This window comes from Leucopleurus acutus, assembly GCF_964270905.1.
Source record: "Leucopleurus acutus genome assembly, chromosome: X".
NCBI lineage: Eukaryota > Metazoa > Chordata > Mammalia > Artiodactyla > Delphinidae > Leucopleurus > Leucopleurus acutus.
In genome coordinates this window covers 40,631,697-40,917,021 of record NC_139148.1, presented here as the reverse complement: position 1 = coordinate 40,917,021, position 285,325 = coordinate 40,631,697, and the positions used below count along the sequence as shown (strand labels likewise).

General features: G+C 41.1%; 2 protein-coding genes across 2 annotated transcripts; one reads left to right on the top strand and one right to left on the bottom strand.

Annotated features, from left to right (window-relative positions):
• Positions 1-112,544: 112,544 nt before the first annotated feature.
• Positions 112,545-253,190, top strand: SLC9A7 (solute carrier family 9 member A7; the record flags this gene model as incomplete). Its single annotated transcript, XM_082865268.1, has 17 exons — positions 112,545-112,872; positions 181,002-181,201; positions 183,166-183,243; positions 189,065-189,141; positions 192,057-192,169; positions 208,243-208,348; positions 208,681-208,833; positions 209,760-209,884; positions 211,144-211,232; positions 211,325-211,438; positions 213,645-213,756; positions 216,659-216,812; positions 224,869-224,928; positions 231,841-231,904; positions 240,890-240,972; positions 248,756-248,861; positions 252,585-253,190. The coding sequence occupies 17 exons, from the start codon at positions 112,545-112,547 to the stop codon at positions 252,804-252,806; spliced, it is 2,184 nt and encodes a 727-aa protein (XP_082721394.1). The 3' UTR covers positions 252,807-253,190.
• A 6,457-nt stretch (positions 253,191-259,647) lies between these two features.
• Positions 259,648-282,556, bottom strand: CHST7 (carbohydrate sulfotransferase 7; the record flags this gene model as incomplete). The annotated part of the gene is made up of 2 exons (XM_082864081.1): positions 259,648-259,709; positions 281,062-282,556. The coding sequence occupies one exon, from the start codon at positions 282,554-282,556 to the stop codon at positions 281,093-281,095; it is 1,464 nt and encodes a 487-aa protein (XP_082720207.1). The 3' UTR covers positions 259,648-259,709; positions 281,062-281,092.
• Between the last annotated feature and the right edge of the window lie 2,769 nt (positions 282,557-285,325).

Below are 285,325 nucleotides of genomic sequence, written 5' to 3'. Positions count from 1 at the left end.
TCTGTCATGGAGTGAAGTAAGTCAGAAAAAGAAAGACAAACACCGTATGCTAACACATATATATGGAATTTAAGAAAAAAAAAATGTCATGAAGAACCTAGGGGTAAGACAGGAATAAAGACACAGACCTACTAGAGAATGGACTTGAGGATATGGGGAGGGGGAAGGGTAAGCTGTGACAAAGCGAGAGAGACGCATGGACATATATACACTACCAAACGTAAGGTAGATAGCTAGTGGGAAGCAGCCTCATATCACAGGGAGATCAGCTCAGTGCTTTGTGACCGCCTGGAGAGGGGTGGATAGGGAGGGTGGGAGGGCGGGAGACGCAAGAGGGAAGAGATATGGGAACATATGTATATGTATAACTGATTCACTTTCTTATAAAGCAGAAACTAACACACCATTGTAAAGCAATTATACTCCAATAAAGATGTAAAAAAAAAAGTCTGTGTGAGGATGTTTTGGATGAGATCCTTAGATGTTTTATATTCATAGAAGGTTAAAATTTCGATCCGTTGCTGCATAGTACAGTGGAGGAAACAGAGGTCCACAGCGGTGAAGGGACTAACCTGTGGTCACAATGAGAGTGGTTAGACAGGTTCTATAAAAATCCAGAGCCTGTGCTGTCCAGTGCTCCCTCCTCCTAAATTTGTTCCTTTCTGATTCATCTGAAAGAAAGAAGTAAAGAAGTACCTACTTAGGCCTTCTGATGCCTATGGAGCTCTGTCCCACAGTGATGTTGTTCCTCTTAATGAACAAACAACAAAACTAATTTTAGAGAAACAATCCCTAAAACTCTCATAGTTTTGAAGTATTCATTAATGAGAGACTTAAACCTAAAACAAAATCTATATCCAACAGTGATCTTTTCAGGGACCCTTAAACAAAAGTAATGATAAAATCCCCTTTCTGTTAAATCCCATCTCACCATCACCCCTGACCAAAAGCATACGCATAGCTGAGAACAGTCATCCCACCCTGATTCCTCATGGCCTTTCTGTCCAAGTTCATACTACAATTTCTTTATATCTTAGTTCAGATTCTCAAGGGAGATAACCAGATAAACTGCTGGCCAATCAATAGAATGATTACCCACCGGTCAACTGTGCACCCCTGGTCTAATTGCTGCAGCCACAAGGATGAGTTCTATATTGCAAACACAAGTGGGAAGCAGGTCCTGGAAAGGGCACATGTGCTGGCAGCCCTAACTGCAGAGTCCAGACAGAAATTGGTCGCTCCTTCTGCTTATATTCCTCCTCCTACTTATACGCTTGTGACTTCTTTTCTATAGAAAGCTGCCCTTCATGATCAGCCAAACAGATAGATATTAATCTGTATTAAAAAGTTGGGTTGTGGGTTTGCACCTGGCCACAGGCTCCAGACATGGTCTGGGTCCCCTGTTTTTCTTGACCACGGAAGTGACATTGTTACCTCTCAGAAGACAGTCCTGACAACATATATCTTCACAGCATGAATAAGCCAAGTACCCCAGCAACAGCAGCTGGAAAAGTCCCTTTTCTTGAGTTGACCTGACACAGGCTTGCTCACTCTGCACTCACCTAGGGAAACACTTTGCAAGTGAAGGAGAAGGGAGGAGAGGAGGGTTTCCATGATCCATTGCAGCATAACAAACTTAATGGCTTAAAACAACGATTATTTATTTTCCTCATGAATCTGCCATTTAAGCAGGGCTCAGTGGGCACAGCTCAACTCTGGTTTCATGCGGCATCCAAAGCCTCAGCCAGGATGACTCAAATGGCTGAATCATTCTACATGAAATCTCAGAGCTTCTCCATGTGATCTCCCTAGCAAGGTAGCCTTAAGTTAGTCATATTTCATACACCATACTGAAGGCTCCAAGAATAAATGTTCCATGAGACCAAGGCAGAAGCTGCAAGGCCTCTTATGATGTAACTTCAGAAATCACACATCACTTCCACTGGATTCTGTTGATCACAGAGGGCTGGCCCTGACTCCCTCAGGAAGGGAACTAAACAAATGCATGAATACTGGAAGGCATAGATCTTTGAGGTGTCATCTCAAAGGCTGGCTACCATAGCGGGAGTCGGTTCTGTCAATAGTATTACATATGTACCGAAGAAGAGAATTGGGAGGTTGAAAAAAATTGTACAAGCAGATAAATTTTTTCTTTTAATAGATTTTTGAACCAACATCTCTTCTCATACTTTAACTTTTAGGTAGTTCTTACTGATTCTCTTTCACCCTCTTATCAACCAGTTCTAATGATTTTTAAAAGCATAAAAATTGTGTGTAATCAGGTTATAAAGACTGTATATTTTTCCGACTGCTCTTAGCATAGGGTATCTTGTTCACTGTTGTTGGTAAAATTCTTAATGTAAGCCAAGCAAAAAATATTTGGAATTTAGTACAGAAAAGGAACAACAGAGGAAACAGACATTTAACTCAAATAGGGATGGGGAGGGTGGAAAAGTCATGAACGGAGTCTCAGAAGTGAATGATTTTAGCAGCATAAAATAAAAATTATTCCAGTAACTTTTACAGCAAAGCAGTTCCAATGGAAACTACTTTAAAAAATAGTTTCCGGACTAAAAAAATCTTTTTCTAGTGGAATTTCAATTTTCCAAACACTCATTTCAATACTTTTGAGGGAAGGGACAAACTGTGATAAAACTAAAACCTCAGAGTTAATCAGAGTGTGCTAGTTCATAAAATTTGTTTTTACCTTTGGGGTTTTATAAATAAAAGAGCTACTTCCCATTTCACCCAAGCTAGGTTAGAGATTTTATTTCCTAGTTTCCTCTATGCATGTAGATTAAAAAAAATAAGCTCTCAATCTGACATCGAGAAGATTCCAACTCACAAAATTGCTACTCATCAACAGTTGTATAGTATACAATTCCAAAATAGTCAATAAGAAAGATTTGGGCAAGAAAACTGATGCCACAAGACAGAAGTTTTAATAAAAGGATATTTAATAACATTTCCTACATCTTACATGAGTAAGTGGTTAATATCATATAGATGGCCAACACCTAAGCAGACCTGAAAGTCCCTGAGACCTCTATGAGTAGGATTTCTTTCCTACTCACCCTTCCCCTCTCCCCCAGTTCCTGACAAAAGTAAGAAAAGTCAGGGCTCATGCTAGATAAAATCTTCCGTGAGAGCTTCTTTGCTGGGTTTTGTACAATTCCCACCACCTCACCTCCTCACCACAAACACCCAGCTGCACGAATTAGGGAGGAAAACATCTCTTTAGCACTTCTTTCATTCATTCACTAATTCTTGTGGTGCTAAGAATAGCATCTAATCAGCAACAGTTCACTCTAAGAGAGAAATCCAGGATTTGTAGGGTTTGCAATTTATACAATTTAGGTTGGGTCCTTTCTAAGAAAAATAATACAAATTATGAATACAAAATTGCTAGGGCCCCTCCTGGGGTACGTACAGGACCCATGCAAATGGAGGGCCCAAAAGTTTCCATTCCATTTGCTGTACTATAAGCCATTTGTCCAAAAGTATTAGGGATATTACTTCTTGGGGAGTCAGGATCTAAATTCACACATACTACATATTTTTCATATACTAATTGACTTCAGAATGTATACATGATGGCACATGATACAGACAAAGGACTAGGAAGACCATATTTTCCTGGCAATGTTGCATAATGAATAACCTCAACGGGAACGGAGAAACCCATAGGTGCAGGCTGATGAAAACCAATGAAAAATGAGCTACTGGAGACAGATATGCAAAGAACAAAATTTCTAATGCAGATTTACTGACTGGTTAACAATCCACAGAGACAACTAGGTAACCAGACATTCAGACGACCAGAAGTGCAAATTTGGTCAAACTCTTTTTTAAAACTTTCCTAAGAGAAAGATAAGTTAGAACCTTGAAATATATACGTTGGCCTGTATTTTAATTTTAAATTAGTATGATTGCGAATTTTTCTTTTTCTCAAACTGTTTAGAAAACTGATACTTACACTTCCTGTTGAGACAGTGTAACTTCTTATCAAACCTGTCATATCATGCTTCCCTGCTGGAAGAAATAAACTCAGTTCCTACATCTCTTGTCCAACTTTTAATTTTAACAATGACAACATTCTATTTTGTAGTTACTTACCCTACTGCCTCCTAGTTGATAACCTTTGCTTGAAAAGGGTACTACCAAGGTATAATTTTCAAAATATTAAAAACATCATTCCTAGACAAACTGACAATGAGCCAGTATCAAATTATTGATTTAACTCATTAGTGAGGAAGCCAAAATGTCAACAAGTTGATTCAAAGAGGATATGAGAAGTGGGGCTTTATATAGTTAGTGAAGAAAAAGGAATGTTGAAATAAGATTGCTACCGTGGATACAAAACTGGTTAATGTCCTAAGGGGCAATAAAACCATAAGCTTTGAGACCTTTTCTAATGAGCAGAAAAGAAAATCATCACACTGGACCAGTTTTCTACACTGGACCAGTTTTCTACAAGTTAATCTCTAACTTCACAGACTTATAAAATATCTGAGTACTAATCAATAATAAATTGTATGTCAAGCAAGTAACATTCCCTTAGAGAGTCAGCTGAACCTTAGTCAGGCTTGTTAGACAGTGGTATAGAACAGCATTAAAAGGCCATGCAGGGGCTTCCCTAGTGGTGCAGTGGTTAAGAATCTGCCTGCCAATACATACAGAATCCCAAAGATGCTATCAGAAAACTACTAGAGCTAATCAATGATTTTGGTAACGTAGTGGGATACAAAATTAATGCACAGAAATCTTTGGCATTCCTATACACTAATGATGAAAAATCTGAAAGTGAAATTAAGAAAACACTCCTATTTATCATTTCAACAAAAAGAATAAAATATCTAGGAATAAACCTACCTAAGGAGACAAAAGACCTGTATGCAGAAAATTATAAGACACTGATGAAAGAAATTAAAGATGATACAAATAGATGGAGAGATATACCATGTTCTTGGACTGGAAGAATCAACATTGTGAAAATGACTCTACTACCCAAAGCAATCTACAGATTCAATGCAATCCCTATCAAACTACCACTGGCATTTTTCACAGAACTAGAACAAAAAATTTCACAATTTGTATGGAAAAACAAAGACCCCGAATAGCCAAAGCAATCTTGAGAACAAAAAATGGAGCTGGAGGAATCAGGCTCCCTGACTTCAGACTATACTACAAAGCTACAGTAATCAAGACAGTATGGTACTGGCACAAAAACAGAAAGATAGATCAATGGAACAGGATAGAAAGCCCAGAGATAAACCCACGCACATATGGTCACCTTATCTTTGATAAAGGAGGCAAGAATATACAGTGGAGAAAAGACAGCCTCTTCAATAAGTGGTGCTGGGAAAACTGGACAGGTACATGTAAAAGTATGAGATTAGAACACTCCTTAACACCACACACAAAAATAAGCTCAAAATGGACTAAAGACCTAAATGTAAGGCCAGAAACTATCAAACTCTTAAGGAAAACATAGGCAGAACACTCTATGACATAAATCACAGCAAGATCCGTTTTGACCCCCCTCCTAGAGAAATGGAAATAAAAACAAAAATAAGCAAATGGGACCTAATGAAACTTCAAAGGTTTTGCACAGCAAAGGAAACCATAAACAAGACCAAAAGACAACCCTCAGAATGGGAGAAAATATTTGCAAATGAAACAACTGACAAAGGATTGATCTCCAAAATTTACAAGCAGCTCATGCAGCTCAATAACAAAAAAACAAAAAACCCAATCCAAAATTGGGCAGAAAACCTAACTAGACATTTCTCCAAAGAAGATATACAGATTGCCAACAAACACACGAAAGAATGCCCAACATCATTCATCATTAGAGAAATGCAAATCAAAACTACAATGAGATATCATCTCACACCAGTCAGAATGGCCATCATCAAAAAATCTAGAAACAATAAATGCTGGAGAGGGTGTGGAGAAAAGGGAACACTGTTGCACTGCTGGTGGGAATGTGAATTGGTTCAGCCACTGTGGAGAACAGTATGGAGGCTCCTTAAAAAACTACAAATAGAACTACCATATGACCCAGCAATCCCACTACTGGGCATATACCCTGAGAAAACCGTAATTCAAAAAGAGTCATGTACCAAAATGTTCATTGCAGCTCTATTTGCAATAGCCAGGAGATGGAAGCCACCTAAATGTCCATCATCGGATGAATGGATAAAGAAGATGTGGGACATATATACAATGGAATATTACACAGCCATAAAACGAAACGAAACTGAGTTATTTGTAATGAGGTGGATGGACCTAGAGTCTGTCATACAGAGTGAAGTAAGTCAGAAAGAGAAAGACAAATACCGTATGCTAACACATATATATGGAATCTAAGAAAGAGAAAAAAAACGTCATGAAGAACCTAGGGGTAAGACGGGAATAAAGACAGAGACATACTAGAGAATGGACTTGAGGATATGGGGAGGGGGAAGGGTAAGTTGTGTCAAAGTGAGAGAGTGGCATGGACATATATACACTACTAAACGTAAAACAGATAGCTAGTGGGAAGCAGCCGCATAGCACAGGGAGATCAGCTCGGTGCTTTGTGACTGCCTGGAGGGGTGGGATAGGGAGGGTGGGAGGGAGGGAGATGCAAGAGGGAAGAGATATGGGAACATATGTATAACTGATTCACTTCGTTAAAAAGCAGAAACTAACACACCATTGTAAAGCAATTATACTCCAATAAAGATGTTAAAAAAGCAAATGGATCTGCCTCCCAATGCAGGGGACAGGGGTTCGAGCCCTGGTCCGGGAAGATCCCACATGCCACGGAGCAACTGTGCACCACAACTAGTGAGCCTGCGCTCTAGAGTCTGTGTGCCACAGCTATTGAGCCCACGTGTCACAACTACTGAAGCCCGTGGGCCTAGAGCCGGTGCTCCGCAACAACAGAAGCCACCGCAGTGAGAAACCTGTGCACCGCAACGAAGAGTAGTCCCCGTTCGCTGCAACTAGAGAAAGCCTGCACGCAGCAACAAAGACCCAACGCAGCCAAAAATAAAACAAATTTATATTTTCAAAAAGGTTATGCAATTATGTTGCTTGTTTCCACGTTCTGTTTAATGTTTCTTACACTACTCCTAGGCAATACGATTGCCACTATTTTCCAGTAATCTACAGCTAAATCATAAGATTTGCACTTTGGCATTAACATTCCCCTCAAGAATTTTGGTCTGGAGTTTGAAGACTTGTTGGTTCCCTTCTTTGGGTTTCAGAGTTGTAAAAAATGTTACTTCATGATTCGTTCTTCTAATCTTAGTCTAAGAGTGTACTGCCAAATTAGCCAAACTGAGCAATGGCTCTGAGCGTCAGAACAAGCAAGAAAATCTTAGGCTATGTTATGTGTTGAACTGTATTCCCTCAAAACTCGTATGTTAAAGTGCTAACCCTCAATACCTCAGAATGTGATCTTATTTGAAGATAGGGTCTTTATAGAGGTAATCCAGTTAAAGTGAGTTCATTAGGGTGGGCCCTAATCCAATATGACTTGTGTCCTAATAAGAAGGGGAAATTTGGACATAGACATGCACAGAGGGATGACCACGTGAAGAAACACAGGGAGAAGACAGCCACCTACAAGCCAAGAAGAGAGGCCTCAGAGATCCTTCCCTTACAAGGAACCAACCCTACAGACACCTTGATCTGAGTCTTCCAGCCTCTAGAACTGTGAGACAATAAATTTCTGTTGTTTAAGCCCCCTGTCTGTGGTATTTTGTTACAGCAGCCCTAGCAAAGTAATACAGGCTGTATGTGTGGGTTTCCTTTCTGCAATCACGTGGAATGATGATTTGGTTTTGTTTAGGCTTGTGATCAGAATGCAATATCTTCCTGTGTGAGAAGTTTGGAACACAGTTATCAACAGAGGAGTCACAGGATCTTTTAGACTGGCCTGCTGGGTTTAAAGAGTGTCCCAAAGGACAAGAAACATATTTTAACACTGGCTTTTAGTTCAGAAGAAACAGGGCTGCAAACAAAACAAAACAGACAAACAAACCAAAAAAAACCCAAAAAGCAAACACACAAACAAAAACACCGAATAAGGATTTTATTTCAACTTCTGAAGTCCTGTTTCACTCCATTTGTAATGTAAATGTTTCATTTAGCACATTAGCCATGCTACTTTATATGTGCCATCCCTCTTCAAGATAAGTCCTAAATCCTCAATGCACACTAAGACCCAGGAATGTTACTGAGACTATCAGAGGCCTTTGTGAGACAAACGAATATGATGCAGTAATCTTGGTGTGGCTCCATGCACCTGATTTCTGGGTCAATTATGGCTCAAAGACACAGAAGCAGACATAGAAAACAATCTTATGGTTACCAAAGGAGATAGTGAGGGTGGGGCGAGAGATAAATTAGGAGTTTGGGAGTAACAGACACACACTACTATATATAAAACAGATAAACAACAAGGACCTACTGTATAGCAGACGGAACTATGTTCAATATCTTGTAATAACGTATAAGGGAAAAGAATCTGAAATGGAATATCACTCAGACATAAAAAAGAATGAAATAATGCTATTTGCAGTAACACGGATGGACCTAGAGATTATCATACTAAGTGAAGTAAGCCAGGCAAAGACAAATATCATATATGACTTATATGTTGAATCTAAAAAAATGATACAAAATGAACTTATTTACAAAACAGAAACAGACTCACAGATATAGAATACAAACTTATGGCTACCAAAGTGGAGGGAAGGATAAATTAGGAGATTGGGATTAACATATCCACACTATTATATATAAAATAGATAACCAACAAGGACCTACTGTATAGCACAGGGAACTCTACTCAATATCTTATAACCTATAATGGAAGAGAATGTAAAAGAAGATTATATATGTTTATATATATGTATAATGAATCACTTTGCTGTACATCTGAAACTAACACAACATTTTAAATCAACTATACTACAATAAAAAAAATTTTTTTAAGACACAGAAGGATCTGAGGAGGGTATAGCTTTAAGCAGTTTCAGCAGCTGCTGATCCACAACAGTTAGGATCTCCCTGGCAATAAAATAATCACGATAGGTGCAAGTTTTTCATTGATCTTCTTGTATGTATTGAAGACAGTGGCCTGTTTAAAACTAATGAACTTTTCTCAAAACTCTGTTAAGTTGAAAAAAGGTCTAGACAGAATTCCAAGACTCCTCACCTGCACACTGTAAAGGAGTGGCTCCGCCATGGTGCCCTGGTAACTTGTGTGTGTCCACATAGGCTAGGGAGTCAAAGCTTGTACCACAGCTGGATCTAAGTCTTGACAGAATGCCTCTGATCCTTCTGGAACATGGAAGAGCATGGGAGGCTTGTGAAGTGCTGCTTTGAAGCCATTTTCCCACTCACCTCCCTGTCTTCCCTGGGAGATATCAGCCTAGGAAGCTGTCATACAATAGTTTCCTTCTTTTTTTATGGAAATATATTTGACATATAATATTCTGTAAATTTATCAAATCAATATGCTAATTTGATACACATGCCTTATAATATGCTTCCCATTGTAGTGATAATTAGCATTTCTATCACATTACTTATTTCTTTTTAGTGGTTGGAATAATTAAGTTCTAGTCTCTTAGCAAGTATGATGATTATGATACAATATTGTTGTGTATATTCACTATACTGTGCATTAGATCTCTAGGACTTAGTTACTACTCATTGCAAGTTTGTACCCTTAAACAACATGTCTCCTATCTCCCACCCTCACCCCCTGGTAACTACCATTTTACTCTCTGTTTTTATGAGTTCAGCTTTTTTAGTTTCCACATATAGGTGATACCATACAATATTTGTCTTTCTCATCTCACTTAGCATCATGGCCTCAAGGTCCAACCAAGTTGTGGAAACAACCTAAGTGCCCATCAATGATTGGATAAAGAAGATGTGGTGTGTATATATATAGACTATCACTCAGCCATGAGAAAGAAGGACATCCTTCCATTTGGGATAACATAGTTTCTTACCCTCTCCTGGGTTCTGATGGGTAAGAGGCTTTCTGCCTTGCTCCCTTAGGGCACAGATGCAAGCGATGAAAACAATCGATGGCAGTCTAGAACGGGCTGCTCAGCAATAGGGTGTCCGATTATCTGTGTTGCAATGATTTGGCCCTTTTATTTTAGTGCTGCCCTGCTCCAGGGCCATGGGAGCCCGTACCTTTGACTGTCCTTCCTCCTTTCGCTGTCTTTGTGATTAGTAAACTGTCTGAATCTAAAAGAATTTGTTATTATATCTTTACCAATAGAATCTGTCAGGTCTGGCTTTGCCTCGTGCTTGACACAAATTTCACTTGCTAACCAGCCAGATACAAAGTCCAAGGTGTTGGCAGAAGAGAGAATGTGGAAAAAGTTTACCTGGGGCAAATCAGAGTGTGTCTTCCAACTCCCAGGATCACAGCACCCTCATTTTCTTTCCCAAATTCCCATTCGCATTTCTTTAATATTTTCATATAGGTGGCATTTGATTAACATGAGCAGCAATTACATGGGCACAATCATGGTAATGCAATGAATTATTAAATACTCAAAACATTTTAATTTCACTAGTAATGAAAATATGAAGATTAAAACAATGTTAAATTAGCAAAGGCTTGTCAAGAGTATGGAGTGGGGCAAATACGTATCACTTTTCTGGAAAGCAAATTGACAATATATAAGAAGAGCTTTTAAAATGTCTGTTCCTTTGATCCAATAACTTCATTTCTAGGAATCTGAATTGAGGAAATGACCAGAAATGGGGATAAAAAAACTATGAACAAATACTTTTACTGTGATATTTCTTTAACATCTTTATTGGAGTATAATTGCTTTACAATGGTGTGTTAGTTTCTGCTTTATAACAAAGTGAATCAGTTTTACATATACATATGTTCCCATATCTCTTCCCTCTTGCGTCTCCCTCCCTCCCACCCTCCCTATCCCACCCCTCTAGGTGGTCGCAAAGCACCGAGCTGATCTCCCTGTGCTATGCAGCTGCTTCCCACTAGCTATCTATTTTACGTTTGGTAGTGTATATATGTCCATGCCACTCTCTCACTTTGTCACAGCTTACCCTTCTGCCTCCCCATATCCTCAAGTCCATTCTCTACTAGGTCTGTGTCTTTATTCCCGTCTTACACCTAGGTTCTTCATGACATTTTTTTCCTTAGATTCCATATATATGCGTTAGCATATGGTATTTGTCTTTCTCTTTCTGACTTACTTCACTCTGTATGACAGACTCTAGGTCCATCCACCTCACTACAAATAACTCAATTTCGTCTCTTTTTATGGCTGAGTAACATTGCATTGTACATATGTGCCACATCTTCTTTATCCATTCATCCGATGATGGACACCTAGGTTGCTTCCATCTCCTGGCTATTGTAAATAGAGTTGCAATGAATATTTCGGTACATGACTCTTTTTGAATTATGGCTTTCTCACGGTATATGCCCAGTAGTGGGATTGCTGGGTCATATGGTAGTTCTATTTGTAGTTTTTGGGTTTTTTTGTTTTTGATTTTTTGCGGTACGCGGGCCTCTCACTGTTGTGGCCTCTCCCGTTGCGGAGCACAGGCTCCGGACATGCAGGCTCAGCAGCCATGGCTCACAGGCCCAGCCACTCCGTGGCATGTGGGATCCTCCTGGACTGGGACACGAAACCGTGTCCCTTGCATCACAGGCGGACTCTCAACCACTGTGCCACCAGGTAAGCCCTCTATTTGTAGTTTTTTAAGGAACCTCCATACTGTTCTCCATACTGGCTGTACCAATTCACATTCCCACCAGCAGTGCAAGAGTGTTCCCTTTTCTACACACCCTCTACAGCATTTATTGTTCCTAGATTTTTTGATGATGGCCATTCTGACCGGTGTGAGATGATATCTCATTGTAGTTTTGATTTGCATTTCTCTAATGATGAATGATGTTGAGCGTTCTTTCATGTGTTTGTTGGCAATCTGTATATCTTCTTTGGAGAAATGTCTAGTTAGGTCTTCTGCCCATTTTTGGATTGGGTTGTTTGTTTTTTTGTTATTGAGCTGCATGAGCTGCTTGTAAATTTTGAAGATCAATCCTTTGTCAGTTGCTTCATTTACAAATATTTTCTCCCATTCTGAGGGTTGTCTTTTGGTCTTGTTTATGGTTTCCTTTGCTGTGCAAAACCTTAGAAGTTTCATAGGTCCCATTTGTTTATTTTTGTTTTTATATCAATTTCTCTAGGAGGGGGGTCAAAACGGATTTTGCTGTGATTTATGTCATAGAGTGTTCTGTCTATGTTTTCCTTAAGAGTTTGATAGTTTCTGGCCTTACATTTAGGTCTTTAGTCCATTTTGAGCTTATTTTTGTGTATGGTGTTAGGGAGTGTTCTAACCTCATACTTTTACATGTATCTGTCCAGTTTTCCCAGCACCACTTATTGAAGAGGCTGTCTTTTCTCCACTGTACATTCCTGCCTCTTTTATCAAAGATAAGGTGACCATATGTGCGTGGGTTTATCTCTGGGCTTTCTATCCTGTTCCATTGATCTATCTTTCTGTTTTTGTGCCAGTACCATACTGTCTTGATTACTGTAGCTCTGTAGTATAGCCTGAAGTCAGGGAGACTGATTCTTCCTGCTCTGCTTTTCGTTCTCAAGATTGCTTTGGCTATTCGGGGTCTTTTGTGTTTCCATACAAAATTGTGAAATTTTTTGTTCTAGCTCTGTGAAAAATGCCAGTGGTAGTTTGATAGGGATTGCATTGAATCTGTAGATTGCTTTGGGTAGTAGAGGCATTTTCACAATGTTGATTCTTCCAGTCCAAGAACATGGTATATCTCTCCATCCATTTGTATCATCTTTAATTTCTTTCATCACTGTCTTATAATTTTCTGCATACAGGTCTTTTGTCTCCTTAGGTAGGTTTATTCCTAGATATTTTATTCTTTTTGTTGCAATGATAAATGGGAGTGTTTTCTTGATTTCACTTTCAGATTTTTCATCATTAGTGCATAGGAATGACAAAGATTTCTGTGCATTAATTTTGTATCCCGCTACTTTACCAAATTCATTGATTAGCTCTAGTAGCTTCCTGGTAGCATCTTTAGGATTCTCTATGTATAGTATCATGTCATCTGCAAACAGTGACAGATTTACTTCTTATTTTCCAATTTGGAATCATTTTATTTCTTTTCTTCTCTGATTGCTGTGGCTAAAACTTCCAAAACTATGTTGAATAAGAGTGGTGAGAGTGGGCAACCTTGTCTTGGCCCTGTTCTTAGTGGAAATGGTTTCAGTTTTTCACCATTGAGGATGAGGTTTGCTGTGGGTTTGTCATATATGGCCTTTATTATGTTGAGGAAAGTTCCCTCTATGCCTACTTTCTACAGGGTTTTTATCATAAATGGGTGTTGAATTTTGTCAAAAGCTTTCTCTGCATCTGTTGAGATGATTATATGGTTTTTCTCCTTCAATTTGTTAATATGGTGTATCACGTTGATTGATTTGCGTATATTGAAGAATCCTTGCATTCCTGGAATAAACCCCACTTGATCATGGTGTATGATTTTTTAATGTGCTGCTGGATTCTGTTTGCTAGTATTTTGTTTAGGATTTTTACATCTATGTTCATCAGTAATATTGGCCTGTAGTTTTCTTTCTTTCTGACATCTTTGTCTGGTTTTGGTATCAGCGTGACTATGGCCTCGTAGAATGAAATTGGGAGTGTTCCTCTCTCTGCTATATTTTGGAAGAGTTTGAGAAGGATTGGTGTTAGCTCTTCTCTAAATAATTGATAGAACTCACCTCTGAATCCATCTGGTCCTGGGCTTTTGTTTGTTGGAAGATTTTAAATCACAGTTTCAATCTCAGTGCTTGTGATTGGTCTGTTCATATTTTCTATTTCTTCCTGATTCAGTCTTGGCACGTTTTGCATTTCTAAGACTTTTCCATTTCTTCCAGATTGTCCATTTTATTGGCATAGAGTTGCTTGTAGTAATCTCTCATGGTCTTTTGTATTTTTGCAGTGTCAGTTGTTACTTCTCCTTTTTCATTTCTAATTCTATTGATTTGAGTCTTCTCCCTTTTTTTCTTTTTTTTTCTTTTTTTTTAACATCTTTATTGGGGGTACAATTGCTTTACAATGGTGTGTTAGTTTCTGCTTTATAACAAAGTGAATCAGTTATACATATACATATGTTCCCATATCTCTTCCCTCTTGCGTCTCCCTCCCTCCCACCCTCCCTATCCTACCCCTCCAGGCTGTCACAAAGCACCGAGTCAATATCCCTGTGCCATGCGGCTGCTTCCCACTAGCTATCTACCTTACTACGTTTGTTAGTGTGTATATGTCCATGACTCTCTCTCGCCCTGTCACGGCTCACCCTTCCCCCTCCCCATAACCTCAAGTCCGTTCTCTAGGAGGTCTGCGTCTTTATTCCTGCCTTACCCCTAGGTTCTTCATGACATTTTTTTTTCTTAAATTCCATATATATGTGTTAGCATACGGTATTTGTCTTTTTCTTTCTGACTTACTTCACTCTGTATGACAGACTCTAGGTCTATCCACCTCATTACAAATAGCTCAATTTCGTTTCTTTTTATGGCTGAGTAATATTCCATTGTATATATGTGCCACATCTTCTTTATCCATTCATCCGATGATGGGCACTTAGGTTGTTTCCATCTCCGGGCTATTGTAAATAGAGCTGCAATGAACATTTTGGTACATGACTCTTTTTGAATTTTGGTTTTCTCAGGGTATATGCCCAGTAGTGGGATTGCTGGGTCATATGGTAGTTCTATTTGTAGTTTTTTAAGGAACCTCCATACTGTTCTCCATAGTGGCTGAACCAATTCACATTCCCACCAGCAGTGCAAGAGTGTTCCCTTTTCTCCACACCCTCTCCAGCATTTCCCTTTTTTTCTTGATGAGTCTGGCTAATGGTTTATGAATTTTATATTCTCAAAGAACGAGCTTTTTGTTTTATTGATCTCTCCTATCATTTCCTTCATTTCCATTTCATTTATTTCTGATCGGATGTTTATGATTTCTTTCCTTCTGCTAACTTTGGGGTTTTTTTGTTCTTCTTCCTCTAATTGCTTTAGGTGCAAGGTTAGGTTGTTTATTCGAGAAGTTTCCTGTTTCTTAAGGTAGGATTGTATTGCTATAAACTTCCCTCTTAGAACTGCTTCTGCTGCATCCCCTAGGCTTTGGGTCATCGTGTCTCCATTGTCATTTGTTTCTAGGTATTTTTTGATTTCCTCTTTGATTTCTTCAGTGATCACTTCGTTATTAAATAGTGTATTGTTTAGCCTCCATGTGTTTGTATTGTTTACAGATCTTTTCCTGTAATTGATATCTAGTCTCATAGCGTTGTGGTCAGAAAAGATACTTGATACAATTTCAATTTTCTTAAATTTATCAGGGCTTGATTTGTGACCCAAGATATGATCTATCCTGAAGAACGTTCCATTAGCACTTGAGAAAAATGTGCATTCTGTTGTTTTTGGATGGAATGTCCTATAAATATCAATTAAGTCCATCTTGTTTAATGTATCATTTAAAGCTTGTGTTTCCTTTTTTATTTTCATTTATGGATGATATGTCCATGGGTGAAAGTGGGGTGTTAAAGTCCCCTACTATGAATGTGTTACTGTCGATTTTCCCTCTTATGGCTCTTAGTATTTGCCTTTTGTATTGAGGTGCTCCTATGTTGGGTGCATAAATATTTACAATTGTTATATCTTCTTCTTGGATCGATCTCTTGATCATTATGTAGTGTCCTTCTTTGTCTCTTGTAATAGTCTTTATTTTAAAGTCTATTTTGTCTGATATAAGAATTGCTACTCCATATTTCTTTTGGTTTCCATTTGCATGGAATATATTTTTCCATCCCCTCACTTTCAGTCTGTATGTGTCCCTAGATCTGAAGTGGGTCTTTTGTAGACAGCATATATATGGGTCTTGTTTTTGTATCCATTCAGCCAGTCTGTGGCTTTTGGTGGGAGCATTTAGTCTGTTTACATTTAAGGTAATTATCAATACGTATGTTCCTATTTCCATTTTCTTAATTGTTTTGGGTTTGTTATTGTAGGTCTTTTCCTTTTCTTTTGTTTCTTGCCTAGAAAAGTTCCTTTAGTATTTGTTGTAAAGCTGGTTTGGTGGTGCTGAACCCTCTCAGCTGTTGCTTGTCTGTAAAGGTTTTAATTTCTCCATCAAATCTGAATGAGATCCTTGCTGGGTAGAGTAATCTTGGTTGCAGGTTTTTCTCCTTCATCGCTTTAAATATGTCCTGCCACTCACTTCTGGCTTGCAGAGTTTCTGCTGAAAGATCAGCTGTTAACCTTATGAGGATTCCCTTGTGTGTTATTTTTCACTTGTTGCTTTTAATATGTTTTCTTTGTATTTAATTTTTGACAGTTTCATTAATATGTGTCTTGGCATGTTTCTCCTTGGATTTATCCTGTATGGGACTCTCTGTGCTTCCTGGACTTGATTAACTATTTCCTTTCCCATATTAGGGAAGTTTTCAAATATAATCTCTTCAAATATTTTCTCGGTCCCTTTCTTTTTCTCTTCTTCTTCTGCGACCCCTATAATTTGAATGTTGGTGCATTTAATGTTGTCCCAGAGGTCTCTGAGACTGTCCTCAGTTCTTTTCATTCTTTCTTCTTTATTCTGCTCTGCAGTAGTTATTTCCACTATTTTATCTTCCAGGTCACTTATCCGTTCTTCTGCCTCAGTTATTCTGCTATTCATCCCTTTTAGAGTATTTTTAATTTCATTTATTGTGTTGTTCATCACTGCTTGTTTCATCTTTAGTTCTTCTAGGTCCTTGTTAAATGTTTCTTGCATTTTGTCTATTCTGTTTCCAAGATTTTGGATCATCTTTCCTATCATTATTCTGAATTATTTTTCAGGTAGATTGCCTATTTCCTCTTCATTTGTTAGGTCTGGTGGGTTTTTATCTTGCTCCTTCATCTGCTGTGTGTTTTTCTGTCTTCTCATTTTGCTTATGTTACTGTGTTTGGGGTCTCCTTTTTGCAGGCTGCAGGTTCTTAGTTTCCATTGTTTTTGGTGTCTGCCCCCAGTGGCTAAGGTTGGTTCAGTGGGTTGTGTAGGCTTCCTGGTGGAGGGGACTAGTGCCTGTGTTCTGGTGGATGAGGCTGGATCTTGTCTTTCTGGTGGGCAGGTCCACGTCTGGTGGTATGTTTTGGGGTGTCTGTGGACTTATTATGAGTTTAGACAGCCTCTCTGCTAATGGGTGGGGTTGTGTTCCTGTCTTGCTCGTTGTTTGGCATAGGATGTCCAGCACTGTAGCTTGCTGATCGTTTAGTGAAGCTGGGTCTTGGTATTGAGATGGAGATCTCTGGGAGATTTTCGCCATTTAATATTATGTGGAGCTGGGAGGTCTCTTGTGGACCAGTGTCCTGAAGTTGGCTCTCCCACCTCAGAGGCACTGCACTGACTCTTGGCTGCAGCACCAAAAGCCTTTCATCCACAAGGCTCAGAATGAAAGGGAGAAAAAGTAGAAAGAATGAAAGAGGATAAAATAATATAAAAATAAAGTTATTAAAATAAAAAAAATTATTAAGAAAAAAAAATTTTTAAGTAAAGAAAAACAGGCAAAAAACAGACGGACAGAACCCTAGGACAAATGGTGAAAGCAAAGCTATACAGACAAAAATCTCACACAGAAGCATACACATACACACTCGCAAAAAGAGGAAACGGGGAAAAAATAATATATCTTGCTCTCAAAGTTCACCTCCTCAATTTGGGATGATTCGTTGTCTATTAAGGTATTCCACTGATGCAGGGTACATCAAGTTGATTGTGGAGATTTAATCCGCTGCTCCTGAGGCTGCTGGGAGAGATTTCTCTTTCTCTTCTTTTTTCGCTCAGCTCCCGGGGCTCAGCTTTGCATTTGGCCCCGCCTCTGTGTGTAGGACGCCAGAGGGCATCTGTTCTTCACTCAGACAGGACTGGTTTAACGGAGCCGCTGATTCGGGGGCTCTGGCTCACTCAGGCCGGGCGGAGGGAGGGGCACGGAGTTCGGGGCGAGCCTGCGGTGGCACAGGCCAGCATGACGTTGCACCAGCCTGAGGCACGCCGTCCGTTCTCCCTGGGAAGTTGTACCTGGATCACGGGACCCTGGCATTGGCAGGCTGCACAGGCTCCCGGGAGGCGAGGTGTGGATAGTGACCTGTGCTCGCACACAGGCTTCTTGGTGGCGGTAGCAGGAGCCTTAGCGTCTCATGCCCGTCTCTGGGGTCCGCGCTGATAGCCGCGGCTCCCGCCCGTCTCTGGAGCTCCTTTAAGCAGCGCTCTTAATCCCCTCTCCTCACACAGCAGGAAACAAAGGGAAGAAAAAGTCTCTAGTCTCTTTTGCAGCTCCAGACTTTTTCCCGGACTCCCTCCCGGCTAGCCGTGGTGCACTAACCCCTTCAGGCTGCGTTGTCGCCGCCAGTCCTCTCCCTGTGATCTGACTGAAGCCTGAGCCTCAGCTCCCAGCCCCGCCCGTCCCGGCGGGTGAGCCGACAAGCTTCTCGGGCTGGTTAGTGCCGGTCTGCACCACTCCTCTGTGCGGGAATCTCTCCGTTTTGCCTTCCACACCCCTGTTGCTGTGGTCTCCTCCGCGGCTCCAAAGCTTACCTCCTCCGCCACCCGCAGTCTCCACCCGCGAAGGGGTTTCCTAGTGTGTGGAAAACTTTCCTCCTGCACGGGTCCCTCCCACTGGTGCAGGTCCCATCCCTATTCTTTTGTCTCTGTTTTTTCTTTTTCCCTCCCCAGGTACGTGGGGAGTTACTTGCCTTTTGGGAGGTCTGAGGTCTTCTGCCAGCATTCAGTGGGTGTTCTGTAGGAGTTGTTCCACGTGTAGATGTATTTCTGATGTATCTGTGGGGAGGAAGGTGATCTCCTCATCTTACTCTTCCGCCATCTTGCCCCTCTCTCCTATTGTGATATTTTTAATAATAATTGAAAATGGATGCACTAAATGTTCATTAACTTGAGCTCATTGGGAATATGAACCCAGCCATTTTATGGACTATTACGTAGGCATTTAAAATTTTGTTGACAAAAATTTTTAAATGTGTGTGACTATCTCATATATGATACGGTGAAAATTGAACACAAATTGAATATTGATATGAAAAAAATCAATGTAAAATTTATATGGGCATTGAAAATGTGCAAGGAACTATGTTAAAATATTAATTGGTTGTCTGTGGATTGTAGGAATGTAGTGATTACTATTTTATTATTTGCAGTTTCCAAATCAAAATGGGCACGTATTATAGGTATAACCTGCTTCACCAAATTAAGTTTTAAAAAATCACATTTTTTAAATTTTGTTTTTGTTTTTAAATTAATTTTTATTGGAGTATAGTTGCTTTACAATGTTGTCTTAGTTTCTACTGTACAGCAAAATGAATCAGCTATATATATACATATATCTCCTCTTTTTTGGATTTCCTTTCCATTTAGGTCACCACAGTGCATTAAGTAGAGTTCCCTGTGCTCTACAGTATGTTCTCATTAGTTGTCTCTTTTATACATAGCATCAGTATGTGTCAATCCCAATCTCCCAATTCCTCCCACCGCCCCTCCTTTCCACCTTGGTATCCATACGTTTGTTCTCTACCGCTGTGTCTCTATTTCTGCTTTGCAAATAAGATCATCTATACCATTTTTCTAGATTCCACATATATGCATTAATGTACAATATTTGTCTTTCTCTTTCTGACTTATTCACTCTGTATGACACTCTCTAAGTCCATCCCCCAAAAAATCATATCTTTAAAAATTTTTCCAGTTGTTCTCTTGAACTTTCTTCTGCCATTTTAAGCAGGCAATCCAATATCTTTCCCCATAAATCTCCCCACTCCACCTCCCAGACTTTCAAGAATCCTGAGGCTTACTCTGGTCAAAGGGCACACCAGTCCTGTGTGCAAAAACCTAGGTAAAATAATAATTTTGAAACTAGGTATAGAAATAATAAGAACTACTATTTATTGAACTCTTAATGTGCCAAACGCAATTCCAAGTTATTAAATCATTTAACTCTCCTAAAGACTATGAGAAGAGACTTTTATTATCCCCATTTTGCAGATGAGGAAAATGAAACACAGGGAATAACTTGCCTAAGGTTACACAGTAAGTGGCTGAGGTGGGCTTTGAACCCTGGCAGGATGGCTCTGAGCTTGCTCTAAACCACTGCTTAGGATGTGTCCAGCAAGAACTGGAAAGTAGGGTCAGTTCCCTGCTGCTCTTGTTTCCAAAGCCCCCCAGAGTAGCTTTTGAAGTCTGTTCCTGCCCAGTCCCACCTGGGACCTCGGTGGAGGCTTTTGGCTGCATGCCTCAGTTTTCCTCCATATAGTTTCCAAAAGAGCAAAAATGGAGGCTGCAATACCATTCAAGACCTAGGCCTTGAACTGGCACAGCATCATTTACATCATATTGCATTGTCAAAGCAAGTCATGAAACCAGACAAGATTCAAGGGGAGAGAAATAGGCTCCACCTCTTGATAGGAAGAGGTGAAAAAATCACATTGCAAAAGGCATTCAGGATGGGCAGGATTGCTGTGGCAATCTTTGGAAGCAATCTACCACAGCACTGCAATGTTTTAAGAAGGGGTGTGGTATGCAGGAAGGAGGAAGTTAACCTGGGTGAGAAGTTGGGTTGGGCTGAATTAAAGCATTGTTCTAAACCTGGTTGATGACCAGAATTACCTGGGGGAGCGTATTAAAAATACAGGTTCCCAGAACTGATCACAGACGTACTGACTCAATCCCTAGGAATAAAGCCTGAAAATATACACTTTAATGCTCTTTCTTTCAACAGAGATTTTTATTGAACACATTCTCTGTGCTAGGCACTATTCTGTGCTCTGGGTATAAGATGGTGAATGAGACAAAGGTCCTGATCTTTCCTGGGGGCGGGGAGTGAGCGGAGACAGACAAGAAAAAACAAATGAACGACCAAATAAACAAATGAGTACCTTTTTTGGATTTTTTATCAAAAACATTATTTTCAAAAGGAAACAAAATGAGACGCTGTTAAGTCATAATTAATAATTGAGAAAACAGGTGGAGATAGAGGGAATGGACACATATGTAAAAGTTATTTATTATAGCATTGCTTGTAATAGCAATAGATTCGTTAAAAGCAAGTTTTCTTCTTTTTGAATTTTTTGTTCTTTTATTTTAAATTTAGTTTTTGATGGTTTTCTTTTTAATTTTTCTTGTTAAAAGCAATTTTAATGGGGTGTAATTTAAGTAAAATAAACTGCATCCATCTAAAGTGCACAATTCAATGAATTTTGACAGATGTCACAACCCCCTACCTCCAATCCCCAGGCAACCACTGATCTGCTTGCTGTCACCATGGATTAGCTTGCAATAATTCGAATTGCATACAAATGGAATCATACAGTATATAATAACAATAGATCTTTAAACAACTTATATGAACAGCAATAGTGGTACTTTGTGGTACATTTATTCAATGAAATACTATGTGTCCATGGGAAAGGGGAGTAAGCTTTTTAGGTACTAATTTGGAACGATTTCCTCAAAAATATTGTTACATGGAAAGGCATGGTGCAGAACAGGGCATAAAGTGTGCTACCATTTATATAAAAAGAGAATAAAGAAAAATCCATATATTTGCTTGTATAGGCCTAGACTACCTGAAAAAAGCTGGCAACACAGATTGTCTCAGGAGAGGAAAACTGGGTGTCTTGGAGACAGCAGTGGGGAGGAGGCTTTTCACCATAAACCATTTTGTTCCTTTTGAATTTTGTACCAACAGAGTTTTTTACCTATTCAAAGAACTAATAATTTTTTAAAAAATCTTAACAATTTAAAAATCATAATAGAGTGAGAAATTTCCCCCCAAATTGGCAGATGACCTTGTAATGTTCAATGAATGACTGTAAACTTCAAATATTCTACTTCAAACTTGATTAAAATATAGTTAAAACCAGAAGCCACAAGTCTCAATTATCAGCTAAAGAGAAACCCTCAAGGAAAAAAAAAACTGTAAAGAAGTTCAGGATTGGAACTAAACAAGCTGATCCCAAAATTCACATGGAAAAAAAAAAGCCAGAAAAAAATCTGAAAAAAAAAGGGAACAATGATGGGGGACCAGAATGATCAGATAATAAAACACTTTATAAAAACTTAAAAGTGGAACTAGCATATGAATAGATGGACAAATGGAATAGAAGAGAAATTTCAGAAATGGAAATTGACATATAATAAAAGTGCTACCTTGAAACAGTAGGAGAAAAAAGATCAGCTCTGGGGTAGCAAGCCAGGGAGGTGGGACAGTGGGAATGGTTCACCTCAGGTATAAACAATAAGGGGTTCATTGTTATAGAGAATTTAAAACAATAACAAGACTGACTAAATCAACTTGATTTTTATCATCATCAGGCATCGTTGACTGTAAACAATGTCAGGGATAAAATGATAAAATTCCCTCCTCACTCCAGCAACTGGGTGGACAGCTCCCACCTGCCCCTTCTTTGGAATACTGCTGAATGGAATCTTTAATACATTTTGTTGGGACAGCTGGATAGTGTCAATGAAAAAAATGACTGAAATAGAGGATAAAGGCTTTATACAGCTGTTGCACATCAGGGAGCACTGCAAAGTTAGGCAACGACCTGAGCCAAAGCAGGATTGGAGTTGTCATAGGGCAAGGAGAAGACAAGGGCATGGGACTTTGGTCTTGTCCCAGGTTGAAGTTTTCTTTAAGTGTAACTGCTGCAAAGCTTTCAGTTGGAAGGGTTGGTATAGGTTTGGTTTTTCAGTTCTTTCTTGGGATGGGTGATGTGAGGTGGAATGTCATTTCGACAGCTGTATATGTGTGCATGTAAGAGAGAGAGACAGAGAGATTGAGAGAGACAGAGGTTGGGGAGAGAGAGAGAGAAAGAGAGAAAAAGAGAGAGAGAGAGGGAGAGGGAGAGAGAGAGTCTTTAATCAAACCAAATAATAAATATTCTCTACTTGACAGCTTTTAGACCAGTTTGGGTCACAAGCCCACCTCTGGAGCAATAACATTTTCCAGGGGAAATGCTGGATTGATTGATTTAAGCCTAGTATTTTTGCATCCCTGGCAAGGGCAAAGGAATTAGCACAACTGGCCTAAACTTCTCAGGACCCACCCTTCAAGTTGAGCTACCTTCACCCAAATTACATAGGCCAAACAAAAAGAGGCAGACACTTAAATAAAATTGGGTTCCTTCAAGAAGCAGGATAAGGGGTAGATGCTGGGTAGGTAACCAATGATGTCACCATAAATGCTTATTCTAAAGTGAGGTGCACATGTATTGTAATGAACTTTTAAAACATTTTTACAGTTTTATAACTAAACATGGGGGTCTCAGAAGGCAAAACATGACTGTTTAAGAGCATGAGCTTTGAAGTTAGACTGCTGGAGTTTGAACCCCAGGAACCTTGCGACCACAGGCAAGTTAATTTCCTGAGCTTCATTGTCCTGATGATGACGATAATAGGATGGTATGCTACAGATTTCATAGGATTGTTGTGAGGATTAAATGAAACAATGTACACTAGAGCAGAGTACATAATAAGTGCTCAGAATCACTAAGTCATTGACCAGGCAGGGATTAACATTTTTTGTGGTATTGAACTGATCAGTAATTGTTCTTATTGTATTAGGATTTGACAGTCATCTTTTTTATTTTCTTTTTCTTTTTTTAAATTGAAGTATAGTTGGTTACAATATTGTGTTAGTTTCAGGTGTACAGCAAAGGGATTCAGTGATATATACATATCATATATATATGTGTGTGTGTGTGTATATATGTATATATATATGTGTGTGTGTATATATATCTATATATATATATGTATATATACTTTTTCAGATTCCGTTCCCTTATAGATTATTACAAGATATTGAGTATAGTTCCCTGTGATATACAGTAGGTCCTTGTTGGTTATCTATTTTATACTTAGTAGTGTGTATATGTTAATCCCAAACTCCTAATTTATCCCTCCCCACACTCTCCTTTCCCCTTTGGTAACCATAAATTTGTTTTCTATGTCTGTGAGTCTATTTCTGTTTTGTAAATAACTTCATTTGTATCATTTGTTTAGATTCCACATATAAGCGATATCATATGATATTTGTCTTTTTCTGTCTGCCTTACTTCACTTAGTATGATAATCTCTGGGTCCATCCATGTTGCTGCAAATGGCATTATCTCATTCCTTTTGATGGCTGAGTACTATTCCATTGTATCTATGTACCACATCTTCTTTATCCATTCATCTGTCAATGGACACTTAGGTTGCTTCCATTGACAGTATTTCTTGAGATGTTTCACACTGATTTCAGCTACTAGCATATGTCTTCCCCCTGGTAGCATCAACAGACTCCTGTGTCAAGGGCAAGTCCACCTGGTGATGCATGGGCTGACCCATCTGGTCCCTCCACCTGAAAGTATCAAATCCATGATGGTACTTTCATGATAACACTTACTAAAGACCTTCTTTTCTCACATTTCAGGGCAACGTCCACAGGTTGACGCCCCACTCACAATCTTGGTGTAGCTCCAGAGTCCCAGCAGAGAGCTAAAGCTTCAGACAACACAAGTTTTACGTAATTTTATTTTATTTCTTTAGCTCAACCTAGCTAGAAGAGAAGTCTCCACACAGGGATGTTTGACTGACCCCTTGCTTGGAACTGAAAACAGCCACTGTAGCTGCCCTTCTTCCTCTGTCCCGACAGTGCACCCTGAGGGGACTTCAAGATGGAGAAAAACAGGATACTGGCCCTAGATAGTTAAGACGCATATCAAAGGAATGATTTCAAGGAGCCCAGGCTCTTGCATCTTCTCATACAAAGAAAAGCATTAAAATCATTAATTTGAGATGTCTGTTTTTTGTAATTAGCAGTAATCTTTTGATGTTTGACTACATTTTTTTTCAGCAAAAACTCCTATATATCCTGACTCATCCATTACCTCTTTGAAGTGGTTCCTCAGAGCTATCTGAGAGGCTGTCTCCCAGGCTATAGTCCTCAGTAAGATCCCCGAATAATACATAACTCGCAACTTTTAGGTTGTACATTTTTCTTCAGTCGACAGTACAATGCAGCAGAATGCAGTGACCAATAGAGGAATTGAAGCCCCCCTAAAACCTTATCAGCTCCTCCCATTTTTGAGTGATGAGCAACATTTTCTCAATTTTATGTAAATTGTTAGATAAATTCAGCTCTAAGATGGAACCCTAGAAGACCTTCCTTCACTACAGATTGCCACTCTAGCCCCTTCTTATCAAAGCAAATTCTGAAGCCACCACTAACTGAAATCTGGCTCCTTCCTTTCGTATCCCTTAGATTAAACTTCAATCTAATTCCTTCTCCCTAACCGCAGGAAAGCCACTATATTTCTCAAGGCTGAATCCCCAGCACATTACTTGGACTCTACCATCAACTGTGACACCCACCCACCTCTCACCTCAACCCTTACACCACCCTTAAAAATATATATCCAGTGCCACTGACCACACCTGTCATGACAGGATGTCATAGCAGGATGGATGCCTATCAAGTACATGTGATGGAGACAATAAATCCAATGTGAAGTGGGAAGGTAAGGTAGGAAGCCAGGGGAAAATAAACATTTTATAATGTATAAAGATATAGTCAGTAACACAATTTTAATCCCTTACCCCCAAAACCTGGGGCTTGGACCATTATGTGTTTTCAGTTTTGCCCATTCACAAATTAGTTTCATCCATAAATAGAGGATCTATGCTCCATTCTTGTCTTGCCTTATTTCCAAATGATCCAAGACTCTGTAAAGTAATTCTTGTTGTAATTCTATAAGTTTCATTTTTATGCCTGTGTTAACCATAGTCTTGTTTTATTTTGAAATGTTTTCAAAAGATTTTTGAAACATTTTATGAGTTTCAAAGAAAAGTTGGTACTTGATATTTTATAGATTTACCCATATTCAACTTATTTGATTATAATATAACTGCTTCCAGGGAGATAAGGGGAGCTGAATTACATTTTGGGAATTTTCTGCGTCCTTTTGCAAAATGAAGTGACCAAATACAGAGAGATTTTTTTTTCTATATATTTGGACAAGGCTGATAAGAGGGTGTGTAGATTCGCTACAGGGTCTTTCTTTTAAAAGCATGTAGGGTGAAAATACTGAAGAGAAAAAAATTTAAGTAGTTGGAAGTTTTATCCCATGATGGACGATGAGGTGGGAAGGGCTAACCTTGAATAGGAAACAGGCTCATAGAAGCATTGATGACTATAGCCAGCAGGTGGCAGCAGGGGGCCACATCAGGAGAATTCACTGACCTGGAAAAGCCCTAGCTGAGCCTTTGGGCTTAGGAACCAGCAGCTGTGGGGAGCTGGAAGAGGGTATGATGTATTTCTCAGCAGAAAAGGAACGAGTGACAGAGTCTTCCAGAAGCCCAGGGTTAGAGTCTGGTGTCTAAAATGAAAGGACCACACAGCATCGTGATTATAGTCAACAATACTGTATTATAAACTCCAAAGTTGCTAAGACACTAGATTTTTAGAAATTTAATTTTTTTTTTTTTTTTTTTTTTTTTGCAGTACACGGGCCTCTCACTGTTGTGGCCTCTCCCGTTGCGGAGCACAGGCTCCGGATGCACAGGCTCAGCGGCCATGGCTCACGGGCCCAGCCGCTCCGCGGCATGTGGGATCTTCCTGGACCCGGGCACGAACCCACGTCCCCTGCATCGGCAGGTGGACTCTCAACCACTGCGCCACCAGGGAAGCCCTAAAAATTTTTTTAATTTTTAAAATTGAGGTATAATTGATTTACAATATTAGTTTCAAATGTACAACATAGTGATTCAAAATTTTTATAGATTATACTCCATTTAAAATTATTATAAAATATTGGCTGTATTCCTTGTGCTGTACAATGTATCCTTGTAGCATACTTATTCTATACATACTAGCTTGTGTCTCTTAATCCTCTACCCCTATTTTGCCCCTCCTCTTCCCTCTCCCCATTGGCAACCACCAGTTTGTTCTCTATATCTGTAAGTCTGTTTCTGTTTTGTTATATACGTTCGTTTGTTTTTTATTTCATCATATAAATGATAACATACAGTATTTGTCTTTGTCTGACTTATTTCAATAAGCATAATACCCTCCAGGTCCATCCACATTGTTGCAAATTTCATTCTTTTTATGGCTGACTAGTATTCCATTGCATACACACACACACACAGACACACACACACACACACACACACCACATCTTCTTTACCCATTCATCTGTTGATGGACACTTGGGTTGCTTCCATATCTTGGCTATTGCAAATAGTGCTGCTATGAACATTGGGATGCATGTATCTTTTTTTAGGGGTGCATGTATCTTTTTATTTTTATTTATTTTTATTGAAGTATAGCTGATTTACAATGTTGTGTTAGTTTCTGGTGTACAGCAAAGTGATTCAGATATATATATATATTCTTTTTCATATTCTTTTCCATTATGGTTTATCACAGGATATTGAATATAGTTCCCTGTGCTATACTGTAGGACCTTGTTGTTTATCTATTTTATACATGTATCTTTTTAAATTAGTGCTTTTTTTTCTTTGGAAAAATACCGAGAAGTGCAACTGCTAGATCATATTGTATCTTTTTGAATTAGTGTTTTCATTTTCTTTGGATATATACCCAGCAGTGGAATTACTGGATCATATGGTAGTTCTATTTTTAGTTTTTTAAGGAACCTCCATACTGTTTTCCATAGTGGCTGCACCAATTTACATTCCCACCATTCCTAGTATACCAGAGTTTCCTTTTAAGAGACTAAACCTTAATTGTTCCCACCACAAAAAAGAAATAATTATGTGACATGATAGAGGTGTTCACTAATGCTACAGTGGTAATCATACTGTAATATATAAATGTATCAAATCAACACAGTGTCACCTGAAATTTACACAATGTTATATGTCAATTATATCAATAAAAATTTTAAAAATAAATAAATCAAATGAAAGGCCCAGAATCCTGGTTGATTGATAGGGAGCAGGTATGTATGCAAGGCTAAGAAAGGAAGGGAGGCACAGGAGGGAGGGCATAGGAGAAAGAGCAGGCAGTGGGTCAGTCTCTGACACACAGATGACAGTGCAGAGTAGGAAGCAGGTCAGAAAGGGGGGGTTATTCCTTTTTGCACGAGCACTGATTTTTAAAAGCTGTAAGAATAAGTGGAAGCAACCTAAACGTCCACCAACGAATGAACTGATAAACAAAATGCATTATATACAGACAGTGGAGTATTATTTAGCCTTAAAAAAGGAAATTCCAATACGTGTTATGACGCAGATGAACCTTGAGGACATTATGCTAAGTGAGATAGGTCAGTCACAAAAAGACAAATACTGTATGATTTCACTTATCTGAGGTATCTAGAGGAATCAGATTCACAGAGACAGAAGGTAGAATGGTGGCCGCCAGGGGCTGAAGGGAGGGGAAATGGGGAGCTGTTGTTTAATGGGTATAGTACTTTGGTTTTGTGAGATGAAAAAGTCCTAGAGGTTGGTTGCACAACACGACTGAACTGTACACTTAAAAATATTAAGATGGTAAATAAGGTTCCGTCTCTTCTGGAACTCCCTTAAGGAGTGATAGGCCATTCCAGGCACGGTGGTAGGACAGGATATGACATCAATTTAGTATAAAAAATAATACCTCACATTTAAACGGCACTTTGCAATTTACACAGTTCTAGTATGGAAATCCCTTACCTTGTCACGGCTTCCTAACAACTAGTATAGTGTGGGTTGGGTCTCTGTGTTAAAAGTAAGTGGGTGGGCAGGACTTCCCTGGTGGTCCAGTGGTTGACTCCGCACTTCCAATGCAGGGATGCAGGGGACGCGGGTTCGATCCCTGGTTGGGGAACTAAGATCCCACGTGCCGTGTGGCATGGCCAAAAAAAAGAGAAAAAAAGTAATATCATCTTCTTAAAAAAAACAAAGGAAATGCATGGGCTACATGACTAGAGAAGCAGGGAGTGAATGGGTTAACAAGGAGACGTAGGACAAATGCTAGAATTGGTGGGTTGAAACAGGTGGAAGAAATGGAAGAGAAAGAGGCAAAGCAACCAGCTCGTGATCTACTTGATTGCAGTTTTTCCTCAGATGTGATAGGTGGTAACCCCAGTGTCGACTGAAAAACAATGCGCAACCGAAAAGTTGCGAGTTATGTGTTATTCGGGGGATTTACAGAGGACTTCAGCCTGGGACACAGGCTCTCAGGTCATCTGAGGAGCTGCTCCAAAGAGGTAATGGAGGAGCCAGGAGATTTTGCAACAAAAGCCAGGTAGTCCGAACATCAAAAGATTACTGTTAATTAAAGAAAAAACAAACATCTCAAGTTAAGCAATTTAGCGCTTCTCTATGTATGGGAAGATGCAAGAGTCTGGGCTCATTGAAATTATTCCTTTGATATGTACCTTAACCATCTAGGGCCAATATCCTGCTTTTTCTCCATGCTGAGTCCCCTCAGGGTGCACTGTCAGGGTCAGCTGCAGTGGCAGATGGCTTGATGGCCGCAACATCCTTTGTTTCCTGATATGGCAGGCGACATTTTTTTGTCCACACTGGTCTTCTGCATTCTTCTGTTTTCTACTCTTTCTGCACCCTCCCCCCCTTTTTTGTTCATAAGCTCTGCTCCAAGAAGCAGTATTGCTTCTTAATTAAAGGTGCTTGTGTTCAAAGTTTGGCCCTGGCCCTTCCTGATTACATGATCTCTGGCAGGTTACTTATCTCTCTTGGCTTTAGTTTTCTCTCTGATAATAACAGTTCCTGCCACCTCTAAGCCTTCAATGCATATTTTCTCTTTTCATTTTTTTCAGCCTTGTGACCTCAGGAGCAAATGCTGCCCACTGACTGAGTGAGAGGGAATATCTCTTCGAGGCTTTTCTTCCTTCAGCTCATCTTGCCACAGTGTTCTTGAGAATATTTCCAATGTCAGCAAGCAGGAAATGAAATTATTTGCAATACACAGGTTTGATTTTTAGTATAACTTGATGACTTCACGGGGTTAAAAGAATACAGTTGACCTGAGTGTGAAATTGGCTGTTCCACAAAGCTTTTCAGAGATTAGTTGAAAAAATTGAGGGATGTTTCTGGCAAGTGATTTCAACAATTTCCCTAAAGTACCTGATTACAGTAGTTGGGGTGACCTTCTGGGTAATGAGGTAGATATTTTCATTCGTGCAGCCCATAGACTGTCAACTATATTGAACACCAGGAAAACTCGGCTCTTAAATTTCAAGAGGCCTTGCTTGTTACATTGGCTGCATTCTGACCCGTTGGAGATGGCGGTTTTCAATCCCTTCTATTCAATGAGTCCTTACATTTTAATTAAAACCTCAAGTGGAATTCCTCACTTCTGCTTGTTAGCAAGATAAATCATGCTAGCTGCTATGAAGATAAAAGAACTTCTTTCATTTGGATTTTTCAAGCACTGATATGCACTGCTCATTTGAGGGTGTCTGGAAACATTAACTAAAAGAGATTATCTTATACAGAGAGAAAATTCTTAGCTTTAAAACTATTTAACTAAGATTGCTTGATATGTTTTATGACTAACACAACTGGACCAACCTGTATTTTATGTTTAGTCGATGTAAAAATAAACACGAGCCGAATGGCAACCAGATTAAATTGTAAAACATTAATTTAGGATCAGGAACTAAACCTGTGTGGTGGAAGACTGATGTCCCCCTTCTCTGAGTCATCTTCACTCTTGGACTTTTTAGGATGACCTGGATTCAGTTGTCATATACTTGCCTCTTGAAGCAAAAAGCATATAGTGAGCTCCTAAAAAGTATGCTTTTAATCCAGAAATTCTCCTTTCTAATTCTCCAAAAGGGAGAGTTTCTCTAGGTCATTTCCAGGCTCTGCAGAGCCAAAAGATGCATGAGAGCCTCTTCTGTAACAATTGAGGGACAGACCCGAGAATTTATCACAAGAAGATTTGTATCCCATGTTGTTATCGAGCAAATGTATCCAATTGCTCGATAACAAATTACCCCCAAACTTAATGGCTTACAATAATCATTTTATTCTGCCCACTAATTTTGTGGGTCAGGGTTTCTGATGGAGCACAGTGGGAGTCATTTGTCTCTGCTCCACCATGTCTGCGGCCTCAGCTGGGAAGACTGGGCTGGGGTAACTCAAAGTCTGGGGGCTGGGGTCATAGGAAGGCATCTCCATTCTCGTGTCTGCCTATTGATTCTAGCTGTTGGCTGGGACCTAAGCTGGAGATGTTGACAGAACTCTACCCTGTGTCCTTTCCATGTGGGCTGGGCTGCCACACAGCATTGTGGCCTCAGGGTAGTCGGATCTTTTACATGGTGAGTCAGGGCTTTAAGGTTAGTGTCCCAGGGAACAAGGTAGAAGCTGCATTGCCTTTTCTGACCTGGCTTCACAAGCATACAGCATCACATTTGTCTCATTCTATTGATTACAAGTCAATCACAAGCCCACCCCAGTTCAAAGAAAGGAGACAGAGGCCATACGTCTTGATGGAAGGAGAATCAAAGAATTTGTGGACATGTGTGATGGTTAATTTTATGTGTCAACTTGACTGGATCATGGGGTGCCCAGATATTTGCCTAAACATTATTTCTGAGTGTGTCTATGAGGATGCTTCCATATGAAGTTAGCATTTGAATTGGTGAGCTCAATAAAGTGGTTTGCCCTCCCCACAGTGGATGAGCATCATCCAATCTGTTGAGGGCCTGAATAGAACAAAAGGATGGAGGAAGGAAGAATTCGGTCCTTCCTGACTGTTTGAGCTGGGTATTAATCTTCTGCACCATTGGTGCTCCTGGTTCTCAGGCTTTTGGAGTTGGATTGAATTACACCTCCAGCTTTCCTGGGTCTCCAGCTTGCAGAGAGTAGATCGTGGGACTTCTCAGCCTTCAGAATTGTGTGAGCCAATTCCTTATAATAAATCTCTTCATATATATATATACACACACACACACACACACACACACACACACACACACACACAGCGCAGGATGGGGACCCCTTCCAGGGCCTGAGAGGGGGCTCTTGTCTAATACTCAGAAATGAATTGTCCGAGGAGACACACATGCTGACAAAGCAAAAGACTTTATTGAGAGGGGGCGCCTGGGCAGAGAGCAGGAGGGTAAGGGAACCCAGGAGGACCGCTCTGTCACGTGGCTCACAGTCTCAGGTTTTACGGTAATGATGTTAGCTTTCTGGTTGTCTCTGGCCAATCATCTTGCTCGTGCCCACATTTGGTCTGACTCAGGGTCCTGCCTGGTGGTGTGAGCACCTCTCAGCCAAGATGGATTCCAGCAAGAAGGATTCTGGGAGTGTGGTAGGACAATATTATGGGCTGGCATTTCCTCCCTCTTTTTGGCCCTGCCCAAATTCTCCTGGTTAGTTTTCAGTGGCAGCACCATGTTTCTCATCAGGACCTCCTGTTGTGAGACAACTCATGCAAGTGGTTATCATCGAGCCAAGGTGGGTGGTTTTGGTCAACGTTCCCTAACATATATATCCTATTGGTTCTGTTTCTCTAGAGAACTCTGACTAATACAGCATGTTTTTAAATTGCCACAATGTGTTAAGCTTTATATATTTATCTCTGAAGGATTATATCATGATTTTTAAGCAATACATTAGACTGGACAAAAATGATGAAAAAAATGAACTGTAACCTCAGAGGTGAATGATAAGAACACAGTAGAATTGCCGTCAGATACTGAGCTCAGGGGCCCTGTGTTTAAGATTGACTTAGGCAAATTTCCAGGATCAGTGACTTACACCTCTAAAAGGAGGAAGAGGGAAGAGCTTGTCCGCCCAGTTGCTAAGTGTGTTGTGGGTAGACAGCTTTGCTCAATGCGCGCATCCAATGACTGATGGATGCAGGAGTAGATGGCCTGGCCATTTTGGCCCAGTCCAGGACAACTCTGAGGGGCCATTTTATCTCCATCATGGTCCATAGAGTTGCTTGATGTTCGAGGGCCTATTTTGCAGCTTGACTTGTCTCTCTGCCCAGTTCTTCTCCCTTCCCTTTTTGTTCCAGGTGTTGTTTGTGTCGACTGAAAAAATTCACAATCTAAAAGTTGAGAACTATGTTTTATTTGGTGGACAAAACTGAGGACTTGAGCCTGGGATGCAGCCTCTCAGATAGCTCTGAGGGACTGCCCCAAAGAGGTAAGGGAGGAGCCAGGACATATAGGAGTTTTTGCAACAAAGACCAGGCAGTCAGAACTTCAAAAGATTACTGTTGATTAAAGAAAACCAGACATCTCAGGTTAAGAAATGTGGTGCTTTTCTATGTATGAGAAGATGCAAGAGTCTGAGCTCACTGAAATCATTCCTTTGATATGCACCCTAGCCATCCAGGGCCAGTATCCTGTGCCTTCCCATCCTGAGTCCCCTTAGGGTGCACCCTCTGGGGTGGCTGTAGTGGCTGAGAGCTGGCAGTGGGCAGCCCAACTCTTTTGTCTCCATCCTGAGTTCCCTTAGGGCGCACCATGGAGGTGGGCAGCTGTAGTGGCTTGATGGCTGCAACATCCTTTGTTTACTGACATGGCAGGCAACATTTTTCATTCACATTTGCAAGGACACTCTTTAATAAATATTCTGTATGCTAAACTCTGTCTCAGAGTCTGCTTCTTAGAGAACACAACATGCAACATTATCTGCACTCCTGAACTTTATCTCCATGTTATCTCCTATCAACTTTGTCCGTGACTGGGCCCCAAACTGGGAATCTCATGCGTTCCCTGCTTAGTCATGGTATATCTCTCTTTTAAGCCAAGGTTGACCTAGCTTTAATCTTCACTCAGCTTTTACTTCATGGATTGAGCTTGGAGCCCCATCCCACCATCCAACTCCTAATGTGGCTCTTTGGTATATACTTTGGGTGCTCAGCTTGAAACACAGGGCTCACCAACATTAAGTATTTACTGAAGGCAGGGTCAGTAGTTGAGGGTCAATTGTCATGGGAAGAAGACAACCATAGTGTTTTAGATCACTTTAGGAATCACGTATTCATAATATTGAGGAAAGTCAACAATTTGGTTCAGATGGAAAGAGAGAACATGCAGTTGTTGACTGAACTAAAGAACACAAGAAGAATTTAGCATAGTCAGATACACAGTTAGAAATCAGTAGTATTTTCAATGACAGAGGGAGGTGTTTAGTTCCAGATCCCCAGAAGGACCTTACCGGTGGACACACAGCTGTACATAGTAAGTCTGAGAGAAGTAACCTCACATCCAAGCTTCTGGAAGCTCAGCAATGTGGTGACAGAGTATAGTTCAGATCAGAATACTCAGACATGTACACAGCCTTTATTTCTTGCTCTCATCTCAGCTAGACCAACCTAGCCTGGGCCAACTGCTTTTCAGAGCTCAGAGCTGTGAGAATGTAATGAAAGTCAGTGACCCAGACATCTCTGGGGGTCTTAGACCAGCTCTAGAGCTAATCCTGGAGGAATTTGTTAGAAGGAGCAATGATAATGTAAAAACGATGTCTAAGAATGATGACAGAGGTCACAAATGGATTGAGACCAGGGTGGATACCAAAGATGAGAGTCTGACACCATGGTTTTAGTAGATTAATTGCATTAATGGCCCCAATTAATAACTCCTCCCAGTATCCATACCCTTTGACAAGTAACTTTGAGGCTACTCTCATTGCAGTGACTGAGCATATTTCTGTACCCCTTGATTCCAAGTTTAGCTATGTGACTTTCTTTGGCCAATGGCACGTTAGCAGATGTGAGGCATGCAGAGGCATTAAAAAGCACTTGCATGTATCTGCTTCTGCTCTTGTTCCTCTGAGAACATGCCCAGGCTGGCCTGCTGGAGGATGAAATACATATGAAGCAGAGTCAAGTCACCCCAGTACTATCCAAGGCTATCTGAGATAAGCTGACAGCTAATCTATCTCCAGAGAGTAGAGTGATCCCAGTGAAAAACAGAGGACCCCCTCCCCCACCCCCACCACACACAATCTGGGTCCAGTCTACATTTGCTGAGCCACAGTTCTGAGCTAAGTACGTGCTTACTCTTTTTAAGCCACTGAGTTTTGGGGTAATTTGTTATGCAGCAATGTTGTGCCAATAGATACCTTAGCAGTCAAGACTGAACATGTTCTGAGGAAGTGTACCGAAATGAAGACTAGGTAAGCAAAAGCAGGGATAAGCGTCAGAGTACTATCCGGGAGGTATACTAGGGGAAATGCTTCCCTCTGGTGGAGCAGATGGTTTGGCAGAGGCTGCCCTTTGCTCACATTCCATCTCCATCACTGTCCTCTCCTGCTTTGCAATAGAGCCATCCAGCATGCACATTCTCTACATGTTTTGTTTTTAATAAATTTATTTATTTTTGGCTGCGCTGGTTCTTTGTTGCTGCACGGGGGCTTTCTCTATTGCTGCAAGCGAGGGCTACTCTTCATTGTGGTGTGCGGGCTTCTCATTGCGGTGGCTTTTCTTTTTGCGGAGCACGGGCTCTAGGTGTGTGGGCTTCAGTAGCTGTGGCATGCGGGCTCAGTAGTCGTGGCTTGTGGGCTCTAGAGCGCAGGCTCAGTAGTTGTGGCGCACGGGCTTAGTTGCTCCGCGGCATGTGGTATTTTCCCAGACCAGGGCTCGAACTCGTGTCCCCTGCATCGGAAGGCGGATTCTTAACTACTGCGCCACCAGGGAAATCCCTCTGTACATGTTTTGTCAGATTTATACTGAAGTATTTCATTTTTGGAGACATTGTGAATAGTACTTTCCCCCCAGCTACAATTGGCTCATAATACCGTGTAACTTTAAGGTGCGCAATGTGTTGATTTGATACATTTATAAATTGCAAAATGATTACCACCATAGCATTAGCTACCACCCTATCCCGTCACATAATTACCATTTCTTTTTTTGTGGTGAGAACATTTAAGATCTGCTCTCTCAGCAACTTTCAAGTATATGATACAGTTTTATTAGCTATAATCACCATGCTGTACATTAGAGCTCCAGAACTTGTGCATCTTATAACTGGAAGTTTGTAGCCTTTGACCAATATCTCCCCATTTCCCTCACCCCCCACCCCTGGTAACAACAATTCTACTCTCTGTTTCTCTGAGTTTGACATTTTTAGAATCCATATAATATTTGCCTTTCTCTGATTTATTTCACTTAACATAATGTCCTGAAGGTCCATCTGTATTGTTGCAAATGGCAGGACTTCCTTCTTTCTTATGGCTGAATAGTATTCCATTGTGTATATATATATATATATATATATATATATATATATATATATATATATATATACACCACATCTTCTTTATCCATTCATCTGTTGATGGATACTTAGGTTGTTTCCATATCTTGACAACTGTGAATACTGCTGCAAATAAACATAGGTGTGCACATATCTTTTCAAATTAGTGTTTTCATTTTCTTTAGATAGATACCCAGAAATGGAATTGCTGTATCATATGGTAGTTCTATTTTTAATTTTGAGGAACCTCCATACTGTTTTCCGTAGTGACTGTACCAATTTACATTTCCACCAACAGTTTACTAGGATTCCCTTTTCTCCACACCCTCACCAAAACTTGGTGTCACTTGTCTTTTTTGATGATAGCCATTCTAACTGGTGTGAGGTGATATCTCATTGTAGTTTTGATTTGCATTTCCCTGGTGATTAGTGACGTTAAGCATCTTTTCATGTATCTGTTGGCCATTTGTATATTTTATTTGGAAAACTGTCTGTTTAGTTCCTCTGTCCATTTTTTAATTGGGTTGTTAGGGTTTTTTTTGCTATTGAGTTGTATGTGTTCTTTATGTACTTTGGGTATTAACTCCTTATCAGATATATAATTTGCAAATATTCTGTCCCATTTCTGTCCATTTTGAGTTAATTTTTGTGAGTGGTATAAGATAGGGGTCCAATTTCATTCTTCTGCATATGGTTATCCAGTTTTCCCAGTATCATTTCTTGAAGAGACTATCCTTTCCTCATTGACTATTTTTGGTTCTCTTGTCAAATATTAGTTGACTACATATTTGTAGGTTTATTGCTGGACTCTTCATTCTGTTTCATTTTTCTATGTGTCTATTTTCATACCAGAACCATAATGTTTTGTTTACTATAGCTTTGTAGTATAGTTTGAAATCAAGACATGTGATACCTCCAGCTTTGTTCTTCTTTCTCAGTGTTGCTTTGGTTTGTGTGTGTGTATGTCTCCATACAAATTTTAGGATTTTTTTCTATTTCTAGAAAAATGCCATTGGAATTTTGATAAGGGTTGCATTGAATCTATAGGTGACTTTCGGTAATATGGACATTTTAACAATATTAATTCTTCTGATCCATGAACATGGATTTGTTCATGTCTTCTTCAATTTCTCTCATCAAAGTTGTGTAGTTTTTAATGTATGTATCTTTTACCTCCTTGGTTAGATTTATTCCTAAGTATTTTAGTGTTTTTGATGCTCCTGTGAATGGGATAGTTTTCTTTATTTCCTTTTCAGATGTTTTGTTGTTAGTGTATGAAACACAACTGTTTTCTGTATGTTGATTTTGTATCCTGCAATTTTATTGAATTTGTTGATTAGTTCTAGCAGGTTTTGTTGTGAAGTCTTTAGGATTTTCTATATAAAGATTATATAATCTGAAAACAAAGACAATTTTACTTCTTCCTTTCCAATTTGTATGCCTTTTATTTCTTTTTCTTGCCTGATTTCTCTGGCTAGGACTTTCAGTATTATACTGAATAAGAGTGGTGAGAGTGGGCATCCTTGTCGTATTCCCGATCTAAGAGGAAAAGCTTTCAAGCTTTCATCATTAAGTATGATGTTGTCTGTGGGTTTGTCATATGTGGCCTTCATTGAGATGAGGTGTGTTCTATCTATAGGCAGTTCCTTGAGTGTTTTTTTTTTTAATCATGAGAGGATGTTGCACTTTGTCAAATGCTTTTTCTGCACCTATGGAGATGATCATATATTTTTTATCTTTCATTTTATCAATATAGTGTCATATTATTCATTTGTGTATGTTGAATCACCCTTGCATCTCAGGGATAAATCCCACTTAATTATGGTGAATGATGAACGGTTTTTTTAACTTCTATTGCAGTTGTCTATTACAAGTATAAAAAATAGAATTGATCTTTGTGTGTCAGCCTTGTGTTCAGTGACCCTGCTAAATTCACTTATTAGTTATAAGTCATTTTGTGGATTTTTTGGGATTTTCTACACAGACAACTATCATGTTGTCTATAAATAGGAAGTGTTTTTTTCTCTTTCTTTCCAATCCATATCTTTCTCTATATTTGTCTTGCCTATTGCATTGACTAGGACTTTCTGTACTATCCCTATTTGTACATAACATGATGAAAAATTTGCCATAACCGCATGAGATTTATCCTGGGAATGCAAGGCTGAGTCAATATTCAAAATCGATCAATGAATTACATGATATTAAAAGATGACAAATCATATGATCACATCAATTTATGCAGAAAAGAATTTGACAGAATTCAACATATGTTAATAAAAAATGCAAACAAACAAACCCTCAGCAAACTGGAAGTACAAGAACCTTCCATAATCTGATAAAAAGCATGCACACACACACACACAAACACACACACACACACACACACACACACACACTAAACCCTATAGCTAACATCACACCTAATGGTAAAAGTCTTAATGCTTTTTCCTGAGATCAGGAACAAGGTAAGAATGCCCACTCTCCCCTGCATTGCTTAGAATCAATATATTTTAAGTGGAATGCAGAAACATTACTATTGCCACCATAAGATTACTTTCAGACTTGGTTTAGGAGAACAAAAAAAAAAAAAAAAGAAAAGAAAAGAAAAGAGAAACATAACTGGGGATTTCCATACGTTATTTGAGTTTTAGAAGATTCCTTTCCCATTCTTCAAGCCTGAACTAGAGGAGTTCTTTTGGGGCTCTCTCTGTCAGCACTTATGGGTTCGGGCTGCCAGGGGATGCCAGAGGGAGGTAAAAAAGAGGTAAACTCACCATCAGTTCAGTGATACTTTGAGTTCTAGTCTTTTCCCTAATGTGCCTACTCTCATTTTCTTTTCAGAGTCCTGAAAGTAACTGCTCCAGGCTTTATAGCTGCATTCAGTGGCTGAGACAGGCAGAGTATGCTTATTGCATCTTACCTAGAACTGGAACCTGGCATTATTTAATGATATTGAAGCAACACAGGTATGTTAACATAGCAGTTCTACTCCTAGGTATACTTCCAACAGAAAGGCATGTGAATGTGTACTACAATTATACCTACAAAAATGTTCATCGCAGCACTAATGCTCATGAACAGTAAAATGTATAAAAGTTATGGCACAGTCATACAATGGGATACTATACAGCAAGAAAAATGGACAAACTGGGCTTCCCTGGTGGTGCAGTGGTTGAGAATCCACCTGCCAATGCAGGGAACACGGGTTCGATCCCTGGTCTGGGAGGATTCCCACATGCCGTGGAGCAACTAAGCCTGTGCGCCACAGCTACTGAGCCTGCTCTCTAGAGCCCATGAGCCACAACTGCTGAGGCCCATGTGCCTAGAGCCCGTGCTCCACAACGAGAAGCCACCACAATGAGAAGCCTGCTCACTGCAACAAAGAGTAGTCCTCGCTCTCCGCAACTACAGAGAGACCGCGTGCAGCAATGAAGACCCAACGCAGCCAAAAATAAATATATTAATTTTTAAAAAAATGGACAAACTATTTCTATACATAACAACATGGATGAATCTCACATATTGTTGAGCATTAAAAAGACAATTCACAGAATATTATATACAATGTGACTTCATTTATACACATATATTTAAAAAACAAAAACACACTATATTTTTAGGGTTGTATTCTTAGGTCATAAAACCATGAAGAAAAGCAAGAAATGATTAACATAGGGAATTCCCTGGAGGTGCAATGGGTAGGACTCTGCACTTCCACTGCAGGGGGCACGGGTTCGATTCCTGGTTGAGGAACTAAGATTCTGCATGCTGCAGTACAGCCAAAAGAAAAGAAAAGAAATTAAATGAAATGATTAGCATAAAAGTCAGGGTAGTGGTTACCTCTGGTGGGGGATGGAAGGGGAGGAACTAGGAATCCATGGCAGGGGTTGTTTTTAAAGGGTGACTATAATGTTCTCTTTCCTGACCTGCTTAGTAAACACAGACATTTACTTTTTAAAAAACTTTAATAGACTTTATTATGAGAGCAGTTTTAGGTTCACAGCAAAATTGAGCAGAAATGCAGAGCATTTCCATATACCTGTTAATCCTACACATGCACAGCTCCCTTCACTATCAACATCCCCCATTAGATTATACATTTGTTACAATCAGTGAACCTACACTGATGTTTCATAATCACCCAAAGCCCACAGATTATATTAGGGTTCATTCTTGGTCTTGTATATTCTATGGGTTTAGACAGATGTATAATGACATGCATCCACTATCATAGTATCATACAAAATAGTTTTGCTGCCATAAAAATCCTCTGTACTCAACCTGTTCCTCCCTCCCTCCCCTGTAATCCTTAGCAACCACTGATGTTTTTCTGTCTCCACAGTCTTGCTTTTTCCAGAATGTCATTTAATTGAAATCAAACAGTATGCAGCCTTTTCAGACTAGATTCTTTCCATTAGGAATAGACATTTAAGGTTCCTCTATGCAGGCTTGACAGCTCATTTCTTTATCACTCAATAATATCCTATTGTCTGGGTGTATCACAGTTTATTTATTCACTCATCACCTACTGAAAGACATCTTGGTTGCTTCCAAGTTTTAGCAATTATACGTGAAACTTCTAAAAACATCTTAGTGCAAGTTTTTGTGTGGATACAGTTTACTTTTTATTTTTTTAATTACCTTTTTTTGTAGGTACTTCTATTTATTTAAATTAGATTGAATTTTTTCTGAACAAAATACAGAGGTCAGAACAATTATTAAAGAATTAACTTGGGTAGTTGAAAGAAGTCATCACAATTTTAAGTTTCATTTATGTGATTTTTTTAAACATCTTTATTGGAGTATAACTGCTTTACAATGGTGTGTTAGTTTCTGCTGTACAGCAAAGTGAATCAGCCATACATATATATATATCCACTCTCTTCTAGACTCCATTTCCATATAAGTCATTAGAGAGCACCTAATAGGTCACATTTTACTTTTTAACCATTTGGTAAAATGTGCCTATAACTTATATATTTTTTGTGTATTTCACACCAAAACATATTTGAAAATGAGAGAATACATGTAAAGCACAGTGTTTGGCACATAATTAATGCTTAACAATGTTATGTGTTATGATTAAATAAGTTACATTCATCTCCCTCAAAAAAAAGAATTTGAGTACCGTTTAAATCAAAGGGTCTGACCAAAGCCAAATGTAGCAAATGGGGGCTTTTTCACATGTTTCTGTTAGCAATATATTTCTGCTTGTTATGAAGATAGGACTCTGTTATGGCACAAAGACCTTATTGTGCCAAGTATTTCCTTAATTGCACTTCCCTTTACATGTGTTCCTAGTCCCCTCTTTTCTCCTAAGGTGTTAACAATGCAAACATTTTAATGTAATCAGCAAGCTTATTGAGCTCAACCACTATTTTTAGAACACTGATAAGAATACTCATTCCAAGCCTCTTAGATAGCCTCATCCACCAGAGGGCAGTCAGAAGAATGAAGAAGAACTACAATCCTGCAGCCTGTGGAACAAAAACCACATTCACAGAAAGATAGATAAGATGAAAAGGCAGAAGGCTATGTACCAGATGAAGGAACAAGATAAAACCCCAGAAAAACAACTAAATGAAGTGGAGATAGGCAGTGTTCCAGAAAAAGAATTCAGAACAATGATAGTGAAGATGATCCAGGACCTCGGAAAAAGAATGGAGGCAAAGATAGAAAAGATGCAAGAAATGTTTAACAAAGACCTAGAAGAATTAAAGAACAAACACCTAGAAGAATTAAAGAACAAACAAACAGAGTTGAACAATACAATAACTGAAATGAAAAATACACTAGAAGGAATCAATAGCAGAAAAACTGAGGCAGAAGAACACATAAGTGACCTGGAAGACAGAATGGTGGAATTCACTGCTGTGGAACAGAATAAAGAAAAAAGAATGAAAAGAAATGAAGACAGCCTAGGAGACCTCTGGGACAACATTAAATACACCAACACTCGCATGATAGGGGTCCCAGAAGGAGAAGAGAGAGAGAAAGGACCCAAGAAAATATTTGAAGAAATTATAGTCAAAAACTTCCCTAACAGGGGAAAGGAAATAGCCACCCAAGTCCAGGAAGCACAGAGAGTCCCATACAGGATAAATCCAAGAAGAAACACACTGAGATACATAGTAATCAAACTGACAAAAATTAAAGACAAAGAAAAGTTATTGAAAGCAACAAGGAAAAAACAACAAATAACATACAAGGGAACTCCCATAAGGTTAACAACTGATTTCTCAGCAGAAACTGTACAAGCCAGAAGGGAGTAACATGATATATTTAAAGTGATGAAAGGGAAAAACCTACAATCAAGAGTACTCTACCCAGCATGATCTCATTCATATTCGACGCAGAAATCAAAAGCTTTACAGACAAGCAAAAGCTAAGAGAATTCAGCACCACCAAACCAGCGCTACAACAAATGCTAAAGGAACTTCTCTAAGTGGGAAACACAAGAGAAAAGAAGGACTTACAAAAACAAACCCATAACAATTAAGAAAATGGTAATAGGAACATACACAATGATAATTACCTTAAACGTGAATGGATTAAATGCTCCAATCAAAAGACACAGGCTCGCTGAATGGATACAAAAACAAGACGCCAGGGGCTTCCCTGGTGGCGCAGTGGTTGACAGTCCACCTGCTGATGCAGGGGACATGGGTTCGTGCCTTGGTCCGGGAAAATCCCATATGCTGTGGAACGGTTGGGCCCATGAGCCATGGCTGCTGAGCCTGCGTGTCCGGAGCCTGTGCTCTGCAATGGGAGAGGCCACAACAGTGAGAGGCCTGTGAACCGCAAAAAAAAAAAAAAAAAGACCCCCATATATGCTGTCTACAAGGGACACACTTCAGACCTGGGGACACATATGGAATGAAAGTGAGGGGATGGAAAAAGATATTCCATGCAAATGGAAATCAAAAGAAAGCTGGAGTAGCAATACTCATATCAGATAAAATAGACTTTAAAACAAAGAATGTTACAAGAGACAAGGAAGGACACTACATAATGATCAATCCAAGAAGAAGATATAAAAATTATAAATATATATGTGCCCAACATAGGAGCACCTCAATATATAAGGCAAATGCTAACAGCTATAAAAGAGGAGATCAACAGTAACACAATAATAGTGGGGAACTTTACTATCTCACTTACACCAATGGACAGATCATCCAAACAGAAAATTAATAAGGAAACACAAGCTTTAAATGACACAATAGACCAGATAGATTTAATTGATATTTATAGGACATTCCATCCAAAAATAGCAGATTACACTTTCTTCTCAAGTGTGCATGGAACATTCTCCAGGACAGATCACATCTTGGGTCACAACTCAAGCCACAGTAAATTTAAGAAAATTGAAATCATATCAAGCATTTTTCTGGCCACAGTGCTATGAGACTAGATATCAGTTACAGGGAAAAAAACGTTAAAAACACAAACATATGGAGGCTAAACAATATGTTACTAAATAACCAAGAGATCACTGAAGAAATCAAAGAGGAAATCAAAAAATACCTAGAGAAAAATGACAACAAAAACACGACAATCCAAAACCTATGGGATGCAGCAAAAAAGGTGCTAAGAAGGAAGGTTATAGCAATGCAAGCCTACCTCAAGAAACAAGAAAAGTCTGAAATAAACAATCTAACCTTACAACTAAAGTAACTAGAGAAAGAAGAACAAACAAAACCCAAAGTTAGTAGAAGGAAAGAAATAAGGATCAGAGCAGAAATAAATGAAATAGAAACAAAGAAAATAATAGCAAAGATCAATAAAAGTAAAACCTTGTTCTTTGAGAAGATAAATGAAATTGATAAACCATTAGCCAGACTCATCAAGAAAAAGAGGGAGAGGATTCAAATCAATAAAATTAGAAATGAAAAAGGAGACGTTACAATGGACACCACAGAAGTACAAAGCACCCTAAGAGACTACGACAAGCAACTCTATGCCAATAAAATGGACAACCTGGAAGAAATGGACAAATTCTTAGAAAGGTATAACCTTCCAAGTCTGAAATAGGAAGAAATAGAAAATATGAACAGACCAGTCCCAAGTAATGAAATTGAAACTGTGATTAAAAATTTTCCAACAAACAAAAGTCCAGGACCAGATGACTTCATGGGTGAATTCTATCAAACATTTAGAAAAGAGCTAACACTCGGGAGGACGAGGGGAAGATGGTGGAAGAGTAAGACGCAGGGATCACCTTCCTCCCCACAGAAATACATCTACACGTGGAACAACTCCTACAGAACACCTGCTGAACGCTGGCAGAAGACCTCAGACCTCCCAAAAGGCAAGAAAATCCCCTCGTACCTGGGTAGGGCAAAAGAAAAAAAGAAAAAACAGAGACAAAAGAATAGGGACGGGACCAGCACCAGTGGGAGGGAGCTGTGAAGGAGGAAAGGTTTCCACAAACTAGGAAGCCCCTTCACGGGCGGAGACTGCGGGTGGCGGAGGGGGAAAGCTTCGGTGCCGCGGAGGAAAGCGCAGCAACAGGGGTGTGGAGGGCAGAGCGGAGAGATTCCCACAGAGAGGATCGGTGCCGACCGGCACTCACCAGCCCAAGAGGCTTGTCTGCTCACCCGCTAGGGCGCGCGGGGCTGCGAGCTGAGGCTCGGGCTTCGGTCGGAGTGCAGGGAGAGGACTGCGGTTGGCGGCGTGAACACAGCCTGAAGGGGTTAGTGCACCACGGCTAGCCGGGAGGGAGTCCGGGAAAAGGTCTGGAGCTGCCGACGAGGCAAGAGACTTTTTCTTCCCTCTTTGTTTCCTGGTGCGTGAGGAGAGGGGATTAAGAGCACTGCTTAAAGGAGCTCCAGAGACGGGCACGAGGCACGGCTAAAAGCGCGGACCCCAGAGACGGGCATGAGACGCTAAGGCTGCTGCTGCTGCCACCAAGAAGCCTGTGTGCAAGTAGAGGTCACTATCCACACCCCCCTTCCGGGGAGCCTGTGCAGCCCGCCACTGCCAGGGTCCCGGGATCCAGGAACAACTTCCCTGGGAGAACGTACGGTGCGCCACAGGCTGGTGCAGCATCACACCGGCCTCTGACGCTGAAGGCTCGCCCCCCATTCCATGCCCCTCCCTCCCCCGGCCTCAGTGAGCCAGAGCCCCCAAATTAGCCGTTCCTTTAACCCCGTCCTGTCTGAGCGAAAAACATACACCCTCCTGTGACCTACTCACAGAGGCGGGGCCAAATCCAAAGCTGAGCTCCTGGGAGCTGTGAGAACAAAGAAGAGAAAGGGAAATCTCTCCCAGCAGCCTCAGAAGCAGCAGATTAAAGCTCCACAATCAACTTGATGTACCCTGCATCTGTGGAATACATGAATACACAACGAATCATCCCAAATTGAGGAGGTGGAATTTGAGAGCAAGATTTATGATTTTTTCCCCTTTTCCTCTTTTTGTGAGTGTGTATGTGTGTGCTTCTGTGTGAGATTTTGACTGTACAGCTTTGCTTCCACCATTTGTCCTAGGGTTCTATCCGTCCAATTCTTTTTTTTAAATTTTTTTTCTTAATAATTTTAATTTTAATAACTTTATTTTATTTTACTTTATCTTCTTTCTTTCTTTCGTTCTTTCGTTCGTTCGTTCTTTCTTTCTTTCTTTCCTTCCTTCCTTCCTTCCCTCCTTTAGACAACAAATCATCCCAAATTGAGGAGGTGGACTTCGATAGCAAGATTTATGATTTTTTCCCATTTTCCTCTTTTTGTGAGTGTGTCTGTCTATGCTTCTGTATGAGATTTTGTCTGTATAGCTTTGCTTCCACCATTTGTCCTAAGGTTCTATCCATCCGGTTTTTTTAATAAATTTTTTCTTAATAATTATTATTTTAATTTAATAACTTTATTATATTTTATTTTACTTTATCTTCTTTTTTCTTTCTTTTTTCCTTCCTTACCTCCTTCCTTCCCTCCTTCCTTCCTCCCACCGTCCCTCCTTCCCTCCTTCCTTTCTTATTTTCTTTCCTTCTTTCATTCTATTCTTTTTTCTTTCTTCCTCCCTCCCTTCCTTCCTTCCCTCCTTTCTTTCTTTCTTTCTTCCTACTTCTACTAATTCTTTCTTTCTACTTTTTCTCCCTTTTATTCTGAGCCGTGTGGATGAAGGCTCTTGGTGCTGAAGCCAGGAGTCAGTGCTGTGCCTCTGAGGTGGGAGAGCCAACTTCAGGACACTGATCCACAAGAGACTTCCCAGCTCCACATAATATCAAACGGCGAAAATCTCCCAGAGATCTCCATCTCAATGACAGCACCCCCCCCTCACTCAACGACCAGCAAGCTACAGTGCTGGACACCCTATGCCAAACAACTAGCACAACAGGAACACAAACCCACCCATTAGCAGAGAGGTTGCTTAAAATCATAATAAGTCCACAGACACCCCAAAACACACCGCCAGATGTGGACCTGCCCACCAGAGAGACAAGATCCAGCCTCATCCACCAGAACACAGGCACTAGTCCCCTCCACCAGGAAGCCTACAAAACACACTGAACCAACCTTAGCCACTGGGGACAGGCACCAATAACAACTGGAACTATGAACCTGCAGCCTGCAAAAAGGAGACCCCAAACACAGTAAGATAAGCAAAATGAGAAGACAGCAAAACACACAGCAGATGAAGGAGCAAGATAAAAACCCACCAGACCTAACAAATGAAGGGGAAATAGGCAGTCTACCTGAAAAAGAATTCAGAATAATGATAGTAAAGATGATCCAAAATCATGGAAATAGAAGAGACAAAATGCAAGAAACATTTAACAAGGACCTAGAAGAACTAAAGATGGAACAAACCACAATGAACAACACAATAAATGAAATGAAAAGTACTCTAGATGGGATCGATAGCAGAATAACTGAGGCAGAAGAATGGATAAGTGACCTGGAAGATAAAATAGTGGAAATAACTACTGCAGAGCAGAATAAAGAAAAAAGAATGAAAAGAACTGAGGACAGTCTCAGAGACCTCTGGGACAACATTAAACACAACAACATTTGAATTATAGGGGTTCCAGAAGAAAAAGAGGAAATGAAAGGGAATGAGAAAATATTTGAAGACATTATATTTGAAAACTTCCCTAATATGGGAAAGGAAACAGTTAATCAAGTCCAGGAAGCACAGAGACTCCCAAGCAGGATAAACCCAAGGAGAAATACACCAAGACACATATTAATCAAACTGTCAAAAATTAAATACAAAGAAAGCATATTAAAAGCAGCAAGGGAAAAACAACAAATAACACACAAGGGAATCCTCATAAGGTTAACAGCTGATCTTTCAGCAGAAACTCTGCAAGCCAGAAGTGAGTGGCAGGACATATTTAAAGTGATGAAGGAGAAAAACTTGCAACCAAGATTACTCTACCCAGCAAGGATCTCATTCAGATTTAATGGAGAAATTAAAACTTTTACAGACAAGCAAAAGCTTAGAGAGTTCAGCACCACAAAACCAGCTTTACAACAACTGCTCTAGGAACTTCTCTAGGCAAAAAACACAAGAGAAGTAAAAGACCTACAATAACGAACCCAAAACAATTAAGAAAATGGGAATAGGAACATACATATCGATAATTACCTTAAATGTAAATGGACTAAATGCTCCCACCAAAAGACACAGATTGGCTGAATGGATGCAAAAACAAGACCCATATATTTGCTGTCTACAAGATATCCACTTCAGACCTAGAGACACATACAGACTGAAAGTAAGGGGATGGAGAAAGATATTCCATGCAAATGGAAACCAAAAGAAAGCTGGAGTAGCAATTCTCATATCAGACAAAATATACTTTAAAATAAAGACTATTAGAAGAGACAAAGAAGGACACTACATAATGATCAAGGGATCGATCCAAGAAGAAGATATAACACTTGTAAATATTTATGCACCCAACATAGGAGCACCTCAATACATAAGGCAAATACTAACAGCCATAAAAGGGGAAATCAACAGTAACACATTCATAGTAGTGGACTTTAACACCCCACTTTCACCAATGCACACATCATCCAAAATGAAAATAAAGAAGGAAACACAAGCTTTAAATAATACATCAAACAAGATGGACTTAATTGTTATTTATAGGACACTCCATCCAAAAACAACAGAATACACATTTTTCTCAAGTGCTCATGGAACATTCTCCAGGATAGATCATATCTTGGGTAACAAATCAAGCCTTGGGAAATTTAACAAAAAAGAAATTGTATCAAGTATCTTTTCCAACCACAATGCTATTAGACTAGATATCAATTACAGGAAAAGATCTGTAAAAAATACAAACACATGGAGGCTAAACAATACACTACTTAATAACGAAGTGATCACTGAAGAAATCAAAGAGGAAATCAAAAAATACCTAGAAACAAATGACAATGGAGACACGACGACCCAAAACCTATGGGATGCAGCAAAAACAGTGCTAAGAGGGAAGTTTATAGCAGTACAAGCCCACCTTAAGAAACAGGAAACATCTCGAATAAACAACCTAACCTTGCACCTAAAGCAATTAGAGAAAGGAGAACAAAATAACCCCAAAGTTAGCAGAAGGAAAGAAATCATAAAAATCAGATCAGAAATAAATGAAAAAGAAATGAAGGAAATGATAGCAAAGATCAATAAAACTAAAAGCTGGTTCTTTGTGAAGATAAACAAAATAGATAAACCATTAGCCAGACTCATCAAGAAAAAAAGGGAGAAGACTCAAATCAATAGAAGTAGAAATGAAAAAGGAGAAGTAACAACTGACACTGCAGAAATACAAAAGATCATGAGAGATTACTACAAGCAACTCTATGCCAATAAAATGGACAACCTGGAAGAAATGGACAAATTCTTAGAAATGCACAACCTGCCAAGACTGAATCAGGAAGAAATAGAAAATATGAACAGACCAATCACAAGCACTGAAATTGAAACTGCTTAAAAATCGTCCAACAAACAAAATCCCAGGACCAGATGGTTTCACAAGCGAATTCTATCAAACATTTAGAGAAGCACTAATACCTATTCTTCTCAAATTCTTTCAAAATATAGCAGAGGGAGGAACACTCCCCAATTCATTCTATGAGGCCACTATCACCTTGATACCAAACCCAGACAAGGATGTCACAAAGAAAGAAAACTACAGGCCAATATCACTGATGAACATAGATGCAAAAATCCTCAACAAAATACTAGCAAACAGAATCGAACAGCACATTAAACAGATCATACACCATGATCAAGTGGGGTTTATTCAGGGAATGCATGGGTTCTTCAATATATGCAAATCAATCAATGTGATAAACCATATTAACAAATTGAAGGAGAAAAACCATATGATCATCTCAATAGATGCAGTAAAAGCATTCAACAAAATTCAACACCCATTTATGATAAAAAACCCTGCAGAAAGTAGGCATAGAAGGAACTTTCTTCAACATAATAAAGGCCATATATGACAAACCCACAGCCAACATCATCCCCCATGGTGAAAAACTGAAAGCATTTCCACTAAGATCAGGAACAAGACAAGGTTGCCCACTCTCACCATTCTAATTCAACATAGTTTTGGAAGTTTTTGCCAGAGCAATCAGAGAAGAAAAGGAAATAAAAGGAGTTCAAATTGGAAAAAAAGAAGTAAAGCGTTCACTGTTGGCAGATGACATGATACTGTACATAGAGAATCCTAAGGATGCTACCAGAAAACTTCTAGAGCTAATCAATGAATTTGGTAAAGTTGCAGGATACAAAATTAATGCACAGAAATCTCTGGCATTCCTATACACTAATGATGAAAAATCTGAAACTGAAATCAAGAAAACACTCCCATTTACCATTGCAACAAAAATAATAAAATATCTAGGAATAAACCTACCTAAGGAGACAAAAGACCTGTATGCAGAAAATTATGAGACACTGATGAAAGAGTTTAAAGATGATACAAATAGATGAAGAGATATACCATGTTCTTGGATTGGAAGAATCAACATTGTGAAAATGCCTCTACTACCCAAAGCAATCTACAGATTCAATGCAATCCCTATCAAACTACCACTGGCATTTTTTACAGAAGTAGAACAAAAAATTTCACAATTTGTATGTAAACACAAAAGACCCCAAATAGCCAAAGCAATCTTGAGAACGAAAAACAGAGCTGGCGGAATCAGGCTCCATGACTTCAGACTATACTACAAAGCTACAGTAATCAAGACAGTATGGTACTGGCACAAAAACAGAAAGATAGATCAATGGAACAGGATAGAAAGCCCAGAGATAAACCCATGTACATATGGTCACCTTATCTTTGATAAAGGAGGCAGGAATGTACAGTGGAGAAAGGACAGCCTCTTCAATAAGTGGTGCTGGGAAAACTGGATAGGTACATGTAAAAGTATTAGATTAGATCACTCCCTAAGAGATTAGATCACTCCCTAACACCATACACAAAAATAAGTTCAAAATGGATTAAAGACCTAAATGTAAGGCCAGAAACTATCAAACTCTTAGAGGAACATGTAGGCAGCACACTCTATGACATAAATCATAGCAAGATCCTTTTTGACCCACCTCCTAGAGAAATGGAAATAAAAACAAAAATAAACAAATGGGACCTAATGAAACTTCAAAGGTTTTGCACAGCAAAGGAAACCATAAACCAGACCAAAAGACAACCCTCAGAATGGGAGAGAATATTTGCAAGTGAAGCAACTGACAAAGGATTAATTTCCAAAATTTACAATAACAAAAAACCAAACAACCCAATCCAGAAATGGGCAGAAGACCTAAATAGACATTTCTCCAAAGAAGTTATACAGACTGCCAACAAACACATGAAAGAGTGCTCAACATCATTAATCATTAGCGAAATGCAAATCAAAACTACAATGAGGTATCATCTCACACCAGTCAGAATGGCCATCATCAAAAAATCTAGAAACAGTAAATGCTGGAGAGGGTGTGGAGAAATGGGAACACTCCTGCACTGCTGTTGGGAATGTGAATTGGTACAGCCAGTATGGAGAACAGTATGGAGGTTCCTTAAAAAACTACAAATAGAACTACCATATGACCCAGCAATCCCACTACTGGGCATATACCCTGAGAAAACCATAATTCAAAAAGAGTCTTGTACCAAAATGTTCACTGCAGCTCTATTTACAATTGCCCAGAGATGGAAACAACCTACGTGCCCATCATCGGATGAATGGATAAAGAAGATGTGGCACATATATACAATGGAATGTTACTCAGCCATTAAAAGAAACGAAGTTGAGCTATTTGTAATGAGGTGGATAGACCTAGAGTGTGTCATACAGAGTGAAGTAAGTCAGAAAGAGAAAGACAAATACCGTATGCTAACACATATATATGGAATTTAAGGGGAAAAAATGTCATGAAGATCCTAGGGGTAAGACAAGAATAAAGACACAGACCTACTAGAGAACGGACTTGAGGATATGGGGAGGGGGAAGCGTAAGCTGTGACAAAGTGAGAGAGAGGCATGGACATATATACACTTCCAAACGTAAGGTAGATAGCTAGTGGGAATCAGCCACATAGCACAGGGAGATCAGCTCGGTGCTTTGTGACCGCCTGGAGGGGTGGGATAGGGAGGGTGGGAGGGAGGGAGACGCAAGAGGGAAGAGATATGGGAACATATGTATATGTATAACTGACTTACTTTGTTATAAAGCAGAAATTAACACACCATTGTAAAGCAATTATACCCCAATGAAGATGTTAAAAAAAAAAAAAGAGCTAACACTCATCCTTCTCAAGCTCTTCCAAAAAATTGCAGAGGAAGGAATACTCCCAGACTCATTCTATGAAGCCACCATCACCCTGATACCAAAACCAGACAAGGATACTACAAAAAAAGAAAATTACAGACCAGTATCACTGATGAATATAGATGCAAAAAGCCTCAACAAAATACTAGCAAACAGAATGCAACAGCACATTAAAAGGATCATACACCATGATCAAGTGGGATTTATCCCAAGGATGCAAGGATTCTTTAATATACGCAAATCAATGTGATACACCATATTAACAAATTGAAGAAAAACACCATATGATCATCTCAATAGATGCAGAAAAATCTTTTGGCAAATTTCAACACCCACTTATAATAAAAACTCTCCAGAAAGTGGGCATAGAGGGAACCTACCTCAACATAATAAAAACCATATATGACAAACCCACAGCAAACATCGTTCTCAATGGTGAAAAACTGAAAGCATGTCCTCTAAGATCAGGAGCAAGACAAGGATGTCCACTCTCTCCACTATTATTCAACATAATTTTGGAAGTCCTAGCCACGGCAATCTGAGAAGAAAAAAGAAATAAAAGGATACAAATTGGAAAAGAAGAAGTAAAACTGTCACTGCAGGTGACATAATACTCTACATAGAGAATCCTAAATGTGCCACAAGAAAGCTACTAGAGCTAATCAATGAATTTGGTAAAGTTGCAGGATACAAAATTAATGCACAGAAATCTCTTGCATTCCTATATGCTAATGATGAAAAATCTGAAAGGGAAATTAAGGAAACATTCCCATTTACCATTGCAACAAAAAGAATAAAATACGTAGGAATAAACCTACCTAGGGAGACAAAAGACCTGTATGCAGAAAGCTATAAGACACGGATGAAAGAAATTAAAGATGATACAAACAGATGGAGAGATATACCATATTATTGGATTGGAAGCATCAGTATTGTGAAAATGACTATACTACTCAAAGCAATCAACAGATTCAATGCAATCCAAATCAAGTTTTTACGGAACTAGAACAAAAAATCTTAAAATTTGTATGGAGACACAAAAGACCCCGAATAGCCAAGGCAGTCTTCAGGGAAAAAAAGAGAGCTGGAGGAATAAGACTCCCTGACTTCAGACTACACTACAAAGCTACAGTAATCAAGACAATATGGTACTGGCACAAAAACAGAAATATAGATCAATGGAACAGGATAGAAAGCCCAAAGATAAACCCGCCCACCTATGGTCAACTAATCTATGACAAAGGAGGCAAGGATATACAATGGAGAAAAGACAGTCTCTTCAATAACTGGTGCTGGGAAAACTGGACAGCTAGCTACATGTAAAAGTATGAAATTAGAACACTTCCTAACAGCATACACAAAAATAAACTCATAATGGATTAGAGACCTAAATGTAAGACTGGACACTATAAAACTCTTAGAGGAAAACATAGGAAGAACACTCTTTGACCCAAATCACAGCAAGATCTTTTTAGATCCACGTCCTAGAGTAATGGAAATAAAAACAAAAATAAACAAATGGGACCTAATGAAACCTCAAAGCTTTTGCACAGCAAAGGAAACCGTAAAGAAGACCAAAAGACAACCCTCAGAATGGGAGAAAATATTTGCAAATGAATCAACTGAGAAAGGATTAATCTCCAAAATATTTAAACAGCTCATGCAGTTCAATAATAAAAAAACAAACAACCCAATCTAAAAATGGGCAAAAGACCTAAATAGACATTTCTCCAAAGAAGACATGCAGATGGCCAAGAAGCCCATGAAATGCTGCTCAACATCACTAATTATTAGAGAAATGCAAAGCAAAACTACCATGAGGTATCACCTCACACCAGTTAGAATGGGCATCATCAGAAAATCTACAAACAGCAAACGCTGGAGAGGGTGTGGAGAAAAGGGAACCCTCTTGCACTGTTGGTGGGAATGTAAATTGATACAGCCACTATGGAGAACAGTATGGAGGTTCCTTAAAAAACTAAAAATAGAATTACTATATGACCCAGGAATCCCACTACTGGGCATATACCCAGAGAAAACCATAATTCAAAAAGAGACATGCATGCCAATGTTCATTGCAGCACTATTTACAATAGCCAGGACATGGAAATAACCTAAATGCCCATCGATAGACGAATGGATAAAGAAGGTGTGGTACATATACACAATGGAATATTACTCAGCCATAAAAAGGAACGAAATTGGGTCATTTGTAGAGACGTGGATGGATCTAGAGACTGTCATACTGAGTGAAGTAAGTCAGAAAGAGAAAAACAAATAGCGTATATTAACGCATATATGTGGAACCTAGAAAAATGGTACAGATGAACCAGTTTACAGGGTAGAAATAGAGACACAGATGCAGAGAAAAAACGTATGGACACCAAGGGGGGAAAGCGGCGGGGGGTGGGGTGGGGATGGTGGTGTGATGAATTGGGCGATTGGGATTGACATGTATACACTGATGTGTATAAAATGGATGACTAATAAGAACCTGCTGTATAAAAAAATAAATAAAATTAAATTAAAAGAAAATACTCATTCTGACGCTTAAATCAACTCTTTTGGGCCAGGCCTGGACTCACCCTTCTTCACCAGACCTATGCCCTTCTGGGATTGAGAATGTGAGAGTGAGGGACTTCCCTGGTGGTCCCGTGGCTGGGCCTCTACGCTCCTGTGTGGGGTGTGGTGGGGTCCAGGTTTGATCCCTGGGCTGGGAGCTGGATCCCGCATGCTGCAGCTAGAGGGTCCCGTGTGCTGCAACTGGGAACCGGTGCAGCCAAATAGATAAATAAATAAATAAATAAATAAATAAATATATATATATATATATATATATTTGCGGTACGCGGGCCTCTCACTCTTGTGTCCTCTCCCGTTGCGGAGCACAGGCTCCAGACGCGCAGGCTCAGCGGCCATGGCTCACGGGCCCAGCCGCTCCGCAGCATGTGGGGTCCTCCTGGACCGGGGCACGAACCCGTGTCCCCTGCATCGGCAGGTGGACTCTCAACTGCTGCGCCACCAGGGAAGCCCGAAAATAAAATATTTTTTAAAAAAGAGAATGTGAGAGTGTATATGTGTTGGGGGTAGAGGGTGACAGCTCAGAAATGGAGGTCTGCTTGACTTGGGTTTGGCTGCAGCCGTAGCATGCAAGCATTTCCAACCCTGTCCTGGCACAACTCCACGATGCGCCAGTGCTTCCTAGAGTCCTTTGTATGCTTTAGCCCCTGTTAGCCCCACCTCCATGCTGATGCCCACTCTCAAGGTCAAGGTGGAAGACATCTAATGAGGATGGCGTTTTCACCATGGTCCTCCCATGTGCTCCAGTGATGCCTTGTTTACTCAAGTAAATGAGCTTTCTGGGGCAAGCATTGTTCTGCATAAGGGAATTTTCCATGCAACTCAGTTTACCACTTTTAGTGCCAAATTTTTTTCTCTAAAATTGAACAGTCTTAATAGAACACTTTTTTTTTTGGCTGTGCCACGCAGCTTGCAGAATCTTAGTTCCCCGACCAGGGATCGAACCAGTGCCCCTTGCAGTGGAAGTGTGGAATCGTAACCACTGGACCGCCAGGGAATTCCCAGTAGAACACTTCTTAAAATAGATTGTAGAATTATCTGCCTTCTTTCAAAGTGTATATTATGTATAATTTGATCTTTCCTTTGTGTCCCATGGTGCCATGGCTACCAAGATGTGTAGGACTGTTTGCCCTATGGCTCACCTCAGTGTGCTTTTATAGTTCTACCAGCTGGGATTTTAAAGTAACATTTGCTTTTCCCCTCGTATAAAAATATTACATCTTTATTATAGAAAATTTCAAAAATAGAAAGAAGTAGAAAGAAAATTACTCATTTAGACTTAGAAACATTTAGATGTATTTCCTTCTGGTCTCTTTTTAAAATATTTCTTTGAGACATTTTTCTATGTATAGCTTATTTATTCTACTTAGTTGCAGTTTCTTACAGCTTCCACAGATGGTTCTGTGTTGGGAGGCAGAGATATTGAATAATATTGTCCAAACTGAGAAGGAACTTCGAGACTAAAAAGCGAAGCAGGCTGTTCCATAAAGTGCAATTATGAAGTTTGTGGTGAGTAACTTACATACAGGCAGGACTTGGGTGGACGACTACGATCCAGAGGCATTCGAAGCTGCACTCCACACTGATGAAAGGGGTACAGGGGAATTTAAAGGGTCCAAAGCTAAAAATAAAATCTGACTACCAAGTGAGAAGCACCTCCTACATTGATGGGAACTGAGGGTTTTTCCTCCCCAAGGGTGCTCATGACCATTAAGCATCCACGTCAGCAAAAGGCACTCTTCCAGTTTTTATATCAGCTGAAGGCAAGGGTAAAAGTTGATAGGGAACTTATCTGGCTTGAGCTAAAGCTCAGTCATGTGGAAAGGGGAGGTGGTAAGAGTGCAGGCGCAAGATGGAGCTGACAAATGGAGTCAGTGTGGTTCAGCCACACATTCTCTCCTCTGTCTCTTAGCCTGTTAGTCATCCCTTCTTACTGTCTCTAGGATCACACTGTCCACTCCTCCTCTCTTTCATAATCTGTGACTTCTAAACTGAGCAGGAGAAAGAGTTTACCATGACTATTAAAACTGTAGGCAACAGTAACAATGGATAGGCTCTTCAGGAAAGCCTGCAGTTCACATCACCATAGTCACGTGTGTGGGTTTTGAAATGGCTTCTCCAGCCAATCAGCAGATTTCTTGGTTTTCCTGCTCCATTCCACATATGTGAGATTCCTAGAAAGTCTACTCTTCCCTTAAAGGTGTTGATACCATTCTGCAAGTACCTCTTGTCATTGACTGAGTAAATATTTGATTAAATTTTAAGTACCTTGAGAGTAGGGACTATCTTCTAACAATACCTTGTATTATGCTCCACACGTGATAGGCACTCTAGAAATGCTTTTGGTGTATAACATTCAATTGAGATATTCCCAGTCTCAATCTAGACTCCGTTTTACTGATATCTTTTATCTTGATCAAAGTTTAGATTTTTACCAAGTTTTAATCTGAATAAGATTAAGAGTGTCTCAAGGAGTGATTGTGGGGGATGTGTGAGTATCCTTTTACCCAATCTCTGCCCACTTCCCATGGCTTCCATATGGCAAATTATTCCTCTCCCACCCTAACTCAGTGTGAAGCATGTGTCCTGGACCTAAACCAATCAGCATCGCCTTCTCCCAGCCATAGTGATTGGTTCAGACTTGGGGCATTTGATCCAGCTAGACCTAGTTAGAATGAACTTCAGGACTTCTGGGAATGCTGGGATAAATAAAGATACTTGCTTCTTTTTGCTGGCTGTGAAATTGGAAGGCTACCCCAGAAGTTCCTTGCTGCCACCTTCCAGCCATGAGGTTGCCTTTCCTGAATGAGCTAACATACGGACATGAGCAGAGCTATACTGAGAGATAGAAAACAGGGCCTGAGTACATCTTTGAGTCTCTGCATTCCTGTGTATGGCCATGCCTGAAGCCAAATTTACCACTGGTCAGACCACTGTTGCAGGTCGGGGTCTCCAAAAGCAGACACTGAAATGCAATTTGGGGAGCGAGAGGTTTATAAGGGGTCAACACCTGTGAAAGGAGGAGGAAGCAGGATGGGGCAGCAGTGAGGCAGGTGTGACAAAGCCTCAGCCAATACAGCAGGGATCTCCAGAGCAAGTATTTCCTGTCAGAGTTCAAGTCTCAAGGTGGGCTTTTGATCCTCTGCCTTGCTCTGTCATTGGATATGGGCTCAGAAGGGTGTGACCTTGAGGGAGGTGGCCCTTTGCACTTGAGGCAGCCCTGGAAGGAACTGACAACTGGAGGCTATCACAGCTCTCTTAAGGGAGACCTGGGGGTGCATCTCTGTGTCTAGCACAGTTACGTAAGCCTTATCATTATTGTTATTACTATGATGATGCTAAACTAGTCTGAGCTGAATTTTCTGCCACTTGCAGCCAAAAGCCTTCAAATTAATGCAGTGATGATTTTGATAGTTAAAGCCCCACTGTGATGTGATAGAGGCAATTCTCTCAGATCCAAATAGTACTTGGATTTAAGTATCTCCATTTGAGATGTTGAGCAGACATCAGCACTGAAGCTTGACCTGGCATTAGGATTCAGGGACTAATAATGTTGCTCTTGCTTAAATGGTCCCCATGCATCCTTCTCTTATGCTTCTATGCCCACACCTGGCTTCAGAATGTTGGAAGTGGAGCCCTCTGTCAATATTCTTGATTATTTGGAATGGAGGCTATGTCCTCCACAAAAATAAGGGATATTCTCCTACAGTGAAATAATCACTCATTCAAGGACCCAGAGAATCTCATACTGAGTGAAGTAAGTCAGACAGAGGAGGACAAATACCATATGATATTGCTTATATCTGGAATCTAAAAACTGGTACAAATGAACTTATTTGCAAAACAGAAATAGAGGCACAGATGTCGAAAACAAACGTATGGTTACCAAGCGGGGAAGCGGGGCAGGGGTAAATTGGGAGATTGGGATTGACATACACACACTACTATATATATATACTAATAGGAACCTACTGTATAGCACAGGGAACTCTACTCAATACTCTGTAATGGCCTATATGGGAAAAGAATCTGAAAAAGAATAGATATATGTGTATGTATAACTGATTCACTTTGCTGTACAGCAGAAACTGATACAACATTGTAAATCAACTATACTCCAATAAAAATTAATTAAAAACATACACCAGGACCCAAACAATCTGATGGTTGGGCCCTGTGGTATATTCAGGATGGCCACAAATTCTTTGCCAATCCTCCCATCAAGTGCTGGACTCTGTCTTCCCACATCTTGAATCTTGACTGGTCTTGTGACTTGCTTTGACCAATGGAATAAGGTGAAAGTGTTATTATGGGATTTCTGAGCCCAGGCCTTAAGAGTGAATGACAGCTTCTGCTTTCTTCCCCTTGGAGTCCAGCTGCCATGACATAGGGTAGTCCAGGCTAGATTGCTGAATGATTGGAGGCCATGTGGGGAGAGGTCCTGGAGCCTGAGAGGTCATCTTAGAGGTTCCAACCCAAGCCACCCTTAGAGATCCCAACTGAACACAACTGCATAAGAGATCCCAAGACCAACCAAAGAACCACACAGCTGAATTCCAGCCATCCCACAGAATTGTGAGAGATAATAAGCAATAATTATAATAATTATCTTTTTATTTTTAATTGTGGTTATAAACATGAACACGTAATTTACCATCTTAAAGTGTACAGTTCAGTAGTGTTAAGTGTATTCACATTGCTGTGCAACCAACCTCCAGAACTTTTTCATTTTGAAAACTGAAACTCTGTACCCATTAAACAACTCCCCTGTCCTCCTTCCTCCCAGCCCCTGTCAATCCCCATTCTGTTTTTTGTTTCTATGAATCTAACTACTTTAGATACATCAGGTGAGTGGAATCATACAGTATTTGCCTTTTTGTGACTAGCTTATTTCACTTAGCATAATATCCACAAGGTTTATCCATGTTGAGTAAATAATTATTTTAAGCCACTAAGTTTTGGGATGGTTTGTTACACCACAATAGATAGTGGATACACAGGATCATTTGACAAGTTTTGTTTTTCAAAAGGAATAAGCATTTTAATTTTTTTCATTAAAGGGTTGGACCTATAGGAGAATTAAGAAGATCAGCTTATCTGCTGATAGTTTGTAGCATATTCCTTTTTTAATAATTAGATTGCATGATAGCACCTTGATTAGGAATCTTTTTCTTTCAGTTTTATCGAGATATAATTGACATTTAACGTTGTGTAAGTTTAAGGGATACAGCGTGATGATTTGATACATGCATATATGGTGAACTGGTTACCACAATATGGTTAGTTAACATCTCCATCATCTCACAGTTATCTTTTTCTTCTACTCTCTTAGCAACGTTCACATATATATAGTATTGTTAACTATAGTCACCACACTGTACATTAGATCTCAGAACTTATTCATTTTCTAACTGGAAGTTTGTACTCTTTGACCAATAACTCCCCATTTTCCCCACCCACAGCCCCTGGTAACCATCATTCTACTCTCTGTTTCTATGAGTTCAGCTTTTTTAGATTCCACATGTAAGTGAGATCACACAGTATTTGTCTTTTTCTATCTGACTTATTTAGCATAGCATAATGCCCTCAAGTTCCATCCATATTGTTGCAAATGGCAGGATTTCCTTCCTTCTCATGGCTGAATAATATTCCATTGTGTAGATAGATAGATAGATAACATCTTCTTTATCCATTTATCCACTGACAGACACTTAGATTTTTCCATATCTTGGCTATTGTGAATAATGCTGCATTGAACACTGGAGTGCAGATATCACGACAAGATCCTGATTTCATTTCCTTTGGATATACACACAGAAGTGGAATTGCTGGATCATATGGTAGTTCTATTTTTAATTTTTTTGATGAAACTCCATACTGTTTTCCACAGTGGCTGCACCAATTTACATTTCCACCAACAACGCACAAAGTTCCCTTTTCTCTGCATCCTCGCCAACACTTGTTATCTCTTATTTTTTTGGTAATAACCATTCTAACAGGTGTGAGGTGATATCTCACTGTAGTTTTTTAAATTAATTAATTAATTTATTTTATGTTTATTATTTTTGGCTGCATTGGGTCTTCATTGCTGTGCACAGGCTTTCTCTAGTTGCGGCAAGTGGGGGCTACTCTTCATTGCGGTGCACGGGCTTCTCATTGTGGTGGCTTCTCTTGTTGCAGAGCATGGGCTCTAGGCACACGGGCTTTATTTGTTGTGGCTCGTGGGCTCTAGAGCACAGGCTCAGTAGCTGTGGTGCACGGGCTTAGTTACTCCGCAGCATGTGGGATCTTCCCGGAGCAGGGCTCAAACCCGTGTCCCCTGCATTGGCAGGGGGATTCTTAACCAGTGCACCACCAGGGAAGCCCCTCACTGTAGTTTTGATGTGCATTTCCTTGATGATTTGTGATGCTGAGCATCTTCATGTACCTGTTGGCCATTTGTATGTCTTCTTTGGAAAAATGTGTATTTAGGTCCTCTGCCTATCTTTTAATTGGATTGTTTGTTTCTTTTGTTATTGAGTTGTATGAGCTCTTTGTATATTTTGGATATTAATCCCTTATCAGATACATGACTTGTAAATATTTTCTCCTATTCCTTAGGTTGCCTTTTCACTTTGTTGATTGTTTCTTTTGCTGTGCAGAAGCTTTTTAGTTTGATGTAATCCCACTTATTTATTTTTGCTTTTGCTGCTTGTGCTTTTGGTGTCTTAGCGGATATAGCATATTTCAAAAAGACTGCTTTAACTTATTCAAACATTTGGTTTGATAGTGTAGTCAAATTCTTGGAGCTTTGATTTTCACTGCTCAGCTCAAATAGGCTATACATATAAAGAAACAGGAACTAATGTTAACATTCATTTCAGATGGCCATGCATTTGTTTACTGATTCATAGGCCTGGGAAGGAACTTGATGGAATATTTATTTAGCCCATCTCTAAGCAGACTTGTACTAGACAGATAGAAAACAGGCCTTTTAAAGGAACTAGCAGAATTATTTTAAAGAAGCTATGGCACAGTGGTTAAGAGCACAGGCCTTGCTTTAAGTGTGGGCTCTACCATGAATTTTGATACTTTCGTAAAGTGGGCATAACGATAGCACCTATCTCACTATCTCAGTCTTGTAATGAAAACTAAATGACTTAATGCATACAAAGGACATAGCAAACACTCAGTAAATATTGGGTTGGCCAAAAAGTTCGTTCGGGTTTTTCCGTAAGATTACAGAAAAACTCGAACGAACTTTTTGGCCAACCCAATATATACTATATTAGTAAATCACTCCAGTGTTTAATCACATCTTCAATATCAAAAGCTTCCTCTACTTTTCAGTGTGTGTTTCTAAACTCATATTAAAGCAAATTCAAAAAGAAAAACTCCAGCCATAGAGATAATAGTCTGTTTTCATTCAACAAATATGTATTGAGCACCTAGAATGTGCCAGGCTCTGTGTGGGGTGAATAAAACGATATCGTTGATCTCAGATCTTGCATTTTAGAGTAATGGGAGACACAAAATGCATAAATAAGCCAAACCAAAATGGCAATAGACTGTGAAATTTGCTGAGTAAGAATTAAACAGGGCACTGTAATAGAAAGTAACTGGCAAGAGTAGTGTGCATTTAGATAGGGTCGTCAGAAAAGGTCTCTTTGAGAGAATGACATGTAAACTGCAAGTTGGTAGATGAGAAAAAAGCAGACACAAGGGAAAGGCAAAGAAATGAGTGGTAAGGCATTTCAAGGAAAAGGAACAGCATGTGCAAAGTCCTAGATGCAAGCCCTGAAACTGGGAAAACATATCCTCTAGTATTTCTCTACAGCTTAACACAGTAAAAGTTCTCTCTTGCTGGAGGAACAGAAAACTGCGACCCAGAGGTATCCATCCTTTCCACTAACACTCTTATCTCATTCATGAGCAGATAACACTGTTCCATGGTTACAGCAAACTATAAAGACTGTGCATGCAAGAGCAAGAGTTGAGAACTGTAACAGAGGTTAATCTGAATGCATTTAATGATATAATCTGGGCAAATTGACCATCAGCCCCTCTCTTCACACTCGTCCTCCAAATGACGTCACCAATCTCTTCACTGCTCAAGTCAGAGCCAGGGGACCCATTCAATCACCAAGTCTGGTCACTTGTCCCAAGTCAGTCTCTCATCCATCCTCACTGTCATTAATTTGGTTTGGTTCTTCTCATTTATTTCCTTCTGAATTACAAAAAGTTACCTCCCAGCTGTTGTAGAGGATTGCAGAAATGGCCACAAATAATTGCAGCTCCTTCCTTCAAGAGATGGAATCTCTTTCTCCAGTCCTTGACTCTGGGCTGGCCCTGACACTTGCTTTGCAGTTGAAGCAATATTGTGTGAATTTCAAGTGAGAAGCTAATGGAACCTTGTGTGCTTCCACTCTTGCTCTGGGAACCCCTACCACTACTGCCATGTGGGCAAACCCAGAATAGCCTGCTGGAGGCTGAGAGACCATGTGGAACAGAGATGAGCCATCCCATCTCAGCTATCCTGGACCAGCCAGCACCCAGTTGACCCAGCCACTCACAGCAAATGCATGAGCCCAACCAGGTTCAGCCAAGCTTGGCCCAGATCAGCAGAACTTCCCATCTGAGCCCAGCCCAAATTGCCTAAGCACAAAATAGTGAGATAAATAAATATGGGTTTTTTTTAAGCCATTAAGTTTGGGCTTAAGTTCCTGCCACAGCAAAAAATAAAAAAAATTTAAAAAGCTAACTGATATAACTCATTTCCTGGCTTCTGGTTTTGGTCCCACCACAATCAGCGGTCCTTCAAAAACACAACCCAATCATGATACTCCCCAACATTTTCCCATCACCTTCATGTAAAACCCAAACTTCTCAGTTGTGCCTCATCATTCACCACTCAGTCACAGGCTATACCAATTTCCTGCAGTTGCCCAAGCATACAATGCATCCTTTCACCTCCATGACTTTGTGAATACCTGTCACGGGCTGAAAATTGTGTCCCCTCTCCAAACTCATATGTTAAAGTCCTCAGGACCTCAGAATGTGGCTTATTTGGAGATAGAGCCTTTAAAGAGGCAACTGATGTAAAATGAGGTCATGTAAGTGGGCCCTAATCCAATATTTCTGGTGTCCTGATAAGAAAAGGAGGTTAGGACACAGACAACATAGACAGAGCATTGACCATGCAGTGTGAGGATGCAGTGCGTAGGCAGCCACCTGAGAGCCAAGGAGACAGGCCTCAGGAGAAGCCAGCTCTGCCGACACCTTGATCTTGGACATCCAGCCTCCAGAACTGTGAGATAATAAATGTCTGTTGTTAAACCATCCAGTTTGTGGTATTCTATTATGGGAGCCCTAGCAAACTAATACAATGCTATTCCTTCTACTAGGAATTCCTTCAAACCTCGGTACACCCATACCTGCTACTTCTTCACCTGGCTAATTCTGACTTGTCTTTCACATCTAGCCCACTACCTTGGGGAAGCTTTCCCTAATTCGCTTGAGGCTGGTTAAGTGACCCTGGTCTGTGATTCCTCCACTTATCCTGGTGTATTAAAATTTTTTGTGTGTGGTAAGAACATTTAACATGAGATCTACATTCTTAATACAATTTTAAGTCTATGATACAGTAATTTTAACCATAGGCACTATGTTGTAAAACAGATCTCTATAACTTAATCATCTTACCTGACTGAAACTTTATACCCACTGAACAGCAACTCCCCATTTCTCCCTTCCCCCAGCCCCTGGCAACTACCATTCTACTCTCTGTTTCTATATGTTTGACTATTTTAGATACCTCATGTAAGTGGTATCGTGCAGTATTCGTCCTTCTGTTATTGGCTTTTTTCACTTAGCATAATGTTTGGGTTCATCCATGTTGTCACATATGGCAGGATTTAATTCCTTTCTAAGGCTGAATAATATTACATTGTATGTTTATATTACATTCTCTTTAGCCATTCATCTGTTGATGGACATTTAGGTTGTTTTCACATCTTGGTTAATGCTGCAATGAATGTGGGAATGCAGATATATCTCTGAGATCCTGATTTCAATTCTTCTCGATAAATACCCAGAAGTGGGATAGTTGGATCATATGGTAGTTCTATTTTTAATTTTTTGAGGAACCTCCATACCATTTTCCATAGTGGCTGCACCATTTTACATTCACACCAACAGGGTACAAATGTTCCAGTTTCTCCACATCCTTGCCAATACTTCTTTTTTTTTTTTGCTGCTGTTAATAACCATCCTAACAAGTATAAAGTGATATCTCATTATTATTTTGATTTGCATTTCCCCAATAATTAGTGATTTTGAGCATCTTGTCATATACCTGTTGGCTATTTTATATGTCTTTTTTTGGAGAAATGTCTAAGTCCTTTGCCCATTTTAAAATTGGATTATTTGTTATTTTGCTGTTCAGTTGGAGTTCTTCATACATTTTGGATATTAACTCCTTGGCAAATAGATAGTTTGAAAATATCTTATCCCACTCCATAAGTTGCCTTTTCACTTTGTTGGTGGTTTCTTTTGCTGTACAGATGTTTTTTAGTTTGATGTGGTCTCTGCCCACTAGACTGTGAACACCTAAGGGCAAAGAGTGTGCCTTTCACGTCTTAGTCTCCAGTGCTGAACAGAGTGCCTGGCACACATCATATGTTTAATAAATGCTTGTTGGAATAAAATCCTGTCATTTCCTGCCTCCACATTTTCCCAACTCTGTGTATTTATTTTCTCATGCTGCCCCCTCACTTGTAATGCTCTTCTCCACATCTTCCCAAGTCCAAATCATACTGTCCTATAAAATTCACCTTAAAAATCATCTTTTGGAGAAATTTTTCTGATTGCACCAGCTAGACGTGATCTACCTTTCATTTGAATGCCCATTGTACTTTATATGTAGCTCATTTAATGTATTTTTCGTTGGTATGTTGCCCAATATCTGAACCCCCTACTTCTGCTGCTCATCCTATACATTTTTTTTTCATAAATTTATTTATTTATTTTTAGCTGTGTTGGGTCTTCGTTGCTTCACACAGGCTTTCTCTAGTTGCGGCGAGCGGGGGCTACTCTTCGTTGCAGTGCACGGGCTTCTCATGGCAGTGGCTTCTCTTTGTTGGGGAGCACAGGCTCTAGGCGCAGGCTCAGTAGTTCTAGGCACAGGGCTTCAGTAGTTGTGGCTCGCAGGCTCTAGAGCACAGGCTCAGTAGTTGGGGCGCACGGGCTTAGTTGCTCTGCGGCACGTGGGATCTTCCCGGACCAGGGCTCGAAAAGCTGGTGCTTGCTTTGCCTGCCTTCCTTGCAGCTAGGGTGCTGGCACATGATCTAGGCTGAGCCAATGAAACACATCCACCTGGTACTTTGTATCGAAAGCGGGAGAGGTGAAGAATTAGCAACAGTGAGGAATGTGTCCCATGGTGGTGGCAATGGCAACAGCGACACCCAATCTCCAGGGCAGTGTGCCACTGAGATGCCAGGACCTCAGGGTCACAGTCTACATTCCAGCCTCCAGGAGTCACAGGAAGCAGCAGGGGTGCTTCTGTTGGAATGGTTTGGGGGCACAGTTTGGTCTGTTCTGGCTGCCTTGCTTACCTTGGTCTCTGCTCATTTTCTGAGTGTGATGTTCCAGCCTTGCCATTACCTCTGTGAAAAGCCTACATCTGTGGCTGGAGCAGAAGAGCCTCGACTTGTAAAGAATGATAAGGTCTTTGACGGCAGGGCTCTGACTTGGTGAATTCACTAACTTGATTGCAGAGCATTGTACACAGGAGGAATTCATTAAATATTTCCTAAGTCAATGAAAAAATAATTAGTGATTATTAGATATAGGGAAACCAATTGTTTATAGCTTTCTTTTCCATTTGTTAGCTTCTGGCATTTTTCATCAATGTCACTCTTCCTTGATATATGGGCACTTACTGTCAACATACTCCATATTCAGAGAAAAGACTTTAATTCCTGAAGTTGATTCCATTAAGCTATAATGCCTGCTATAAATTATAGTGCTTGTATATGATTGACCCCGGATATTTCACTATTTGGTGAAATGAAGGGTTGAGAGAAGTACTTTAATAACAGTTCTATGATCTGTATGGCTGAATATGGGGAAGGAGGAAACTTGGGCAGAAGACATAGTCGCATGCTTGCTCACGTATATCTTTTTGTATTATTGTTAATAGCCATCCTAACAGGTGAGGTGGACAAACACCCATGCATAAGCAAGTAGAAGGCTGCACATGAAGAAGTGATGATGAATGTGAACCTGTGTGCCTGCATTTGATTGTAAACATGGCTTTGTCCCACCTGGAGAATAGACATTGACTTTTTTTTTTTTTAAAGAAAGCTTCTTTCTTTCTTTTTGGCTGTGTTGGGTCTTCGTTTCTGTGTGAGGGCTTTCTCTAGCTGTGGCGAGCGGGGGCCACTTTTCATTGCGGTGCGCGGGCCTCTCACTGTCACGGCCTCCCTTGTTGCGGAGCTCAAGCTCCAGACACACAGGCTCAGTAGTTGTGGCTCACGGGCCTAGTTGCTCTGCGGCATGTGGGATCTTCCCAGACCAGAGTTCGAACCCGTGTCCCCTGCATTGGCAGGCAGATTCTCAACCACTGCGCCACCAGGGAAGCCCTAGACATTGACTTTAATGCACAGATGGTAGAATAGGTAGTTTATCTCGATCAATTTAATCAAAACTGAAAGAAGGAAAGATTCAAACAAATATAACTTGGATATGAGATTTTCTGTTTTGTTCTTGACTTTATTTATTTTTACAATATTGTAATAAGAAAAAACCTTTTAGATGACACCCATAACAATGCAAAGCTACAGCAGTTAATTGTGTTAGCCTCTGCCTATTTTGTAGAAACCCCTGAGGCCGCTAGGCTATAAAAATCCTCTTCCATTACCTGGCTTCACCTGAAATCCAGTGGGTCTGAAAGCCCATTATATGCTGTTCAAGGATGGATATTAGAAAACAGAATAGAGATCATCTCTATTTTGTTCTGGCTCATTCTTTTCTGTTTTTTACTTGCATCTCTTCAGCATTTCCCTGTTTCCATTTCTGACTATTGCTTCAAATCATTGCAGAAACATTTTTTTTCCTCCTGGCTTTGAGAGATCATGGAACATGATTGGTTTGGAAGGATAGCATGATTTTATTCTCACTGTTTGTTTTTGGCAAAAAAGAGGGACCAAGTAAAACCCTGTAGCTTCAGTTTTAGTCAGAAACAAACCTAGTCTTTGTAGGGAAGTGCACATGATTTCGCCTTTGGAAGATGATTTTAAAACCAGTTTTTCCTTTTCTGAGCTCCCTTCAAAACACACTGTATCCGTTAGGGATGCTTTAGGTCAACACTGTCAAGTAGAGCTTTCTTGATGATGAAAATGTTCTAAGATTCTAGCTGTTCAATACATTAGCCACTAGCTCCATGTAGCTATTGAGGATTTGAAATTTGTCGTGTGATTGAGGGCCTGAACATTTAATTTTATTGACTTTTAATTAATTAAAATTTAAACAGTCAAATGTGGCTACTACATCATATAAATAGTAGCCAGCCCAGACTGATAAAGCTATCTGGTAGGATTAGCAAGATGCAATCCTCAGATTTCTGCCCTGGTATCCTTAATATGCAGGCCTCCATCCTCATGCTCCTTGACTTGTGGCTGCAAATGACTGCTGTACCTCTAACCGTCATATCTGCATTCCATCAGGAAAAAGGAGGAAGAGGAAGAAGAGAAACTAGGAATCATCTGTACTTGTCACAGGGCTTAACTGTAATGGAGATTGGGAAATGGAGTTTTTAGTTTTTATAGCCTTGATAGCAGAGGTAGGCAAGGAGAAAAAAGAGTTTGAGTTAGCCAATCTATAATGCCTGTCTCAACACCGAAATTTATTAGGCCCTCATGGATTACTGAGAAATTACACATGTGCTTAAAGAAAAATAGCTGATTAGGTAGCTGCCTGGCAAGGGGGCAGGCAGACAGCTGGAATCACCCAGGTGATTCAGTGTAAAAGTGATTATGCTCATTTTCAGTTGATGAAATCCAAGAGACTTAAGTGCAGAAAGGTTAAGTGATCTAAGATAATATGATAATACCTTAAAGAGTAGGGATTCTCAAGCTTGGTTGAGGAATGGAATTACCTGGGGAGGTTTTAAAAATCCCAATGCCCAGGCTGTACCCCTGACCAATTCATTCATTATCAAGGGGCGGGTGTTCGGAGTGTAGCTAAGCTTGAGGACTGTGTTGCCTGTTGTGGAATAATAAAGTACCTCAGGACTTTCTGCCTTAAAACAACAATCATTTCTTGGACTTCCCTGGAAGTCCAGTGGTTAAGACTCTGCACTTCCACTGCAGGGGACACAGGTTCAGAGAACTAAGATCCTGCATGCCACGTGGTGTGGCCAAAAAAAACAACCCAACAATCATTTCTTACGGTTTATTGTGGTGATTCTTCTCTTCCATGTGGTATTGACAGCAATCCTTCTATGATGTGCAGCAAGCAGATGGGCTGGAGGGTCTAAGATAGATCTACTCATGTGCCTGATGTCTTGACAGAAATGGTTCTTCAGAGGCTGGGCTCAGCTGGGACTGTTGACTAGAGCATCTACATGTGGCCTCTCCAGCACTGGGGCCTCAAGATAGGGACTTCTAACATGTCTGCTCAGGGCTCTAAGAGAGAATATTACCGTGAATAAAGTAGACCATGACTTAGCCTCGGAAGTCACACAGCGTCACTTGTGCCATACTCTATTGGTTAAAGCAGTCACTGGCTCATCCAGCATCAATGGGAGGGGCATAGACCCCTCCTATCTTAGTCCATTCAGGCTGTTATAACAAAATATCACAGATTGGGTTTTCTTATAAACAAAAGAAAATTTTATTTCTCACAGTTCTGGAGACTGGGAAGTCCAAGATCAAGGCACCAGCATAGTCACATTATGGTAAGGGCCAGCTTTCTGGTTCATAGCTGGCACCTTCTGTAGTATCCTCATGTGGTGGAAGGGGTGAGGGAGCTCTCTGGGGTCTCTTTTGTAAGGCACTAATTACATTCATGAAGGCTCCACCCTCATGACTTAAGCACCTCTCAAAGCCCCCACCTCCTAATAGCATCATTTTGGGGCATTAGGATTTCAACATACGAGCTTTGGGGGGAGGACACAAACATTCAGACCATAGCACCCCCCAACTCTCAATGGGAGGAAAGTTAAATAATTTGGGGCCATGTTTTAAAACCACCGCAAAGGTTACAGAGCAGTGGTTCTCCAACTTTAATATGCATTTGAATCCTCTGGGATTCCTGTTGAAATGCACATTCTGATTCAGGTCTGGGATAGAGCCCAAGATTCTATAGCGGGATCCAATGCTGCTGTTCCTCGGACCACACTTTGAGTAGCAAGGGTGTAAGAAAATTCAAACTTCAAGCTGGTCAGCTGTGTCTTTCTGATTGCCCCCCACCAAGCACAGTCACTCAGAATCCAATCCTTGTTGCCTTGGTGAGTGTGTGTGTAATAAATGTTGTTAGGAAGGAAGCTCTTGCCCCTTTCAATGAAAGGATTAAAATATCAAATCAGGCTCAAGTGGTGAGCAAAGAAACAGCAGTTGAGTTTTCAGCAAGAACCTATTGTTTTCTTAAGCAGAATCTATCATTTAGCTGAATGCTTTTCCAGGCCAGTCTGGGACCTGGATCACACAGTGAGACCTGGGTTCTAATTCTTGCTTTGCCACCAATTACCTGTGTAAGCATAGGTCAGTTGCATTTATCCCTCAGTTTTCTCATCTGTACAATTAGGTAAATACAGATCTTCCTTAAGGTCTCTTCTGACTCCAACTAGCTCCACAACCCAGTTTCAAAGAGTGGTTACACTTGTGCACTTGTTTCACTGAAAATGTAAGTTTGTCTCAAAAATGTAACCAAAGAGATAATATAGCATATTCTGAGGGAATATGGCCTGATTTACCCTCTTGTTCTAGGTGTGTCCTTTGCCTTGGTTAGAAGCACCTGCCCTAGCCTCAGTCCTGGTCAGAACACTTCAAAGTCAGCCTTAATCCTCCCCCACCACAGCCTCTCACAAGGACAGTATAGCCATAGGTCTCACAGACACTAAATTAGGGCACTGAATTTTGATAAGGACAACCATTTCTCCAATGGAAACATTTAACCTCTGTGACAGAATGGATCTAATGTGTAATTAGATTTCTGCTGTGATAATGCTGTGTAACAAACAATCCCAAAGTTCAGTGTCTTACACAAGCAGTTATTTCTCATTCATGGGCCTCAGGATTAGTTTGGGCAGTTCTGCCTCAGGCTGCAGGTCAAGTTCAGATCTGATAACAGCAGCGACATGGGTCATGTTCTTTTCATGGTGATGGTAGAGGCACAAGATGCCAGGCTAAGCCAAGTAAACACATTTGGAGCCTCTGCTCATACTGTGTTTGCTATTGTCTCATTGGCCAAAGCAAGTCACATGACCAAGGATGAAGCCCATAGGGCAAGGAAATTTACTCTACCTACTTTACTGGGAGTCCCTGCAAAGTCACATAGCAAAGGGTATGGTGATATAATGTTAATAAGGGGAGAGAGTAAAGAGTGAGCACAATAATCCAATCTGCTACTGTGGGGCATAGCTTTTTTCTCCCCAATATTTTATTATGAAAAATTTCAAGCACAGAAAATTTGAAAGAATTTTACAGTGAACACCCATATACTCTCCATCTAGATTCTATAATTAATTTTTCATTATATTTGATTTATCACATTATCTATCTCTTCATCATCCATCGATCTTATTTTTGATGCATTGCGTATATCAGTACATCTCCTCTTAAGTACTTAAGTATGCATAAAGTTAACTGGAGTTTAATATTGTTGATGGTTAATTTTTTCCTTTGGGATAACAATTACATACATTAAAATGCACGCATCTTAAGTGGACCATTTCACGAGTTTTGAAAAAAGCATACACCTGTGTAACCCAAACTACATTCAAGATATAGAATATTATTATCACCCCAGAAAGTTCCTTTGGGACATAGATTTTCAGTAGTTTTCTTTTCCATCTCACAAGTTTATCAATGGTAGATCCACATAATGCAGTCTAAAAATTGTTCCACCGCTAAGTGAAACACATAGGAATGAGCAGAAACACAACAATGGGAAGCCCCATGCTGCCCTTCCTGGGGCCACCTGGGGCTGTGGCCAGAATTACAAAGTGCTCATAGAAGGAGGGCATTTATTTATTTAAAAGTTATTTGTATTTTATTTTATTTTTTAAAAAATTTAAAAGTTTTTAATACAATTTTAAAGGTTACATTCCAGTTACAGTTATTAAAAAATATTGGATATATTCCCTATGTTATACAATACATCCCTGAGCCTATATTATACCCAATAGTTTGTACTTCCCACTCCCCCACCCTTATATTGCTCCCCCCACACTGCTAACCACTAGTTTGTTCTCTACATCTGTGAGTCTGCTTCTTTTCTGTTATATTCACTAGTTTGCTTTATTTTTTAGATTCCATACATAAATGACATCATACAGTACTTGTCTTTCTCTGACTTATTTCCCTTAGCATATCAAAATTATTTTTGAGAGCCTCCAGAGCTGCTGCCACTCCACAAGAAAACTCTGTGTGAATTACAAAAATGCTCACTTTCTGGGCAGGTGTAGCTCTTCTCACTTAGCTTGGGGAGCCCAGAGGACCTTTGTGCAAGTTAGAAAAACCCTCATCTTCTCAATTGGAAGAAGCCCACACCAGGGTGCAGGTTTGGTGAGCAGGGAGGGCTGGATTTTAGTGCTGGCTAATGTGCTATCCTCTTGGCACACACTCTAGGAAACAACCTGCAAAACCATACACGAAGCCCTAGGTGACTGCTATGCACCGGGCCCTGTGTGCTAGGCGCTGGGGAGACTGCAGTGAGGAAAGCAGACATGATTTCTGGCCTCAAAGAACTTACATTCAAGTAGGACCAACTTACATTCCAGAGTTGAATGATCCATTCAGCAGCAACTATTCAGCAGTAGTTAGCAGTCTGGACACGTAGTTGATATGTGAACTGCCTGCAGTTGATAAAGACAGACTGAAAATCTTTGAAGTCCAGATACAAGAAAACAGACTCTGACACTGGTGGAATTGAAGTTCAACAGGACTAAGACAAAAATGCTTCCCTAATCACATCCTAAGGCATTCTCTTCATAGAGAGAAATTTGAAATTAACATTGGAGCCATGGGGTATATTTTGTATTGTCTGCTATCAATACATTCAGACTTCAGTTCATTGTTAGTGAACCATTTCAAGCTGAGACAATCTTGACTAATTCTTGACACTTCCTTTATTTCTTAAGTACCAAGTTGAATGAATCATTTCCAGGGATAGTTCTCATTAATGCCTTCAGGAGCCCAGTAGGTTCTGTACAGATGTGAAGCACTCAGCTTGAGAAAATACAGTGAGGGGATTATGGGAAACTGGAGAGCACATGCCCCCTTACTATGTTCAAGTATAATTCAAAAATAATAAAAAAAATAATAACAGTATTAATAATAAAATAAACAAATGTGATGGCCAAACAAAATGTACTTACGGAATGGGTTTGGCCAACCTGTGACCTCTGAGGTATATTGATAGAAATGTATACTTAGTGTTCTTATCAGACAGACCAGGTAAATGGCAGCAACGTCTGTTACAGAACAGGGTATAGCCCTGTAGGCAGGTCCATTCTTACCTTGGAGTGGAGTATGTTACTCATGCTCTGGGCTGTATGATATTTTTTTCTTTAATAAATTTATTTACTTATTTATTTAATTTTTGGCTGCGTTGGGTCTTCATTGCTGTGCGCAGGCTTTCTCTAGTTGGGTTACTCTTTATTGCAGTGCGTGGGCTTCTCATGGCGGTGGCTTCTCTTGTTGCGGAGCACAGGCTCTATGCGCCCGGGTTTCAGTAGTTGTGGCATGCAGGCTCAGTAGTTGTGGCTCGTGGGCTCTAGAGTGCAGGCTCACTAGTTGTGGTGCATGGGCTTAGTTGCTCCACGGCATGTGGGATCTTCCTGGACCAGGGCTTGAACCCGTGTCCCCTGCATTGGCAGGCAGATTCTTAACCACTGAGCCACCAGGGAAGCCCTGGGCTGTACGATCTTAAATGAGTTAGAGAATGAAGGATTGTCTGAAGGATGTTATGCTGCTGTATCAGTTACAATTAAGTTTGCTTGTAAATAACAACCCCCTCCTCCTAACAAAAAATAAGATAGAACTTTCTCTCCCATTTCTCTCAGGTAAAGGAAATCTGGAAGTAGGCTGTCCACGAATGGTATAGTATCTTCAGTCTCTTCTCTTTTTGCCCTACCATACTCAGAGCACAGCTTCCATCTTCAAGGTCACTTCATGGTCCAAGTTGGCAGGTGATGCTTCAGCCATCAAGTCTGTCGTGCAGGCTGGAAGACAGAAAAAAAAAAGGTAGGACAAATGGTCATACACTGTTAAGGATCCAACTGGGAGACCCACCCAATGCTTCCATTCACATATCACTGAACAGAACTTATAGCCATAGCTTGCTGCAAGGGAAGCTGGGAAATTATAGCTTTCTGTTTTTGCTTTTTTGCTGGGCACATTGACTAGGTTTCCATTACTAAGGAGCAAAGGATAGAAGAAGGGGATATTGGAGGCTGACTAGTTATCTCTGCCTCGGTTGCAAATCAGTGGCTCTTATTGAAACTACTACTGCCAAAATGAGTTTGTAGGGACTGAAGAATAAATGTTATACAAAGATCATTTGCAAAAAGCTGGTCTTCATTTTTTCAGTAGAAGGCAACAGAATACTCTTCTTTATTGAGTGAAATTCACAAGACACAAAATTAACCATTTTAAAATGAACAATTCAGTGGCATTTAGCACATTCACAATGTTGTGCAAACATCATCTCTCTAGTTCCAAAACATTTTCATCACCTCAGTGGAACCTGAACCCATTAAGGAGTTGCCGTCATTCCCCCTTCTCCCCCACCCCTGGTAACCACCAACCTGCATTCAGTCTCTATGGATTTACCTATTCTGGCTATTTCGTATGAATAGAATCATACAGTATGTGACTTTTTGTGTCTGGCTTCCTTTACCTAGCATGTTTTCAAAGTTCATGTATATTGTAGCATGTGTAAGTACTTTGTTCCTTTCTCATGGCTGAACACAAGAAGAGAATCCTTTTAGCAGGTACGGTACCTGCCCCACTCCATGCCACATTCTAAACAAAGGCCTTTTAATTGGGTATAATACTCCTGAACAGTCTTGCTGAGGCAGACATTGGTACAAGTCCCAAGACCTTGGTGTAAGTACACTCTTTGTAGCTAATGAATGGATCCTTGATTTTCTATGAAGCAGCAGCCTCACAACTGCACTAAGCCAATTATGACACTCCCACTCCTTGTTTTGTCAGCCTCTCTTGCACTTAGAGGTGGTAACTTAAGCTCCGGATGATGAGACCAAGCTGAAGTATGCTGGGACTCAGAGAGATAGGTCTAGAAAATCTTTTGCCTTCTTGATAAAAGGAGAGAGGCTGCGGGGGCCCTTCTCCCATCTTCCTACTCTGAACCTAGACCCTATGGTTGGAGCTGTCTTTCCAAACTGAACTTGGGTCCACTTGCCCGCTGCACAGCACAGCCAATTTACTGACACCAGGATGAGGTGAAGGAAAGTACAAGCATTTTTTGCAGGGCACCAAGCAAGGAGAACAGGCAGCTCATGCTCAAAAGGCCTGAACTTCCTGATGGCTTTCAGAGAAGGGGTTTTAAAGGCAATATTTGGGGTGAGAGTTGCAGCTTGTGGACTTCCTTCTGATTGGTTGGTGGTGAGGTAACAGGGTGATGTTTCAGGAATTTCAATTATCAACCTTCTGGTTCCAATCAGTCTGGGGTATACGTGCTTGTGCTCATCACAGAGTCATAATCCTCCACCTGGGTAGGGGGTCTTAGTTCCTGCAGAGCAACTCAAAAATGTGTGTCAGATTGCTATGTATATTTCTTGAAGAGGAACTAGGACTCTGTTTTATTGCTGACTATGGTTTAAATTATCATTACTTTTCTTTTTTTTTTTTTTTAATTTTTTTCACATCTTTATGGGAGTATAATTGCTTTACAATGGTGTGCTACTTTCTGCTTTATAACAAATTGAATCAGTTATACATAAACATATGTTCCCATATCTCTTCCCTCTTGCATCTCCCTACCTCCCACCCTCCATATCCCACCCCTCCAGGCAGTCACAAAGCACCAAGCTGATCTCCCTGTGCTATGCGGCTGCTTCCCACTAGCTATCTACCTTACGTTTGGTAGTGTATATATGTCCATGCCTCTCTCGTGCTTTGTCACAGCTTACCCTTCCCCCTCCCCATATCCTCAAGTCCATTCTCTAGTAGGTCTGTGTCTTTATTCCTGTCTTACCCCTAGGTTCCTCATGACATTTTTTTTCTTAAATTCCATATATATGTGTTAGCATACAGTATTTGTCTTTCTCTTTCTGACTTACTTCACTCTGTATGACAGACTCTAGGTCTATCCACCTCATTACAATTAGCTGAATTTCGTTTCTTTTATGGCTGAGTAATATTCCATTGTATATATGTGCCACATCTTCTTTATCCATTCATCTGATGATGGACACTTAGGTTGTTTCCATCTCCGGGCTATTGTAAATAGAGCTGCAGTGAACATTTTGGTATATGACTCTTTTTGAATTATGGTTTTCTCAGGGTATATGCCCAGTAGTGGGAATGCTGGGTCATATGGTAGTTCTATTTGTAGTTTCTTTAGGAACCTCCATACTGTTCTCCACAGTGGCTATATCAATTTACATTCCCACCAGCAGTGCAAGAGTGTTCCCTTTTCTCCACACCCTCTCCAGCATTTATTGTTTCTAGATTTTTTGATGATGGCCATTCTGACTGGTGTGAGATGATATTTCATTGTAGTTTTGATTTACATTTCTCTAATGATTAATGATGTTGAGCACTCTTTTATGTGTTTGTTGGCAGTCTGCATATCTTCTTTGGAGAAATGTCTATTTAGGTCTTCTGCCCATTATTGGATTGGGTTGTTTGTTTTTTTGTTATTGAGCTGCATGAGCTGCTTATAAATTTTGGAGATTAATCCTTTGTCAGTTGCTTCATTTGCAAATATTTTCTCCCATTCTGAGGGTTGTCTTTTGGACTTGTTTATGTTTTCCTTTGCTGTGCCAAAGCTTTGAAGTTTCATTAGGTCTCATTTGTTAATTTTTGTTTTTATTTCCATTTCTCTAGGAGGTGGGCCAAAAAGGACCTTGCTGTGATTTATGTCATAGAGGGTTCTGCCTATGTTTTCCTCTAAGAGTTTGATAGTTTCTGGTCTTACATTTAGGTCTTTAATCCATTTTGAACTTATTTTTGTGTATGGTGTTAGAGAATGATCTAATCTCATACATTTACATGTACCTGTCCAGTTTTCCCAGCACCAATTATTGAAGAGGCTGTCCTTCCTCCACTGTACATTCCTGCATCAATATCAAAGATTAGGTGATCATATGTGCATGGGTTTATCTCTGGGATTTCTTTCCGGTTCCATTGTGCTATCTTACTGTTTTTGTGCCAGTATCATACTGTCTTGATTACTGTAGCTTTGTAGTATAGTCTGAAGTCAGGGAGCCTGATTCCTCCAGCTCCGTTTTTCATTCTCAAGATTGCTTTGGTTATTCAGGGTCTTTTGTGTTTCCATACAAATTGTGAAATTTTTTGTTCTACTTCTGTGAAAAATGCCAGTGGTAGTTTGATAGGGATTGCATTGAATCTGTAGATTGCTTTGGGTAGTAGAGTCATTTTCACAATGTTGATTCTTCCAGTCCAAGAACATGGTATATCTCTCCATCCATTTGTATCATCTTTAATTTCTTTCATCAGTATCTTATAATTTTCTGCATACAGGTCTTTTGTCTCCTTAGGTAGGTTTATTCCTAGATATTTTATTCTTTTTGTTGCAGTGGTAAATGGGAGTGTTTTCTTGATTTCACTTTCAGATTTTTCACCATTAGTGTATAGGAATGCCAGAGATTTCTGTGCATTAATTTTGTATCCTGCTACTTTACCGAATTCATTGATTAGCTCTAGTAGTTTTCTGGTAGCATCTTTAGGATTCTCTATGTATAGTATCATGTCATCTGCAAACAGTGACAGCTTTACTTCTTCTTTTCCGATCTGGATTCCTTTTATTTCCTTTTCTTCTCTGATTGCTATGGCTAAAACTTCCAAAACTATGTTGAATAATAGTGGTGGGAGTGGAAACCTTGTCTTGTTTCTGAACTTAGTGGAAATGCTTTCAGGTTTTCACCATTGAGGACGATGTGGCCTGTGGATTTGTCATATATGGCCTTTATTATGTTGAGGAAAGTTCCCTCTATGCCTACTTTCTGTGGGGTTTTAATCATAAATGTGTGTTGAATTATGTCGAAAGCTTTCTCTGCATCTATTGAGATGATCATACGGTTTTTCTCCTTCAATTTGTTAATATGGTGTATCACGTTGATTGATTTGCGTATATTGAAGAATCCTTGCATTCCTGGAATAAACCCCACTCAATCATGGTGTATGATCCGTTTAATGTGCTGTTGGATTGTGTTTGCTAGTATTTTGTTGAGGATTTTTGCATCTATGTTCATCAGTGATATTGGCCTGTAGTTTTCTTTCTTTGTGACATTATTGTCTGGTTTGCGTATCAGGGTGATGGTGGCCTCGTAGAAAGAGTTTGGGAGTGTTCCTCCCTCTGCTATATTTTGGAAGAGTTTGAGAAGGATTGGTGTTAGCTCTTCTCTAAATATTTTATAGAGCTTGCCTGTGAAGTCACCTGGTCCTGGGCTTTTGTTTGTTGGAAGATTTTCTTTTTCTTTTTTTTTTTTTTTTGCGGCTCGCGGGTCTTTCACTGTTGTGGCCTCTCCCGTTGCGGAGCACAGGCTCCGGACGCGCAGGCTCAGTGGCCATGGCTCACGGGCCCAGCCGCTCCGCGGCATGTGGGATCTTCCCAAACCGGGGCACGAACCCGTGTCCCCTGCATCGGCAGGCAGACTCTCAACCACTGCACCACCAGGGAAGCCCTGTTGGAAGATTTTTAATCACAGTCTGAATATCAGTGCTTGTGATTGGTCTGCTCATATTTTCTATTTCTTCCTGATTCAGTCTTAGCAGGTTGTGCATTTAGAAGAATCTGTCTATTTCTTCTAGGTTGTCCATTTGATTGGCATAGAGTTGCTTGTAGTAATCTCTCATGATCTTTTGTATTTCTGCAGTGTCAGTTGTTACTTCTTTTTCATTTCTAATTCTATTGATTTGAGTCTTCTCCCTTTTTTTCTTGATGAGTCTGGCTAATGGTTTATCTATTTTGTTTATCTTCTCAAAGAACCAGCTTTTAGTTTTATTGATTTTTGCTACCGTTTCCTTCATTTCTTTTTCATTTATTTCTGATCTGATTTTTATGATTTCTTTTCTTCTGCTAACTTTGGGGTTTTTTTGGTTCTTCTTTCTCTAAGTGCTTTAGGTGCAAGGTTAGGTTGTTTATTCGAGATGTTTCCTGTTTCTTAAGGTGGGCTTGTATTGCTATAAACTTCCCTCTTAGAACTGCTTTTGCTGCATCCCATAGATTTTGGGTCATCATGTCTCCATTGTCATTTGTTTCTAGGTATTTTTTGATTTCCTCTTTGATTTCTTCAGTGATCACTTCGTTATTAAGTAGTGTATTGTTTAGCCTCCATGTGTTTGTATTTTTTACAGATCTTTTCCTGTAATTGATAACTAGTCTAATAGCATTGTGGTCGGAAAAGATACTTGATACAATTTCAATTTTCTTAAATTTACCAAGGCTTGATTTGTGACCCAAGATAAGGTCTATCCTAGAGAGTGTTCCATGAGCACTTGAGAAAAATGTGTATTCTGTTGTTTTTGGATGGAATATCCTATAAATATCAATTAAGTCCATCTAGTTTAATGTATCATTTAAAACTTGTGTTTCCTTATTTATTTTCATTTTGGATGATGTGTGCATTGGTGAAAGTGGGGTGTTAAAGTCCCCTACTATGAATGTGTTACTGTTGATTTCCCCTTTTATGGCTGTTAGTATTTGCCTTATATATTGAGGTGCTCCTATGTTGGGTGCATAAATATTTACAATTGTTATATCTTTTTCTTGGATCGATCCCTTGATCATTATGTAGTGTTCTTCTTTGTCTCTTCTCATAGTCTTTATTTTAAAGTCTTTTTTGTGTGATATGAGAATTGCTACTCCAGCTTTCTTTTGGTTTCCATTTGCATGGAATATCTTTTTCCATCCCCTTACTTTCAGTCTGTATGTGTTTCTAGGTCTGAAGTGGGTCTCTTGCAGACAGCATATATATGGGTCTTGTTTTTGTATCCATTCAGCCAATCTGTGTCTTTTGGTGGGAACATTTAGTCCATTTACATTTAAGGTAATTATCAATATGTATGTTCCTATTCCCATTTTCTTAATTGTTTTGGGTTCGTTATTGTAGGTCTTTTCCTTCTCTTGTGTTTCTTGCCTGGAGAAGTTCCTTTAGCAGTTGTTGTAAAGCTGGTTTGGTGGTGCTGAACTCTCTCAGCTTTGCTGCTCTGTAATGGTTTTAATTTCTCCATCAAATCTGAATGAGATCCTTGCTGGATAGTGTAATCTTGGTTGCAGGTTTTTCTCCTTCATCACTTTAAATATGTCCTTCCACTCACTTCTGGCTTGCAGAGTTTCTGCTGAAAGATCAGCTGTTGACCTTATGGGAATTCCCTTGTGTGTTATTTGTTGTTTTTCCCTTGCTGCTTTTAATATGTTTTCTTTGTATTTAATTTTTGACATTTTGATTAATATGTGTCGGCATATTTCTCTTTGGATTTATCCTGTATGGGACTCTCTGTGCTTCCTGGACTTGATTAACTATTTCCTTTCCCGTATTAGGGAAGTTTTCAACTATAATCTCTTCAAATATTTTCTCAGTCCCTTTCTGTTTCTCTTCTTCTTCTGGAACCCCTATAATTCGAATGTTGGTGCTTTTAATGTTGTCCCAGTGGTCTCTGAGATTGTCCTCAGTTCTTTTCATTCTTTTTTCTTTATTCTTCTCTGCAGTACTTATTTCCATTATTTTATCTTCCAGGTCGCTTATCTGTTCTTCTGCCTCAGTTATTCTGCTATTGATCCCATCTAGAGTATTTTTAATTTCATTTATTGTGTTGTTCATTGTTGTTTGTTTCATCTTTAGTTCTTCTAGGTCCTTGTTAAATGTTTCTTGCCTTTTGTCTATTCTATTTCCAAGATTTTGGATCATCTTTATTATCATTATTCTGAATTCTTTTTCAGGTAGACTGCCTATTTCCTCTTCATTTGTTAGGTCTGGTGGGTTTTTATCTTGCTCCTTCATCTGCTGTGTGTTTTGCTGTCTTCTCGTTTTGCTTATCTTACTGTGTTTGGGGTCTGCTTTTTGCAGGCTGCAGGTTCGTTGTTCCCTTTGTTTTTGGTGTCTGTCCCCAGTGGCTAAGGTTGGTTCAGTGGGTTGTGTAGGCTTCCTGGTGGAGGGGACTAGTGTCTGTGTTCTGCTGGATGAGGCTGGATCTTGTGTTTCTGGTGGGCAGGTCCACATCTGGTGGTGTGTTTTGGGGCGTCTGTGGACTTATTATGATTTTAGGCAGCCTCTCTGCTAATGGGTGGGGTTGTGTTCCTGTCTTGCTAGTTGTTTGGCATAGGATGTCCAGCACTGTAGCTTGCTGGTCATTGCGTGAAGGTGGGTGCTGGTGTTGAGATGGAGATCTCTGGGAGATTTTCACCATTTGATATTATGTGGAGCTGGGAGGTCTCTTGTTGACCAGTGTCCTATAGTTGGCCCTCCCACCTCACAGGCACAGCAGTGACTCCTGGCTGCAGCACCAAGAGCCTTTTGTCCACATGTCATAGAATAAAAGTGAGAAAAGGTAGAATGAAAGAATTAATAGAAATAGAAAGAAAGAAAGATAGAAAGAAAGGAGGGAAGGAGGGAGGGAGGGAGGAAGAGAAGAAGGAGGGAAGGAAGGAAAAAAGAAAGAAAGAAGATAAAGTAAAATAAAATAAAGTAAGATCAAATATAATACAGTTATTAAAATAAAAAATAATTATTAAGAAAAAATATTTTTAAAGGACGGATAGAACTCTAGGACCAATGGTGGAAGCAAAACTATACAGACAAAATCTCACACAGAAGCATACACATACACACTCACAAAAAGAGGAAAAGGGGAAAAAATTCATAAATCTTGCTCTCACAGTCCACCTCCTCAATTTGGGATGATTCGCTGTCTGTTCAGATATTCTACAGATGCAGGGTACATCAAGTTGTTTGTGGAGCTTTAATCCGCTGCTTCTGAGGCTGCTGGGAGAGATTTCCCTTTCTCTTCTTTGTTCTCACAGCTCCCAGGGGCTCAGCTTTGGATTTGGCCCCGCCTCTGTGCGTAGGTAGCCGGAGGGCGTCTGTTCTTCGCTCAGACAGGACGGGGTTAAAGGAGCGGCTGATTCGGGGGCTCTGGCTCACTCAGGCCCAGGGGAGGGAGGGGCACGGAGTGCAGGGTGAGCCTATGGTGGCAGAGGCCGGCCTGATGTTGCACCAGCCTGAGGTGCGCCATGCGTTCTCCCAGGAAAGCTGTCCCTGGATCCTGGGACCCTGGCAGTGGCGGACTGCACAGGCTCCCCAGAAGGGGGGGTGTGGATAGTGACCTGTGCTCGCACACAGGCTTCTTGGTGGCGGCAGCAGCAGCCTTAGCATCTCATGCCAGTCTCTGGGGTCCATGCTGTTAGCCGCGGCTTGGTCCCATCTCTGGAGCTCCTTTAAGCAGTGCTCTTAATCCCCTGTCTTCGCGCACCAGGAAACAAAGAGGGAAGAAAAAGTCTCTTGCCTCTTCGGCAGGTCCAGACTTTTCTCCGGACTCCCTCCTGGCTAGCCGTGGTGCACTAACCCCTTCAGGCTGTGTTCAGGCCGCCAACCCCAGTCCTCTCCCTGCACTCCGACCAAAGCCCGAGCCTCAACTCCCAGCCTCATCCGCCCCGGCGGGTGAGCAGACAAGCCTCTCGGGCTGGTGAGTGCCGGTCAGTGCTCATCCTCTGTGCGGGAATCTCTCCGCTTTGCCTTCCGCCCCGCTGTGGCTGTGCTCTGCGCCGCGGCACCGAAGCTTTCTCCCTCCGCCACCCGCAGTCTCCACCCGCAAAGGGGCTTCCTAGTGTGTGGAAACCTTTCCTCCTTCACAGCTCCTCCCACTGGTGCAGGTCTCGTCCCTATCCTTTTGTCTCTGTTTATTCTTTTTTCTTTTGCCCTACCCAGGTACGTGGGTGGGGGGTTTGCCTTTTGTGAGGTTTGATGTCTTCTGCCAGCGTTCAGTAGGTGTTCTGTAGGAGTTGTTCCACGTGTAGATGTATTTCTGGTGTATCTGTGTGGAGGAAGGTGATCTCCACGTCTTACTCTTCCGCCATCTTCCCGGAGCTCCTACTTTTCTTTTTTAACTGCATTTTCTTTGTTTCTGCATTCCCTCATTTCCTTAATTTGTAACTGCTTAAGTCTGCTCTTTGGAACTTGGGGAAAACCTAGGAGACAAAAGCCTTTTTCCTACAAACAAGAAATAGGGGATACAGAGGGGCTTTTGTTCCCAAAAAGGCCCTGAAGTGTCCTGCTCAGTTTCAATCCCCCTTTTTCTTTGATACTCCTTAATCCTAAGGGGAACAGGGATGGGACAAGAAAGGGAATAAAGTTTTGGATACAAAAGTTAATCATAAAATTGGGAGGGGAACTCAGTTTTAGGGGGGACTCGGTTTTAGCTGCAGTATTTGTCTCTCAGTCATAAAGGCTGGGCTATGTGAAATTGCGGTCCTTATATCCTTGAGGCACTGAACCTGTACTAGCAGCTTCCTACAGAGAAAACTCCTGTTATATGAGTAAGATAAACTCCTATTTGCTTTAGCCATTGGGAGATAGGTTTTCTGCTACTTATAGCAAAAGTATTTCTAATAAACCTGATGAGTTCCTTTTAACTGATGAGTTTTCCTGTACATGTCAGAGGCAAAAGTTTACAGCCACCATGGGAAGAAGGATAACGTCTGTGGAGGGGACTCCTAAGGTATACTGTGGCTAACCTCTGACTAGAGTCTGAGGCAGCACTTTTCTAATATGGCTACCGAATCATAAACATGTAGTCTGTGTCGTTTCATGCAGGCATGCAGGTAATGGTACCTGGGTCTTCCCTGTGTATTTTTGCCCATCTTGCATTACGAAAAGGATAATCTATTTATACTTGTGGTAGTCAACACATCCACAGGATCATCTGTTTATACTTGTGGTAGTCAACACATCCACAGAAGTTCCCCAGGGGCTATTCGACCTTAGCTGTCATCAACTCACAGAGTGGTGCACTGCAGCCATCTCTGGGTGGAAGCCCAAATTTGCAGGATGCTAAAAGGAGCTTAAAAAATGCAATACCAACATTTTGCTTAATGTAGTGAGACAGGAGAAGGCAGATATAAGGGACAAACCTGAACTGTTAATAAAAGCTTTGAGGAGTATTTTTAGCTCATAATAGGCTCTTTTAAAAAATTTTAAAACATCTTGATAATAAGAGCATTCTCTCCAGCATTTGCTTAACTATCTTCAGATTACTTTAAGATAATTAAAAGGAATCTGGAGGTTTCCCAAGGCTTTGCTTAACTGATTCACATTTAAAGGAATTTCAATGTGTTTAATAAGAAACAAAACTATGAGTATCTAGAAATGACTTTGCCTTTTTTCAAGAGAATCTGAACTGAGACTGAATTTGAATTGGGAGGGATTTTTGGCCCTTGGAAATAGAAGAAAAAATGGAGCACTGTGATTTGGGGATGATAAAATTGCTGAAAAAAAACCCCCAAACCTTTTCTTTTATATTTAAAAGTAACTTTAATTTGGAATATGTTACAAGAAAATTATAGCATTAAATACATAAAGTATATTTAAATCCTTTCAGTTTTCCAAGACTGCACTGAATTTTAACTATACATATTTACTGACACAAATCAAGTAAGTGGATTCCGTAGAAATAGATCAATGAAAGTAAGAAGGGGGCAGAAAATATATTAGACAAAAGCAAGTGATAACTAAAAAGATATGAATTCTAAATAAAGTAGATGATCAAAAAGCCACATGAGGTACCTTGGAAAAATATAGAATTCACAAAATGACTTGCAGTTAAATTGTATTATATGTATATAGCTAAACATTAAAAAAAATCCTCTGCTTTATTTATGTATGTTTAATCATTTATTCAGCAAATGTTTTTGAACATCTACTATGTACCAGGCATTGTGCTCAATACATTATTTAGCTAGAGATAAATATAAAAAGCAACAATAAAAAATACAACAACAAAAAAGACTCAATTTCTGCCTCTAAAGAGCTTAATGTAAAGTGGGATATCAACAAATAATTAGATAATGTGATACAACATGGAAAGGGTCATATTACAATTAATCACAAGGTATTAGGGGAAAATATAGGAAATAGACCTAACCTATATTAGGAAATATACCTAACCTATAGTAACAAGGTTTCCTGGAATAGGTAGCATCTGAATTGGGCTTTCAACTACTGGCAGCAGGTGTCAGGTCAAAATGATTATAAGGCAGACAGAGGAGCATATACAGCATCCCAGAGGCATTAGGCTTTCTTGATGCACTTAGGGAAGAGTAAGAGAGTAGGGGCCACAGCTAGAGATGAATCTAGAGAGGTGGGCAGGGGACAAATCACAAATGTATTAGTCAGTATAGGCTAGATTTTACTGTGGTAATTTAATTTATTTTATTCTGTTTTATTTTTAAATTTTATTATTTATTTTTAAATTTATTTTTGGCTGTGTCAGATCTTAGTTGCAGCATGCAGGATCTTCCTTGAGGCATGTGGGATCTTTCATTGCGGTATGCGGGCTCTTCGTTGTGGCACGTGGGCTTCTCTCTAGTTGTGGAGTGTGGGCTTTCCCTCTCTAGATGTGGTGTGGAGGCTCCAGGGTGCGTGGGCTCTGTAGTTGTGGCATGCAGGTTCCAGAGTGTGTGGGCTCTGTAGTTTGCAACATGTAGGCTCTCTAGTTGAGGTGCCTGAGCTCAATAGTTGTGGTGCAGGCATAGTTGTCCCATGGCATGTGGGATCTTAGTTCCCTGACCAGGGATCAAACCCACATCCCCTGCACTGTAAGGCAGATTCCTTACCACCGGACCACCAGGGAAGTTCCCTGTGGTAATGTTATTGAGTGAAAGTTTGTGTGTCTGATGCACAGTGAGGCCAAAAAACCAAAAGGTCGGAGTTTGGAGCAGAGAAAGATTTATTGCAGGGCCAAGCAAGGAGAATGGGTGACTCATGCTCAAAAACCCCCAAACTCCCTGATGGTTTTCAGGGAGAAGCTTTTTTTTTGCGGTACGTGGGCCTCTCACTGTTGTGGCCTCTCCTGTTGCAGAGCACAGGCTCCGGATGCACAGGTTCAGCGGCCATGGCTCACGGGCCCAGCCGCTCCACAGCATTTGGGATCTTCCCGGACCGGGGCATGAACCCGTGTCCCCTGCATTGGCAGGCGGACTCTCAACCACTGTGCCACCAGGGAAGCCCCAGGGAGAAGCTTTTATAGGCCAAATTTGGGGTGAGGGCTGCAGGGTGTGTGACTTTCTCCTGATTGGTTGGTGGTGAGGAAACAGGGTGGTGCTCCAGGAATCTGGTGCTCAGCCTGAAGTTACCATCCTCCACCAGATTGGGGTCCTTAGTTGAAAATATTCGAAGTGGTTTTTTCTTTTTAATTAAATCCTCAGTAAATTAGTAACTCTCCAGCTTATCTGTGAAAACCTATCAGAGAATTAATTTTGGACACTTGATTTCCAATTCTAGAAAACAGGTCCCTCACCATGATGCTAAGATTTATGCCCTTAGACTTCATAGTACCCTATGGATGTGCCTGGACTTAAGGGTTCAGCTTTCCTTTCCTGCTACGTCCTGCCACATTTCAGGGTAACTGAACTTAGGATATATCTCTAGTGGACTTTTCTTTTTTTTTTCCAAATCATGGTTTTTATTTTACTTTTTATTTGTTTCCAGTTTCATTGAGATCTAATTGACATACATCACTGAGTTTCAAGTGTACAGCAAAAAGGTTTGACTTATATTGTGAAATGTTTAGGGGACTTCTTGAAGCCTTAACAACCTACTTAAACCAATATAAAATTGGAGAATGTCCAAGGGTAACAAAAGGGTTTGTTAACACATGATGTGGAGGAATTATTTAGATCAACACACAGTAAAATGTATTTTTAATATATACTTGTATGAATTTAACATGTGTACAGATTCATATAACCACTACAACAATCAGGATACAGAGCAATTCTGTCACCCCAAAAACCTCCCTTGTGTATCTGTTTATAATTACACTCTTCCTCTCCTACTAACTCCTGGCAACTACTGATCTGTTCTCCATAACTATAGTTTTGTCTTTTCAAGAATGTCCTAAAAACTATGTGAAGGGTTGGGGGTGGTAGCTAACACTATGGTGATAATCATTTTATAATTTATAAATGTATCAAATCAACACATTGTACACTTCAATTTACAATGTTATGTGTTGATTATATCTCAATAAAGCTGGGGAAAAAGAGAATGTCATAAAAATAGATTCTTATAGTATGCAACCTTTGAGATTGCCACTCATCATAATGCCTCTGAGATTCATTCAAGTTATTAGGTATATCAATTGTTTAGTCCTTTTTATTGTTGAGTAGTATTCCATTGTGTGATGTACTAGAGTTTATTAACGCATTGAAGGACATATGGGTTGTTTCCAGTTTGGGGTGTATTACAAATAAAGTTGTGATTAACTATATATATATATAGGGTTTTTTTTAAACATCTTTATTGGAGTATAATTGCTTTACAATGGTGTGTTAGTTTCTGCTTTACAACAAAATGAATCAGTTATATATATACATATGTTCCCATATCTCTTCCCTCTTGCATCTCCCTCCCTCCCACACTCCCTATCCCACCCCTCCAGGCAGTCACAAAGCACCGAGCTGATCTCCCTGTGCTATGCGGCTGCTTCCCATTAGCTATCTACCTTAGGTTTGGTAGTGTATATATGTCCATGCCTCTCCCTCGCTTTGTCACAGCTCCCTCTTCCCACTCTCCATATCCTCAAGTCCATTCTCTAGTAGGTCTGTGTCTTTATTCCCGTCTTACACCTAGATTCTTCATGACATTTTCCCCCCTAAATTCCATATATATGTGTTAGCATATGGTATTTGTCTCTCTTTCTGACTTACTTCACTCTGTATGACAGACTCTAGGTCTATCCACCTCATTACAAATAGCTCAATTTCGTCTCTTTTTATGGCTGAGTAATATTCCATTGTATATATGTGCCACATCTTCTTTATCCATTCATCCAATGATGGACACTTAGATTGTTTCCATCTCCGGGCTATTGTAAATAGAGCTGCAATGAACATTTTGGTACATGACTCTTTTTGAATTATGCTTCTCTCAGGGTATATGCCCAGTAATGGGATTGCTGGGTCATATGGTAGTTCTATTTGTAGTTTTTTTAGGTACCTCCATACTGTTCTCCACAGTGGCTATATCAATTTACATTCCCACCAACAGTGCAAGAGTGTTCCCTTTTCTCCACACCCTCTCCAGCATTTATATTGTTTCTAGATTTTTTGATGATGGCCATTCTGACTGGTGTGAGATGATACCTCATTGTAGTTTTGATTTGCATTTCTCTAATGATTAGTGATGTTGAGCATTCTTTCATGCGTTCGTTGGCAGTCAGTACCTACTTTGGAGAAATGTCTATTTAGGTCTTCTGCCCATTTTTGGATTGGGTTGTTTGTTTTTTTGATATTAAGCTGCATGAGCTGCTTATAAATTTTGGAGATTAATCCTTTGTCAGTTGCTTCATTGGCAAATATTTTCTCCCATTCTGAGGGTTGTCTTTTGGTCTTGTTTATGAATTCCTTTGCTGTGCAAAAGCTTTGAAGTTTCATTAGGTCCCATTTGTGTATTTTTGTTTTTATTTTCGTTTCTGTAGGAGGTGGGTCAAAAAGGATCTTGCTGTGATTTATGTCATAGAGGGTTCTGCCTATGTTTTCCTCTAAGAGTTTGATAGTTTCTGGCCTTACATTTAGGTCTTTAATCCATTTTGAACTTATTTTTGTGTATGGTGTTAGGGAGTGATCTACTCTCATACTTTTACATGTACCTATCCAGTTTTCCCAGCACCACTTATTGAAGAGGCTGTCCTTTCTCCACTGTACATTCCTGCATCAATATCAAAGATTAGGTGACCATATGTGTATGGGTTTATCTCTGGGATTTCTTTCTTGTTCCATTGTGCTATCTTACTGTTTTTGTGCCAGTACCATACTGTCTTGATTACTGTAGCTTTGTAGTATAGTCTGAAGTCAGGGAGCCTGATTCTTCCAGCTCCGTTTTTCGTTCTCAAGATTGCTTTGGCTATTCGGGGTCTTTTGTGTTTCCATACAAATTGTGAAATTTTTTGTTCTACTTCTGTGAAAAATCCCAGTGGTAGTTTGATAGGGATTGCATTGAATCTGTAGATTGCTTTGGGTAGTAGAGTCATTTTCACAATGTTGATTCTTCCAATCCAAGAACATGGTAAATCTCTCCATCTATTTGTATCATCTTTAATTTCTTTCATCAGTGTCTTATAATTTTCTGCATACAGGTTTTTTGTCTCCTTAGGTAGGTTTATTCCTAGATATTTTATTGTTTCTGTTGCAATGGTAAATGGGAGTGTTTTCTTGATTTCACTTTCAGGTTTTTCATCATTAGTGTATAGGAATGCCAGAGATTTCTGTGTATGAATTTTGTATCCTGCTACTTTACCAAATTCATTGATTAGCTCTAGTAGTTTTCTCGTAATATCTCTAGGATTCTCTATGTATAGCATCATGTCTTCTGCAAACAGTGACACCTTTATTTCTTCTTTTCCGATTTGAACTCCTTTTATTTCCTTTTCTTCTCTGTTGCCGTGGCTAAAATTTACAAAACTATGTTGCATAAGAGTGGTGAGAGTGGGCAACCTTGTCTTGTTCCTGATGTTAATGGAAATGCTTTCAGTTTTTCACCATTGAGGATGATGTTGGCTGTGGGTTTGTCATATATGGCCTTTATTATGTTGAGGAAAGTTCCCTCTATGCCTACTTTCTGCAGGGTTTTTATCATAAATGGGTGTTGAATTTTCTCGAAAACTTTCTCTGCATCTATTGAGATGATCATATGGTTTTCTCCTTCAATTTGTTAATATGGTGTACCACATTGATTGATTTGCATATGTTGAAGAATCCTTGCATTCCTGGAATAAACCCCACTTGATCATGGTGTATGATGCATTTAATGTGCTGTTGGATTGTGTTTGCTAGTATTTTGTTGAGGATTTTTGCGTCTATGATCATTAGTGATATCAGCCTGTAGTTTTCTTTCTTTGTGACATCATTGGTTTGCATATCAGGGTGATGGTGGCCTCGTAGAATGAGTTTGGTAGTGCTCTTCCCTATTCTATATTTTGGAAGATTTTGAGAAGTATAGGTGTTAGCTCTTCTCTAAATGTTTGATAGAATTTTCCCGTGAAGCCATCTGGTCCTGGGCTTTTGTTTTTCAGAAGATTTTTAATTACAGTTTCAATTTCAGTGCTTGTGATTGGTCTGTTCATAGTTTCTATTTCTTCCTGATTCAGTCTTGGCAGGTTGTGCGTTTCTAAGAATTTGTCCATTTCTTCCAGGTTGTCCATTTTATTGGCATAGAGTTGCTTGTAGTAATCTCTCATGATCTTTTCTATTTCTACAGTGTCAATTGTTACTTCTCCTTTTCTATTTCAAATTCTATTGATTTGAGTCTTCTCCCTTTTTTTCTTGATGAGTCTGGGTAGTGGTTTATCTATTTTGTTTATCTTCTCAAATAACCAACTTTTAGTTTTATTGATCTTTGCTATCATTTCCTTCATTTCTTTTTCATTTATTTCTGATCTGATCTTTATGATTTCTTTCCTTCTGCTAACTTTGGGGTTTTTTTGTTCTTCTTTCTCTAAGTGCTTTAGGTGCAAGGTTCGGTTGTTTAATCAAGATGTTTCCTGTTTCTTAAGGTAAGATTGTATTGCTATAAACTTCCCTCTTAGAACTGCTTTTGCTGCATCCCATAGGTTTTGGGTCGTTGTGTCTCCATTGTCATTTGTTTCCAGGTATTTTTTAATTTCCTCTTTGATTTCTTCAGTGATAACTTCGGTATTAAGTAGTGTATTGTTTAGCCTCCATGTGTTTGTATTTTTTACAGATCTTTTCCTGTAATTGATATCTAGTCTAATAGCATTGTGGTCGGAAAAGATACTTGATACAATTTCAATTTTCTTAAATTTCCCAAGGCTTGATTTGTGACCCATGCTATGATCTATCCTAGACAGTGTTGCATGAGCACTTGAGAAAAAAGTGTATTCTGTTGTTTTTGGATGGAGTGTCCTATAAATATCAATTAAGTCCATCTTGTTTAATGTATCATTTAAAGCTTGTGTTTCCTTTTTTATTTTCATTTTGGATGATGTGTCCATTGGTGAAAATGGGGTGTTAAAGTCCCCTACTATGAATGTGTTACTGTCAATTTCCCCTTTTATGGTTGTTAGTATTTGCCTTATGTATTGAGGTGCTCCTATGTTGGGTGCATAAATAGTTACAATTGTTATATGTTCTTCTTGGATCGATCACTTGATCATTATGTAGTGTCCTTCTTTGTCTCTTCTCATAGTCTTTATTTTAAAGTCTATTTTGTCTGATATGAGAATTGCTACTCCAGCTTTCTGTTGGTTTCCATTTGCATGGAATATCTTTTTCCATCCCCTTACTTTCAGTCTGAATGTGTCTCTAGGTCTCAAGTGGATCTCTTGTAGACAGCAAATATATGGGTCTTGTTTTTGTATCCATTCAGCCAATCTGTGTCTTTTGGTGGGATCATTTAGTCCATTTACATTTAAGGTAATTATCAATATGTATGTTCCTATTCCCATTTTCTTAATTGTTTTGGGTTTGTTATTGTAGGTCTTTTCCTTCTCTTGTGTTTCTTGCCTGGAGAAGTTCCTTTAGCAGTTGTTGTAGAGCTGGTTTGGTGATGCTGAACTCTCTCAGCTTTTGTTTGTCTGTAAAGGTTTTAATTTCTCCATCAAATCTGAATGAGATCCTTGCTGGGTAGAGTAATCTTGGTTGCACGTTTTTCTCCTTCATCACTTAAAATATGTCCTGCCACTCCCTTCTGGCTTGCAGAATTTCTGCTGAAAGGTCAGCTATTAACCTTATGGGGATTCCCTTGCGTGTTATTTGTTGTTTTTCCCTTGCTGCTTTTAATATGTTTTCTTTGTATTTAATTTTTGACAGTTTGATTAATATGTACCTTGTCATATTTCTCCTTGGATTTATCCTGTATGGGACTCTCTGTGCTTCCTGGACTTGATTAACTATTTCCTTTCCTATATTAGGGAAGTTTTCAACTATAATCTCTTCAAATGTTATCTCAGTCCATTTCTTTTCTCTTCTTCTTCTGAAACCCCTAAAATTCGAATGTTGGTGCATTTAATGTTGTCCCAGAGGTCTCTGAGACTGTCCTCAGTTCTTTTCATTCTTTTTTTAAATTTTGCTGTGCAGGAGTTATTTCCACTATTTTATCTCCCAGGTCACTTATCCGTCCTTCTGCCTCAGTTATTCTGCTATTCATCCCATATAGAGTATTTTTAATTTCATTTATTGTGTTGTTCATCATTGTTTGTTTCATCTTTAGTTCTTCTAGGTCCTTGTTAAATGTTTCTTGCATTTTGTCTATTCTATTTCCAGGATTTTGGATCATCTTTATTATCATTATTCTGAATTATTTTTCAGGTAGACTGCCTATTTCCTCTTCATTTGTTAGATCTGGTGGGTTTTTATCGTGCCCCTTCATCTGCTATGTGTTTTTCTGTCTTCTCATTTTGCTTATCTTACTGTGTTTGGGGTCTGCTTTTTGCAGGCTGCAGGTTCGTAGTTCCCATTGTTTTTGGTGTCTGTCCCCAGTGGCTAAGGTTGGTTCAGTGGGTTGTGTAGGCTTCCTGATGGAGGGGACTAGTGCCTCTGTTCTGGTGGATGAGGCTGGATTTTGTGTTTCTGGTGGGCAGGTCCACGTCTGGTGGTGTGTTTTGGGGTGTCTGTGGACTTGTTATGATTTTAGGCAGCCTCTCTGCTAATGGATGGGGTTGTGTTCCTCTCTTGCTAGTTGTTTGGCATAGGATGTCCAGCACTGTAGCTTGCTGGTCGTTGAGTGAAGCTGGGTGCTGGTGTTGAGATGGAGATCTCTGGGAGATTTTCACCATTTGATATTACGTGGAGCTGGGAGGTCTCTTGTGGACCAGTGTCCTGAAGTTGGCCCTCCCACCTCACAGGCACAGCAGTGACTCCTGGCTGCAGCACCAAGAGCCTTTCATCCACCCAGCTCAGAATAAAAGGGAGAAAATGTAGAGAGAAAGAATTAGTAGAAGTAGAAAGAAAGATAGAAAGAAAGAAAGAAAGGAGGGAGGGAGGGAGTAAAGAAGGAAGGAGGGAAGGAAGGAAAAAAGAAAGGAAGAATATAAAGTAAAATAAAATAAAGTAAGGTAAAATATAATAAATTATTAAAATAAAAAAATAGTTATTAAGAGAACAAAAAATGGATGGATAGAACCCTATGACAAATGGTGGAAGTAAAGCTATACAGACAAAATCTCATGCAGAACCATACTCATACACACTCACAAAAAGAGGAAAAGGGGAATAAAACATAAATCTTGCTCTCAAAGTCCATCTCCTCAATTTGGGATGATTCGTTGTCTATTCATGTATTCCACAGATGCATGGTACATCCAGTTCATTGTGGAGCTTTAATCCACTGCTTCTGAGGCTGCTGGGAGAGATTTCCCTTTCTCTTCTTTGTTCTCACAGCTCCCAGGGGCTCAGCTTTGGATTTGGCCCCGCCTCTGTGCGTAGGTCGCCGGAGGGCATCTGTTCTTTCTTCAGACAGGACGGGGTTAAAGGAGCCGCCGACTCGGGGGCTCTGGCTCACTCAGGCCGGGGGGAGGGAGGGGCACGGAGTGCAGGGTGAGCCTGCAGTGGCAGAGGCCGACGTGACGTTGCACCAGCCTGAGGCGCACCGTGCGTTCTTCTGGGAAAGTTGTCCCTGGATCCCGGGACCCTGGCAGTGGCGGAATGCATAGGCTCTCCGGAAGTGGGTGTGGAGAATGACCTGTGCTGGCACACAGGCTGCTTGGTGGCAGCAGCAGCAGCCTTAGCGTCTCATGCCTGTCTCTGTGGCCCGCGCTTTTAGCTGTGGCTCGCGCCCGTCTCAGGACCTCCTTAAAGCAGCGTTCTTAATCCCCTCTCCTCACGCACCAGGAAACAAAGAGGGAAGAAAAAGTCTCTTGCCTCTTCGGCAGGTCCAGAGATTTCCGGACTCCCTCCCGGCCAGCCGTGGCGCACTAACCCCTCAGGCTGTGTTCATGCCGCCAACCCCAGTCCTCTCCCTGCGCTCCGACCGAAGCCCGAGCCTCAGCTCCCAGCCCCGCCCACCCCGGCGGGTGAGCAGACCAGCCTCTCGGGCTGGTGAGTGCTGGTCGGCACCGATCCTCTGTGCTGGAATCTCTCCGGTTTGCCCTCCGTACCCCTGTGGCTGCGCTCTCCTCCGTGGCCTGGAAGCTCCCCCACTCCACCACCCACAGTCTTCGCCCGCGAAGGGGCTTCCTAGTGTGTGGAAACCTTTCCTCCTCCACAGCTCCCTCCCACTGGTGCAGGTCCCATCCCTATTCTTTTGTCTCTGTTTATTCTTTTTTCTTTTGCCCTACCCAGGTACGTGGGGAGTTTCTTGCCTTTTGGGAGGTCTGAGGTCTTCTGCCAGCGTTCAGTAGGTGTTCTGTAGGAGTTGTTCCACATGTAGATGTATTTCTGGTGTATCTGTGGCGAGGAACGTGATCTCTGCGTCTTACTCTTCTGCCATCTTCCCGGAAGCCTTTATATAGGTTTTTTTATGAACATAAGTTTCATTCTTCTTGGATATATACCTAGGAGTGGGATTGCTTGCTTTTATGGGTAAATATATATTAATTTTATAAGGAACTGCCGCACTATTTTCCAGAGTGGTTATACCAGTTTGCATTTCCACCTGCAGTGTACAAGGGTTCTAGGTAGTTTGCTTTCTCACCTTTATTTGGTATTGTCAGCATTTTGTACTTAAGCCATTCTAATAGGTAGTAATCATGGCATTAATTTTTATTTCTCTAATGGCTACAGATGTTAAACATCTTTTCATGTCATTATTTGTCCTCCACATATCCTCTTTTCTGAAGTGTCAAAGTCTTTTGCCCATTTTTAAATTGAGCTCATTTTTGGGGGCACATGAATATCCAGTTATTTCAAACCATTTGTAGAAAAGAATGTACTTTCTCCATTGAGTTGCGTATGTACTTTTGTCAAAAATCAGTTCACCATATTAGTGTGTAGACCTATGTCTGGACTCTATTCCATTCTATTGATCTATACATCTATTCTTTCACCAATAATACCTTGCCTTGATTGCTTCATGCCTTATTACTTAGTATAGTAGCTTTATAAGTTGTCTTAAATTGGGTAGTATGGGGTCTCCAGTTTTGTTCTTCTTTTAAAAATTTGTTTTGGCTATTCTAATTACTTTGATGTTCCTATTAATTTTAGATTTTCCTTGTCTATATTTACAAAAATTTCTTCATAGATGTTGGCTGGAATTGCATTAAGTTTGTACATCAGTTTGGAGGGAATTCACATCTTTGCTAGTTTTCTGATACATAAACATGGTATGTCTCTCCATTTATTGAGGGCTTCTTTCATTTCTTTCATCAGCGTTTTGTAGTTTTCAGCATGTAGATCCTGAACATGTTTTGTTAAATCTAAGTATTTTCTTTTATTTTCTACTATTGTGAATGATATATTTTAAAAATTGTTACCTCAAATTGCACATGGCTAGTACATAGCAATAGTTCTAGGATTTTATGGATTCCTTGGGATCTTCTAAGTAGACAATTATATCCATCTGTGAATAGGAGAGATTTTCTAATATCCTTTGATAACTTTTATCCCCCTTCCTTTTCATTTTGTTTCTTCTGGGTTTTTTGTTCCTCTGTTTCCTCAGTATTCGACTTAAATTTATATATTGTGATTTTTGCAATATCTGTATGCCTTTTGTTATTTTCTTCTGCCTTATTGCACTGACTAAGACTTTCACTTCACTGTTGAATAGGAGTGGTGATAGTGGACCTTCCTGCCTCTTTCCTCATCTTAGGGGGAAATAATTCAGTCTTCAACATTAAGAATGATGTTAGCAGTAGTGGTTTTTTGTTTGTTTTTTGTTTTTATACATGGTCTTTATCAAGTTGAGGAAGTTCCCTTTTATGCCTGTTTTGCTGAAAGTTGTTATCATGAATGGACAAGTCAACAATTTTGTCAAATACTTTCTCTGCACCAATATGATCATGTGGTTTTTCTTTAGATAGTTAATATGGTAGATTTCATTGATTAGTTGTCTCATGTTAAACCAGCCTTACAATCCCAGGAAAAACACCACTTCGTTATGATGTATACTTCTTTTTTCTGTTAGATTCAATTTGCTAATACTTTGTTGGGGAGTTTTATGTCTAAGTTCATGAGAGATAGTGTTCTACAGCTTTCTTTTCTTGAACTGTCTGTCGGTTTTGGTATCAGGGTAATGTTGGCCTCATAAAATGAGAAGAGTTCAGTCCTCTCATATTTTCTCTGAGGGATTGTGTAGTATTGGTGTTAATTCTTCGTAAAAATTTTCAGTGGAATTTACCAGTGAAACCACCTGGGCCTGTAGAATTCTTCTTTGAAATGTTTCTTACTACGAGTTCAATTTATTCAACAAGTATATGTGGTATGCTGAATTATGGCCTCCTATATATATGTCCTAGTTTCCAGAACCTGTGGATATATTACCCTACTGGCAAAAGGGACCCTGCAAACGTGATCAAGTTAAAGATCTAGAGATGGGGAGATTACCTGGATTGTCTGAATGGGCCCCAAATATACTCACAAGAGTCCTTAAAAAGGGAGGCAAGAGACAGGAGGGGAAGATGGCAGAAGAGTAAGAGGCAGAGATCACCTTCCTCCCCACAGATACACCAGAAATACATCTACACGTGGAACAACTCCTACAGAACACCTACTGAACGCTGGCAGAAGACCTCAGACCTCCTAAAAGGCAAGAAACCCCCTTAGTAGCTGGGTAGGGCAAAAGAAAAAACCGAGACAAAAGGATAGGGACGGTACCTGCACCAGTGGGAGGGAGCTGTGAAGGAGGAAAGGTTTCTACACACTAGGAAGCCCCTTCGCAGGTGGAGACTGCGGGTGGCGGAAGGGGGGAGCTTCGAAGCCACGGAGGAGAGTGCAGCAACCGGGGTGTGGAGGGCAAAGTGGGGAGATTCCCGCACAGAGGATTGGTGCCGACCGGCACTCACCAGCCTGAGAGGCTGGTCTGCTCACCCGCCGGGGCGGGTGGGGCTGCGAGCTGAGGCTCGGGCTTTGGTAGGAGCGCAGGGAGAGGACTTCAGCTGGCTGCGTGAACACAGCCTGAAGGGGTTAGTGCACCTCAGCTAGCCGGGATGGAGTTCGAGAAAAGGTCTGGAGCTGCCGAAGAGGCAAGAGACTTTTTATTCCAGCTTTGTTTCCTGCTGCGCGAGGAGAGGGAATTAAGAGCACTGCTTAAAGGAGGTCCAGAGACGGGCGTGAGCCGGGGCTAAAAGTGCGGACCGAAGAGACGGGCAGGAGACGCTAAGGCTGCTGCTGCCGCCACCAAGAAGCCTGTGTGCAAGCACAGGCCACTGTCCACACCTGCCTTCTGGGGAGCCTGTGCAGCCCGCCTCTTCCAGGGTCCCGGGATCCAGGGACAACTTCCCAGGGAGAACGCATGGCGAGCCTCAGGCTGGTGCAATGTCGTGCCGGCCTCTGCCGCTGCAGGCTCGCCCCACATTCCGTGCCCCTCCCTCCCCCGGCCTGAGTGAGCCAGAGCCCCCGAATCAGCCGCTCCTTTAACCCCGTCCTGTCTGAGCGAAGAACAGATGCCCTCCGGCGACCTACACGCAGAGGCGGGGCCAAATCCAAAGCTGAGCCCCTGGGAGCTGTGAGAAGAAAGAAGAGAAAGGGAAATCTCTCCCAGCAGCCTCAGAAGCAGCGGATTAAAGCTCCACAATCAACCTGAAGTACCCTGCATCTGTGGAATACATGAATAGACAACGAATCATCCCAAATTGAGGAGGTGGACTTTGAGAGCAAGATTTATGATTTTTTTCCCCTTTTCCTCTTTTTCTGAGTGTGTATATGTATGCTTCTGCGTGAGATTTTGTCTGTATAGCTTTGCTTCCACCATTTGTCCTAGGGTTCTATCCGTCCATGTTTTTTTTTAATTGTTTTTTCTTAATAATTAATTTTAATAACTTTATTTTATTTTACTTTGTCTTCTTTCTTTCTGTCTTTCTTTCTTTCCTTCTTTTTTCTTTCTTTCCTTCCTTCCCTCCTTTAGACAACCAATCATCACAAATTGAAGAGGTGGACTTTGAGAGCAAGATGTATGATTTTTTCCTCTTTTCCTCTTTTTGTGAGTGTGTATGTGTATGCTTCTGTATGAGATTTTGTCTGTATAGCTTTGCTTCCACAATTTGTCCTAAGGTTTTATCTGTCCGTTTTTTTTAATTTTTAAAATTTTTCTCTTAATAATTATGTTGAATTTAATAACTTTATTTTACTTTATCTTCCTTCTTTCTTTCCTTTTTCCTTCCTTCCCTCCTTTCTTTCTTTCTTCCTACTTCTACTAATTCTTTCTCTCTACATTTTCTCCCTTCTATTCTGAGCCGGGTGGATGAAAGGCTCTTGGTGCTGCAGCCAGGAGTCAGTGCTGTGCCTCTGAGGTGGGAGAGCCAACTTCAGGACACTGGTCCACAAGAGACCTCCCAGATCCACATAATATCAAATGGCGAAAATCTCCCAGAGATCTCCATCTCAACACCAGCACCCAGCTTCACTCAACGACCAGCAAGCTACAGTGCTGGACATCCTATGCCAAACAACTAGCAAGAGAGGAACACAACCCCATCCATTAGCAGAGAGGCTGTCTAAAATCATAACAAGTCCACAGACACCCCAAAACACACCACCAGACGTGGACCTGCCCACCAGAGAGACAAGATCCAGCCTCATCCACAAGAACACAGACACTAATCCCCTCCACCAGGAAGCCTACACAACCCACTGAACCAACCTTAGCCACTGGGGACAGACACCAAAAACAACGGGAATTACGAACCTGCAGCCTTCAAAGAGACTCCAAACACAGTAAGATAAGCAAAATGACAACACAGAAAAACACACAGGAGATGAAGGAGCAAGATAAAAACCCACCAGACCTAACAAATGAAGAGGAAATAGGCAGTCTACCTGAAAAATAATTCAGAATAATGATAATAAAGATGATCCAAAATCTTGGAAACAGAATAGACAAAATGCAAGAAACATTTAACAAGGACCTCGAAGAACTGAAGATGAAACAAACAACAATGAACAACACAATAAATGAAATGAAAAATACTCTAGATGGGAACAATAGCAGAATAACTGAGGCAGAAGAACGGATAAGTGACCTGGAAGATAAAATAGTGGAAATAACTACTGCAGAGCAGAATTTAAAAAAGGTGAAAAGAACTCAGGACAGTCTCAGAGACCTCTGGGACAACATGAAATGGACCAACATTCGAATTATAGGGATTCCAGAAGAAGAAGAGAAAAAGAAAGGGACTGAGATAATATTTGAAGAGATTATAGTTGAAAACTTCCCTAATATGGGAAAGGAAATAGTTAATCAAGTCCAGGAAGCACAGAGAGTCCCGTACAGGATAAATCCAAGGAGAAATACGCCAAGACACATATTAATCAAACTGTCAAAAATTAAATACAAAGAAAACATATTAAAAGCAGCAAGGGAAAAACAAAAAATAACACACAAGGGAATCCCCATAAGGTTAACCGCTGATCTTTCAGCAGAAACTCTGCAAGCCAGAAGGGAGTGGCAGGACATATTTTAAGTGATGAAGGAGAAAAACCTGCAACCAAGATTACTCTACCCAGCAAGGATCTCATTCAGATTTGATGGAGAAATTAAAACCTTTACAGACAAGCAAAAGCTGAGAGAGTTCAGCACCGCCAAACCAGTTTTACAACAAATGCTAAAGGAACTTCTCTAGGCAAGAAACACAAGAGAAGGAAAAGACCTACAATAACAAACCCAAAACAATTTAGAAAATGGGAATAAGAACATACATATCGATAATTACCTTAAATGTAAATGGATTAAATGCTCCCACCAAAAGACACAGATTGGCTGAATGGATACAAAAACAAGACCCATATATATGCTGTCTGCAAGAGACCCACTTGAGACCTAGAGACACATACAGACTGAAAGTAAGGGGATGGAGAAAGATATTCCATGCAAATGGAAATGAAAAAAAGCTGGAGTAACAATTCTCATATCAGACAAAATAGACTTTAAAATAAAGACTATGAGAAGAGACCAAGAAGGACACTACATAATGCTCAAGGGATTGATCCAAGAAGAAGATATAACAATTGTAAATATTTATGCACCCAACATAGGAGCACCTTAATACATAAGGCAAATACTAACAGCCATAAAAACGGAAATTGACAGTAACACATTCATAGTAGGGGACTTTAACACCCCATTTTCACCAATGGACACATCATCCAAAATGAAAATAAATAAGGAAACACAAGCTTTAAATGATACATTAAACAAGATGGACTTAATTGATGTTTATAGGACATTCCATCCAAAAACAACAGAATACACATTTTTTTCAAGTGCTCATGGAATATTCTCCAGGATAGATCATATCTTGGGTCACAAATCAAGCCTTGATAAATTTAAGAATATTGAAATTGTATCAAGTATGTTTTCCGACCACAATGCTATGAGACTAGATGTCAATTACAGGAAAAGATCTGTAAAAAATACAAACATATGGAGGCTAAACAATACACTAGTTAATAACGAAGTGATCACTGAAGAAAAGAAAGAGGAAATCAAAAAGTACCTAGAAAAAAATGACAATGGAGACACAACGACCCAAAACTTATGGGATGCAGCAAAAGCAGTTCTAAGAGGGAAGTTTATAGCAATACAATCTTACCTTAAGAAACAGGAAACATCTCGAATAAACAACCTAACCTTGTACCTAAAGCAGTTAGAGAAAGAAGAACAAAAAAACCCCAAAGTTAGCAGAAGGAAAGAAATCATAAAAATCAGATCAGAAATAAATGAAAAAGAAATGAAGGAAACGATAGCAAAGATCAATAAAACTAAAAGCTGGTTCTTTGAGAAGATAAATAAAATAGATAAACCATTAGCCAGACTCATCAAGAAATAAAGGGAGAAGACTCAAATCAATAGAATTAGAAATGAAAAAGGAGAGGTAACAACTGACACTGCAGAGATAAAAGAGATCATGAGAGATTACTACAAGCAACTCTATGCCAATAAAATGGACAACCTGGAAGAAATGGACAAAGTCTTAGAAATGTACAACCTGCCAAGATTGAATCAGGAAGAGATAGAAAATATGAACAGAGCAATCACAAGCACTGAAATTGAAACTGTAATTAAAAATCTTCCAACAAACAAAAGCCCAGGACCAGGTGGCTTCACAGGTGAATTCTATAAAACAATTAGGGAAGAGCTAACACCTATACTTCTCAAACTCTTCCAAAATATAGCAGAAGGAGGAACACTCCCAAATTCCTTCTACGAGGCCACCATCACCTTGATACCAAAACCAGACAAAGATGTCAAAAAGAAATAAAACTACAGGCCAATATCACTGATGAACAGAGATGCAAAAATCCTCAACAAAATACTAGCAAACACAATCCAACAGCACATTAAAAGGATCATACACCATGATCAAGCGGGGTTTATTCCAGGAATGCAAGGATTCTTCAATATACGCAAATCAATCAACGTGATACAACATCTTAATAAACTGAAGGAGAAAGCCATATGATCATCTCAATAGATGCAGAGAAAGCTTTTGACAAAATTCAATACCAATTTATGATAAAAACCCTGCAGAAAGTAGGCATAGAGGGAACTTTCCTCAACATAATAAAGGCCATATATGACAAACCCACATCCAACATCATCCTCAATGTTGAAAAACTGAAAGCATTTCCACTAAGATCAGCAACAAGACAAGGTTGCCCACTCTCACCACTCTTACTAAACATAGTTTTGGAAGTTTTAGCCACATCAATCAGAGAAGAAAAGGAAATAAAAGGAGTTCAAATCAGAAAAGAAGAAGTAAAGCTGTCTCTGTTTGCAGATGACATGATCCTATACATAGAGAATCCTAAAGCTGCTACCAGAAAACTACTAGAGCTAATCAATGAATTTGGTAAAGTAGCAGGATACAAAATTCATGCATAGAAATCTCTGGCATTCCTATACACTAATGATGAAAAACCTGAAAGTGAAATCAAGAAAACACTCCCATTTACCATTGCAACAGAAACAATAAAATATCTAGGAATAAACCTACCTAAGGAGACAAAAGACCTGTATGCAGAAAATTATAAGACACTGATGAAAGAAATTAAAGATGATACAAATAGATGGAGAGATTTACCATGTTCTTGGATTGGAAGAATCAACATTGTGAAAATGACTCTACTACCCAAAGCAATCTACAGATTCAATGAAATCCCTGTCAAACTACCACTGGCATTTTTCACAGAACTAGAACAAAAAATTTCACAATTTGTATGGAAACACAAAAGACCCCGAATAGCCAAAGCAATCTTGAGAACGAAAAGTGGAGCTGGAAGAATCAGGCTCCCTGGCTTCAGGCTATACTACAGAGCTACAGTAATCAAGACAGTATGGTACTGGCACAAAAACAGAAATATAGATCAACAGAACAGGATAGAAAGCCCAAAGATAAACCCACACACATATGGTCACCTTGTCTTTTATAAAGGAGGCAGGAATGTACAGTGGAGAAAAGACAGCCTCTTCAATAAGTGGTGCTGGGAAAACTGGACAGGTACATGTAAAAGTATGAGAGTAGATCACTCCCTAACACCATACACAAAAATAAGCTCAAAATGGATTAAAGACCTAAATGTAAGGCCAGAAACCATCAAACTCTTAGAGGAAAACTTAGGCAGAACACTCTAGGACATAAATCACAGCAAGGTCCTTTTTGGCCCACCTCCTAGAGAAATGGAAATAAAAACAAAAATAAACAAATGGGACCTAATGAAACTTCAAAGCTTTTGCACAGCAAAGGAAACCATAAACAGGACGAAAAGACAACCCTCAGAATGGGAGAAAATATTTGCAAATGAAGCAACTGACAAAGGATTAATCTCCAAAATTTGCAAGCAGCTCATGCAGCTCAATATCAAAAAAACAAACAACCCAATCAAAAAATGGGCAGAAGACCTAAATAGACATTTCTCCAAAGAAGTTATATAGACTGCCAACAAACATATGAAAGAGTGCTCAACATCATTAATCATTAGAGAAATGCAAATCAAAACTACAATGAGGTATCACCTCACACCAGTCAGAATGGCCATCATCAAAAAATCTAGAAACAATAAATGCTGGAGAGGGTGTGTAGAAAAGGGAACACTCTTGCACTGCTGGTGGGAATGTGAATTGGTACAGCCACTATGGAGAACAGTATGGAGGTTCCTTAAAAATCTACAAATAGAACTACCATATGACCCAGCAATCCCACTACTGGGCATATACCCCGAGAAAACCGTAATTCAAAAAGAGTCATGTACCAAAATGTTCATTGCAGCTCTATTTACAATAGCCCGGAGATGGAAACAACCTAAGTGCCCATCATAGGATGAATGGATAAAGAAGATGTGGCACATATATACAATGGAATATTACTCAGCCATAAAAAGAAACAAAATTGACCTATTTGTAATGAGGTGGATAGACCCAGAGTCTGTCATACAGAGTGAAGTAAGTCAGAAAGAGAGAGACAAATACCGTATGCTAACACATATATATGGAATTTAAGGAAAAAAAATGTCATGAAGAACCTAGGGGTAAGACGGGAATAAAGACACAGACCTATTAGAGAATGGACTTGAGGATATGGGGAGGGGGAAGGGTGAGTTGTGACAAAGCGAGAGAGAGGCATGGACATATATACACTACCAAACGTAAGGTAGATAGCTAGTGGTAAGCAGCCACATAGCACAGGGAGATCAGCTCGTTGCTTTATGACCACCTGGAGGGGTGGGATAGGGAGGGTGGGAGGGAGGGAGCCGCAAGAGGGAAGAGATATGGGAACGTGTGTATATGTATAACTTATTCACTTTGTTATAAAGCAGAAACTTACACACCATTGTAAAACAATTATACCCCAATAAAGATGTTTAAAAAATAAAAAATAAAAAGGGAGACAAGAAAGTCAAAGGAGAAATTAGGAGATATGGCAATGGAAGTAAGATGCTACACTGCTCATTTTGAAGACGGAGGGAAGGACCATGAGGCAGGTAATGAAGCTCCAGTAGCTGGAAGAGGCAAGGAAATGGATTTTCCCCTTGAGCCTTCAAAAGGAACCAGCCTTGCTGAATTTCGCCCAGTGAATTTAGCCCAGTGAAACTGATTGCAGACTTTTGTTCCATGTGCACTTAAAGATAATGTATATTCTGCTGTTGTTGGGTGGAGCATTCCATAAATGTCAGTTACACCCAGTTGGTTGATTCTGTTGTTCAGATCTGTATCCTTGCAGATTTTCTGTCTATTAGTTCTATCTATTACAGAAAGAGGAGTATTGAAATCTCCAACTCTAATTGTCGACATGTTTATTTCTGCTTTCAGTTCTGTCATCTTTTGCCTCATGTATTTTAAAGCTCTGGTATTTGATGCACTCACATAGCTAGAACTGTGTGGTAGGCAGTCCCTAAGAAGGTGCGTCCAAATGAACTAACCTGTTGATGTTCATGCCTTTGTAATACCCTCCCATTGAGCAGGGGCAGGACCAGGGACTTGCTTCTAATGGGTAGAATATGGCAAAGGTTATGGTATGTCACTCTCTTGATTGTCATGTTATATGGCAAAGATGATGAAACGTCACTCCCATAATTATTTCACATTATGTAAGACTCCATTTTAGCAAACTGGAGTGAGAGATTATCTTTGTTGGACTGATGAAGTAAGCAGCCATGTTGAGGAAACCCACATGGCAAGGAGCTTCAGCTAGCCTCTAGGAACTGCAGGTGGCCTCTCATATCTGAGGGTGGTTTCCAAAGGACAGTCAAGAAAAATCTAGGGCCCTTAGTTAGTTATACTGCTGCAAGGAAATGAATTCTTCCCCAAACCTGGATGAGTTTGGAAGGGGATTTTTCCCCAGTCAAGCTTATGATGAGACTGCATCCTTAGCTGATACCTAGATTGCAGGCACCTGAAGCAGAGAACCTAGTTAAGCTGTGCCCTGATTTCTGACCTACAAAAACTGTCAGATAACAGATGTGCATTGTTTTAAGTCACTCAGTTTGTGGGTAATTTGTTACACAGCAATAGAAAACTAGTGCAGATTGTAATGTCTTCTTGGTGCATAGATCAGTTATTGTTATGTCATGTCCCTCTTCATTCCTAGTAATTTTCTTTGCTGGGAAGTCTAAGTCTGATATTAATAAAGTCACTCCAGCTTTCTGTTATTCATGTTTACATGGTATATATGTTTCCATCCTTTTACTTTAAACCTACCTATGTCAGGATATTTGAAGTGAACTTCCTCCTTTCTTTTTTGAATGACAAAGTCAGGTTTATTGCCCTGGGTTAAACCAGTGGAGAAAGGATGTGGGGAGGGGGAGGGTGGACACAGGAAGTGGCTGAAGGCATCCTCATGGCCTTGGTCTGTGTGGAGTCCTCAGCACTCTGGGAAGCCAACCAGTGTACTTCGGGCCTGCTGATCACTTGCTCACGGGCCAGGTCCCCACTAAAGTTCAAGGCGCAACCCAAGGCTCTGCCTAGCAAGCCCCCTCCTCCGTATGGAGTTACCTGCATAGGTCTGAGCACAGAGGAGGGGGCTGTGGTGATGGCCTCTACTGGGACAGCATCCTTAGGAAGGTGTCTTGGTGGAGGAGAAGGCTGCCACCTTCTTGGTAAGGGTCTTCAACAGTGCCAGGTTCTCGGGCAGGCTGGTGCTGGCTTTCATCACATCATGTTTGATGTTCTTCCAGATCCTGACCGCTAGGTTTTACTCAAGCTTTTGCTGCTGCACCATGCTTGCCTTCTTGGGTGTGATAAACCAATGGCCCTTCCTCGGGCCTGATTCCACTCGAAGGCCGCCACTGTCTTGCTCTTTGCTGGCTTCTGCACTTAAAGTGAATTTCTAGGCACTTGTTTTGGGGTCTTGTTTTTTATCCATTATGACATTCTCTCTTAATTGATTTGTATAGACCATTTACATTTAATGTAGTTATTGATATGTTTGGATTTATGTCTACCATTTTATTATTTGTTTTCTTTTGTTCTGTCTGATTTTTGTTCCTCCATTTCCCCTTTTCTGCCTATTTTTAGATTCCTTTGAACACGTTTTAGTATTCCATTTAATTCATCTATTGTGTTATTAAAATTTTTATCTCTTTGTATATTCTAGGGAATACAACATACATACTTAAGTTTTTACAGTCTACCTAGAATCAATATTTTACCAATTCAAGTGGAATATAGAAACCATACTAACATATAGGTCCCTTTATCCCCCTAGCCCTTTATGTTATGGTTGTTTGTGTATTACATCTACATATATTGAAAATCCCATTAGATCATGTTATAATTTTTGTTTTCAAAAAGCCTATTTTAAAGAACTATTATAAAGAGAAGAACTTCTCTTAGCCATCCTTTTATAGCAGGTCTGCTGTCAATGGATTCTCTCAGTTTTCCTGCTTTGGAGAATGTCTTTATTTCACTGTTATTCCTGAAAGCTATTTTTGCTGGATATATTATTTGGGGTTGACAGTTCTTTTGGCACTTTAAAAATGTTGTGCACTTCCTTATGACCACCTTGGTTTCTGATGAGAAATCCATAATCATTTGAATTGTCATTATTCTAAATGTAATTTGTTATTTTTCTGCTTTCAATGTATTTTCTTTGTCTTTCTTTTCAACAGTTTGAATATAATATGTGTGGACATTGGTTCTTTTGAGTTTTCCCTGTTTGGACTTTGCTGGGGTTCTTGAATCTGCAGGTTTATTTCTTTTGCTAACTTTGGAATGTTTTTAGTTATTATATGCTCACATATTTTTTTTTTCTGTATCACACTCTTTTTCCTGTCCTGGGACTCCAAACACGTGAATATTAGACCTTTTGTTATTATCCTCCAGGTTTTTGTGGCTATATTAATTTATTTCTCAATTTTTCCTCTGTTGTTCAATTTGGATAATTTCTATTGATCTGTCTTCAAATTTACTGACTCATCTTCATTCTGCTACTGAGCCCATTTAGTCACCTTTAAAATTTCAGTTATTATATTTTTTAGTTATAACATTTCAGTTTGGTTCTTCCCTTATTGTTTACTCCTTTGCTGAGATTTTCTGTCTTTATATTCATTTCAAGACTGTTTGCTTTAAATTGTTGGAGCGTTTTTACACCTGATCTTAGCCAAAAAGTGGAGAAGCGATTGTTGGAGTATTTTTATAATAGCTGCTTTAAAGTCTTTTTTAGATAATTCCAATAGCTATGTCATGTGTCATCTCAGCACTGGTGTCTATTGAATGCCTTTTCAATAGGCAATCAATAGTTGAGATTCTTAAGGCTCTTCATGTGCCAAATAATTTTGGGGTGTAGTCTGGACATTTAAAATATTATGTTACGGGGCTTTATATCTTGTTTTAATCACATGGAGGAATATTCATATTTTTGTTTTAGCTTATAGTCAACTTGGTAGGGTCCAGATCGTAAGTTCTGACCTGCCTTTTGTGGATCATGGCTCCAGAGTCAATTCAGTTTTCAAAAGTTTTATAGTGCTATTTAGATCTGTCCCACATGTGTTTTAACCAGTGGCTAGTCTAGGATCTGGGTGGCGATCTGTTTCTTAGTTCAGTTACCACAGTCTTTGGTATGCTATGTAAGATCAGATCCACATGCAGGTTGGGGTAAATCTAGGAGCTCATAAAACAATGTGATAGGGTTGTTTTCCTAAGCAACTCCCTCTGTATAATCTCCCTGTTACTTTGCTACTCCTTGGAGTTCCCCTTTTCAATTCTTTGGCAAGAAATCTGAGTCTTTATTTACTCCTCTCTGCCGTGCACTTCCTGCAACTTCACTCATGTCTGGGGCCAAGTAGTAGGAGGGCAGAGAGAGAAAAAATATATATAAATAGGGTGTTGCCCCACTGGCTTGGGACCATAGCTACTCCAATCAGAGGAAAGATCTCCCCTCCCTTGTCATTTTAGGCACTTGAGAGCACTGCTCCCTCCATTGTCATGGTTGACTCAGCTGTCATAGGGGGATTGCCTATTGGCTAGGGTGTGAGAGATTGGAGAAAAGAAAAAATGGTACTTCCCTATTTTCTCTGAACATTAGGAGATCTATTTCTTGCTCGTCCTGTTGTGCTTTCTGTCCACGTCAATGCCCCCTACTGGGTTTTGGGCTGCCTTGAGTCCAGTCCAGTGGCTACTGGAGGGAAAAAAATTGTACACTCGCTGCCAGTTGTTTTACTTCAAATTTGGGTGTTTTTCCTCAAATCACCTGGTACAATGTATTTTTTAGAGTCCTCAAATAGCTGCTCCATGCATTCTGTTCAGGTTTTATAGTTGCATTCAGTGGGAGAGAATGGGTTGAGTGTGATTATTCTGTGTTAACTGGAATCAGAACCCTTGTATCATATACATTAGTTTTCATATATAAATATATATAGATAATGGAGTGTTTTCTTTGGTGTATATTTGTGAATAGCTGGGACTAATCTTTTCATACTCTACCTGAGGCAACCACTTTATACTATAAATACTCTTCTGGTTATCTATTGCTATGGGAGAAATCACCCTCAAACTTAGTAGCTTAAAATAACATAAATTATGTTATTATTATCTCATAGATTCAGGTATTGATTAGGCTCAGCTAGGTGGTTCTTCCTTGTGGGGGGCAGTCTCTCATATGTTTACAGTAAAATGGTATCTGGGAATGAAATATCTGAAGGCTCACTCATTCATGTGTGTGGCATTTGGTCTGGGAACATTCAAAAAGTTTGGCTTCTGTGGTGTCTGTCTCTACTGCTATGTGGTCTCTCCATGGTTTCTCCAATATGGAAACTTCAAGATAGATTTCTTTTTTTCCCAGCTTTATTGAGGTATGATTGACATATAACATTGTGTAAGTTTAAGGAATACAACATGTTGATTTGATACACATATATATTGCAATATGATTACCACCATAGCATTAGCTAATGCCTCCATCCTGTCACATAATTACCATTTCTTTTTTTGTGGTGAGAACATTTAAGCTCTACCCTTTTAGCAACTTTCAAGTATATAGTACAGTATTATTATCTATAATCACCATGCTGTACATTAGATTCCCAGAACTTGTTTATCTTATAACTGGAAGTATGTACTCTTTGACCAACATCTCTCCATCTCTTCCACCCCCAGCCCCTGGTAACTACCACTCTACTCTGTTTCTATCAATTTGGTTTTTTCAGATACTACATATAAGTAAGATCATACAGTATTTGTTTTTCTGTCTGACTTATTTCAGTTAGCATAACACCCTCAAGGTCCATCCATGCTGTTGCAAATGGCAGGATTTCCTTCTTTCTCATGGCTGAATAATATTCCACGGTGTATGTATATACCACGTCTTCTTTATCCATTCATCTGTTGACAGACACCTAAGTTGTTTCCGTATCTTGGCTATTGTGAGTAATGCTGCAATGAACATGGGAGCACAGATATCTCGATGAGATCCTGATTTCAATTTCTTTGGATATATACCCAGGAGTGGGATTGCTGGATCATATGATAGTCCTATTTTTAGTTTTTTGAGGACCCTCAGTACTGTTTTTCATAGTAGCAGCACCAATTTACATTCCCACCAACAGTGCACAAGGGTTCCCTTTTCTCCACATCCTCACCAGCAATAATTATCTCTTGTCTTTTTGATAATAGCCATTCTGACAGGTGTGAGGTGATATCTCATTATGGTCTAGATTTCTTACATGGAAGCTCAGGGCTCCAAAGTGAGTGGAGAGCAAGAACATTAAGAGTGAGCCAGGGGGGCTTCCCTGGTGGCGCAGTGGTTGGGAGTCCGCCTGCCGATGCAGGGGACACGGGTTTGTGCCCTGGTCCAGGAGGGTCCCACATGCCGCAGAGTGGCTGGGCCCGTGGGCCATGGCCGCTGAGCCTGCACGTCCAGAGCCTGTGCTCCGCAATGGGAGAGGCCACAACAGTGACAGGCCCATGTACCGCAAAAAAAAAAAAAAAAAAAAGAGTGAGCCAGGGGCTTCTCTGGTGGCGCAGTGGTTGAGAGTCCGCCTGCCGATGCAGGGGACACGGGTTCATGACCCGGTCCGGGAAGATCCCACATGCCGCGGAGCGGCTGGGCCCGTGAGCCATGGCCGCTGAGCCTGTACGTCCGGAGCCTGTGCTCTGCAACGGGAGAGGCCACAACAGTGAGAGGCCCGCGTACCGCAAAAAAAAAAAAAAAAAAAAAAGAGTGAGCCAGGCAGGAACCCGATTGCCTTTTACGACGTAGCTTTACAAGTTACCACATTCTATTCTTTGAGGCAGTAAGGGTCTACCGAGGTTCAAGGGGGGGGGGTGAACATAGCTGCCACCTCTTAATGCAGGAGTGGCAAAGTTATGGAAGAGCATGTGGGATTGGAAACCCGGTTTCTGGCGCTTTTAAAAAACACGATCTGCCGTAAGTACTAAGAAATCTGTACTTTTTCGGCAGGCGGACTCTCAACCACTGCGCCACCAGGGAAGTCCAGAAATCTGTACTTTTAAGGTAGCTCTTGAGTTGTCCTCAGTGTTACCTATAGAGAGAAGCTTTTCCCTTGACTTTTGGGAATCTAAGAGGCTGTGATATTAAATATTATGCTCAGTGAACATGGCTTTTAGTGACTCTCCAGAAATTAGAAATTAGATTTTCAGCAAACATGGCTTTTAGTGAGTCTCCAGAACTTAGATCAAGTTTTCCCATTGGTTAACTTTCTCTGTGACTATCCACATTTTTAGTGTTTGCAGTTTCATTGGGAAGCTGCATGGAACTTCAAGGTATATTGATTTTGTAGGGGCTGTGTGACAGTCTGGAAGAACAGGGAGAGATGCTAGCTAAAATCTAGATGAAGAGATTCCCCTGCTGCAAAGAAGGTACTGGGCAGCCTTGGCAGCGTGCTCACCTAGAGGGGAACCAGGAAGTCTGGTTCACATATCTTTCCTACCTAATACCATCTCTACCCTATTACTACTCCTTTTAGTTAAGCATTGCTCTCTTCAATGAATCCTCTTAAAAATGCAGACTCCTCTGGGAGACAAAACTTGGACAGTTGGTACGGATTTCAGAGTGGTTCAGTAAACGCTTATGAGCACAGTGCTAGGCGCTGGGAATTCAGTGATTAACTCAATCTCTCTTTTCTTCCTTGACCAGAGGAACAAGGTAGATTGAAAATTCTTGTTCCTGAGGATTTGTTCCAAGAGGCTTTATCATTTAGAGTCCACTTTACGATTTTTTTCCAGACCTGGGCCCGGTCTTAAGAATCACCAAAAACTCCCTGGGCTACCAACAGGTCAACATAAAAGGGCCACTAGGGTAATTGCCCCTCCCCAACCACCTGCTGCTTATCTACCTGGAATGGCAAGTGTCCAGTTCCTTCTGGTTCAACCCGCTTCCCCCTGAGGGTTAGTTACACAGTCCAGAATAAGAAGTCAGTCTACTTGCCAAGTGGTAAAGGTGCTATTTTAACGCTCTTCCCTCATTTCAATCCCTTATCGGTCCTCACTTTGGGTCAGGCTAAAGCCGAGGTTTGAATGAAGCCTGGCGGATTCTGGGAAGCCATGAATGCTGGAAGGCACTCTGAGAGACGTGGGAAGAGAGGTGTAGGGGGTAACGTGGCTTCGAGGCTCCTCGGCTTCTCCAGAGTCCCCACTTTACTGGGCCCAGGGCGGCTACACACTGGCCGGAGATCAAATACTTCGAGTGGTCCCAGACACGGGACTCGAGACCGCACATCCAAGAGGATGCTCCTGCCAGGCACGGGCGACCTCTGGCGTCCCGTTTACGAAGCGCGGCGGCGAGTGCCCAGGAAGTGGCCCCGCGAGCCCAGACGGCCTGGCCAGGTACGCCGGGACCAGGCGAGGAGCGCAGAAGGCGAGGGGCCAGCGGTCCCGCCCGCAGGCTGGAAGGCGACCGGCGACCCCGCTGGGGAGCCGACGGGGCGGGCCCGCGGAGCGGCCGGGGGCCGGACAGGTGCGCGGGCGGGGGGCGGTGCTTGGGGATCCTGCGCACTGCGCGCGCCCCTCCCCCAGCGCGGCTCCCGGCGCGGCCCCGGCCCCGGCGCGAGCGGGAGGAGGAGCTGCGGCTTCAGCGGCCACTCGGGCAGGTCGGCGGCGCCACGGGAAGCCGCCGACGGCGCGGGCTGCCTGTCCCAGCGCGCAGGACGCGCGCGGGCGGCGCTGGGGCCATGGAGCCTGGTGACGCGGCACGCCTCGGCCCGGAGCGGGTGGTTCGGGCGCTGCCACCGCGGCTGCTGCTGCTGCCGCTGCTCCCGCTGCTGCTGGGTCGGGGGCTGCGCGCGGCGGCCTCGGCCTCCTCCTCTGGGGCGGCGGCCGAGGACAGCAGCGCCATGGAGGAGCTCGCCACGGAGAAGGAGGCGGAGGAGAGCCACCGGCAGGACAGCGTGAGCCTGCTCACCTTCATCCTGCTGCTCACGCTCACCATCCTCACCATCTGGCTCTTCAAGCACCGCCGGGTGCGCTTCTTGCACGAGACCGGGCTGGCCATGATCTACGGTGAGCACCCTGCACCCGCGCCCACCGTCCCCGACTCCCCTCGGCCGCCCGGGCTGCTGCGCTCCCCCCCGCCCCCCGTCGTCGCCTTGTGCTCCCCCTTCACTTGCCGACGTGTTTCGTTTCTTTTCCGTTTCCCGCTGCGACGGTCTTGGTTCCCAAGGTCAACTGTCTGCATTTTCGGGCTCCCTATTACCATGAAAGAGAATTCCACTCCATTTCGACGTTTCTTCAAGGGGAACCGGGAAAATGAAAGGCACCGGGGTGGCCTGGTTCTGTCCGATCGGTTCTGTCTCAGCTTTGCCCCCTCTCGCGCCCCCGCCCCAGTTCAGCTCCACAGGGTGTGTGCGGTGGCGGGAGGTGGGTGACCTCCCAGGAACCGCACCGCCGCAGGAAGCAGGCCACCGTGAGGGTGGGGCGAGGACTGAGCGTTCCTCGGCTTGGGTTGCGGCTGACGGGGCTTGGTGGATGCCGCCGCGTCCATGGTCAACCTGGGTGGGCGCCCACTTCTGACATCTGTGTTCCCGGATCTCTTGTGAATAAAGTCGAAGCTTGAAGCACTGTGAAAGGTGAGCGTGGTCCAGGACTTAAGAGTGGTGCACCGCCATGGCGGGCCTAGTCGGGGAGATGGGCACGCCTCCCACTCTTATGTCCAGGTGGGAAGTTTTACCCAGTTACTTGCCTTCTCTAAGCTAAGAGGAGCTTTCCTATTCCTCAGATTGTAAGAAGGACACGACTTCGAAGATACATTTAAGGGTGTATGAAGAGGAAAAGTAGTGGTTTTAATTCTGGAGTCAGCCTTCTTTTGTTGTGAAATGTGGGCTAATGCCACCATCCTTTTCTGGATTTAATGGCACACGGTGTTTTACATGCACAGTGGTCAGCACAAATCTTCCGTTACTACATGGATGTCAGCCACAATCTGAATCATCCCTCTTCCCCCCGCCATGTCCCCACTCCGCCCCCACCCCCGCCCACCATGACATGACTCCAAACTGGAACCAAGTATTCTCTTTTTGAATTTAATTCAGTGGAGTTAAGGCCCGGGTTGGCATCCTCATGTGAAATAGATGAGCCCGCTTGACGACTGTTCTCAGTAGGGAACATTTGACTTCATCACTTATACTGGAGGGATCTCTCCACTCAATTTCCATTCAGGATTCCCTGATAGAGAATGGAAAGCAGACACCTTAATCTTTAATGTGACAATTACCCTTGGCCCTGGGCCTTGCTTCTCATGGTTCTTGACTGTTGACAGCCCAGGCTCATGGCCACCAAGGTTATGAAGTGCTGTCAGGGAGCCCTCTAGTTTTAAAGAGGTAGTGGCCTAAACAGGACTTGAGTTGAAACAGGACCAGATCTAAAACTGAGTTTGGTTATTGCAAATTATAGGTGTGAACACAAACCTGGCCATTCTTTAGCTTTGTGGTTTGTGTCAGTCGGTGACGACTGATGCCCAGGCTGCAGGTAAGCTCGAAGGTTTCCTGAGCAGGTAGCAGAGTGGGGAGTTGAAGCATGTTGTCATTTCAGGCGATTGACTCTGCCATAGTGCAAATGAACATTGCCTTTATATGTATATAGATAGCCATGAAAATATTTTTATTTTATAGCCCTTAGATCCAATTCATTAAAGTACAGTGTGAAATACTTTTAGAAGGTAGATTTGACAGGCTCATAAATACATGCTCAAGTGCATGGAAATGGGATTTAAAAATGGATTTTCTGAGGAGTACTCCATGTTCTTAGCAGCTCAGTCACCTTTATCTTAAGGCTTGAAAACAACAGTGGAATTTTCCTTTGTGGATATGTACTTTTTAAACTCACCTCAATCTTTTAGTCATTGGGATTGTGCTACCAGTGTACTGTTTCATTTTGTCTTGCGGAAATCTGGTTTAATTGATGATGTTCAGAAAAGGCAACATCCTCTCATAGCATTCTCTGTAATTTTGTTCTGTGTCTTTGGGTTTTTTAATCTTCCTTTGAAATGCATTAAGAAATTTGTTTGTCAATGTGAGATGTCCTAGGTTCTGCCAAATATTAATATTTTGGTGTGGGTTGCCTATAATTGAGAGAAAATATTTCTCTTTTTCTCAGGGATATTTAGTCTACTGTTTCAAGTCTCCCCCGCCCCCAATTCTGAATTCTAATGTCATTTGATAAGCTAACTAGCCAATGTATACTTAGACTATTGGGATAGGGATTCTGATTAAAATTCGGTATGAAAATCTTTGAATACTTATGTGAATGCAGTACAAATTTCAGGACTTCTCTTTCTTAATAGTAAGAAATCAGATTTCATTTCTTGATATCAATAGAGGAAATGAGTAACTGTCCTGTTGCCTCTGAGTAATAAAGGACAAAAAGATCTAAGGAAACATTTGTTAAGTATCAGCTGTGTGCTGGGTGCCCAACTTAATTTATGGAGGTGACCAATTTAACTTTTAAATGTTGGTAAGTTTTCATGAGTGAAAAGAGTTCAGCTGCGAATTTCAATTCTTTACTTTGAAATTTAAAAAATCTAATTCCTGCCACTTTAAAAATATTTAAGTGGTACTTTGAGAGGGAAGGCTTTAATATTTAAAATAAGTTGTGATATATACATATATGATACAATGTATTAATATATAGTAATATATTAAAATGTGATAATATATGTATTTGCTGGTGTAGTTGTAAAATATCTCTGGAAGGACATGCAATAGACTAGTACCATTGGTTTCCTTGTGGGGGAGGAACTAGGTGGGTGGGACATAGGGGTGGGAGGGAGACATCACTTTATACCCTTTTGTGCTTTCTTTTTAACTTTGGAAGTGGAATCACCTAATAGCATGTCCATGCCTCCATTCTGTGGCATTGTTGTGGCATTTTAAGATGCTCCTCAAATCACCCAGTTTGATGCCCGCTTCTCCCTATTCAAATCACATTGTTATCAATTTTCTGTGATCTTTCAATTGTTGACTACCCATGAAACTTTTGGAACCCTGTGTTTTGGAAGGGAGACAAGACAGGGAAAGGGGAAGAGATTTTCCCTCCTCTTCCTCGCTCCTTTTATCCCACTATCCCCCCAAAAGAGTTGATGTTACTTTAGGAGCGGTGTGTACAGATAGATCCCAAAGGACCTAAGGACAAGAAGAGACACGCTGTGAATGCTTAGCATTTAAATTGAAAGGAATTCCCCTACTCACCAAGGGACAGAAGCACTCCTCCTCCCTGGCCACTGGTCCAGGCAGCTACAAGGGAAGGTGACCAAAGACTAGACTCTCCAGGGACGTTGAAGGCAGCCCCCAGACCCTGCGATGGGAGCTGCAGGGCAGTGGGTAAGGTGCTTGCCTGGCACCAGTCTAACCTGTTTTGTCAGGGCAGGGAGCTCCCAGCTGTCTGGCTCGGTACGTGATTAAGTGCTATCCTGAAGTTACTAAGCCCCGCATGTCTGTGCAGCAGAAACAGCGAGTGTTTGAGGCAGGGAAAGGTGTCATAAACAGACTGTGTCAGTTAATTGTGGTTCTCTCTCGTGTGTACAGTGGTTCCACTTCCCCCATAATGTTTTTGTGACAACTGATATGGGTCCAGAATATCTAACTTTGCCATGCTAGCCCACCGCCTGCTTCTGGCTTCCCCCTCCTCCACGCCTGTCAACTTTCCAAGTACATGTTGGTCAGCCCCTCCAGGTTCTGTGGACGGTGGGCTCATTGTTGTTTTGTTGAAGCTGAATTCCTAAGCACAGGCTGAGGGTGGGTTCAAAGCCAAAGTCTGAAAGAGGAAATATGGCTTTTTGCAGTAGCATGAAATTAACATTTGAGCCTGTGAGCAAACATTTCAGAACCACCCTCTTCCTGGTTAATCGGGAGCCCTTATTTATTTATTTATTTTTAAGAGCCCTTCACTTTGGCCCTAGTTTGGGGAAGCTCTGTATAGTCTCCGTTGGGTACCAGATCCCCTGGGTTCAAATGTTGGCCCTGTTACTTATAAAGCTGTGTAACATTGGGCAAGCTCTGTGAGCCTTAGATTCCTCTTTTCAAAAATGGAGGCAATGCCACTCACCTCACAGAATTTTTGTATTATTGTGATATTGTAAAGGTCAAGTGCAGTGTCTGGTACTTACTTGGTAAATATTAGTTCTCATTTTCAACTTAGATTTGTGATTCTTTGGCCGGCATTGCTACTTGAGCAGAGACCTGCTGTAATTTTAAAATGCATTAGGATACAGTTAGTGGGAGTGATGAGAATCGTAATTTTTGGTGGGCTATTTGTTAATACTTAGAAAAAAATTTACAGGGTAGCTATTCTACTCTTTTATCCAGCAGTCTCCATTCTTGGACTTTATTTTTCAGAAATACATGCACTAGCATGTTACGTTATATAGATGGCAATATTTTCTGCAGCAGAAACAAGTTGCAATACTCATTAAGAAGGAACTGGTTAAACTACAGCACATTCCCACTAAGGAATACTATGCAGCTGGGAAAAAGAGGTGTTTTGAGATGTCCTTTTAGGGCAGCTGTGCACACATAGTTATGTGGGAAAAAACAAGGCACAGAGCAGTATGTATAGTATCTCATTTATTTTTTTGAAAGTCATATGATGTATGTACATAAACATGATGCATATACATTTATATATGATATGTGTGCTCTGGAAGGATGCACAAACTTAGCAGTGGTTATCCTTTGACAGTGGGACCTATTGTTGGGAGGGAGAGAGGGGAGATGTTACTTTTCCTTTTGTACTCTTCTGAATGGCCTGAAATTTCTATAACACTTACACATTACTTTTGCAATTGAAACATTTAAAAATAAAGCAAACAAAGAATAGATACATGTATATGTATAACTGAATCACTTTGCTGTACACCCAAAACTAACACAACATTGTTAATCAACTATACTCCAATAGAAAATAAAAATTAAAAAAATAAAGCAAACACCTTTTTTTGTAGCAAAAATGCATTAGAAATAGATTATAAGTTGTGTGGTTCGATAACATTAGTTATTTAAAAATTAGAAATGGAAGTAAAATGTGTCTTAAAATTAGAAAAATGACATTTCCTGAAAGCATTTCTTAGAACCTTTTTGGAATGGTGTAATTAGAAATCACCATTTCACAGCTCCCAAGGACAGTTGATTTAGACAAGGATTTTCAGTGAATTCCAGAGCCATAGGTGAGAGGTTGTTGGGGAACATGGTACTTGCATGGTGCCGAGTATCACCCCACAGATTACTTACCTATCACAAAGGAAAGAAGGTACCTTTACAGTGGAGAGGTCTGGCAGTCACCATCTTATACTCAAGTCATCAAATTTATCCTTGGTCCTTGTGGAACTATCTGGTATTATATGCCTCCTGATGTGTTGCAAGAGGAAGCATGCAGCTTTACCTATGTAGTATTCGTCCTCAGAATGTTTCATCTGAATCTAATCGAGGTTTAGGCACATATTCCAGTTTATAGGAAATATAGGGGATAGAGAAATAAGTTATAAAATACGATGTGAAAACGGGCATATCCAAAATATGGGACAGTCTACAAGACAGTTGGTCCTGGTTTCTTCAAAAAGTCTATGTCAAGGGAAACAGAAAGGCAAGATAAGTGACTGAATTGTGTCCTCTCAAAATTCATATGTTGAAGTCCCAATCCCCAATGTGATGGTCTTTGAAAGTGGGGCCTTTGGGAGGAGATTAGGTTTAGATGGGGCCATGAGGGTGGACTCTCCATGATGGGATCAGTGCCCTCTCTCTTCTGCCATGTGAGGATACAGCAAGAAGGCAGCAACCCACAAGCCAGGAAGAGCATCCTAACCGGACACCGAATCTACCAGCACCTTGATCTTGGACTTCTCAGCCTCCAGAACTGTGAGAAATACTGTTTAAGCCATCCAGTCTGTGGTATTTTGTTCTAGCAGCCTGAGCAGACTAAGACAGTGTTCTGAGTTAATGGAGACCAAAGAGACATAACCAAATGTAGCACAGGACAGTTGATAGGCTCCTGGTTTATGAAAATGAGCTATAAAAATGTTTTGGGGACAGTTGGGGATATTTGAATGTGGACTTGGTATTAGATGATTAGGAAATTACTGTTATTTTCTTAGGTGTGATAATTAAGTTTATTTATATAGGAGAATGTACTTATTTGGAGATGTAGGCTGAAGTATTTAGGGGTGAAGTGTATGAGTCCTAATGTATGCAACTTTCAAAAAGTTCAGTCGAAAAAAATTCACCACATACATAGAGGAAAAATATGGCAAAATACTAGCAATTGTTAAATCTACGTGGTGGATGAAAAGGTGTGCTTTATATTCTGTAAACTTTTTGTCTGTTTTGAAATTTTCATTAAAATAGAAGATTGGGGGAGATGTTAACCTCCCTGTAACTTCTTAGCTGGTAACTTTGTTAACTGTTCTGTCTAAAATGTTGTACAGGTGAGGCTGTCTACAACCCATCTGTTACTCTCATTAAACTCTTTCTGACACTGTGTAACACTGACTTTAGGTTGCATGAGGTGATGTTAGGCTTACGTGACTTAAGAATCAGTAACTTCTTTTTCATTTCAGTTTTTTGGTTTGATTTTTAGGTTCACATGTTTTTTGAAAAACTGCCTCTGTTCCACTTAGAAGAGAGTATATATTAGGAGACTTTTCTCCTTTGGTTAAATCATGCTCCCTCTCTTTTTTTTTTTTTTTTTTTGCGGTACGCGGGCCTCTCACTGTTGTGGCCTCTCCCGTTGCAGAGCACAGGCTCCGGACGCTCAGGCTCAGTGGCCATGGCTCATGGGGCCCAGCCGCTCCACGAACCCGTGTCCCCTGCATCGGCAGGCGGACTCTCAACCACTGCGCCACCAGGGAAGCCCATGATCCCTCTCTTTTAATCAATGTGGATATTTGTATTAGGGTAATGCTAGTTGTTATAATAGACCAACCCCAAATTTCCGGCCTAACCAGAGAAAAGTTCATTTTTTACTCATGTAATGGGCCAGTGCAAGGGTCTGGCAGGTGGCTCTCCATGTGGTGATTCAGGGACCAGGTGTCTTCCATCTTGTGGCTTCCCCATCCCTTGGGGCTTTGGAATCCTCTCCCTCCAGCCAACGAATGAGGCAAGAAAAAGAAGATCATATGGGGAAGGCTTAGACACTAAGCCTGGAAGTGTTGCACATTGCTTCGCAGCTTCTGTTGGACAGAATTTGGTCACGAGGCCACATCTAACTGGAAGGGAGGCAGGGAAATATCGTCTAGTTGGAGTAAGAGGAACAGGTTTGGAAAGCAGCTAGCCAATCTCTGAAGTATTTGATGAGTACTTTGTAATACATAATCCAGAAAATAGAAGTAGTAGGATTTGCATGCATATTTCTTGTTGTTGTCAGCTGTTGATAAACTAAATTTTGTATTTTAAGTGATCCAGTTTGAAGAGGGCATTCATCTTCAGTTTATGAAGTTGTTTCAATAGACCTATCAGCATTACCTGGGAGCTTGTTAAAAATAGCATGTCTGGCCCCAGACTGACTGAGAATGTCTCAGTGGAGCCCAGAAATCTGTGATTCAATACACTACCAAGGTTTTTTTCTTTTAAATACTGAAGTTTGAAACTCACTGCTATAGAATATTTAAGTTTTCACCCCTTAAATACATTCACTATGTTGCTTGTAATTAAATAAATGAAGGAAAAGAATAGCAGCTGTTTATTGAGCACCTGCTATAATAGTCAAGCACCATATTAAGTATTTTGCATACTTTAAGCCATTTAACCTTCACATCAAATGTATGAAGACCGTATTATTGGCCCCATTCTGCGAGATGAAGAAATTGGAAGTTAGGCTTAGTACCTCATTTGTTTAGAGTCACCTGTTTGAGATTGGTAAATGGGGATCTATTAAAGGATGAGATCAATAGGTTGAGGATGTGTTTAGCCAGGATAGAGCAGAACCTGAATCGTGCCCTGATTACCTGGTTCCAGGAGGTCTTTGAGGGAAATCCATGCCCAGAGTATAAAACAAAGCAAAGTGACCCTTTATTATTAGCTGGGACTTTGTCTCCAAACTCCAGTGTACAGCTGCAAGGGGTGAGGCTGGCCAGTTTGGAAGAATCAATTTTCCTATGCTAGATCTGTCTGGGGCCCTTGAATCCAAGTAAAGCCAAGATACCTGCTCATTTGTACCCCAAAGGCCACATTCCAGGTGTTACTCCATTGATATGTGTTATGGACTGAACATTTGTGGCCTCTCAAAAATCATATGTTGAAGTCCTAACTCCCAGGGTGATGATGGTATTGGGACATTTGGCATTTGGGAAGTAATTAGGTCATGAAGGTGGAGCCCTCATGAATGGGATTAGTGCCCTTAAAAAGAGGCCCCAGAGAACTCTCCACCATGTGAGGATACAACAAGAAGTCGCCAGTGTACAACCCAGAAGAGGACTCTCACCAGAACCCGAACATACTCGTACCCTGATCTTGGACTTCAGCCTCCAGAACTGGGAGAAATAAATTTCTCTGGTTTATAGGCTGCACAGTCTATGGTACTTTGTTATAGCAGCCCGAACTAAGACAGTATGACAGAAGTCTCCCAGTGTTATGGAGGAATGTAGTCAAGTGGTGATCAGAGTGGCTGCACTAGGCCTTCTCAGGTGGAAGAAAACTTAAAAGTTTTAAGAAAACTTAAAAGTTTTCTCATCTCTAGACATCGCTATCACAGAGGTGGGGAAGTGGGTAGAACTGGGTCTGTCAAGCGCTCGGGTCTCTCTACTCTTACTGTGCTAGTTGTCACAGGCATATCATAGTCTCCTGGAGAGATTTTCCAAAACACAATACGTGAGAAAGAAGCCTGGTGCAGGCAGGAATATCTCGTTTGTTTGCTCTGTCTCTGCCCCTAGAACAGTGCCTAACCCATAGTAGGTGCTATGGGAATATTTGTTTAATGGATTCTACTTTGTCTAACAAAAAATGAGATGCTGTAATACTGCTTAGCATTAAAGGTCCTTCCTTCAAGTTGTTGTGCCCCGGATTTACACTGAGAGTGAAGTTTCTGAGAAGGAAACCTTTGTGAAAACATCTGCTTGAATCACAACGAACTGTTTAAGAAAGGAGAATGAAGGGATAGGTGAGTATGTGTTTGCAGAAAATTGTATATTTAGCTAATAAGCCACGTGGTGGGTTTTTCTTTCTTTTTTTATTGTGGTAAAATATATATAACATAAAATGTCATTTAAATTATTTTAACTGTATAATTCACTAGCATTAATAACATTCATAAAATTGTGTGACCATCACCACTATTTCCAAAATTTTTTCATCACCCCAAATAGAAACCTTGTACTCATTAAATAATAATGCCCCATTCCTCCCTCACCCTAGCCCCTGATAACCTTTAATCTACTTTCTGTCTCTATGAATTTGCTTATTCTAGTGATTTCATATAAGTGTATTCATACAATATTTTATCTGTTTCACTTAAAATAATATTTTCAAGGTTCATCCATGTTGTAGCAGGTACATGAACTTCATTCCTTTCTGTGGCTGAATAGTATCCCATTGTATATATACGCTACATTTTGTGTATCCATCCATCAGTTCAGGGACACTTGGGTTGTTTCCACCTTTTGGCTATTGGTGGTATAATACTGCTATGAACATTTGCATACAAGTGTCTGTTTGAGTTTCTATTTTCAGTTCTTTTGAGTATATACCTAGAAGTGGAATTCCTGGGTCGTAGGGTAAGTCTGTGTTTAAATTTTTGAGGAACCACTGAACTGTTTTCCAAAGTGGCTGCAGTATTTTACATTCCCACCACAATGCACAAGGGTTCCAATATCGCCACATCCTTTCCTACTTATGTTCTGTTTGTTTTTTTAATAGTCACCCTAGTAGTTGTGAAGTGGTAGTTTATTATGGGTTTGATTGATGCTTCCCTAAGGACTAATAATGTTGAGCATCTTTTCGTGTGCTCGTTGGCTATTTGTATATCTTCTTTGGAGAAATGTTCATTCAAGCCTCTGTCTATTTTAAAAATTTGATTTTTTTTGTTGTTGAGTTGTAGTTCTCTACATATTCTGGATATTATTCTCTTATCAGATATATGATTTGTAAATATTTTCTCCTATCCATTGGGTTACCTTTTCACTCTACGATAGTGTCCTTTGATGCGCAGAAGTTTTAATTTTGATGAAGTTCAGTTTATCTATTTTTTCTTTTGTTCCTTGTGCTTTTGGTATCATATTCATTGCAAAATCCAGTGCCATGAAGCTTTCCTCCTATATTTTCTTCCAAGAGTTTTATAGTTTTAGCTTTCATTTATTTATTTTGGCCATACCACGCGGCTTACAAGATCTTAGTTCCCCGACCAGGGATCAAACCTGGCCCTGGCAGTGAAAGCGCCGAGCCCTAACCACTGGACAGCCAGGGAATTCCCTGTTTTAGCTTTTAAATTTAGATCTTTGATCTGTTTTTAGTTAATTTTTATATATGGTGTTATTTTCTTAATTTCCTTTTTGGATTGTTCATTACTAATATATAGAAGTATGACTGCTTTTTTTTTGGTATTGATTTTATATCCTGCAGCTTTGTTGAATGTTTATTATCTCTAACAGTGTGTGTGTGTGTGTGTGTGTGTGTCTATTCTTTAGGGTTTTATGTGTGTAAGATCATGTCATCTGCCAATGGAGATAGTTTTACTTCTTCCTTTCCAATTTGGATGCCTTTTATTTCCCTTTCTCGCCTAATTGCTCTGGTTAGAACATCCAGTACTATGTTGAATAGAAGTGGTGAAAGCAGTCATCTTTGTCTTGTTCGTGATTTTAGGGGAAAAGGTTTCAGTCTTTCATCATTGAGTATGATGTTAGATGTGTTTTTTTCACATATGACCTTTATCATATTGAAAATTCCTTTTTATTTCTAGTTTATTGGGTGTTTTATAATGAAAAGGTGTTAGATTTGTCCAATGCTTTTTCTGCATCAGTTGAGGTGATGATGTGGGTTTTTCCCTTCATTCTATTAATATGGTATATTACATTGATTGACTTTCATATATTGAGCCACCTTTGCATTCCTGGGATAAATTACATTGGGTCATGGTGTATAATTCTTTTAATATGCTGCTGAATTCTGTTTGCTAGTATTCTGTTGAGGATTTTTGCATCTATGTTCGTAGGGACTGTTGGTCTGTAGCTGTCCTTGTCATGTGTTTGTCTGGCTTTGGTATCAGGGTAATGCTGGCCTCCTAGAGTCAGGAAATGTTCACTCTTTTTCAACTTTTGGGAAGTATGAGAAGGATTGGTGTTAGTTTTTCTTTAAATGTTTGGTAGAATTCAACAGTGAAGCCATGTGGTTCTGAGCTTTTCTTTTGGGGGAGGTTTTTGATTATTGATTCAATCTCCTTGTTATAGATCTATTCAGATTTTCTGTTTCTTTTTGAGTCAGTTTTTGACAGTTTGTGTCTTTCTAGGAATGTGTTCATTTCCTCCTGAGGGGATCAACAGTATATTTGAGCAGGCAGAAGAAAGAAGTAGCAGTTTAGGTTTATACTCAACAAATCTTTTCTTATCACTCTTCTCCATGTCTACCTCTGTAACACATTTTAGGTAAAGACACGTTGACCTCAAATTATCTTAGGTTATTAAAACAGTTGATTCACAGATTACGTTGTGTGGAGTGTAGAACTAACTAGGTGTAGCAGAGACTCCAGTTACCTCCCAATATCCATTCTCCCTTTCATCTTTCTAATGGAACCCTGATTTTTAGCTCAGCATATTTCTGTGTAATGAAAGCACTGCATTTCCTGGCCTCTCTTGCAGTTAGGTATGGTCATATGACCAAGTTCTGGCTTAAAGACTAGAAGAAGTGTTGTTTGGGGTTAGTGCAAAGTGTCCTTAAAAGGAAGGGAGCATGCCCTTCTTCTGCCATGACTTCTGTCATCTTGAATGTGGATGTTATGGCTAGATCTCCAGCAGCCATGTTGGATCAAGAGGTAACCTTGGGAATGGAAGGCATTTCTGGCAATACAGTTAGATGGAGCTGAGGTCTCTGATAGCATAGAGCTGCCATGCCAGTCTTGGACTACATACTTTTGGACTCCTTGTAAGTGAGAGAGAAATGGGTCTTTGTTATTTGCTGCTGAACCTAATTGTAACATTTACACCAGGCTCTGAGTTCCACTTGGAACTCGGGTGTCACATATGAGGCTCTTTCAAGGGCCTAATGCAGATGTTCAAGACTACAGTGGATATGGCACTGCTTGGGATTCTAGGAGAGGCTAAAGAGTAGGCAGTACAGATCCAAAAAAAAGGTTTGAGGAAAGGGTTAAGATTTAAAGTACCACTTATATTTTGGAACTGTTTTGGGCATTTGACGATCACCCACACATTTGGTGATTTGCTAGAAAGACTCATGGGATTTAGAGACGTTTGTAGTCACCACTATGGTTTGTTACAGCAAAAGGATACACAGCAGGATCAGCAAGGGAAAAAGACATAATGGGTGGAGTCTGGAAGAGTCTAGATGTGGGCTTCCAAAGGGGTGGGGTTTCACAGAACAAGCTGCTTCCTCCAGCAATTAAATACAGCAGTGCCTGCACAGTGTTTCTGCCTAGGGAAGCTTGTTCAAGACTCGGAGTTTTTTTTTTTTTTTAATTGGGGACTGATTAGGTACTGTTACTGAAATTTCTGATTCCCAGAAGAAAGCAGGTGTTCTCTATGAATTACATTTGCAGAAACTATCCAGCAAGGCTTGTATGGCCATATTCAGCATTCCAGGCACATAAAACAACCTTATCAATTAGTAGCATAGGGGATATTTTACAGGCCAAGTTCCCAGGAGCCATTGCACGGATCAGTCATACAAGCAGGGCCTCCTAGAAATAGCAACATCAAGCCTATTATGTTAACTTTTTCCTGTGTTATCAATTGACTGTTAGCTTTTTGGGTTCCTGGGGGTTCTTTGGTTTCAAGACACTTTTTTTGTTTTTTGGCCATGCCTCACAGCATGTAGGATCTTAGTTTCCTGACCAGGAATCAAACCCGTGCCCCCTGCACTGGAAGCACGGAGTCTTAATCACTGGACCACCAGGGAAGTCCCACTTTTATTTTAAAAATCATTACTTTTTTAGATTTATTAATTTTATTTTAAAAATTATCATAAGTAATATTGACTTTTGACATACAGTTTTATGAATTTTACAATATATATAGATATGTATAGCCATCACCACAATTGAGGTGAATATTAGTTCCTTCACCCTAAAAAACCCATGTTACCACCCTACTCTGACAACCACTGATCTGTTCTCCATCACTCTTGTTTTGTCTTTTCAAATGTCAACATAAATGGAATCTTTCAGTATGTAACCTTCTGGGATTAGCTTTTTTACTCAGCATAAGGCCTTTGAGATTTATCCATGTTGTTGCATGTGTCTATAATTAGTTTGTTTTTATTGCTTCCATTTTATAGATATACCATAGTTTATTTGTTTGCAAGTTGAGGGGCATTTAGGTTGTTTCCAGTTTTGTTGTGATTATGAATAGAGCTACTATAAATATTAGCATACAGGTTTTTGTGTGAATATAAGTTTCCATTTTTCTATGGTAAACACCCAGGAGTGGGATTGATGGGTCATAGGGTAAGCATATGTTTAACTTTATAAGGAAACTGCCAAACTGTTTTCTGGAGTAGCTGTACGTTCCAACTGGCAATATGTAAGCGTTCCAGTTGCTCCACATTCTCTTCAGCACTTAGTATTGTTAGTATTTTTAATTTTAGTCATTCTAATAAATGTGTAGTGGTATCTCATCGTGGTTTTAATTTGCATTTCCCTGATGCTGAACATCTTTTCATCTGCTTATTTGCCATTCACATATTCTTTTTGGTGAAGTGACTGTTCAAGTCTTTTGCCCATTTTCTAATTGTATTGTTTTCTTTGAATTTTTGAGAGTTTTTTATATATTCTGGAATCAAGTTTTTGTTGGATATGTAATATGAAATACATATATATTTGAGGGGGGGGCCATGCCACGCAGCTTGCAGGATCTTAGTTCCCTGACCAGGGATTGAACCCGGGCCCTTGGTAGTGAAAGTGCAGAGTTCTAACCACTGGACTACCAGGGAATTCCCTCAATTGCCCATATCTGTATGGATGTTTTTCTGGACTTTCTCCTGTGTTCCACTGATACCTGTGTCTAGCTTTGTGCCAGTTCCATACTGTCTTGCTTGCTGCAGCTCTGTAGTACATCTTAAAATTGGGTAGTGTGAGTCCTCCAATTTTATTCTTTTACAAATTGTTTTAGCTCTATATTCTTAATGATTTCCTATGTAGATCTATCAATTATTCACCACAATTTTAGGGCATTTTTATCACTCCCCCCCCCAAAGGAACCCTGTATCCATAATCCTTTCAGGCTATTCTTTCCCCTCATATGCATATGTTGATCTCTTCTGAATACCTGAGGTAGAGACCCCCTGTGTATCTCCAGGATTCTTTCTCTGTTTAGGTCTCCTTTCTGGTGCTCAGTCCTGGGAACCTTAGCTGCTTTTGTATCCAGAATCCCAGCTTTGTCAGTTTCAGGAGTTGGCTAGACTTTGTCTCTGTTTCCCCTCCCTGTTTTGTGGCTTGGAAACGCTCTTAAGGCAGTACGCTGGAGCAATCAAGGGCTTACCTCATTTCCCCGCATCTCTCAGGGATCACTTTTCTTCATTGCCTGATGTCCAGTGTCTTGAAAACCATTATTTCATGTGTTTATGTTTGTTTTTGTTTCAGGCATGAAGATAATTCCAGTCCCTCTTTCTCTTTCTTGTCTGGAAGTGGAAGCCTTAATTCCATGAAGGAGTTTTGGTCTTTCTTTTTTGTCATGGTAACCCCCATACAGACTCTTTTTGTTTTATTTTTCTTGAACTGTGGACTTCATGTGTGTGTCTGTGTTTTTATGCAGTTATGCATTTTTATGTACACATAGACACACATTTAAAACAAGCCTACCATGGATGATCTTATTCTAGTCTAGGAATCTGTTGGCTACTGTACATTTTTGCTGTTGAGAGAACTGGGGGAGGAAACAATTGCATTCATTAACAGAGTAGGCTATGAATGGGCCAGAGTGATTCTCTTCAGTGACATGAATGAGAGAATTGTCTCTTTTCAATGGCAGTGTTGTGCAGAGTGTTTATGATGGCACTGGAGAGAGACACAGACAAGATGGTAATACTGTAGTGTTGCCTGAAAGAAAAATGCACGACGTGAAAGTTGTGAGTTAAGTTTTATTCGGGGACTTTAGCCTGAGAGACAGCCTCTCAGATAGCTCTGAGGAACTGCTCCTAAGAGGTAATGGAGGAGCTAGAATATGTATGAACTGGTGGGCGACAGCAGTGGCTAATGGCTTGATCCTTGCAGAATTGGAATGACAGGCAACATTTTTTTTTTCTTTGCAGTAGTGATTTTTATTCATTGTGGGGAAATCTGGTAAAGAGTGAAGCTCTGATGTGGCAGATGAAGTCCCAATCCCAGTCCACTCAGGAAAAAAGAGGCAAGTAGTACAGTAGGAGACAACTGTGAACCAAAGCATTGGAAGAGCTGAGAAGCCAACCAGCGTGCATTGAAGCGACCTAGAGATAAGGAACAGCAGGAAGCCACTGTCACCCCAGGGGCGGACATAGGGAGAAGGTGGTATTACCAGAGCCCGGGAGTGAGGTCGCCTGAGATACCCTGACTTCATTCCTCTCTCCTTCTAGTCTCTTATCAGTGCCACCCATTGGATTAATTTAACTGGAAGCCACTTGCAAGGGGGCCTGGAAAAGTAGTTTACAGGAGTCCCCCCTCTTTTCCCGTCCCCTGCAGAGCAGCAAAGGGCAGAAAGTGGATCTGAGGGCACATCAGCCCAGGACTGGTGTGAAGGTCCTTTCTCAAATCGAATGCCCATTCTGATATACAGTATGTCCAATACCTAGATATGGTCCAGAAGGGAAGAGGAAAGCTGCATGGTCAGGATCAAAAGAGCCAGTATTCCTATCAGCAGTCTGGGGGAAAGGAAGCTAGGTGTTGAGGCACAACACCTTTTAAAGCCGTTTAATATCTGCTTAAAAGCCATTTAATATCTGCTCAAAGCCATTTAATATCTGCTTAAAGGATGAGATGAGGTAATTATGATAAACAGTTATTCTCATTTGAAATGTTAAGTTTATGCATTAACAAACCCCACATCAGCTATTTTTTAAGCTTATCTGCTGATGCTGTTTGATTGAGTTATTATATATTATTTAGGGAGAGGAAGTGGTGGTAGATATGAGGAGAGACGGGAGGACCCTTTTTATTTTTTTTTTTTATTTTTATTTTTTATTTGGCCGTGCCACAGGGCTTGCAGGATCTTAGTTCCCTGACCAGGGACTGAACCTGGGCCACGGCAGTGAAAGTGCCAAGTCCTAACCACTGAACTACCAGGGAATTCCCAATAAGTTTTTTTTTTTTTTTTTTTGCGATACGCGGGCCTCTCACTGTTGTGGCCTCTCCCGTTGCGGAGCACAGGCTCCGGACGCGCAGGCTCAGCGGCCATGGCTCACGGGCCCAGCCGCTCTGCGGCATGTGGAATCTTCCCAGACCGGGGCACGAACCCGTGTCCCCTGCATCGGCAGGTGGACTCTCAACCACTGCACCACCAGGGAAGCCCAGTTCTTTTTTTAATTGAAATTATTGCAACCCAGGCAAGAATATTAGTTATTTCAAACTGATCAGAATCCTTGATTAGGTATTAACACTATAAGAATATCCAGTCTGTTGGATTAACAAAATGTTCAGCGAATTGTTAGTACATTATACTTTGCTTGACACAGTCTTTTAATATTTCAAATATCTAGACTTTGTGAGAAAAGGCTGCATACAAGATATAACTACGCTTGAAAAACTAATCAACAGCCTTCTGGTTTCAGTTCAAAGATGTGGAGTGTAGAGTTCCCATCCTTACAACAAGAAAAAAGCTGGACAAATTGCAAATTAATGACTTTTCTTGAACCCAATGGAAAACTAAGGTTTCCGGGCTTACACGTAACCCCAAATCAGGAGAGATGCAGGTGGCACTGCAGGGAGAAATAGCACGTGAGCATTTGCTTACCTGGGATAGACACTGCCCATGTCATATAAGCCAATAATATTAAATTGTTAATGAGTTACTAAAGGTTGGGGGCCATAGGTATAGAAGGTTCTGTCTTGCAGACTTTTCCTTCAGGATCCCCACCAGGTGCTCACAGGGAAGATCAGGGAGACTCCTGAGAAAGTGTCCCCCATGTGCTGGCTAGGATAGCAGAACAACAGCCACTGCCAAAATCTGCCTAGACATGTCTCCTCATCTCCTAAAGGAACAAAAGTCTTAATCTGCAGGAAGAAGGGGAACAAAAACTGGTAGAAACCCACTGCAGCTGAGAAAGAACAGGAAAAACAAAGAAGCTCTACTCTTAGGGAAGGAAAGGAATACCATAATTCTGGGCACAGAATTTTGCTTGGAAGAGGATCACATGCTTATGGAGGCCACAACCCCAAGACCCGGGGCCACAGTACCTATCTAATATTGATGATTGACCAGAACAGAAGAGACTGCCCCCATCTCCCACCTCACCACTACCAAGCTAACAAGCATTAAGTAAACATAGCAATAGAACTGATAAAATGGAATCATAAAAAATACTAAATAAGGCCTAGAGAAAGAAGAAAGAGAGGAAAAAAATAAATGAACAAACGGAACAAATAGAAAACAGCTAACAAGATAGATTTTAACCCCACCATATCAGTAATCACTTTAAATGTGAATGGTCTAAAAGAGATTGTCAGATCGGATTTTAAAAAAAAGACATAACATGTATGCTGTTTACAAGAAACCCACTTTAACTAACTAACTAATTAATTAATTATGGCTGCACAGGGTCTTAGTTGCGGCACTCAGGATCTTTGTTGTGGCACGCGGGATCTTTTTTTAGTTGCGGCATGCGGACTCCTTAGTTGCTGCATGCATGCAGGATCTAGTTCCCCAACTAGGGATCGAACCCAGGCTCCCCCTGCATTGGGAGCTTGGAGTTTTACCCACTGGACCACTAGGGAAGTCCTGAAACCCACTTTAAATATAAAGACATAGATTCAAAGTAAAAGGAAGGATAAAGATACACCATGCAAATGCTAAACAAAAGAAAGCTGAAGTAGCTAGGTTAATCTCAAATAAAGTAGACTTCGTAACAAGGAAGATTAGGGACTTGAATTTTATCTGAAAAATCATTTCACCTTTTTCATATAATGTAACGTAATTGCAGGAATGATATCCCATCACCTTTGCCATATTCTTTTGGTTAGAAGCAAGGTAGAAGTCCTACCCACCCAAAACATAGGTAGTCCTCACTTTGCATCAGTCTGATATGTATGAATTTCAGTTACCATGGTTTAGTTAAATAACATCAGTCCCTAACAACACAGTTCAAATTTCTGGTACCATGGTATATTAACTGTGAGTAACTGCATAAAGTTCAGACTTTCCTGCTAGCTCTTTGTATTACATAAATAACAAATGGACATCAAGATGAGTGACCAGTCTTTCAAAGTCTGTCCGTGCTCACTGCCCACCTGTTATTGAGTTTACACACAGACAGCAAAGCATGCAGTTGGGTTGCCTCCTTGTCTGCCAGTGATAAATCCATGTGACATTTTATAAAAATGGGTAGCTGAAAGAGGGAATTGGCCAAGAAAGATGAAAGTGCAGCAGAGAAATGAAAAGTAAAAACACTGAAATTTGTATCAAACGTAAATGGAATAATAGAAGAAAGGGCTGATAGCAGAAATGTCGACACTGCCACCATTCGAGAAACTCTAAATGTACAGCCAGATGAACTTAGTGAAGAGCTTACTGATGTAAATGAGCAAAGTGGTTGTGATGAAAAGGATGACGATCCAGAGGAAGTGATGCCAGCAAAAAATCTTCATATTGAAGGAGCTGTTGGAGAGATTTCAAGACATGGAAAGTGCTAAGGCTATAATGTGAAAACTGATCCTAACCTAGAAAGGAGTGTGACAGGTCACCAAGGCATAGAGAAGACGCTTGCTCTGTATCCCTCTGTGTTGTACAGTAAGTTATACAGTGAGAGAAAGAAAGCAAGCACTGTTCAAACTACTTTTGATAAGTTTTCTACAAAGAAATAACCCCTTTAAAAATTTTTATTTATTTATTTTGGCTACACCAGGTCTTAGTTGCGGCATGCAGACTCTTAGTTGTGGCATGCATGTGGGATCTAGTTTCCCAACCAGGGATCGAACCTGGGCCCCCTGCATTGGGAGCATGGAGTCTTACCCACTGGTCCACCAGGGAAGTCCCAAGAAAAAACCCTTTAATTCTTAATATTTTTGGTGTTTTAACTTACAGGGTACTAAATAAATATAAGTTTTACTATCTTTTCATTTCTCTTTACATTTATAGCCAAGAGTAAGAGTCCTTAATGTTTTGATGACATTTTTTTAAAGTTCATTGAATGATTATATTTTCCCCATTGATTATTAAGATTGCTTTTCTTGCTTTTAGCTTGCATAGTCATTTTTGCAGTTCCCACTACCATGCAGGACTGTTTATACTATTTAGAGATTAAAAAGAATGAAGTAGTGATTCATGCTAAAACATGAATGAACCTCAACATTATGCTAAATGGAAGAAGTCATGCACAAAGGTTGCCTACTGTGTGATTCCATTTACATGAAATGTTTAGAAAAGGCAAATGTATAGAAACAGAAAATACTGGGGTGGCCAAAAAGTTCCTTCGGTTTTTAAGTAAAAATAAAAGACATTTTTCATTTTCACCAAGAACTTTATTGAACAATGTATTCACCATTTTGTTCCACTACCTTCTGCCGTTTTTCAGGCAACTTCATAATTCCATCTTCCCAAAACTTTTTATCTTTTTGAGCAAAGAACTGGTCCAGGTGCCTTTTACAATCTTCCAGGGAATTGAAATTTTTCCCATTAAGAGAATTTTGTAAAGACTGAAATAAATGGAAATCTGAAGGTACAATGTCTGGTGAATACGGCAGATGAATCAGGACTTCCCAGCTAAGCTGTAACAGTTTTTGCCTGGTCATCAAAGAAACATGCAGCCTTGTGTTATCCTGATGGAAGATTATACATTTTCTTTTGACTAATTCCAGATGCTTTTTGTCGAGTGCTGCTTTCAGTTGGTCTGAATGGGAGCAGTACTTGTAGAATTAATCATTTGGTTTTCCGGAAGGAACTTATAATAGAGGACTCCCTTCCAATCCCACCATATACACCTTACCTTCTTTGGATGAAGACCAGCATTTGGTGTGGTTGATGGTGGTTCATTTCGCTTGCCCCATGATCTCTTCCGTTCCACATTATTGTACAGTATCCACTTTTCATTGCCTATCACAATTCATTTTAAAAATGGAATGTTTTCATTATGTTTCAGTAGAGAATCACATGGAAATGGAGCTACAATCAAAGAAAGTTTCAATATTTTACTGGAATTAAATTAGCATCACACTGAAGTAGATTGCGATCAAGATGACTATTGTAATCCCTGGAACACCCACTATGGAAATAAAAAATAATTCAAAAATATAGTAAAAAAAAGGAATTGAAATTCCACATACACACAAATTATATATATATATATAGAGAGAGAGACAGACAGACAGACAGACAGAGAAACATGCGCATGCACACAAGAAAGCAGTGAGAAAGTAAGAAAGAACCAAAATGGCATGAAACATAGAAAATAAATAGCAAATGTGGCAGTCATAAACCCAACCATTAAATGTGATGACTAAACACTGCAATCAAAAGGCAGACATTGTCACACTAGGGAAAAAAAACTGAGATTCAACTCTATGCTATCTAAAAGACATACTTTAGATGAGGTTTATCAACCTTGTACCATTGAAATTTTGGACTGGATAATTCTTGGTTATGGGGGCTATCCTGTGCATTGTAGGATATTTAGTAGCATCCCTGGTCTTTATCCATTACATGTCAGTAGTAGCCATGCAGTTGTGGTAAACATAAATTTCTCCAGCTATTGCCAGATGTCACTCGGGGGACAAAATTGCTCCCTGCTGAGAACTACGCTTTAGATTCACACACACACACGCACATGCACACAGAGGTTGAAAGTAAAAGGATGGAAAAAATACATTCCGGCTAACGCTAATCATAAAAGCAGTGGAGTAGCTATGTTATCAGACAAGATAGACTTTAAGCTAAGAAATATTATTGTAGATAAAGAGCGACACTTCATAATGCCCTCAGGAAGATATAAAAATTATGAATGTGTACACACCTAAAAACAGTTCCAAAACACATGAAGCAAAAATTGACAGACTTGAAAAGAGAGATGCAATTCAACAATAATGGGTAGGGACTTCTATACCTTTCAATAATTGAAAGAGCACCTGCATAAAAAGTTAGCAAGGTTACAGAAGATTTAAACAACACCATCAACCTACTTGACCTAACTGGCATTTATAGAACAGTCTACCCAGCAACAGTAAAACACACATCCTTTTTAAGCAGACATGGAACATTCTACAGAATAGGTCATATGCTTGGCCATAAAACAAGTCTTATTAAATTTTACAAGATTGAAATCATAAAGAACGTTCTCTGACCAAAAAGTAATTGAAGTTGGACTCAACAACAGCAAAAGAAATTTAGTTATAATTTAAATAGTCTATATAGTTTTATAACAAGTATATGTAGCTCTTAATAATTTTATTGTTATTTTTTGCCCTTCCTGACTCTCTTTTGCAAATATTTAAAAATTTTTGAATAGATAATACATTTACACGGTCCAAATAGAAAAGAAACTTAAAGGGGACACATTGAAAATGTATGCCCCAGTGGGACCTTCGAGATGGCGGAGGAGTAAGACGTGGAGATCACCTTCCTCCCCACAAATACATCAAAAATGAATCTACATGTAGAACAACTCCTACAGAACACCTGCTGAATGCTGGTAGAAGACCTCAGACCTCCCAAAAGGCAAGAAACTCCCCACGTACCTGGGTAGGGCAAAAGAAAAAAGAAAAAACAGACAAAAGAATAGGGATGGGGACTGCACCTCTGGGAGGGAACTGTGAAGGAGGAAAAGTTTCCACACGTTAGGAAGCCCCTTCTCTGGTGGAGACGGGGGATGGGCAGGTGGAAACTTCGGAGCCACGAAGGAGAGCGCAGCAACAGGAGTGCAGAGGGCAAAGCAGAGACATTCTTGCACAAAGGATCCGTGCCGACTAGCACTCACCAGCCTGAGAGGCTTGTCTGCTCACCCGTTGGGATGGGCGAGGGTTGGAAGCTGAGGCTCGGGCTTCGGAGGTAAGATCCCAGGGAGAGGACTGGGGTTGGCTGCGTGAACACAGCCTGAAGGGGGCTAGTGCGCCACAGCTAGCCGTGAGGGAGTCTGGGAAAGAGTCTGGACCTGCCAAAGAGGCAAGAGACTGTTGTTTCGGGGTGCGTGAGGAGAGGGGATTCAGAGCACTGCCTAAATGAGCTCCAGAGATGGGCGTGAGATACGGCTATCAGCGCGGACCCCAGAGACGGGCATGGGACGCTAAGGCTGCTGCTGCAGCCACCAAGAAGCCTGTGTGCAAGCGCAGGTCACTATCCACACCTTCCCTCCCGGGAGCCTGTGCAGCCCGCCACTGCCAGGGTCCCGTGATCCAGGGTCAACTTCCCTGGGAGAACACACAGCGCGCCTCAGGCTGTTGCAACGTCATGCTGGTCTCTCCCACTGCAGGCCCGCCCGCATTCCAATTATAACCACAATACCCCTCCCTCCCCCAGGCCTGAATGAGCAAGAGCCCCCTAATCAGCCACTGTTTTAACCCCCTGCTGTCTGGGCGGGGAACAGATACCTAACCTTATACCTAAAGCAATTAGAGAAAGAAGAACAAAAATAACCCAGAGGTTAGGAGAAGGAAAGAAATCTTAAAGATCAGATCAGAAATAAATGAAAAAGAAATGAAGGAAACAATAGCAAATATCAATAAAACTAAAAGCTGGTTCTTTGAAAAGGTAAACAAAATTGATAAAGCATTAGCCAGACTCATCAAGAAAAAAAGGGAGAAGCCTCAAATCAACAGAATTAGAAATGAAAAAGAAGTAACAACTGACACCGCAGAAATACAAACGATCATGAGAGATTACTACAAGCAACTATATGCCAATAAAATGGACAACCTGGAAGAAATGGACAAATTCTTAGAAAAGCACAACCTTCCAAGACTGAATCAGGAAGAAATAGAAAATATAAACAGACCAATCACAAGCACTGAAATTGAGACTGTGATTAAAAATCTTCCAACAAACAAAAGCCCAGGACCAGATGGCTTCACAGGCGAATTCTATCAAACATTTAGAGAAGAGCTAACACCTATCCTTCTCAAACTCTTTCAAAATATAGCAGAGGGAGGAACACTGCCAAACTCATTCTATGAGGCCACCATCACCCTGATACTACAACCAGGCAAAGATGTCGCAAAGAAAGAAAACTACAGGCCAATATCACTGATGAACATAGATGCAAAAATCCTCAACAAAACACTAGCAAACAGAATCCAACAGCACATTAAAAGGATCATACACCATGATCAAGTGGGGCTTATCCCAGGAATGCAAGGATTCTTCAATATCCGCAAATCAATCAATGTGATACACCATATTAACACATTGAAGGAGAAAAACCATATGATCATCTCAATAGATGCAGAGAAAGCTTTCGACAAAATTCAACACCCATTTATGATAAAAACCCTGCAGAAAGTAGGCATAGAAGGAACTTTCCTTAACATAATAAAGGCCATATATGACAAACCCACAGCCAACATTGTTCTCAGTGGTGAAAAACTGAAACCATTTTCTCTAAGATCAGGAGCAAGACAAGGTTGCCCACTTTCACTGCTATTATTCAACATAGTTTTGGAAGTTTTAGCCACAGCAATCAGAGAAGAAAAGAAATAAAAGGAATCCAAATCAGAAAAGAAGAAGTAAAACTGTCACTGTTTGCAGATGACATGATACTGTACATAGAGAATCCTAAAGATGCTACCAGAAAACTATTACAGCTAATCAATGAATTTGGTAAAGTTGAAGGATACAAAATTAATGCACAGAAATCCCTTGCATTCCCATACACTAATGATATAATATCTGAAAGAGAAATTAAGGAAATACTCCCATTTACCATTGCAACAAAAAGAATAAAATACTAGGAATAAACCGACCTAAGGAGACAAAAGACTTGTACACAGAAAACTATAAGACACTGATGAAAGAAATTAAAGATGATACAAACAGATGGAGAGATATACCGTGTTCTTGGATTGGAAGAATCAACATTGTGAAAATGACTATAGTACCGAAAGCTATCTATAGATTCAGTGGCATTTTTCACAGAACTAGAACAAAAAAATTCACAATTTGTATGGAAACAAAAAAGACCCCAAATAGCCAAAGCAATCTTGAGAAAGGAAAATAGAGCTGGAGGAATCAGGCTCCCTGACTTCAGACTATAATACAAAGCTGCAGTAATCAAGACAGTGTGGTACTGGCACAAAACAGAAATATAGATCAATGGAACAGGATAGAAAGCCCAGAGATAAACCCACGCACATATGGTCACCTTATCTTTGCTTATGGAGGCAAGAATATACAAGGGAGAAATGACAGCCTCTTCAGTAAGTGGTGCTGGGAGCACTGGACAGCTACATGTAAAAGAATGAAATTAGAACACGTCCTGACGCCATACACAAAAATAAACTCAAAATGGATTAAGGCCTATATGTAACGGCAGACACTGTAAAACTCTTAGAGGAAAACATAGAACACTCTATGACATAAATCACAGCAAGATCCTTTTTGACCCACCTCCTAGAGAAATGGAAGTAAAAGCAAAAATAAACAAATGGGACCTAATGAAACTTAAAAGCTTTTGCATAGCAAAGGAATCCATAAACAAGACCAAAATACAACCCTCAGAATGGGAGAAGATATTTGCAAACGAAGCAACTGACAAAGGATTCATCTCCAAAATTTACAAGCAGCTCAGTAGCAAAAAACAAACAACCCAATCAAAAAATGGGCAGAAGACCTAAATAGACATTTCTGCAAGGAAGATATACAGATTGCCAACAAACACATGAAAGAATGCTGAACATCACTAATCATTAGAGAAATGAAATCAAAACTACAATGAAGTATCACCTCACACCGGTTAGAATGGCCATCATCAAAAAATCTAGAAACAGTAAATGCTGGAGAGGGCGTGGAGAAAAGGTAACCCTCTTTCACTGTTGGTGGGAATGTAAATTGATATAGCCGCTATGGAGAACAGTGTGGAAGTTCCTTAGAAAACTAAAAATAGAACTACCATATGACCCAGCAATCCCACTACTGGGCATATACCCTGAGAAAACCATAATTCAAAAAGAGTCGTGTACCACAATGTTCATTGCAGCACCATTTACAATCACCAGGACATGGAAGCAACCTAAGTGTCCATTGACAGATGAATGGATAAAGATGTGGCACATACATACAATGGAATATTACTCAGCCATAAAAGGAAATGAAACTGAGTTATTTGTAGTGAGGTCCATGGACCTAGAGTCTGTCATACAGAATGAAGTAAGTCAGAAATAGAAAAACAAATACCATATGCTAACACATATATATGGAATCTAAAAAAAAAAAAAAGTTGGTTCTGATAAACCTAGGGGCAGGACAAGAATAAAGACACAGACTTAGAGAAGGGACTTGAGGACATGGGGAGGGGGAAGGGTAAACTGGGACGAAGTGAGAGAGTGGCATGGACTTATATATACTACCAAATGTAAAATAGATAGCTAGTGGGAAGCAGCCACATAGCACAGGGAGATCAGCTTGGTGCTTTGTGACCACTTAGAGGGGTGGGATTGGGAAACTGGGAGGGAGATGCAAGAGGGAGGAGATATGGGGATATATGTATATGTATAGTTGATTCACTTTGTTATACAGCAGAAACCAATACAACATTGTAAAGCAGTTATGCTCCAATAAAGATGTTAAAAAAAAGAAAATGTGTGCTGCGTCCCTCTATATTCATTTCTCCTTGACATTGTAGTAACCACTTTTGTTTGTCTTTCCTGTATTTCTTCACGTAAATATAAGCAAATAACAAATATATGTTCTGATTTCCACCCTTCCTCCATAAAAGGTGGTATATACCATGTGTCCTGTAGTGCATCTTGTGTTTTTCATTTAAGTTATCCTAGAGATGTTGCCATATTAGAACAGAGAAGTCTTCCCCATTCATTTCTTTTATAGCTGCAAGGTATTCTATTGTGTGGATGTACCATAATTTAGTCCTTTGGTGTTGGATGCTAGGATGGTTTCCAGGCTTACTGTCACCAAGCAATACTGCACTGGATAACCTTGAACATCTTGTACACGTGTGGTTGTATCTGTGGGATAGATTCCTAGAAGTAAGATTGCTGGCTCAAAAGGTAAATACATTTGCAATTTTGGGTGATATTGCCAGATTCTTTTCATTAGAAGTTGTACTATTTTTCACTCTTACCAGCAATGAAAGTGCCCATTTTCCCAGTCTTGCCAAAAGAATGTGTTGTCAAACTTCTGGATTTTTGTCAATTTGAGAGATAAGAATGGTATCTCAGTGTCATTTAATTTGCATTTCTCTTATAAATAATGATGAATATCTTTTCAAAAGGTTAAGAGCCATTTATATTTTTTTCTTGTGAATTGCCTATTTATATTCTTTACATATTTTTCCTTATGGACTTATCTCTTTCTTGATTCTAGGACTTTTTTTTAACGTCTTTATTGGAGTATAATTGCTTTATAATGGTGTGTTTCTGCTTTATAACAAAGTGAATCAACTATACATATACATATAACCCCATATCTCCTCCCTCTCGTGTCTCCCTCCCACACTCCCTATCCTGCCCCTCTAGGTGGTCACAAAGCACCCAGCTGGTCTCCCGTGTGCTATGCAGCTGCTTCCCACTAGCTAGCTATTTTACATTTGGTAGTATATATATGTCCATGCCACTCTCTCACTTTGTCCCAGCTTACCCTTCTGACTCCCCATGTCCTCAAGTCCATTCTCCATGTCTGTGTCTTTATTCCTGTCCTGCCCCTAGGTTCTTCAGACCTTTTTTATTTTTCAGATTCCATGTATATGTGTTAGCATACCGTATTTGTTTTTCTCTTTCTGACTTACTTCACTCTGTATGACAGACTCTAGGTCCATCCATCTCATTACAAATAACTCAATTTCATTTCTTTTTATAGCTGAGTAATATTCCATTGTATATATGTGCCACATCTTTATCCATTCGTCTGTCAATGGACACTTAGGTTGCTTCCATGTAGGACCTTTTTAATATATTAGGGAGATTAGCCCCCTTATCTGTGATGGGTTGCAACTATTTTTTTCAGTTTATCTTTTTTTAAAAAAACCTTGATTATGTGTTTTCCTCCTCTTAGAAGTTTGTTGTTTTTGCTATCAAGTAGTCAAAGTTTTCAGTTTTTACTCTTAAGATGTGTGGACTTCATCGTTAGAAAGATGCTCCCCAAATATCTACTTAGTTGTACCATCACCAATTACTAAAAAGTTCATATCGACCCTGCTGATTTGAGATGCCTTCTCTATCATATCCTAAATTTCTATTCTGTTCCATTGGTATGATTCTATTCATGAATTAATGCCATCAATATTATTACTGTACCAGTATTAAATAGTTCCAATCGTTTCAGCCCTTAGAATATTTTAAAATATGTTAGGGCTAATGTCCCTCGTTGCTCATTTTTCCCCTTGAGTTTTCCCGGTTCTTGTCTGTTTAGTTTTGCATATGACTCTAGAATTCTCTAGTTCCCAAATGCCTATTGGTATTTTTATTGGGATAGCATTGAATTTATGAATCAGTGTGGGAAGAATAATTTTTACCGTGTTGATTCTTCCTATTCAAGGACCTCCTATGCCTTTCTATTTTTCAAGACTCTTGTGTTCTTCAGGAGTATTTTTGAGTTTTCCTCTTAAGTTTTGCACCTTTCTTGTTAACATTAAACCTAGATATTCTATGTTTTTGTTAATATTATAAATGAGGTCTTCTTGTCCATTATATCTTTAAATTGTATTGTTGTTCTGGAATACTTTTCATTTAAATTGGCTTAGCCACATTATTTTTCATTTTCTTTACTCTCATTTTCACAGCCCAGGATGTTTCCTGAAAATTGTCAAATGCTTTTTACTACATTTCTACCTTGAAATGAAGTATCTTGAAAATTAATGTAAACAAATCAAAGTACTGAAAATGGCTTAGGGTTTCTAGTGTAGATGTTAGCATAAGTGCTTGAAGGCAGAGAAGGCAAAACCCAGAGTGTATTTTGATATCGGTTTGGTGGAGGCTGGCTTGTCATGAACCAAAAACTTGGTATCCTTAAAGTTAACAGATTGATCACTTGTATTAGACATAACACTGAATAACTATTTTGGCTAATTGTTGAATGGCAAGTGTTGAAAATTTGTATTTGGCCAACACCAAACCAAAGTATCACCAACTTAAAATGAATCTCTGAGTTTACTAAATCTATATTTTATTCAGGGATGCGTTATTATTGCAATTTTATTAAAAATGTCAGTTGTCATGTTTTCAAAGTTTGACATTACAGAGTGTAATTTCTCAGCACTGTCAGCTGCTAGATTGCATGGGGGAGTTCATTAGGTCGTATTTGTGTGATACCGAAGAGATAACTAGAAATTAAATGCAACTCTAGAAGTTTGTTTTGTGATGTTAATGGTACCAAACAATTCTACAAAGATTAGAATTATAACCTAATGTCTATTATTGTATCTTGTGTTGTTACTTAAACTTTTAGATATTTTTTGACTTAACCAGATATATTGTTTTTCCTTAAGTTATTTAGTGATTGCACTGTTCATTCAACCTTCACTGTTTACCTGTTTATTTCTTAATATATTCCTTTTTAAAAGTCAGGTTTATTGAGATATACTTTCATACGATAAGATTCGTTCTTTTTATGTATAGAGTTTGGTGAGTCTTCCCATACACATACACTTGTGTGACCACCACCAAAATCAATATATAGAACATCTATCCCCCCAGAAAGTCCTTGTGCATCTTTGCAGAGCATGCCCTCCTCCTACCCCAGCCCTCGGCAACTACTGGTCTGTTTTCTGTCCCTATAGTTTAGCCTTTTCTAAAACTTCAAGTGAATGAAGTCATATATTAGGTACCCTTTTGTGTCTAGCTTCTTTCACCTAGCAAAATACTTTTGCAATTCATCCATGTTGTTGTGTGTATCAGTAGTCTGTTTCTTTGTTATTACTGAGCAGTATTCCATTGCATGGATGCATCATGGTTTACTTGCACATTCACCATTCGTTGAACATTTGGGTTGTTTTCAGTTCTGGGTATTATAAATAAAGCTGCTCTGAACATTTGCCTACACGTCTTTGTGTGGGCATGTGTTTTCATTTCTGTTGGATAAACACCCAAGAGTGAGATTTCTGGGTTGTATGGTAAGTGTATGTTTAACTTTAGAAAAACCTGGCAACCTTTTTCAAAGGGACTGAACATTTTGCATTCCCAGCAGCAGTGTGGAAGATTGCTCCACAGCCTTACCAATTTTTCTTATTTAGGAATTTTTAATTTTAGCCATTCTAGTGTGAAGTGGTATCTTATTGTTGTTTTAATTTGCATCTCCCTAATGATCAATGATGTGGAACTTCTTTTCTTGTGCTTATTTGCAGTGGAACTTCTTTTCTTGTGCTTATTTGGAACTTCTTTTCTTGTGCTTATTTGCAGTCTGTATACCTTGTTGTGCTCTGTTCATATTTTTTGGCCCATTTTTAATCTTCTTTTTTCTTTTGGTCTTCTTGAGTTGTGCTTTTATATTTTTTCGGTGCAAATTCTTTATCAGATAAGGGGTTTGCAGTATTTTCTCCCTGTCTGTGGCTTGTTTTTTTCATTTCCTTAGCAGTGCCTTTTGAAGAGTAGAAGTTTTAGATTTTGATAAAGTCCAATTTGTCAGTTTTTCCCTTTATGGTTTGTACTTTTTGTGTCCATCTTAATGCATTTTTTTTTTTTTTTTTTTTTTTTTTGCGGTACGCAGGCCTCTCACTGTTGTGGCCTCTCCCGTTGCGGAGCACAGGCTCCGGACGTGCAGGCTCAGCGGCCATGGCTCACGGGCCCAGCCGCTCCACGGCATGTGGGATCCTTCCGGACCGGGGCACGAACCCGCGTCCCCTTAATGCATTATTAATAAGTTAACTGTTTTGTATATAAAATCAACAGCTCTCCTAGTCATTTATCAACATTTATTTTTACAATAATAAAGATGAATATATCACTCAAGAGACTGGTAGAATTTCTACATGTAAAACACATAAGGCAATCTGTACTCCAAATTACAAATAGACTTTATAATAAATACAAAAGGCATGCCTTGTTTATATTACTCATGTTGATATGCTGGTCACATGTGATGACATTCTATATCTTGCTATCACATGGTCGTTGATCACTAACAGTTAAGGAATACCCAAAATGCCATTGAGGGAGACGTTCAGTTACTTCTAAGACTGAAGCTGATTTGTGCCTGAGTCAAACTTTGGGACATCCCTCATTTATATTGATTAGTTCTTTGTGTTTATTTTGGTATTGTTTATTAATTACAGATTTCAGTCTTTCCATAAAGAGACCCAAGTAAGCCCAACCATGATTTTCACAAAATTAAGTCGTATGTTGACTACCCAAGTATTTGTGGCTATTTATTGTACAGGGACACAGACCCTTCTCACAAGGACTGCTATGGGAGTGCTATGTGGAGGAGGTTATTAAGAAATTAGCTTTATGATCCCTTTGGAGCTGCTTCTTCCAGCAAGAGAAACAGAAAACTCGAGAGAGTGGTTTGGATTAGGCTTTCGGTCTTTAACATTTCATGTGTGTCCTCACTGTCATTCAGACACTGAGAAAATGACGTAGCATTCCTTCACTGTAGCAGCATAATTGTGACCCAGCTTTATTTTATTTATTTATTTGAGTTTTATTTTATACAGCAGGTTCTTATTAGTTATCTATTTTATACATATTGGTATATAAATGTCAATCCCAATCTCCCAGTTCATCCCACCACCACCACCCCACCCTCACTTTCCCCCCTTGGTGTCCATACGTTTGTTCTCTACATCTGTGTCTCTATTTCTGCCTTGCAAACTGGTTCATCTGTACCATTTTTCTAGATTCCACAAATATGCGTTAACATACGATATTTGTTTTTCTCTTTCTGACTTACTTCACTATGTATGACAGTCTCTAGGTCCATCCACGTCTCTACAAATGACCCAATTTCATTCCTTTTTATGGCTGAGTAATATTCCACTGTATATATGTACCACATCTTCTTTATTCATTCATCTGTCGATGGGCATTTAGGTTGCTTCCATGTCCTGGCTTTTAAATAGTGCTGCAATGAACATTGGGATGCATGTGTCTTTTTGAATTATGGTTTTCTCTGGGTATATGCCCAGTAGTGGGACTGCTGGGTCATATGGTAGTTCTATTTTTAGTTTTTTAAGGAACCTCCATACTGTTCTCCAGTTGATACAGATAGTGGCTGTATCAATTTACATTCCCACCAACAGTGCAAGAGGGTTCCCTTTTCTCCACACCCTCTCCTGCATTTGTTGTTTGTAGGTTTCCTGATGATGCCCATTCTAACCGGTATGAGGTGATACCTCATTGTAGTTTTGATTTGCATTTCTCTAATAATTAGTGATGTTGAGCAGCTTTTCATGTGCCTCTTGGCCATCTGTATGTCTTCTTTGGATGACCCAGCTTTATTAGTTGCTTAAATGCAGTTAATGTTTTGCTGAGTTTTTCAGGTTTAAGAGACTATGCTGCAGTGCCAAGTGGTGGGAAGAGGAAATAAAGAAAAGGTTCTGCACCCAAGGAGTTGACACTGAATTGAACACAACTGTCTATGGTGCACCGAAAGCCAGGTCAGGCTGTGTGGCTGAGGTTAGGGCATGTGGGGATCACTGTAGGGCATAACACAGGAAACATAGGATTCAGGGAACAGAATCCTTTGTGGACCTCATTTGCCCTTTTGGAGTTTTGAGGCTGTGTTCTGTTAAAAGATGGGTTGGCATTTGTGAGCAAAGGTTTGGGTTGATTTAGACCTGCCTTAAGAATGATCTTGGTCTCCCATACTCTGTGTCTTTGGAAACAGTCGAGTTAAGATAATTGGGGGATATTGTGTCTGCCTCGGTTGTTGTATGGAGCTGCACCTGGCTTGGGGAGGTGTCAGTTGGAGTGTGGACCTTTAGCCTGCAGAGGATGGTATAAAAGACTGATGGGAAAAGGGACTGTGGTGTCTCAACAAGACCCCTGAACATCTTGGCTCCCACTGTGGCAGTCATTCACCACCGGTGTGGGTGAGGGGACAGAAGAACTGTGTACTGGGATGGCTTCTGGACTTCCCATGGAGATGAAGCTGCTGTCCCTGATGTATTTCCTGTCCGTATCCTACTCTAAAGCGAAGTAAATGTTATATTAACTGAAAACCTGTTTGGGTCTTGGAAGTCTGATTGCAAGCTTGAACCCATCACTGCAACTGCACTGCTGCCTGGGAATGAGAGGTTAGTGATACCAGCTGGGGAGATGCCTTTAGAGTGGTTGTGTTGGGGATGAGGAGGACCTGAATCAGGGTTATAGCAACGAGAAGGTGAGAATAGTGAATATCTGTACCCATCATGGCACTGAGACTCCCATTAGCAGTTCTGTTAAGTGGTCTGGGGCAGAAGAGAGAACAGAACTCCAACTACAGCTCTGATGAGAGGTCTGAATGGGGTCAGGGGTTCTTCCTAGCTGTGTAAACTATTTTATTTCATTATTTTATTTTATTTTTTAAAATTTAATTAAAAATTTAATAAACAGTGCTCTCAATATGTGCCAAGTACTATTCTGGGCACTTTATAAATATGAACTCAGTTCCTCATAACAGCGCAATGCCATTTACCATTTACTGATGAGAAAATTGAGGCAAAAAGAAGTAACTTGGCTGAGGTCATCCAGCTTAGTAAACGGTGAAGCTGAGATTTTAAAAAATATTTAATTAATTAATTAATTAATTAATTTGGCTGCATCGGGTCTTAGTTGCAGCACACAGGATCTTCTTTGCAGCATGCGGGATCTTTCGTTGTGGTGCACGGGCTTCTTTCTCTAGTTGTGGCTCGTGGGCTCAGTAGTTACAGCACATAGGCTTAGTTGCCCCAAGGCATGTGGTACTCCAGTTCCCTGACCAGGGATTGAACCCGCGTCCCCTGCATTGGAAGGCAGATTCTTAACCACTGGACCACCAGGGAAGTCCGTTAAGCTGAGATTTGAACCCGGGCAGTCTGGCTCCAGAATCCCTGCTTTGAACCATTCCAATTCCTCTAGCTTCTCTTCTGCATTCTTCATCATAGCAAAAGAATGGAATTAGTAGTTGTTTTTTTTAAGGTTACCATTGATGACTGAGTCAGAATGCTCATGCAGGTTACAGCTGTACAGTTATGTCATTGGGCAGTTTCTGGGGAGCACAGATTCCTTACATGGGTGAGGAGAGCACCTACCCCTTGGATTGTACCCCTGTACAAGCCAAGGGAAGGCTTATGCTACAGTTATAGGGCCTCACTTCGCATCTGTTGACGCCCTCTGCTATTGAGGCAGCCCTTTCCTCAAAGTTCCTCTTGGCATCTTTTGCAGGGCTCACGGCTGTGATGCTTTTGCAGTCTCCTGCTTCGCCTCTTCATAGGAGAGCGAGGGAGTTTGCTTTGGGAGGAAACCCAGGCAAGGTCTGAGCAATGGGTGTGCACTTGGGGCTGGCTCAGGGCTTCAGACATTGCTCTGTTGAGGTTTTTTGCCTTTTCTTATGAGAAATCTCATTGTTAATATATGGACTGCCCAACCCAGGCCCTTTAGTCACAGCAAAGAAAGCAAATTGTTCCTTTTCCAAGATGAGCCTTATAATACCACATTATATTATTTTATTGGGTTGGCCAAAAAGTTCATTCGGGTTTTTCTGGAAGATGCTACCAAAAACGTGAACAAACTTTTTGGCCAACCCAATGTAATATATTACTTCTCATATCAAGTCCTCCAGTTACGTGTGGTAGTGATTTATGTATTTTATTCATCTTTCTTTTGCTAGGTGGGTAGATTGAATGTGGCTTTTGTATCATGATTTTTATTCTTTGCTACAAAGCAGTGATTTGGTTTCTAGGTCGACATTGCAAGCAGCCTGATGTTTTATCACAGCACTTCAGCTTCCTCTCACTGCTGGCTGACCAGGGGTTGCTGAAATATATTATCAACTGAAAAAAACCCACAGAACCTAAGAATTGAGAGTTATGTTTTATTTCGAGAACTTACTGGGAGACAGCCTCTCACAGGCTCTCTGAAGAACTGATACAAAGAGGTAAGGGAGGAGCCAGGATATATATATAGGAGTTTTTGCTAAAAAAACAAAAAACAAAAAAACCCAAACAAACCAACCAAAAAAACCATGTAGTCGAACATCAAAAGATTACTGCTGATCACAAAAAACAGATACCTCAAGTTATGTTTTTTTCTTTTTTTTTTCCGGTACGCAGACCTCTCACTGTTGTGGCCTCTCCCTTTGCGGAGCACAGGCTCCGGATGTGCAGGCTCAGCGGCCATGGCTCACGGGCCCAGCCGCTCCGCGGCATATGGGATCCTCCCAGACCGGGGCACGAACCTGTGTCCCCTGCAGCGGCAGGCGGACTCTGAATCACTGCGCCACCAGGGAAGCCCTCAAGTTATGTTTTAACTTGAGGTTTTAGTGTGCTTTTCTATGTGTGGAAAGATGTCGGAGTCTATGCTTATTGATAATATTGATAATATCAAATTATTCCTTTGATATGCGTCTTAACTATTTAGGGCCAGTATCCTGTTTTTCCCCCATCCTGAATTCCCCTCAGGGTGGCCGGCAACATTTGGGTACCTGAATGGCAGGCAACATTCTTTGTTTACTGAAATGGCAGGCAACAATTTTTTTGTCCACAGTATTGATCAAGTTATTGGTATTTTCATTGTCCTATTTTGTACCGAATGAAGCATGATACATCCCACTCTGTGACTGAAGCTGTGAGTGACAGTTATTTCTGTGTGGTGGCCTAAAATGACAGAAGGTTACTGCTTACTGTGGAAGAATCTTCTGGAGGTTCCCCCCCCCCCATACCTCTGCTTTGAGCCCACAGCAGAACTTGTGAATGGCATCTAGTAAATTGCAGTCTCATTGTTACAATGACCCACAGGCACAAAGGAGTAACTTTGTATATAAAGTTTTGGAGCACTCAGATCACTTATTTAATCCTCTTTTTCATGGTTTTATTGGTATACGTGCCTCTGAAAAGACTTTGTGATCAGCATCTATCTCTTTTTTGGTTACTTTCTTTAATACTCCAATTCTTTGTGTGAAATGCTTAAATTAAACGTCATAAGTGGGGTTGATAAAACTCTTTTCTTGCCTCACTGAACTTTAGTTTTTACAAATAATCTTAGAATAATTCGGGTAACTAAGATTTGGGAAGGAAACAGTTTTTACTTGTACATGAAAAACCTCTATTACTCTCTCTTATGTTCCATTTTCTGCAAATAACCCTTATTAGCTAGATTAACTAACATTGTAACAAAGTGTTTTTTTAAAGCCATAGATCACTGCATTTATATTTAGAAAAGCCATAAACAAACAGGCATTTCTCCCTTATTAGGAGGACTTAAACAGATGTTTAAACATTAAGGTAGTGATGACTCTAAAGTATAATTAAACTCTAAGTTAAGGCTTTATGCTTATTTTGAAACCTGTGTTCATAGGCTACTCATGTGTGGAACACCTTTGCATTTTGTAACGAAGTACCACTAAGACCGTTGCTGATCCTGGTAACCAGTCACCCACCCCTCCACAAAAAACCAGAGGCAATTTTTCATAGAGCACAGGATCATCAAAATAGATTTTTGGTTTATCAACCCTTAGACTAGAATAGAAAATCCATGTTTGTTCTAGTGTTTGTGCAATTAATAGTCCAAACCATGAAGTTATACGTTTATTGAGAATGTAGGAAGCAAAATGGAAAAAAAAGTGCCCCTTGTTGGTGCATGTCACCAACTGCTTTCACTGACAGCACTTAGCACAATACATAATCATCTCTTCTCTTGATTTACTTTTTTATTTTATTTTTTTTTTGCGGTACACGGGCCTCTCACCGCTGTGGCCTCTCCCGTTGCGGAGCACAGGCTCCGGACGCGCAGGCTCAGCGGCCATGGCTCACGGGCCCAGCCGCTCCGTGGCACGTGGGATCTTCCCGGACCGGGGCACGAACCCGTGTCCCCTGCATCGGCAGGCGGACTCTCAACCACTGCACCACCAGGGAAGCCCTTGATTTACTTTTTTATTGGCTACTCCTCCCTACCTGCACTAGACCACAAGGTCCATAAAGGCAAGGCCCATGATGCCCTTCTTCGTGATGGCTCCAATACTGGCTGACTGAGAGTCTCCATAGTCTGCAGTGGGTTGGATGGTGATTCATGGAGGGGAGGGTCTTTTCTCAATCCTGGCCCTTCACTTTGGAATCCAAGCTGTGTTGTGATACTTATAATAATTTAAAACTGTGAAGCATCTGAAGATGACTTTACAGGAAACTGAATTTCACAGCTAACTTACTTATTTCTTGGAAGCTGAATGGATGAATTTAAAGGAAGAGGACCATTTGCTCTAGATTTGTAAGCCAGAGAAACCAGAGGCTTAGGGATGTGCTCTTTTCCCTCAGTCTCCTATTCTCTTGCAGCTCTGATTTCTATCCAGGGTAACATGACCTAGGTGAACTATTTGCATCTTTGAAAATTCCACTCTTCTGCTAGCTGATTAGAGTGGTAAAATGGAAACATATCTTGTGTGTTCTCTATCATTCTGGAGAATTATTAATAAAGTCTCTTTCTGGCAGTTCTCATTGAGTAATTTAATTTTAGAAGTGAAAAGAACATTATCTGTTGGAACACATGAACCTAAGCAGGCTGTTATATTAAACTCATTTAAGAATAAAAATATTTACTAGAATTTTGTAAGATCAACTCAAAGTTAAATCAAATTATATCTTCAAATAGGATCAGTAAGATAACCAACACAGGAAATATATTTTAAAAGCACTATTAATATCATCATATGTATTTGGACCAGAGCTAATCATCTTGTGGGAATGCGATTTGAAGTCCTTTCTTCAATCTGTTTGTTCCTAAGTTTGGGTTTTCGTGTATCAAGAGACTTCATCTTTAACATCCACTCATATGATGCTTTATCACTTTTTGGAGAGATTTTGCTCTGGGAATTCAGGATATAGTCTTGGCAGTCTGTATGTGTAGGTGGTTTTGCTTTGATACATCATCTCAGAGATCCCCAGGGTTTATTTGGATGAGAGGCCCCCTTAGCTGAGATTCCCTTCTTCTCTATTTTTCTTGTCTTCCTTTTTCTCTCTCTCTCTCTTTTTTTCCTTTTCTCCTCTCTGCCAGTGCTGTGAGGAAGGTCTTGGAGGACATCATTGTCAGGATGATAGCAAGGTGAGTGAGGGGCACTCTGAGGTGTATTTTTGTTTTTTATTTTATTTTATTTTTTAGCCACGCTGCGTGGCATGTGGGATCTTAGTTCCCCAACCAGGGATCAAACCTGCATCCCCTGCATTGGAAGGTGCAGAGTCTTAACCACTGGACAGCCAGGGAAGTCCGTCTCTGAGGTGTTGAATAGGACGAGTGTTTATGTGTGAGGGCCAGATGGTGGTAGAAAGTGAAACTGGAGAGGTGGCAGATGCCAGGTCTTTGTGGGCCTTGAATGCCATGTTAAGAAGCTTGGGTTTCTTTTCCAGGGGCAGTGAAGTCACTGAAGAATTTTAAGCAGGGCTATGGCATGACTAGCCTTATTTGTGATTCAGAGAAGTTAGTCTGGTGGTGGTTGGAGAATGGATGATTAGGGAACCAGGTTAGAAGCGGAGAGGAAAGTTAAGAAATTATTGTGTAAAGTCCAGGCAGGAGACTGAACCAAAGTAATGTTAGTAAGTTGAACTACTAACTCGCTATGATGAGCAGGAAGAGTGAGTACTTAAGAAGCAGGGTTGACAGGACTGGGAAATGATAGGATGTGGAGGTGATGCGGTGCCCCTCAGCGGTACCAAGCTTTTGTGCTTGAATCAAGTAATTGCTCAAGTGCTTGAACCAGAGTTGCTTTCTGAGGAAATCTTTTTTGTGATTTTAGAACCTTTCTTTAGCAGGCAAGAAGATACACTTGGAAACTGTAGCTTATAGAGCTTTTAAATAAACAGCTATTGAGGTCCTTAGTAATGATCTTAGTCATGTTGGTCATTCATCCTGCTTGTGTCAGAAGCCTGGCTGAAAATTTTAGAATTTGAGAATGTTCTTAAGGAATATATTACTTATTAATTCTTTAAAAAATAATTTCAGCCTACAACACCAGGAAATGAAAGATTGGACCATAGTATTTTGCCCTCCAGTGTTCCACCCCCAGAGTTGTCCTTATAGAATCAAACTGACATCATGTCTTTAGTTTTCTCTGAGGGCTACGTATATATGGAATACCTTTGCGTTTTGGAGAAAAATGTTATTAAGGCTATTGACCTTAGTGGTCCTCTTTCCCTCAATTTCCACAAAGACCCTGAGACAGATTCTTCTTAGAGCACAGGACCAACAAAATAATTTTTTAATTTAATCAACCCTTAGTATCTATGGCTGAGTTGCTTTACTGTGCACCTGAAACTGTCACAACATTGTTAATCGGCTATACTCCAATATAAAATAAAAAGTTAAAAAAAAGAAACGAAAACTAGAACTACCGTATGATCCAGCAGTTCCATTCCTGGGTATATATCTGAAGAAAACGAAAACACTAATTCAAAAAGATACGTGCACCCCAACGTTCATGGCAGCATTATTTACAATAGCCAAGATATGGAAGCAACCTAGGTGTCCATCAACACTGACATTAGCAACAACATGTGTGGACTTGGAGGGTATAATGTTTAGTGAAACAAGTCAGGCACAGAAAGACAAATACTGTATGATATCACTTATATGTGGAATCTAAAAAATAAAAAAAGTTAGTAACTATAACAATTAAAAAATTTATTAACCCTTAGGCTAGAAAACGAAACTCATGTTTATTCTTGTGTTTTCACTTTGCTCTTGTCAGCAAAAAGTACAGAATTTTAAGCTTATTTTCTATGGTTTTCCTCAGATAACTTTTTTTCTTTTTTTCGATTATGGATTTTTTTCTGTTCTTTTTCTTACTGTATTCATTAATCTTTTAACTAGATTTGTGTTTTCACTTTAAGTCATTTTAATCAGTTGGATATATATTAAAGTATGTTTCTAAGGAGAATGAAGATTTTGGATGACCCTACGTCAATATTTATTAGGATATTTAAGAAGAGGACTGCTTAGACTTCCTTGAACAGAATTTTTTTCTCAGTGACTTTAACACTTTATTACCCAAACATAATATAAATTAACAAGAGAAATATTAGGGCAATTTTTGTGGTACTAAGTGGGATTTCTAGTCACTTGACCCTTTGTATAATTAATGTCTACACTATATATGACCATTTTATATTACTTGGAGCACCTTTGGAGTATTTTCCAGGAATATAGACTGTAGCTGCAACTTTGCTTTTTATGACATAGCTCCTGTCTGCAATGCTCAAGAATGTGACACCCCCTTCCCAATTATTTCATTATTTGGGGGGGAAATGCAATTAGATTATTCTAGTGACTGCTTTGGCATAACTCATGTGACCAAATGTCCAGGATGAAGAACCAGGAGTAGGTTTTTTTAAGTTATCATTTGTTTATTTTATTACATAAAGAGTTAAATATTACATCCACATTAAGTGTCTTTAAAGTTTATTCTCTTTTTTTGTTGCTTTAAGCTCTTTTTTTCTTCCAGTTTTATTGAGAGAAAATTGATACACAATGCTGTATAAGTTTAAGGTGTACAGCTTAATGATTTGACTTATATACATCATGAAATGATTAGTGAACATTCGTCATCTCATACAGATACAAAATTGAAGAAATAGAAAAACTTTTTTTTCCTTGTAATGAGAACTCTTGGGATTTACTCCCTTACTAAGGTTCATATATAACATACAGCAATGTTAATTACATTTATCATGTTGTACATTATATCCCTGGTACTTATTTATCTTATACCTGGAAATTTGTACCTTCTGACTACTTTCATCCAGTTCCTCCTTGTCCCTCCTGACCACACCCTCCTCTGGTAACCACAAATCTGATCTCTTTCTCTATGAGTTTGTTTGTTTTTGAAGTGTAATTGACCTACACCACTATGTTAGTTCTTGTTATACAGTGTAGCGATTTGATATTTTTGTACATTTCAAAATGATCACCAGGATAAGTCTAGTTACCATCTGTCACCCTATGGAGATATTGTATAATTACTGATGGATAGAGAAGATGTGGTATATGTATGAGGGTGAGGGGAGAAGAGAAATAGGTGAGGGAGATTAAGAGGTACAGATTTCCAGTTGCAAAATAAATGAGCCACACGGATGAAATGTACAGTGTAGGGAATACAGACCTAGGGTTTTTGTTTTGTTTTTGTCCTGGGCAGCCCCTTTTTGGTCAGAGTTCTGGCTTTATCTAGAAGCCAACTGACTTCAGGACAGGGTGGTCCTCCCTTTCCCAAACAGTAAGGAACTGGAATGAGAAACAGAAAAAAAAAAAAAAAGAAAAAAATTAAGAAAAACTAAAGCATGATCAAAACAGCTTCAAATAGGGTTTGAAAGTCATTTGGGAATTATTTGCTTATTGATATCAGAGTCAACCCTTCCTGTTTGGGTGTAAGTCAGTTAGACCTCCAATTTCCTGCTGCTATTTTGAATGAGAAGAATTAGTGCCTTCACAATAGGCTTAGATCTCTTACAGTTCAATATTTCAAGTGTTTTTCAGGGTGAGTCACTGGGGAGTTTGAGAGCAGATTTGGGAAAGGTATTTACTTCCCCTCCTCTGTGCTTCCTTAGCACTTGCCTGTACTGCCGCACTCCTGTTCTGTGCTAGGCTTCTTGTCTTACTGAGTAGGATCCTGCCTTAGTCATCTCAGGGCTTTCAGCATCTAGTGGCTGAGTAATGCAGGCAACAGGGAGTCCTTTCTTGACTGATTTCCATTTGTTATGAGCTTAAGTACTCTAAAAATAAGCATATGTTACCAGAAGTTACTGGAAGGCAGAGCCCTTTAAGGCCCTGCAAATGTTCACTTAACCAGTTAGCCACTTGGAGATGTATCGTGCATCCACTTCTATGCATATGAGCACTGGCTTAGGAGTCAGAAGTCCTGGGTCTGAGTCATTGCTTCACTCTTCAATACCCACCTGTACTTGAGCAGACCACTTACTATTTGTAGATTCCAGCATCTTGATTTACAAAATAAGGCTAATATGTGCACTGCCTACCTTGGAGTGCTTTTGCCAGGAATAATATTAAGTAATGTATACGTAAAGACTTCTCAAAACTGAAAAATAGACCATATGTGGCATTTGTCATTCTTAACTAACCAGGGATGATGGTGCCCTCACAGAAATTGGATTAGATCCACAACTTATATTAATGGACTCATATTTTAATTTTAGGATCAATGAACCACAGTATAGTTATTAACAATATTGCGGCCATTTCCAGGAGCTAACTGCGCTTGAGCCATTATAGAGAAGAAGCTGTTCAGTCAAGTCACACGGTGGCAGGGATCTCTCTGGAACCTCTTTTAGAAAACACTAATCTGATTCATGAGGGTTCTACCCTTATGACTTAAGCACCTTCCAAAACCCTCATCTACTATATCACCTTTGGGGGTTAGGATTTCAACATATGAATTGTGGGAGCAAAGGAGAGGGACACACACATTCAGACCATAGAAATCAGTATTTTAAAATCTAGTTTACCCATCTTTTTTTCTGCATTCTTTCTTCCATTGGCTCTGAATATACTGATCTTTCCTTTCCTCCTTGAAACCAGCTTTTTACCATTCTGCCTGTTCCCTAATTAAGCAGTTAAATATTTTTGACATTTGTTCACTATGCATTTTAATGAGAATCTTGTTTTTAACTCTTTGAAGTTCATACTTTGACAAAAATGAGAACCTAGAAATAATATATACTGTGGTTAATCCCCAGCCATCATCCAAATAGATTTAGTCCACGATGTAGCTGATAGAATATACAATTCAACTTTAGAAAATTAGACAGTTGTAATGACAGTAATTTAAAGATAATATTAAGGAATTTTATCTTAATTGACTTTTTTTTTTTTTGTCTGCATCGGGTTGTTGAGGCACGCGGGCTCTTCCTTATGGCGTGCAGGCTTCTCTCTAGTTGTGGCACACAGGCTCCAGAGTGCGCGGGCTCTCAGACATATGATCCTATTGGTCCTTTTTTTTTTTTTTTTGCGGTACGCGGGCCTCTCACTGTGTGGCCCCTCCCGTTGCGGAGCCCAGGCTCCGGACGCGCAGGCTCAGCGGCCATGGCTCACGGGCCCAGCCGCTCCGCGGCACGTGGGATCTTCCCAGGCCGGGGCACGAACCCGTGTCCCCTGCATCGTTAGGAGGACTCTCAACCACTGCGCCACCAGGGAAGTCCTGATCCCATTGATTCTTTATTGTCCACACTTATCTCAGAGTTTCTGGTGTTGTTTCCTTGATATGAGTGTATTCTGAGCACAATTCTTACATTTTCCAGTCACAGACAGTGTCCTTGGTTACAAATATTACCTCAACATTATGAGGCAGGTACTGTTATTAACACATCTACTTTACAAATGAGGAAGCCAAGGTATGATAAGTAGTTTACCCAAAACCATCAATTGAGACGTAATTGAGAAGTAATTGAGAAGCAGAGATTTGAACTCAGTCAGGTTGAGGCCAAAATTCACCTACTTAACCTTGCTTAAGCAGAGCTGCCTGTCAGTTCTGGCTTTGCAAATAGAGCTCACTTAACCTTGGCTGACAGGAGGGAAAATTGAGGCCCAGGAGGGTTCAAGCAATATGCCCAAGGTTAACTAGCTAACTAGTAGTGATTGGACAGTCAAGTGTTTATTGAATGCCTACTGTATGTACTGAGCTGTTCCATGTGGGAGACGTAAAAGAAATCTTATCTATAGAACTAATCCTTAAGGAGTTTACAGTCTAGTTAGGGATATGGAATAATTTAAGAACTGGTCTGATCTGTGATACAAATAAATTTTTTTTGTTTTGGCTGCATTGTGCAGCTTGCGGGATATTAGTTTCCCGACCAGGGATCGAACCCATACCCCCTGCAGTGGAAGCACGGAGTCCTACCCACTGGACCGCCAGGGAATTCCCAAATATTTATTATTTTAAAATGATAAGTAGAGTAATTGTTTAGAGAAATAAAATATCAACATGAACAGGAAACTTGAGTAGACTTTAGAAAGTTGAGGTTTAACCTGGGAATGTAATCCAGGTGAAAAGAAAGTTTGTGAAGGTATAAAGGTGGAGTAATTGCATCTAGCACAATGTCTGATATATGGTAGATGTTCAATAAATATTAATTTGCTTGATGAATGAATCTCTTTCAACACATTTATCTTCCAGTTTGCCAGTTCTCTCTGCCACTGTGTCTAGTCTGCTGTTGAAAATGAAACAAAAATTCTAAGATTATGTTTTTCTCTTCTGGAGTTTCTCTTGGTTCTTTCTAAAATTACAATCTTCCACCCCACACTACTCTCTTTAACCCTTTCTCTGCTTTAGTTTTTGCCATAGCACTTACCATGTTCTTTACTTATGTAATTTACTAAGTTTGTTTCTTGTGTTTCTCCCTCTACTAGAAGTAACGTTCCATGAGAGCAGGACTTTCTCTTTGTTTTGTTCACTGATACGTGTCCCCAAAGACTAGAACAGTGCATAGGACATAGTAGAAGCTCAAAAAATATTTGCTGAATGAATGTGTGGTCTGTAAATGCGGAGGCAATGATGAAACCTGTCAGGTCAGATTGAGGGAAGAGATCCGTGTAGAGCATAGTAGGAAATAAGATTGGGGGGGGGACAGTCATCATGGCCAGATTATAGAGAGTAGCCTGTGTTGAGGGGAGGTGTAGGGGTTCAATAAAATAGGTAATATATTATTTATAAAGTTGAGCAAAATTTTTCATACAATTCATTTGTCATCTGGGAGGCATCAGGAAATAGCAGAAAGAATTCTGGCTTTGGAATTGAAGTATATGAGTTTGAATCCTAGTTCTATAATTTTTGTGACCAGACCAGCTTTGTGACCTTAGGCAAATTATTTACTCTTGAAGATCTAGTTTTCTTAACTGTAAAGTAGTGTTAATGATCCCTACTTCATAAAGTTATGGTGAAAATTAAGAGAGAATGTTGTTAAGTAAAATCCTTAGTACAAAGTGGGTATTCAATAAGTATTTCTTATGCTGCACTAATTGATTTGAAACTGTTTTAACATACTAAAATGTACCTTTTCTGTTTGGGGCAAATTAGAGTAATAAGGAGAAGCAAACAACGTTGGGGTAGTGTGTTGTAACTGTGGTTTAGAAAAAGTAACTACTTAATATGAGTAAAAATGAAAAGAAAGATACTATATTTGGGTGTTTTACAGTCATGAAAAAAACACACAGAAGTAACCAGTATCCTTTCACTTCTCCAAAATGGTTTGAAACCTTGAGTAAATTACAGGAGAGAGAAAATCCCCTAATTATACCAGAGTCACTAATAGTATGATCTCCAAAAGTACCAAACCACAGGGAAGCCACCAGGCTCTGGGGGAGAATTGGCCTTTCCTGAGTGGTCAGGTCCTCATGGATGTCCCCCTCCAGGCAGGAATCTCATGTTGAACCTGAGGCACTACCCTGACCCTCTGCGGAAAAAATTTTAATGTTAAGTCTTCTGTTAAGGGTCAACCAAGGAAACATTCTCCTGGAGAAGCCTTGTGCATTTTTTTTTTGTATAACTGGTTGTGAAAGACATTATCCTTTCGTGCTATTTGAGCCTTGGATAAGGGCTCTTGTGACAGATTTGTTTTAGAATTAGGATTAAGCAAACATCTGTTTTACTTAACTGGTTTATTTCCTTTTATCAGATGATGGGAATCAAACAGAACACAAGTTTCCTTTTTATTTCAGTTGTCAAGAAACCCAGAAACCATGTAATGCTTGACTACAGCAACAGAAAGTCAAGGAAGACCATTCATTTAATTCTTCCTTTTATGTACAGTGTAGTTAATATTATTGGTTTCTATTTTAATTGGCTTGCTGTAGGGTACCTTAAAGGCTTTAGAAGCAATCAGAGTGTACTTGAGTACATACTCAACTACTATACTCCATATAGTTTAGCATTTAACTGACATAACATTTCCCCTGATGTGATCCAAACACTGTAATTTAAGTGTTTAAAAGACCCAGGTGCTTAGCAATAGGGGAAAAGTTTAATAAACGTGGTGTATTCATAAATCCTAATTTAGGATTCATAGATCCTAAATTGTAAAGCAGATCTGTCACGTGAGCCCTTATAAGGTGCGCGACATACAACTGAACAGCAGTGAATGTGCGTGAACTTACATGTTTCGAACATGGGTAACTCTCAAAAACATAAAAAAAAGTCATATTTGAGCGAAAAAAGGGAGATGCAGCAGAATCCATCCAGTAACTATGGTAGAGAATGCTACTTGTCCCCAAGTATCTGCTTTCTGTTTCTTCCATATACATGGAATTTTAGAAGGAGAAATGACTTCCCAGAAAGAAGACTTTGTTTTCTAACCTCTCTTACAGCCAGATGTGACCACGTGACCAGGTCCTGGCCAGCGGGGTGTAAGGGTGTGAGTGGAAGTAGTGTGTGCAGTTTAGAGGCTGTCCCCGTAAAGAGAAAGGGAGAACCTTTCCTTGTCCTGGTCTCAGTTCTCTCTGCCTGAAATGTGGGCCTGATGGTGAGGGCAATACCCCGTGGATGGTAGAGCAGTAAGACTGGGGAGCCACTATTTTATCCCAGAAATATTTATACTCTGACTCTTATGTGAGAGAAAAATAAACTCTTGTCTCAATTAAGCCACTATTATTTGGGTCTTTGTTCCAGCAGCTGAACCTGTTTCCTAATTCTATATGATACTATTTATACAAGTTAAAAGAAGCAGAAGAATATTATATATTTATGTATATTTAGTAAACCTTGGACGGGACATAAACTAACATGAGCGATGGTTGTCTTGGAGGCAGAAAGGAGAGAATGGGACTTGGGCGGGGAATACATCCTGCTTGCTCTGTATACACTAAGCCATAAGGGGTTCTCTCTCTTCTGTGTGTGCTGCTCAGTCAGCCATGTCCGAGTAGGACAGTTAATTCAGTAATGAAGGATGAAGAGTCTGTATATTTGAGATTTTTGCGATTGCTGTATACCAAGCTGTTTTCTGATGGCTTTTAACAGTGACTTTTACCCCTGTATAAAGTGACTGGGTTAGCAGAAAATATTGGTGTTATCTAATCACCCTTAAAACAGACATGGAGAACACAGCTGCCGTTGTCATGAGAGGAGTGAGCTGCGAAATATAACTGGGAGAATAGATGCTTTTGCAGTTTGATGTTAAGGCCTGTGCACAGATATTGTTAGGAGAAGGCTGGCAGGCTGCAAGAAGTCACACTGGTAGCATGTATCTTGGTCGAGACTCTGGATAAGGACGTTGCCTGCTCAAAAGCTGCAATCATCAGCAGCCTGAGTGACTCTGTCTCTCAGGGCCAGGCTTATGTTGGTCAGGCTCAGAGAGCCTGTACCTAAACCAGAGTGCCAGTTTATTAATTTATGGTAAGGGAGTTGACTGTGCAGCATAGCAGAATGTACATTCAGGCAGAGCGGAGCGTTTTCTCTGCGTAGACCAGCAGCAGGGGACCCTGGGTTGTCGTCAGAAGGTTGTTTAGGACAGAATAAGAACAGAGGCATTATGCTATGTTTATATGCAGACTAGAAAAGGCGCATGAACCCATGTCTTGCTAGGGATAGACTTGTCGCCTACCCCCTGACCCCGCTGCCAGTCCAGTGCAGGCACTGTATCCTTTCCATCAGCCAGTGGTTGCATGGATGGTCTCACCATCTGACTTTTGGAGGTTTGCTTTTCTTTTTTTTTCCATGCTATTTTTCCATACTAGATACCACATGATGGACTGGATTTCCCTCCAGTGAATCTCAGATTAGGTCACCTTGTGGTTTGGGGATTCCCAGGCTCTTCAGGGCACATGAACAGCTAATCTGGTTTACTCCAATTTGCTAGTCACATCCGATGTATGGCAGTTGTTGGCTAACTCAGAGGAAAGCCTTCATTCTCTTACCTTTACATCTGTGGGGGCCTTCACTTCTGCTCCCCTATTCCAGGTATTCATGATGCTTTCAGTAGTATTTTCGAATGAGGTTCTTCCCATCACAGAGGAGGATCTTTTGTCTGCCCAGTTGTCCCTCCTTTCACTCTGTTTGCCTAAATGTGGAGGCGCCCAAGGGCCAGTCCTTGTTCTGATAACTTTCTTTCATTCTCTTATCTGTGGCTTCAGATGTCATTTTTGCATATCTGCCTTACAGGTCTTTGTATTCAGTCCACATGTTAACAGAGGTTATTTTGGAAGGTGGAGTACATAGGATTTGGCTTTCTGTTTTTTACGATTTTATATTGCTGTCTTTTAAAAATGTGTGTATGTATGTGTATTACTTTACACATACATATAGGAAAACTGATTTATATAATAATAATAAATCAGGAAAAAATGTAATTTCTACAATACAGTCCTGAAACTCACCACTTTTTTTTTTTTTTTTTGGCTGCATTGGGTCTTCGTGGCTGTGTGCAGACTTTCTCTAGTTATGGTGAGCGGGGGCTACTCTTTGTTGTGGTGCACGGGCTTCTCATTGCGGTGGCTCCTCTTGTTGTGGAGCACGGCTTTAGGCACGCGGGCTTCAGTAGTTGCAGCACGTGGGCTCAGTAGTTGTGGCTCGTGGACTCTAGAGTGCAGGCTCAGTAGTTGTGGCGCACGGGCTTAGTTGCTCCACAGCATGTGGGATCTTCATGGACCAGGGCTCGAACCCGTGTCCCCTGCATTGGCAGGCAGATTCTTAACCACTGTGCCACCAGGGGAGTCCCACTCACCACTTTTTAAAATTAATTTTTGATAAGGTAATATATATCATAGTACAAAATTCAAAAGTTCCAAGAGAAGACAGCTGAAAACTAGGCCTCCCTTTGTTGCTGGACAGAAATGTATCCCATTCTCTTCCTTGGAAGCAAATGCTCTCCTCATTTGGGCCATTTCCCCCTGAATGTGCCATGCTCTGAAATCAGTGTATGTGATGACAGAGTTGGCACCTTCCTTTTTTCTTTTTAATTTTTGAATTTTATTTAATTTATTTTTTTATACAGCAGGTCCTTATTAGTCGTCAGTTTTATACACATCATTGTATACATGTCAATCCCAATCGCCCAATTCATCGCACCACCACCCCCACACCCCGCCACTTTCCCCACTTGGTGTCCATACGTTTGTTCTCTACATCTGTGTCTCAATTTCTGCCCTGCAAACCGGTTCATCTGTACCATTTTTCTAGGCTCCACATATATGCGGTAATATATGCTATTTGTTTTTCTCTTTCTGACTTACTTTACTCAGTATGACAGTCTCTAGATCCATCCACGTCTCAATAAATGACCCAATTTCGTTCCGTTTTATGGCTGAGTAATATTCCATTGTATATCCATTCGTCTGTTGATAGCCATTTAGGTTGCTTCCATGACCTGGCTATTGTAAATAGTGCAGCAGTGAACATTGGGGTGCATGTGTCTTTTTGAATTATGGTTTTCTCTGGGTATATGCCCAGTAGTGGGATTGCTGGATCATATGGTAATTCTATTTTTAGTTTTTTAAGGAACCTCCATACTGTTCTCCATAGTGGCTGTATCAATTTACATTCCCACCAACAGTGCAAGAGGGTTCCCTTTTCTCCACACCCTCTCTAGCATTTGTTGTTTGTAGATTTTCTGATGATGCCCATTCTACCTGGTGTGAGGTGATACCTCATTGTAGTTTTTATTTGCATTTCTCTAATAATTAGTGATGTTGAACAGCTTTTCATGTGCATCTTGGCCATCTGTATGTCTTCTTTGGAGAAATGTCTATTTAGGTCTTCTGCCCATTTTTGGATTGGGTTGTTCATTTTTTAATATTGAACTGCAGGAGCTGTTTATATATTTTGGAGATTAAACCTTTGTCCGTTGATTCGTTTGCAAATATTTTCTCCCATCCTGAGGGTTGTCTTTTGGTCTTGTTTATGGTATCCTTTGCTGTGCAAAAGCTTTGAAGTTTCATAAGGTCCCATTTGTTTATTTGTGTTTTTATTTCCATTACTCTAGGAGGTGGGTCAAAAAAGATCTTGCTGTGATTTATGTCAAAGAGTGTCCTTCCTATGTTTTCCTCTAAGAGTTTTATAGTGTGTGGTCTTACATTTAGGTCTCTAATCCATTTTGAGTTTATTTTTGTGTATGGTGTTAGGGAATGTTCTGATTTCATTCTTTTACATGTACCTGTCCAGTTTTCCCAGCACCACTTATTGAAGAGACTGTCTTTTCTCCATTGTATATCCTTGCCTCCTTTGTCATAGATTAGTTGACCATAGGTGTGTGGGTTTATCTCTGGGCTTTCTATCTTGTTCCATTGATCTATGTTTCTGTTTTTGTGCCAGTATCATATTGTCTTGATTACTGTACCTTTGTAGTATAGTCTGAAGTCAGGGAGTCTGATTCCTCCAGCTCCTTTTTTTTCCCTCAAGACTGCTTTGGCTATTCGGCATCTTTTGTGTCTCCATACAAATTGTGAAATTTTTTGTTCTAGTTCTGTAAAAAGTGCCATTGGTAATTTGATAGGGATTGCATTGAATCTGTAGATTGCTTTGGGTAGTATAGTCATTTTAACAATATTGATTTTCCAATCCAAGAACATGGTATACCTCTCCATCTGTTGGTATCATCTTTAATTTCTTTCATCAGTTTCTTATAGTTTTCTGCGTACAGGTCTTTTGTCTCCCTAGGTAGGTTTATTCCTAGGTATTTTATTCTTATTGTTGCAGTGGTAAAGGGGAGTGTTTCCTTAATTTCTCTTTCAGATTTTTCATCATTAGTGTATAGGAATGCCAGAGATTTCTGTGCATTAATTTTGTATCCTGCAACTTTACCAAATTCATTGATTAGCTCTAGTAGCTTTCTGGTGGCATCTTTAGGATTCCCTATGTACAGTATCATGTCATCTGTAAACAGTGACAGTTTTAGTTCTTCTTTTCCAATTTGTATTCCTTTTATTTCTTTTTCTTCTCTGATTGCCATGGCTAGGACTTCCAAAACTATGTTGAATAATAGTGCTAAGAGTGGACATCCTTGTCTTGTTCCTGATCTTAGAGGAAATGCTTTCAGTTTTTCACCATTGAGAATGATGTTTGCTGTGGGTTTGTCGTATATGGCCTTTATTATGTTGAGGTAGGTTCCCTCTATGCCCACTTTCTGGAGAGTTTTTATCATAAATGGTGTTGAATTTTGTCAAAAGCTTTTTCTGCATCTATTGAGATGCAGGTTTTTATCCTTCAGTTTGTTAATATGATGTATCACATTGATTGATTTGCGTATTTTGAAGAATCCTTACATCCCTGGGATAAATCCCACTTGATCATGGTGTATGATCCTTTTAATGTGCTGTTGGATTCTGTTTGCTAGTATTTTGTTGAGGCTTTTTGCATCTATATTCATCAGTGATATTGGTCTGTAATTTTTTTTTTTGTAGTATCTTTGTCTGGTTTTGGTATCAGGGTGATGGTGACCTCATAGAATGAGTTTGGGAGTGTTCCTTCCTCCACAGTTTTTTGGAAGAGTTTGAGAAGGATGGGCACCTTTCATTTTTTAATACCAGCTTTCCCGCTGTACATTCTCATTTCTATAAATGGTATCCACATCTTACCAGCCACCTAAGCTCAAAGCCTTGGTGTTTTCTTTTATTTCTCTTTTGTCCTTTTGCCTCATTCGTATCTTCTTAATCATCATATTCCTTTGACTTATTCTTCACGGCGTATTTTGCAGCAGGCCTTTCCTTTCTGTTACACTAGGCTGCCATCGGCACCCCGATAGACAGTGAGGTGACCTCCCTGCTCACACAGCATTTGACTGCTTCATGATTCTTCTGAGAACCATGAGCGTCCACTGCTGGAATATAACTAGAAGGATGATAGATGCATTGTCTCTCTAGTGCTTTTTTTCTTTTCTGCATTTTGCCTTCAAATGGATTATGGACTCTCAGAGGGCAGGAGTCATTGTGTACTGTTTCTGGTCTGTCCCTTTTAGTGCTTTTCACAGTCTTATACATAGAGTGGGTTCTCAATATGTGTTTGTCAAATGATGAGATGAACAATTTTATTTTTGTTAGTTTCAGTAATTAAGATGCGGGCATTTTGTTTTTAAAAGCATGGACAGACATAACTGGTGGAGAATATAATGGCAAGGAGAAGAGCAGATAACCTTTTATATTTAGGACGGTTTATCACCTCTTCTTTGCTCTGTAATATTGCATCACTGTCTTACCCCAGGACCACCCACAACACCACCTGTGCTCCTTCCCTCCTTTATTTCCTCCTCAGTACTTACAATGTACTATTTAACTTATTTATCTTGTTTTTAAAACATTCTTTCCCCTAGTAGACTGTAAGCCCTACGAGGGCAGGATTTTTGTCACTCTTGTTGAATGCTGTACTCCCAGTGCCTGGCATGTGGTAAGCTACTCAATGAATATTTGTTTTATGTATAATCCGGAGAGGTACCATTGTGTGTGTTGTCATGAAATTGATTATTGTCACCAATCGTAGATTTCACTTCATTCTGTTCAGTGTTATTTAGTATCAATGCTTTGAGGCTAGGGAGACATTTTTCATCTGTCTACAAAAAAAAAAAGCTATAGTTTGGGGCTGAGTGACTGAGAGGCACATGGAAAGAAGAAATAGACAACATAGTGGATGGTCTTGGAAAAAGACATCTTGGGCTCTGCTCTCCAGTGGCTGGCATATTCTCCAAACACTCTCCACTTGAATTTTGCTAACCTATTTTGAGTGCTTTTTATAAAGGTGATTCATACGCCTATTTGTTATTCTTACCAGAAAGTATATCCTTTTTAGTGGCTTACTTTCTCCTCCTTTTATGGTTAATATCTGGATTCCTTTGCTTAGGAGCTGTCACTCTGATATTAAGGAGGAGGACAGTTGATTGGGTTTGAGTTTGCACCTTAAATAGATCATTTAGTCACACAGAGCAAAATTCTGTTTTGTGGCCACATTTTGCCTATCTAGTCAGCCAGCCGCTGTGAATATATGAGCCTTGGGTCCCATCTCTCGTGGGGGCAGTCGGGGGGGCCACGGCATGAATATAGAACTGGGGGGTTGCTGGCTGAATGGTGACACTGGCTTTCTGGTAAGGGCTGTCTGGCCACTCTGCCTCAGGAGATCCCTCGTTGTGACTGTGGCTGTCAGAGGTGAACAGGCTGTGCCACTCACTAGTCAGATAATGAGCTCTAAAATGGGTTTCGTGTCCTTTGTGAGAACTGGATTCACTAAGATGGTATCAGGAAAACCTCAGGACCTTGTAAACACAAAGAAATCAACAGAGTGTGCTTTGCTCAGAAGTGGAGACTTTTGTGCTGTAGATGGCAAGGAGCCATCAGAAGGCTCGAAGCTTGGCAGAGATGTTTATTTTAGAATTGCCATCCTTGCAGTGGTTTTGAGGTGGACTGCTGAGGAGCATGAGATGGGTGCAGGGAGGTGAGGAGGTTGTCAAAAAAAAGTTTATGTGAGAAGAATTGTTGCTACTTGTGCAGAACTAGATGACTGCCTTGTGAATGAATGAGATGAGGATGACTTGAAGGTATCTGGTCTCACAGGGACAGGGAATGGGGGCGAGAAGTGATGTTTACAGGGAGGAGTGAGAATCACCTCTCGGACCTATTGAGTTAGAGGTGTGAGGGAGATGTGGAGCAGAAGTTTGGATAAGGTTCTGGAGCATGGGGGAGAAGACTGTCTTAGAACTATAGTTGCTAGAGTCATTGCTTTAAAGTTTTAAGTTGGGTGGATGACTTTTTTCAGTTTTTATTATGGAAAATGTCACACATAAATGTCAAGACAGTAAACCACAATATAACAAAAAATTATGATAGTGTGATTTATAATAAGAAATATATATTTGGTTTCTCTGTTTCTGGCACCGAGCCTAAAAGCCTTGGAATTTCCTAAGTAATAAGAGCTAGAATGGCATCTTGATATTCATAACAAGCCCCTTTCAACCACACCTCAGTTTATGTTAATGAGATGACTTTTGGAAAGCACCTTAGGGTGGGTGCTGGTTGCCAAGGAAACCAGCTAGTGATTATAGGGGTGGGACTTTCAGTCCCACCCCCCTGACTTCTGAGGAGGGGGAGTGAGGCTGGAGATTAAGTTCAGTCACCAATGGCCAATGATTTAGTCAATCATGCCTATATAATGAAGCTTCCATTAAAAAAACAGAAGGACAAGGTTGTAGAGCTTCTGGGTTGGTGAATATGTGGAGGTGCTGGGAGGGTGTTGTGCTCAGAGAGGGCATGGAAGCTCTGCAACCCTTCCCACATACCTTGCCCTAAGCATCCCTTCCATCTGGCTATTTCTAAGTTATATCCTTTTATGATAAGCCAGTAATTTAGGAAGTAAAATGTTCCTCTGAGTTCTGTGAGTCTCTCTAGCAAATTAATCCAACCCAGAGAGGGTGTTGTGGAGGCCACTGATCTATAGCCAGTTGGTCAGAAGGACAGGTGAATAACCTGGACTTGTGATTGGTATCTGAAGTGGGGTTGGGGGAGTATCGTGGGACTGAGCCCTTAACCTGTGGGATCTGATACTATCTCTAGGTAGATAGTGTCAGAATTGAGTTGAATTATAGGAAACCCAGCTGGTATTGGAGAATTGCTTGGTGGTATGCAAAACACACACATACAGAGAAGTATAATAAACCAAACCCCATGTCCCCATTACCCAGCATTGTTAATTACCAGCTCATAGTCAATCATGTTTCATCTATATCCCCCACGGCTACCCCTCCCCACGTCACTGACACAAAATTCCAAATTTTATTTGTAAATATTTTTGCATTTATCTCCAAAAGATAAGGAATCTTTAAAAAACATAGCCACAATACATTATCACCCTTCAAAAATAACAGTAATTTCATAATATTTGCCAAATATCTGGTGAGTTCACATTTCCCCAATTGACTCTTCTTTTTTTTTTGCAATTTGATTTAAGATGCAAATAAGGTCCCTACAACTACATTTGGTTGGTTTGTCTCTGTAACTCCTAAATCTGTCTTAATCTGTAGGTTTGGGTGGGTAACTTTTCAGAGCATTCTGGGTCCTATTTGTGTGAACCCGAATGATAACCAGCACTTGAATGAAAGAAAGAGGTGGAGGCCGATGGGATAATGTAGGGATCTTCTTAGTTGGAGGAATGATTTTGATATTTTTCCCCTGAGAGGCAGATGTTTTTAGGAAAGCCTGATGAAGTTCTTGTTCTTGTAGCCTCTCTCTCCAGCAGTTAATTCTCTGTATTGCTACTATGGTATCTTCCAAAAGTCAGGCCCGATCATGCCCCTTCTTAGCCCAGAAGTCTCTGTGGCCCTGTGGGCTGAAGTCTGCTCTTGTGAGCTTGGCTTAAGGAGATGGCTCACCATCTTCCTCACTCCTTGATGCTCAGTCTCCACCTTCCCCTTCTCCCCAGCCTTGCTGTTCTAGTCAGTGTTCACTTTCCCACCTCATGCTGAGGGCTTTCTCTGAAGTATAGTTCACACCCCCCTCTTCTTTCATCAAAATAAGTCTGACTCATCTTGAAAGACCCAACTGAGAAGTCACCTTTTCTGTGAAGTTTTCCTGAACTATTTTTTCACCTGAAAGAATTATTCATTCTGTTCCTCACTGTGCCGCCCTTTTATGCCTCTGAATTCATTGTTAATTATGTGTTCCCTAGAGTGGGCTGGTGGGGGGCTGAGGGGGGAGGTGCTGTGTCCCAGCCAGCTCAGTCTCCTCAGCACCCAGCCCAGAGCCCTCCCCTCTTGGAATGCAGAGTATATCTGTTTGGTACCAATTCTTAGAAGGATGAACAACAGATTTTCTATCAGAGAAAATCTGGTAGAAAATCAGATTTTCTTCTCCACTCTGTGTTTTGTTTTAAAATAATTTTATCAAGTAGGCTGTTAAATAATGTATAGTTTTCAGCTGGACTGAATTAAACCCAGTAATTACATTTTATTCTGCTCACATAAACACATAAAGGATTTTGCTGGGTATATGGTGTGAAGTGTTTCTTGTTGTGTCATTAGTGTTGACTTTGATACTTCCCAGACACCAATTTCATGACTCAAGAAATTGCAACAAAAATGCAGAAATCTAATCTTTCCAGATACTGTTTCATTGCCTGCCAAAACCCAGACATAAATTGCAAGGGAAAAAGGCATTATCTTCATAATTTAGGGAACTGGTGCTTCCCTGTGTGTATAATCTGTTAATATTATTTGTAGTCAAATTATAGTTTTTGATTTCCATTATCTCATTCTTTCAGCAAACATTTATTGAGTGATGACCGTGTTCCCGACTTTGTGAGGGGATCAGACTTTATTTAGCCATTACCCTTTGGAGGAGACATGTAGGCCTTTTATAATAATGTGTTGTTATCCATTCCATGACGTAGATTGGAATAAGTGAGCAGCAGCCACAGGGTGCAGAGCTGAGGATTGTAGATACTGTTTTCAACTCTTAGTCCAGATTCTGTTAACACACAGAAAGTCAGGTGTATTTGGTAAAGAACCAAATAGAATTTCAAGAAATTGAAAATAGTCATTGAAACTACAAACCCAATGGAGAGGGTAAAGAACTGAAGAGAGAATTGGTGAACCAGACAATGTATCTGAAGCATTATCCAGGAAGGGGCACAGAGAGGCAGAAGGAAAATATGCTGAAATACTACACAGCAGCGAGACCACATGAACCAGAGCCACATGTCAATATGGATGATGCTTACAAGCATACTAAGGGGTGAAAAAAAGCAAGTTCCAGGATAACTCATACCACACATAATTCAAAGACATGCAAAATTAAACAATATATTTATCCGTAATTTAAACTCTAAGGTCATAATAAACACCAGATTGAGGTTAGTGGTTTCCAGGCAGTGGAGTGGGAGAAAGTGGGGGGATTGATTGGGAAGGGTAAGAAGGGTTCTTAGCTCTCTTGGTAATGCACTGTTGATTAAGCTGAGTGAAAGCTATGTAGATGACTGGCAGACCATTCTTGTCATAATAAATTCTTGTGAAATATAGTAAATATTTGAAATACTATATATAACTTATACACAGATAAAAATGGAATAAACACCTGTGTTTACTGTCCAGCTTATGAAACAGAAAATTACCTGTACCTTTGAACCCCCTTGTATATTCCTTCCCAATTATATTATTCTTTATCCCTTATATATACTACACCTCTACTTTTAGGTATCTGATATAATTCATAATAAAATTTTTTTAAAGGATGCCCTATAGTCTTATAGTTATCTTGCTAGTATATGTAATTAATCAATTTGAACTTAAACCTTTGTCCCCCCCCCCCAGCCTTTTCTTTATTTATTTTTAGCTTCGTTGGGTCTTTGTTGCTGTGCACAGGCTTTCTCTAGTTGTGGCGAGCAGGGGCTACTCTTCGTTGCGGTGCGCAGGCTTCTCATTGTGGTGGCTTCTCTTGTTGCGGAACACGGGCTCTAGGTGCACAGGTTTCAGTAGTTGCAGCTCACGGGCTCAGTAGTTGTGGCACGTGGGCCCTAGAGCATGCAGGCTTCAGTAGTTGTGGCTCGTGGGCTCTAGAGCACAGGCTCAGTAGTCGTGGCGCACAGGCTTAGTTGCTCTGTGGCATGTGGGATCTTCCTGGACCAGGGATCGAATCCGTGTCCCCTGCGTTGGCAGGCGGATTCTTAACCACCGTGCCAACAGGGAAGTCCCGTCCCCCTTTTCTGAATTGTTGTATTGGTCACCTAAGTAAAAAATTATGTATTGTGTGACTATGACTAAATTTCTAAACATTTTCAGGATCTTCCCAAGTGTGTGTGATGTTTTAAAAGCATTAATGAAAATTAAACTTGGGTCTGGCCCTATCAGGTTTGATCAGGGAGAACAGAGGTGTGGTAATTTCTTGGTTAGTGCCATAGGATAATACTTTCTACAAAAGTGGGACTTCATGTCAGGAGGTCAACATGGTGTAAGTCTCCTTTGGAAGATTAAGAAAACTCATGATGGTGGTATGGGAAAAGCAAAACAAATAAGCAAAAGACATTTCTGGAGTAGGGTTTAGGGACCCTGTATTACAGCAGTGAGAGCTTAACTTCTCATCTGTAAAAGAAATGTTTCCTGGTTGGGAGGTGGGATGTGAATTAGCTGTAGAGGTATTGCTGATGGTCCAGAGAAGCCACCTGCAGTTTCTCAAAAAGATAGTATGCTAGTCTGTATGGGCTGCCATAACAAAATACCACAGACTAGATGGCTTAAACAGTAGAAATTTATTTTCTCACAGGCTGGAAATCTGAGATCTGGGTGCCACCAGGGTTGGGTTCTGGTGAGGCCTTTCTTCCTGGCTTGTTGGATAAGCCACCTTTTCACTGTGTGCTCACTTGGCCTTTCCTCTGTGCATGTGCACAGAGAGAGAGATCTCTTTTCCTATTCTTATAAGGCCACTAATTTTATTGGATTAAGACCCCACCCATATGACCTCCTCTAACCTTAATTACCTCCTAAAAGCTTGATCTCCAAATACAATCACTTTGGGGGTTAGGGCTTCAGTGTATATTTGAGAGTTTGAGTTTGAGTTTGAGAGAACACAGTCAGTCCATTGCAGATAGTTTATTTTGGTTGATAGTCTTTGAATTCAGGTGAATTCTTAAATAGTTTTTTTAAAAAATATATACCATCAGAAATTGAGGTATGTACACACAATCTCTGTTTTGTCCATTTATTTTACCATGTGTTCTCCAAACCCACCCTTTTCAGTCTGTATATTTGCATGTATTTCAGTTTAAGATTCAACCATCCCTTAGTAATTGGAGTAAGTAGAGCAGCAAATGTAGTTACTATTGTGTGTTCCAGTTTCATGGCTCTCTAAGATAACTGTGATTAGTGCATTTGTTTATTTGCAGTGTTGTTTAAATTCAGGGCTTCTAGGGAGTAGATTCTGTAATATGCCTCAAAATTATTGGAAGTTTTTTACCCTATGAGAGTACTTGAATTTTATTTATTAATTTAGGCCAAATTATAAAGGCTGATAAAGGTGGGCATCCTTGAATTTAATGGCAGGTAAGAGGCTGAAAATATGTAGTTGCTTCCTTAGGCATCAGAACTAAGGCTCTTTTCTTATAACTCAAATGGGGTAATTCCTTGTTAACACATGGCTACTGGCTAATGTCTCTGTAGTCTATTGTCGTTTACTGAGTGGTTGTGGTAGTCAGATGCAGGGATGGGTGGTGAGTACTCATTGAGCATTGCCTTCAGGAAAATTAGCCCTGGAGATGAGGGACAGGCACTTAAGTGGCAGTCACAGTGCAGTGCAATCATTGTTATTGTTCTGATAACGTAGTCACTATCAGAGAGTGTTCCGGAAATGCATGATGAGATGGGTTGCCACATATGGTTGTGTACATTGTGTCCTGAACAATTCCAGGGAGCCTCTTTCATGTTGAAGTCTGTGAGGGCAGCCCTGATTGTGGAGAATCCAACCCGGTCCTGTGGTATCAGGAAGGGCTTCCCTGCCTGGAAGAAGTGATATCTACATTGTGACTTGAAGGACGAGTAGGAGTTAACCCATTGAAGATGGTTAGGGAGCAGAGAGTGGGAAGAGAGTTCCAGGCAGAGGCTCAGAGGAAAGATTGATTAATTTATTTCAAAAGGTAGCTGATGTTTAGCTGAAAGTCTTGTCCTGGACCTTTAAAGAGTGGCAAATGGGTCAGGAAAATGTGTGATAATCTGCTGTAGTAACATTTGTAGTCCTTTGGCAGTTGACTTGAACTTGATTAGTGTGTTTTAATTAAAGGGGGAATACACAAAACAGCAATTAAAATGTGTTGAGTGATGATTCAGCCACAAGTACACTGTCCTTGATTTTGGGAAATGTCAGAGTATGAGGCAGAATCAAATATTCAAATACCTGACTTAAGGTCCTTAGACATTATCCAGGAATCTGCTAGCTTCCCATTATCTTCTCAAAATCTGTGAATTTTATTTTAAAAGCATTTTAAAGAAAATATGTTTAAGAATTTGAGTGGTCATCCATATTGCTTGGGATTTGAGGGGTTGAATTAGTGATACTCTCTCTGTTATCAAAATTTGGAACCAATTGGGAGATAAAGGAGCCAGGTAGATAGAGCTTGGAGAGTGTGGTTTGGGTGTGTGGCAACAATGGCTTCCTGAGACTGTAGCCCTGGATTAGACAGAAATAATCTCTCTGGGCCCTGGAGGTGTTGAGCCAGCAGAGGCCCCTCCTAGAAGGAGGCAAGTGTAATCAGTTTATACTTGGGTACCATACTGGACTCTAGTTAAAATTTCAGTCATCCAGATGAATGGATGAAGAAGATGTGGTACGTATATACAATGGAATATTACTGAGCCATAAAAAGAAACGAACTTGAGTTATTTGTAGTGAGGTGGATGGATCTAGAGTCTGTCATACAGAGTAAAGTAAATCAGAAAGAGAAAAACAAATACCATATGCTAACGCATATATATGGACTCTAAAAAAAAATGGTACTGATGAACCTAGTGGCAGGCAGGAATAAAGACGTAGACATAGAGAATGGACTTGAGGACACGGGGGCGGGGTGGGGGAGATGCTGGGGTGAACTGAGAATAGCATCGACATGTATTACACTACCAAATGTAAAATAGTTAGCTAGCGGGAAGCAGCAGTATAGCACAGGGAAATCAACTCGGTGCTTTGCGATGACCTAGAGGGGTGGGATAGGGAGGGTGGGAGGAGGCTCAAGAGGGAGAGGATGTGGGGATATATATATGCATATGGCTGATTCACTTTGTTGTACAACAGAAACTAAGACAGTATTGTGAAGCAATTATAATCCAATAAAGATCTATTTTTTAAAAAGTTCAGTCATCGAGTCCAAGTCTGCCTCCTTGGTTCCTAGTTTTCAATGAAAGACTCTCCCACTCTTCCATTATATACTAGAATGGGCATCTCCATTTTGTAAAGACTGTCAGAAGGTATGTGGTATCTGGTCACCCACAGAGAAATGCTTTGCAGCACAGCAATGATGAGAAGATGTTCCTGGTGTCCCAAGAACTTCATGGGACAATATAATGATTTTTCCATATCTTGTTTTCCCAAGTAGATATCTAAGACTTAAAGTCATTTTCTTCCTCTTATTCTTAACTGTGACATTCCATATTTAGGGAAACTACTTAGCAATTATGGTGTTTTTTGACTCACATAAACTTGTTCCATGTTGGTTTTAATCAAATCTTTGGAATTTTAGCTGTTGAAGAAGAGGAACATCGGATTGGAGGTTGAACTCTTGGCTGATGGGCCTGATTTTCACTATTTTAGTATCTCATATACTGATGGAAGCAAGACAGAACATTTGTCTTGAAGGGCTACAGACTCCGTTTATTTCTTTAATTAAAGTCAACCTTTATCAGAATAGCATTGGCTGGCTGATTGGTGATTCACAGATTTTCTGTTGTATTGTCAAGAGTTATCAGATTTGAAGCAGCTAGAACTCTCATACATTGCTTGGCACTGGGTATATTGTTGCAAAATGGTATAGTAACTCTGGGAAATGATTTGACCAATTCTTATAAAGTTAAACATACACTTGCCCAATCACTGAGCAATCCCACTCTGGGTACTTGCCCTAGAGAATTGAAAACATGTTCACATAAAACCCTGTTTTATGGATGTTCATAGCAGCCTTATTTGTGATAGCCAAAAATATGCTTGACATCATTAGGCATTAGGGAAATGCAAATTAAAACCACAGTGAGATATCACTTAACACTCTCTGAAATAGATACAATCAAAAGACAATAACAAGTGTTGTAGAGCATGTAAACAACCTTTAACTCTCATACTTTGCTGGTGGGGATATAAATTGTATAAAATGGTATACAGTTTCCCAAGTGGAAAACAGTTCAACAGTTTCTTAAAGTAGTAAACATAGATTTACCATATGACACAGCAGTTCTGCTCCTAGGTTTCAACCCTAGAGAAATGAAAACATATGTCCATACAGACTTGTACGCAAATGTTCATAGTAGCATTATTCATAATAGCAGAAAAGTGGAACCAACGCAAATGCTCATCAACTGGTGAATGGATAAACAAAATATGGTATATCCATACAATGGAATACTATTCAACAATAAAAAGTAATGAAGTACTAATACCTTTCTTCCACACTGGGTGAGCCTTGAAAACAGTATGCTAAGACAAAGAAGCCAGACACAAAAGAGTACATATTGTATGATTCCCTTTATATGAAATGTCCAGAAAAGGCAAATCTATAGAGACAGAAAATAGATCAGTTGCCTGGGGCTGGGAGTGGGAAACAGGGAGTGACTGCAAAAGGAAATGTTCCAAATTAGATTGTGATAATTGCACAACTCTGCGAATATAATAAAATCATTGAATTGTACACTTAAAATGGGGAATTTTATGGTATGTGAGTTGTACCTCAGTAAAATTGTTTTTAGGGCTTTCCTGGTGGCGCAGTGGTTGAGAGTCCGCCTGCCGATGCAGGAGACACGGGTTCGTGCCCCGGTCCGGGAAGATCCCACATGCCGCGGAGCGGCTGGGCCCGTGAGCCATGGCCGCTGAGCCTGCGCGTCCGGAGCCTGTGCTCTGCAACCGGAGAGGCCACAACAGTGACAGGCCCGCGTACCGCACACACACAAAAAAATTGTTTTTAAAAAGTATTTCACTACATATTCAAAACAAGTAACAAAAATATTTTAAATGAATTCTCCTTGAAACGAATATATCAATGAATAGCACAGCTGCATAATAAGTAACAGAACAAGTAGAAAAGGATATTGAAAAGGCTGTAACATACATTCTTAATACCAGAGTCGCTTAAATGACCCCCAAACCTGAAAAATCATTGTCACTGCTGGCATCCATTGCATCCTCTTTATTTGCTCAATTAGAAATAGTTATTACTCTCTTCAAACACTGTGTAACGGGATGTGGAATGGGACGCTTTCTTTTCTCAGAATTTCAGATGAAGCTTTAGAACTCAGAACAACTCCTACAGTGCTGTAAAAATCCCCATAGCGGTGGCCAAACCAAACTGATGATCATCTGCTCCCAGTAGCTCATATAGGGAAGGTGGAGTCTCGTTAGAGAACAGTGCATCCATGCACCTGTTCCCAACTGCTTAACAAAGGCTTATTAATAGAGACATTTAAATATTGCAGCAGGTGGATAGCTGTCTAGAATTACAGCTGAGTGTCGATTTGTTCAACTGTCTTCCCAACAACCTGAGTCACAAAAGCGGAAACTGGCACCAGACTAGTGGGGCTAGTTCCTTTAATGGCCTCATAGCATTTTTGGACAATGCTTTGTCCATAATTAAGTTCCTTCCTCATATCACCAATGGGCACATGCATAAATTGTATATAGGGTTCTTTTTTTGGTTATGTGTTTCTTTTAAACATTAGAAAAGTTGGCAGTTGTATACCATCAGCACAATGTGCAAATACAGGAGTTTTTTCATACTCAAAAGTTGCAACAGTCTTGAGTTTTTTCTACTGAAAAAGTCTTGAATTTTTGCACCTTTGGAGTTCACCATGTTGCTTTAAGCCACATCAGATGTCAAAGGAATTTCATGTATATTTGCTTTCTGTAAAAGTTCAAAACTAAATTCTTTCCTAGCATTAGTCATATACCTGTGAAATCAGTGAGTCTCTTTTCATCAGTTGACATGTGATATTTTTCTGGCCCACACACAGTAGATTATTGCTCTTTGTAATCTGGAACACTATGATGTTGATCCAGTAAAGTCATTAATGCCTCTATTGTTCTCCATCATTTTTTTGGGAATACTGAAGTTTCTGAGCTTTGCAAAATATCTAATGTCAAATTCTAATTCCTTGTAGTTAAGACCTCTTTATAGTTCCCTGTCAGAGGATGTCTTCCATATCTAGAAGATGGAAATATGCCGTTCATGTTTTTTCCAAGTCTTTGTTATATTCTCACTAAAATACCCCTCTGCAGTCCTAATGTCTTGTTCTTTCTTGAAGTGGAAGATGCCACACGTGAACTTAATATAGCAATGACTGTCCTTTTGTGCCATGGACTCCAGTGGTAATAAATATGAATCTAAATGTCTGAGGAGCTACTCAAACTCTACCTTGAATTAGCAGCAAATCCTGTTGCTTGGTATATTTTTGGTCAAAACTATCAATCAGGACGTTTTAACCTGTATCTTTGCTGTGAGGGGGCTTTGTTGCCATATTTTAACACAAGGGGGCAGCATCATCACCTTCACTGTCTCTATCACATCTTTAGCATGGGCACATTGGACCCGGGTAGGGAGGGAAAGATTTTATAAGTATGTATTATTATTTTTAATATTCGTCATCTAATAATGCTTCTAGGTATGATGGTGATGATTACGGACAGAGACTGCGAGGATATTTCCTGTAGTTGAGGAATTTGTCTGCAAATAAAAGCCTCCTGTAAGGAAAAATCTCCTGTTTCCCTTCTGCTCTCAATACTCTTACTGGACATTTCTGTGACCACATGTGTGGGAGTTTTCTCACACCAAAGCAGTTCTCCAGCTCTCTAGTGGATACCAACTGAGTATCCCACAATTTAACTCAACTCTGACACTGTCTACTTGGAAATAGCATCAGATCCCACAGGTCTCATAAGACCCCTGCCCCTCTCACTTCAGAGGTTAGTCACAAGTCCAGGTTATCACCTGAACTTCTGACCAACTGGCTATAAATAAGAGGTTCTCATGTTCCCCTCCTTAGCTTTGATCATTTGCTAAAATAGCTCAAAGAACTCAGGAAGCCCATTTACTTACTATATTGCTGGTTTATTATCAAAGGATATAACTCAGGGACCACCAGATGGAAGAGATGTATAAGGTAAGGTATGTGGAAAGGGACATGGAGCTTCCATGCCCTCTTTGGGTGAGCTACCCTTTCTGGCGCTCCACGTGTGCAGCAACCCAGAACCTCTCTGAACCTGTGTACTTTGGGGCTTTTTATTGAGGCTTCATTACATAGGTGTAATTAATTAAATCATTGGCCATTAGTGATCCACTTAACCGCTAGCTCCTCTTCCCTGCATGGAGGTCAGGGGGTTCCAACTCTGGGGACTTCCCTGGTCATCCAGTGGGTAAGACTCCGTGCTCCCAGTGCAGGGGGCCCAGGTTCGATCCCTGGTTGGGATCGCGTATGCATGCTGCAACTAAGAGATCGCATGCCATAACTAAGAGTCTGCATGCCGCAACTAAGAAGTCCTCATGCCGCAACTAAAAAGATCCCGCATGCCACAATGAAGACCGTGCGCAGCCTAAATAAATAAATAAATAATTTTAAAAGTTCCAACTCTCTAATCACCTGGTTGGTTCCCCTGGCAACCAGCCCTCATTCGGAGGCTAATCCGGGAACCCCCAGCCACCAGCCACCTCATTAGCATACAAAAAGACACTTAGCACTTCAGAGATTGGGGGGGCGGGGGGGGGGGGTTTAGGAGCTCTGTACCAGGAAACTGGGACAAAGACCAAATATATATTTCTTATTATAAATCACAGTATCACAACTCCTCTTTTGTTAGAATAGTTGTCATTGTGAAGACCCTGTGCTATTGTGGTTTATTTTTTTAGTTAGCTCTGCAAATAATGAAGCTAGTACTGAAAAGAAACAGTGAGTTATGTAAAGCAGCTATTGATTTGGGAGAAGGATAGCCTTTTGTAAATGACTTACTTTGGTTTCCTGATGAAGACACTGTTAACTGAAGCGAAACGTGTTTTATTCAGGGACTTTACTGAGTACTATACAGCCCAGGAAACAGCCTCTCAGATAGCTCGGAGGATCTGTTCCAAAGAGGTAAGGGAGGAGCCAGGATATATAGGAGTTTTTGCAGGAAAAAAAAACCGAAATGTGTAGTCGAACATCAAAAGATTACCACTAATCACAAAAACCAGACCTGTCAAGTTAATGAATTTAGCACTTTTCTATGTCTATTTCTATGTCTGCGAAGATGCAAGAGTCTGGCTCATTGAAATTATTCCTTTGATATGCTTTTTAACTATCTATGTTCACATCATGTTTTTCTCCATCTGAATTCTCCCCAGGGCACACCTTGGGTTGGGGGGGGCGCGGTTACATTGGCAGCTTATGGCCGGCAATATTCTTTGTTTACTGGAATGGCAGGCAACATTTTTTTTTCCACAGCACCCCCTCTTGGTCATTAGACCAAGGTTTGGGAGGTATTTCTTGACCAATTTGTCCCAAGGTGCTAAGAAGGCTCATTCCTAGATCAGATGAGGATTGTGTTGATAGGCCACTCAATGTGCTAAATTTTGGATTAGGCCCTGTTAGTAACCTAAAATTCTCTGGATCTTCTGTTTTACTAGTCTGTTATGATCCAGGGGATGTTTTCCCTTGTTGCTTCTTCCCACATCTAGAGTTGCACTATTACAGTTAATTCTATATAGAGTTAAATGTATGATCTACTATCTACTACCTCAAGATGTTTAGCCATCAAGAGGCCTGGTTACACATTGGGTAAAAATTGGGTTACAATTGGGTAAAAAGCATATATATATTTAACTGGGGTAAATAGAGTGGACTTGTTTGGGGCCCTTTAATGTTGGGGACCATAGGGGGGTCCCTTTGGCCCATCCAACCTTAGGTAGTGTTGTATCAAAAACCTTTTGTTTTAATCCCATTAACATCTGTTTTATTTATCCCATTTCTTAATAACCATCTGAAGATTTTTATCCCTTTGGGATGAGTCCCTTTAAATTTTTCACCTTTTTGGAAAGAAATCTATAGACTTTCTCTCAGGTTCTTATTTTCCTGTTAATCAACCTAATTAACAATTAATCTCCTGTTCATTAGCATCTGTAAGACCCATTGAGGGTAAGTTGAGACCACAGATGAGGCTTCCCAAACTGGTTTTTTTGTTTTGTTTTGTTTTAAACTGAGGGAGTTCTTAGGTTAGCTATTTTTTTTTACCACCTTCTAATTTGTTTTTTCATAGGTACCAGTAAAATGGCTGTTTATGAGAGCGCTCTAAAAATTCACCAATTTAGACGTTTCCCCAATTTAAAGGATCCATCGTCTGGCCATTGATGAAATATGTTAATAGTGACACAAATCAATAACGCACTAGAGGCGTCCCCACAAGAGAGTGCAAAGGATGCAGCCTTCACAAGATCTAGAAAGTTTACTCCCCAAAATAGTCTTAAGAGAGTAAAGGACCTTCGTTGTACAGGTTGACACAACGAAGGTGAGGATGACAAAGGCCCCTTATGGGCACCTCGTATGACAAATTTCCCTTAGAGCTGGCACAGCCAAGCCAGAAAAAGAGACTGCTCAGGACCCCAGTCTATTTGATTGGCTGCCAAATGTAAACCATGTGTGTACCTTCCAGAGCGTGGAGACCAAGCTGTCAAATTGAGATTATTAAGAACCTCATTTTTAATCTGTAGTAAAATTTTACAACTTTATTTGTTCACAAAAGTCAACAAAGTTCAAGTATGTTAGTACAGGTCTTTAACAACAACAACCACAACAACAATAATAAAGCAATACAGACACAGAGCACAGAGTTTGGCTTAAAAAACTATATCTTTCTGGATTTTATATATTATTTGTTCTTCAGCAATGTCTTGTGAGTTCTCATATGTCTTGGTGTTAAGAGACATTGTAGAACATTATACATAGGATATAATAAACATTTTCTTTCTTTTTCTCATATAACTTTCTCCATTAATGGCAAAATGAGATGGGGGAGCATTTTACCATTCTCTCTCTTAATATTGCTAGCAAAGAACTGAATATAGAGAGAGGTCTGAAGTTTTCCACCTAAGAGAGAATTGTGGAAAGTGTCTGGTTGTTATTTATGTTTTCTTTTTTTTCACATTTCCCTCACTTTTACTTGGGCATGTGTGACTCATGTCCAGGACCAGGGGAGCAACATTTCTTCATAACTCATGGAATTAAATGCTTACACACAATTTTGCTGGTTTTTTCCTCCTAAAGGGAAAACCCTGCTAAGAACAGAATGAGACGGAAAGACTTGCAGCTAATTATGCTAGCTGTGTCAATGGCATAGCCCCAAGAAGCCAGCTCTCCAGTCCCTGAATCATGACTGCGAAAATTGGCACTGTGCTGTTTAGCTCCCTAAGGGATGTAATTATTTTCTCCATGATACCCAATACTTGAAATGACCTCAGCAAAAGCATTTCTTTTCTTTTTTTCCCTTCCTCTAGTGTGTGGCAAAACAAATTGCATTTGTAACAACTAGAAATTCCCGAAGCCTTATCCTCACTGGCGGATGGCCTGAGGGATGCTGCTGGTGCAAATCAAAGAGCTCAGTGGTTCTGCTTTGTGCTGTGCTAGGCAGAAAAAAACTTTGCCTCTTATCACCCCATCTTCCTCCAGCAGAAACCTGAGAAATGAGACATGATCAGTGGTTCATAGTACTCGGAGTACTGTCATAATCCCGAAAGGTACTGTCCTACCTTGTCCTCTTGGTGGCTGAGGGACTCAAACCAGAATAGATGGATTCTTAACCCTTTTGAAGGACTGTGTAGTTGTCCCTAAAATACACATCATCTACCTGGTCTCTAAGGTTACTTCAGAGTTTCTTAGTTGTTGCCATTATTCCCATGCTCTCTGTGTCCTTCCACAGGCCTGATGTTTTCTTCCACTCTGTTTCAGGGCTCATCGTCGGGGTGATCCTGAGGTACGGCACCACTGCCACCAGTGGTCATGACAAGTCACTCAGCTGCACTCAGGAAGACAGGGCCTTCAGCACCTTATTAGTGAATGTCAGTGGGAAGTTCTTCGAATACACCCTGAAAGGAGAAATCAGCCCTGGCAAGGTCAACAGTGTAGAGCAGAATGACATGCTGAGGAAGGTGAGCTCGGGCCACTCAGCCGCTTTGGTCCTGACGTGGTTTTTGATTTTCCGATTCTCTCTCAACTTTGTGAACAGAAATCTTTTGACACTCCTGGAACATCAGTAACATTCCTGGCTGTCAGTTTGGCTAGGAAGCTTTTGGACTGTGATGAGGAGAAGGAACCATATTTGAACTTGAGCCTTTTAGCTTTGTCAGACTGATGTGGGCCACCAATGGTGCAGTGGGTTCGTACATCCCACTCAGCTCCTCTGTCCAACTCCCATCTCTTTTTGATTATGTCTCTTACTCTTGTTATGGTTTAGGGATGAGATTGTTTCTTTCTTAAATTAAGATTGGTTTCTTATTTTTTTTTAGCTTGTTATAATCAGTGTTCAGAAGTGTTATTCTTACTTCTTCGTGGTTATTTTAGCATATTCTACAAACATTTATTGAGTTTCCCACTCTCATTGGTGATTGATGCCAAAGGCTTAATGAATCTTCAGAGGAAAAATGTCTTGTTGTCTTAGAATTTGAGTCCACATGTTGTTTTTCATTTAATGTTGGGGGTAGCTAAAATACTCCACAGGAAAAGGGATTATATATCTCTTCATTTCACTTGGGTGATTTCCAGGATAAGCACAAGATCTGTATTTATCCACATACATTCTAGTACCTTATAGACCCGGGCTTATCAGCAGGAGGGCTTCCGTATAAAGTCTGGGGATCCAAGTTGTGTGAGACCCCTTTAATATGTGAAAGCTTGCAGTCAAAGAGTGTAGCCTGTGCTCCAAAAATTAAATTATTATTGTTCTCAGAATCTGCCATAATCCTTAAAGAAAATTATTCTCAACCTGGAGCGTTCAACATGCCCATCTTCTCTCTGTCCCTAAGGGCGGTCCTAGTGAGCTCTTTGCTCTCAACCCTTCATAAGAATGCATGGGATTTCCATAAACATTTGTGAAATTAAATGCAACTGAGAAAGATACCCAGTGTAATACCACACTAATGGCTGTTTACATTTAATAATTAGAATGGAGATTTAAAATAAGTAATTGAAATAAGAGCCAGTTAATCTACCAACGTGAACAAATTCTTTAAAAAGGTTAGGAGGGGGCTTCCCTGGTGGCGCAGTGGTTGAGAGTCCGCCTGCCGATGCAGGGGACATGGGTTCGTGCCCCGGTCCGGGAAGATCCCACATGCCACGGAGCAGCTGGGCCCGTGAGCCATGGCCGCTGAGCCTGCGCGTCCGGAGCCTGTGCTGCGCAACGGGAGAGGCCACAACAGTAAGAGGCCCGCATACCGCAAAAAAAAAAAAAAAAAAAAAAAAAAAAATGTTAGGAGGCTTTATACAATGTTTAATTCCTTTCTGGATGTGATAAGGCTTTGCTCATAGTTCCAGAGTGATTTCCCTGATTGCCTACAGGTAGTTTTAGTCCCCTTAGAGTTGATGAATTTATGTTGATATTCAGGAAGTCACTAGCACCACTGGAGACTTTGATCTAGTCCACATTACGTATCACAAATGGCTGTTCACTCAAAAGAGACTTAAATTCAGTAAGATTATGTCTATAAATCATTATGTGGTAGGATACAGGAAATTAATAAAGACTCACGACTGCATCTTTTATTGTAGTTGAACCTTTATAAAGGTTTGATAAAAATCAAGATGTTTTCATTTCTTGTTTAAGAACATTGACCAGAAGCTTTCTGTGAGTTCTCAAAATTGCATTGAATTGTTGTGTCTTAATACATATTCAGCAACACACCAAGAGTAGAAGGCAGAAGTACCGTGTGGAGAAGAACAGGCCAGTGCTCATGGGAGCTGTGGCTTCTCTACTGTGCTGAGTCTGTGATTTTTCACATTTATGTCATTTGTTTTAAATATTCAAACTTTAGTCAGTGGCTTAAAATATTAAGCAAATATTATGGCACCAATTGGTATTCAACAAAAAAATTGGCTTTTTTTCTTTTTAAACTTTTAGGTAACATTTGATCCAGAGGTCTTTTTCAACATTCTGCTGCCTCCAATTATTTTCCATGCTGGATACAGTTTAAAGAAGGTAAGGAATTTTTGCCAGTATTTCTTAAAGCATGGGAATCTCTGCTTTAATTTTCCTGTACAATATTCTAGTTTTTTTCCTTCTCTCAGATTGCTTATTACTGTGTTCTATACCCACTCAGAGACTACAGTTGACTCATCATCAGTGACTCATTTCTGTTTTAAAGTCTAGAACTCATATCCATTGCTGGTGGGAATGTAAAATGGTATGGCCACTCTGGAAAACATGTTTGCAGTTTCTTATAAAACTAAAGTTGAAATTACCATATGACCCAGCGATTTTATTTCTGAGGATTTATCCTAGAGAAATGAAAACTACTGTTTACACAAAAAACTGTACATGGTTGTTCATAATAACTTTATTTGTAATAGCCCCAAACTGGAAACAAACAAAATGTCCTACAATAGGTGAATAGTTAAACAAGCATCCATACCATGGATACTACTCAGCAATAAAATGGAACAAACTATTGACACACAAAACAGCCTGGATGGATCTCAAAGGCATTATGCTAAGTGAAAAAAAAATCCAATCTCAAAAGGTCACATACTATATGGTTTCATTTATATAGCATTCTAGAAATGACAAAATTATAGGGATGGAGAACAAATTATTGGTTGCCAGGGGTTAGGGATGGTGGGGATGAGAAGGGGAGGGGGTGGCTGTGACTATAAAGTGGGTAGCATGAGAGAAATCTTCATGGCAGTGGAACAGTTCTGCATCTTGATTGCAGTGGTGGTTACAAGAATCTACACGTGTGATAAAATGACATAGAACTATGCACACACATTGTACCAATTTCAGTTTCCTGGTTTTGATATTGCACTACAATTATGTGAGATATAACCAGTGGAGGAAAATGTGTGAAGGTACCACGGGACCTCTCTGCACTATTTTTGCAACTTCTGTGAATCTATAATTACTCCAAAGTAAAAAATTTAAAAAATATCATTATTGAGGGAGGGTCATTGTGTTCAGCAGCAAGGTTGGGCCTAAGCCCCTAGATATTTAAAATACCAAATACCTTTATAAATAGTGTGAGTGGCTCCCTTCCTCCCCATTGTCGGACTATTCTGTGAAAATTTAGCCTTCAAAAGGACCTACTTCAGATAACAGCCAAGGACCTTGTTTCAGCTGTCTTTCTGAAAGGGGACTAAAGGAAACCTTTTCAGTGAGCCTAGAGAAGAGAGATCTTGGCTGCCAATAAAACTCAGTAACATCCTTAGGAAGTAGAGAATGCCTTCAAAGTTGATAAACCTCTAGATAGATCAATCAAGGTAAAAAAAAAAAAGAGGAAAGAAACAAATTACCTATATTAGGAATGAAAGAGGGGACATCAGTATAGACCCTTCATACATTAAAAGGACAATAAGAGAATAATATGAACAACTTTGTACCAATAAATTTGACAACCCAGGTGAAATGGACAAATTTCTCGAAAGGCACAAATTACCAAAACTGACCCAAGAAGAGATGGAAAGCTTCAACAGCCCTATATTAATGAAATAAACTGAGTTCATAGTTAAAAACCTTTATGTAAGCCCAGATGGCTTCACTGGTAAATTCTATCTAGCATTTAAGGAAGAAATAATGAGTCCTACACAAAATCTTTCAGAACATAGAGGAGGGAACAGTTACAACTCATTTTATGAGAGGGTGCCTGCCCGTCAGGCTGGTTCTTCTGTCAAAGCAAATCTGCAGTTCTCAGAAGGTTTTTAAACTCTTCCCAACCCACACAAATATAGTTATTTATGGAGCATATGATATAAAGAATTTTGCATGTATCCTTTATTTCGGTTTTTATATACATTATTTCTGATCATCACAGAAACTCTGTAAGAATGTGAGCATGGTAGATTACCTCACACCCCTTCTCCCCCAGGTTTCCAACTCATTTATAAACAGACACAAGGAGCTAACTGGCAACTGAATGATCAATTTATGACCCAAAGTCCCTGGTGACGCATCTTGGATGATATAGTTTAGCCCTTGGTAATAGGGCTCCTTACTGCCGACCTCATGAATTGAAGACAGATGCCCTTTAGCCACCAAGTCGGTCACAGTCACAGATACGGAGGCTGAAATGGAGAGATCCTAGAAATTGTTGGGCCTACCAAAGGCTGCCTCTTTTGCTCGTAGCATGGAGGCCATAGGAGCAAGAGCACTCCCCCACTTTCCGTAAGAGAGTCAAGGCTACAAGTCAGGGTCAAGCCAATCTCGCCCTTCAGAGATCACATGGCCCCTTCTTACTGCATCACCTTCAAGGGAGGAGGGATGGAACTTAAGTCCCCTCTCCACAATGGATGCTTGAGGAGCAGGAGGCTGTGTTTCTGCACACCAGCCCAACGCACATCTGGACACTCACAGACATGTAGAGAATGTCCTGCATTTTACTGATGATGAAGCCAAATTGAGAACGATTAAGTGACGTTTGAGGTTATGTAGGTGGTGCAGGACTGAGTCAAGGTTATGCCTGTCTGTCTGACTGGAGGGCCTAGAGTTGTTCCTCTGTGTTACATTCTTTCCAGATACAGGTTTTCTGTACCGAAAAAGTATCCTTTTTCAGACTTATTTATGAGGTTGCCAGAGTAATCTGAATCTATATGTCAGCTATTGACATGTAAAAAATGGTAGATGATCTTACAGGTATAAATAATGTTATTCTTTATCTGAATAAAGAGTTTGGGAACTGCTCTTAAGATCAAATGGGTGATGAATAATTTGGTATTTTAAATAACTAAACTTAATGTATAATCAAGGTCATAGTTGCTTTAAAATGAAACCAAACCGGGCTTCCCTGGTGGCGCAAGTGGTTGAGGGTCCGCCTGCCGATGCAGGGGACACGGGTTCGTGCCCCAGTACGGGAAGATCCCACATGCCGCAGAGCGGCTGGGCCCGTGAGCCATGGCCGCTGAGCCTGCGCGTCCGGAGCCTGTGCTGCGCAACGGGAGAGGCCACAACAGTGAGAGGCCCGCATACCGCAAAAAAAAAAAAAAATGAAACCAAACCATTGGTTGTGAAAGCCACTCTAATGGCTAAAAAAACCCTTAGTGTTTGCAGAGCCTTCCCTTTGTCAGCTTCATTTTCTCAGAAGAAAAACAAATAACAGGCTTTGCCAGTTACCAACTTAAGTTGTTTTTGAAATGCTAGTCTTAAAGGTTATTATTAGCTCTTAGTTTAGTCTCTTTCCTTTTTAATCAGGCACCTAAATAGTTGGTACTTATGTGGTTGCCATCTCTGATTAAATGTTCCCAATTAAATGTGTAATAAGTGTTTCACCATTTAACCTCTGGTATGTAAACAGATTCATACCCTTTGACCTATGTACATGTAGTTGTCATTCAGACATGGGCCTTCTTTTTTCTAACTTGAAAAAAGTACCATGGTCTTAGCTCTGATTTTGTGCTACCACTCAGTTTGCTTAGAGGGCATTGGCAGGGAAAGAATTCACCTATAGAAGCTTTCATGTTTTGTGCATTTCCCCCAATACACACACACATACACACACACACCATGTTCAAATTTGCCAGGGGAATGGGCGATGATGAGGTTTCCCAAGGAGTAGGAATGTAAGGCTTAGAATGGTACAACTAGGAATTGGGATGCCGGGTGGATTTTCATTGAATGCAAACCTTCTCATCCTGATCTGTTTTAGGTTTATATTCTCAAAGGCTTTACCAGGGCATGTCATCTCCTTTTGTTTCTTTTTGCCATTCTATAATGGAAAGGGAAAAGAAGGGAGAGACTGAACCAGTCATGGCCATGTGAACCACATGTGACTGTGAACTGTTAAGGCCAAATAAGAAGATGATGAAAGATACAGGATTCCACTAGACACCTCCTGTCCTTCTTCCCTAAAAGGATGTGGTGGGAATCAAGAAGGGCATCTTGTGCGGTGAGAGTGCAATGCCTTGGGGTCAGAAGACCTGCTTTCCAGTTCTGGTGCTGCGGTTTGGTAGACATGTGACTTCAGGCAGCTCACATCACACTTTTGAGCCTTAGTTGTCTCTCATATAAAATGGTCCAAAAAACACCTTCATGATGAGGTGGTTGTGAGAATTGGATGAGCTAATATGCGAAAGTACTTTGTAAACTATGAAGTATATAATGAAATACTAGGTGTAATAATATACAAATAAGTGGAATGTTATACCTTTTCAAGGTGCAATAAAATTCCAGTTCATATCAACAGATATGAATGGGATGGGTAATTTGTGTGTGTGTGTGTGTGTGTGTGTGTGTGTGATTTTAGAATATATCATGAATGCATTTTTGGTGGTAGATTTACATTTCTAATTTTCTGCTTTGGCTAATATCATAAATACAAATTTACTTAATATATTCAAACCAACCATAGGAATGATTACCCAAAAGAAAGCCGAGTGGCAAGGGAAAGCCCATCTAGGGTTAAAATTTTGCTCCTGGATACTTCGCATGGGTTTCATTGGTCTCATGTCTTGTCCTTGATGCACTCCCTCCCTGGTTTAAGCACTTGATGGAGCTTTTAAAGGCAAGTAGGTCACAGTTGTTGGTTTTTTTTTTGAAGCCTAATTTTTTTTCAAAACAGTGGCATATAAATGCATTAGCATTAAAAAAAGACTGAGGACAATGACTGATTTAGGAGGCAAACATAATGTGTCTATAATATGTACAGGCAGTACCTTCATTTGATGACTGTCAGTGTGGGAAGCCCTTGAAGGATTCTGTTCTGAGCAGGTGGTTTAGGGCCACTAGGGGTTCTTTGATGCCTTCTTCACAGCCTCAGAGAGGGGCAGGCATTGGGGAAGGCTGAAGCCAAGGTCTTAGGTCCTCTGTCTGGAATGCAGGCCAGTGGTCGCCTGCAGCCCTGTGTCTGATCAGACTTTGTGAAGGCTGCTTGATCCAGGCTGAGTGCTTCTTCTGTGCCCTCTCTTTCCCTGATGGTGCTTAGCTCACATGCTGGGGCTCTCCTGCCTTTTAAAATTTCTAGATAAAGTGTTCCTGGTTCCTGTTTAATTAGGGTGTTTAGGGGATTTTGTTTGTCTGTTTTTGTTAAATAGTTATGATTGTCCAGTGTGAACAGCTTTATGCCTTGAGAAGTAAGGATCATGTCTCAGGGTCCCAAGAACATGGATTTTCCCCATCAGAATATCCACAGGCCCAGTGATTTATGAGAAGTAAATTCGTGTGTGTGTGTGTGTGTGTGTGTGTACACATACTTTTAAATTTGCCCATCTTAGATGAACTACCTGTTTCTTGTTTCTCCACACCTATCTCTATTTTCCCTCTTTCCCAGGCTCCAAAGATTAATTCAGATGAATATCAGAAGACGCCTCTGATACTGAGTTAACCAGAAAGCTCCTTAGCACTTTCATAGCTTATTGGTTTCAAACTTATATCTGTAATGTTCTTCTAAAGTACCACCAGAACTGGAAGTGACTAGTTGAATCACTAGGGTAAAATAGTTTGGGTTAAATCTGTGAACATGATTGGTCTACTTACACACACATAATACTCTCTCTCTCTCTCTCTCTCTCTCTCACACACACACACACACACACAAAAAAAAAAAAAACACAAAATGTAATTTAATATAATCAGCCAGAGTAGTTTTTTCTGAAATTTACTAAGGCCTTGCTTGCTTGTTTACTGATTGGTAGGACAAAGGATATCTTAAAACCATGATTTTCTAAGGCTAAATAGCATTATTCAGGAGTAACTTCAGTTGTTAATTAATATAATGGAAGCAGTAAGTAAAGTTTCACTTTTTAGAGACTTGTAGTGTTTCTAATGTTCACTGTCAAAATTCACAATGTGATTCCTGCTTTTTTGTTTTATTCAGAGACACTTTTTCAGAAACCTTGGGTCTATTCTGGCCTATGCCTTCTTGGGGACTGCCGTTTCCTGCTTCATTATCGGGTAAGTGACTCTTTGTCATATAACCAAATTACCACACTTCCAAAGAGATGAGATCCACATGGGTCCACAGAATCCAATATTTTCCCCAGCTTTATTGAGATATAATTGACACATAACATTGTGAAAGTCTAGGGTATACAGTGTGTTGATTTGACACATTTATAAATTGCAAAATGATTACCACCATAGTATTAGCTACCACCTTCATCCGGTCACATGGTTACCATTTCTTTTTTTGTGGTAAGAACATGTTAGCAACATTCAAGTATGTGGTAAAGTATCATTAGCTATAATCACTATGTTGTACATTAGATCCCCAAACTTATTAATCTTGTTACTGGAAGTTTGTACCCTTTGAGCAACACCTCCCCATTTCCCCCACCACCCCAGCCACTGGCAAGGGCCAGATTCCAGTATTTTGATGTTTATGATGATTGTAATTAAGATCTAGAGTTACATTGTCCAGTGTGGTAGCTATGAGCCACATGTGGCTATTTAAATTGAAATTAAGTCATTAACACTGAAATAAAATAAAACCTAGTCCCCAGATCTTAGTTTCTAATAGCATTCTTCAATGAAAAGAACCAGGACCCCTTGCAGAAATGGCTGATTCTAGGGCTGGGGCAGCAAATATACAAAATGACAATGGAGCATCTTATAGTGTCAGAGAGTAAGGAAGTGCTCAGAAAACAAACAAAAAGGATATGGAGCATGTCAAAGGGACACAGAGCCAGCCTGAAAACCCCCCCTCCCTAATGGCTAAAGAACAACAAAAGAAATAACATTGTTTTGGATCATCACCCAAAGCATAAAACAAATATATTTGAGTCTATACTGATATAAATAAATGATTGGATGAATAAATAAATGGGGGAGAAGTGACAAATCTGTGCAGAAGAATTCCAAATAATTTATGCAGATACAACCCCCCTCAAGGAGATGAAGCTTGGGCCTTCCCCGCTTTGATTGTGGGCTGTGCATAGTGACTTCCTTCCAAAGAGTACAGCATGCAAAGGAAGAAGAAAGAGTAGCTTTACAGAGGAGAAACCAGGCAAACATTGCCTCAGCCAGATGATCAAGGTTAACACCAAAATTGGTAAATCATGTTGATACGCTGTCCCTTTGATATCTGTGATGAGAATGGCGCTTACTGCTGTGTCTTCCTCCCAAAATCACATTACCTCAGTCTAATCATGAGAAAAAAAAATCAGACAAGTCCCACATTCTGCAAAATACCTGACCAGTGCTCCTCCCCAACTGCCAAGGTCATCAAAAACAAGCAAAGTCTGAGAAACTGTCACAGCCAAGAGGAGACAAAAGAGATATGATGACTAAATGTAATGTGGTATCCTGGATGGAATCCTGGAACAGAAAAGGGATATTAGGTAAAAACTAAGGAAATCTGACTGAAATGTGAACTTTAGTTAATTAAAAAAAATTAGCTGGAAAGCTGGAGATAAAAGCAGGAGGCTTTTATGCCACTAAAACAGGAGGGGCTTGGACTTCGTCCTTTAAGAGAGACAAGCCACTGAAGAGTGAGAGGTTAGATAACTGGTATCGGTGACTATAGGGAAAACGCTACCACGGAGAAGTCTATTGCTCAGAAGTCTAAGCTTATGATAGAAGGAAATGGAGAGGAAGGTCTAAGTTTCAAGAAATATTTAAAAAGTAGGTGAAAGAAGCCTTTGATAAGCAACAAAGAGCAAATCAACTCTGTATCATAGAATTCCTGTGAATTGAAATATAACTGTTTAGGTGTCTGGAACAGTGTCAATGTCTGGCACACAGTAGGCAAACACTAAGTTATAGCTATTTATTCTCAAAAGGATTCAATTCTGCAAATAGTTCTTGAACTTCTAGCTTCGTCAATCTACTGTTCTAGACACCTAAGGTACAAAGATGAGCAACGATACGGTCTTGACCTTTAAGAATCTTATTATTGGGGGTTGGCTGTAGGGTACAATGAGTCTATTCTGTGGCTATTTATTTTTGGCATTTTATTCTTTTCAATGTCGTTGTAAATGGGATTTTCTTAATTTCTCTTTATTCTGTGGTTGTTTTTATTCCCCTAATCCCTACAGCTGTTACCAACACACACACACACACACACACACACACACACACACACACACACACACACACACCCTTAATAACATGTACTAGGCCTTTTAACTCTCTTCACTCCTGCCAATTTGTCAGCTGTCCTGTAGGAAATGTGCTCTGGCCAAGTTGAAATATTAACTTGGTGGTCCTTCTTGGGCCATATCACATTCTGCACAGTATAAGGAGGGCTGCTGCTGGCCTGCCTAACCCATGCAAAGAGTGAGAGAAGCCAGGTATGTCCATGAGTATGCTGATATTTTAATGGGATGTTCAAAGAGTTTTGCCTCTCTTCCCTTCTTTGAAATCATTATTGGCAGAGAAGGTTGACCAGTTGGATCTTTGTGGCCAACCCATTTTTTTTTTTCTCTCCAGCTTCATCCAGTCCACTCATTTCCATGACTTTAAATGTATTGTCTTAGAATCCTGGGAGTTTTGTAGCAATTCATTGCCCATTTTGCAGGGTTCTTTCTCTTCCTTTCTTCCCTTACTACCCAGTTGCTTAAAATGCCCTAACTGTTGCTAATTAAGGATCATACTTTATAGTTGTACATAAGCACAGTTTTTTAAAATGGAGTGTTCAGATATTTCAGCAAGATGACATTAACTGCAGACCATTACTTGGTGCCAAAGTCTTATTTGCACATGTTCCTGGTAAGTGTCCAAGCACGGCAGCTGCCCGATGTTTTCACAAACCTCTCTGGAAGTACAGTATTCTAGTACTCCTCTGCTTGCTCATTTGCCAGGTTACTCGATTAGATGGGTTTCTTTTCTTTTTTTTTCCTTCTGACATAGTTTACCTTCCCTTCTTACAGAAATCTCATGTATGGTGTGGTGAAGCTCATGAAGATTGTGGGGCAGCTCTCGGATAAATTTTACTACACGGATTGTCTCTTTTTTGGAGCAGTTATCTCTGCTACTGACCCAGGTATTTGCATATTTGGCCGTATCATTATGATGTTTTATTATTTAAATCTTAAAAAGTTCAGAGCAATCATTAACTTTCATTACAGTAGGGAGACTGTAGTATTAACATGGAACAGTGGAGGAAGAGACCAGTAAGTGGTCTAACAGACTTAGATGGCTTTTCTAAGGGCCTGCATTTCCCTTTTCTTCTTCTTCTTATTATTGTAAAAAAAACAACATAAAATTTACCATCTTAATCATCTTCAGGTGTATAGTTTAGCAGTGTTGAGTATATTCACATTGTTGTGCAACCAATCTCCAGAATTTTTTCATCTTGCAAAACTGAAACTCTATACCCGTTAAGCAACATCTCCCCATCCTCCCCCCACCCCACCCCCCAGTCCTGGGCAACCACCGTTCTACTTTCTGTCTCTATGAGTTTGACTACTGTAGATACCTCATATAAGTGGAATCATCAGAAGTTGTCTTTTTGTGTCTGGCTTATTTCATTAGCATAATGTCCTCAAGATTCATCTATGTTATAACATGTGTCAGAATTTCCTTCCTTTTAAACCTGAATAATATTCCATTGTATGAATATACCGCATCTTGTTTATCCATCCATCTGCCAACAAGCCCTTGGGTTGCTTCCAACTGTATTTCCCTTTTGTCTTTCATTTTAGAATGTCTAATTTAGTCATAATTTTTACACTTAGACTGACTTTTTTCTCAGTGTTGTGCTTTTTCATTCTTTTAGGAAACCTATCATTTGGTTTAAATAATACCTTTGCTTAGTAGAAATGCACACCAGTACCTGTAGTGAATGTAATTTAATTTGTAAAGTCCTTTTGTGCAATGTTCCTGCACACTGTGATGTGGTTCCTATTCATAAATCTCTTACCTTGTATTTTTCAAGTGTTAGTTGAACCAGTTCTTAAAAGTGGAATTATTATATACCCTTCCTCCCCTGCAGCTCAAAACAAACAAACAAGCTCTCCTCTCCAAGTTGGAACCCATAATTGAATCGGTTCACATAAAGTAGTTACGGCTATTCTTTCCTCTAGTGTTAACTACTGAGAGTGCCATTGCAGGGAACGAATTTATGGAGAAAGAGCTGATCTTGTTCTTACAGTACAGATGGAAAGGTCTTTTCATTGTCTATGATGTCCTCTAACATTCTGGGCAGTAATGATCTCTAAGATATACAGATTCCCACCATGCCCCACCTCCACTTCACTGTGCCTCTTGGGGGGTCCTCTCAATCAGCGCTAACCAGTAGACCTTTCTGTGATGATAGAAATGTTCTATAGTCTTCCCAATCCTTTATGGTAGCCAGTAGCTACGTGTGGCTATTGAGCACTTGAAATGTGGGATAGTGCAAGAAGAACTGATGTTTGAACTTTATGCTCAGTAATTTAAGTTTAAATGGCTACATGTGGCTAGTGGCTACCGCATTGGATAGCACAGCTCTAGACAGTTGTGTAGCTCTGAAAAACCTTGATGATCCAAAAACCGTTGATCTCTCTCATCACCCCCCTATTTTTTTTTTTATGTTTTGAAAAAATATTTTTCCTTTTTTTTTTTTTTTTGGCCACACCACGAGGCATGTGGGATCTTAGTTCCCTGACCAGGGATCGAACCCATGCCCCCTGCAGTGGAAGTGTGAAGTCCTAACCACTGGGCCACCAGGGAAGTCCCTCTCACCCCCCTGTTTTCTTACAAACACTCTAAGTAAATTGATACTGAAGACTTGGCTGGTTGAAGCACCCTTGTTTGTGAGAAGAATGTGGGATGTGGAGTTGCAGGTGGTGGTTTGAGTTCTAGCCCTGCCAGTCAGTAAGCGGGTGGCCTGGGCACACTTTATCTCCTGAGCATCAGTTTCCTCATTTATGAAGTAGGAATAATGGTACCTGTTTCCTATTGTGAAGGGCTACTGTGAAGATTAAATGAGATAATGCATGTAAAGTGTTGAGCATAGCATCGGCTGATTATGTTGGTCTCTATCAACATCTTCTGACTCAGGCAGAGATTTCTCTGTTTTACCTCTGTGTGTGTGTGTGTGTGTGTGTGTGTGTGTGTGTGTGTGTGTGTGTGTGTGTAATAACAGGTTAGCGCTTAACCTAAGCACTGTGAAAAGTAGCTTTATTATTCTAACACTACAATGTCTGTGACATCTCCAAATGTGTGTCTGTTGAGAAATGATTCTATATAAGTTTAAGAAAGGTGTTTAGTGTCTCTGAAAATATATTACTAACTATACTCATCTATAACTTTATTACTAAAATCTTATTAGTACCACCAATAAGCAAAGGGAAGTTAGTATAACATAAAGATTACTGATACTGTTTTCTGAGCCATAGTGTCGCTTCATTTAATTGGATAGAAAGGCTTATTTTTCCAGATTATCTTTGTAATTGTTTACTTCACTTTAATGTGTCCATGCTGTGGTAGAAAATAATGGAAGGCATTACCGTGACACACCATTCTTATTTGTCCTGTGAAGATTGGCACAGTAAAGGTTTTATAGAAATGAAAGTTCTAGAAAATTGAAACTTTAAACTTGTTAAACATCAGGACATTAACTTTAACTGCTTTAGCTGCTTTTTAATCTTTCTGGAAATCTTTCTGAAATGTAGAATGTTTTTGTAAATTAAAAGTGTTTTACCAGCTTCCTAAAAATCTGTTGTTTGAGAACTTGGGCCATAAAAGAAATAAAAACTTTAAGTGCAGAGTTAAAGGGGAACCATAAGACCAAATTGACTTCTTGTGCCTGGTGCATCAAACAGAAATTCTGGTATTGGGATATGTAGTGGTATTGATGGATATGAAAGAGTAAGAGTCCTTGTCCCTGATTTCACTGTACTTGGCTCTTGTGTTTGGTCTTTCCGTTGATGGGGGCAGCCTGTGCGTGGTATGCTATAGGCTGCTCTGTGACCAGGAGCCCTCTCCATTCCGTGGTTATGTGTCATGGGTGCCACGTGCCATCTTTGTGGACTGTTACTTAAATGGATCCACAATTCAGGAAAGAAAATATAAGTTTCCAACCTGTAGTATTGCTACATTCATAAGCAGCTACCAGAGAAAATGAGCGCCATTCCTTCTTGTGAGCCATTATGCAGTGATTCCTCTCACTGGAATCCTGTCACTTCTATACCCCTCGAGTCAGTCAGACCCACTCACAGGTTTCAAAAGCTGTGATCTGTGCTGTCAGAGAGTAATTCTCTAGTTGCACCACCCAGGCTGGTCAGTCTTTTGCTTAGTCTTTGAGACTGAGTTCAAATCTGCCACCTGCCTGGTTATTCTTCCTTTACTGCTTCAGTCAGTAGCTTCCACAGCTCTTGAGTCAGGTCTATTTTCTACATAACATTACTTGCCGCTTTGTGCTGAGCGTTCGCAAGTGCTAAGTACTCTTTAGTACACAGATGGAGTGTTCAGGGAAAGTTAGTTGAAGGAACAAAGTCAGGTTCTTGATTTTTCCTTCTTTCTCTTTCCACCGTTCTTTCATTTTTCCCACTGCTTTTTAGATACCTGTACCAGCAGTCTTCAGTCAGTGAATTGTAATTTCTCAGTCCATGTCCGGTTGGAAACAGCTGCTGTGACCTTGTTCTCTCTGATTGCAAGGGTCCAGCTGTGGGGGGAGCCACTCACCCAGTCTGTCATCCCCTTCCTACCCCCACCCCCGCATCACCTTCTGGTTGTCCACACCCGTAGTCCTCATCTTGGTTGGGCACAGGCTTGCCCAGGAGGGACATGGCCGACTTCCTGCCTTGCTTTCTAAGGTGATGGGCAGGGAGAATGAGAAATTGAAATTCAGAACAGCCAAATTCAGACCAGTACAAAGTGTTAATTATTAATTATGCAGAGCTAGTGTTTATTGTCATAAATAAATGAGTTAACTACACATTATTTTTTTTTACTACTGGTACAGTAGTATTTTAGGAAAATAGTGTTTAAAAGTCAAAGGGGCTTTTGAAAATCATGTACTCAAGGCTTCGCTTTACTCTGTCTTTGGACTTTGCTGTGCACTATTGGATGGCTTCCGTTTGCCCCTCCACATTTCCACACTACCCTTCCCCACTCTCTTCTTGGCACTGGGAGGCTGACTGGTATGGAAGATTGCAAAGGTTCCTTTGCCTTCTACTTTCCCATTGGATTTGTCCGCGGGGAGAGCACCAGTGGGAGACGGGGAGGAGGCTAGACATGCAGGGTCCCTGTGGGCTGGCTGTGTCCCTTGAACAAAGGTCACGGCTCCTGTTGGGTGACCCTCTCCACACAGCTCCTGGTTCTGGCAACCACTCCTTCCCTGGACTCTTTGAGCCTAGGGATGGTATAAAAGCTCCCTGTTTTCAGCCACAGGTACTGCCCTCCCCCTCTCCCGTGCTCTCTACACACTTCTATAAATAATGCCTTTATAAACACTTCTCAAATTACTCATCTGTTTCCTGCCAGAACCCTCGCTGATAAAGTCCTGGGACCCAGGTGTCCTGGGCTGCCAGCCCTGTGCTCTGTTCGTTGAGATTAGCCTCCACCAGTCTTGAGTCCCTGACTGACTGACTGACTGATGTGAACAGAGGCCTCTGGTGCCAACCCCCAGTGGACGTACTGTATGAGTAATAGATAAAATTTCTCTCGGGTTTGACCACTGAGATTTTGGGAAGTTTGTTACAGCAGCAGAAAGTAGCCCACCACACAGGGCCTGTTTTCTCATCTCTAAATTGGGAGATATGATACTACTACCTTCCTAGGGTTTTTATGAGGACTAAATGAGATTGTAAAATGTTTAGCATAGTGCCTGCTTCCCGGTAAGACCTTAACCATTGTTATTATTATCATTGTTAATTTTTCTTCAACATTGGATTCAAAACAAGACAATTCTTGTGTCATATAACGATAAACTAAGAGTAGAGGTTTTGTATTAGTCAGGTTTCTTCAAAGAAACAGAATAAATAGGAGACATATGTGTGTGTGAGGGGGAGAGGGAAAGAGACATATTGATTGATTGACTGCTTGATTGTAACGAATTGGCTTATGTGATTATGGAGGCTAAGAAATCTCAAGATCTGAAGTGCAAAGGCTTGAGAACCAGGAGATCCAATGCTGTAGTTCCAGTCTGGGTCCAAAGACAGGCAGAGAAAGCGAATTCTCCCTTACTCTGCCTTTTTTGTTCTAGTGAAACCTTCAACAGACCACATGAGTCCCACCCTCATTGAGGGGGGCCATCTGCTTTATTCAGTCTACTGACTCAAATGTTAATCTCATCCAGAACCTCACAGACACATCCAGAATAATGTTTAATCGAATATCTGGGCACCCCATGGTCCAGTCAAGTTGACAAGTAAAATTAACCATCACAGGTTTTATGTAAGGAGCCACACATATCGTTAATGTAATAAATAATCCAGAAAACAAGAACTTTTTTTAGCCTAATCCCTAAAGATTTTTCCTGTTGTGTAACTTGACAAACTGTTTTCAAGGGTGGAAGAAAGAGATTGACCTTGTTTGTGTCTTGTTTTATGCAGATGACATGTCTGTCCTTTAGGAAGTATGCCTGCTGGTGATGCCCCCTGTTGATGTCTGGTTAGCATCTGAAAGCTTAGAGTAGTGGTTTTAGTGCCTAGATTTACGATTATCTGGAGCAACCTCATGATATAGCTGACATTTTTCAACTCCAAATTATTTTTTGTTTACTCTCAATAAATGAGTTGAACTTTTTGAAAAGAAAGGCGTGGTGGGAAGTGGTTTCAGAATCTCCCTTAATCCCTAACAAAAATAGAGAAAGCAAGACAAGCAAAAAAGAAAACACAGACTCTACTAGCTGACAGAGTATCTCCATGAATCCCCAGTTATCAACTGGGGGGGGGGGTCAAACTACCTGTAGCAATGAGACTTAGGGATAAGAACAGCAGCTGTGCTGGAGGAAGCAAAGGAAAGAGGGGCTGCTGGTCATTTTGATTGTCAGGGAACCTAGAAATTTCCCACAAGTATTCACAGTCAAAAGGAGGGATCCCCACTGGGAGCAAAGAATTTTATGGTTGTATTGGATAACATCAGTGAATATTGGGAGGAGGCTTTTCAGGCTCTAATTTGTGGGGGAGGGCAAGGAGACTGGAGGAGGCGTGAGGCTGCTGGAGTGACCTGGGCCCTCAGACCTCTCAGGAAGTTCCTTGTAGAAGATCTCTCTGCAAGGACAGAGCCACTGCCTAAAAATGACCTGCTCGGACCACAGACCTTGATTGATGGGGCATTAAAGGAGAAAGAAAGCTCAGATAGTAATGGTGGAGAAGGCCAGAGGAAGTCGATCTGAGTATTGGCTACACCTCTGGGTGGCTATGCCTCTGGACCATATTTTTAATACTTCAATGTAAAACCAGAAGAGGGAGCCCTAGAGCCATGAAACTGGAAAAGCTGTTCTGGGTCTTCTACCCCCTACCCACCTCGCTTAATATGGGCAGCAGAAATGGATTGAGGTTGAACTTCATGTAAATATAAGAAAAAATGGGGATAACCCCTATGAATAATAAAGTTACAGATAATGAAGTCATACCAGAAGAAGAGGGTCCCAAAGCAGATGAAACTTTATTAACATTCCAACAGAAGCTAAAGTAAGTTAAGAAAATGATAGAAGTTATAAAAGAACTGTATACATCAGGATTGGAAAATTCAGAAATGAGAGGACTACACAATAGGGCGTTATGAAAAGAGAGCTGACAGAAAGGAATGGAGGGGGAACCCATGGAGAAAAAGAGATGTAAAGTATTAAAACAATAAATTTGAAAATGGGTAAACCCCGAATGATAGTGTCAAGGAATTTACATCAGTGGTCAAACTATAAGGAAATGCAAGGAAATGATTCCTATAAATCATGTTACTGGTTACTTTTGAGTGAAGGAAGGGGCTTGAGATTGGGAAGGAACATATTGTGGGGGGGCTTCTGTGGGGGTTGGCAAAGTTCCATTTCTTGAACTGGATGATGGTTACAAGAGTGGTTGGCTTATAATAGTGCTAAATATTTGTTTGGTTTTGTTTTCTAATAGTATCAGTTAGTAATGCACTTGGCTGCAAATAACAGAAAAATCTGGCTAATACTAGCTTAAACAGAGAGCTATTTAACTTGGCTAACGGCTCCGAGCTGGTGCCATGGCTGCCACTACAGTCAGGCACTCAGTCTTTCTAGGTCATTACCCTTGGGTTTCAGACACACCTTAGTTGCCCCATGGAGGCAAGATGACTGCACTGCGTCCAGTCTCCTCCCTCTTCCAGGCAGCAAAAGTGGCACTCACCACAAGGGAAGCTGAAGAAGTGAGTTTAGTTTTTCAGGTCGCTATGGCAGAAACTAACAAAGCAGGAGGTAGTTGGGTGTGAGTGTTGAAAGAGAACCCCGCCTGCATGTGTACATTTAGAGCAGTGGTTCTCAACCGGGGGTGATTCTGCGCCACACCGCTCCCCCCACCCCCCTGCCCAGCAGACATTTGGCAATGTCTGGAGACATTTTTAGTTGTCACAACTTGGCAGGGGAGAATGTGCAGTGCTACTGGTATCTTGTGGGTAGAGGTCAGGGATGCTGCTAAACTGTCTTATGAGGCACAGGACAGCCCCCACGACAGAGTTATATGGCCCCGAATATCAGTAGAACTGAAGTTGAGAAACTCCAAAGCCCTTTCGGGTGGGTCCATAAAGTCAAAACTGATTTAATAATAATAGTAGTACATCATTTGTCTTTTTTACTTATGTTCTTTCACAAGTGTACCATTGAGTGGAGTTTTCCAGGGGCTATATAATGTGTGATACTGACTCTCTGTTGATCGAATGCAGAAACAGATATGAGAACCATCTATCTTCCATTACTTCACATGTTAAAGAGATCTGAGAAAATGTAAAACAGTGGCTCTCTTCTATTTTTTTTTTTGTTTTGGAAAATATAATTATTTTTCATTAAAAATATGTTAACATATAATGGTTTTACTAGTAATTTAAATGAATAAATATTTAATTTTTTGTTTTATTCAATAAATATTGATACCTATAGCCCACAAAACTAAAGCTCTTTGGGGCCTCAAAATTTTCTAAGGGTGTAAAGAAGTCCTGAGATCAAAAGTATAGAGCTGCTGGTCTGGAAAATAGATGATTTTTTAAAAAAAATTTTAATACCATTTTATCTTTTTATATAGCAGATTCTTATTAGTCATCAATTTTATACACATCAGTGTATACATGTCAATCCCAATTGCCCAATTCATCACACCACCATCCCCACCCCTCTGCCGCTTTCCCCCCTTGGTGTCCATACATTTGTTCTTTACATCTGTGTCTCAATTTCTGCGCTGCAAACCGGTTCACCTGTACGATTTTCTAGGTTCCACATATATACGTTAACGTATGATATTTGTTTTTCTCTTTCTGACTTACTTCACTCTGTATGACAGTCTCTAGGTCCATCCACGTCTCAACAAATGACCCAATTTCGTTCCTTTTTGTGGCTGAGTAATATTCCATTGTATATATGTACCACGTCTTCCTTATCCATTCGTCTGTCGATGGGCATTTAGGTTGCTTCCATGACCTGGCTATTGTAAATAGTGCTGCAGTGAATATTGGGGTGCATGTGTCTTTTTGAATTATGGTTTTCTCTGGGTATATGCCCAGTAGTGGGATTGCTGGATCATATGGTAATTCTATTTTTAGTTTTTTAAGGCACCTCCATACTGTTCTCCATAGTGGCTGTATCAGTTTACATTCCCACCAACAGTGCAAGTGGGTTCCCTTTTCTCCACACCCTCTCCAGCATTTGTTGTTTGTAGATTTTCTGATGATGCCCATTCTACCTGGTGTGAGGTGATACCTCATTGTAGATTTGATTTGCATTTCTCTAATAGTTAGTGATGTTGAGCAGCTTCTCATGTGCTTCTTGGCCATCTGTATGTCTTCTTCGGAGAAATGTCTGTTTTGGTCTTCTCCCCATTTTTGGATTGGGTTGTTTGTTGCTTTCATATTGAGCTGCATGAGCTGTTTATATATTTTGAAGATTAATCCTTTGTCCGTTGATTCGTCTGCAAATATTTTCTCCCATTCTGAGGGTTGTCTTTTTGTCTTGTTTATGGTATCCTTTGCTGTGCAAAAGCTTTGAAGTTTCATTAGGTCCCATTTGTTTATTGCGTTTTTATTTCCATTACTCTAGGAGGTGGATCAAAAAAGATCTTGCTGTGATTTATGTCAAAGAGTGTCCTTCCTATGTTTTCCTCTAAGAGTTTTATAGTGTGTGGTCTTACATTTAGGTCTCTAATCCATTTTGAGTTTATTTTTGTGTACGGTGTTAGGGAATGTTCTGATTTCATTCTTTTACATGTACCTGTCCAGTTTTCCCAGCACCACTTATTGAAGAGATTGTCTTTTCTCCATTGTGTATCCTTGCCTCCTTTGTCATAGATTAGTTGACCATAGGTGCGTGGGTTTATCTCTGGGCCTTCTATCTTGTTCCATTGATCTGTGTTTCAGTTTTTGTGCCAGTACCATATTGTCTTGATTACTGTAGCGCTGTAGTAGAGTCTGAAGTCAGGGAGTCTGATTCCTCCAGCTCTGTTTTTTCCCTCAAGACTGCTTTGGCTATTTGGCGTCTTTTGTGTCTCCATACAAATTTTAAGATTTTTTGTTCTAGTTCCGTAAAAAGTGCCATTGGTAATTTGATAGGGATTGCATTGAATCTGTAGATTGCTTTGGGTAGTATAGTCATTTTAACAATATTGATTCTTCCAATCCAAGAACATGGTATATCTCTCCATCTGTTGGTATCATCTTTAATATTTTCCATCAGTTTCTTATAGTTTTCTGCATACAGGTCTTTTGTCTCCCTAGGTAGGTTTATTCCTAGGTATTTTATTCTTATTGTTGCAGTGGTAAAGGGGAGTGTTTCCTTAATTTCTCTTTCAGATTTTTCATCATTAGTGTATAGCAATGCAAGAGATTTCTGTGCATTAATTTTGTATCCTGCAACTTTACCAAATTCATTGATTAGCTCTAGTAGTTTTCTGGTGGCATCTTTAGGATTCCCTATGTACAGTATCATGTCATCCGCAAACAGTGACAGTTTTACTTCTTCTTTTCCAATTTGTATTCCTTTTATTTCTCTTTCTTCTCTGATTGCCGTGGCTAGGACTTCCAAAACTATGTTGAATAATAGTGGCGAGAGTTGACATCCTTGTCTTGCTCCTGATCTTAGAGGAAATGCTTTCAGTTTTTCACCATTGAGAATGATGTTTGCTGTGGGTTTGTCGTATATGGCCTTTATTATGTTGAGGTAGGTTCCCTCTATGCCCACTTTCTAGAGAGTTTTTATCATAAATGAGTGTTGAATTTTGTCAAAAGCTTTTTCTGCATCTATTGAGATGATCATATGGTTTTTATTCTTCAGTTTGTTAATATGGTGTATCAGATTGATTGATTTGCATATATTGAAGAAACCTTGCATCCCTGGGATAAATCCCACTTGATCATGGTGTATGATCCTTTTACTGTGTTGTTGGATTCTGTTTGCTAGTATTTTGCTGAGGCATTTTGCATCTGTATTCGTCAGTGATATTGGTCTGTAATTTTCTTTTTTTGTAGTATCTTTGTCTGGTTTTGGTATCAGGGTGATGGTGGCCTCATAGAATGAGTTTGAGAGTGTTCCTTCCTCCTCAATTTTTTGGAAGAGTTTGAGAAGAATGGGTGTTAGCTCTTCTCTAAATGTTTGATAGAATTCACCTGTGAAGCCATCCGGTCCTGGACTTTTGTTTGTTGGAAGATTTTTAATCACAGTTTCATGTTCATTACCTGTGATTGTTCTGTTCATATTTTCTGTTTCTTCCTGGTTTAGCCTTGGAAGCCTATACGTTTCTAAGAAATTGTCCATTTCTTCCAGGTTGTCCATTTTATTGGCATGGAGTTGCTTCTGGTAGTCTCTTAGGATGCTGTGTATTTCTGTGGTGTCTCTTGTAACTTCTCCTTTTTCATGTCTAATTTTATTGATTTGAGTCCTCTCCCTCTTTTTCTTGATGAGTCTGGCTAATGGTTTATCAATTTTGTTTATCTTCTCAAAGAACCAGCTTTTAGTTTTATTGATCTTTGCTATTGTTTTCTTTGTTTCTATTTCATTTATTTCTGCTCTGATCTTTATGATTTCTTTCCTTCTGCTAACTTTGGGTTTTGTTTTTCCTTCTTTCTCTAGTTCCTTTAGGTGTAAGATTAGATTGTTTATTTGAGATTTTTCTTGTTTCTTTAGGGAGGCTTTTATAGCTATAAACTTCCCTCTTAGAACTGCTTATGCTGCATCCCATAGGTTTTGGATTGTCGTGTTTTCATTGTCATTTGTCTCCAGGTATTTTTTGATTTCCTCTTTGATTTCTTCAGCGATCTCTTGGTTATTTAGTAACGTATTGTTTAGCCTCCATGTGTTTGTGTTTTTTACGTTTTTTTCCCCTGTAATTCATTTCTAATCTCATAGCGTTGTGGTCAGAAAAGATGCTTGATACGATTTCAATTTTCTTAAATTTATTGTGGCTTGATTTGTGACCCAAGATATGATTTATCCTGGAGAATGTTCCGTGCGCACTTGAGAAGAAAGTGTAATCTGCTGTTTTTGGATGGAATGCCATATAAATATCAATTAAATCTATCTAGTCTATTGTGTCATTTAAAGCTTCTGTTTCCTTATTTGTTTTCTTTTTGGATGATCTGTCCATAGGTATAAGTGAGGTGTTAAAGTCACCCACTATTATTGTGTTACTGTCGATTTCCTCTTTTATAGCTGTTAGCAGTTACCTTATGTATTGAGGTGTTCCTATGTTGGGTGCATATATATTTATAATTGTATATCTGCTTCTTGGATTGATCCCTTGATCATTATGCAGTGTCCTTCCTTGTCTCTTGTAACATTCTTTATTTTAAAGTCTATTTTATCTGATATGAATATTGCTACTCCAGCTTTCTTTTGATTTCCATTTGCATGGAATATCTTTTTCCATCCCCTCACTTTCAGTCTGTATGTGTCCCTAGGTCTGAAGTGGGTCACTTGTAGACAGCTTATATAGGGGTCTTGTTTTTGTATCCATTCAGCAAGGCTGTGTCTTTTGCTTGGAGCATTTAATCCATTCACGTTTAAGGTAATTATCGATACGTATGTTCCTATTACCATTTTCTTAATTGTTTTGGGTTTGTTTTTGTAGGTCCTTTTCTTCTCTTGTGTTTCCCACTAAGAGAAGTTCCTTTAGCATTTGCTGTAGAGCTGGTTTGGTGATGCTGAATTCTCTTAGCTTTTGCTTGTCTGTAAAGCTTTTGATTTCTCCATGGAAGCTGAATGAGATCCTTGCTGGGTAGAGTAATCTTGGTTGTAGGTTCTTCCCTTTCATCACTTTAAGTATATCATGCTACTCCCTTCTGGCTTGTAGAGTTTCTGCTGAGAAATCAGCTGTTAACCTTATGGGAGTTCCCTTGTATGTTATTTGTTGTTTTTCCTTTGCTGCTTTCAGTAATTTTTCTTTGTCTTTAATTTTTGCCAATTTGATTACTATGTGTCTCCGTGTGTTTCTCCTTGGGTTTATCCTGTGTGGGACTCTCTATGCTTCCTGGACTTGGGTGGCTACTTCCTTTCCCATGTTAGGGAAGATTTCGACTATAATCTCTTCTAATATTTTCTTGGGTCCTTTCTCTTTCTCTTCTACTTCTGGGACCCCTATAATGCGAATGTTGTTGCGTTTAATGTTGTCCCAGAGGTCACTTAGGCTGTCTTCATTTCTTTTCATTCTTTTGTCTTTATTCTGTTCTGCAGCAGTGAATTCCACCATTCTGTCTTCCGGTCACTTATCCGTTCTTCTGCCTCAGTTATTCCGCTATTGATTCCTTCTAGTGTAGTTTTCATTTCAGTTATTGTGTTGTTCATCTCTGTTTGTTTGTTATTTCATTCTTCTAGGTCTTTGTTAAACATTTCTTGCATCTTCTTGATCTCTGCCTCCATTCTTTTTCTGACGTCCTGGATCATCTTCACTATCATTACTCTGAATTCTTTTTCTGGAAGGTTGCCTATCTCCACTTCATTTAGTTGTTTTTCTGGGGTTTTATCTTCTTCCTTCATCTGGTACATAGCCCTCTGCCTTTTCATCTTGTCTCTCTTTCTGTGAATGTGGTTTTTGTTCCCCAGGCTGCAGGACTGTAGTTCTTCTTGCTTCTGCTGTCTGCCCTCTGGTGGATGAGGCTATCTAAGATGCTTGTGCAAGTTTCCTGATCGGAGGGACTGGTGGTGGGTAGAGCTGGGTGTTGCTCTGGTGGGCAGAGCTCAGTAAATCTTTAATCTGCTTGTCTGCTGATGGCTGGGGCTGGGTTCCCTCCCTGTTGGTTGTTTGTCCTGAGGCAACCCAACACTGGAGCCTACCTGGGCTCTTTGGTGGGGCTAATGGCAGACTCTGGGAGGGTTCACGCCAAGGAGTACTTCCCAGAGCTTCTGCTGCCAGTGTCCTTGTCCTCATGGTGAGCCACAGCCACCCCCCGCCTCTGCAGGAGACCCTCCAACACTAGGAGGTAGGTCTGGTTCAGTCTCCTATGGGGTCACTGCTCCTTCCCCCGGTTTCTGATGTGCACACTACTTTGTGTGTGCCCTCCAAGAGTGGAGTCTCTGTCTCCCCAGTCCTGTCAAAGTCCTGCAATCAAATCCCACTAGCCTTCAAAGTCTTATTCTCTAGGAATTCCTCCTCCCGTTGCTGGACCCCCAGGATGGGAAGCCTGACGTGGGGCTCAGAACCTTCACTCCAGTGGGTGGCCTTCTGTGGTATGTGTTCTCCAGTCTGTGAGTCACCCACCCAGCAGTTATGGGATTTGATTTTACTGTGATTGCGCCCCTTCTATCGTTTCATTGTGGCTTCTCCTTTGTCTTTGGATGTGGGGTATCTTTTTTGGTGAGCTCCAGTGTCTTCCTGTGGATGATTGTCCAACAGCTAGTTGTAATTCTGGTGTTCTCACAAGAGGGAGTGAGAGCACGTCCTTCTACTCTGCCATCTTGGTTCATAATCGAAAATAGCTGATTTTTAAATGTCTATGAAATGTGAAAACTGTGAGAAGTGTAATTATGTATACTCTGTTATAAATGAAGACTTTCATTATTTCGTAATCCTTTATTAAACCTTCACTGTGCCCCGACCCTATGCTGGAGCACAGTGATCAATAAAATAGGGTTTCTATTTCCATGTTCTTTCTTTTATTCGTGGTGGTCATTAACAGACATTTAAAGAGAAATTGATTTTGTTAGCTCTAAACTCAAACTTGAATGACCAGAAATAGGCATTTTGCCCCCATTATGTTTTTTTTATTTTTAATTTAAAAATTTTTAATTATTGTAGTTAATATGTAATGTTACATTAGTTTTAGGTGTACAGCAAAGTATTACGTTATTTTTTTCCAGATTATATTCTTTTTTTTAACATCTTTATTGGAGTATAATTGCTTTACAGTGGTGTGTTAGTTTCTGCTTTATAACAAAGTGAATCAGTTATACATATACATATGTTCCCATATCTCTTCCCTCTTGCGTCTCCGTCCCTCCCACTCTCCCTATCCCACCCCTCTAGGTGGTCACAAAGCACCAAGCTGATCTCCCTGTGCTATGCGGCTGCTTCCCACTAGCTATCTATTTTACGTTTGGTAGTGTATATATGTCCATACCACTCTCTCGCTTTGTCACAGCTTACCCTTCCCCCTCCCCATATCCTCAAGTCCATTCTCTTATATTACAAATTTTTGAATAAACTTTTTGTTGTATCTTTTGGATCTTAAAAGGTGTAAGTCTGGGCCGATGACAAATTACCAGGAAATTGAACCTGCACTTTTATCTTCTAGTTTGGGAGCATGGCAGAGCCAGCTAGCACCAAGTTTACATGCTCTTCAGATCCCCAGCAAGCCCAGGTTTATGATCTTTCCATGTGCGGAGTCCTTTTTCCAATGCTTTACCACTAAGATTTTGAGATTAAAATGGTGCTTATGGGACTTCCCTGATGGCGCAGTGGTTAAGCATCCACCTGCCAATGCAGGGGACATGGGTTCGATCCCTGGTCCGGGAGGATCCCCCATGCCGTGGAGCAACTAAGCCTGTGCGCCACAACTACTGAGCCCGCGCGCTGAGAGCTTGTGCTCCACAACAAGAGAAGCCACCGCAATGAGAAGCCTGCACACCGCAATGAAGAGTAGTCCCAGCTCCCCACAACTAGAGAAAGCCCACACGCAGCAGCAAAGACCCAACACAGCCAAAAGTAAATTAGTTAATTAATTTAAAAAATAAAATGAAAAATAAAATAAAATAAAATAGGGTTTCTTTGCAGCAACATGGATGGACCTAGAGACTATCATACTAAGTGAAGTAAGTCAGAAAGAGAAAGACAAATACCATATGATATCACTTAATTTGGAATCTAAAATATGACGTGAACGAACCTATCTATGAAACAGAAAGAGACTCACAGACATAGAGAACAGACTTGTGGTTGCCAAGGGAGAGGAGGGTGGGGGAGGGATGGAATGGGAGATTTGGATTAGCAGATGCAAACTGTTATATATATCAATAGAATGGATAAACTAGCACAGGGAACTATATTCAGTATCTGTGATAAACCGTAATGGAAAAGAATACGAAAAAGAGTGTGTATGTGTGTGTGTGTGTATTCAGATATCACTTTGCTGTAACCTGAAACTAACACAACTTTGTAAATCAACTATGCTTCAATAAAATAAAAAATAAAATAGGGTTTCTGCCTTCAAAGAGATTTCACCCCACCAGTAGAGCCAAGTCACATTAATTGTGATTATTTTTTACGTTCTGTAATAGAAGTGTTTTCAAAGTGTGATGAGATTACAGTTGAGAGCACAGTGTTATTAGAATCAAGCATCATATCACTCCTCATTAAGATTAGGAAGATTGCCATTTTCATTTCTGCCATAGACAGATGACCCATCTTTGACTCCCTTCCTGTCTCCCAAACCACCCTGTCCCACCAAAGATAAGAATTGCTTCTATGAATTTGTTATCAATGGCTTAAAGTCAGAAACCGAAACTAACTTGTATGCTTTTGTCCCATGTTTTAGTGACTGTCCTGGCGATATTTAATGAACTGCATGCAGATGTGGACCTTTACGCACTTCTGTTTGGAGAAAGTGTCCTAAATGATGCTGTTGCCATTGTACTGTCCTCGTAAGTAACAATATTTCTGCCTGGGAAGAGAGGCTCTGGCTTCCTGAATGCTCTGGGCTAAAATCAGAGGCCCATCTTAAAAGTGTTAAATTTTGAATTGGGTGCTCTTCTAAATGAGGTTTATCGACTTAGTTGATAAAGTTACGTTGCTTTGTCCAGTTGGCAGCGGTTGGAATGCCGATACCATCATAACATGGTGACTGCAGATTAAATTAAATGAATACACCATGAGGAGTGCTCTGCAGAGTGTAGATGCCTATGTTTGTCGATATTTGTAAGTACCATGGTGTAAAACCAGCTTAGTGTTTTTTAACTCTCTCTTTAAACTCCAGGTCTATTGTTGCCTACCAGCCAGCGGGGCTGAACACTCACGCCTTTGATGCTGCTGCCTTTTTTAAGTCAGTTGGCATTTTTCTAGGTATATTTAGTGGCTCTTTTACCATGGGAGCTGTGACTGGTGTTGTGACTGCTCTAATATCCTTTTTGTAGTTTCTGCCCCTGCCTAAGTATGACTATGTGGCATTGCACTTGGGAAAAGAAAGTTCTCAGTTCTTCCTTTCCGAAATGAATCTTAAATTAATTGTTCCACTGGGGGCTGGGGGCTCCTGAAATGTCACCCTTTGGTGAAACATGACAGTCGATGGCCTAGCTAAGAGTTTGAGAAAATGTTTGAGAGTGTAGCTCTTGGCTTAGCTCTGTCCTCACCTTTGTGTTTTCTGTCCTCCCTATAAACCTGTCGGAGATAGGAGCTTGGGGGAAGTGTCAGTTTTTTTGGGGGGTGGGGTGGGGCTGAAAGAGTGGAAGAGCCAGGAGGAGGCTGGGAATCAGGGACCACCTCTCAGGAGGCTGGGAGGGAGCAGGCTGTGAAGTACTTTAGCCGCAGCCTGACTGCTGTTGTCCACTGTTCCAGGCCATATGGGACTAACGTGGCCGTAAGTAGCCAGGGACTATCTGGGGGAATCACAGCAAGGTGGCCTTCCTTAAGCCGAGGACTGCACAATATTGCCTTAAAAACCAACCAACCAACAAACCAACCAACATAAAAGCAAAGTGCAGAATGAGCAGGCAAGCCTTCCACAGGTTAAGATTTAATCATTTTAAGTGTACAATTCAGTGGCCTTAGGTGCATCCACAATGTTGTGTAACCATCCCCGCTATTTCCCGAACCTTCTTCGTCATCCCCAACAGAAAGTGTGTGCCCATTAAACAATATGATCCCTATATCCTCCCCTCTCCCAGCCCTTGGAAACCTCTATTCTACTGGGAAGCCTCATTTTCTTTACTTTCAAATCCAAGCAGCAGCTCTGGGGCCCCAAAGGAAGAGCCGAAGGGAAAGGGTAGCCCTTAGGGAGGGGTCCTGGGCTAAGAGAGTGTGGTTCTCGGTGACCCTGATGCTTGTTGCTGGAGACAGTTCCTTGACAGGAGCTGACGTGACCAAGTTTACCAAGCTGCACTGCTTCCCCCTGCTGGAGACGGCGCTCTTCTTCCTGATGTCGTGGAGCACCTTCCTCTTGGCAGAAGCCTGTGGGTTTACCGGTGGGTTTCCTCTGCCCTTGGCCACCCTTCCCCTCACTGTGGCGGAGGCTGTGGGAGCTTGAGGGGAGCGAAGAATTCTTAAATAGCTGCTGCCCGGAGTTGATAAACCACTCACGGAGTGTCCATATGGAGGACTGCTGAGCAAGGCTGGTGTTCTGCCTTATGAATAATTTAGTTTCCCAGAGCTACATATTTTTTAAAGGATAAGCTTTATTGTTTCAAACTCAGTTACATCTTTGAGTACTCGTTCTAACTATAAGTAGATACTTAGCTGCAAAAGTTACTGAATATATTAACACCTTATTTGTATCCTCCCCTGGATTGCTTCGTTATTTTACAAACAGTAGCAATAACAAGCAAAATATATATCCTTTTAAAGGTAATTTTGCTTTTACTCAGATGAGTGTGAGCACAGTTTTTCCTTGTTTTGTTTTTGGTCTGTTTAATCATTGCTTTTCAATACTGTGTTTTTATGGTGCCCGTTTCATAGATTATTAGTGGGAGTGATCATGTGGTTTTAGTTCCTCACATTCCCTCATTAAAAAAAATAAATCATTGGATTTTTCTATTAGAAAACTCAAGTACAGTTACTATATATACATAATCCAGGTAATTCGGAAGTCCTTTTTATCGTCTTTTCAAAATATTGCAGCATATCTTTATATGCCCCACTTCCTTTAAAACTTGACAATCATCTGTAAATATATAGGCAAAGTCCCAGGTGTGTTAATTGTCTTACACAACAAAATAGTCACCGTTAACCAGAAATCTAGATTATCAGGGCCAGGATAATTGGACTAGTACTCTGGATCCATTTTGTCTGAAGCCCTAGACCATGCAAAAATATAAAGCATTGGTTTGAAATTAAATGCATTCATTCAGTGAACAGAGAGGAATATGACAAAAGTGTGTGATGGGCGCACACTTCACAGTCTCTTTGAGGGAATGAATGCTAAATGCCATGCCATATAGAGATGGCCAATTCAGTAGGAGTTTAGAAGAGGGGAGAGAATGCTCTTAAATCTGGAACAAGAGGTAAATCAGTGGCCTTGTCTTTGAAGGAGGGCAGGGTTGGGAGAAGCAAAGGTTGATATGAGAAGTGTGGGCAGAGGGAGCTTTCAGTAATAGGAAATTTTCAAAAACTTTCAGGAAGTTGGATATGCTGGGCTTGACTACCTTAACTTTTTGTTTCAGGTAGGATTTTTTTCTGCTTCTTTTTTTCCCTCCATTGATTTTTTTTTTTTAAACTCTCTTGCCAGGCGTTGTAGCTGTCCTTTTCTGTGGAATCACACAAGCTCATTACACCTACAACAATCTGTCGGTGGAATCAAGAAGTCGAACGAAGCAGGTGAGGGAGAGGCCTGTGTCCCCACAAGTGACCTGCGAATACAAGGGAGGGGACCCACAGGGTTTACGGCTTCCTTTTCCCTTTTTGTGCAGCTCTTTGAGGTGTTACACTTCCTGGCAGAGAACTTCATCTTCTCCTACATGGGCCTGGCACTGTTTACCTTCCAGAAGCACGTTTTCAGCCCCGTTTTCATCATTGGAGCTTTTGTATCCTTTTTTTGGTTCCCCCATTTTCCACACGGAAAGACGACCACGGCTGCGGAAGCTGTAACAACAATAATTTCTAGTTTGGCGGGGAGGTGACTGAGCCAGCACTGGTTCATGGTATTTTTATGATGAGAAAAAGAAGGCTTAAGTGGTAAATATAAAGCTAAGTGTATTTGATTTCAAGGACCGGTGTTGATTCTAGGGTTGCCCTTTCTGCATTTTCTGTGTAAGGTGGCCTTTCTGTTACACTGGTGATTGGCAGGTGGTAGTTTGTTTTTTAAAGCACCCTTCCTAGCAGAGCTAAAAATCAGCAACCGGTATCAGTCCCCCAAATTGTTTTTTTCTCATCGCCACGTGAATTCCAATCCAGGAGCTTCCCCGTTTGGAAGACCTGAAGGTTCTGTGTCTCTTGCTCTCAGCTGCACGTGGTTGCAAGCAGCCCTTCCTCTCGCCGCCCAGGGCAGCCCACAGGCAGTGTGCACGCTTTCACCCAAGCTTCCGTATGGTGACCCTTTTCTTTAACGCAAAAAAAAAAAAAAAAAAAGAAATGGAGAGGAAGGGCAGATGAAATGGAGAAATACTGGGCTCTTTGATTTAGTCCCATTGTGAGAGCAGTTTTTGGAAGAGAGACACAGTTTTGGGGGTTGGCTCCTCTCAAGTGAGGAGAGATACAAATGCCCAGCAGTACGTGGACAGCTGAGGGCTTTGCTCAGTTGGCCTCAGATCCTTATTGTTTTCATTAAAGTGAACTCTTCTGGGCCTTGGAACTATAGCAGGAGTCCACTATTGCCTTTTCTCAGGTCTCATGGGTATCCTTAGATCTTGGGATGCTGGCCCCCCCAAAAAGGAGTATTTTTCTCTTCTGGGCTTCTCATTTATTGTGCAGGTATAAATGATACTCACCAAGCAGCTAGAGAGCGACAGTGGCCTAATGCCATGCCAGAGTCCTTCCAGTTAGAGTGTTATCGGCTTCAACTGGGGCTCATTTCTTAGATTTACACACTCAACAGACCAAGAGCTAAAGATCCAGCGGATCAGTGTTTTTATTCTTAAGAAAGACCTGGCATGTCATTTTGATTTGCATTCTTAGTGCGGCATCCTGTGAGAGATAGTGAGAGTGCTGCCTTGTTTACAGCGCGGGGGCCTTGTTCAAGGGGGAGCCGGGGCCTCTGTGAATCCTGAAGGCCGCTTCCACTTGCGGACTTATGCGTGGCTCCTGGGATAGAATGTTATAAGCACGACCTCTTTCCTTCTGTGAAAAAGAAAACAAAACAATAGCAAAAAGGGGAAAAAAAGAGAGTGAGAAAAGAAGAAAAGTAGTTAGTATTTTATCCTAGAGAAGGCAGAAGACAGTCCCGCCCTCGCTTCTGTCTGAAACAGCTGCAGCTCCGACTGGTCGAAACGGAAGCTCCCTGTTCCTCTGGCTCCCACAGTGGTTTCCTCCTATGACCAGGGCAGTGTGCATCTCTCTGCTGGGCTCTGTTCTAAACTCAGCAAGTGACGAATGACCGGTTTCCCTGAATTCTTTGGTTTGCACAGTAAGAGTTCCTCTTCCACACTCCTCCGTTTCCATCTCTTACCTCCCCAAAGATATGTTAGCCACTTAGGCAGATAAATCTCCCCAGGGTGATCCTTGTGAGGAATATGAATATGTCTTCATGGTAGGAATACTGTAAGTTTCCCCACCTCTTATTTGTAGTATCTTCCTGGTCATACAAACCCCTGATGTTTACTTCCAACCAAAGCTTACAAGCTCACCCACCAAGCTTTCTCTTTATAGTTTGACTCAGGGGTTAGTAATTTTTTCTTCTTGTGATTTTTTTTCTTCCAATAGAGTCCAGCACGCTGTTTGCTTCTCTTAACTCCCCACCCCAGCCACGGCACCTTAGCTTATTTCTGGACTCATTTTTAGGTAGGTCGGAGACTTGGTCCATATCAGTTTAATCAAATCAAGAAGTTACAACAGTGTGTTTAACAGGCCAAAAATTGTCTCTGTGAGCCAGGAGGTTGGGAAAATTGGCCAGTGGAATCCCACTTGCTGCTGAGACTTGTTTGGTGGGAAATGAGACAGCCTGCCTTCTCTGTGCAACTCTCCTGATCACAGCAAGGTGTCATGGCATTCCTAAAATTCTCTGCTCAGTCACAGGTTGTGTGAAAGTGCTATCCTGGAAACCTGTTGGGCCCTTAACCTCCACCTGGCGGCCAGGTTGCCATCTTCCTGGGAAGAGCTGCACACATCTACCCGCTCTCCTTCTTCCTCAACTTGGGCAGAAGGCACAAGATTGGCTGGAATTTTCAACACATGATGATGTTTTCAGGTAAAAAAAAACTGTAAATAAAATGAGTTTTATTAACTTTCTATGGAGTAAAAGAAATAAAATATACTCACATTAGCAAGATGAACCCCAAACTGGAAGATAACAGCTGTGATAGTTCTGCTTGACTTACACTGTCTCCCAAATGCTTCCTCTTCACTACAAAGCTGAGAAGAGTGGAGAAGCCACTGAGGGGACAAAGGACAATAAAGAAATATGTGGAGATAAAGAAAGGAGAGAGCAATTGGCATGGGTAGATGGTGCAGTGAGAGTGGAAAGCATCCGACTTTATAGACGAGACCCAAGTAAGAGCATCTCTGTAGAGCAGAGGGAGGAGATAGGCAAAAGGCTACCGTGACCCTTAAAGGTGCCTCTGTCCGGGAAGGGGGAGAGGCTGTACAAGAGGCAACGTGAGTAGCAGCCCTTTACTGCCACACAGTAGTTCTTGGAGGCCTCAGAGAGTCATACTGAAATCACACCAGCAGGCACAGCTCAGCAAAGCAGTTGCTTTGTCTAGGCCTTGCTTGCATCTGCACTTAAGTACACAGCCCGCCTTAATGATTTCCTTTCACTCTGACACACATTTGTTGAGCATCCTTGTTCTGTAAGTCACACTTCAAGGTTGTGGAGGATACAGAAACCCACCTCCTTCCAGGAGCTCACAGTCCACTGGGGGGAGACAGGTGTACAAAGAGCTAAGTTTCTCCCAAGAGAGGCTGGTGAATTGCACAAGAGAGGCTAGTGAATTGCACAAAAGACAAGCAGGGCCCAGGGCCATCTTCGCCAAGGGGTAGCCTTCGAACTGGACTTGGATGCAGTGGCATTTCAGGAGGTGGCAGGTTGGAAGGGCAGGAAAGCATTGCTGTGTGTGGCTTTTTCAGGGAAGGGTAGCAGTCTGGTTTAAATGTGAGACACATGGGATAATGCAGAACGAGAGTGAGGTTGGAAAGGGAAATTGCATGTAAACTGGTGCAAGCCTTCAGGTTGCATCTGAATCACCTGTTGGGCCGGTGAATAGCAGATTGCTGGGCCCCACCACCAGAGTGTGATTCTGAGGGTACGGGGTGAGCCCCAAGAATTTGCATCTCTAACATCTCGGCTGCTGCTGCTGCTGCAGCTGGTTTGAGGACCACACTTCAAGAATCATTGCTGGAGTCTAGACCACGGAGAAGCTCCAGTGCTGTGCCAAAGAGTTGGGCTTTTATCCAAGAGCAGCTGGGAAACGTTAGAGGTTTCTGAGGAGGGCAATGACAGACCAGATCGTCCATACATATTAGAAAAATGCCAGTGGAAAGAGAAAGATTAATTGGAGATAGCTCAGTCACCTAGACAAACTTTTAAGTGTGTTCATTATCTTCTGTGCTAAAAGACTGAGAAGTACACAGTGCTGTTTAAAGATATCTCCTATCAAAATTATTTTCTGCTGGGAGAAATCTGGCTTTCAAAAGGAACTCATTCTTCAAGGCTATGAAAGAAATACCTGAGGTTTCACCTTCATATTGCTTACAGTGTTTACCTAATAAAGAAGAATGGAGCGCGCGTTGTCTCTCTCTGGCCCTCAAGTTTTCTTCTTTGAGACAACGTCCATTTAAAGGTTTAAATATTAAGTGGTGTCGTAGCTGGCTGTAGGATGGTCTAGATGTGTGTCAATATTTGACTAGGACAGATTAATAGAGAACATCAACTTTGCTCTATTTTTTAATGTATATTTTACTGAATCACTCTTCTTTAGTGAATTGTTGTGAAGTTCTCAGGTTAATGAAATTGTGAAATTATTGGAAAAGGTGGGAAAATATGTGAAGAAATATAATGAGTATTAATTTTTTCATTCTCATAATATACACACAGTCTTACGCATGGTGAATAGGAATTTATACTAGATAGCTATTAAAGACCATGGATTAAGTCTTTACTATAGAACAAATTAGGAGCATGGTACGGGGAAGGAACAAAAGAGCTTAGAAAGAGAAGCTCTAGAACATAAAAGTGTGGCTGTAGACCAGGGGTCAGCAAATTTGGTTGCTGCCTGTTTTCATCTACCCCATGGGCTAAGAATGGCTTTTACAGATGAATATTTGCAACCTATTTGATGATAGGGGACACTAACTTTGAAACCCAATTAACTGAAATCTCCCACCCCCAGAAGAATTCCATTCTTTTCACTAGTAGACCTGGATTACAATAAATTGAACTCATTATTATAATAATTATTATTACTTCTTATAATTACTTATTATAGTTTTATAACACGGCACTTATATATTATACTTATAGTACTTATCATGCTCTTGGTTTTTGTCAATAAAATTTTGTGGAAATTTGTTTTCTCTCTTTTATGTAAGTACCCACATAACATCCTTGGTTTTTCCTCTTGGCCCACAAAGCCTAAAATATTATCTGACACTTTACAGAAAACTCACCAACTCCTGATATAGATCAGGTTATATTGTTACTTCTCTGCTTGGCTTTGCTCAGGAAATGCTGAGCTGTTTTGTGCATTTCCCATACTCATACCTAGCCTGCTTCTTAAGTTTATAATGACTGTATAGTGCTGGGGTAGTACTTGGATCACAGACTTAGAGAGCTTATATGATTATTTCTTACTTATATTTCTTTTTGGTTCATGTTATTAGCAGGAGAATTATTTCAGTAATAAAAGAGTATTATTCTAAAATGTGCTATACAAAGCAGTGCAGTGTTTTTCTCATTGCATTTGGGCATTTTGCAAAAGAAAACTTCAAATAGGAGGAAATCCTATTCCTTTAAAGTTATTCTCTGTATAAAACAACTCGACTCCTGAAGCATAAGCATATACAATTTATTAGCCCCAGGTGGCAGCAGTGGATTTGAGGACACATTGTTATTTATCCTTATGACAGGACAGCTTCCTCTTTGGTCCCTGCAGGCCTCAGGGGAGCGATGGCATTTGCACTGGCTATTCGAGACACGGCATCCTACGCACGCCAGATGATGTTCACAACCACCCTCCTCATTGTCTTCTTCACCGTCTGGATCATTGGTGGAGGCACGACGCCCATGTTGTCATGGCTTAATATAAGGTTGGTTTGAAACCAAGGCCAGTTTTGTGTCTAACTATGTCACTATTCCTGTTCAGGGGGTGCTACATACAGCTTAGTGCATGGAAGGCTTTTATAGTTTCTTGTTTTGTTTGGGGAAAGATTAAAAATTTAAAAACAGTAAATAAAAATTCAGAGTATTGAATTTTCCACGAGAAAAAAAAATCATTAAACTGTTTGTGGGTACAAAAACACAAGGAATTAGAAACACCTGGACCTTGCTAGCGCCGCGACATTAGGGCAAGAATTCAAAAAGTCTTAAAGCTGCAGGAGAGAGAATAGACCTAGCTGCTGGCAATGTCTGGCATTTCACATTCCTTTGAAATCAAACCTAAGGCCTTGAAAAATAAGCTCATCAGCTGGAAATAAAGGGAGGCCATTAGAGTTTTGTTTTAGGAGGAAACTGTATGCCGCCGTCTCTTCTTGCTTTAGTGCACAGAAGAGGTGACATTTCCTGCATAACCCTCACTTCTTGCAGCCTCATGGACATCCCCGGCCTGTGGTTTTGTAGCTGTGTCAGCATGGAAGGTCATTGACCCAAGTTTGATTTTTTTTAAGAGTATTTCAATTGCAAACTGTGCTTGTGAGCTCCAGCACCTTACAGTAAAGAGGACATTGGAACAGGGGTCAGGAGACCCACAGCCTAACTCTGACCCTGGTTTAAGACAAGCTCCTCATGTCTTTTCGGCCTCTGTATTCCTTCACGTTAAATAAAAGCGTGCTGTCACCTTTTCTCCAGGTCCCTGCAGCTCTAAGTGTGTCCTCTGCGTCATCGAAAGTGCTCTTGCCACTTGCCTCAGTTTCAGATCTGCAAAGGGTGAACATGCTGGAAATGAGAAGACTTGGGTGGCGCATAGATGTGAAGAATTCTCTGAAAAGCCACAAGATGGCAATGTTTTTTTTCTTTCTCTGCTGGCTGTTAGTTTGCTCAGGGCTGACAACTGCGGAGTACACCTAGCTTGAAGGAGGGAGAAACCGACAAGGATCTTGCAGTCATCCTTGGGGTCAGGGAGAAAACTTGGATTTGAGAGAATAGTCTCCCTCTTCTGGAACTTTTATATTGATGGGAGGCAGGGATTCCTGAGCGTGGCCACTGCCGGCTGCACCATTTCTGGGTTAGTGGGTCTCAGCCTCAGATCTGAGTGGGTCTGCAGAACCTGGGCGGGCTTATCAGTAAGAGTCTTACAATAGCTAACGTTTGTGCGCAGTTGTTGGTTGAGATGCCAACACGTACATTAAGATAATCCTCATAGCATTCCTATAAGGAAGCTACTACTATTATTTTCATTTTAGAGCTGAGGAAACTGAGGCACAGAGCAATAACTTGCCCAAGGTCACAAAGCTTTAAGTGGGCAAGCTGGGATTTGAACCCAGGCACACTCTTAGCTACTGTGCTATACTGCCCGAAAGGCTTGCTGTGTTAGGGACCGTTTTCATGTTGTAAAATTCAAGATGATTAAAATTTCAGTTTCCTGGCGTGAATTTCGAGTCATATTAAGGAAAATAATTCATCTGTGGAAGTAGAAATCTGAAGAAGAAAATGTACAGATTTTTGGCTTTAAACTTGAGACATAAGATGGTATCATCTTTGTTCTGTGTAGCAGAATAGAGCAAGAAAGGAGGTTTACCCTGCACAGAGTTGAGAACCTTTGCATTTGGTGACCTCTCTGAGATTACTTCCTGCTGCTATTTATCTGGTTACCCAGTAGGTGCCCTGGATGCTCAGAGCCTGGTTAAATCGTGTTTGTTTTTCAGGCTATTTCATAAGTTCTTTTCTGACCGCCTCCCCCCCCCCCCCCCCCCCCCGCAACACATACAGGACCAAATAACTTTCCACTGAGAGTAGACAGTTGACTTGTGACATTTTGCGCTTCTCATAACCCTTTTCAAAAAATGGACCATTGAAGTAGTCCTACCCAGAGCCGGGAGTGGGGGCTGCTTTCCCTGATGTGTGCAAGCTGTATATGTACACATATAATAATTGGATTGTGAAAATATTAATGGGATGTATATCGCACTTAGAACATAACAGCTAGCACATGGTGAGAGGTCAGGAAATGACTGCGCATGAGGGATCCAGTTTCTCCCATATCCTTGTCAGCATTTGGTGTTGACACTTTTTTATTTTAGTTGTTCTAATAGGTATGTGGGGCTACCTCATTGTGGTCTTAATTTGCATTTCTCATGGCTGATGATGTTGAATATCTCTTCATGTGCTTATTTGCCATTCAAATAAGCAATGGTGAAATATCTGTTCAAGGTTTTTGTCCATTTTCTAATTGGATTATTTGTTTTTTTAATTGAGTTTTGTCAATTCTTTATTTGTTCTAGATACTAGTCTGTTATCAGATATGTGGTTTGCAAATATTTTCTCCTAGTCTGTAGCTTGTCTTTTAACCCTTTTAACAGTCTGTCATAGAGCAGAACTTTTAATTTTAATGAAATGCAACTTACTTATTTTTAACATCATGGTTTTGGTTTTGGTAACACCAGAGGACTCTTCATCAAGCCCTAGGTCCCAAAGATTTTCTTCTGTGTTATCTTCTGAAAGTTTTTTAGTTTTATGCTTTACATTTAAATCTGTGATCCATCTTAAGTTAATTTTTATATTAGACATGAGGTTTAGGTTGAGGTTTTATTTTATTTTTTTTGACTATGGCTATCCAGTTGTTCCAGCACAATTTGTAAGAGAGACTGTCCTTTGAATTACTTTTTCTCCTTTGCCAGAAATCGGTTCGCTGTATGCATTCGGGTCTGTTTCTCTTCTGTTCTGTTGATTTATGTGTCTGTACCTCCACCAGTACCACACTTTTGATAACTATGGTTATATAATAAGCTTGAGCATCAGGCAGAGTGGGTCCTCCCACTTTATTCTTTTTCAAAATTGTCATAGCTCTTCTAATTCCTTTCTATATACATTTTAAAATAAGCTTGACTACATCTTAAAAAAAAACTTGTGCTGGGATTTTCATAGGAATTGTGTTAAACCTGTATATCAATTTGGGGAGAATTGACATCTTTACCTCATTCAGTCTTCCAATCCATGAAAATGGCACGTTTCTCCATTTATTTATGTCTTCTTTGATTTCTTTTAGCAGTATTTTATAGTTTTCAGCATAGAATGCCTGTGTATGTTAGAGTTACGTCTTGAGTATTTCTTCTTCGTTTTGAGCTATTTTAAATGTTATTCTATCTTCAGTTTCACTTTCTGTGTGTTCATTGCCAGGATATAGAAATAAGGCTGGTTTTTGTAGGTTGACCTTGTATCCTGACACCTTGCCAATTTCACTTATTAGTTCTAGGAGAGTTTGTTTTTGTTTTTATAAATTCTTTGGGACTTTCTGTGTAGACCATCAGATCATTTGCAAATAGAGACAGTTTCATTTTTTCCTTTCCAACCAGTGTGCTATTTCCTTCTCTTAACTTATTGCTCTGGCTAGGACCATCAGTACTATGTTAAATAAGAGTGATGTGAGCAGACATCCTTGCTTTGTTCCCGATCTTAAAGGGGAAAGCATTCAGTCTTTCGCCAGTAAGTGTGATATTAGCTGTAGGGTTTTTGTAGATGTTCATCATCAAGTTGAGGAAGTTCCCATCTATTGCTAGTTTTCTGAGAGTTTTATCATGAACAGATGTTGAATTTTATCAGATGCTTTTCTGTATCAATTGATATGATCATATGATTTTTCTTGTTTAGCCTGTTAATATGATAGGTTACATTGAGTAATTTTCAAATACGGAACCACCCTTGCTTGTTAAACCCCACTTGGTTGTGGTGTATAAATAAATGTTTTACATACTGCTGAATTCTATTAACTAATCTGTTGTTAAGGATTTGGGATACCGGTCTGTAGTGTTCTTTTTTCATACTGCCTTTGATTTGGTATCAGGGTAATCTGGCCTCTCAAAATGAGTTGGGACATGTTTCCTACTCTTCTGTTTTCTGGAAGAGGTTATTTAGAATTGGTGTTAATTCTTCCTGAAGGTTTTATGGAATCCTCCAGTGAAACCGACTGGTCCTGGAGTCTTCTTTTCCAGGAGTTTTATTATATAAATTATGAAGCCAGTTTCTTTAACAGCTATATCTCATATTGGTGAGTTGTGGCAGTTTGTGAAATTGGTCATTTTCATCTAATTGTCATGTTTATGTTGTTCATAGCGTAACCTTATTATTGTTTTTATGTCTGTGAGATCTGTAGTGATATCCCATGTTTCATTCATGACACAGTATTGGTAATTTGAATCTTCTCTCTTTTTTTTCTTTCACTCTTACTAGAGGTTTGTCAATTTTAATGATCTTTTCAAAAAACTAGCTTTTTATTTCATTGATTTTCTGTATTGTTTCTCTGTTTTCAATTTCAATCTGCTTCTATATTAGTTCCTTCTTTCTGTCCAACTCTACCCAGATAGTGTAATGAAGCAAAGTGTGCCATTGGTGAAAAATACATATGGTGTCAGTTCATTGCGTTTTTTTCAGATGTGTATAAATAGTGATATGTTAGAGGTAGAAACTGACATTTACGGAGATTACATTAAAAGAAATTCCCTCAGAAATAAGGTAATGAGACTGATTGGTTTTTGTGGCTTGGGCTTATGGTGTTACTTAATGGCCACGGATCATTTATGTGGACCAGGTTCTTATTCTAAAATGATTCGGAAACCCCCTGAAGTTCAGTGTGGTGTTTTAACATCTGTGACCTCAGTAAGATCAGTACCTAGTTGTTTCTTACTTCTGCAGGCTGCTGACAGAGGTCCTGATCAGCTGCTAAGTGGCTGCCCAGAAGTCAGAAGCCCAGGGTAGGACTTGGAGTTCCTCCATAAATAATTAGGAGTTAGCTATGACTTTTTTTTTTTTTTTTTTTTTTTTTTTGCGGTACGCAGGCCTCTCACTGTTGTGGCCTCTCCCGTCGCAGAGCACAGGCTCCGGACGCGCGGGCTCAGTGGCCATGGCTCACAGGCCCAGCCGCTCAGCGGCATGTGGGATCTTCCCGGACCGGGGCACGAACCTGTGTCCCCTGCATCGGCAGGCGGACTCTCAACCACTGCGCCACCAGGGAAGCCCAGCTATGACTTTTAACCATGGCTAATTTCTAGTCTGTGTATAATATAAAATGAATATAACCACAAATCCAAAGCCAGGTCACTGCTTTCCAGAAATCCAACTTATCTTTTTAAATTGAAATTTTGTGATTGCTATTTTGTCTTTTTATTATTTCTTTAACCATTAAAAAAACTGAAATATAGTTAATTTATTACAATGTTGTGTTAGTTTCAGGAGTACAGCAAAGTGATTCACCATCCATGTTGCTGCACATGTCATTATTTCATTCTTTTTCATGGCTGAGTAATATTGCATCTCGTGTGTGTGTGTGTGTGTGTGTGTGTGTGTGTGGTGTGTTCGTATATCACATCTTCTTTATCCATTCCTCTGTTGGTGGACATTTAGGTTGCTTCCATGTCTTGGCTATTGTAAATAGTGCTGCAATGAACATTGGGGTGCATGTGTATTTTTTTGTTTTGTTTTGTTTTTTGGCCACACCACACGGCTTGTGGGATCTCAGTTTCCCAACCAGGGATTGAACCGGGGTCACAGCAGTGAAAGCCCGGAATCCTAACCACGGGGGCTACCAGGGAACTCCCGCATGTATCTTTTCGAATTATAGTTTTCTCCTGATATATGCCCAGGAGTGGGATTGCTAGATCATACGGTAATTCTACTTTTAGTTTTTAAGGAACTTCCATACTGTTCTCCATAGTGGCTGCACCAATTTACATTCCCACCAACAGTGGAGGAGGGTTCCCTTTTCTCCACACCCTCTCCAGCTTTTATTATTTGTAGACTTTTTAATGATGGCCATTCTGACTGGCATGAGGTAATACCTCATTGTAGTTTTGATTTGCATTTCTCTAATAATTAGTGATGTTGAGCATGTGATTGCTATTTTAAAACATAATGGCAAAATGCTCAAATTGCTTTCTGGTAATATACAAACTTCAAATTGCCTTCTGGTAATATACAAACTACATACTATTTTTCTTAGTCTCTTGAGCAAGTTGTTGTTATTCACAAAGGTTGTAATTTTGGCAACTTGAAAAAACCATCAGATGCGCAGATTCAGCAGATGAGCAGATTCAGCAGATGAGCCTCATCTATGTCCTGAGCACATTTTGGTGGCATGGTGGCTGTCCTCTTGGAAGGCCCAGCTTCAAATGACACACCAATGAAGTGGTGGTGATTGTGGAGGGTTAATGGCATACACCCAGGCAGCCAAATGAACAGGATAACCTTCATACTCCAGAGTGCAGCAATACAATCACTCAAGGACAAGTAAGGTCACTCTGCTAGGTATAATCCTGTCACATTGAGAGTTTAAGATAAAGCTCTTTAAAGATAAATTAAGGAATAAAGGCAGGGAGGAGCCCTGAGATCTTTATGTAATAGCATTTGTTACTGGATATTTTAAAAGAATTTAAAGACGCCACCTTGTAGTCAAAGGCAATATCCTGTAAGGGGTAGAGCTAGGGCTCTGGGATCTAACAGCTTCAGTTGCAATCTTGGTTCCATCATTTTCTACCTTTGTGACCTTGGGCAACTTATTTAACCTCTCTTGCTCTCAGTTTCCTGTCTGGGTAAATGGGGATGACAACAGTGTGAAGATAAAATGTGATACCAAATAAACATGATAAAGAATTCTGCCATTAAATGTACCATCTGGCACATGGAAAGCATTTAGTGTATTTTAGCTATGACATTATCATTGCTAATCATAACCTTAATACTGCCGCTATTACTATTATTATTACTAGTGAATCTTACGTTAATGGAATCCAGCTTGCTTTTCTGGAATTTGTTACAATTTTTCAATACTGTAGTCTGGTTTAAGTCACATTCTGAACATATACCTAATTAAAAGTACCACCTTAAGAAGCATCATGTTCTCACTTGCTTTTTTCAGGGCATATTAGTAGCATGAGTATTTGGGCATTATCTAGCGCAGTGTTTCTCAACCTTTTTTTTCCATCACTGCCCCTCTGAATAAGAGCCTTTAAAAATGTTCTTTTTATCTACCTCTTCCACTGAAATTTTAATACCACAGATCTATGTATCTGTTTATGTACTATGGTGCTTTAGAGGGCTACAAACCACTGTAATATCTAAAAAAATTTTTTGTCCCATAAGAACCGATTTTCATGCCCCTGGGGTCTATATCACCCCCCACTGAGAATGCAGGACTTAAGAGTAGAGGTTCTCGGCTATGGGCAGTTTTGCCCTCTCGGGACATTTGGCAATGTCAGGAGACATTTTTGGTTGCTCCAGCTGGAGCGGGGTGCTACTGGTGGTATATTGCAGGTAGAGGCCAGGGCCCAAAATGTCAGTCAGTAGTGCTGAGGTTGTGAAACCCTGCTCTTAGTATGATGGTGTAATTCAAATTGTAGTCTGAATAACCCAGCAGTTATTAAGGGAGGTGAAAACAGACCGTGTCAACTCTTGAAGCCATAAGGTAAAGAGAATAGCAGAAGTTGGGTTCCTGACCTTCGGGTACAACCCATGGACAGTGTGATTACTTGTCTAGAAAAAAAGGCCATTTTATCTTCTGTTTTTGCTGTTTTCAGTGATACAGTGTTCTTTCTGTCAAATATGTGTAAAACTGCGTGTAAACACTTCAAATATATGTTTAATAACAACTTTCTGTTTTCTAGTTTTTGTATGGATGTGTCTTGCTTTATAAAACAGATGAATTCCTGAAAAATTGTATGAAGTCATTTTCTATGAGTTGCATTTATTACTCTGATTTCATTACGTTATATTTTGAGAGGCTTGTCTTCATTCCTAATCAATCCTCATTTGACGTGGCTGCTAACATTGTTGCTTTTGATGTAAGTTTAGCAGCCTCTCTGGGTTTTAGAGAACAGGGGGACAGTTTAAGAGGGGGTGCGGATTTTATTCTTTGATGGACGTGGTCCAGGTCATGTGCCCAGAGCTCCTAGTTCCCCTGTTGTCCCCGTCACACTCACGTTCCCTTCTTCTGCTGCCCAGAGTTGGCGTCGAGGAGCCCTCCGAAGAGGACCAGAATGAACACCGCTGGCAGTACTTCAGGTGACACAGGGCGTCCTCAGAAACAAATTAACTGGGCCTGGCTTTTCTCCTCTTTCTAACTTGAGATGTTTCTCTTTATGCTGTTTGTCTCTTTCTTCCTTCCCCGTGTGTGCCAACCGTCTGCCCCTTTTCGAAAAGGGGCAGGAGGTCCGGTTAATCATTATTCTGCCCTCCTCTGGGCTGATCAATGTGTTGGTGTTCTTGAGAGTCTGTCCCCCCTCGCCCCATTATGGACAGTGTGTGGCACCAAAGCTGGAGTTGGCGAGTCTCGCCGTGTACAGCTGAGCTTAGTGTTAAGAGCAGCCCATTTTCAGAGCCACAAATGCTTTCCCCACAAAATTCTGCTTGTGATCTAGTAAACAAGGCTTTTAAGTCATAAAGAGAACTCGAATTTTGTATTTCAGCCATGACTGGGGTATGGTTTATACCATTTTAATTAAGCACCAATGCCGTTTTACTTTTTAAGTATGAATTTGTGTACTTGTACCTTATCATGGTGAATCAGAAGATACAAAACACAGATTTTTCTTTAAATCAGAAGATAATGAAAGACTCTTCTAATGCAATTTGTTTCTCAGTGTCCATCCAAGTTTATCATTTGATTATGCCTAAGAGTGGTGATTTGGGGCTATCAGAGTAAAGACTTTAGTGTTTCTTCTTTCCTTTCCATATCTTTAACTGGCATACTTTCTTCCTGATCTGATTCTGGGTGCTGGTAGATAAATCAGACACAAAACAGGCTTGAACTCTGTTCTTCTCTCGTTGTGAAAGTGTTTTACTCTCTGAGGACAGTGGTAAAAGCAGCAGTACCTGTCATGGGGCATGAATCTTGGGATATTGCCAGGCCCCAATGTAAACTATAATGACATGCATACAGTTAATTGAAGCATGTAAGTTCCCTGGATTCACACTTTTTTCTCCTGCTTAAAATACACACACTCACACACACACACACACACACACACACACACACACACACAAATTCATTTTCAGAGACCTGACTGTAACTACCAGTTAAGTAGCAGGGGAAATCCTTTCCTTTGAAATATCCAACCTTCAAGAAGGAAGGTCCCTCAGTCAAAGTGCAAGTTATTACACTTGGGACATGAGAGAATTCTGATAATGATCTGTTTGTTGTTCAAGGTTTTATGTGAACATGTATGTCTCATATTCCCCAAATAATTTAGGACCTCAGCCATTCCAATTAAAAAGTAAAAACCTGTTGATTAAATCTAGCTTCTAAAATTTCTGAGATTTCATGGCATTTTATATGGTGGTTAATCAGAATGTACATACTATATCAAAAGGGAAATGATTCATTTTTTGTATTCATTCCAGAATGAGCACATCAGTGTGATAGCTTTATTTTCTCATTTGGTATGGGATTACCACATTTGTCTTATTCTTAATGAAAGTAAGGATAATTCAGTTCATTCTGGAAGAAAAGACTGTTGTATGTGCTTAGATGAGCTCAACCCTGATGTATCAGGGGAGTGCTAAAATATGATGTAATGAAACAGCACAGAAGTTTTAGATTTATATGGTAGCCTAGATCAAAAGCGTTATAACAGGTCAGGAGGGAAATATATATTGTGGACAGTTTCCTGAAACCAGGAATTTCAGAAAGTTAACGAACCCTAAGTCTTCTGAAGCACTGTACTTAAAATACTGTACCTGGTATTTCTTGCTGCCCAGCACACCACCACACACCCTGCCCCAAGGGTGAGGCCCTTTGTAGGGGTCCATTATCATCCTTGCGAATTGGTCCAAGAGACCCTCAACTCTGCCAGAAAAGTAATCATTCAATTGTCCTGAAGTAAACAGCCTTGAATGGGGAAAGAAATCGCAGAACACGGTCTGTGTCGCAAGTCCCCTGGTCTGTTTTCTTTTGGCATTTAAAACCCAGTAGCAAGCTGGGAAGCAGGTTTACTTTCTCCTATTCAGCACTTATGTCAGTAGCAGGGACCTCCGAGACCCTCCAAGGGGCCCTCCCAAGTTACTCTGGGTAGGCCTGTGCTCAGAACTGCAGGTTTCCAGGGGATGTGCACAACCAGCTCTGAGGATGGCTGTCTTGGTTGGAATTTAGTTAACCATATGTTTCAGTTAACTAGCATTTTTCTCCTTGCCCTTCACTTTTAGGAGGAAAACCTCAACAGAATATTCTGAGATTTATCTGGGATTAAAAAACCCGTGTAATTACTAGACTGTATCTACCTATTTACCTATTATAGCACCCTATGTCCATGAATCTTCACAATTTGTGATTTTTCAGACCCTGGAGTAATATGAGGATCCCGAATCATCATTATTAGTAAATTAGATTAAATTATAGAGACAGGAAATTGTACTCACGTATTTGTGAAACATTTTCACCAAAGATATAATTAAATATTGTTTTTAAGTTGTGAAAAATTTTAAATCTGTAAAAGAAGCTGAAAGAATGGAGCAATGAATATCCAAGTTCTAACCTGGATGTGCCAATTGTTAACATTTTGTCATACATTTTTGCGTCATTTTCTCTTTCTCTCTCTCTCTCTCTCTCAACCATTTCTGAGTACCTCAGAGTATGTTTTAAACATCATGACTTTCTACCCCTAAATACTTCAGCATGTATCCCCTAGGAATCTAGTCTTCTACATAATCACAGTATATTTATCACACCTGAGAAAGCAACATGAATTTTATACACACACACAGGATCCAGGATCCAATCAAAGTTTCCTTTGGCTGTCATCTTTTTTTAAATTCAGGCCCGTGGTGGCTCCATGCCCCTCCCCCCGCTCCTTGCCACTGTGTGCTCTGACTGACCTGGTTGTCACCTCTGTAGTCTCTTTTTTCTTTTTTTTAATTAATTTATTTTTGGTTGCCTTGGGTCTTCGTTGCTCATTGCGGTGGCATCTCTTGTTGCGGAGCACAGGCTCTAGGCGCTCAGGCTCAGCAGCTGTGGCTCACAGGTTCTAGAGCGCAGGCTCGGTGGTTGTGGCACGTGGGCTTAGTTGCTCCGCGGCATGTGGGATCTTCCAGGACCAGGGCTCGAACCCGTGTCCCCTGCATTGGCAGGCGGACTCTTAACCTCTGTGCCACCAGGGAAGCCCCTTTAGTCTCTTTTAATCTAGAACAATCCTCCCCTCCTCCTTTTTGTCTCTTATGACATTGAGGGTTGTTTTTTTTTTAAGGAGTCAGGATTTTCAAGATAATTGTCTTGCATAATGCCCTACAAAGTGGATTTTTAAAATTTGTTTTCCTTTTGAGTAGAGATAGATAATCATTTTGGGGGGGGCAAAAATAATGTAAAAGTGATGTTATACTTTCTTGTTGCATCATATCAGGTGGTGCATGTTGTCAGGCTGTCCTTTTATTAGTGATGTTAAATTTGATCACTTTAGACGCCAGGTCTCTCCATAAAAGCACTGTTTTCCCTTTGTAACTAAAAAGTTACCTGTAGAGTGATCCTTTAACATCATATGAATAGTCAGATTCCCAACAACCTTTTACCCACTGGTAAAATTGTCTCAGAACAATTATTACACTGTGAGGGGCAAGTGGTGATTTTCTAATCCTGTCATTCCTTTCATGTTTATGACAAGTATCTGTATAGAAGAGCTTTCAGCAGGTTTTCAATCTTATTTTCTATAGGAGGAAGTGAGAAATCTCTCCATTGTCTAAGTAATCAGTTCAAGCAAATTTTTACTTAATATGTGTGGGACTACAGAGTTGCGTCTCCACAGGATCCCAGCAGGAATCTTGGGTATTATCACTGAGAAGGCAGAAGGAAGCAGACAGTTGTCATTTTTTTTGGCAGAGAAAAAAGTGATGCTAGAGAGACATGGCTGGAATTAGTACTTTCTAGAATCTGCACTGTGCAGTTTGGTAGCCACTAGACACATGTGGCTGTTTAAATTTAAATTAACTAAAATGAAATAAAACTTAAAATGCAGTTCCTCAGTCATATTAACTACATTTCAAGTGCACAGTGGCCACATGTGGCTGGTGGCTACCACATTGGACAGTGCAGATCTAGAATACTGCCATCACTGTGGAAAGTTCTGTTGGATGATGTGCATCTAGAATCATCCTCAAGTTCCCCCAAGCAAAATGTCGAACCAGTTCGGGATGAGGTTAGGGTGGCCCTGATTTTGTGAGTTTATCAGGTTATTCCAGTGTTTCGTACTCCATTGTTTGAATTCTGGCCTGGCCATGTGGGCCGAGGATAATAGATGAATTCCTCTTATGTTTCCAGGACTTGAATGAAAATAGTCAAAACCTAGTCTTTATAAGCAGTTCTTGTTAAACAGAGTTTATTTTAATTCTTGTTAAACAATTTTTTTTTCTCCTAGCAGAGGTTAGTTGAAAGAATAGAGGGGGCTAGACTTCATTTGGAAGCTTTTATTATGTTTGGCTTTATTTTCTTCATTGTAGGACAAGGCACACTTAAGCCTTTTCTCTTACCCATAGGGTTCCTATTTCACCTAGGCTGATAAAATCCATATGTTTTATCTTTACTGCCTGGAAGCCACTTACAAAGGCAATACACCTGTTTCAAAATTCACAGTAGAGAAAGGAGAGACTGTCCGTGGCAGGTATGAGCTGCTGTGCTCTTCGCCATCCTGCCCGCCATGCCCTTCAGATCACATCATCTCGTTGCTCCTGCCCCACAATAGCCTCTCTGTGGTTAGGCAGAAGGCTGCTGTGTCACCAGGCTTTCCGGTAGGCTGTCTGGGAGACAGACTGGTAACCAGTGCTCTGCCCCTCTCTCTGAGGCTTTACTGGGGAGCTCATCTATGCAAATTAGTCTGCCATGAAGTGGCTCCATGCGGCTGTAGAATCCACAGAACAAGACCTAATGTTGGATTCCTATAGCTGTTGGTCTTACAGATCTGACACCATATAGAGGACATTTCTCTATGGAACATACATTAGAGACTCTCAAATCAGGTGAGAGTTAAAGATGAACAGCTAGGAATTCAGTGTGACCTCTCCTCTACCACTTCAGTATGTTAGACACTTTGGAAGAACTGAGGCTCTCGTGTGACCTCTGTGGGTAGTCCTGGGACCCCAGAATATTTCATTTCCAAAAAAATCTCTGTGAGGTTTGTTGCTCAAAAGTTCCTGGATAGGGGCTTCCCTGGTGGCGCAGTGGTTGAGAGTCCGCCTGCTGTTGCAGGGGACGCGGGTTTGTGCCCCGGTCCGGGAAGGTCCCACGTGCCGTGGAGCGGCTGGACCCATGAGCCATGGCCGCTGAGCCTGCGCGTCCGGAGACTGTGCTCCGCAACGGGAGAGGCCACAACAGTGAGAGGCCCGCGTACCGCAAAAAAAAAAAAAAAAAAAAGTCCCTGGATAATGTCCAGCTATGAGATCAAGCCTCCAGGCCTCAGAAACTCCTGCCAGAAATTGACCTCTAGACACAGCAAAGTCAATCTAATTCACTACAAAGATTCCATCAAACCTCAGGCCTGTGGGGAGGAAATCTGGTGCCAGGTACGCTATAGGTTTTAACAGAGTGCTCAGAACAGGGCCTGGCTTGGTAGGCACTCAGTAAATATTTGCTGAATGCATGAATTCATCTCGTGGTTTTTAAACTTTGCCTTCAGCAAAATATGGTGTGACTGTTCCCTTTCCTTCTGTATCTCCTCACCCCCATCCAGGGGGCACGCACCTTGGCTTAGTGCTCGGCAAGCCTGGAGTAAAACAGAGGAGGCTGCCAGTATGTCTGCGTTGTCTTCTGTTCTTCCTTTCCATTAGTCTCTTTTCTCAAGATACATCCTGGGCATCACAGGTGGAGAAGCGGGAGGGAGAGGAGGAAAAATAAGGCACACGTGGGGCTTTGCACATCCACTGTCTGCTCATCGGAGTCAGCGCCCTGGTGCCAGACAGCAAGTAACACACGTGGTCAAGGCCATTCAGCACCTCTCTTCAAGCTCAAATCAGACCTGCTGAAAGCTGTGTTTTCTATTTGGCTTTTATGATCCCAGCCACTCTTTGCAATATTGGAGGGAACAAGGAAAGTAGAGAATTTTCCTGGCATCTTTGTCTCCTCCTCCGCTGCCCCATGTTATCCGTGTCATCAGTGCCACAGTTCTCTGCCTTACAATGAGGAAGGTTCAAGGATAAAGAATTAACAGATACATAGGGCAACGGTTGGTATGTTGCTAAGCCAAGTCAGCTTACCCTAGTGCTTTCATGGATTTCGTTATAAGTGGATTGTGCCACCTTGCCTTTTCTTTCTGTCTTCAGTTGCTGATCTCAAACGTGTTCTCAGGTCATCTGTACTGCAGGGGGATGCGGGGCCACCAGGATAGAAAGTTAATGATATGCATGCTGAAATATTTAGGGGGAGTGTATGGATGTCTGCAACTTTATTTGAATTCATCCAAAAAATAAGGTGGATGATAGAGAGAGGGCTAGGTATGTAATAAAGAAAATACAGCAAAATGTTAATGGTAGAATCTGGGTGAGGGGTATACAGGTATTCACTCTAAATTCTTTCAAAACTTACCTGGATATATGAAAAATTCCATAACAAAAGGTTAGGAAATAAAAGCAGGTCAGAGGGGAGTAAGGAAGCAGCAGAGAGGAAGAGGCCTGGGACGGCAGGACCCCACCTTTTGCTACCTGGGGCCATCTGGTGCAGGAGGGCAGGCGGACAGTTTGCCCGCTGCTGCCGTTCTCCAGAGGTCTTGCTTAAGGTGTCAGCACACAGGTTGATTGCCCGGCCTACCCCTGGGATCTGATGTGGTGTATGACCTCTTTCGCACGACTTTTGCATGACAGCCTTTCCCTTCTTTTAGCTAACCACTCCTTCCACCTTGGGAAGATGGTCAGCCTCTTGGCTACTTTGAGCCAGCCTGGCCGCTATGGTCCAAGCTAATACTCTCTGTTTTTCTCCTTGTCTTTCTCTCTGATGACTTATAGAGTTGGTGTTGATCCAGATCAAGACCCACCACCCAACAATGACAGCTTCCAAGTCTTACAAGGGGTAAGTCACAAGAGATGCTTCTTCCCAGGGAGGTGTTATTAAAAATAGCTAAAATTTATTGAACGTTTACTACACGCCAAGCAGTTTATGTGGATTCCCTCATTGTGGTCTTGACAACAACCTTATGAAGTAGGAACTGTTATCCCCAGTTTACAGATTAGAAGCTGAAGTTTGAGAGTTGAAGTGAGTCATCTAAGGTCAGAGAAGTTGAAAATGATGGAGGCAGGATTTGAGTCCAAAGTCCCTGTTCTTAACATATTAAGGGGCCAAAAAGTGTGTTTAAGCTGACTCCCTACCTTCCAAGAATGGATATATGGATACATCGGTGATTGGCTCACGGTAACTGGTTCTGGGAAGGAGAGGGATGTGATCAACTCTGCAGCCCAGGGAATCTGAGCAAGAGAGGAGGGACGCTGGGTGACGGCGCGGCAGTAGCAGAGCAGCAGCCCTCAGCCCCATAGGCAATGAAGGTCACAGCAAGGCTAATGGTTAAGGTTTGGGCAGGATCGTGGTGGCAGTGACAGCCTGGAGTGGAAGCTGTAGAAGCAGGTGAGGGCAAGAGCGCTATGGCCGCATCTCGTGTGACAGCAGGGAAGAGTTCCTGCTGCCACAGAGAATTCTGATGGAGACCGGGGTGTGGCGGGGGTGGGGATGGTGGGGGAAGAGGCACGTGCTGGTCCTTGGTTTTGCCATCTGCTCCGGTCACTCTTGCAACATAATGCACTGCCCCAAACATAGGAAGGAAAGTGAACAACAATTTCGTATCCACATGCATTCTCTAGGTTTGGAAAGGGCATAGTCGGGACAGCTTGCCTTTGCTCCATGAAGAAACCTGGGGGTAACTCAACAGCTGGGAGCTGGAATCATCCAAAGGCTCATTCGCTCATATGTCTGGCGCCTGGGCTGGGAGGACTCAGACTAGGACCGGTGACTAGAATGCCTGCGATGGCTTCTCCATGGCCTCAGGGTATGGGACTTCTTATGTGATGGCTCAGGCTTCCAAAAGCCCGTGTCCCAGCAAGCAGGGTGGAGACTATGTGGCCCTTTCTGGCCTAACCTTGGGAGTCACACAGCATCACTTCCGTGACTTTCTCTTGGTTACAACAAGTTGCTAGGGCCAGCCCAGATTCAGTGGGAGGAGATAGAGACCATCACCTCTGGATGGGAGGAGCATAAGCGAAGTGGCAGCCATGTTCTAAAGCTGCTGTATCAGCCCTGTTGTGGGGCTGGTGGGCTCATTCTGCCTCCAGGTTTTTTTTTTCTTTTTTCTTTTTGCTGTACGCAGACCTCTCACTGCTGTGGCCCCTCCAGCTGCGGAGCGGAGCACAGTCTCCGGACGTGCAGGCCCAGCGGCCACGGCTCATGGGCCCAGCCGCTCCACGGCACGTGGGATCCTCCTGGACCGGGGCACGAACCCGTGTCCCCTGCATCGGCAGGCGGACTCTCAACCACTGCGCCACCAGGGAAGCCCTGCCTCCAGGTTTTGCTCCTTGCCCAGGCCAGCGTTTCCTGGGCAGGCAAGGTGGGGGAAGGGAAAGTCACAATAGGAGCAGAGATGTGTTTCCAAAATGTTATTATTTGGCCTTGGGAGTGAAGAACTGTTTTGTTCAGCATAGAATACCCAGTGCTGAGCACAGTGCCTGGTCCATGGGGGGGCCTGATCGGTATTTGACGGGAAGATGGGGGAGCGAGAGCAGCACAGGGCATGGGAAGCTTCACTCACCACGTGCATGTGTTGTCCACAAAGCCATGTTGAGTGTTTCTTTTTCTTTCAGTCAGCTTTGCATCACACTCATCATTGCACTTAATCCCAAATCCAGTCTGCACGTCTTAGATTCCCAAGGATCTTCTAAATGACTCCAGCTACCGAATCTGATTTAACACATCTTGCAAAATGTGGGGCCGTGTGGGGCCCAGGGCTGCCACCACAGCCTTCTCTGAGGGTGGCTACAGCCTGATGAGCCATTCTTGGGTTGATGCCCCTTAAGGGACACAAAGCCATGACCTCTGAGAGTTCTAGGCATTTTGGGAAGAGCTTTCAGTGAGCTTCACTTGGAGATTTGGTGCCCACTTTAACGGTGCTCCAGAAGACCTTTGCGGCTATATTAGAATCGGCCATTGTGCCAGTTGGGGACATGTGGCTTCAATGAGAAGCTCTTTTTGAAAAGTTGCTATTTGACTTGAGCTTTGATTAAGGACTTTAGAAAACAGGGGTTCAGGAACTGTGCACCTGGCAGCCAATTTAGAGTCTGACAGTTTGGGTTCCCCCAAACTGGAATCTGAGGAAACCTGGGTGAAATTCATGATGGACATCCTCATTTCACCGAAGGGAAAATAATGGCTTTGGTAGGATACACATCCTCCATAGACCTGTGGCCTGTCAAGTTAATTTTGTAAGAAAAACAGGTCACTGCCAGGTGGATATCAAGGGTTTGGGGCAATTTCATCTTGACAGTTCCAAGTTGGTCAACACCGACCCCCTCCCCCCGGCCATTTTGCTGTTTTCCATTGCTCTTGCCTCTGGACTCAAGCATCTGTAAAAGGAAATACATGAAATGGTTTGGTTGGTTTCATGCAGCTGAACTTACTATGTCTCAGAGACAGTGGGCTTGTAACTAGACTTAGTAACAAACTTGCTGTGGAAATGTTTGAAAAGCAGTGGGTCCTAAATGGGTTCTGGCAGTGCATTTAGTCCATGCAGTGATAGTTAAGGTAGCGCCCCCAGCCTCAGGCAGGGCAAACATTGGAAACCGCCCTTTGGGCCAATTTTGACCAGGCAGGTGGTAGCCACTTCTGCTGCACTCCCAGTGGCGCCCCTTTGGCTGGCCCTGGTCAGGAGCTGTGTTACACCTTTGCTTTAACCGCCCTCCTTCCAAACCTCATACTCAGTCGTGCAGAGGGCCCTCAAAGGCAGTTCTGTTGGCACTTTGAAAGTCTTTCAAGATTGCTGTCAGAGGGAAGAGATATGGGAACATATGTATATGTATAACTGATTCACTTTGTTATAAAGGAGAAACTAACACACCACTGTAAAGCAATTATACTCCAATAAAGATGTTAAAAAAAAAAGATTGCTGTCAGACTGGAAAAAAAAAGGCGAACTTCAAGTTCAGTTCTTCGGGACACCTTCTGAAAAATGACTCATGCCCTCATGCAGAAAGGGCCTCATTTTTCCAAGTCCTTCTGGCCTGACTTCTTGATCCAGTAAGCCATTAACAACAGGGCTGGGAGCACTCAGTGGTCATGAGAAACCAGTAAAACAGAGAACTAAATGGGCTTCTCAGTTTTGGGTGAAACCCTGGGTTCCTTGCAGCTTCCGCTGAAATGGATCCAGGTCACATGCTCAATGTTGCCATGAAACTGAAATCAGAGGTGGGGGAAGTCCAGATGTTTGTTCCCCATCTTGCTAAAAGCAAACAAACAAACAAAAAAGTGATATTTGATGGGAAAGCACAATTTACAAGGAGCACGATTTTCCTCACCGGTCCTAGAAGCCCAAGGTTATAAACAGAGTCATGGCTACAGAGCCACAGAATATTAGCTCATGTGGGCGAAAGAAGGGAGCTGTTGGCCAGAACTTTTGGCTCTATGCGAGGGAAGCATAAGAATATTGTGGATAGACTTCAGCTTCATGTCCCTGGCAAGTTTGACTCATTACAACAAAACAAAACAAAAGACTCAGCTGCTTTGTTTCTGTGGAGGTCTTGGTGACTTTGCAACCAAAACAAAAACAAGCCCAGCTGGAGGCAAGCTGCCTGGGCCTGGGGGTGGCCTCCCAACCCATTCAAGGGGGCATTTTTCATGCCAGATGCAGCTGAGATTTATGTTGGCCGGACACGCAGACACATCATGCACTTCCTTCCCCAAGTTTACAGAAGCGCACTCATTGATGAGGCCGCTTTGGAGTAGGCAGGAGCACGAATCTGAATGTATCCCGCCTCTGTCATCTCAGCAGGACAAGGTCACAAGCAGGATATTAGTGGAATGTGGGGGAAGGGAACCACTGTGCTCGTGGGGTGTGTGTGTGTGTGTGTGTGTGTGTACCTGAAAACTGCAGAAACTCAGCTGTTTATAGTTGCATTCACATATACCTTTCTGAGCAAGTTGGATTTGTTTGTTCCTGGGTCCTCCCCCAGTTTCCTTCCAGGCTAAAATCTAACATCCAGTCCCTTAAATCTTTAACTTCAAACAGTTGCTGAAGTGCCTTTCCTCAGATTACTACTCTCTGACTGCCTTCCCCACCACACTTTTTTGTTTTTCTGATGGCCTCCCTTGGCCCCTGATTTCCCTTTCTGCTATTCTTTTTTTTTTTTTTTTGTCTTAGAAGTTCAAAATTAACATTTATTCATTCATTTGACAAATATTTATGGAGGATCTGTTATATTTCAAACATTCTTGCAGGCTCTGGGAATACATTTGCAAACACGACAGATGAATCTCTGTCCTTAAGGGTTTGGTGACAATGTGATGAAGGATAAGGGTGGAGAGTGGCAGAGGTGAGATGGCGGAGGGCCTTGTCTGCTTCTGCAAGAGGGACCGTGAACCTCCCCCCTGCTGTTCCGAGTGTCCCCGTGGACAGCAGCCTGGGCATCACCAGAGAGCTCGTTAGAAATGCAGACTCTCAGGCCCCACCTGAACCCACAGAATCAGAATGTTCACTTTAACAGGGTGCCCAGGAGGGTTGTGTGCACTTTACAATTTGAGAAGCCCTGGTGGAGGCAGTGTGGAGCTCTTAATTCCCTGTTTTTAAACCCTGTGTTACCCGCTTCTGAGAAATCTTGGCCCCATCATCCAAGGGACATGAGAAAGACCCAAATCGGGTTGCATCAATTATGTACTCTTCTGCTCTGCATTAGTTTCATATCGTTGCTGTAACAAATTATCACAAACTCAGTGGCTTAAAACAACACAGTCTTATAGTTCTGTAGGTCAGAAGTCTGGTGGGTTCTACTGGTTTCTCTCTTTTAGGTCTCTTAAGGCCAAAATCAAGGTGTCAGTGGGGTTGGGCTCTGGGGGAGAAGCCACTTCCAGTCTCCTTCAGGTTGTTGGTAGAATTCCCTTCCATGTGCTTGTAGGACTGAGGTCCTGTTTCCTTGCTGGCCATTGGCCGGGAGTCAAGCTCAGGTCCTAGAAGCACCCTTGTTTCCTGGCTCTTGACCCCCTCCACTTTCAACTATGAAAACTTCATGCTCTGAATCTCTCCTGCCTCTTCTCCCACCGCATCTCTCTGACTCTCTTGCCTGCCTTGTCCACTTTTCAGGGCCCATGTGATTATACTGGGCCTACCTGGAAAACCTTAAGTCCACCCACAAAGCCCCTTTAGCCGTGTAACGTTAACAGACTCAGGCTCCAGGGATTAGGATGTAGAAATCTTTGGGGGGCTGGGGCAGTATTCTGCTCCATCTCTGAAAAAAAAAATAAACTGTTCTCATTATTGTAATGACCTTAACATAAAAAATACATCTCTTAACAGTAAGAATGGAATGAAATATAACTCTACCCAGAAATCATTATTCATTAGTTCTAGAAAAATTATTTCAAAATAGGACCTTTTTGCCACTCCCCAGGTCTTCAATCTGCTTTCTTTTTCTTCACCCCATATGTATCTGTCTGTCTGTCTCCCCCTCTGGAAATGTGCTCCTCAAGTGGCAGGTGCTGGGTCTCATTCCTCTTTGTGTTTCCAGCACCCAGCATGGTACCTGGCACACAGTAGGTGCTTAATGAATGCAGGAGAAATAGCCATTCATTGTTTCATGCTCAAAAATTGGTGATAAGCAGAGCTAGTGGTATTTATTTTCCTGAAGGGGCTTCTCTATTAACAATTTCAGTAAAATGTTTTAAAATCCCTTGTGTAACTCATAAGGACAGAGACCAGAATGGTCGTTACCAGGGACTGGGGGTTGGGGGAGGGGGAGATTTGGGGAGATGTTTAAGGGTGCAAACTTGCAACTAGTAGATAAACAAGTTCTGGAGAGCTAATGTACAGCATAGTTAATGTAGTCAACAATACTATATTATAAACTATAAAGTTGCTAAGAGACTAGATCTTAATTGTGCTCACCACAAAATAGAAATGGTAATTATGTAACAGGATAGAGGCATTAGCTAACCTACGGTGGTAATCAAACTGCAATATATAAACATATCAAGCCAACACTGGTGTACACCTTAAACATACGCAATGTTATATGTCGATTATGTCTCAATTTAAACTTGCCCAGAGTCACACAGCAGGGCAAAGGCACAGTCAAGAGTAGAGCTAGGACTTGGGCCCAGGTAGTCTGTTGAGAAAGCCTGTGATGGTTACACCTACGCCTCTTGGAGCACTCCATTGACTTTGAAACATTTCTCAGAGATGCCATCCTTGTGCACAGCCTTGAAAGATGAATAGGGATCAGCCAGGTAGGTGTTGTGGGTGGAAGAAGGTGAGAATATGCAAGGGTGTTCTGGATTCTAGAAGCAGCCTGAACTAAAGACATGGGGGTGTGAACCATCCTGGTGGGGATGGAGGTTTTGAGGAGGGCATGGTGGGAGAGCCAAGTCCTCGCTTTTTCTCTGGGCAGCCCAGGCAGGCGGCCCACCTACTGTAGGATCACCTGCACCCACGCTGACCCCTGCTTGGAGCCTGCAGGAAGGGCTGACTGGCTTGTGAGTGGTAGCCGCCCAAATCATGCTAGGAAGCAGTTGTTGGTTGTCTTCTGGGTCAGCTTAAAAAAATCAGTCCTGTTCCACAGACCCTCCCCGATTTCCCCAAAGCCTCTATATGTGGATTTATCCAAGTTCTTCCTGTACATAATCATGCTTCTGGCCCCATCTCTTAGAATAAGAAGTTGTTTAACACCCCCGTTACAGAGTTGCACTTTTTATTTGCCCTGAATTTGTAACCCTTCAGGGTTGGCTCTTAGTGTCTTACATTTCTAAGGTCGCTTTATCTTATTTGTGGACTGTAGGCATATCTCTTTGTAGCCTGAGAAGACCTTTTCTTAATTTGCCTTCAGAAAACAGCCTTTCCCTTGCTTTACTCATTTTCATTGTCCCTCTTGGGGCTTATATAGGTCAGTCTCCTGTAGCTTCCTTAAGGTGGGATGGCAAGAACTTAAGTGTTGCAGGTGATGAGAATGCACTGTGATTTGATAATGCAGAGGTTAGGATGACAGAATAGGGGTTTGCCATTTTTATTGTTATTTTAGTGGAAGAGCAGACAAGTGACTTTGGGGAACTTGTCTTATGCCCAATGGTCTATAGCATCCTTCCAGAAGATGTTTATCATCTTGCTAGTTTTTTCTTTAGTAAGATTCTACAGACACTTAGAACCAAGAGCTTAGAGCCTATCACTTTACAAAGAAGCGTTTAATTTTTTTCGTAAAACGGTCATCTCTCAAAAAAGTCATCTACCGCTTTTCCACTCAGTCGTGTGGCATTTTGAAATCTCCCTAGAGTTGTCATTGGGCTAGCAATTAATTACCTGAAGGAATGATTGTTATCTGCAAATAGAGACATTTCTGTGCCCCCTTTTCCCTATGTGATTTATTAAAATGTGAAATAAAGTTGGTCTCTGGGGTCTCTCCTTTTTATTTCCTCATCCACAGAAGGGCCCATTTAACTAAGCCATTTGCATATATGTCACTAAACATTCCTCAAATACCGTGGGGGACGCTGTTTTTAAAAGTCATCCTTGCCGTTGGAAATATTAGGAATTTAAATAGTGCTTGCTAACTTCCCTCCCTATGCTTGTCTGTATCTTACCTTCTCAGAGATTTCTGACTCATTCTTGGCATCTCTACTACAGGTAGCATTTACACCCACTGAGATTTGGAACTACATACTTGTAATCGTTGACTCAACTTTTATTTGGTTATTCTTTTTTTTTTTTGCGGTACACGGGCCTCTCACTGTTGTGGCCTCTTCCGCTGTGGAGCACAGGCTCCAGACGCGCAGGCTCAGCGGCCATGGCTCACGGGCCCAGCCACTCCGCGGCATGTGGGATCTTCCCGGACCGGGGCACGAACCCGTGTCCCCTGCATCGGCAGGCAGACTCTCAACCACTGCGCCACCAGGGAAGCCCTATTTGGCTATTCTTGATTGCCCCTTACTTGTAGAGCTGCCTCTCCCTAGAACATTCAAGAGGAGGATGATAAAAATGGCTGCGCTTCACAAGCAGCCTGTACTTTCAGAGCTTGTCATCCAGCAACATAGAACCCCAGCACTGCCCTCAGACTGCTGCCATCAGTCCACTTTTTAATATTAATTGTGCTGCTTATCCTACTCACACAGAACAGATTTCCTAAACCACAAATGAATGTTTGATTGTGCCAGTTACTTTGAAAATGAAATGATGGGGATGTTTGAGTTGGAAAGGCATAAGAAGAGTAGTAAAGGAACGTACTACTTGAGGGCAGAGAAAATAACAGAGATGCTGATTCTGGCTCCCTTTCCCCTGCCCACCACCCCCCCTTCCTAAAGCTGGGAGGGCAAGTTACTAACTGCCTGGAACACAATGCAGGTGCCTGGGTAAGGACCACAAAGAGCCCTTGGCTGGTTTGTCAGGAAACTCAACCAAGCGTGATTTCCCCAGGCCAGCTGTGGGGGACCTGGAAAGTTGGTTTTACAGATGTTTTCTTTAATCTTCTCTATAAATCAATTTTGGCCTGTTAGGATCTAGACTACTTTAGGGTAATTAACCTGCTAAAAGGCACTCTGAGGAAAATTACAGTAAAAATGCCAAAAGAAATTTTGTACTACATTGAGTTGGTCTACTCTCAGACATAACCAAGCCTGTTTCTTTGGGGATTGATTTGTCTGCCTTTTGGACTTATTTGATTTCTTTTAAAATATTACCTCCCGATAAATCTTTGAAATTTTGGTGATACAGGATGTTTGACTCTGAGCTCAAAATCTCTAAAGGTTATGGTTAAAAGGGAAGCTTTTCCCCCTATTTCAATCCCTTTTCTGCAACTAAGTATCTTTCTTCTTGTTTGTTCCTAGGATGGTCCAGATACTGCCAGAGGAAACCGGACAAAGCAGGAGAGTGCATGGCTATTCAGGCTGTGGTACAGCTTTGACCACAAGTATCCTTTTACGAGGATTCCCTGTATTTGTGCAACATCAATGATGAAATCCTCTTGTTGAGTTGTCAGTGAATGACTTCTGATGAGCAAGGAAAGATGTGTGCTTGCTGCTATAGGTGTAGTCAGTCCTCTCTTGGGACACATGCAATGATCATTCAACCACAGGCAGTCATAACTAGCATCTCTCTGGCCAAGAAGAATGTTTGCACATCATTAGGGTAGCCAGTCCACAGCCTGGTAGACTCACGTGGCACTTCAGAGCTTTGTGTCCAAGGGAAATATGCCTGTGTAGGTGAATTAGTTAAAATTCCACTTGAACCATGCTGTGGTCAGGAAGGGAAGTGGAGGTTGGCCAGTTAATCCATGTGGAGAGGATGATTCCTATTGGCTGAACCGAGTCTGGCCAAGTCTGATCCTGGCCTTAACTGGACTACATGCAAGGCAGACTCTGTTCTAGTAGATTCACTTGGCCCCAGGTGAAAAATTAAAAACCAAAAAGTTACACTTTCATGGTTTCTTAGGTTGACATAGCGGTCAAATGGGTAGGTAGCTTATATATGGTCTTTGGAGACTTTGAAAGTGTTTAAAATTTTTTTATTGACGTAAAGAATACGTATAGGAAAGTACACAAATCATAATTGCTCTGCGAGTTATTGCAAAATAAGTACACTCAATACCAAACGGGTCACGAAACACAAAATTACCAGTTCCCCTCATGCTGTAACCAAATTACTGCCCCTTTCTCCTCCCCAAACATAACCACTCTCCTGACTTCTAGCAACACTTAATAATATTACCTGTTTCTGAACTTTGTATAAATGTGATTATAGAGTGTTTATATTTTAGTATCTGGTTTGTTTGGCTTGACATTATTTGTGCGATTCATCCATGTTCATCTATTTTCATTGCTGTATAGTATTTCATTGTATGACTATATCATAATTTATTTATCATCCTGTTGATGAACATGTAGATTGTTTCTAATTTGGAGCTATGATGAAAAATACCGCCATGAACATTCTTATACATGTCTTTTGGTGCATGTTTACATACATTTTTGTTGGGAATATACCCAGGAGTGAAATTGCTGAGTCATAGGACATGCAAAGGTTCAACTTTAGAAGATGGTGTCAAACAGTTTTATAAAATGGTGGTACCACTTTTCACACTTACCTCTAGCATATGAGAGTTCTATTTGCTCCACATCCTCACTGACGGTTGGTATTGCCATTCTTGTTAATTTTAGCCCTTCTAGTGGATTTATAGTGGTATTTCATTGTGGTTTTTTTAAATGGAAGTATAGTTGATTTACATATTATATTAGTTTCAGGTGTACAACACAGTGATTCAATATTTTTATAGATTATACTCCTTTGTGGTTTTAATTTGCATTTACCTAGTGACTAATGAGGTTGAGCACCTTACCATATATTTACTGGCCCTTTGGTATGTTCCTTTGTGAAGTGCCTGTTCAAGTCTCTTGCCCATTTTTCTGTTGGGTCATTGGCCTTTTTATTACCGATTTTAAGAGTTCCTTTGTATTCTAGATATTAGTATTTTGCTAGTTATATGTGATAAAAAATATCTTCTCTACTTGTGACTTGCCTTTTCACTTTTAGATAGAATCTTTTGATGAACAAAAGGTCCAGTCCAATTTCTTGATCTTATCTGTTCTGGTTATTATTGTTTGTGTTCTGTTTTAGAAATCTTTGTCTACTCCAAAGTCATAAAGCCAATTTCCTATGATATCTTCTAGGAGCTTTATTGTTTACCTTCTGTACATCTGTGTTTGTTTTTTTTTAAATAAGTGACAGACATGAGCAATGAAAAAGTATAGAGAAAATTTGAGATGCTCTAGATGAGCTTATCATCTTTCATCTTTCAGAGGTGATTTACCTTACATCTGGTCAGTGGCAAGGTTAGGGGAATGAGCAATTCCAGATCACTTTAATCCAATCGGGAATAAAGGTGATATGAATCTGGGCTTCAGTTCCTGTGAGGGTTAGTCTGTTTTCTGTGTGCCCTTTCTTCTAGGGTTCCAGCCTAGAGCCTAGAGTATTTATGTAGACTTCCTCAGAAGACCCTGGACTCCAGTTTTTGTCAGATTCACTCTGTTTTTGTGAGTCTGCCAGATGCTCTGCTTAGCTTCTCAGGTGCTTTTAGGGAAAACGTGGCTCACCGTGTGCAGGGCTCACCTCTTGGATTTCCTTTTCCAGACTCTGGCCCTCTTCACTGCCATGGTAGCTTTCTGATGCCATTAAGCAGAAAATTTTGTTGTGTTTTATTTTCCCAGCTTTTCTAGTTAGCCTCAGTTGAAAAGATGGTTCAAATTACCTTGTTTGCTATTAACTAAAATAGAACCCCCCAGGGATTTTTTTAAGTTATATGAACTTTGTCTACATTGCAATTCAGAATGCATGTTACTCACTGGGCTTGGAAAGGATGTAGAGAAAATTGGAGAGAGTTCACAGGAGAGTGACAAAATGCTAAAGTGATAGATCATTTGGACAGTAAATGAATAAGGAAACATTGGGCTTGAACTACATTTTAGACTAAATGACATTTAGGCATATACAGAACATTCCATCCAACAACAGAATATACGTTCTCCTCAAGTGCACATGGAACATTCTCCAGGATAGATCATATGTTGGGTCACAAAACAAGTCTTAGCAAATTTATGAAAATTGAAATCATACCAAGTATCTTTTCCGACCACAATAGTATGAAACTAGAAATCAGTAACAGGAGAAAAACTGGAAAGTTCACAAATATGTGGACATTAAACAACACACTCCTAAACAATCAATGGGTCAATGGAGAAATCAGAAGAGAAATTTAAAAATTATCTTGAGACTAATGAAAATGGAAACACAACACAGGAAAACTTATGGGATGCAACAAAAGCAGTTTTGAGAGGGAAGTTCATAGTGATAAGTGATACATTAAGTGATACGTTAAGAAAAAAGAAAGATCTCAAACAACCTAACTTTACTCCTCAAGGAACTAGAAAAAGAAGAACAAAGCCCAAAATTAGTAGAAGGAAGGAAATAACAAAGGCCAGAGCAGAAATAAATAAAATAGAGACTCAGAAAACAATAGAAAAGATCAACGAAACTAAGAGTTGGTTTTTTGAAAAGATGAACAAAATTGATAAGCGTTTAGTTAGACTAAGAAAAAGAGAAGACTCAAATAAATAACATCAAATGAAAGAAGAGACATTACAACTAATACCACAGAAATATATAGGCTAAGAGACTACTGTGAACAATTATTCACCAAAAATCGTATAACCTAAAAGAAATGGATAAATTCCTAGAAACATGCAACTTACCAAGACTGGATCATGAAGAAATAGAAAATCTGAACAGACCAATACAAGCAAGGACATTGAATTAGTAATTAAAAACCTCACAGCAAAGAAAAGCCCAGGACTATATGGCTTCACTGGTGAATTCTACCAACCATTTAAAGAAGAATTAATCCGGGAATTCCCTGGAGGTCCAGTGGTTAGGACTCTGGGCTCTCACTGCCGAGGGCCCAGGTTCAATCCCTGGTGGGGGAACTAAGATCCCACAAGCCGTGCAGTGCAGCCAAAAAAAAGAAAAAAGAAAAAAAAGAATTAACCCTTCTCAAACTCTTCCAAAAAATTGAAGATGGGGGAATACTCCCAAATTCATTTTTTGAGGCCAGCATGGCCCTGATATTAAAGCCCACCAAGGACACCACAAGAAAAGAAAATTACAAGCCAGTATCCCTGGTGAACATAGATGTAAAAATCTTCAACAAAATACTAAAAATCTGAATTCTATAGCACATTAAAAGGATCAGACATCGTAATCAAGTGGGATTTATCCCTGGGGGATGCCACGTAATCAATGTGAACACCACAGTAACAAAATAAAAATCATGTGATCGTCTCAATAGATGCAGAAAAAGCATTTGACAAAATCCAGCATTCTTTTATGATAAAAACTCTCAACAAATTAGGTATAGATGGAATGTACCTCAACATAATAAATGCCACATATGACAAACCCACAGCTAACATGATACTCAATGGTGAAAAGCTGAAAGCTTTTCCTGTCAGATCTGGAGCAAGGCAAGGGTGTACACTCTTGCCACATCTATTCAACACAGTACTGGAAATCCTAACCAGAGCAGTTAGGCAAGAAAAAGAAATAAAAGGCATACAAATCAGAAAGGTAGAAGTAAAATTGTCTCTACAGATGACATGATCTCACATATAGAAAACCCTAAAGATTCTACCAAGAAATTGCTTGAAGCTTTTAAACTAAATCACTAAAGTTACAGGAGATAATATCAGCATACAAAAATCAGTTGCATTTCTATATACTAACAATGAACTATCCAAAAAAGAAATTAAGAAAACAAATCTATTACAGTAGCATCAAAAACAATAAAATACGGCTTCCCTGGTGGTGCAGTGGTTGAGAGTCCGCCTGCCGATGCAGGGGACACGGGTTCGTGCCCCGGTCCGGGAAGATCCCACATGCCGCGGAGCGGCTGGGCCCGTGAGCCATGGCCGCTGAGCCTGTGCGTCCGGAGCCTGTGCTCTGCAATGGGAGAGGCCACAACAGTGAGAGGCCCATGTACTGCAAAGAAAAAAAAAAAAAAAGCAAAAAAAACACAATAAAATACTTAGGAATAAATTTAACCAAGGAGTGAAGATCTATATACTGAAAATTAAAGAACATTGACAAAAGAAATTGAAGAAGACACAAGTAAACGGAAAGATACCTGTGTTCATGGATTGGAAGAATTAATATTGTTAAAATGTCCACACTGCTGAAAGCGACCTACAGGTTCAGTACAATCTCTATCAAAACTCTGATGGTATTTTTCACAGAAAAAGAAAAACCATCCTAAAATTTGTATGGAACTACGAAAGAACCTAAATAGCTAAAGCCATCTTGAGGGAAAAGAACAGAGGTGGAGGCATCACACGTCCTGATTTCAAATTATATTACAAAGGTACTGTAATCAAAAAAGTATGGCATTGGCATAAAAACAGACACACAGATCAAAGGAACAGAATAAGAAGTACAAAAATAAACCCTTGCATATAGAGTCAAGACCAACATGCCAAGGAAACACAATGGGGAAAGGGAAGTCTCTTTAATAAATGGTGTTAGGAAAACTGGACAGCCACATGCAAAAGAATGAAACTGGACCTCATCTTATACCACTCATAAAAATCAACTCAAAATGGATTAAAAACTTAAATGTAAGACCTGAAACCATAAAACTCCTAGATGAAAACAGAGGGGAAAAGCTCCTTGACATTGGTCTTGGCCCTGATTTTTTGTTGTTGTTGTTGTGTTTGGCACCAAAAGCGCAGGCAACAAAAGCAAAAATAAACACGTGTAAAATTTTTTATATCAAACTAAAACATTTCTGCAAAGCAAAGGAAACCATCAACAAAATGAAAGTCCTAGGATGAAAAAACTTTTTCTGAGCTTAGAATTCTATACCCAAACTGTTAATCAAAAATGAGCAGGGCTTCCCTGGTGGCGCAGTGGTTGCGAGTCCTCCTGCCGATGCAGGCGGCGCGGGTTCGTGCCCTGGTCTGGGAGGATCCCACGTGCCGCGGAGTGGCTGGGCCCGTGAGCCATGGCTGCTGAGCCTATGTGTCCGGAGCCTGTGCTCCGCAAAAAAAAGAGTAAAAAAAAGGAGGGTGGCTTTCAGACATGCAAGAATTCAGAAAGTTTAGCACCGTGCAGACTCTATAAGAAGGGGGGAAAATAACATAAGGATTAAACAAAACAAAATCCAACTAAGGGGACAGTGATTTGTTATAACCCAGAAGAAGTGAACAAGATCAAAAAGAAATTAAAAGATCTTTTTTTTTTTGGCAAGATACTCAAATGTTCTTTTCTAACAAAGTTTAAATGACATTGTATTACATTTCCTTTAATAGTATTCCAACCACTCTGCTTGGTTACAGTGAATAATATTCATAAATTACATTATTACAAGTGCTGCTTATTGGTCTTTAACATTAGGCTCAATCCATAGACAAAGCAGATATTTGCTTATTAGTTACAGAATGCAAATGTTATATATCTACAGAATAAAATTAATTATAAATAAAAATTAGAAAGGAAAAAAATTGAAAAGAGGCAGGAATGTAAATGAATTAAATTTACCATCCTTCATAAGAGGGAGCTAAAAGCTGACTACAGTTTATAAATCAGGAAATAGGCGAAAAAAACTGTATTCTATAAAGTTGTAATGGTAAATTACCAGAAAGACTGGGTGGGAGGGAGGCTTGATATTTCAATTTTGCCCTTCCAACAATCTGAATATTTAAAATCTATCTGTAAATATTTTTTCTCTTTTAAAGAAGTTGTTAGAGGGCCTTCTGTATTTGGGAAGAGCGAGCTTGTCTTTGAACTGCCCAAGACAGGGAACTAAAAGGTAGCCTCTGGGTTCACCGGAACTCTTTTTTATTAGTCATTCTGCAAATCCAGCTGCTGTCAGCTTCTGAGCTGAAGACACAAGGAAACTGATAGGCCTGTAGGGGCTGTTTCTAGGAATGAGGACAGCAGTCAGAGGGGGCTTGTTCTGCTTATAGAGGCCCAGCAGAGCCCGCACATCCTCCTTTGATGAGTAATTCCCAGTCAGAATTTTACCCAGGGCTCACCCTTCCATCTCCTCCTGTAGAGAAGCCTTTTCTCTCTCATGCTGCTCTGAATGAAGACAGGAAGTGATGGTGCTCGGAGCAGTCATCAGCTTGGGTACAGACAGCTGTGACTCCTTCTCACCTGCCTTTAAAGTCTCTTGGCCTTTCCTGCATTTGAGGTGGCCCTGTAGGTCTCCACCTTTTCCACATTGCTTTGGCTCTGGGTATCAGAAATGGTCCCAGCTCCATCGTAATGTGACACAGGGCTGCACATTTGCCAGCACAAATATCCGTAGATTGGCAAACCCTGAGCCGGTCTCCACAGAACAGTTGACCTTCATGTTAGAACAGGGGGCTCAATTGAGGGCAGGTTTGCTTCTCAGGGGACACTGGGCCATGTCAGGAGACATTTTTGTTGTCACACCTGAGGGAAGTGTTGGGGGTACTCTAGTGGGTAGAGGCCAGAGATGCTGCTAGGCATCCTACAACGCAGGACAGCCCCCTACGACAAAGGGTGATCTGGCCCACAATGCCACTAGTGTCGAGGTGGAGAAACTGTGTTGGAGAGTCTGGGAGAGAGGCAGCAGGTAGAGGGAAGAGTAGTCCTGTACGGGAAGGTGGGAGGTTGAGGTCTGAGTGACCTTCGTGAAACCGTTTTGCCTTTTGCCGAGTCCTCTCAGGTCCTGTCCACCTCGAACTTTTCCACCATGTGACCTCTGGGGGGAGGGGACCCAGGGGCTGTAACATCTCCACTCCCGCTACACGATTTCCTGTTTCCAAAACATGAGCTGGTTGTGTGTCAAAAGCTGGAAGGCTGATCAAAACCAAAATTCTCATTCAGCATAACAAAGAAGGCAGAAGGGTGTTCTAATTAATCAGATACTCTTTTTAACTGAAAATGAGGAACTGCCAACCTGAAAGTTAACAGGTAACATTTAAGGCTGCTGGGGCATAGTTTAATCTTGGATTCAGACTGTTGCAGACTACAGGTACTTTCTGTATTGTACTGGTAAAATGGGGGAAAAGAGGCTTTTTGGGGGTAGAATGCCAGATGATTTACTCTTTGGGATTTCTAAACACATTTTGTTGGGTGTGTGTTTTCTTTGCAGGCACTTTTCCTTAATTCTCTTTTTAAAGTTACTTGAAGCCCATCCTCACACACAGTGGCCCCCCATTAACCACCACTCTCCCAGCCTGGTGTGGCTTGCTCGCTCGATGTCTGACCAGTCCCCAGGTGTACGACGTAAGTACAGCATGGCCAGGTTGCTATGGTAACACTGCAGTTCTGCTATGGCCTTTGCTTTGAATTTCTACCAAACGTGACAGAGAACAGCATCAATGTCTCCTTCTCTTAAAGATAGTTGAGGCTTCCAGCCTCCCCAGCCCCTCCCCATATACAAATGGAATTCCCGTGCCACCTCTGATAAACTGTTTTTAAATTACAAAAAATGGGTCAGATGCCAAGAACACCATTTCCTTAGAACTGCTCCCGGTTTTGTAAAGTGATTTTTAATGCTTATGGTGAGTTTTTAGTGGAATATGAGCCTAGGTAATAATGCTAATTACCTTTCCTTTTATGTTGGAAGGATACAGACCAATAGATTAAAAAGTTACTTTTATAATTTCCCATCCCATTTTATTTAATAAATCTGTCTTATTTTGAATGCTCAATAGTTTGCTCAGTTTGGACCTCTGTGTAAAGTGACAGTGTGGGCCATTTGGATGTGTTTTATCATCAGAAACAAAGGGTAGTGACTCGGCATCCTCACTTCTCCCGCTAAAGAAGCTCCAACTGATTGCACTGTTTGATTTTGTTTCACTGGGCTTACGTGTTTCTTTGCCTTCTAGCTCTAGTCTCCTTTAACCAATTTCTAAAGCCTTCCTTCTTACTTAGGTTTTACAAGGGTCACTTTTCATGTCTCTGTAATAGTAAAGTAACTAACCCACTATGAAAACTTTATAAAAACCTTACCTAATCGGAAGCTTACCAACTATTCCTCACACATCAGTTAGGGGTATCTGGCCTACTTTGAACTCAGCATAAACTCAATATACTTCCAGGGACTTAAATTAAAAGTGCTCCCCTGACCACTTCCAGAACCTGCCCAAGGTTTGCTTCCTGGGGTAATGTTTGGGCTGTGGACTCCCCACAGCCAACCCAAGATGCAGTGACTTGGGCTACAGGCAAGAACCACCCTCTATTCTGCCGTTACTGCCTTGGGCTGGGGTCCTGACTGGGGTCCCAGCCACCTCCAGACACGGCGAGGCCTGCTGCTGAGAGAGTGAGAGCAGAGAGTCTTTGGAAGTTTAACTGGGAAGCCAGAGGTGAGAGAATGGAGGGGGATCCATGTGGAGTCTAGTGCCGGGTGAGGGCATCAGATGAGCCATTCTCTGGGCTGTTTGACACACTTTTGGGTGGGCCCTCCCATCACCTGGAGGGCGTTTTATACTTCACCAAGATTCTTTGGGAGATATGGAAGATGTTCGTTATTCCTCATTTCCACTAACTGTAAATGAAATTTAGGTTTGAGAACCGCCTAGAAAACAGTGTTCTTCCACCTAACGAAAATGATCTGTGGCTATTTAAATGCACACATTCCCACGACACTCTTGCTTGCAGGTGTTTGCAGGGTTATTTCACTCCATTTCCATAGCAGCCCTCACTGGACAGCTAGTTATGTAATTACACAAACCTTCAGCTGAACAAAACTTTTGTCAATCCTGTCATCTGGAATTCAAGGGTGTGGGATAGTTTTGTCGTCAGCATAGAACATTCCTTAAGCTTCCATCTGGAAATCCCTCTCCACTGGGTTTTACTACGTCCTTGTTTCTGAGTGACCTTTCCTGGGGTACTATTTGTCTGGGCTTGTGAGTTTCATCATGGAATGGGACAATATCCAGTCTTGTTTTCTCCTGTCAGTGAATTGTGGCCCTGCTTCCCGCTGCGAGGCGTCAGAGTGGGCCACGCCGGAGCTTCCATCTGGGGGTTCCTCTGTGCTGCTGGGGAGGGAGGCGCTTGGCTCCACTTGCAGAATTCCCTGCACATGCAGTTGTTCTGTATTCCTCTGTGTCCCCGTGTGGCTCCTAACCTCGAAACAGCAAAATACGTGCCAGGAGAGTCTTCTCCTAAACATTGGGAGCTAAGGAGCCCTGGGAGAGAGATTTTGACAGAGATGAACAAAAACATTACTTAGCACATGTATGAACAGGAGAAATGGAACGTGCTAAAACAGGGAACATGATGTCATCTGTTGTTAAGAAAACCATCATGGAGCAGATGGAGTTTCAGGACTTTCAGAACTACTAATGGGGAGGAGGAAATTGGGGAGTTTGGACTGAGCTTTAGAATTATGCTCTGCCCGAGTCAAGGATGTTTATTGAACTGTACATTTGCTCCTTGCCTCATTCTGGTGAGGGATGGAGGCAGCAATCAAGAGGACTTGCGTGCTTGCCTGTTAAAAAAGTCGGAGCCCTGATTAAGTGGAGTCACACTGGAGAGTGGAGAAGCCGACGTCACTGAGAAACAATGCAGAAAACAAGCATGTGCTTGTCACTCTTACGTGCCCAGAGATGGGCCAGAACCCACGGGTCCTCCCTAGGTCAGTGCATTTAACAGGCGTTGATCTAGCACCTCCTAAGAGGTCAGCAGCGCAAGCAAGGGCGCCAGGAAGAGGAGGAGATCACTGCTCTTCGGTGGTTTCTCACGTAGATGGGGATCCCCGGCCCGGACACGGGAGAATCTACCCCAAACTCGGGCAGCGAGACTGAGTGGGGGCCACATGGCTGTCAGGGAGGTAGGCTCAGCATCCCACACCAAGGAGACCCTGTCGTGTAGAGGCTGAAGGACCGCAAATGCACTTTGAAGGGAGATGGGAAGTAGGAGAGAAAGAACCGTTTACGTGGAGCGGCTTGGAAGCATATGTTTGCCATTCAAGGAAGAAGCTCCCCGTGTTTGACGGCCGTGCAGCGGGGGCCCCTTGCTTTGCTTGTTAAACCATCGGAGGGTGAAAGGTTGTGCCTGACTTTACGCTGCTTCCTGACACTCTCCCCGTAGTCTCATGGTTTCAAGTGGCTGCCACTTAGCCTGCTTTGCTCAGCCTTGTCTGTTCTGCTACCACCGCTGCCTAGCATGAGATGCCCCACCAGTCCTCTTCCCGACGGGGTGATTTTTCACATTTTTTATGTGGGTAGAACCAGTCTAGGGACAGCATAAATCCTAACTCTGCTTCCAAGCAGCTGGACAGCCACAGGCAAATTCCATGGGTTCTCTCAGGTTTTCTTCTCTGTGACCCAAGTGTTTGTGCCCTTCATAGGGAAGGGGTGAGGATCAAATGAGACCTTCTGTGACGTTCCTGGCAGACGTATAATAGATGCTCGATAAAACATCCCCTCCCTCTTCGTCCCTTGCTTCATCCACCTGAGGGCTTCCTTCCCATCAGGGTGTTTCTGTGGGGACAGGAAGGAAATCCTAATTATGGCTTATCCTCTTCCCTGAATTGCTGACTAGGACAAAGAGTAGTTCAACTGTAAACCAGGTGGGTTTACGGTGGTTTGTACAGGGCAGGAAGCCGCCTCCACCCCCGGAAGACCTTCCCAAAGAAGAGAGGACCTGAAACCTATTTGTAGGTGTGCCCAGGGACCTTACTCCTTCCTACCTTTGTGAGTTGGGAAGCCGAAAATTGGAGCTGATCTCCCTTTCTTCCCTTTTGTCACTTTTTGTCCCCAAGCTGTCAGGCATTTAAAATCAGAACTTCTTTCTGGTGTTTGAAGTGCTGGTTCAGCAACAGCCTTACATTGACTAGCACTCTACAGTTTGCATCCAGTTACCATGCTAGAGGCTCAAGGCAGGCAAGTTTTATGATCCCTCTTTTCAGATGAGGAGCTGAGGTTGGGGTTGGCTTCAGCCCAGGAAAATAGTGGTCTTCCATTTGTTGTTGATGTTCGTGGTGTTTGTTGCACGTTTCAGAACCAAGAGCCACTGAGAGAGGAAGACTCTGATTTCATCCTGACCGAGGGCGACCTCACCTTGACCTACGGGGACAGCACAGTGACTGCGAACGGCTCCTCAAGCTCCCATGCAGCCCCCACGAGCGCCGAGGAGGTGCTGGAACGAGACCTGGGAATGGGAGAGCAGAAGGTTTCCAGCCGGGGCACCCGCCTGGTGTTTCCCCTGGAGGATAACGCGTGACTCCCCGCCCCGAGCCCTGAGTGACGGGGTAGGCCCACTGGCGGGGTGAGGATGGCTGCGAGCTTGACATGGGGCCTTGACTGAATGGAACTAAACACTTCTATTTTATTGGGGTCTGAAGATATCTTCACATTTAAAATTTAACCCAAGACGCAGCTAGTGGGGCTAAAGTGTCTCTAAATCAAGACAAATGCAGACCTATTCCCACTTTGTTCACATAGTAGTGCGCTGTTCGGAGTTAAACAAACAAACAAACTAATAGCATGCTTTAATGCTCTCTTCATTCATTCACCTGCAGATCTGAACAAGATGTGGCAGGTTGAAGAACTCCTGGGGGTTCTTCCCAGGAGAGGCTTCATATCCAGACACAGGGATGCAGGTCTAGCTGGTTGTAGGAATAGCAAGGGGGGGAACAGGCTAGAAAAAGACCGTGAAGGAAGGCAGTTGAGATTGGACCTCCAAGGATTGTGAGAAGCTGGTGTTAAACGGGCCAGAAAACATGAAAAAGCAATTTGAGTGGAGGCTCCAGCAGCGAGGCTGCGTGACTGCACCCTCCTATCAGGATTCCTGCCCTTTTTGGCTACCTGTGTTTCCTCTAGACTGAAGGTTGGAAAATATGTCCATGAACATTTCAACATGGGGGAACGAATTCCAATTCCTTCTCTGGAAATCTCCATAAAGAAGAAGTTACTGAAATGTTTGAAACCAAAGGCAAAATAGTGTTATACTCTTGTTTTTAATTAATCTGAGGACAGGAGAAACTGTTTAGAAACTGATGGTGATATCACTGCAAAAATCAGTCAGTTCTTGAAGGCTCCCATATGAGCTGACTGCCTGGAAAATGATTAATAGGACTGGGTTCTATTGTGGATTTAGAAATAACACCACAATTTGTGGGGTGCAATTTTATCTAGGGAAGAGAAGGCAGTAAGAAGCCTAAGAGGGAACAAGCTAGTATTCGGAGGGAAGAAATCTCACGGCAAACAAAACTAACTGCAAAGAAAATACAAGATAGTATTCTTACGACTGAGTAGAATTCCAAACTTTGAGCTAATAAATACATGAGATTTCAGTGGCCACATGGGGAATCAGAGGCAAGTCAATGAAAAGTTCAGCATTATTCCCCTTGATGGAAGCTTCTGTCTACTATAGACAGATTAAGAATCCAGATGTCTTGACATTGAATGCCATGTAGAGAAGGGCCATTTTCTTGGTATCTGGGGAGCCTTGCACCAGCTTAATGTGTAAGTGTGCTTTAAAATTTAGGTTTTTAGCTTGGGTTCTTTGTGGATGAGCTGTTCCACCTGCCCGCACCTGCAGTAGGTGAAATACTGAGAGAACTCTTGGAAACCAAGTTTGAGATTCTCCCCATGTCTCTATGCTTCAGTCCTAGTATATTTGAAAACCCAATTTCTAAAAAATGCTTTCATAAAATGTGGGCATTTTTCTTATTATGGCAGACAAAATAGTGGCCCAGTTCAGTCTAGGACACCCATAATGAAGTCAGTCATTTAATCTTCTTGACTCGCATTTTTAATGGTTAATTTTTAAATAAGACATTACTTGATACTTTGTTTTTGAATTGATAATTTATGCAAACCAGGAAAATTTTATTATTAGGTTAAGCCATATGAAATTGCTGACATTCAACCATTTAAAAAAATAGGGCAATTTCATATGGTTCAATATAATATAATTGAATCATTTTTATTCCCCTCTTTCCTTCGTATCTACACTAAAGTCCATTTTGATTTTATGGTCATCCATGGGCTTTGTCCTCTTCACTGCAAACATTTTATTCTAACCTACTTAAATATAAGTAAATGGAGATTTGCTAAGGCTAAAAGTTAGCTAGGTTTGTAATTATGTGGTTGGATTTTTTATTCAGTGGATCAGAGTGAATCACTGACCTGTCGTCCTAATTTTGGTTTGCAAGATGTGGAGATTAATCCTGACCTTACCAGGGGTCATGGGAAGTGAGTCCACTCATCAACATGCTTCCACCTCTCAGAAGCATCATGCCTGTGCTGAGTGGCAAAAAAGTAGGCCTGAAATCACCTCACTCAAGGCTGAGTGTCTGTTGCCAGTCTGGCAGAAATCAGATCGAAACTGCTAAGTAATGGTGCATCCAGCTGAAGAAAGTTCCCCTGAGAGAGTAATCCCAACTCATCTTATAAACATGCTTGTTCTGGGTTAGGGGGATGACAGTTCAGTAGTCGAATGCTCTAGAGCACAGGTTCTCAACCCTGGCTGCACATGAGGATTACCTGGCCAGTTTTTAAAACTATTGATGCTAGGGCCCTACCCTCAGAGATTCAGATTCAGTAGGTTTGGGGTGGGGCCTGGCTGCCATGCTTTGTTCTAGATCCTCAAGGATTCTAATACACAGCTACGGTTGAGAGCCTCTAGTCTAGAACTTGCAGTGGACCCTATTTGGAACCTTAAAGAATGGCCTAGCAATGAACGTTTTATTTTAGTTGTTAGTCATGTGGAACAAACAGTTGTTGATCGGTAATACAGACTGGGCAGCTGTGAGAGTTTCATGCTAATCTTTGCAGAAGTCAGGAATGTACCTCTTAAAGTGCAACCTAGGGCTTCCCTGGTGGTGCAGTGGTTGAGAGTCCGCCTGCCAATGCAGGGGACACGGGTTCATGTCCCGGTCCGGGAAGATCCCACATGCCGCGGAGCGGCTGGGCCCGTGAGCCATGGCCGCTGAGCCTGCGTGTCTAGAGCCTGTGCTCCACAACGGGAGAGGCCACAACAGTGAGAGGCCCGCATACCACACACACACACACACACACAAAAGTGCAACCTAAAATGTCACTTTTGAAAACCTTAGAGCGTGAGAAGGAGAGATGGGCGACTTGAGTGTATGTTTGGCGGGGGGGATTAAAAACCTGTCATGTTTGCCCCCATCTGTGGGAAAAAAGGGGTTTTGTCTTAACTGAGCTGCAGACTAATCAAATGTGAAGGTTTCTGAGATGGTATCTTTGCAGTTTAACCTGAGATTATATTAATAGTCCCCATTGCAGTCAAGTGAACTTTCTTTCTCTTCACACTTTGCTTGTCCCCATGCCTGCATCCACGATGGACTCCTCAGGGTAAGGATGGGCCCATTTATTGCCTGAGCAGAGGCCCCGTATTAAGTGGAAAGTTGTGATCACTTTGCTGTCACGTGGGGGTGGTGTCGGTAGCAGGTAATTAAGGAGATGCAAACTTTTGTATAGCACCGACACAGGAAAGACAAAAACGCCTGCAATTCCTTTTCATACTCTTTTTGGGGACTACAAGGAGAACTGAACTAAAGAAGGAAATTTGGAATTTAAAGAAATTTGGTATTTCTTCCTAGGAAACAGGTATAGGAAGGGCATATGTGATTAAGTGGACTCTGACCATCAGGACTCAGAGTGACCAGACAAAGCATTGATGCCCTGCAGCCCAAAATCACGCTGCGACATCAAATGTTTCATCAAGCAAACAGCAAGGCGCTCTTTACGCCGTGTTCTCTAGACCTGAAAATGTCCTTCATGGTTCAGTTGACAAAATCTCTTTAGAAAACCTGAAAAAATGTTATCTCAGCTATCCGTGAACATTTCAGTCTCGGGCAAAGAAGTAATGGTTCTTTCCAAAACAGAAGTCTGTTTCACGCACACACCTCCCACCCCCCATCATAGCTCTCCCTTTCTATGTCCAGAGTGGAAGTTAATGTTATCATGTCAGCTATTTAATGTGAACAAAATGATTGCTAAATGTAGAAACACCGCTGATGCGCTCAGGGGAGGTTGCTGGCAGGGCAAATAAGCAACTCATCAGAGGGGAAAATCATCCGCTTGGAAACCTACCTTGGTACCCATTGCGAGTTCTAAGAGGTAGATCAGAAAGCTGATTTTCCCATCTGCTATAAAATGCAATCTGGACTGAGAGCATCTGGAAAGTCAGCTTTCTGATTCAGTAAGTATATGACTCCTTATTCCACTTCAGAAATGGGACACTTGACAGGTTTCGTGCCTGCTTTTTGATGTTGCTTCTGTAGGTGAATTAGTGTAGGAGCTAGTCTGTCAAATACAGTAGACTGGTATCATTGAATTCTGATCTCTTCTGTTGTTTTTTTAAATGAGAATCTGGCTCACCAGTGTCAATTGCTGCGTTCTGATACAGTAAATTGAGGGCATCTAGTGGCCAAGAGTTAGAGTTTAGAAACAACCCACCTGAATGCTGCTTTCACCATGTGGATACCTCAAAAGACCTTCCCTCTTTCTAAAACCTAATAAGAACAATCTACAGAGAAATATTCTGGAAACCAATGCTAGTGTCTAACGAGGAAAAGCAAGTAGGCTCTTTGACAAGCCTTTCAAAACGAGACCTAGAAAGAAACCATTTTTTTTCCAGTTCCAAGTTTCATAAGCAGAGTTTTTATAAATTAACAAACCCATTTTGTCAGCCAGTGCTAGCAGAAATTGTAAAGAGCAAAACCAAAGTTTTTGATGTCAGTTTTATTTTTGTAAGCAGGGTATAGTCTAACCATGGCCCACATGGCGCACACAGGCAGCCAGTTTTCTGCTACATGAACCTTGGAAAAGATGAGAAGGAAGGGCTGCCTGTTCTGCTGCCCTTTGTAAACGTGTGTACCAGACATGAGAGTGCTTGGGAGAGGGAGAGGTTACCTTCTCATCCTGATGGCCACCTTTCCAAATGGGTTCACAGAACTGCCACATGTCATGGTCAGCTCAACTCTTGGCCAGTGGAAAATTATCTGGGCCTGTATGTGTTGGGGGAACTCAGGTGGAAAAGGACTTGGAAACAGCGTGAAGAACTCTACATCTGCTGTCTAAAGCACTTCAAAAAAGTTAAGATCCCAGTGTTACTGGGTGAGTATCTAGCTGCATGGACATTTGGGGGTTGACTTTAGTTGTGATTATTCCAGCTTTGGGCTTTGGAGAAGCAGTGGGATGATTTTCAGTCATGCGGGTGTTAAGTCTATGGATTTGGAATTTGTCCCTGAAATCACTCATTCAAAGTATGACTTCATGGTAGGGTCACCTCCTAGGTTTTTTATTTTTTACATAAAATACATCTGGTACTTCTTACTTAGGAAGTTTTACTATGTCTATTAAAATGATTAAATGGGAAGGCCACCAAGATTCATTTAATAGCTGAAAAGCAGTTTTTTAAATAGAATAGGATGAATTTAATATGGGCTGATGTGACCTTCTGGGGAATTTTTTTATAGAGAGCTTACATACTGTAATTGGGGAAATTTTTGTCTTTTACTTCCATTCAACAGTAGCAAACTGGTGGCTTTATAAAATTAACATAGGATGTTATATAAACATGTTATATAAAATAATATTAAAGTATGTCTAACTGTGAAAAAGTGAAGACTTGGAGTTATCAGCAACCTTTATTTATGTGCAATAAGAAAAACTGGAGTTAGGCCCCCAAAGTGCTCTCTTTCCCTAGCATTTTACTTAATGTTTGCCTTTGTGTATATGTTTAGATTGATATTATAAAGCTAGCTACATGTTTTCCTGCCCTTTACTGATATTTAACACATTTTTCTCAAAGCTTTTTTTTTTAACAAAACTCAAAATAAAAAGATTAACTGGGTGAGCTCATCTTGCTTTGTATTTCTAAAAGTATTGTCCGTTAGTAGAAGAATGCAGTATGATCCTGTTCTTAGTCTGTTTCTTTCCCTCACAGAGAGGTTCTGTTCTGGGTGGAAGCTCTTCCTCTCCAACTTCATTTAGAACAGAGATTGACAAATTACGGCAGCCCCTGGACCAAATCCAGCCTACTGCTTGTTTTTGTAAATAAAGTTTTACTGGCACACACTCCACTCACTCATTTGCATACTGTCTGTGACTGCTTTCACGCAGAGCTGAGGAGTTGTAACAGCAGTGAACAACTAGCTGCTCATAAAGCCTGAACTATTTACTATCAGGGTCTTTACAGAAAAGTTTTTTGCTGACCCCTAATTGAGATGCTTGAAAATTTTTAGTTTTAAAATTAGATCTAAAAATCACAGCAACAGATTTTTTTTTTAGATGTTAAAAATGTGCCTTAGGATGAAAAGAAACACTTTAAACCTGGTCTCTGCCTGTGACTTCTCCTGGCCTGCAATCATCTTTAACAGGCTTTGAGTGTTGGCTAGTTGCTAAGATTATTGAGCTCGCTATAGTTTCCTTCATAGTCTTTGTGTTCTTTTGTATGTAGACTAGCTTTTCCCTAAACCATGCAATTGAACTACATCATAACAGAGCAGAACCAAATCTTGTCATTAACAGTGACTCCAGAGTCATTTAATAATATAATTTACAAAAACATCAGATAGAACAATATAAAAGCAAAAATTTCTTTCAGTTCATTAGGGTTCTCCCACCCCAGGGAGAGAAATTACTTTTTAAAAATCCATTCAAGGGTCGGGGTGAGGGGAGCTATTTGAATTAGAGCTAGATGAGTCAGATTTTAAAAAATACCACCCAGACCTTTTATTTAAGTAATTTAATCAAGATACACAGGACTGCACTTGAACCTTATTCACATTGATGTTTTGTCCAGACACCTGCTGATGGGAAATGGTACCAAATCACGTCTCTTCTTTGTTCTGAGAACGCCTTGTTGACATGGCTCCAGCAGAGGCAGGGTCAGGCTGGGAACTAAAGCTCTTCCTATTTTATTGCCATAATCATCCACATTGCACTGTCACTTCCTTACTGGAAACTTCATTTCAACCAATGTGTCAGTCATTATTTAACAGCTCATAATATTCCTGCTCCGCAGAATAGCACAGCAGTTGGTACCAAGTCAAGCCCCAGTCTCTGACAGTGTGATAGACTGCCTCCACAGCATGGCTTCTCCAATGCTGGGACAACGTGCTGAGTGGCCTGGTTCGTGGTGACTGACCTGGAAGGGAAGGAACAAAGGATGTTTGAACTTCAGAACACAGAAATCCACGGAAAGCCTGTTGAACCTTGATGACATAAGGCCTCTTAAATATGAAACCTATAATCTTCCCTACCTAAGCTGCATTATCCAATGCTGTAGACCCATACAGAATCAGAATCTATCATTTCTGCTTGTGACCCAAGAGGTGTTTGGTGAGGATAAAGATGGGGGCACCTCTCTCAGTGTGACTGTGCTTTCTGCAGCTGCTGCTGTGGGGCACCTGTTGAGAAGAAAACTTTCTGAGACCTGCTGGGTAGAGTGGGGTAAGGGCTGGGACTGAAGCTGTACCTTTAGGCACCGACCATGTAACCATCCACCTTTCACTTGTGTACTGGTTCATATGTGCGAAATAAATCATGCCAACAACGATCAGCTGTTCTATAAAACTGAGGCTGTATATAAGCAACGAGTCCAGCTTCCTACCTCTGTGGGATCTGGGCTTTTTCCATCTTCCATTAAAACACATTGCTGCATCACTTTATGGGAGCGGCAAAGGGTGAACTGACGATGTTCGTGCTAGTTCTGCCACCGGTTTCTGGCTTTCTTGTGATCCTTCCTCTGATCCCGGCTATGTGCCAAATTTGACATCATTTTCTAATGTAGTAAAACTTGATAGAACTACTGATGCAGCAGAGTTTGGGTAAGGAGCACTTTCAAGGTGATTAAAAATGTGCAATAAAGATTCACATTAAGCATTAGACAAGAACTGATTTCATAAATGCCTTGAGGCCTGTCTCATGACCTTTAGCATTCTGTTAGTACTGGTTATTTACATAAAGAAAGAGCCAGCATGTCAAATTTCAGTTGAAATTAGTTTAATAAAAACCAATTTCCAGACAGGCTGACTGTGGTTCCAGGTAAGGTAGAATAGATGCATTGCTCCTTATTCCTCCCACAAAGTGTAACTAAAATTCCCAAATATATTTATAAGATGAAGATAAGACTCTGAAGGATAGGAAAAACAAGCTGGACTGACTAGGGACCTTGGGAGTTGAGGAACAACACAGGTGTGAGTTGCCTGGGTTTTCTTTTTGCCTCCTCAATATCCTAGGATGGATGCTGAAGAATCCAGCAGGCCAGAAATACCAATGGCCATAGACCATAAAAGCCCCATGAAAAGCCTGTTATCTCTAGCCAAAGGGCAGGGAAAGGGTCAGCCTAGAAAGAACCCAAGCACCTCAACAAAAAAAATCCCCCCTCCCGTCAGCAGAGGCCTAGGGGAAGCCAGGGCTTCTGGACTACCACCCCCACCTGGCAATAACCAGGTGATGCACCCCTTCTTCTACCAGCACATTGTCAGTGGAGGCCTGCTAAAATAAATAAAATTCAGAGATTCATAATATATGTTCAAATGTATGCCAAATGTTTAGGATACAGTAAAAAAATCACTTGTCAAACCAAGAACCAGGGAGATTTTGACTTGAATGAGAGAAGACACCTGACAGATGCCAACACTGAAACAACATAGATACTGAAATTATCCAAGAAGGATTTTAAGCTACCATCATAAAAATACTTCAATTAGCAGTTACACACTTGAAGCAAAAAAAAAAAAATTCCTGGCAAAGAAATATAATACAAAAACGAAAGAGGAACCAAATGGAAAATTTAGAACTGTAAAATACAATAACCAAAGTTTTAAAAGCTCACTGGATGGGCCAAATTGCAGAATACAGATGACAGTAAAGAATTAGTGAGTCTGAAAATATAACTATAGAAATTACCCAATCTGAACAAAAGAGAGAAAGTAGAGTGAAAAAAGATGAACAGGGCATCAGGGACCTGTGGTACTACAATAAATGATCTAGTGTTCATTTTTTTAAAATCAGAGTTCCAGAAAGAGGGGATAGCGATTGAGGCTGAAAAAGTACTTGAATAAATACGGCTAAAAATTTCCCACATTCGGCAAAAGACCTACAGATTCAAGAGGTTGGGTGAACCCCAACGAAACCCCAAAGAAATCTACACCAAGATACAGCATAATCAAATTTCGGGAAAGTAAAGACAAAGAAAAAATCTTGAAAGCAACTAGAGAGAAATGATGCACTACTTATGGAAACAATGATTTGAATGTCAGTGGATTTCATATCTGAAACCATGGAGGCCAGAAGGAAGTGGCATGACATTTTTCAAGAGCTGAAAGAAAATAACTGTCAACTCAGACTTCTATATTCCATGATAATATCCTTCAGGAATGAATGTGAAATAAAGACATTCTCAGATGAAGGAAACTAAGAGAATTTATTGCCAATAGAACTGCTGTAAAAGAACTGCTAAAGGAAGTTTTTCCAGCAGAAAAGAAAGGATAAAAGAAGGAAACTTGAAACATCATGAAGAATGAACAGAAAGGATAAAATAGAAGTAAATTTAATAGACTATTCTCTTGAGTTTAAAAAATTATGTTTGACAGTTGAGGCAAAAATTATAACATTGTATGATGTAGTTCTCAATATACAGAGAGAAAATATTATAAGAGAATTATAAAGGGCACAGGATAATGGAACCTAAATGGACATAAAGTTTCTACACTTCACTTGAGGTGGTAGTAAAATGTTGAGACCAGTAGGTTGTGATTAGTTACATACGTGTAACCTAAGGAAGCCACTTTTTTGTGCAGCAAAGAAAACCATAAACAAAACGAAAAGACAGCCAACAGAATGGGAGAAAATATTTGCTAATGATGCAACCAACAAGGGATTAATTTCCAAAATATACAAACAGCTCATACAGCTCAATATCAAAAAAAAACCCAATCAAAAAAGGGGCTGAAGATCTAAATGGACATTTCTCCAAAGAAGACATACAGTGGCCAACAGGCACGTGAAAAAATGTTCAACATTGCTAATTATTAGAGAAATGCAAATCAAAACTACAATGAGGTATCACCTCACTCTGGTCAGAATGGCCATCATCAAAAAGTCTACAAATAATAAATGCTGGAGAGGGTGTGGAGGAAAAGGAACCCTCCTACCCTGTTGGTAGGAATGTAAATTGGTACAGCCACTACGTGGAACAGTAGGGAGGTTCCTTAAAAAACTAAAAATAGAACTACCATATGACCCAGCAATTCCACTACTGGGCATATACCCAGAGAAAACCATAATTCAAAAAGACACATGCACCCCAATGTTCATTGTAGCACTATTTACAATAGCCAGGACATGGAAGCAACCTAAATGTCCATCGACAGAGGAATGCATAAATAAGATGTGGTACATATATACAATGGAATATTACTCAGCCATAAAAAGAAATGAAATTTGAGCTATTTGTAGTGAGGTGGATGGACCTAGAGTCTGTACAGAGTGAAGTAAGTCAGAAAGAGAAAAACAAAATACTGTATGCTAACACGTATATATGGAATCTAAAAAGAAAAAAAAATGGTTCTGAAGAACACAGGGGCAGGACAGGAATAAAGACACAGACGTAGAGAATGGACTTGAGGACATGGGGAGGGGCAAGGGTAAGCTGGGACGAAGTGAGAGAGTGGCATGGACTTATATTTACTACCAAGTGTAAAATAGCTACTGGGAAGCAGTCGCATAGCACAGGGAGATCAGCTGGGTGCTTTGTGGCCACTTAGAGGGGTGGGATAGGGAGGGTGGGAGGGAGACGCAAGAGGGAGGAGATATGGGGATATATGTATATATATATATAGCTGATTCACTTTGTTATAAAGCAGAAACTAACACACCATTGTAAAGCAATTATACTCCAATAAAGATGTTTATAAAAATCTACATAAACCGACATCTAACCTCATTATTTATGGTGAAAGACTGAATACTTCCCCCTTAAGATCAGGAAGAACACAAAGGTGTCTGCACTTACCATTCTTATTCAACATAGTGCTAGAAGTTCTAGCCAATGAAATAAGGCAAGAAAAAGAAAAGCCATATTGATTGGAAAGAAAGAAAGAAAACAGTCCTTATTTGTGTTTATATGATTATGTACATAGAAAATCCCAAGGAATACAAAACAAACTCCTAGAACTAATAAGTGAATTCAGCAGATTTGCAGGTACAAGATCAATATTTAAAAATCAACTTTATATATACTAGAAATGAACGTCTTAAAACCAAATTTTAAAACTCATGCTATTTATGATCGCTCAAATTAAATACTTAGGTATAAATCTAACAAAACAATAAAGGACCCGTATGCCAAAAACTACAAAACACCAATAAAAGAAATCAAACAATCTAAATCCATAGAGAGATATAACTATGTTCATGGATTGGAAGACTCAAGTAAAGATGTCATTTTTTCCCCAAATTGATTTATAGTTTTAACAATATTCCTACCAAATTCTATCAATGCCTTTTATACATACAGAGAAGCTTATTCTAAAATTTATATGGAAAGGCAAAAAAACTAGAATAGCTAAAACCTTTCTGGAAAAGAATAGAGTAGAAACAGTCACTCTATTCAATATTAAGCTACAGCTAACGACATTAATCACAACAGTGTGATACTGGTGAGGGACAGGCAGTTCTTAGACATGACATCAAATGCACAATCTACAAAAGAAAAAATGATAAATCGGATTTCATCAAAATTTTAAAACTTCTGCTCTGCCAAAGATCTTGTTAGGATGAAAAGACAAGATACAGTCTGAGAGAAAATATCTGCAACCACATATCTGACAAAGGGCTTTTATCTAGAATATACCAATCACTCTCAAAATTCAAGAGTAAAAACCAATCCAGTTAGTAAATGGGCAAAACACCTGAACCAACATTTCACCAAAGAGGAGATATGGATGGCAAATAAGCACACAAAAAGATGTTCAACATCACTAGCCACTAGGAAAATGCAAATGAGTACAATAACATACCACTTCATACCTATTAGGACAGCTAAGATACAACAGAGCAACAATACCAAATGCTGGCGAGGCTGCACAGAAATTTCTCTCTCATACATTGCTGGTGGGAATGTAAAATGGTGCAGCCACCCTGAAAAACAGTTTGGTAGTTTCTTATAAAACTAAACAGAATATACCACACAAACCAGCAATTCCACTCCTGGGCATTCATCTCAGAGAAATGAAAGTTTACATCCACACAAAAACCTATACCCAAATATGCATTGCAGCTTTATTTGTAATAGTCCAAAACTGGAAACAATCTGAATGCCCTTCAAATGGGTTAATGGTTAAACAAACTGTGGTACATCCATACCATGGAAAACTACTCAGCAATGAAAAGGAATTGATACATGCAACAACCTGGATGGATATCCAGAGAATTACGCTCAATGAAAACAGACAATCTCAAAAGGTTATATATTGTATGATTCCATTTGTATAACAATCTTGAAATAACACAGTTATAGAGATGGGGTACAGATTGGTGTTTGCCAGGGAAAGGGGTGGGATGAGGTAGGGTATGCGACTATAAAGGGATAGCACAAGAGTTTCTTTTTGCTGATGGAACAGTTCTGTATCTCGATTGTGGTGATGTTTACGTATATGTGATAAAATCACGCAGATCTATGCACACACATACACACAAAATGAGTGCACGTAGAAACTGTTAAAAACTGAATAAGGCCTGTAGATTGTACCAATGTCAATTTCATGGTGTTGATATTGATCTATGTGTAAGATGTGTAACATGTTACCTTTGGGAGAAGCTGGGTGAAGGGTACACTGGACCTCTTTGTACTATTTTTGCAACCTCCCATGAGTCTATAGTTATTTCAAAATAAAAAGTTTTCCTCTGTCACTCTTTCTTTGTACAATGCATTCAGCTCTCCATTTGGGTCATTTTAAAGACTGAGAACACTTGGCAGTAACTCAGGGTGGCTTTCTGTCAAAAACTAACCAAGTGCTAAATGTTGCTTGATCATATCCCATGTCCTGACAGATGTTTATGGAGATACTATCAGCCCAACCTGTGGACCCATAAGCACTCTTTAAGTCCTTTTATTAAAAACCTTCTTTAAAAAAATTTTTAAAATCTACCTGAAAAGCTGCTTTTTGTAAGTCCAAATTTTCTTTTTATCAAATCACCCAGCAGTACAAGGTGGGAGGAGAGGAGAAACAGGTGCCCTCAAAGATCTATTACTGTCTCTGGGGTATTTGAAGAACAATTCTGAAGTCCTGCTAAGCCAGGCTGTTCCCAGGCAGCAACCCCACAAGGCCCTTTCTTCACATCAGAAATGGATTCCTGTTCTTCTGGTTTGGTCTCAGTTCCTGAATGTCACCGCACCAGGGCAGGGATGCTCAAATACCTTCCAGTTCTCACTTCACCTCCAAGTAGACCCTACAAAAACTATCAGTTAATTTCCTCCCATTTTAATTACTTTTGGTTGTGTTTAAAACACTAACATGTCCATGAATTCTTAGTGTGATGATCCCCCAAATTCTTAAGCTCCTTAGATATAGGATTAAGAATTTAATTAACTCCAGACCCCACTCTTCTTAATACTATGGGGCCTGATTCATTTGGAGCAATGAAGTATTCAAGTTTGCATGCATAGTTTAAAAGTGAACGCTCAGGTTATCAGCCAGCTACAGTTACCAAGTAGCCAGCTTTGCCCTTTTACAACTGCTAGATGTTTAACAATGTAGAAGTAAATTTTAAGCTACTAAACTTCTTGGTTAAAATTGTTTCCGCTTGTCCAGCGTCTGGGGAGAATGTTTACTACTGCCTGAACCACCTGAAATGGTGTAGACCCTTCTGGTCATTCTGAAGTCAAAACTATTTCAAGACCTATCCTGTATGATAATAGAGAATAGATAATTTTAAAAACTGTCTTGGTGCAATTAATTTCCAGAATTACAGAGATTTCTGTATATTGTTTTGTGAAGCATGTATAAAAGGCTTTTTTTTAATATGTGGCATTGAAGTGTGAAGTCATTCCTTAATAGCTTAATTAATACTCAAATTAATTCACAAATTCACTTGCACTTTTAAAAAATGGATTGTTTACTTAAAGATTCAAAGTCATACTCCCATGAGTTGGGTGTATTTTATCTCCTTTGCTACAGTTCCCCTGAGTACTTAAATGACCAGCCGGGCCCTAACTGCAGCTGGTTGACCTACTAATAGCCTCATTGCCATCAAAGGGAAACGTCATTCCAGGCTGTGATTGCCTGCAGTTGGCTTGGCTGAGGCTCTCCGGGTGGAATAACCCAGGAAGACACACTCTTAGCATTTTAATCAAACTTTTTTCAACGTTTGAAGCTGGGATGGGGAGGAGGAAGAATCAACTTCCTGCCGGCTTTCAAGGTTGAGAACAGAAGATTCGGCCAAATGAACTTGCCTCTTTCAGTGGCCTTCCTGGCCCGTTTCAAGTCAGATACCGATCCCTGGGCGTCCCCGGTGGCTGTGCGAACCGGCATGGGCACCTCCCTCCCCTCCTTGAATTGCACTTGTAGATTTCTACTAGACCCTCTTTCCTTCCAGTTTTCTTGGTTTCACCTGTCCCTGCGCACACACTTGTGCCAGGTGAGGTGCCCCAGGTTCTCCACCAGAAGCCACTTCACAGATGCTAAAAGTTGGTGCAGGGACCTGGCATCTTGGCTGCGGGAGCTGAGGTTTCCGGGTATTCAGTGGGTCCCGTTATCATGGGGGAATTACTTTCCAGCCTATTGTAACAGCCTTCCTCTCGGACCCGCTGCAGAACAAATGGGCCGAGGACAGGCATTAGCCTCCTTTTCAAGGGCGACGTGTTTTGTGTGTGTGTGTGGGGGGTCATCTCCCAATATCCTACTCTGGAACAGTCCCCTTGTGAGTGATGTTACCATCTAAGTTTATGTTAACCTTGGTTAAGCTTTCTTCACCTTCCTGTTTTCACCTCAAATTAGTGAAATGCAGTGCCAAGGAAAACGGAAATAACTGACAAAGTTTGTGACAATAGAGCCATTAAGTTGTCTTTTTTTTTTTTTAAGGGCGCTGCCTAGGGATAATGTTAAAATAATACTTGAAATACCAGAAATGTCAAAGTGCAAGCGTTCCCTCCCTGTGACTCTAAAGCAAAATGGAACAGGAAACATGGAGTTTGCTAATACAACCACACCCCCCAAATAGCCTAGAAATGTACTTGAAGCAGCATACATGTTATAAATCGTTTCCAGACTTTCAATCTGAAAAATGAAGTAGCAGTGGCAGGGGGCACCAGTATCTTTGCATTAGTCAATACTAGTTTCAGTCCTATTTAATACATGAAACAACTCTCCCTTTAGGTGAAAACAGAGACTGAGTTTAAAAGAAAAATAAGGAACTTCCCTGGCCGTCCAGTGGTTAAGACTTCGCCTTCCAATGCAGGGCGTGTGGGTTCGATCCCTGGTCCGGGAGCTAAGATCCCACATGCCTTGCCGCCCAAAAACGAAAACATAAAACAGAAGCAATATTGTCACAAATTTAAAGACTTTAAAAATGGTCCACATTCAAAGAAATCTTTAAAAAAAAAAACCACTAACAAACAAAACTCTTGCCTGGGGGGTAAAGGGGGAAACTAGGGGAGAAGCCACTTGCCTGACCCTGGGCAGCCCATGTCCAGAGCTGAGCTGCATCTCCATCCCTCCCTGCCTCCAGTGGGAGAAGAGGACTCACTTCTCTGCTCCGGAATTCAGAATAAAACCTCATTCCATGGGACTCATTAGTCAAGACCCAGAGTCAGCCAGTGCAAAAACGGAATGGCCATTACATTTCCCCAATAGAAGAGAATAAAATAATAACACGTTTCCAATTTTATCATACCCACGCCCAGCTAAAACTTTCCTAAATTTTTGAGCTCACTTCAGAACAAAAGGAATGCGCTCCAAACCAGTGTTAATAAAACTTGGAAAGACGTGAGTTTGGCTAGTTGACTTTTGTTTTTTCCTTTCATTGAGCTGCTCCAAGATACAATTTTAATTGGTGTACCTACTTGCTTTTGTGAGTAAAGTCGTTCCCAACTCAAATAAAGGAACGGAGTCAGTATTTTATAATACATATTTGACCGCCCACTTGTAGATGTTTGCCAACTACCAAGTGGGGTTGGCAGAGGTTAGTGAGGGCACAGGGTTGGGAAGCTTGGACCTACCATTCAGGCAGCCCTTTGGCCTCTACAGGGGGCCAAATGGAGTGGGGGGCACTAGGGCCACTCCCGATCAGCTTCAGGATTCACAGGTTAGGATGGCTAGTCAGGTTACAGAGTTTGTGTGTCACCCCAAGTCTAGCCCATCACTTCTGGTTCTCTCTCCCTGCGGAGCGAGGCACTGTGTCTGTGCCACCCTTTCCTAGCACTGTGCACAGTCTGGCAGGGATGAAATAGCCCCATGGCCAACAGCAGGTTCACGTTCTCACAGGACACTGGCGAGCCGTACACCAGTCTTCTCCTGGGCCTGTAGGATTGCCAGAGATTGCCATACTTAGGAGCAGGACATGGATTTTTCCTGAGCTCAGAATGATTTCTCCTTCTCTTTGACTGCTGAGAAATAAAAATAAATCTAAAAGGCATTCGATAATGCTGGGAGTTTTGTTGGTCTTCGGTAGGGCTGTGTGTTTATTTTTAGCCAACCATCTCCTTTTTGTAAAATAGTCTCCTTGGCAATTCCCAGCTGGGGGGGGATGGGGTGGGGGAGGGGAGTGCACAGAAAGGCAACAAAGTTTAACTTTTTTGTTGTTTGCAGAACCTGAAAAATGTATTGTTTTCCCTTCTCACATCCCTGTTAGCAATATCCTTTATTTAACAGGAAGAGACAGCATCTATTTTATTGCTTCTAAAATCTGTATATTTAACATACGCCAGCTCTAGGCTGTTTGAAAGGAAGTCCTATTTTTAAAACATTATCTTGGTTTTAGTATTTTTGGCTTACTGTTCCCATAAGCTCTCCGAGGCAGTAATGAGTCCTTTTTGGTAATGTCTGGTCTCAGTCATGGGGAAAGTGACCCTCAAAGCCCTGGGACATTTTTTCCTTGATGTTCACTTGATCTGTATGTATGTCAGGACTGCTTCAGCCAGCTTCCCAGTTGTGCTGTTCCTAACTTTCCCCAGTTCATCATCTTTACAAAAGAACTCAGAGTCTCGAGTCCCCACCCGCTCCCCATAGCTTACAAACGCTTCTGTAATGTTCGACTTCAGCCTTTCAGTTAGGCTGCTGTTTCCAGCCTGCTGGTTACTGTGACCAAACCATCTTAATCACACAAGATTAATCTGTCCAAGCTGGCCCTCTAAGCGTTTGGATTTCAGGCCAGATTTGAGGCTTCTTGCTGGCAGGGCCCAGAGACTGCCCCGCATTCTGACAACTCTCCCTGTGCCTTCGGGGCTCCTTCTAACACCTCTGCCTGAAGGTAACACTTACAAGAAAGGGCTTCCATTCCACGAGTGAAAAACACAAGAGCTATTTGTAATGAGGTGGATAGACCTAGAGTCTGTCATACAGAGTGAAGTAAGTCAGAAAGAGAAAGACAAATACCGTATGCTAACACATATATATGGAATTTAAGAAAAAAAATGTCATGAAGAACCTAGGGGTAAGACAGGAATAAAGACACAGACCTACGAGAATGGACTTGAGGACACGGGGAGGGGGAAGGGTGAGCTGTGACAAAGCGAGAGAGAGGCATGGACATATATACACTACCAAACGTAAGGTAGATAGCTAGTGGGAAGCAGCCGCATAGCACAGTGAGATCAGCTCGGTGCTCTGTGACCGCCTGGAGGGGTGGGATAGGGAGGGTGGGAGGGAGGGAGACGCAAGAGGGAAGAGATATGGGAACATATGTATATGTATAACTGATTCACTTTGTTATAAAGCAGAAACTAACACACAATTGTAAAGCAGTTATACTCTAATAAAGATGTAAAAAAATAATGATGACAAAAAAAAAGAAAAAAGAAGAACACAAGTCTACCTCAGTGGCTATTTTTAGAATGTGACTCTATAGCCAAGCCCCCTGCTGCATCCATTTCAGGGGAGGAGAAATTTGCTCACTGCGGTCATCATTGAAGTCAAACGTGGTGGTCGTCTTCCACCACCCCTTAACCCCCCAGATTTCAAAACATTCACTGCCAGCTGCCGTTCCAATGTCTTCTCAGCATCCAGTGGACTGATGGGCTCTGGCTTGGCGCCTGTGGGCTGGGGCAGAGCTGAAGGCTTCCCATTCCCATGCAGACATCACTGAGCTCAGCAACTTTGCTCCGACTGAAACTGCTTCCTGTTCAACTCCCCAGTAGTTCTCCACTTCCCTGTGTTCTTGAACTTGGGCCAGAGCTGTTTCTTAGTCCCTACTGTTCTTATTTTATACTGCACCTGAGCAGAAATGGTTCTTTCAATAGAGCAAGTTCCTCAGGTTCCATTACGAAGTGAGAGGATGAGGGGCCAGGCTTTTTTTCAGTTTCAGTCTTTTCTGTACTGTTTGGACTGAGGAATTTTAAGCCAGCTGCTTATAAATGTTTTTTAAAAGCATCACTCCCAATTATTTATATTACATTAATATTCATGGGAAACAAATCCCTGCCCAGACTAAAAAAGCCTCTTTGAAAATCCTCTGAATCCTGCCTCAACAACTGCAAATGGGCACTTCTGCCCTCCACCCCCCCCAATAAAGAGGGCTCTCAGGAGTAGAGAGAAAATGTATAGAGTTCAACCTCATTTAAAATCAGCCTCAGTTCCCCACTGATAGTGTCCCGAAATAGCTGAAGTTCGAGTCACTAGGTACAATCCCCTGCAGCAGTAGTAGGAGAAGTTCAGCTTAATAAGAAGCTCGCTACAATCTGATGTCCTGTGTAAGTGTGGTTTTATAAAGGGATGATCACTTTGATTTCAAGATGTGTCCAGTCCTTCAAAAGAACCACAGAAGTGACACTTTGCAAACCCAGGTTCGTCGAAGAAGGACTAAGGAATGAATTTCATCTTGGCATCTGGTTATCACAACCTGAGGTGGGAGGCATTTATTCACCGCCTGAGATGAACTGTAGGGTCAGAGAGGGCCAGGGCGCTGGGAGAAAGGGTTTTTCACCTATCACACTAGCCATGCTGAAAAAATAAATAGATGAAATGCTTGTTGTTGAAAGTCTAGGAAGCAGACACTCCAAGAAACAGCTGGTGGGGGCAGATGTTGGTGCAACGTTAACAACTTAACCTCTCAAAATGTAAAAAAGCCTGTATACCTTTTGCTCTATACCATCACCCTACTACAGAAATTTTTCTTACAGATGTACTTACATGTATGCAAAAGATGCTATTAAAAATGCAGCAATGAAATGTTGGGACTAGGAACTGGTTAAATATGTTGCAATACATTCCTACAATGAAATACTTGACAGTTACTGAAAAGAGGATATAGGAACTTTTTGTCTTTTTAGGTTTCATTAGTTTTATCTCTGTAACCTTTAAATCATACCTCACAAATTAGCTTTTGTCACAAGTGGATTTAGAGAAAGCAGAGGACTCGAGTTCACTATTTTCTGAAACACTGACACAGAAAAGGAAAGGAAAGAATTACTTAGAAAAGATTCTTCACAAAAGACCCTCAGAAAAATCCCTAAACAAAAGTGAAATACTTAATCATTAAGTTTAATGCTAATCGGTAAAGGATTTTAAATCAATTCGCTGGCATTAAGTTCCTTGTTTAAGCCCACAAATCTTTCTCTAAACACTACTGACCCTTTGCCAAAGGATAAATGGATGAACTGAGCAGTACCTTATGACACAGCTAGCTGTGGGAACATTCTATAAAAAATGGAAAATAATTTTGTAAGAACATGACGGCAACAATCAGCAGCCAATATTCTCAGAGTTTCCAATTACCAAAAGCATATACAATTTTAGTCTAGAAAAGTAAGTCAATTTTATAAAATTAAGCTTTTTAGATTGAAAAGCATGCCGCTTTAGGGAATTCCCCGGTGGTCCAGTGGTTAGGACTCTGCGCTTCCACTGCAGGGGGCCCAGGTTCGATCCTCAGTGGGGGAACTAAGATTCCGCAAGCCGTACAGCCAAAAAAAAAAAAAAAAAAGCATCCCACTTTAACTGGCACAAAGATACTGAAAAATAGTCCCTAAAATCCTCACTAAATTTATAGAACGAAAAATATGCCCTTAGTTATTAAATGTAGTCAGTATTGGGACTTTTCAAAAACAGGTGATAGGGCTTCCCTGGTGGCACAGTGTTTGGGAGTCCGCCTGCCAATGTAGGGGACACGAGTTCGAGCCCTGGTCTGGGAAGATCCCACATGCCGAGGAGCAACGAAGCCCGTGCACCACAACTACTGAGCCTGGGTTCTCGAGCCCACGAGCCACAACTACTGAAGCCCGTGGGCCTAGAGCCTGTGCTCCGCAACAAGAGAAGCCACCGCAACAAGAAGCCCGCGCACCTAACGAAGAGTAGACCCCCGCTCGCCGCAACTAGAGAAAGCCCGCGCGCAGCAACAAAGACCCAACTTAGCCAAAAATAAATAAATTTATTTATTTACTTATTTAAAAAAAACAGGTGATATACGTGCCCTCAGCTTCTGGCCAGGGACTGGTAGATGGGTGGCTGAGAGCGGTGAACGTGCCCCATGGCCATGTTCTCTCCATAGCACAACTTCAAGTACTTATCCAAGATAGTGATTACCTCATCATTTAGAATCTGGGACTTGCGAATTTGAATTCTCTCCACCATCTTCCTCAAAGGCACGGTTTTCATAACCTCATCTTTGCCATCATGTTTCTGGACTTTAAGTAGATGACAGCAGAAATCCAGTACAACAAAGTGCCCCTCCCTGTCACCCAAGAATTGCGGGAATGTGAGTTGGTGCAGCCACTATGGAAGATGGGATGGAAGCGCCTCAAAAAGTTAAACATAGAGCCATCATGTGATCTAACAATTCCACTGCTGGGTATTTACCCAACGGAAATGAAAACACTAACTCAAAAAGATGCCTGTACCCCCATGGTCACTGCAGCATTATTTACAATAGCCAAGATATGGAAATGCCCTATGTGTTCATCAGTGGATGAATGGATAAAGCAAATGTGGTATATACGTGTACAAGGGACTATTATTCAGCCATAAAAAAAGAATGAAATATCACCACTTGTGACAACATGGATGGACCTTGAGGACATTATGCTAAGTGAAATAAGTCAGAAAGAGAAAGACAAATACTGTATGCTGTCACTTATATGTGGAATCTAGCCCTCCGCCTCCCACCCCAAAACCCATGAACTTGCAGATGCAAAGAACAGACTGGTAGTTGCCAGAGGCACTGGGTGAAGGGGTCAAAAGGTATAAAATCCCAGGTATAAAATAAATACGTCAGGGATATGCAATATACAGCATGGTGACTACAGTTAATAATGCTGTGTGTGTGTGTGTATTATTATTATTTTTTTGGCCGTGCTGCACGGCTTGTGGGATCTCAGTTCCTCAACCAGGGATCAAACCCGGGCCCTCAGCAGTGAGAGCACGGAGTCCTAACCACTGGACCGCCAGGGAATTCCCATATATTTTAAAGTTATTAAGAAAGTGGATCTTAAAATTTCTCATCATAAGGAAAACAACTACGTAACTTTGTGTGGTGATGGATAGTAACTAGACTAACTGTGGAGATCTACTGCAATATATACAAAGAGTGAACCATTATGTTGTACACCTGAAACTAATATAATGTTATGTCAGATCTCAATTTTTAAATTTTAAGGAATTAAAGAGATTTAAGTACAAAAAGCCTACATACTTCTGTTTGAATTTGCATAAAGTATTTCTAGACATATATCACAAGAAACGTAGTGGTTACTTCTACGAAGTGAGCCTGGCAGGTATTTTATATCCTCCTAAACTGTTGAACTCTTTTTTCGCCATGTGCTTATATTATTCCTAAAAAATTTTTAACACTAGTTTCAAAATAGAGAGCACCTGATTTTAATCCGCTGGCTGTGTTATCCTTAGCAATTACCCAACCTCTCTGAGCTTCTTTCACCATCCATACAATGGGGATACTACGTACCTCATAAAGCTAAGATGAGGACTAACTCGGACAACATGCACTAAGCTAGTAACACAGTACACAAAATAGGCACTCAATAAATGTCACACACACCCCCACTTAGTGCCAAGAAAACTCATAAATCCTCTTAATTCAACCTCGTCTTCTTACTGGTAGAACACTAAAGCCAAAATGGTTTAGGGACTTGCCAAGGTCAATCATGTAGTAACCAGGAAAGCCAGGCTCTGATGCCTGGGTTCCTGTACCCTAATATAAAACCTGATTTCATATGAGCCAAGGAATGACTCTGCTACCACTCTATGGCCACACCTCAGTTCGCAGGACCAGCCTCCTCCCCTGCTTCACTCACCACATTTGATGAGCTGTGATTTTTCCTAAACACTAAATCCACCATCAACTGAGGGGGTCCTGCCTGGGAAGGCAGCCCCAAGGGGGAGCTCCAAGAATGTCTTGGTCAAAGGCAGCACTAGCCTCACAAGGGGGCAATAATAATTTGGATGTGGATGTGTTTTTAAAAATTGCTCGCACCTTACTGCATCCCTGCCCCCCACACACACACACACACCCCATCCTAACTTCTAGCCCTCTGGCTCGAACACAGTACCTACATTAATTTACAATTAGGAATTTTTTTAACATCTTTATTGGAGTATAACTGCTTTACAATGGTGTGTTAGTTTCTGCTTTATAACAAAGTGAAGCAACTATACATATACATACATCCCCATATCTCCTCCCTCTTGCGTCTCCCTCCCACACTCCCTATTCCACCCCTCTAGGTGGTCACAAAGCACCGGGCTGATCTCCCTGTGCTATGCGGCTGCTTCCCACTAGCTATCTATTTTACATTTGGTAGTATATATAAGTCCATGCCACTCTCTCACTTTGTCCCAGCTTACCCTTCCCCCTCCCTGTGTCCTCAAGTCCATTCTCTACATCTGTGTCTTTATTCCTGTCCTGCCCCTACATTCTTCAGAACCATTTTTTTAGATTCCATATATATGTGTTAGCATAACGTATTTGTTTTTCTCTTTCTGACTTACTTCACTCTGTATGACAGACTCTGTGTCCAACCACCTCACTACAAATAAATCAGTTTTGTTTCTTTTTATGGCTGAGTAATATTCCATTGTATATATGTGCCACATCTTCTTTATCTATTCATCTCTCAATGGACACTTAGGTTGCTTCCATGTCCTGGCTATTGTAAATAGAGCTGCAATGAACATTGTGGTACATGACTCTTTTTGAATTATGGTTTTCTCAGGGTATATGCCCAGTAGGGGGATTGCTGGGTCATATGGTAGTTCTATTTTTAGGTTTTTAAGGAACCTCCATACAGTTCTCCATAGTGGCTGTATCAATTTACATTCCCACCAACAGTGCAAGAGGGTTTCCTTTTCTCCACACCCTCTCCAGCATTTATTGTTTCTAGATTTTTTGATGATGGCCATTCTGACTGGTGTGAGGTGATACCTCAGTGTAGTTTTGATTTGCATTTCTCTAATGATTAGTGATGTTGAGCATTCTTTCATGTGTTTGTTGGCAGTCTGTATATCTTCTTTGGAGAAATGTCTATTTAGGTCTTCTGCCCATTTTTGGATTGGGTTGTTTGTTTTTTTGATATTGAGCTGCATAAGCTGCTTGTAAATTTTGAAGATTAATCCTTTGTCAGTTCCTTCATTTGCAAATATTTTCTCCCATTCTGAGGGTTGTCTTTTCGTCTTGTTTATGGTTTCCTTTGCAGTGCAAAAGCTTTGAAGTTTCATTAGGTCCCATTTGTTTGTTTTTATTTCCATTTCTCTAGGAGGTGGGTCAAAAAGGATCTTGCTGTGATTTATGTCATAGAGTGTTCTGCCTATGTCTTCCTCCAAGAGTTTGATAGTGTCTGGCCTTACATTTAGGTCTTTAATCCATTGGGAGTTTATTTCTGTGCATGGTGTTAGGGAGTGTTCTAGCTTCATTCTTTTACTACAATTAGAGATTTGAACAAATTTTGTTGAATGAGAAATTCTAGGTAGGAACAATGTTTAACAAATGCCGTTCTTTAGCAGTACAGACTACTGTTTAAGCGAGAGATTTCCCTTTCAGTGATTTTTATACATAAGCCATTTGGCTTTACTAAAATCGAATGACTTTCAAAATGCTTTGTTAGGGATTTGGTGATGGCTGCTCATTTCTTTTTGTTTGGATGGTTTCCTTAGAAAGAACACTTTCTGATTGTTGGGGTTTCGGTTACGTACTTACCTCCCTTCCTAATTTCAATCAGAGGGTCCATCTATCTTGTGAAGAACAAAGACCAAGATGTCTTAAATGCCTAATGAAATGAAATCTTGGGTCCTACCAAGGGCAGAAGTCAAACGGATACCTGCTGAAAAGGATAGGACAGCACATGAGTCTGTTCAGAATGGTAGTGGATAGTGTACCATGATGGATTAGAGATAAGGAGATACAGACAAGGAAGCATTTGAAGGAATGTGAGAGGGTGATAAATGGAGCCGTGAATAATTTAAGACGTTTCCATATTAACACCCTACAGCTGCTTGGTATTTCACAGCTCCAAGTTCTTTCACATAAATGACTATGGCAGACAGTTCGCTGCTCATCAACTTTAGTCTGCATCCTCATCCTGTTCCAGGGGCAAGGGCTCAGCCCAAGGGATGAAGCATGACGGGTCCAGGTAGGTGGCTCTCAACTTTGGGTGCACTGGGGGATTATACAGTGATTATATAACTGGATCTCACCCCAGACCAATTAAATCAGAATCTCTGAGGATGAAGTATTTTTAATATTGACATAAGAAAAAAAAAGCTCCTCAGTTGACTGTAATGTTCAGCCAGGGCCGAGAACGCACTGGTCTAAGCCAATCATGACAACCCCCTTCCCTTTCACCAATTACTGGGCTAGGGCAGAACACGTGACCAGTTCTAGCCGGTGAGACATAAAAGGAAGTCGATGGGGGTAGGGGTTTCTGGGGATGGTTTTATAACCAGATTGGAGGAAAGAGAGATACATGAGGGAAAACGCTACCCCTTAGTAACCACCTTCCTTCCTTTCTTCATTTTCACAACCCTGTGTGGTTGGGTGAGGAAGTGATGCTTCTTGTTGAGGCTACCATCTTGTGACAGTGGGAAGATAAGTTGGTGTACGAAAGCCAAGAAGATGGAAAGGGCCTGGGGTCCTCGGTGACTTGGTTTGGTGCTGCGGTCCCCACCCAGCCCTGAAAAGAGCGCACTGACTCCCTCCCTGCCAAATCCCGGCTGTCAGGTCTGGAGCATCCAGAAGTCGCTCAGGTTAATTCACGTGCAGTCCCTCTTCACTGCTGAGCCGAGGGTGCCCCAAGGGTGCTCAGGTGCCCCGAGCGAAGGACAGCCATGAGGAGGACGGCTATAGAGTCAGGGGCTCTCCCGTGTAGGTGCTGTTGGCAGCGCTCAGGGATATTTTATTGGTTTGTTCAGTGTTTGTTAGTAATAAAGCTAAGTGTGGTTCTCACCCTAGAGTAGCCACTATGCCTGGCTGCAGTGCCAAAAGGGTGCCAGGGGACGGTAAAGGGGGGGCAGGTGAGGGTGTGTTATAATGGAGAGATTCTGAGCTCTGGGGTCTAACACTCAGCTCAGCAGCCCAGCAGCCCAGGTGTGACTTTGGGCAAGGTACCTGACTTCTCTGAATCTCTGATTTCTCATCTGTAAAACTGATAATATGTCATGATGAAAGAAATGTTCACATATGGAGGTATGGGGAAGTCATTCTGGCTTATACATGATTTAACCCGAATGTGATGCTAACTAAAACAGCCTGTTTGTGGCCTATCAAACGTACACGGTACTTCTACTTTAATTATTAAAGAAAAGGGCGCATTGACCAGAAGTAAAGAATGTCTGTGTTAAAAATAAAGATTAAATGCCTTCCTTCCTGGGACGTTCATGCTGGTACTCCTTCAACGATAAGACTCCCTTCCCAGGTGCTGAGGACATACTGGCTCGCGGTGTATGTGCTGATCTGTTGTTTTGTTTTGTTTGTCTGTTTGTTTTTGGAAACCTTGAAGGAACGGATCCCTGAGTTGCTTAGTGTTCTTTGTTCTGACAAGATGTAAAACTGGTCTGAAAACCAAGCTTCTCTGGAGCAGTTCCTCAGAGTTATCTGACTGTCTTCCGGTCTTCGGGGCTATAGTCTTCAGTTTGGCTCAAATAAAACTCTTTCCTATTCTTATTATAGATTGTTTATTGCTTATTTTCATCGACAGTCACAGTAATGCTATATCCACAATGCCTAACTCAACACATCGCACCTGAGGATCCATCCCCTTCCCATTCCTAGAGTGGAGTGTGACAGACTTTTGGAAACTCATCAGTTGGTTGGTAACATTACCTTTCTCGGAACCAGGAATACAAGCATTTTGATAAATCCACTAGTTGGTGGTGACATAGTAAGTGCCCGATAATTCCAGCAGAAATGTGGGAGGAAGAGCTCAGTCACCAGAGTTTGAAAGAGCCTAAAGCTTGTTCCCAGATGTCCCTGCAGCCCTGCAAAGGAAGCCCCATTGGCTCTTCCAAACAGCAGCACCGATGTCTGGCCCCATAGTCACTGTCACGTGCACAGACTCTAACCTCCTAGAGGATGAAGACTGTCCTCTAACCCTCCTCTCTATTCACTTTCTTACCTCACCCCAGTCAGTGCCAAATGTTAGTAAAAATGAAAAAAAAAACAGTCAGAGTTTCTGGGAGATTGTCAATTCTTAAAACCATAAAATGCTGCAGCCATTTGTCCTCCAGAGGCGTTCCCTCAGACCGGTGAAGGAGGATTGGAGACCCATTATGTTACATCTGTAAATACAGGATTAGCAGATGAAAGGATGTTTTTGTTAAAATGTGACAAGTCACCCTGTTCCTTTTACCTTCACTCTGGAAATCAGGAAAGAACACAGACTTCCTAAGCAATTACAGAAACTAAGAAAACGACTTGATCACTAGGAGGAAAATCAGCTTCCGAAATCACTCTGAAACCCTGGCTCTATTCACAACAACAAAATCCATCTTCATTAACGTCTTCGACTATTGTCCTCAGAGCTTCATCCCAGAGGAATACTGAATTACACTATAAACTAATGAATGGAAACTTAAGTCATTTCCGCCCACCCGGCACTGCTTTTCCTCCTCTGGACTGCACAGTGCAGAAGGCTGCACTCTTCCAGCTCACACAAAGTTTGGGAAATCGCATTCCCATGCCACTAACTAGACTCCTGAGGTCAACATCACGTAGAACAAACTTCCCTCATCCCAATGAACAGGCCATAGACCGACCCAGACACTGAACACATTTTGAGATCATTTAAGCCCCATTTTGGCATCTTAGGATACCTTAGGATATATGCTTTACAGAGAAAGAAAAAAATGGGGGGGGGGGCAGAAAGGGAATGTCTTTTCACAAAGCTCCTTCAGCAGTCACAGCCAAAGCTGCTCCTGCCGATCCAAGGTTCCATCTCTCAAGTGGATCGGGCAGAGTGAGGGAAGCCCAGCCCTGAGGTTCTGTCTGCACTAGGGGAAGCAGACCAGGCAGCTTTTGTGACCTGATGTGAACGGAATATGGTCAAATATCCTGGGAGCGCCAGCCATTGGGGGCGGAGGTGGGAGGTGGGGGGAGCCACCCCTCGAGCCAGGGGAAAGCAAAGTCCATTCCACGCCAGTATACCAGAGCCTGAGGCACACACATGTGCAAAAGCTGTTGCAAGAGAGGCCTATGACTGTATGTTTGGTAAATCTGAAAGAAAGCCTCGGAGTCTGCACGTCAGAGACGCAGAGGCAGAGAAATATGAAACAGATTAGGGGTAGGTAGGATGAGAGTCAATAACTTTCCCCCAAATTTTGCTTTTGGTTTTCCCTGTGCCTGCAAACACTGCTGCAAAAGGTTTCCCCACAGGACCTAGTGGCATCAAGATAAAGTCATAATCATGGACCTCATACGGTTCCCGAAATCCTGTACTTTTCATGTCAATTCCCAGTCTCAAGTTTCATTGTGACTTTCAAACCTTCTCTACTCTGCTCAGACCCGTGATATCCCTCTTCCCTCTCCTTCCCCCATTCCTCATTCTCCACAGACGATCCTACCTTTTACTTCATAGGGGAAACTGGTAGTGTGGAGACCTGCGTTCCGCCTTAGCCATAATTAACCTCTCGCTTCTCTGGGTCTTCCTCTGAGAAGGCAGGGGGCTATGCTAGAGATCCCAATGACTCTCCCAAATGCTCCCAGCTGGACTTCCCCTACCGCTCGGATCTATTTTCATCGGGTGAGATCGATCTGAGATGGCATCCCTCCCCTCCCCCTGAAGGCTGATCCAAGCTCCCCAAGACCCTTTCCTGACCCTACCCTGCCGGGGGCCACCTTACCCAGATCCGTCCCGGGCGCGCGGGAGCGGGGCTACGTGGCGCCGTCGGCTCCCGTCTCCGGCGGCGTCTCCTCGTCCTCGGACGGCTCGGCGTTGCCGTCTTCCCAGCTGCGAGGGTAAGCCAGCAGGCGCATGGCTGGGGCGCATGCGGCCTCCACCTGGCGCACCTGCTCTCGGCTCAGGCGCTCGCGCCAGGCGTGCACGGCCTCGCGGGCATCGCGCGCCGACAGGTGGAAGGGCCGGTCCGCGCCGTAGGCCGCGCCGCGCGTCATGTTGAGCGCGAAGGCGTCGAGCGCGGCGAGCGCGCGCAGCCCGGCGAAGCGCTGCAGGCGGCGCAGCTGGGCGCGCGGCTGCCGCACCAGGTCCTCGTAGCGCAGCCTCAGGTAGCGGCGCCGTAGCCAGGCTGGCGCGCCGCGCGCGAACAGCAGGTCACGCAACCAGGCTTCGCAGATCACCTCGAGTGCGCCGGTCAGGAAGAAGTCGGCGCGCGGGGCGGCGGGTAGTGCGCGGGACGGGCCCCCGGGTCGAGCGCCCATGCCGTGCGCCAGCAGCACGCGGTGGAAGCGGTCGCCCCTCTGGCGGGTGCGCAGCACTTGGATGCTCTCGCGCAGCAGCCCCTGCCGAGACTTGAGGCGCGAGTTGTGCACTGCCCGCGGGTCGCGGAAAAGCTGCACCACCTTCAGGTTGAGGCCGGGGTCGCGCAGCAGGGGCACCAGCACGCCCAGGTCGAGGAGGCGCACGTCCTTGATGACCACCACCGGATACTTGCGGCACTCGGCCTCTAGGGCGCGGAGAGCCACGGGTGGGCAGCTGCGCTCGCAGGCGGCGTCCTCGACGAGGCCGACCTCGGCGCGGGCCCGGGGCGCGCCGGGGCACAGCGGCGGCGAGCAGATGACCTTGTTGGTCCGCCAGCGAAAGAGGGCGGCCGTGGTGAGATTGGCCGCGTCTGGGGCGCGCGCGGCGGAATCCCCCGGCGGCGCGTACAGCTGCAGCACCGAGAAGTCGCAGCGGAAGAGCGAGCGCAGCATGTCGCGCAGCGCGCCCTGCAGGCTCTCGGCGTCTCCCGGATACAGCGCCTGCCACAGATGCCACATGGGCTCATACAAGTAGAAAACGTCCGGGTGCTGGTTAAAGAGCTCGCCCAGGAACGACGAGCCCGTGCGCCAGGTGGCGTGCACATAGATGTGTTGCTTTTCGCGAGACGCCGCCTCCCCGACGGCGCCGTTGAGGTTGCCCCGGGACCTGGGGTACCGGCCCGCGTCCTCCTCCGCGGCGGGCCGCTCCTCGGCGCCCTGCTCGCGCTCGCCCGCCGCCGCCGCCTCCAGGCTCCACACTCCCAGGCTGCGCTGCAGGCCCGGGCAGTACCCAGCGCCCTTGTCCCCGTCGCGGCCGCCGTCCAGGACAGAGGGGACGAGCAGCAGCACCAGCGTGTACAGCACCAACAGCAGCGCGAACTTGCAGTACTCTCGGCGGCGCCGCCGCCGCCGGCCCTTCATCGTTCACTGAACCCCTCCAGAGCGGGTGGGGCGCCCTTCCTCTCCCTTTCCTCGGAAATCCCGTCCCGAGTGCGTTCCTCCGGCCTCTTGGAGCCCCTCTGCGCCGGGAGGAGCGGAGTCACTAGGGCTGTGCATCCACAAGGGAAACTCTGGAGGCGGTGGTGCTAGTGGCGAATCCCCTGCCCTCTCCAGGCTCCGCGCTGGAGAGCCGCCTATTGGCCGGCTAGGCAGCGGCCCGCCCCGCCTTCCACCCCGCAGCTTCTCCCCGCCTCTCTACCCGCTGGGGTTCGTCCAGGGCTCTGCCTGATCTGGGAGGGGTTGCCGCGGGGCGGGGGACGCCGGCTGGGGCGCACGGAGCCAGACCCCACCTTTCCCCAACCCCTCCGTGATGAAGTCAAGTCTTCATGAATTGAGTGCAGGCAAGGGAGGGGCTCGTGTGTACAGAATGTACCCAGTGACAGAACGTGGACCCCACCCGGAGAACTCCACTGTCTCTCCTGTTTTATGTCCCCTGCTTGGCCATCTCTGTCGTAAGCAGACTCGCCTCCACACTATTTAGAATGGGGCCCCTGGTCACTATCTACATCCAGCGCCCCCGTCAGCCCCAGGGTGGGTGTTACTGAGTTCTGGATGGGAGCACTTCTCCACTAGCATAAAGACGCAGATTGCATAGTGCATCGTGGTCCAGAGGACTTGGAAGCACAACTGCGTTCACTCAGAGCATTTAATTGTTTAGGTGTAGCCTTTGCGGAAATATAAGTGTCGTCTTCCTAGGATTTTGCCCGCTGAGGGCCATGCACGTTTTACAGACACCCTGAAGATCAGTTTACTCATTTGTAAAATGCGGATAAGTTTTAGTGCCTCCATACCTTCCAGCCTGAGATTTTGGGGTCCTTTGTTAGCACAGAATAACCTAGCCTATTATGACACACATGAGCAAAAGACATTTACAGACTCAGAGTGGTAGGATGGTGGAATTTCTCAGGAGCTCAGTGTTTACAAGGACCCATAAGGAGAATGGATACACGTGTATGTATGGCTGAGTCCCTCTGCTGTGCACCTGAAACTATCACAACATAGTTAATCGGCTATACTCCAATATAAAATAAAAAGTTAAAAAAAATAAAAGGACCCATAAGGAGGAACATGTACTCAAGGATGGATGAAAAAGTGACAGGAAGTCCAAGAGGCAGATCAGAGTGCCTGAAATCCAAGAGAACTAAAAACGCTAATTTTTGCTCTGTTTCGGGAGGTAATGAACACCCCCTTGGGGAAGGTGTTGTAAGGTTAATGACGATAGAAAGCAAATGTACTCATCTCCACCAAGGGAAGGTGTTCAAACTGCAAAAGTGGAAATATCTCCAAAGATCTTCTCCTCTAGTCTTTTTCATCACAGCAACGACTCCACCTCTGAAATCACTAGCTCAGGCATTCTGCTTTTTGTCCACAGTTCCCTCTCCTTTCAGCCACTGGTTCAAATCCTCCCTATTTTCCAACCTCATTGACCACTACCCCCACTTACTTCTCAATTTTTCATATTCAGCTAAGAGACCCCAGACCATTACTTTTATTTTATTAATCAATTAATTTTTTTGGCTGCGTTGGGTTTTCGTTGCTGTGCACGGGCTTTTCTCTAATTGCAGCGAGCAGGGGCTACTCTTCGCTGTGGTGCACAGGCTTATTGTGGTGGCTTCTTTTGCTGCGGAGGGCGGCTCTAGGTGTGCGGGCTTCAGTAGTTGCAGCGTGCAGCTCAGTACTTGCAGCACGTGGGCCCTAGAGCGTGTGGGCTTCAGTAGTTGTGGCACGTGTGCTCAGTAGTTGTGGCACGTGGGCTCTAGGGTGCACAGGCTTCAGTAGTTGTGGCTCCCAGGCTTTAGAGTGCAGGCTCAGTAGTTGTGGCACATGGGCTTAGTTGCTCTGTGGCATGGGGGATTTCCTGGACCAGGGATTGAACCCGTGTCTCCTGCACTGGCAGGCAGATTATTAACCACTGCACCACCAGGGGAGCCCCCAGACCATTATATTTTTCTTAACACCTTTTTTAGAATATAATTGCTTTACAATGGTGTGTTAGTTTCTGCTTTATAACAAAGTGAATCAGCTATACATATACATATATCCCCATATCTCCTCCCTCTTGCATCTCCCTCCTACCCTCCCTATCCCACCCCTCTAGGTGGTCACAAAGCACTGAGCTGATCTCCCTGTGCTACGCGGCTGCTTCCCACTAGCTACCTATTTTATATTTGGTAGTGTATATATGTCCATGCCACTCTCTCACTTTGTCCCAGCTTGCCCTGCCCCATCCCCGTGTCCTCGAGTCCATTCTCTATGTCTGCGTCTTTATTCCAGTCCTGCCCCTAGGTTCTTCAAACTTTTTTTTTACATTCCATATATATGTGTTAGCATACGGTATTTATTTTTCTCTTTCTGACTTACTTCACTCTGTATGACAATCTCTAGGTCTATCCACCTCACTACAAATAACTCAATTTTGTTTCCTTTTATGGCTGAGTAATATTCCATTGTTTATATGTGCCACATCATCTTTAGCAATTCATCTGTTGATGGACACTTAGGTTGCTTCCATGTCCTGGCTATTGTAAATAGACTGAAGTGAACATTGTTGTACATGACTCTTTTTGAATTATGGTTTTCTCAGGGTGTATGCCCAGTAGGGGGATTGATGGGTTGTACAGTAGTTCTATTTTTAGTTTTGTGGGGTTTTTTTTAACGTTTTTATTGGAGTATAATTGCTTTACAATGCTG